This window comes from Mastacembelus armatus, chromosome 6, assembly GCF_900324485.2.
Source record: "Mastacembelus armatus chromosome 6, fMasArm1.2, whole genome shotgun sequence".
NCBI lineage: Eukaryota > Metazoa > Chordata > Actinopteri > Synbranchiformes > Mastacembelidae > Mastacembelus > Mastacembelus armatus.
Genome location: NC_046638.1, coordinates 17,438,190 through 17,676,094, shown reverse-complemented (window position 1 = coordinate 17,676,094; position 237,905 = coordinate 17,438,190). Strand labels below are relative to the sequence as shown.

The following is a 237,905-nucleotide window of genomic DNA, read 5'->3' as shown; positions in this document are numbered from 1 at the left end:
ACAGGTACATTATTTGCAGTTAAAGGTCGACAGTCTGAAAGAGACAAAAGAGGCTACTGTCATCGAGCTTGACCTACTTCACCATGTGACAGAGAGACAAAATGAACAGATTCACAACCTGAAGGAAGCTGCGCGAGACTTTAAGGCCAACCTGCAGGACGCCCAGCAACAAATCAGTACTAAAGAGGAGATCATAATGAAGCAAAACAGTGAAACTGTTGAAAGGCAGCAAACACTTGAGGAGCTATCTGTATATGTAACCGACATGAAGCAGTCGGTTCATGATCTTAAAAGAAGCCTGGCGACAATGCAGCAGGAGGAGATACTAGATGACATAAACAATTTCCTACAGCAAATTAGGAATGAAAACACAGAACCGGCCATACGTGGGGAGTATAGGGGCGAAAGCACGTGGGAGACCACACCTGGAATAGGACACCTATTGGCAGAAATTGAAAATCTTCTAGGAGAAATTTATGAACTGAGGGAAAGTGAGAAAATTCAACATGAAAAGAACAAGAGTCTCTCTGACGAGGTGGGCCTGCTGAATTGTCAAATAGAGAAAAAACAGGAAGAGAATACCTGTCTGCTCGCAGAAGTTTATGGCCTGAAGGAAAATGAGAAAATCCTAAAAGAAAAGAGCACCAGTCTCAGTGTCGAGCTGATCCTGCTTAAATCTGAACTAGAGAACGAACAGGAAAAAAACAGAAATCTGTGTGCAGAGGTACGTAAGCTCCAGGAACAGCTAGATAGTCTGAATGAGGTGAGTGACAGTACTGCCGCTGAGCTCGACCAACTTCAGCGTCTGACAAAGAGAAAAAACGAAGAGAACTGGAACCTGAAGGAAACTGTGCGACACCTTGGGTACAAACTGGAGGAGGCTCAGCAACTAATCAGGATTAAACAAGAGCTAATAACAAAGAAAAACAATGAAACTGCTGATAGAGAGCAAACAATTGAGGAGCTATATCTCAATGTAACTGACATGAGACGATCCATTTATGACCTTAGAAGTCAGATATCCAGATATCACCTCAATTAAAATATTTATTTCATTATTGTTTAGGTTCAATTCGAGCACAGAGCTGAGTCAAACAGAAGAAGCTGAGTACAGTATGTTCAGTGTTAGGTAAATTCTTTTAACAAATAGACTCAGAGGACGAACTTCGGTAAGATTATATAGAAGTTTTACTTGCAAGTAGTAACAGTCACACAGCACCTTGGTACAGCATGAGGATCACTGGCTCTTAGCTGGGCAGCACATCATTTTAATACTACGATACAAACAGTCATGTGATAAAGGAAGAAAGAGGAGGCAGTTTCCCATGAAACTGCAAAACATCTGGGTTTCGATATTAAGTGTCTTATCAGAAAGTGAAGGTCAGAACAGACTGACCTTAGGAAGAGACAAGAGGTAACAGGCCCTACTCAACAGTGTTTTTGACTTACATTAAAGTAAAGTGGATTAACAAACCTGAGGGTAACATTTTAATTTCTCTAACATTCAGTATATGTGCTTAGTTGATTTGAAAGTGTAGTTTTGTTGACCAGTAGAGGGGCAGGGGAGTGATATTTCACATTTTACAGCGCGCCGATAGTAAACTGAAAAGCTTTTGCTTCAAACGACACCAAGGTCGTCAATATAACTCTTAAAATGTAACAACAACAGCAAGTTTAATATGGGTATGTGTTTTTCAGCCGTGTGCCGAAAAAGGGGGGGTGGTGGTGTAGAACCATATATTTCTCCAAGAAAAAGATTCCACAAAACAGGGACAAAAAATCGTAAAATAAAGTGATGAATGAATACGGAAGGTGAATTCTTTTTAGCGTAAATTGGATTAAGACTTACGCAAACGTAAACTTTACGTCGTTTTTTACGTAAGTTTTTCTAACAAATGTGCGCATTTGTAATGCTTGTATTAGTTATGTGTATATATAAGCCTAAGTATTCTTCCATCAGGCTATTGTATTGTATTAAATAATCAATATGAACCGGACTGGATCTGATTTATTTATTATGTTTTACGACAAGATCACTTGAATTTCCCTTCGGTGATTATTGATAACGTTTATCTATCTAGGTCTATCTACGATTCCTACGTCAGAATCTATTGGCTGAAAGGCATTTTAAATATAAACACTCAGCGTTAATTCTGACGACATAATACCACCGAACATTCCAAAAATAAAAGCCTTTGATCCAAAGATTCCAAAGACGGATTCACAACCTGAAGGAAGCTGCGCGAGACTTTAAGCCCAACCCGCAGGACGCCCAGCAACAAATCAGTACTAAAGAGGAGATCATAATGAAGCAAAACAGTGAAACTGTTGAAAGGCAGCAAACACTTGAGGAGCTATCTGTATATGTAACCGACATGAAGCAGTCGGTTCATGATCTTAAAAGTCGACTGGAGACGATGCAGCAGGAGGAGATACTAGATGACGTACAGAATTTCCTAGAGTAGAGTAGCAATTATGAAAACATTCAACCGGCCATACGTGAGGAGTGTCGGGATGAGAGCAACTGGGAGACTACACCTGGAAAAGAACTACTAGAGGCAGAGGTTGAAAATCTTTGAGCAGAAGTTTCTAAAATGAGGGAAAATGAGAAAATCGTAAAAGAAATGAACAGCGATCTCACTGTCAAGTTAGCCCTGTTTGAATCAGAAATAGAGAACAAACAGGAAGAGAATAAATATCTGACCACACAGGTACATTATTTGCAGTTAAAGGTCGACAGGTCACCTAAATTAATATTTATTTCCTTATTGTTTAGGTTCAATTCGAGCACAGAGTTGAGTCAAACAGAAGAAGTTGAGTACATTATGTTCAGTATATGTGCTTAGTTGATTTGAAAGTGTAGTTTTGTTGACCAGTTTTCTAGCTTTTGTTTGGGATTTTATATTGTTATTAACATTTTTCATTAGTGACTACATATGTGTCTTTGCAAAGATGTTTAAGCTTAATATATTACCAAACCACTCCCATTTATCTAATAAAAATTTTATCACACACACAAAAGTCTGTGGACTTCATGTCATTGTCATGTTATATGGTTCCTGCAAAGAAAAAGGGTCATAATGGTACAACTCGTAGTTAAGTTGTGTTTAACTAACACATGATTCACCTTTTTCTTTACTATTCTGTTTATTGTTAATTGGTTAACCCACTCTGTCCTGAATGGTTCTGGTTTTAGAGCAGTATTTTCTCCTAGATGAAGAAAAACCTGGAAGATAACAAAGCTGAAACTATATGGCAGCGCGGGCTGTAAATTGGACAGTGTGGAGAACAGAAGTTAGATCTTCTGAAAGCGAAGAGTGACATAGTCACAAGTGAGCTGTCTCGACTTCAGGGTGCCATAGAGACACAATAAAAATACTCAGAACGTCAAGTAAGCCTTGCGAGACTTGGAGTAGAATCTGGAGGGCTCCAAGCAACTAAACAGCACTAAAGAGGAGATAACAACGAAGCAGAACAATGACATTTCTGATGGACAGCTGTCTCTCTATATAAACAACCTGAGACAATCTGTCCTTGAGCTTAAAAGTCGCCTGGAGACGATGCAGCAGGAGGGCATCCAAGCTGAACAGCGATCTCACTGTCAAGTTAGCCCTGTTTGAATCAGAAATAGAGAACAAACAGGAAGAGAATAAATATCTGACCACACAGGTACATTATTTGCAGTTAAAGGTCGACAGTCTGAAAGAAACAAAAGAGGCTACTGTCATCGATCTTGACCTAGTTCACCATGTGACAGAGAGACAAAATGAACAGATTCACAACCTGAAGGAAGCTGCGCGAGACTTTAAGTCCAACCTGCAGGACGCCCAGCAACAAATCAGTACTAAAGAGGAGATCATAATGAAGCAAAACAGTGAAACTGTTGAAAGGCAGCAAACACTTGAGGAGCTATCTGTATATGTAACCGACATGAAGCAGTCGGTTCATGATCTTAAAAGAAGCCTGGCGACAATGCAGCAGGAGGAGATACTAGATGACATAAACAATTTCCTAGAGCAAATTAGGAATGAAAACACAGAACCGGCCATACGTGGGGAGTATAGGGGCGAAAGCACGTGGGAGACCACACCTGGAATAGGACACCTATTGGCAGAAATTGAAAATCTTCTAGGAGAAATTTATGAACTGAGGGAAAGTGAGAAAATTCAACATGAAAAGAACAAGAGTCTCTCTGACGAGGTGGGCCTGCTGAATTGTCAAATAGAGAAAAATAGGGATGTAAATTGGACAGTGTGGAGAACAGACGTTAGATCTTCTGAAAGCGAAGAGTGACATAGTCACAAGTGAGCTGTCTCGACTTCAGGGTGCCATAGAGACACACAATAAAAACACTCAGAACGTCAAGTAAGCCTTGCAAGACTTGGAGCACAATCTGGAGGGCTCCAAGCAACTAAACAGCACTAAAGAGGAGATAACAACGAAGCAGAACAATGACATTTCTGATGGACAGCTGTCTCTGTGACGTTCCGGACTAAAACTTCCGATGAGGGAGTTTTATTCTGAAAGGTCAACAGGATTCTGCAATGCCACAGTTGCAGCACACTGACTCATTAGTTTAATGATTTTCACCTGGGAGTCTTTTCACTGCTTAAATAGCAGACCCCGGGCAGCAACTAGCTGCCAGTTTGTCTGTTGCCATCCCACTGTGAGTTTCGTTTCTCGACCCTGTGCAAACACTTGCTCGACTTGACCCCAAGTGGAAGGTGGTCTGGATCTCCTGTGGGCTCACGCCAGAGAGAAAGAGAGACCCGGGGAAAACCGCTGACGGTTGGACACCCAGCCAAGGCGAAAACGGCACCCGACCCTCAACCAGAAGGATCAGGAGTGTTACTCGTCAACCTCTGGAGTTTTTCACTAACTTCTTTTCCTTTCTTTGTTTTTGTTTCTTACTCCAAGTATTGGAGAGGACGGTTCGGTGGACCAGGGATAGAGGTTTGTGTCTGATATTGCTGCAAGCACTAGTATCAGGGAGGACCACAGCGCCATCTCCTGGACTCAGCATTTTAAGCACCAGTGCCGGCCATAACCTCTGGATTATTTCACCATTGACTTTTGGGCATAAATAAACTATTTTTGTTGTACATTTGACTTCGTTCCTGAGTGTTCTGTGTGAGGAACCAAGATCCAACACCACCCCTCACATCAGCCATGAAAGAACAACCTGGCCAAAGTTTGGATCAAGGGTCCTCTACTCAGAATCCCTGGAGATCTGGAGTGGAGTCCGCCTTAGTGGCCCACGAGGATAAACTGCTAAGGATTTCCCAGTCGGTGGATCTAATGACGGAACAGATGTCCAGATTACTGCAATGCCTGCCCGCTCCGGACCCCGCAGCGTTCCCCTCCTGGTTTCGCCGCCCACGATGCGCTCTGGTGAGAAGGCGGAGCTGAAGTTAGCTGCCCCAGTACGATATTACGGCGAGGTCGGGGTAAGCCGTACTTTTTTGACACAATGTGAACTAAATTTTTCCATGCAACCATCCAGCTTCCCTACAGAACATGCCAAAGTTGCCTATGTTCTGTCATTTTTGGGCGGTGAAGCCGCTAAATGGGGAACGGCCGCATGGAGGCGTAGAGCCTCATTTTGCGAAACTTTTGAGAGGTTTAGCAAGCAACTAACTCTGATTTTTGACCCTGTCCGACCGGAGGTCGAGGCCACCACTCGTTTGGCACGGCTGAAGCAGGGTAATGGATTGTTGAGGAAGTATATTGTTCAATTCCAGATTTTGGCAGAAGAGAGCCCGTGGGGCTCGGCCGCACTATATGACCATTTTTACCTTGGGCTGAGTGAACGTTTAAAGGATGACCTAGCTCATCAACCATGCCCAACCGACTTAACCTCCTTAATGGACACTGTTACTCAGCTAGACCAACGTCATCAGGAGAGGTCAGCGGAGCACCGGATGACTCTACGACCACTCAGTAGGTGGAGGTCGCCCGAGTCTAAACGTGACGCGGATGAGGAGGCAGATGAGCCGGAACCTATGCAGTGGGACCGCGGAAGAGTCAGCGAAATAGCATACAGACGACGAGGGAGACCACTGCGAAAGGTTGGGTCCAATCAGGGAGGATTGGAGACCGTCCCAGCAAAAGAGCAGGCTCAGCGGGAGATGAGGGAATCTTGCTGAGCCAGAATCTGAATCGGGACCTAGAACCGAGCCGCCGTTACCTCACTACTGTCACCATTGGAGCACCTCCATGACAACTAAGGTGGGAGACACTCATTGACTCTGGGGCTGACACTAATTTTATCTCCCGGTCATTACTCAACCGATTGAGGGTAGAGACTATTCCTTTACCTCGTCCCTTGGAGGTGAGGTCTCTCAATAATCTTACCTTGCACTACATCAGAGACATTACTAAACCAGTATTCATGGCCATAGATAACCATCAGGAAGCATTATCCTTCCACGTAATCAGCACACCTGTACCAACTTTAGTACTAGGGATTACCTGGCTTCAACAACACAACCCTCTTATTGATTGGGGAACGGGGAAGATATCAGGCTGGGGTCCGTCTTGCCATGTAAACTGTTTACAGCATGCTGTGACTTCCGTTTGCTCCCCTCCGCAGATGGACTATCGACCAGATTTATCAGCGGTTCCAGCAGTGTATCATGATCTACAGGAGGTTTTTAACAGGGACAAAGCAACCTCCTTGCCACCACATAGACCCTATGATTGCGCCATCGACCTCCTCCCGGGAACCTTTCCGCCTCGGGGTCGATTGTACCCCCTGTCCCAACCGGAGAAGGAGGTAATGCAGGATTACATTCAGAATTCTCTTGACTCTGGCATAATAAGACCATCTAAGTCCCCTGCGGGGGCGGGGTTTTTTTTGTTGATAAGAACGATGGAGGGTTACTGCCATGTATTGATTATCGAGGGCTAAACGAAATTACAGTGAAGAATAGATATCCCCTTCCCTTATTGGCTTCCGCGTTCGAGCTTTTGCAGGACGCCAAGATCTTCTCTAAGTTAGATCTACGGAATGCCTACCACCTGGTGCGAATAAGGAAGGTGGATGAGTGGAAGACTGCCTTTAACACCCCTTCCGGTCATTACGAGTATCTCGTGATGCCGTTTGGACTCACCAACGCCCCGGCTGTCTTCCAGAATTTGGTCAATGATGTACTCGGAGACATGTTAGGCCGATTCGTCTTCGTTTATTTAGACTACATCCTTGTGTACTCCAATTCTGAGACCGAACACATCCACCACGTACGGGCGGTGCTACAGCGGTTGCTGCAAAACCGCCTGTACGTTAAATTGGAGAAGTGTGAGTTCCACACCAAATTGACCTCCTTCCTAGGGTTCGTGATCCAGCCGGGAGAGATATCGATGGACCCGGATAAGGTGCGAGCGGTCAGGGACTGGCCTGTTCCCAATTCTAGGAGGCAGTTACAACACTTTTTGGGGTTTGCTAATTTCTATAGACGCTTCATTAAGGATTACAGGGGAATAGCTGCACCCCTGCATCGCCTTACCTCGTCCAAGGTGCGGTTCGCTTGGTCGCCTGAGGCTCAAAGGACCTTTGCACTCCTCAAAGACCTGTTTACTACTGCTCCTATTCTAAAGTTTCCTAACATTGACTTACCGTTCATAGTTGAAGTAGATGCGTCAGACGCGGGAGTGGGAGCCGTGATCTCACAGAGGGACCCTGTGGATTCCCAGATTCATCCCTGCGCCTTTTTCTCGAGGAAGTTAAACTCTTCTGAACGGAACTACGACGTGGGGAACAAGGAATTGTTGGCGGTGAAACTGGCCTTGGAGGAGTGGCGCCACTGGTTGGAGGGAGCTCAGCACCCATTCACTGTGTTAACTGACCACAAGAACCTCGAGTACCTGAGGACAGCTAAGAGGTTAAATACACGCCAGGCTCGCTGGGCGATATTCTTTGAGAGATTCCAGTTTAAACTGTCTTTTCGTCCAGGTACCCAGAACGGCAAGGCGGACGCTCTGTCTCGACTGCACGCATCGGTGGACGAGGAGGAAGGCCCGAAATTCATCCTGCCGACTGCGACTCGCTTGGGGACAGCGCGAATCGCTCTGGAGCAGGATGTTATACGGGCCACGGGTTCCGCCGGACCGGCCGCCTGCCCAGCTGGCCGCATTTTTGTTCCAGCTCAGCTTCGGAAAAGGGTCCTGGGATTATGTCACGACTCACATCTGCACGTCCACCCGGGGGTCCATTTTGTGCCTCTCCCCCAGCTTCCGTCTGCACTGGCGATGGCTCGAGTTCTGGCGGACCACGTGTTCCGGTTACATGGCTTGCCCCAGGACATCGTCTCGGATAGGGGTCCTCAGTTCGTCGCAAAATTCTGGAAAGAGTTTTGCAAGCTGCTGAACATCTCGGTTAGCCTTTTCTCCAGTTTTCATCCACAGTCGAACGGCCAGACGGAGAGGTTGAACCAGGAATTAGAGAACGGTCTCAGAATTCTGTGTGCTCGCCACCCGGAGACGTGGGTGAGTAATTTGACTTGGGTTGAGTATGCCCACAACAGCCTTCCTACCGCGGCCACGGGACTCTCGCCGTTCCAGGTGGTGTCCGGATTTCAGCCACCCGTTTTTGAAAACCAGGATCTGGAGACCTCTGTGCCATCCGCTGCTGCGGCGGTACGCCGTTGTCATCTTGCTTGGCGGCAGGCGTGACAGCAACTGCTACAATCTGTGTCCTCCTATTCTACACAGGCAAACAGACGACGGAGACCGGCTCCGGTATACAGGGTGGGACAACGGGTCTGGCTGTCTACACGGGACATTCCACTGAAGTCCGCTTCGCCCAAGCTCAAACCCCGTTTTATTGGTCCGTTCCCCATCATTCGGATTATCAATCCTGCAGCGGTAAGACTCCAGTTGCCTGCACACATGAGGATCCACCCAACCTTTCACGTCTCCCGCGTGAAACCAGTGAACTCCTGCCCATTGTCCTCTCCGCCCGCTGGACCCCCACCAGTCCGTATGCTTGATGGTGAGCGGGTCTTTACTCTACGGAAACTGCTGAAGTCTCGTAAGAGGGGAAGGGGTGTTCAGTATCTGGTTGACTGGGAGGGGTATGGGCCCGAGGAGCGACCTTGGGTCGCTCGACGTGACATCTTTGATAAAGACTGTGATCACAGGACTCACCCGGACCAACCGGGTGGGTCGCCGGGAGTCGACCCTTTGAGGGGGGGGTACTGTGACGTCCCGGACTAAAACTTCCGATGAGGGAGTTTTATTCTGAAAGGTCAACAGGATTCTGCAATGCCACAGTTGCAGCACACTGACTCATTAGTTTAATGATTTTCACCTGGGAGTCTTTTCACTAACTTCTTTTCCTTTCTTTGTTTTTGTTTCTTACTCCAAGTATTGGAGAGGACGGTTCGGTGGACCAGGGATAGAGGTTTGTGTCTGATATTGCTGCAAGCACTAGTGTCAGGGAGGACCACAGCGCCATCTCCTGGACTCAGCATTTTAAGCACCAGTGCCGGCCATAACCTCTGGATTATTTCACCATTGACTTTTGGGCATAAATAAACTATTTTTGTTGTACATTTGACTTCGTTCCTGAGTGTTCTGTGTGAGGAACCAAGATCCAACACCACCCCTCACATCAGCCATGACAGTCTCTCTATATAAACAACCTGAGACAATCTGTCCTTGAGCTTAAAAGTCGCCTGGAGACGATGCAGCAGGAGGGCATCCAAGCTGACGTACAGAATTTTATGGAGTAGAGTAGCAATTATGAAAACATTCAACCGGCCATACGTGAGGAGTGTCGGGATGAGAGCAACTGGGAGACTACACCTGGAAAAGAACTACTAGAGGCAGAGGTTGAAAATCTTCGAGCAGAAGTTTCTAAAATGAGGGAAAATGAGAAAATCGTAAAAGAAATGAACAGTGATCTCACTGTCAAGTTAGCCCTGTTTGAATCACAAATACAGCACAAACAGGAAGAGAATAAATATCTGACCACACAGGTACATTATTTGCAGTTAAAGGTCGACAGTCTGAAAGAAACAAAAGAGGCTACTGTCATCGATCTTGACCTAGTTCACCATGTGACAGAGAGACAAAATGAACAGATTCACAACCTGAAGGAAGCTGTGCGAGACTTTAAGTCCAACCTGCAGGACGCCCAGCAACAAATCAGTACTAAAGAGGAGATCATAATGAAGCAAAACAGTGAAACTGTTGAAAGGCAGCAAACACTTGAGGAGCTATCTGTATATGTAACCGACATGAAGCAGTCGGTTCATGATCTTAAAAGAAGCCTGGCGACAATGCAGCAGGAGGAGATACTAGATGACATAAACAATTTCCTAGAGCAAATTAGGAATGAAAACACAGAACCGGCCATACGTGGGGAGTATAGGGGCGAAAGCACGTGGGAGACCACACCTGGAATAGGACACCTATTGGCAGAAATTGAAAATCTTCTAGGAGAAATTTATGAACTGAGGGAAAGTGAGAAAATTCAACATGAAAAGAACAAGAGTCTCTCTGACGAGGTGGGCCTGCTGAATTGTCAAATAGAGAAAAAACAGGAAGAGAATACCTGTCTGCTCGCAGAAGTTTATGGCCTGAAGGAAAATGAGAAAATCCTAAAAGAAAAGAGCACCAGTCTCAGTGTCGAGCTGATCCTGCTTAAATCTGAACTAGAGAACGAACAGGAAAAAAACAGAAATCTGTGTGCAGAGGTACGTAAGCTCCAGGAACAGCTAGATAATCTGAATGAGGTGAGTGACAGTACTGCCGCTGAGCTCGACCAACTTCAGCGTCTGACAAAGAGAAAAAACGAAGAGAACTGGAACCTGAAGGAAACTGTGCGACACCTTGGGAACAAACTGGAGGAGGCTCAGCAACTAATCAGGATTAAACAAGAGCTAATAACAAAGAAAAACAATGAAACTGCTGATAGAGAGCAAACAATTGAGGAGCTATATCTCAATGTAACTGACATGAGACGATCCATTTATGACCTTAGAAGTCAGCTGGAACTAAAGCAGGAGGAGGAGATACTAGCTGGTGTACAGAAGTCCCTAGAGGAATTTAGGACTGCTGAAAATACAAATCAAGTAGCCATAGCTATGAAATGCAGAGATGAGGATACCGTGGAGAACACACCTGAGGAGTGCAGAGATAATAGTGTCTTGGAAACTCCTGCTGCCCAGGGTCAGACTGAAAGTCGGTGGTTTAAGTTTTCAAAAAAACTGCTAAAAGCAGCTGTGTTTGGTGTCACCATTGTTGGTGCAGCTTTTCTGGCCACGACACTACATGCTGGGTGCAGTATAGAGCAAAACTCCTGCATGTACAACTGTGTCTCTGAAATACTATATCCTTATTGCAGCATCACTCAGAGTGGATATCATCCCTATTAAAGTGTAATGTATTATTTAACCTGTTGACGAGAGCAAGTCAAGGATGAATGTGATTACTAAAAAGTGTAATAAGTGGCTACTTGTAAACCAAAACATCCTTGAATTTGTTTCTCTGCATATAAGTTTCTCCCAAGACCTTTGAACAACATTAGTTCCCTCAAGTTTAACGACCAAAACAAAATTAGACATTCATAGACCTGCACCCAAATTACAGACAAAGTCACTTCCCAAAACTACACAGTAAATAACGGTTAGCACGGTGGAGCAGTGGTTAGCGTCTTCTCCCCGTGTTTCACGGGTTTTCCCTGGGGTTTCTGGTTTCTCCCATAGTCCAAAGACACACAGGTTATGTTAACTGGTGACTTTAAATTGCCCATAAATTAAATATAATGAAATGAATAAATAAACAATTAAAAATTATACCTCCATCTCGAATAAGTCATTTTAGACAAAACTTGGTGTTAAGTGTTTCAACCAAACTTTTATGAATACTATATTCCATTTCTGCTAATTGATCGAAAGGTGTTCAGGAGACCAGGTGGAAAGGTAGCAAGGCCTATAGATTAGGAGCAGGGTTCAAGCTGCTTTATCATGGTGTGGATGGAAAGAGGAATGGAGTAGGAGTTCTCCTGAAGGAGGATTTTGCTGGGAATGTTCTGGAGGTGAAGAGAGTGTCAGATAGGGTGATGAGTCTGAAGCTGGAAGTTGAAGGTGTGATGTTGAATGTTGTCAGGGGTTATGCCCCACAGGTAGGATGTGACTTAGAAGAGACAGTGGCACTGAGAAAAAGACAGGAGGCAGAGCTGGAGGTAGCAGAGCTGAAGATGTTGAGGTTTTCTCTGGGAGTGACGAGGATGGATAGGATCAGGAATGAGGACATCAGAGGGACAGCTCATGTTAGATGTTTTGGAGAAAAAGCCAGACAAGCCAGATTGAGATGGTTTGGACATGTTCAGAGGAGGGACAATGAATACATTGGTAAAAGGATGCTGAGGTTAGAGCTGCCAGGAAGGAGGCCTAGAGGAAGACCAAAGAGGAGGTTCTTGGATGTAGTGAAGGAGGACATGAGGATAGTTCTTGTGGGTGAGGAGGATACAGAGGATAGGGTTAAATGGAGGCAGATGATTCGCTGTGACTTTGTGTAATTTGACACTAATGCTTATGTGTCTACTTGTTTTTCTACATAGTGATCCTGCTAATTTTATCTGAGTAGAAGATCTGAATAATTTCTGCATCACTGGAAATTAGTCATTAGCCGTTTAATATGAAATTTAGATGAAAGAGCATTGTTGGAAATTCATCAATATCAATGCACTGAAAGCAAAACATTGACTCCTACAGAACTGTAACTATATTGTGTGCTATTATATTAAATCAGAATAACTGGTTATAAGTACATTCAATGTAAGTTTGTTTCTTTCCTTTTGTTTTTGCTGCCCTGATTTGATGATTTTAGATGTAACATAGACATACATACATAACATATTTGCTAAAAACAGTGATTTATTTAAACAAAATTCTCAGAGATGGCTATATTAATCACAACACTGAATATAAGGACGACGTTATGTACAGTTATAGTTTAGAGTCCATAATATTCAACCATTGCTCCCTGGTTAACACACAAACCACCATACAACAATAACATTTATATTCTTTCCTACAGGTTGTCTGGCAGTATGGTTCACTGGTTTACGGGCCCATCTTCTCCGACTGTAACAGTAATAAAACCATCATACATAAATAACAAATCTTACATCATTACTGAGTCATAATAACATTTACATCACAAATGAAACATTCAGCATTTCTCGAATGCATGTATAAGTCAAGTGAGTTCATGTATCTTGTTATGGTGTGATGGAAGTATGGATGATCATGTTGATGATCACAGCCTTACTGTTTTTCAAACCAACTTGAAAAAACATCAGCAGTACAAGCTACTCACACCAACACAACACAAAAGTCAATGACAAATATAGAAGGCATATTGTACGTTTACGTTTACAAAAGAATCTGTAAACATTTAGGAGACAACAACAGCAAAAACATTTTTTTTATTTTGTATATTGTAGAAAGACAAGAAGTCCAGTACTGCAGAAATAACAAGACATTACAGTTTTTGTATGTCTTCATTCACAAGACCTCCCTTGTCTTTCATTACATGTCTGGTCTTAGCAGGATTTACTTCATCACTTTTCCCAAGCTATTTTTTTATTATTCCACTTTGATTACTTTAATTTCCTTCTTCTGCCACTTTTTTCTCTTTATGTCATCCTTCTTTCTCTTTACTGTTTCACCCTTTTTCCACCTTTTATTTAATTTAAAAGACGCAAGTTTTCAAAGTAAATGTGCTATCCTTGCTCTGTCCTTCGTACCTGTCTTCTAGTAGAAAACCATTACAACTTCTTTTCTTTCCTCTTCCCACCATTGTGCTCTTCTTCTTCACTGACATTGTCCTTTCTTTGGTCCATGGTGGGTGTTTCCTCTTTGTTGCCATGGCAATGTGATGGAGAGTGAGGCGTTACAGAGTTGTTGCGGCAACGGGAAGCAGAACGAAATGTCGTGGAACTGGCAGAAATGGGTGATGGCGTGTCCAGGTCTCTGTCGTGTCCAGAGCTGGAGACGGGAGATGGAGGTGGAAGCGAGGAAGAGATGGACGGCTGGAAGAGAAGAGTCTCATCATTGTGACATGAGTATATATGTGTTATTTGTTATTCTCAGGTTTAGAAAATGTTTACCTGTAATGAGACGCTGGATTTGTTTGTCTTCTCTTTGACTTTAGCCATAGCTCCTTTAAGTCCAGAAGACTTCTCTGTCATCTCCAGTGCTGCTCTTAGCAATTTGGGGGTCTCTGCCCTTACTTGGGCTGCTGGGACCTGAGGAGGTTCCTTAGTCTCTTCTTTGGGCTCAGGTTTCTTTCCTTTGTTGAGCATCTTCCTGTGGGATGCAGGACAGATACAGAGTATGACGACTAAGGTAACTTGTGTTGTGGCTTCAAGATAATGGTATTTGGTCACATGCAATGCTACTTCTATTTAACCTGGCTTTCTTGCGGAGTAGTTTGTTGGACTCAGGATAGTGGACCAGGATTTCATTCAGGTCTTTCTTGTCCAGGATGAAGAGATTGGCAAAGCCATGAGCAATCACATTTGCTGTGCGCCTGTTACCCCCACCAACTGCGAGCAAACTGCCAATCAGAAAATAAGACTTCTAGTTTGACCTTTCATTTCAAAATTCTTTTTTTTCTTTTACACATTAGAAAAAAAAACTGCACCTCTAATTTAAAGACAGGTAAAGAAATAAGGTTTTATATTGGAAATTATGTCACTATCCTTTAAAGCACTTTATTTTTCACCCAGCACCACCTCTTTACCTGATCTCACCAAAGACTGATCCTGCTCTGAGAGTAACAAACACAGTTCTTCCATCTGGCCCGCCAACCACCTGCACCTCCCCCGCCTTTATAATGTACATCTCCCGACCTACCTCATCCTGAGCAAGAAAAAAAGTGAGTGGCACATAGCAAGTAAGAAAAACATTGCCACATGCCGTCTAATAGAAACAAAAAGGCAAATGTACCTTTTTGCAAATGTAATCCCCTGGCAGGTACACAACAGAGCGTAGGCTTTTCAGCATGTCAAAGATCATCTGTCTATCACAACCCTGTCAAGATGAAAAACAGACAAATTAGAGAAAACAGTGTTTTCTAGTTGATCTCTATGGGAAATGCACTAGCACTACTAGCACAACAACAATCTACATATAAATATAAGTTATGAAAATGTTGGAAATGTTGAAAATTAAAAAAGTATACTGGCCTATTATATTGTAGTAAGTCCTACCTGAAAAAGAGGAACTTTGCTGACAATGGAGTAGTTAACATCTACAGCTATATCGAGACGCATTTTATCTGGCAACTGAATCAGTAGCTCCTGCTCATCTGGATGGAAAAAAATAAGTGGTACAGTATGACTGAAAGGTTGTATGGACAAATATGTCTGAATGTGGGCACGGTGTGACTTCCTTACCCAGCATGCCTTGAGATTGCCAGGTGTAGTTGTACCAGGTTTTGACACGATTCTGGACATCTTTGGGAATGCGATAGGAAGACATGTATTTAATAGTATTGTCCACACAGGTGCGATAGTAGGTCTGACCTGCTGTGGCTGCACCAACCACATCCCGCATCTGAGAGACAAATTTAACCAATTTGAAAATTTATTTAAGTCTTCTAGTATTAGTGTCTTTACTGTAGGTGGGAGGCAGAGACGTCCTCATAAGATTTATATACCTACCTGTCCAATCATGATAGAGAAGGCAAAGACTCCAACAAAGAAGTTGATGAGTTGGAAAACCATCTCAAATAGTGTGGTGGGATGTGGCAGACCCCCGATAGTGATCAGGGTCTTTACAGCAAAGTAGTAACAGCGAATATAACTGGGCAGAGAGAAGATGGCAGCCATTGAAGGAAAGCAAATAAATAGGTGGAAGTCCGAAATTGACCGACTGAGGGAGATATTTGGTGGGATGTATGTACCCATTTAGCAGATTTGAAAATACTTTCTAGTTCATATATTCTTTGATTGTCTGCATTTTATTCTTTGTGCACAGTGTGTGTTTATCCCACCAACCTGTTGCCTTCGCCATTGTACACCCATGTGGTAGATCCTAGTCCTATCCAGGCAGAGCACGAATAGAAGAGACAGGCATTACAGTGGAGACAGTAAAGGAGATAGGTGGTGGTACGGATCACCCTGAGAGACAAAGAACAAGGGGACAGTACATGCCACTGAAAAACTAACACCAGTTATTTGTTCAGCTGTGTCACTGTATGGCATCACTGTCCCTCAGTGGTGCTTTACATGGAAAAATGGGAGGAGGATACAGAGTTTAGGAAGAGAGAATTCTTTTCTGTCTTCATGGTTTCTTCCAGTCCTCTGTCAGTGTGTAATGAAGAGGAAAACCAGAAGAGGACAGTTACATTCAGATGGTATAAACCTGCAGCTGACCTGTAGATGTAGGCTTTAGCCAAGATGGCTTCCAGGCGCTCATTGAACTCAAAGAACGAGTTGATCTGAGGAGGCATTGAAAGAGAAAGTAAAAATATTTGTAAAGTTGGATTTTGAAATTGACATTAAACATCTGAAAAGTCATTTCTAAATAACTGAAAGTTTAGTTCCATTAGAAACAAATGTTTAGGTTGTATAGTTTTCATATTTACTGATAATGTGTTTGATATTTACATGGTAACATTTGCTGTGTGTTGCCCTGCAAATTTGGTAGCCATTACTTCTGAATAAAGCCTCACCTTCAGCAGCCGTGGTAAGCGGAGCAGAGGGTTGATGCCAGTTAGAAAATAAAAGAGTTCCAGGGGAATAAGGCTGGCTACATCAAACTGTAAAACAAGAAGGTACCACCACACTCTGTTGTACTGCTTTTGATCCATGATCGATACATAATGCACAGCGAAGTTAATACATTCAAAAATAGTGCAATTCATTTCATGGTTGCTTACTTTGAAGCGTTTGGCTTTTATGTAATTCTTTCTTGTCTCTTTTTTGTCAGTCTGTAATGAAAAAATTTAATTATAAATCAAACATCATGGTGAGTTAGATCCTATAATCTGAAACTTACACTTTTACTTTAATGCAATACATGTCATGTCATTTTTTCCAGTGTGCTGCTCACCACTATGTCCCCTCCACGAACAAACTGTAGGCGGGGCTGGAAGACGGTGATGTCCAGGAAGTAAATGAAGTCACACAGGTAATCGGCCAGCAGCCAGTAGTAAATATTTTCTGGAGTCTGGTAGGGGAAGGCCCAGCGCACTGGGATGAACCACACGTTCCAGTTCCATGCCAGACAGACCAAAAATAGCCACAGCACATACATTAGGTCTGCAAAGAAAGAAACAGATGAGAGGGTTGGTTTCATTAAGATTAACACTGAGCACCTCAATAAATGTGCTTTCCAAGCCAAACTCAATGAGCTATTTTAGAAACTTTGTCAGAAATATGTGGCTGAAAATAAAGAGTTACTAAAAAGCATTGTAGTGTGATTTAATGTCTGAATAGTTTGCATAATGAAGTTTCATATTCATCTGGGTGCTTACTGGTGAAAGGGTCGATGCTGGCAGGGAATCGGTAGCGCAAACAGGCTCGGATCCACCGAGGAGTTTTCACCTTGCAGCAGCGGCTAGACTGCTCCTCCTCTGTCTCACCCACCACTCCTCCTCCTGATGGACCTGCCTGTGCCTCCTTCTCTCCACCGTCTGCTGACTGCCCTCCAGGAGCAGGCGGCTGAGGAGCAGATGCCTGAGGAGGAGCTGAAGGAAGACGAGAGAGAAGAACCCATGAGAGAGATTATGAAGCTACACGTGTCCAGATGTACTAAAGGTTTAGACACTGGACTTTACCCATGTGGTGGATGAGACAGTTTTGCCTCATCCAAACATTGGATGCAGAAGATAGAAGAAAGTTTACAATCTCTGGCTGGATCAGGGGGCTTTAATTATAAAGGGTGGGAGATTAGTCTTATTAAATGCACTCTGTGCTTGCTGCAGCTGATTTCGTCCTGCACTTACCCAACCTGGATCTGCAAAGTGTTACCTTCTCTAGAATGAAATGTGTGTTACTGTACAGTGAAGGATGTTGTTGGTATCTTCTATTTTGTGACCACTGAGCTCTTTGCCAGCTCTGTAAAGCTCTTTTGCCAGAAGTCATGTTGCATGACTGGCATGAATCACACGACAAACTGTGATCACACCTGGTAAGCTCAGTGCAGGTGTTTGTAGATATATTAGAGAAAGAAAGTGAAGACTCCCACTCACACTGGATAATGCTGTCTTCATCCGAGCTGTCAGGATCAATGAGTTTCTCTTTGGCTTTCTCTGTTCGCTCTTTAAACATCCTAACCAGCTCCTGAAGACGTTCATTCACCACCGCACTTGTCTGACTGGCTGAAGATTCTGGACGTTCTTTCAGACTTGGAAAAAATAGTCAGAATTAAAATGAAATGATTCTGGTTTTTATCATTGTCAAAACATAAGTGAAAACAAATAAATTATTAACATATTACTTGTCTGTGTTTGTGTGTGTGCGTGTGTGTGTGTGTGTGTGTGTGTGTACACTGCTCACAGATCGTCTGTGCTGTGCAGGCTGGACTGACTGGGCCAGGCTCTGACAGGGGTTTTGCCTTCATCATCATCATCATCTTCACTTTGAGAGTGAAACCTCTTACTGTTAAACAAACACAGCATCATCACTGGTTCAACTTTGAGACAGTGCTGCATTAGTTACATTATTGAATCTTTTCTTTTTCTCCCTTAAACTAAACCCACTGCACATTAGCAGCATGTGCAAATATTAAAGTACAAAAATGAACAAAATGATTTTCATATGCCTAGTTGTGTCTAAAAAGTACCTCCTGCTACATGCTCTGTGCTCTGTGTATCTACAGCTATAAAGAATGCAAGGAATGAGCGCTGAAATTTAATGAGTGAAAGAGCAAAAATCATCAATTCAGATGAGAAAATTGATAAATGAATGATAAAATATATATAAAAAACAACTAGATAGCACAATGAATGAATGAAAAGATGGATGAATACTAGATGAGTCGATACAACATTTAAGAAGGACTGGACAACTTACATTTTTGTCCAGACAGTCCTATGATTCCTTCCACTATTGCAGCACATGACCATAGCAAGGTTTGAGGTGCGTGTTTCAGAAAAAGGGATGGGGAGAAAGAAGATTTATATAAAGTCTATGTGGAAGGGCAAGCAGGATAGTAATCAGATAACAAATCACCTCCAGTACTCTAGAAGTAGGTGAGACAGAGATAATGCAAGTGCAAGATTGTGATGCATCTGTTTATTGACTTTTGCTAAGTTATGACAATATCCATACAGTAGCCAAAGCACAAAAACTGCACAAAAAGCCATGGAAAAAGTGAACAACAAAGTTGCCATCACACTTAACAAATGAACAACACAATATATGACACCACAGGACAAGAAACACTCAACATCTTTCCAAATAATTTAATACTTCCACATAACGTTAGACAATAAACTGTGTTCTGCAGAAATGCTATGTGCTGGTTTGCTTGTGTGTACTATTTTGGCAGCTCTGATAGTCTTGGGAGAAAACTGAAAGAAACAACTGACTTTTGCACACTGACTGTTTCTGCAGGACACTGATATGGAGGTACACTATAATGCTGGTAAGAAGTGTACAGCAAACAGCAGAGGGCAGTAAATCCACAGCACTAAATATGAAGTGTTTCAACCCAAAATGAAAAAATCGTTGGTTCAGAATAGATCATAAATATTTTTCTATTACTGAAATGATTGCTGTTTCATAAGCATTATTTGTAGTGTAATTGGATTCTATATTTTTCTAATTATCTGTGTTTAATTTAATCTCATTTGAATCAAACACTTCACTTTCCAACAGAGAAGCTTGCACCTCAATGCAAACCAAACAATGTATTCTAATGATGTTACTTTACATTTCTGTCTTGTAAAATGCTTCATCATGGACACATAGGCACATATTAGCTATGCATATGCATGGTTTCACTGGAGAAAAAGAACCATTACTGCTGAAGAACACTGAAAGCACTACAACTCAAACAGCCCAGGCAGGTGCCTTACTCTTTGTCTCCTTTACTGTAGATGCAAAGCATGACAGGAAAGAAAAAGATTGAAAATATTGATGCGGACACAGTTGAACTGGAATTTTAAATAATGAAACGATCCATCATTGGTGTTTACTTATTATACAGTAAAAACATTAGATGTGAACAAAAAAACAAATATAAAGAGTGTCCTATTTTGTTGGGGTTGAACAATACAGTAAGGTAATGTCTTAGCAAATTACATAAACTACAAGCAGGTGGATTTCTCACCTTTGGCGACCTCCAGAAGGTGTCACAGGGACAGTGAGGGTTGTTAGCTTGGGGTCCTGAGGGGTGAGGATTTGTGATATATTGCTTTGGTCCTCCCTTCCTTCTCCATCCCCTCCTCCTCCTGCTCCTCCATCCCCTTTTCTCTCATGATCTGAGTCAACATCTTCTACATTGACGGCTGGGTGAAGGCTGAGGCTGGAGCTCTCTGAGGAGGTGGACAGACACAATGTGTTTGTTGTCATCACAAATAATGGCATGTAGAATTATATTAGGAATGACACAAAATTGAGATCAGTCCACTAGCAAAAACATAATATAAAAATACATAAAGGTTACAGGTGCAGCATCCAAAGGGCAAAACAGGTTACTGTTTCAAGCAGAAGCAGGACAGCACAAGGAGACATGCAGATTTAGCAGGACCTAGATCAGACTAATGCAAGAGGATTCACCTTTCAACCAGGCCATGTATAGTGGCCTGATAGCTAAGAGGACTGGCTTTCACATCTTGTTAACCATCCAGTCTGGTTAATCTGCCTCATGGTACACTGGCATACTTCTATCTTCCATAAATAACAAAGTACTAACTTCTGTTGTACAGGACTTGTTTTGTCAATATTATTCAAAAATGGAAAAAAGTGAAAAAGTTTGAGAACTTGGATATTTTGCTTTTTTAACCTAAACTTACTTATTTTTTAGAAATAGTTTATGTATCAGCTTATTTTGATGCCACCTATCATGACACAGCTGTTTTTGCTTAATAACTGATTTCATGAACATACAGATGCAAGGACTCACATAAGGACAGCTAACATTCCACTGTTGCATATACCTGTGGCTCTTATTGGTGAGGTGTGTGATTCATCCTCAATGAAGAATGCCGGATTAGAGAGACCAGACAATTTGTAGGATGGGGAGTTGAGCTGCTTTGAAGGGGGGCTGACAACTGGTGGCAGGTGAGGAGAGGATGGCACATTAGGCAACTTGAGGGCACTTTCTCTGGCAGAGAATGGAGATATGGCGTGGGACCGAAGCTGAGGATCGTGAGGTGGTGGGAGAGGAGAGTTTCGAACAAGTTGGTTGAGTTCTACATGTTGCTGATTCTTGGCTTGTTTCTGTTTTTGCTGCTGTTGTTGTTGTTGTTTCTTATGCATCTTGTGGCTTAAGGCTGTTGAGGCGGTTCCGGATATTGAGAAAGTACTGTTGCGTTCGGCTGGGAAACTGGGAGAACTTTTGTGGGATAGTTGAAAAGCTCTGGGAGAGACTGGACAGACTCAGGCCCACTGAACCCTCTGAACTTTTGGGCAAAAACTCAGTCAGAGTCTGAGCAATATTTCGGGGGACCTGCGTGAGTCTGATCTGGGAGAACTCTTGACGTAATTCAGGGGGTAGGGTGGGTAAATACGTGGTCACGTCAGAGAACTGGGTGGGTAGCTTAGGCATGGGGGGTATTTTGGGAGAGGAGATGCCGTTCTCTTTGAAGAATGCGTTGATGTTGCCAAAGCACTCAGAGGTGTGAGGAATGCGCATCAGGCAGTTCTGAAATGCATCGCAGTTGACCCGAGCTATAGGGGAAACAGGTGAATAGGCAGATAAACAGTCAGGCAGAAAATAAGCAAGGTGGGAGATAACTATAACTACTGACAAACAAACAACACGTAGTCATTCAGAATTACAATGTCAGACTTCTAGTAGACAGAAGGACAGACAATATAACAATGTGAGGCTGACAGATGTCCTTAACATCCTTAACCACATTTAGTATAGACTCTCTCACTTACTATAGACTCTGTAATGAGAACCTAGTGAAAAAAAGCAGAATAGTACATACCACCACAGCCATCCTCAGTAGCTTCCTCCTCCTACAAAAACACAAAAAACATATGATTAAATAGCAATGGAGTGATTAGCATTAGTTGGGATATGTGAATTTATGTGGATTGTTAAAAATAAATATTTATTTATTGTTAAAAGGAATTCTGTAAGACAGACTTGGTAAATACATCTGTTCTCTCACTAGAACCTACTGTATCTTTATTGGTTTAAAATATATATTAAAAAAATAGTTTTGAGCTATGTTGACCTTGGCTTGCTTTTACAGTGGGACATAAGAGGATAGGATCAAACAGCATAAGGGAGGAAAGAAAAGAAATTGTCCTTTGGGGTAAAACAACTATCTAAAAGACAATTAATTATAAAGGGATTTTACAGTAGTCATATTCCTAAATATGGTCAGAGGATTAAGTCAAATATTGCACATATTCATTACTGCACATGTTCAACCCATTCACATTACTTTTTCAGCAGCTTTGTTAACACTGGCTTCTTGACCGTCTTCCTTTGCTTTCTGTGGCTGCTGGGTTACAGGCTCAGCTTCAGAACTGTCTTGCTGGGACTCTGTCTCTGGTTCTGATTCTGGTCCACAATCCGGTTCTGGCTCAGAGGTCTTAAATGGTTCAGGACTAGGAGGTGGAGAGGGGGAGGTTTGCTGTGGCTTTTCCTCCTTCTTTGGCTCTAGATTTTTCAAAATGATAGATTTCATTAAATGTTACATACTCAGCCTTCTGATGCTGATGATGCAGATATTATATAAATATACTCTGGTGAATAAGATAAACAGGTTTTAAAAATTTGGTAATTTTGCTAAAGGTTTGACTGTAACACACCCATACTCTAATACTGTGTATTCAAAAGAAGTAACCTCAAACCTTGTTCTGTGTCCTCAGTCTCCTCCTCCTGTTCCTGCTCAGCAAGGCTCTCTTCCTTTCTGCAGGACAGGCAAGGGGACAAAATATTTGGGCTGTTCACTGATAAGGCAGCATGGAGAGTGTCGCATTGAGCTTACTGTAAAGTCACACACAACTTGGTCCGTTAAAAGGTACTGTCATTGCCACAGTGCTACAATAGTCCAAGCCAAAGCATTAAAGCTTATGATACTGTAAATAATGTGATTCATTACTCAGAGTACTTCATTATTCAGTACTCTGTACAGTGACACTGAAACACAAACATCCTGGTACACACTGAAAACTGAGGAACTTTACTCACTGACGACTAGAAGTTAGTGTTTCCTGTCTATTTTATAGTGAACACCTGTAACAGGAACGTCTATCTAACGCTAATATATGCATCAGAATATAAAAATCTCGGAGTTGAATAATGGTTAAAACGCAGGCTAACGTTTCTCATGACATAGCAGAGATTAGTTAGTCCATTAGCTAATGACGTTATTACACGATACTCACTTTCTCTGTAAATATTCACGTACGTTAATCGCTAGAGGTCCCGACAGAAAACGTCCAGGAGCACAGAGACACCAGCTCAGCTGTCTTGTCGTAAAAACCGGATTAAGGGAGAAATGTAAGAAAACAACAAACAGTTTCTCTGTCCATTATTTTCCAGACGTGAAACAGCACGAGCAGGTGCGCGCCGTTACCGAGGGAACGGTTGGCAGAGGGAGGGGGTATAAGAGGCCTGCTGTTGTCAAGGGAAGCTGTGGTTGCTATGGCACCGCGTGATGCTGAGGCGCTTCACATAACGAGAGCCCACGGGATATAGAGTGTGGTAAACAATGTACTTGAGTGGATCAGCTGGATCAGCATCAGCTGTGTAAGGTAACTAAGTAAATGTATTCGAGTACTGAACTTAAGTACAACTGCGCCACTTGTACTTTGCTTTAGTCCTACACTAAACTCATGTTGATTTATTTTTGATTCTACACTCCTGCATTGCTACTTTTATATTAGTTAGATAACAACAGTTTTAAATTTACAAACTATACTTTTCACTCGAACAATCAGGTTTTATAATCAAGTTTAAAAAAATCCACATCGTCACTGTATCCACCAGCCTTTGGATAGTTTCTGAATTTGGAAACTATAAAAAAAAAAAAACCAGCAGTGGAAAACATTTAAATGAATACTATGGGTATCTAATGGACACAACACAAGAACACCCACCCCCACCCATTATCTATACCCACTTATTCCTTTTTAGGGTCACAGGGATCTGCTGGATCTGCTTTGGGCAAAACACAGGGGTACACCCGGAACAGGTCACCAGTCCATCACAGGGCCACATAGAGACAAACAACCTCACACACTCACACTCACTCCTATGGGCAATTTAGAGTCACCAATCAACCTGACATACATGTTTTTGGACTGTGGGAGGAAACCAGAGTACCTGGAGAAAACCCACACAAGCACAGGGAGAACATGCAAACTCCACACAGAAGGGTCCTTACTGGGCTACGAACTAGGGACCTTCTTGATGTGAGGCAACAGTGCTAACCACTCATCTATTCTGCTGCCCACAACACAAGAACAGTATCATACAAATTCTAAGTAAAAGCTAAAATGGCTTAAGGATTTCAATGACATTAAGAACTGGGAGGCATCCATATTTGAATTCTTACTCTGTGATTTTACTGTGCTCCACTTCGCTCTCCTCTTCTTGTGGCACCTGCAGCCTGGTCAAAGTGAACACACATTGTCACATCACATCACATGGAGCCTTCCACTGCCAAAAGCTGCCCAAACACACACACTTTCTTTCTCTTTCTCTACCCAGGCACATGGTCTTACTCAGCCTCAGGCTCCTCCAGCAGGTCTTGACTGCTCAGTGAGAGTTTGATGGAGTGACCCTCACTGGCCATCTGTCTAATGGCCATCTCAGCTGTCTGCCTGGCCACCTCCTCAGCCATACGTGCCATCTCCATGCGCTCCTGCAGCAGACTAAAGACAGACAGCAAAAAATCTTTTGACTCTGTGTAAATGTTTGTTATATTGTAAATTAAAATTTGGATTTTAAATTTGAAACAAAACCATCTACAGCAAAACCATCTAGTCCAACCCCAAACCAATTTCATTTAGCTTTTTCAAAATTACTAGCTCTGATCATCCACCTTATGGATCTCCACCTCTCTTACCGTTCCTCCATAGTAGCCAAAGCTACATCTTCAGCCTCCTTCTTGATGCTTTCAATAAATGGCGTCCAGCGACCTGTCTGGGTCTCAGCATCTTCCTGAAATTTGTTTGTCTCACTCTCTGATGGTTCTGGTGCTGGACTGGTGTCAACACATGCCTGGGACTGCATGGATGCCATTGACAGGGACATGGACTGTGTCTGGTGTGTGTCTTCATGCTGCTGGTGTGTTGTCGGTGATAGTGGAGTCAGTGATGTGGATGGCGCTGCAGCTTTTGAATGACCATGTTTCTGCTGACCCTCGTTGTCTGACTCCACATCCTCTAGTACAATGTCCGGTTTGAGTTTGGATGAAGCTGTGAGAAGGTGACAAGGGCCAATTTTGTCAAAACATTTGGTTCACATTGGACATATTAGTGGTTAATTTGGTTTGGATATACAAGCATTTTTTGGACATAAAAAGTAGGTCTATAAAGGGATTCAGAAAGGACTGTATATGAATGGTAAAATGTGGTTTTATCACTTGTGGTAGGTTTTATTTTATGTTTGAGGTTTTTGAGAGGCTGATAACATCCAGTACAGTTTTCCATCCAGTAATTCAGCTTAAGGTGTTGAGGACTTTTGATGGTAACTAAAGGTGTTTGTGGGGAAAGACACTGTCAATTGTTTTCTACATATTTTAACAAGGTTATTGATTAAAACAACCATATTAATCATTTCACACTGAACCTTTATTAATTCTGCAGTATTCTTACATTAACATATATAATGATACTGATGTCTTTCTGCTTCCCAATCAATAGGTTTTCAATGTGAGGAAGTATAGTTGTTACGTATCAAGCCAAAACCCCTAAAAACAACAACACACACCCAGGCCACATTTCACAGCACAGGCTATTGATAAGGATCAAGTGGATCAAAGTAGCCCTTACACATGAATGAATTAATGCTGACAATAACCACTAAATGTAAGTAATCTTTGTGTTAGGGTGTTAATGATGACCAGAGTGCATTGTCATATACAGTATATAAGCTGCATTTTTCACTTGGCATAGCCTCAAATCAAAAGTTGCAGTAAATATAATGTGAATGTCAGTTAAAACTTTGGAAAAGCTTACTGCAACATGATCAAGACCAAAACTCAATTTAGCTTTCTTTAAGCACAAAAAAATAATAGATTAATTTAAGACATACTGTGGAAAAGATACAGATTACACTAAAGCAATAATAAGTACAGTAAACATAGCTGCCATTTAATTATTATGTCCAGATTTCTGTTGGGAAAGAAAGATATTACATATTGTCCTGTGAGACCTCTGAATACAATCATGTTTATGTTTTTTTTTTAATTTATGACCGGAATATCCTCTTATTTTGGGTATGGTCTTGGTAATAAATGTCAAAATGAATATATAATGTACATTGTCAAAGATTAAAGCATGAAAATGATCATGTCTGCAATTCTTTGTGCATGAAACCTACAATAAACGGCAATTCCTAAATGTTTCTGTGTCAAGCAGAAAAGGTGCAAATTCACAACTGACGACAAACATCTAATCACCTACAGAACATACAGTACACATTTTAGTTACATATCAGCGGATGCATATTGAATTGTAATACATTCATATGTAACTGTACTGAGTACAGTAAGGTGAGTTGAATATATCTCTATATTCTTGTAGTAATATACAGCTGCCTAGTGTTTCTGTACTGAGCTTCACACTGTACAGTAATTTATAGCTCTGCCAACACTGCAGTATGACTACTGGTGTTTGTCTGTCTGTGGGAATCAGAGCCCCCAGTCGCCTCCTCCTGCTGTTTAAGGGGCTCGCAGCACCTTCCCCCCTGAAACAGAAGGAGAAGAGGGACTGAGTTAGGCTCCGACCGTCCGACCAAAACACCTCTTCAAAACTATAGGGGGAAAAACAACAGGGTGCATTTAATAATTTCCAAATATTACACAAATCCCTACAAATACTTAAAAGGACAAAGGTTGGTGCATTTCACTAGAAAAATTATGATTTGAAAAATAAAAAGCACCCCTTATTGTTAAAGAGATGTTTTCTGCTAGTTGCCAGAATTAATACTTTAAAGGGTAAACATCTGATATAGATCCACTTGACTGAACTGTGAATCGTGGCACTTGGGAACTGGGAAGAACATGGCAAGCAGAGGGCATCGTCTTACTACAGGAAAGTGTATTTGAGTGAATAAAGTCTTGACTGACCTTTCTGTAAAACTTCAGCTGCACCCTGAGAGGAAAAATAAAAAAGGGAACAGCAGTTGTATGACTTGAATTGCTACTATAGTAGTTAAACAGTTGTTCTAGAAAAATGATTGATTAAGAGGCTAGAGGAGGTGAAGGAAAAAAAGCTGCATTTATTTATTCCCAGAACCTACTTCAGCATCATCTTTGGGTTGGATGGCAGGTTGAGGCATCTTCAGGCCGAGTCCTGACACGAACCAGCCAACCACACTGTGAAGACACATTCATTAACTGTATACATCTTTGGGTAACCTATGGCTTAATGAAATCTAACATCTAAAACTCCAGCTCAATACTATTGGACAGAATCCACCTCTATGCTAATAATAGTAGCGGTAAGAGTGACACTCTTTAAACATGCAATCAGATGAAGATTATGCCCATATGAATCACTTTAACCTTGAGAAAGACTAATGTCTTCACATTACAAAGGCCACTGAGGGACCAAATGTACCTTGAGGCCTTGCTGTCAGTATCTAGTGAGATTCCACTGAGAGATTCAGGTGGTGGAGACAGAACTGCAGAACAGACAGACAGACAACAAACATGTATATATCCAGCAATGGCAAAATATGCATCTGTTAAAATATAGCTCTTTAAAGTTATAAAGTGTCATTGTGCATATCATTCTGCTGTGTGTGTGTGTGTGTGTGTGTGTGTGTGTGTGCTTGTACTTTTGTCCAGAGAGGAGCGTGAGGACTTGCTTGATGGCTCTGTGGGTACAGCACCAGGAGGAACCACAGCTGGCTGAGGGATCATCTGCTTTATCCAGTTCACCACACTGCAACAGATACAGCAAGGTTCAAAACATCAGGGCCAACAAATCATACTACTGGACTTTTAAAAGTTTGGACAAAATGGTCTTTGTGTATCACTGTCAAATGTCAGCTGCTATACATACAGTATATGTTTGTCAACATTCAGCTTAATAACTGTAAATGACTAGTAAAAGGTGATTTACACTTACTTGGGAGTAAACTGCGTAGTCAAACTCTCTACCTCTGACACCTCCTCATCTGACACCATCTCCACCACTGGGATGTTTGGTAGGGGATCATAATCTGGAAAGACAGAACAGTCCCACAGGTCAGTCAGGATAGAAAATTACCAAGAAATTTCTGATTAGTGGTGAATTTATTGATATGTTCATACCTGGCATTGTGGCTAAATCATAGACCTAGGAGAGTAGAGAAGAAATGCATTTAAGCTCAAGGCAATTGAGAACATAGTGTCTTTAGTTAATTATCCAGTGTGGTAAGTATATATTTATCATATAAATACACAGGCTCATTTGAGTGATCACCCTCAGGTCCCAGACTGATGCTTTTTTGTTTTCAGAGTATGTAGGTTATTGCTGGGCTACAACAGATTCTGCTGTTACTGTATTAACTTCTGTCATTTGATGATTTCAATCTTTTATAAAAGCATTTAGATCTTTTTTTTTTAACTAGAGTGACCACAAACATGAAATATAAAATAATATCTGAGACACCTGGGACTGACACATAGTGACTGGATGTTTACCACCGCAGCTTTAGGTAAAGATGGTCGTCACATGAAGAGCCCGGTTTAAATAGCAATAAAGTTCATGATAGTCCTTTATAAACTTAATCCTGACATGATTAGTCTTGCAAGCCTGCGGGACAGTATTAAGTTGCTTGGCTAAATGATTTGACCTGTGTTACGGTGGGTCACAGGCTGAGTAGACACATATAGTAAATGGAGCTCTTCGTCTCTCACCTCAGTGTGTTCCTCATTGTCGGTGACGTTGATCTCTCTGTACTTTTCATCAGGCTGAGGCAGCACTTTGGTCAGACCCTGAGTGACCCAGCCGATCACCTTAGACCTATGAGGAAAACAACTTTGAATAAATTTACTTTTGATAAATTATACATTTTCTTTAAATTTAGTTTTTTTCTAACCATGCAGTACCTTTCTCCATCCTCTCCTGACTGGTGGAAGGAAAAAAGGAAGAAAAAAAGTTACAGGCAAATTCATAACCTGCAGGACAGAACAGATTGTTATTATCTAACAAATCTCCCTTCTTTACATGTTTTTCTTCAAGTTGCTCAGAGAAAATACTATTACAGCATTCAGGATGCAGAGGTTAGAGGTTGATCAATGGAATATAGGTCTGGGTATGTTATTATTATTGATAATCGTATTAAAATAAATCTCTCCTTATATGTTTCTTTAAACATTAGCTCGTTAAGGCATGATGACCTGACCTATTTAATGATGGGGAAAATTTAATATCCAAAGACCTTGAGTCAAACCCACCAATCAAAAAACAAAACATCCACGGATCTTTTTGAAATGAGACATACTGAGCTGAGTTTTGTGAAAATGAGCTGATCTAATCATCTTCTTAATGTACATACACTTGTATACTCGGTAGCAAACCTCAGAAACACATGTTGGCCTTGTCATTAGTAGGCTAAATGTCCACTCCAACACCTACAGACATACCCTGGCATCTGAATTGGCCCTATTGAGTCGAGGGGAGCCAGAAGGCTGTGGCAAAGCGCTGACGAACCCATTAGACAGCCAGCCTAACACTCCAGTCTGGGCCTGGCTGTGGAGGAGAAAAGTTGTTAAACTCTCAGTATGTCTACACAGATGTATGTTACTGTAAAACACTCAAATAAGTAAATGGAAAGTGAATTTTACCTGTCCTCTGAAACCTCATCTGTGTTTTTCAGTGGAGGACTCTTTACTGTAGGATAGTTAAAAACAAAAATAATCATGTTTTACATGTTTTCACTTACAGTAAGAAGGTGAGGTGCAGAACATGCATATGTAAATGTGCAGAAAAATCGTATAATACACATTGGAAATAATTTTTACCCTCTCTGTTTTTGGGAAGGTCCTGTAAAGAGAGAAGCATGTGAGAAGAAACACTCAGATATACAGTAATAGTAATAGTACAGTAATGTAATAGTGTATTTATGTGTGTGTGTATGTGTGTATTGTCATACAGCAGCAGGGGTCTTGGGAGCTTCATCTGTTCCAGTAGCTTCAGGGGGTTGGGGGACCACTTTCACCACCCAGTTAAACATCCTGTCAAACACACACACACATAGTCAGCCTCTTAAAAGCCCTTCATCAAACACTGATTATAATGCTGATGATAATTCCTAATAAGTGGCCACTTCATCTGTCAGACAGAGAGCCCTTAACTAGAACTAATGAGGTCTGATGATGGACGTTGACCTGCCTCATTTTTGCTCAGTAGATATTTTTGGGCCAACTGGAATTTCTCTCTATGGTCTTAGCACGTTGTCTCCTTACAAACCTGAAAAACTGTCTTTAGTTTCTCATTAGACCCATTTCCAAGAACATAAATTAGAAAAGGGTCTATTCTTGCTTCTATAAAAATAAATTTGTGATTGTATATATGTGAAGAAAGTAGTTTGCAGTGGGTATTGTATATATTCATTTTTCTATTTGCCAAGTATCTCAGAGAAGATATAGAAATTAGGACCCTGTCTTTCACACACACCTCCACAAGAGTCAACTATCAGGAGATTAAAAGTCAGAGGGGCAGACGCTGACCTCTCTCAGGCAGCTGTGCAACATAAGCTGCTTTACCAGCAAGCTCCACCAGTGACAGAGGGTTAAATTAGTTAAACGAAGCAAATCAGTGAAAAATGCCCCAAAAGAGCCAACTCTAATTGGCGCAGCAGCACACTGATTCAAGAGAGATTTACTGAGCCAGCAGGAGTGTCACTTGTCTGACTTAATCTCAAACGTGCATATTATCCCCTGTGACAGTGTATAATCCCCTTCAGCTAATCCACTTCAGCATCAGGCAAAGAGCCAGTGAACCTGCAGGACATCATAGAGACTGTCCACAGCAGACAGGTCCAGAGCAAATGTATTGTAGATGTAGTATGTTGGGAAACCTAAAGCCATAATATTTTTTCTCCAATAATCCTGCGATTTATACCTGCATCTAAAATGAAGGCCTGGAGGAGGTTTACACGTTGAGTCAGATGTTTTAGTTAAAGGATTATTATTAATTCTATTACAATCTGTGATTCCTAACATACTGCCCCACTCAGCAGAGACCAGAGGGCCCTCTTCCTTGGCCTAATCTCAGGTTCGTAGCATTGGATTAAATAAAGCAGCTCTTCCCCCAAGTAATCTACAGCCCTCTGCACTGCATAACTCCTGATGTATGTTCTCATCAGACTAGATCGTTTTCATTCATTAAAAAACAATAACTAAGAGGAAGACACTTTGAATAAAGCGTAACATCATCATCATCATTTCTGCTCAGTCTAATTCTATAATGGTTTCATCGACTATTTCTTTACCAGTCCTCACCTCAGGTCAGCACTCAGGAATTCCTCTCACTCACCTAGTTATAAATGTCAAATGATGTATTTCCCTGTATACAAAACAATAGACTTGTTTTTCTTACCTGTGTGTCTACAGGTGGCTCTGCATACTGCTGGTGTAGAGCTCCAGAGTGCGGCACAGCCGGCACAGTTCTGCTGGGATTTCCACAGTGACTGCCTGGGGCTAACAGGATTAATCAGCACCACCTGAAGGTCAAGGCACAATCCTGGACTGTGAGCAATTGCAGATTAACAGCAGACAAATGTATCATCAGGTCATCATCCCTGTAACCTATAAAGTGCTGTGATCCCCCACACGGGAAAACTAGCAGCAAGTGGTAATTCCAACAGAGATTCCCACAATGCTGTGGATTTTGAGGGTTTGTGATCTTACAAACATACCTTTCCCACCACTTGCAAACTGTTTTCTATTTGTATGAATGACAAACAAGTGATTAGCAGGAACTCAGAACTGTCCTTATTAACTGACTGACTGGTAAACTTGCTGTGACTGGTTGAATGGTAATGAAAAACAGCTGACGTCTGCCTTTATGGGATCCAAACAGACAACCTATACAAGCATCAGTCATGGTAAATTACACACATTGACACTCTATATATTCAAGAGCCAGGCAGGTAATCACAAGGACACAAAGTGGTAGAAAAGCATTCACTAGGTCAGACAGGTGGTTAGATCACACCACATCCAGCAACGCCTGTTGTTGTCTTTGAGAATGAGAAGTGCAGAACAATTTCTGGTGCTGATGAGACAGGAGGCAGTGGGTAGATCCCATTATCAGCTCAGCAGGAGATAAGCTGGGAGAACAGGTTAATGACACAGACCCTTAGCCCTTGGCTGGAATATGGCAGTGCCACACTGGCCTCAATCCTAACCCACACATCTGGATAAGATACAGCAGGTTAGAGAAAACCTAAGGAGAAAAGAAGAGAGCAAAGCTGAATAAATGTCAATTCAACCAAACCTTCTCCAGCTTGGGAGGAAATAGTAGCTGATTACACATATTTTTGTGTCAAATATGTTGATATCTAATTTTTTGATTAAAAAAATAATAGACTAAAAAGTCTAAAAGTTTGAGAAGAGAGAAATGAAGACAGATGATGAAAGAGAAAGTGGGTGTGAACGTACAGCTGTAGTGGATGATCTGTGACTGAAGCTAATCCTGATTATCTCTGACACAAAGACAGGCAGGAAGACAGAGACAGGCAATCACGCAGAGACCTCATGTACAGTACAGCAATCTGAATACTTCTCCCATCGCCACCTAGGAAATACAATATATTAGTATCATCAAAACTATTTTGGAGAATACAGATGACATTGAAGCCTTTAGCAAGTATAACTGTCTTCAATATGCTTAAGTGATTGTATTTAGCTAAATTACTTTACTGTACTGCAATTGTGTAATGTCCACATTAGATTTTACTTTTATTTACTCTGCTTTACTTCATTTTGATTTACTTTACTCATTATCTTTATGCATTTGTTTTTGAAAGTTGTGAACATTACAAACATTTCATTTCCTAGATTTCAAGGACAATGATTCCCTCTTGTGGCCAAAAACAGAAGCAAAACTTTGAACATTTGTACAGCAAGATAAAAGTGCATGGTTACATAAAGCCATAAAGTGCAGTAAAAGAGACTTGTGTTGCTTTCACCTGTGAGTTTTATTGTGAAATCTTTAACATACTCTAAACAGAAGTGCACAGAACATGCCCTGCATGCATCAACATTGCTCTGATGATCTACTGCTGTTCTTATAGAAAACCTTAAAAACAAAATGTACAAAACTACAAATGGTAAGTAGACTAAAATTAACACATTTTTATAAAACATCCCCCATGCTATTTATAGTAAAACAATTCCCCCCAGTATTGACAGAATAAAGGCACACTGACAGAGAAAAGGGAAATTATTGTATCATATTAGAAATGGCTTTTCAAAGACACAAGCCACGTAAAGACACATATTGACACATAGTGGGATATCCAACAGAGAAACACAAAACTAAGACAGGATCACATGACATCCTGCAGATGTTTCTGTACATGAATTATCTTTAAAATGCTTTCCAGAAGAGCTGAGAAGAAAAAAGAAAGACTAAGAGGGATAAAATAAAAGGAAAAATGGAAACAGAAAGGGTTAGGGGATGTGGGGGGGGGGGATCACAGAGGAAGTCATCTCGTGACAAAAAAGCACAGCAAAAACAAGACGAGCTGAAAGGGAGGAGTGGACTTAGCAACCCAATCTAGGTCAGGAGGCGCAACGCCAGCGCTGCCCCTCCCCAAAATCCTTTCAACCTTCCTCCTTTGCTCACTCCTCCTTTTCTACAAAATACTGAAAAGGAAATGCTGGCAGAGCCCTCCCTCTCCCCTCCTCACTCTCTGTCTCCCCCAGTTTCTTTCATTTTTTCCCTCTTCATCCTCCTCTCTCATTTCGCTTGCAGCTCTCCGTTTTTATACCTCTTTCATTTTTGCATTTTTCTCTCTCCCTCCCGCTCATGCCTGACACTACTAAATCAGCAACATGTGGTCTTAATGGAGAACAGACCTTCTCTATCCTGCAGGCTTCTTTCTTGTATACTTTAATTAGCTCTACTCTATTTAGCCTCAGCATGAAAAAAGATGAGGAGATACAGAAAGATATACTGCTGCTGTGTTTTTACTTTTCACAGATTGAGTTGAGATGGGCAAAATTTCACACTGTTTAATTCTTCGCATTAAAAGTGTTTAAATAACCCCATTCCCTTATTCAAGCTCTGGCACCAGCTGCATATCTATATGTCTCCTCTGGGATTGTGTTTTTAGTGGTGCAGTCTGAACAGTTACTGTGGCTGCAGTGGGAGGAGGGCAGGCTGGAGCCCATGTGTCTGTGTGTGTGTCTGTATGTGCCTTTGTTTGGATAAGTGGTCTCATTACGTGTCTGCATGTGTGGACATAAATGCACAAATCAGTGCTTTTTTTTTTTTTTTTTTAGATCATGTGATGTTAGTGCTTGTGTGTGTGTGAGAGAGACAGAGGGCAGAAGTAATGGGCTCAGTGGGAGGCAGGCGGTCATGGACACACACACAGCTGTCTGACATTCCTGCACTGGTCAGGTCTTCTGCTAGTGTCTGTGTGCTTAATAAGAGTTCTGCGTTGCACGAATACACACTCGTCTGCAGGGACGCAACCTCAGTGAAACAAAGACAACAAAAAGACAAAATCAAAAGTGCAAATGATCTGTTCTACACAGAAAGAAAAACAAATGTCAACACTGGTTGAAGCACTTTAGTCAAAATGAAGATTTGCTCATATTAATGGGTTTGTCATGTTTGTGTGTATGTGCAGTATGTGTGCTTGTGGTAAATGTATGTGCATTTTCACCTTTATCTGCATTTATACTACATCTGTCCCTCCTTTGTAAACTTAGAACTAATAGTCCAGGAGTGTCTTGTGTCTTTTGCAGTACACATTTGGTGACACACCTCTTTTCATGTTGTGTTGATACTGGACATGCTTTGTAAGAAATAGAGGCACTATTTCAGACATTTGGAGAGCACAAAGGAAGGGAATATTTTAAGGCCAGTTAAGGGAAACGTACGTTGTTAACTTCACCAGCGTCAACTTCACTGTTAAACGTTACTTTACATGAGCAACAAAAGTTCTCACAATGAATTGGGCTCAAAAATACTCATTCTCAGCTTTCTTAGACATTAGTACTGTGTCAAAGCTACTTTCTACCCGTTTCATCGTCACACCCACTCCTGCAGCGAACGCTTGCAATGCACCAAGGCCCGTGGTGTCTCTTTGTTCTGCAGAGTCCTGAGAATGGCGTAGATTAGGATGAGGATGAACAGGATGAGAACCAGAGGAACAGTCACCATGACCAGCGTCATGACCTTCGATTCATTATCAGCCATCGTCACGACCACGTTCACCTCTTTGTCCTCCTCGTTCTCTGTGTGGTCAGGATTTGAGCTTTGGTCTTCCTCTGCCTTTGTGTCTTTGTCCTCACCCCTGTCTGGCTCTTTGTGCTCATCTTTGCCTCTGTCTGAAGGATTCACTGGTTTGTCTTCCGGCTCTGGCTCTGGCTCAGTGTCAGGCTTAGGGTCGGGGGCTCCCGTGCAGCCCATGAAATCCTTCAGGATGGAGCGAGGGTAGCCTTTTTCTGCTTCCATCTTGTGGTTGTCAAACCTCCAGTAATTAGTGCCTTTATAGAAATAGGTGTAAGCTGCATGAGTGGAAGACAAAAGAGATTTCAGTCAATGAGCTGCAAAAATTATCTGGCACCAGCTGCATAGCTCCATGCAATCACAACGTTAGGGGTGTATTGCACACCGTAAATGTGTAACGTGACCCCTGGCTCACAGAGACATCAGAACACTTTGGGTGGAGATGGGATCTGACTGTTACAGTGCATTTAGAGCAGCTCTGCCACAAATCTAATTTCCAAAGGAAGAACAGGCCAACCCTCAAACCAGAGCTCTCATTCCTGTTGTCTCTCTCTCTCTCTTATCCCCTCACTCTCCTCTCTGCACTGCCTGCCTCAGCCTAACCAGACTCAAATGGAATTTTATTCCCTCTCAGTCTTTTACACACCCAATTTCACCCCTCTAACGTTTCATTCTGCCCCCCCCCCCCCCCCCCCCCCCCCAGCTCTACACACTCATGTTGTTCTGCTTTCAACACTGTACTGTACAGCCTTTGGTATTTGCTGTGAGTCTCATGAACAGGAGGTGCTCCCTTGTTCCCTTCTTCAGAAAAAAAGGCTAGATTTGCGTTATTCCAAGTCATAATTTACCGCCATCATCACTGAGGAAAGCTCCTTTGGGAGAGGGAGGGATCCTGCCCCATCTGCTAATTGGTTTGGGAAAGTCACGGTCTGTTGTCCGGGTCTCCTCATTGTATCGCCAGTATCTGTGCACAGACAGCAATAATAATAATAATGTACTGTTTATTTATAACACGTAATAATATAAATGGGACAAAACATCATACGACTTTATTTTACCTGGACTTAACATTTTGTTGACCTAATTTCATGCTTTTGTGTGCGTCTGTGATGTACCTGTCTCCTGTGAAAAAGTAGGTGTATCCATTGGGCTCCCACCAGATTGCTGTGTCAATCTTATGGGCAGGTACTCCTTGTCCATACACGTGTAAAGGCTGTGGGTAGCCAGGCAACACATCAGCCTCCCGAAACACCCAGTACTGATCATCTGCAGGGACAAAAGGAGAAAGATTTCTCTAAAGAGACACTACAGAACAACCTTCCAGCACAGGTTGTTTGTTACTGTTAGAGAAATTAAGAAAATGTTTTACCCTCAAGTGACCTAATCCACTTTACTCTAGTATAATCGAAACACTGCTGCATAGGGCCTATTGTGCAGACAAAACTGTTTGCTCTAACCTTGACTTCTTCATAAGGCACTTGGTATCAAAACCAAGATGTCTTGCAGTGGGAAATTGCCTCCTCTTCCTGTTCACATGACATTATTTGTATAAAAACACACAGTAGAAATGATAAGTGTAACACTGATTTTCTAAAATCTTGTGTGGAATCCAGCTCCTCCCTTGACTTGACCTCTGAATATTCTTTCAGCCACTTTCCACCTCTTTTTTTTTTTTTTTTTTCAAAAAATGGGCCGTTCTGAATGGCAGCATGTCTGAGTAGCTCCTGTGTTTTTTCGTATGTTTTTTTCTTACAATGTGTACTGGCTCAAGTAGAGTAGTGTGCACTAGAGAGGAACTGTTGGCCCTGTCGAAGATTGGACACGGAGTAACTCACCCAATCTTGACTATGCTGAGGAGACAGTTTTGTGGATGTGGAGCCGGGACTAAGCTAAAGGGCTGGCTGAATGACAACATACCGGACTCGTGTGGATATACGTGGCTTTACAGCTGTACAAGTGGACAGAGACCTAAGGATGAGTGGAAGTTCGAAAGGTGGGGGAGTTGTCCTACTGTTCAATCAGAAATGGGTTAACCCCCAAAATGTGACTGTGAAAGAGAAGGTCTGCTGTCCGGACATTGAACTGGTCTCAGTTGGTTTCTGCCCATAGTATGTGCCAAGAGAGTTTACATACATAGTCGCCATTGTTGTTTACATTCCACTGAAGGCGGCGCCTGCAACTGCGTGTCACGTCATACATGATGCCGTTGCTAGGATACAGACCCTGCACCCTGATGCATTCATTGCAATTACAGGGGATTTCAATCACGTCTCTCTGTCCTCCTGCTTGACTGACTTTGTGTGTATGTGGACTGTCCAACATGTGGAGAAAGGACGTTAGATCTGTTCTATGCTAACGTCAAAGAAGCCTACAGGGCTGTACCTCTTCCACCACTGGGTAGATCTGATCACAACATGGTCTATCTTCAGCCCACATATAGACCTTGTGTGCAGAAGCTTCCTGTTACCACCAGGTCTTTCAGGAAATGGTCACTAGAGGCAAGGGATTCATTGAGAGACTGTTTTGAGTGCACAAACTGGGATGTACTGATGGAGGAGCAGGAAATGGACAATGACTTGGACAGGAGAGTCAACATCATCACTGACTACATTAACTTCTGTAGAGACACTGTACTCCCAACTAGTACAGTACGGTGCTATCCTAACAATAAACCATGGATGGCAGTGACATTAAAGACCTCCTGAACCAGAAAAAGAGGGCTTTACCAGACAGGGATAAGGAGAAACTGAGGAGTATACAACGGGAGCTAAAAAAGACACTGAGGCGAGCTGAGGTGGCGTACAAGGAAAAGTTGGAAAAACAGCTGGAGAACAATAATACCAGGGGGGTGTGGAGAGGGGTAAGGACCATCACTGGCTACAAACTGAACAACTCTCAGTCTTTGGATGGTGATGTGGATAGAGCCAATACCTTCAACCAGTATTACATCAAGTTTGACAATGTGGCTACTTCCACCTACATCTCTACAGCTACTCCCTCCACCTCTGAAGCTCCCCACTACACCTCATTCTCTATGTCTGCTCCCTCCACCCCCACCTTCACCTCTGCTGCTGCTTCATGTACCTCCATGTCTACGGCTGCTCCCTCCACCATTAACTCCATGGCTGCTCCTTCCATCATTATTACCTCTACGGCTGTTCCCTCCACCACTACCTCTGAGGCTGCCCTCTCCACATATTCATCTGTCTCCTCCACCTCTGTGGCTGCTCCCTCCCTCTCCAACGTGGCAGATGCTCCCTCCACCCCCACCTCTGCAGCTCCTTACTATACCTTACCCTCTATGACTGCTACCTCCATCTCCACCTGTATGGCTGCTCCCACTTCCTCCACCATCCCTTTGTTACAATCTGAACAGCTACTTATGTCTCTAATATTGGAAGAGGTTGGAGCTGATCTCAGGAAACTTCAGCCAGGGAAGGTAGCTGGACCAAATGGAGTATGTCCAGGGCTTCTGAAGGACTGTGCAGGACAACTAGCTGTCCCTCTTCAGAGGTGTTTTAATATGAGTCTTCGGCTGGAAACACTCCTGGTGCTGTGGAAGACTTCGTGTCTAATACTGGTGCCCAAAACAGGGCAGCTGGTGGAGCTAAATGACTATAGACCAGTGGCTTTGACATCCCATATCATGAAGACCTTGGACCGGCTCCTTATTTGTCGCGTGAGGCTGTAGCTTGAGGAGGATCTTGATCCCCTTCAGTTTGCCTACCAGAAACACATGGGAGTGGAAGATGCGGTGCTTTACATACTGCACAGAGCATTTGCCCATCTGGATGTGCCTGGTTCATATGTGAGGATTATGTTCTTTGACTTCTCCAGTGCTTTCAATACTATACGGCCTCCCATACTGAGAGACAAGCTTCTATGTATGGAGGTGCCCCCCCCCCCCACTTGACGGGAGATACAAAAGATGGACAGGAGGGGGAGTACAGGGACCTACTGGAGGTCTTCACTGACTGGAGCAAAAAGAACTATCTTCTCCTGAACACCACCAAGACTAAGGAGTTGGTGGTGGATTTTAGGAGATCAAAAACACCATGCCTGTCAGTCTGCATTGATGGACAGGAGACAGAGACTGTACAGACCTTTAAGTACCTGGGGGTGGTACTGGACAAAAAACTGGAGTGGTCTGCCAATATGGATGTGGTGTACAGAAAAGGGCTAGAGCCGCCACTTCTTCTTGAGACGACTCGGTTAGTACAGTGTCTGCAGTGACATGCTGTGCATGTTCTACCAGTCATGGCAAGTTTACTGTTCTATGCTGCTGTCTGTTGGGGGAGTGGCATTACGGACAGAGACTGTAGGCGCCTGGACAAACTGGTAGAAAAGGCCAGTTCTGTGCTAGGCAGGGGGCTGGACCCTCTCAGAACTGTGGTGGAGCAGCAGATGTGGAGGAAGCTGCTTTCTATATTGAACAATAATAAACACCCTCTACACGATATACTGACTAAACAGAGTAGCAGCTGCAGTAGGAGGCTCATCTCACTGCGCTGCAGAACTGAGAAGTTGAGGAGATCCTTTGTCCCCACAGCCATTAGACTGTTTAATAGTAATTGTTGATATGTTAGTTATGCTATTTATGTTATATGTTATTAACTGAGTGCCTTTATCTGATAATTATATATCTATCTAATGTCAGGGAACTGCAGCACTGAAACATACTACAGTAAAGACAGACAAGCTTGTACACAGGGGCTTTTACTAATCAATGCACACCTTGAAATGCTGTTTACCCATTTTGACCTGATGTTTAGTAGTAAATCTATTTTGACTCCACCTGACCAGCATTTCTAAATGTAGAGGTTTTGATGCATGTGCTGTCCGAGAACCTCTGTAGGAGACGCAAAAAATGAATTCCAAAATCAACTTCAAACTCAGATCTGCTCAAACCTTTGAAGAATGTAACAATAGAGACAATGTAAGACAACAGAAATCATTAACAGGATAATGCAAATCTGTAAACAAAAGCCCAGAAATTCCTGGAAATGCACGACACATCACCATATGGCCTCATTATTAACTGCTCACATCTGGAGCAGGCCAGTGCACAGAAAGCTGATGCAATCCTCCCCCTCTCGCATGAGGCCTTTTGGGGCTCAGCTGGACTGGAGTCGTATGAGAAACAGCTGCCACGCTACACAGACCTCATTTAAGACACCAAATGAACCCAGAAATACACACTTCTAAACACAAAGTCAGCAATGCAGTCATACACAAATGCAAAGACACACAAACTTAATAGCATGTCCTTGTCTGCAGTCAGATAGTCAGACTGTTTAAACAGTGAAGCAATTGGCCGGGGGGAGTTATTTTCTTCTTTTATGTAATTTCCTTTTAAATATTTTTGTGTTCGAGCATGTGGGTACCAGATATGCGGAGTTGTAGCTGTAGCTGTGCTGAATTATTACCATCTCCTCATAAAGTGTACTGTGCGGGGGCAAAAAATGCTGAGTTTGTTGTTTGCTTTCATGGTGACCAGTTCATATCAAAGCACAGAATTGTGTTTCACTCCCCATACTCTTACACAATGGCTTCAGATTTGATAGTAAAAAAAATACTTGAGAAAAGTTGCAAAAACCATCCTTTGCTGTGCCCTTAAGCAAGGCGCTAAACCATAAAGAAATCGCACCATAATCTTCCAAGAAGGTCAGAAGGTCATGATGTGTGTGTGGTGTGCTCAGCATGTGGGCACTGTGTTAGCAGGACGACAGGTTTTATAGGTTTTTAATGTCTTTGTCATACCTTTAAAGAAGACAAATTTGCCATCGTGCCGTTCATAAGCAGCATCGATGTCACTGGGCAGGCCGACCCAGAAGACAGAAATCGGCATGGGGTAGTTATCCAACACGCGGTTCCTCCGCACCCGCCAAAACCAACGACCCTGCACAAGCAGACAAAGCAAAGAAATCATTCATTGTTCACCTCCCCTTACACAGCTTACTTGTTGTTATGAGTCTAAGCTGCATCTTGTTAGTTCATAGATTTGTAAAGGTCCTGTCCTGTGTAGGTTAGAGATTGTAAACACCCTCGGGTGACATGCTCCTTGATCCACAGCATGTAGATAATTGACTGTACAAATCCTGCTTAAAACATTTGCAGAGATAAGGTCAATAATTCTTTACTTCTTACCTTGAAAACAAACATCTCTCCTCTCAGCAAAGTAACTGTGTCAAAATCTCCATCACAGATGTTGGGGGCCTGGTTATCTGGCACTTTGGGAGGACGTGGAGGTGCCGGGGGTCGAGGAGGAGGAGGAGGAGGGGGGACATCTTTTCTAACTGTTGGGGTGACAGGTTCTGGCTCAGGTTGGGAAATGGTGGGGGTGAGGGTGGGGATAACAGGAGTTAAGGTTGATCTGGGGGTTGGTTCCGGCGGGGCTGGGGGATTTAAGTTGTTATCGTCAGTTGGGTTGGCTGATGTTGGTTCAGGGTCAGTGGGAAAGGAGGAAGTGAATTTATCCACAGGCGGAGAAGTGGGAGTGGGGGAAATGTTGGGGAGTTTGTCATCAGGGGTGGGAGGAGAAGTGGGTGGAGCATCCTTGATGAGAGGGGGACCTGGGGGAGAAAAGATAAGCTAGGGTAAAAAAGGGAAAGGTTGAATTGTACTAAGGTGGTTGTGAGGGAAATTTACACCTCGTGAATGCAACAGACAGTATGTCTCCACCTCCCTGTGTGACCTGTGTGAATTCAAAGACTTTTGACACTGCTTTGTATTTCATTAGGAAGCAGACGAAAAGACATGGACACGCTAGTTATATTACGTATGTAATATGTAACCATGATTTACATGTAAGTGACTCTGATGTGTAAATTAATACTGCTGAGTGGACATAAAAGTCGATCATTGTCTTTGTTTGGGGTCAGTCGGTATTGACCAGTTCTAAGTTCACTCAGATCGTATGCTCTGCTGTGACTCTGCTGCTTTTGCCTATTAAACTTGCCATCCTATAACCAGAGATTTGCCTTCTAGTACGTTTTGCCACGACAATGGTGAAATGGAAAAATCAGCTGCCATCTAAAATAAAATAATTTCTCCACGTGTCTATGTGACAGTGGATATTAATCATTTCTTTAATGCCCACCCCCATTCCCCTCACAGTATCCTCTCTGTCTCCCTCACACACACAAAATGTAATTTTCCATTTTGTGCAGCATGTCACTTCACTGACTGTGACTGTGCTGCTGCTCTTTGGAAAAATCAGCCGGGCTTGTTGCTAAGAGAGGAAAACCCAATACAGCCAGTTATGTAATACACACAGACAGCTGATGGGCTTGGAGACCCACTGAGCCGAAAATATCACTAAGAATAAATCAAAGCTGATGTTAGCCGGTGACTCAGCCATCTGAGTGTGGACAGATTCGGCATCTGCAGCACTTTAACCTGCAATATTGTCTTCAGACAATAAAGTAAACAGGTTTGGATTCTTTCCATGGCCTAGTTTTTTCTCCAGTGAGGATTTACAACGTGTAAAAGCAAAAAGAGGCCACTGTGGAATACAGTATTCACTTTCTGTCAGTGAGTTACTACTTTGCCAATTGCTCAAATCCATGTTTGATTCAGCATTTTATTTAGTTAAACTCTTCATTGTATATCATATTTTAGGGCCTTGAAAAGCTGTATGATGAAAGACCTACTAGCTATTTTCATCACAGGAAACATGGCTGTTACTAGCTGCCTGGAGTGGAAGTGTTTCTGTGACTCCCCTCAGTAAAGGGCACCAGATCTGTAGAAGTGTTGTCCTTCACAAAGTGTTGTTCTCAGGAAGAAAACTAGCCCTGATAAAAGAACTACACGGCCAATTAAAGCTGCATTAATTTAATTTCAGCCACTAGGGAGAAACAGAAGTGGAACAAGCTGTAATGAAAGTTACTGTTAACACTTGGTCCCTCCACTAAATGCTTAAGTAATAAATTAATAGAAGAAGAAGAAGAAACCGACTTGGGAGGCAGAGAACTGCAAAGCTGCCAGTTCTTGTATAAAAACAAAGTCTATAAAGGAACTCAAATGTTTATTTCAGTTGTAAAGGGAATTTTTTACTCTTTACTCTCACAGGGAGTCATGAAATACAGAAGTGAAGATGTTATGGAATATAGAGGTGATGCTTGGTGACATCCAGTGATATTAAATCTTGTGACTTTCAGTCAGGCAACACATTTTCCCACCCAGTGTCTGCGTCAAAGCAATAAACAAGGATGTAACTGCGACGCAATAAGTAAGTAAAAGGTGCAGCTGTATAAATGTAAGTGCTTTGTTTAGGGGTCCATTTGCCTTCTCAGACTCCTGGTTCTGCTTGTGCACAACTATCAATAAACTCAGAAAGGACAAACACAGCCTTCTGAAGACTATCTTCAAGAATTTCCAACACAGCTCTGCCACAGTTTATACTGTGTCTCCACTCCTTAAAACCTCTTTCTTATTGAAGCTTTCAGCTTTCATCCAACACGGTCCTTTAGCTTCAATAAACAGATGTACTGTATAATTTATGTCAAAACATTTATCTTAACGTATTTACAGCTAAAACCCATTGAGATTTTTCACCTCATCACATCATTTCACATTTTGCCAAAATTCTAGACCTCCAGTGTAGGCGTATCAATAGGCCAGAAATATCTGGGTGTGGAAAGATTTGGGGTATTCTGGGGAAAGTAAAACCATAGAAAACATTCCTAAACTGAATCAGATTCTTTTATCTGAGAGGTGACCACGGCTAAACGGTGGAAAATTAAAAACAAAAAACTGCAAAAAAGAAAACATGAACCTTGGGGAAAATTCTTGTTCATGAGTAAAGCAAAAGAATTTCACAATCAGTACGACCAGTGTCTGTGATCCATTCACTTCTGCAGCTTAACAGACAAATGCACTGAGTGTTTGGGCCTGTAATTACAGCTCTAACAGGCCAACTGCAGTCACACACAACACATATGCTCAGTACACTGGAACACACACTGGAGCTCTTTCTCTGACCAACACACGCACATACTCCTGCACACAGACAAAGATGCCATCTGTAAATTAACAATGATATCCACTCACACAGGCAAAGCATTATAACATCATAACAGCACGCATGAAAAGCTGTGTTGAGCGTGGGTGTGTGTAGCTGGCCGTGTGTGTGTGTGTTCTTTTTCATACAAGGCTTCAGCTCTTCCTTTGACAAGGGTCCAGATGTGATACGAGTGTGATATAACCTCAAATTACAGCTGACACACTGCGCATCGACCTCACACCGATTTTAGAGATTTGCACAAGAATTACACAACATGTAGTTGGTGAGAGCAGTGTTCCATTAGGAGAGGAAAAACAAATGAAATCAAAAACATCGCATTATCCAAGAACCTCCTTTGCTAGCTCAGTGAAAAACATTTTCTAGCCAACACAGTTGCTCCCCTACACAAACATCTGCGTAAAAGCACTGATTTACTTTGAGGCAAAAGATCAGTTCACTGAGGGGCAGCACTCTAAACAAACTGACTCCAGTGCTTTAAGGAAATTTCACATCATTGCTTCTGATCTGTCTTTGCAGCCTGCAGACAACAAGAAAAGGAGAAATACGCCTTCTCACCATATATGTACTGTATTCCTTGGATGTCGTCCTCATGCAGTGTGAAGTTGTGTGTGTGAATCCAGTGGTAAAAAGGAGCCATTATGGCACTAGGGTTGTCTGAGTGCTCCAGACCCAGAGCATGACCGAGTTCATGGACAGCAACCAGGAAGAGGTCTATACCTGCATGACAAACAGATTATGGGTTATATGCAGATTATACTATGTGATACTACTAGTATTTAATTCAAGTCATGTGTTTGAAAGGCTTATTCTGACAATCAGTGCTCACTCACAACTTCTAAGATTATCCACAGTTTCAGCAAATGAAAACAAAACTACAAACACAGTGGTTACCTGGCCCCAGATGAAAAAAGCCACTACTTTTTACTACTGACGGTGATAAATTCCACCAACAAGCTGATCTGCAGTTTGGGTTATATCACACCATGGTTCAGAAATCATGTGAAACTGAAACAGACTGGTTTCTCACAAGAAAAAGAAAAATCAGTCCACTAACCTTCTGGATTTTGGTTGTCAAGTGTCCAGGGTTCGTCAGCATCAAAGTGTGTATCGCCACCAATTCCTGGTCCAGGGTAGTAGGCATGTGCCAGCGACCCGCCCTCACCATCAAACAAAGACATATCACCATGGAAGCCAGAGGCAAACAGCAGCAGGATGTCGGCGAGCTCTGTCTGGCTGCTGTTGATGTTGTTTTCAGCGGGCAGCTCCTCAAAGGTGAGTGGTGTGACCTGCCTCCACACATCAAAGGCCTTGTGGATAGCATCGTACACCCGCTCTGCTCCCAGCATGGAGGGGATGAGCTGTTTCATTATACTGAGGCCAGAAGAAAAAGCATATCAGGATTTCTGTTAAACATTTTGCTTTATTAGTGTCTTATTTTGACAAACCTGTAAGTGATGTGGTGTTTTTGCCACTGCTGCCCAGTGAGCGTGTAGCGTTTCTTCCTTCCTCCATTGCCCATCTTCTCTATGTTTCTGTCAGGGAGGCCACAACGAGGTTGACGCATGGCCCTGTCAGCCAAACACACACACACACACACATAACCCACTGTTAGCTTTGTATTTTTCTCAATTCTTCAAGAGAGTTTTAGTACAATGGTATTTTTTTTAAATTTAATATAAAAAATGTACTATTAGAATAAAGAGCTTACGTGACAGTGGCAGGGTCCATCACTCCAGTCACCTCCAAACCATAGAAGCCCTGCATGTCACTGATGGCTTTGGACAAAATCTGGGCCGACTGCATGGTGGACATCTGTCTGCTCGCCTGAGACAGGTAGCCAAACCTACGAAGCCATGCCTGCAAAGAAACAATGGACATGTTCTCTCTTTGGTGTGGCCTGAGAAAAGTTGCTTAACTCGTGTCTGAATACTGTATATACAGAAAAACTATGTGAACCCATTAGAATGAACTGGTTTTCTGCATTTCTGCCATAAAATGTGATCTGTTTCCTCGTCTAAGTCACAACAATAGACACACATAATGTGCTTAAGCTGATAACACACAGTTCTAATCTCTTATGTCTTTATTGAACACACACACATTAAATATTCACAGTGGTGGAGGAAAGAATAAGTGAACTCAGTAATACACAATTACTTCAACAAAAGCTAATTGGAGTCAGTAGTTTGCACACTTGGAGTCCAATTAATGAAATGAGTTTGGAGGTGTGGTTTAGAACTACTGACACTGCTGCTGTTCATAATATGCTAATGTGAACCATTCCTCACTAAAGAAGACCTCTGAAGACCCACGATCAGGAGTAGTTGATCTGCATAGGACTGGAAAGGAATACAGAGTCATCTTAAAGTGTTTAGGCATCCACAACTAGACAAGTTGACAATTAGACAAACTGTTTAGAAATGGAGACAGTTCAGTACTGTGGTTACTCTTCATAGAAGTGGATGCCCAGCCAAGATGACTGCAAAGGAACATCGCAGAATCCTCAATGAAGGAAGCGTCAGGATTTGGGTTTGCTGCCTCAGGGCCTGGACCACTTGCCATCATCGAGGGGAAAGTGAATTCCCAAGTTTACCACAACACCCTGCAGGATAATGTCAGGGTGGGTGGGTGTGTTCAATAAAGACACAAGAAATCACAAATGTTTGAGTGTAATCAGCTTAAGCACACTGTTTGTCTATTGTTGTGACTTAGATAAAGATCAGATCACATTGCATTGTAAATGAATGCAGAAACCCAGTTAATTCTAAGGGGTTCACATCCTATGACAGTGACAACAACTCTTTGGGGTTGGGGGGCTGTTAATCTGTAATCAAGCTGCTGTCTAATGATTGGAGAGAGCAGAGAGAGCAGAGTTAAAAGAAAAGAGAAAGCAGTGATAGAAACCAGATGGCTCCCAGTAACATTACGACATTCCTGTTTTCTCATTTTTGCACTGACAGCCAAGATGAGGAGAGGAGGAAACGCTGGTAACAGGAACAATTTTCTTTTCACTCCTATTTTCCTTTCATATAATTGGATCATCAGATTTTTCATGCAGGCACAGTATGAACAGATGAGAGCCAACACATACATGCAGAACAGGTCAAAAGGTCAAATGACATCCCAGCAGTGTAACTGCTGCACCTGATCCTTTAAAGAGTCATTTCAGACAAATGTTATAGTAACATAACAAATATAAATTCATTCACTGATCTTACAAAACTATACCTGACCCACAGACATTACGGTACCTCGGCACTGAAGCCTTCTTCCACTTGGACATCTGTCCCTGTGCTGCACAGGGTCAGGGGGCATAAAGACAATAATGTGATTATGATGTGTGTCCAGGGTTGGTGAGGTGCCATCTTCCTGGTGATTGGCTGCCTGTGGTCCCCTGACGAAAACTCAAAGTTGTGTTGACGAAGATGCGGTGAGAAAAACAAGCAGGCGGGATGCGGGACCAAGCGCTGCGGGGTTTACTCTCTTCTCCTCCTCCTACATTTAATCCCAAACTCCGCAAAAGGCCAGTTTATTCATCAGCTTATTTTGGAGTTTGCACATCAGAAATCTCCAGCTCGTTACGGAGGATATGACCCAAATAAACGCGTATTTACAAACTCTCTGAAAAGCAAACTGATCCTAATCCAAGCTGTCCGATTTGACCCGGGTCAGCAGCCTCATGGCTCATCCAAGTGTTCATGCAGCAGTTCCTTCATGCAAACAGCGGCCAAATCCAAGTCCGTGCCCCTTTTCCGGCGCCCACAGCGGCCGATCAGCAGCAGCGAGAAATCCTTGGAAGGTTTCTTCAACTCCACAAACACAAGGACCGACAGAGCCCCATAATTAGCGCAGGAAAAGGGCCTCAGAAGTTAAGCCGCTACTGAAGTTGATGCAAAAATAACGAAGAAAATACATTTAGATCTGAGCAAGGCTTTGAAATCTTCTCTGGACCTCTTCGTTTTCTTTTTAAGAACTACACAGAATTGAAACGCGTTGTGTAAATATTTCACAGATCGTCAATAAACAGCGGAGCAGCTGGTAGATTTCTAATGATTTCATATGAACAGGGCCCTCCCCCTCTTATAACAGCCAGAGCCAGGGAAGGCAACGGTTCGTGTGCCACCTGCTGTTTCTGTGAGAAACTGCAGTACAACAGACAGTACAACAGACAGTACATGGAACTGCTGGACACCGGAAAACCAGGAGTGACAAGTGCAGACTGGTCCTCTGAAAGGAAATGTAGTTTACCTGCTGCACCTCTGGATCATCCCTTGGGTACCTGATCTGAAGCTATAAGAGACTTTAGTGTTTTCTCCCATGACTGTGAAATGAAGACAATTCTTCAAGGTCCTCATTGTTTAATAACTAAACTTATACCAATGACATTCTTCCCCACACTCTGCTGTGAGGTGAGACTTCCTCTGGTGATCATAACCAGGACAGAAATAAGAAGACATGGACATTTTTGTAAAGTTTATTGAAGATGCTAATCACAGCAGGGTTGTTGTCAGTGCTCTATCTGTCTGAGCCTCCTGCTGCCTGCCTTGGCCACAGTGATGATGATGATGAGGAAGAAGCCCACAGACCACACACCTGCTACACACAGCACCACTGTCAGCATGCCTAAAACAAATGCAAAACAAGATGAGTCATGTCCACATCAAACACTGAGGGAAAACTGCTTCTGATTGGGCCTACAGAGAGAAGTAAACCTCTGATTATACAGCAGCTACAGGTGAAGATGAAACAGCTTACTGGACTGAGTTCTGTCTGGCATTTCAACTCTGATGGGCCCATATGACAGGAGACCCTGGATGGCGTCTTCCCTCCCTGCTTCTCTTTTACTAATCGAATTACAATTCTGTAACAAAAACAAAAATGACAACCCACAAAGTGAAGCCATAACAGCAAAGACAAGAAACCATACACACCCTTTTATGGTTAGGTGGCTGTGTTATGCTCACTTCCAGTGTTTGCTTTAAGACTTGAGGGCTAATGTTAAGTAGGTACCCTATGACTTGTGGCATTATAATAAATATGAGGATGAGTGAGCTCACAGATGTGCAGGATGTGTGGTCTTCTCTGTCACACAGCTGTACAGTGCAGTGCAGATACAGAGTGTTTGGTTCTGCTGTGAAGCGAAACATGTCAAAGCTGAAACGAACGGTGGAATTTGCTCCGTTATGTCCAGATTGTTCTTCGCCGTTACCGAGAAAGAACATTGTCTGATCATTTGCACACCTGAAGAGAAAGGGCGAGGAGAAGGGCTGGTATTTGTTGAGTTCATTATTCAAAAGGACTAAACAGATGAACTGAAAATACTGAGAGACCATCTAACCCATTCTGAAGCAGAGTGTGAACCAATCCATTTGTGCTCTTTGGCTGGGAAGACTGTGTGGCCCAGCACTCATTCAGCCGAAGCAGGAAGAAATCTGCAGGCTCTGTTACCGTCACCTCCACATACACCTAGAAACAAAACAAAAAATACAAACAGCCTAATCAAAGTTTAATTCATGTTTGACTAAACTCAATAAGATCCTGAACTTACCTTGTCTCTGAGTTCAATGGTGGGGGCACTGCTAAAGGCCTTGGTGAAAGTGTGGTCTGTGTACACCATCATCTGTATCGTGGCATCAATCTCTTCAAAATGCATCACCTTCTCACTGTCCATGTACATACAGGAGAGTCAGAAACAAGGTCAACACTTAGACATTTGCATCATACCAAGTAATTTGACCAAGGAAGACTCATAATCCCATCTTGTGGCCTTTCCTAGCTGATGGATGTGCTTAGTCAACACAGATGTTATCATGGGACTAAAGTAAAGACATTCAGATGTGACAACAGGCAGTCATATACAAGTGAGATTATAATCTGTCTGAGCTCCTTGACTTTTCTCCAGCCATCCACTATCTTGGGGTAGATGTTGTTTGACTCCTTTCCAGTTTATGCAGTGATCAGTTTTGAGTTATTATTTAAAAAAAAAAAAAAAAAAAAAAAAAAAAAAAAAAAAAAGCTGATGGCATTTGATCATGTTCTCGTGTAAAAGAAAACAGGAGACACGATTTTACATGACCACTTTTTGTGTTGAAGCAGTGCTAGCTTAAAACTGTCCACTGACAACTGGGAAACTGGCTGAAAGCTTCAGAAACAGACCTTTTTTGAGAAGGTTATCCAGCTGCTGTTTCCAAGGGCAAGAATAAAGATCAAGTCCAACTGTACCAAGTAATTTTCTCTCATCCAGTGTGTAAAACAATGAAACAGGTATTGAGGCTCCATTCTGGTTTGAGACAATTCATTAAAAATCTCTGCATGTGTATGAAAAGGATTGTGAAAGCCTCACCATTAAAACACACACACATAAAAGGATTTCCTTTAATACAAGTCATGACTCTTTGCACTTGTTTGCTTACCTGGAAAATGGGATGAGCGGGAACGGCAAACTGACTGTTCTGATATATGGATAGACACATTTGTAGTCTATCTTAATGACTGGCTCCCTAATGATATTTCCCGCAACCTGAGGGTCCGATAGGAGACTCAGGGAGTATGAGATGTGAGTCAAGTTTTCCTGTAAGACAGGAAAGAACACACGAACACACGAACACACACACACACACACACACACACACACACACACAAAAATAGAACTATTCATGCAACATTTGTGCTTCAGATATTCTACGCTTTCAACTAAACGTTAAATTCACCATGGAGAGCAGAGCTTTATATGTATTGTTGTGCTGTAGATGTAAATAGATAATATTGCAGTTATACCACCAGCAGCTTGCCTCCACAAGTCAGGTAATCGTCTTTGGAGAGCCTGGACATGTAGTATGGCACACTGTCAATAACCTCTCTCTCAGCACGACAAGATTTATTGGGCAAGTGAAGAGACTCTAGCGGCACATTGTGATACTTGAAGAAATCTTCCACCACTCTGACTGCTATGTAGTCTCTGCCACACATGACTGTAATGTGGGCATCTGTAAAAATCAATGTAGATACATGTTAATTTTCCTGTAGGAAAATAACACAATAATGACAGGACATGTGCACTCTTCAGTCATTTAAAAAAAAAAAAAAAAAAAAAAATAATTTTCCATCAGAGGTGTGAAAGAGGAGCACTAACTTGGAAGCCTACATCAACTTGCATTTAAACCTAAGCAAGGCATATAGTCAGACACCTGCTTTACCAACATCCATAATTCACATATGTTTGAACTACATATGCAACAGCTCATTAAATGCACAGTTGAGTGACTGTATATATAAATGTCAGTTTAGTCAGCAAGTCGAAACAACATTCTTTCCAGATGTTGGAACAAAATAACCCTGTTGACATCAAGCTTATTTACTGGATTTCCCCCCTCAGGCTTAGTTTTATCAACTAAAATGTCTAACAAAGCCTTGTTATATTATAGTGTTTCCGAATAAATAGATAGATATGAGCTAATCTTAGCCACTGCTGCACTGGAATTGTTTTCCTCATCTATTCCACCTTGCTGAGGTTTATAGGAAATGTAGTTTTTCCCAGATCAACTCACAGCAATATAATATAAGAAGAGAATCTCACATTAAACTTGTTAAGTAATAATTAAAAGCAGCACTACCTTTGTCACACATGTCATCATAATATCCCGAAACACATCTACATCTTCTCTGGTCGCTGGACATAACGCATCTTGTGGGGTCAGTGCAGTTGTTCACGCTGCAAACTCCTACAGAGCCACAGCAAAGACATGAGCCCTCCGCCGTCCGACACATGGGCCATACTCGAAGAGACAGACAAGCTTACCCTCAACACGGTGGTCCATGAGGCCGAGGACAAGCGCCAGCACCACGCTCAGCTGGTTTGAAGAATGAACATTTCCACTTTAACTGTGTAAAATGTCGGCGTTACATTATTTATTAACCCTTCAAAGCTACGCTATATTCCCCTTTCCACTTTAGCCCGTGTCACAGAGGAAGCAGCACAATGAAGAGTTAGCTCACTTCACAGTAATTACTTAGAACACATTGACCTGCACTCACCTTCCAGATACTGCGGCTCATTGCTGTAAAAAAAAAACAACAACTCTTGGATGTGTTGCTTTTAAATGAAGTCTTTGCAGTCAGACTGTCTGTGCCGTCCTCGTTTTCAACACCTGCTGCTCTTCAATTATGAACACCTGGTGCTGCTGGCCGGGTCACGTGCTCACCAGACACGCGCGTGAATCCTGCCACTTTATTTTTGTAGTTATTGTTCTGTCTGTCGCGTTTTAAACCAAGTCCACACAGTGGCCGCACATCCAGGGACCCAAAGGGGTCAGGGGCCCCCTGGCCTTCGTGTATCAAGTGATTGTTATTAATTGTTGTTGGAAAGTCAATCAAACGATTAAAAAGAGAGACAGGGTGAAAAATCGATTCAAAAACAACCACAAAGTGGCACAAAATGAACTAAAAATAGACACAAACATCTTACAAATGCAAAACAATGATACAAGTGGAATAATGGATACAAAAGAGATGTAAAATAATTTGTGGAGTGGGAGCCTTTAATTGTCTCATAATCCGTCCCTGGTATCACCCATCTACTACACATTGCCATAGCTCTAGCCCAGCAGACACATGATGGAGCAGTAGACCACATTATAGAACTGACACAGATGTGGTTCAGCCACATTAAGGATTGACAAGAATGATCAATTGTCAGTCAGTATTCAGCAGGGGCATTGCTTCTTTTTAGATTTCACATTTAATAAACCCAAACACATGAAAAAAGACCTGAGTAGAAGGGAATTTATGTTTTTAGTGTCAGCTGGTCAGAATACTAGGGGGCTTTGCTGTGATGGGCATTTGGTAGGAAATGGCAGGGTTTCTAGGGAATGCAGAAGTGGGTTACTGTATATATAGTGCCAAATGATCACACCCAGAGGCCGCAGTCCATATTCTCATCAGCCTTCCCTCCGATTTGGGTCCAAACCATCTGTTTCTGATGGGACAGATCAGAGCCAGGACAAGTTGTTGATAAGGGAGGCAGGTCTGCAGCAGTCCATCTCTGATGGCTGATATCTGTTTCTTTTCTTATGTCTACTCTCAAGTCACTATGTTCCTCCTCTGATTCACCTTTCATGGTCAAAAAAAAAAAAAAAAAAAAGAATTAAAATAGTCTACCAACATTCGAATAGGGAAATGTTTGCACACAGGGTGGATATGATGAATGATTATAACTGGTTGCCTGGACATGATTGAAACAACTTTTGGTTAAGTATTTAAAAAACAACTGGTGTGAAATCATAGTCATATTTTTAAACCCCATATGGTTGCCCCACTGGCCAGGAGCCAAAGCAGAGGATGCAAAACTTCCAGGCCTGAAGCTTTTAGTAATTTCTGGGTTGAAGCACTGTTAATGTACAAAATTTCTTTCTCATTCACAGTATTGTTATGGCTACAAGCAGTTAATATTGGATTTTAAAATGCAATTATTTTAAATTCTGATGAAAACAAAATCAAGCACATTTTAGAGCTAAACAGCAAAACAAATCTACAGAGTAAAAACTAGTAATAGTATTTATTAAAAAAGAGGTAAGGATTTGTGCTTTACAGAGTTTTGTGATGGGTTTAGTAACCATGTTTGTGTTTACATCTGTGAATGCTCAGTCAGTTTCATTGTGTGGTTCTGATTTTGAAATCATGAAGCAGGGGGGCCAAAAACATTGAAGACAGTCTGAAATCTTTTATGCCTCATCTTCCTCAGCAGCATCTGGGTGTCGTTGGCAGTGGTGCAGTGCCACCCTGGTGTTGTGAAATAGCCGGGTTATAGCAGGTGTTTGTCGTCGGCCTGATTCACAACACCAGCTGCAGCACACACACCTGAGAGGCAGGTCCTCAGCTGCTGGAGGAATTCAAATAGCCACACAAGAATCACAAAGGAACAACTCCTCCAACAGGGATGTTAAGACAGAAACCGCTATTTACCAAAGCCTGAATGTTAAAAGACAGGAGGCAGAGCTGGAGGTAGCAGAGCTGAAGATGTTGAGGTTCTCTCTGGGAGTGACGAGGATGGATAGGATCAGGAATGAGTACATCAGAGGGACAGCTCATGTTAGATGTTTTGGAGAAAAAGCCAGGGAAGCCAGATTGAGATGGTTTGGACATGTTCAGTGGAGGGACAGTGAATACATTGGTAAAAGGATGCTGAGGTTAGAGCTGCCAGGAAGGAGGCCTAGAGGAAGACCAAAGAGGAGGTTCTTGGATGTAGTGAAGGAGGACATGAGGATAGTTGGTGTGGGTGAGGAGGATACAGAGGATAGGGTTAAATGGAGGCAGATGATTCGCTGTGGCGACCCCTGAAGGGAGCAGCCGAAAGGAAAAGACCAAAGCCTGAATGTTCATGAGCCTGCAGCAGACATGATTACCCAAGCGTGACTGACTAATCACCATCTGTTTTAGGTATAACACTAAGTGGTGTGTGGAGGGCAGTGGCAGGTCTAATGCTGGGTAGTTTTGGAGTCCCACAGCATGGCTGCCATAGTACTTGGTTCAGCTGTCTGTAGATGAACTCAAAATCTCTGTACAGTATGTGGAGTAGCCAAGACAAATCGAGCCTCCATCTGTGTTCTCTTAGGCCAGACTGAAGAACTGAGTGTGGGCCACAGACTTAACAGAGGGGTTGTGGGTGCTTCTGAAGATTTACATGTGTTTAGTGCCTCTCAGTTCTTCTAATCTTTGCCAGGATTGGCAGGCTGTTGCCAAATACTCCACTGGGTGTTCAGGTGGACTGCAAAGGCGTTGCGATCTATAGTGGTTTTAAAAAAAACGTTTTAATAGAAATCTATGTAAGTGAAGGAGGTTCATTATTTTCCCAATTAGAGTGTGTACGAGCACAAAGTATTCCCAGCCTTGTCCACAATGAGAAAACATGCAGCATCAGACACTGCAAAATTATTCTGACAATGCTTTTCCAACACCGGTGACTTTGCTTGACTATGCAAATATTGTTAAACTTTATTTGATTAAAATTATTCAGAAAAATGTCTTCTCCTTTGTTACCCCAGAAATCATCCCTCTGTTACAGTGATAGAAATAACCCTCCAGTCCTGGAGTCAACTTTAAGCCAACCCTCCATCTGCCAGGGGACAGGACGTGTCACAGATACTGCACTACAGCCTGAGGAAACAACATTGGATCATCAATTGCAGACAGTCATTTTCCTATGTTAAACCAGAGGGAATGAAATATCTAAATGACAAGATAACAGTTAATTATTTAGCAAAATGTTCCAGTCGCTTCTCAGTGTTTTGATGCCTCTGTAGCTTCTCTTTTGCCGTTTACTTCTCCGATCTAACAGTTAAACTGCAGACTGTTGCTCTGGCCATGTTAATAAATAATCCAACATGAATTCATGGTGACGTTTCCTTTCATAGCACATGTACTCTTATCAGTCTGGCTTTGGTTGCCATTTATTCTTGAGAATAAATGCTAGAGCAAAGTACAGAACTGAAGACAGACCCTGTGGATGACAATGTTTCTTTCTGTGACATGGAGTTGACCCTCCATGAAAAGGTGTGATGATGTCTGTCAAAACGTAACACCTTGCTCTGAGGAGGAAGGTCACTCAGGTAAATGTACAGCAAATCTTCATCTACAGTAAATGGAGAAAAGTGGAATAACTGACATTACCTGGACAGAGAAAACATATTTGTTGAATAATATTAAAGTGTAGTGGAACCATTATAAAATTGCTGTACAAAACAGTTCAATTTAGGGACATTGGTTTAGAAAAAGAGGTAGGCACTTTCTCTATGAAACTCAAAGACCTGGCTGCTCTGCATGTGGCACCGATTGCAGCTCAAAAAAAAACAAAAACAATTAGGCTGAATGAATTTAGTTTAAAAAAAAGAAAAAGAAAAAAAAAAAGACAAATTATATAAATGTTTACAAATAAAAAGGCAACTAAAAAGTACACTAATTTTTTTATTCCAAATTATTAGATACAAATATGAAGCAACAAATGGACAAAAGAACAACAAAAAAAAAACAAAAATAGACTGACAGGCATGGTCAACAGGCATCTGTTAACACGCTGATGAACACTGTAGTCTATGCAAAAAAACGCAGACAAATGAGTGTGAGAATGATTGTGTCTTAATGAGGCAAAATATCTCTGGTTGACAGGAAGGTTGTGCATGTTTATGTGTGTGTTAATGTCTCAGTTCATCAGTAATTCCATCTGCACCAGTCTTGCGTTGGTGTCCCCAGCCATGTTGTAAGGAATCATACCAGCAAAGGTGATCAGTGCTCTGGCCTGGCTGCGCAGTTGCTGTTTAATGAACAAAAAGGTATTCGACACATTAACACACTGACTAATGCTTTATTCTGTGTAAATGTACAGACAACATGTGAACTTGAAAGAGCACAGACTTCTTTATCCCCATGTAAATCTTTTAGCAACACAGGAGCATGTAATTTTTTAAAACTTTGCTAAACTACCACATTTGATTAATAATAATAATAATACAGCTTCTCACCATGTCTCTGTCCTCTATGGTTCGCTGTGGTCGCCCTGCCGTGCCCGCTGGTGTCCCCTTCAGCCGTTTGTACTGGGTGAACAGGATGTTCATGGTGGCCAGCAGCACCTCGGACAGGTTGTGGCGCACCTGGAGACAAGTTGACGACATTCACGTTTTCAAAAAGAAGAAGAAAAAAACCAAACAAACAAACAAACAAACAACTGGTGTGTGTTGTGAGACAGTCAGTTGATCACACCTCGTCACTAAAGTTCCTGAAAGCAGCCACTCTCTCCTCCACGCTGTCCTGACTGAGAGGAAGAAGCTTTAATCGCTCCATCACCTGAAGGACACAGAGAGAGGTACAACAGTAATACAGTACCACACACAGGAGCATCGTTACAGTCAGGGTATCACTATTAGATTTGCATTGGTGTGCCGTAACATGCATCTCTTCTGGATGAAATGACTAAATGCATAAAACTCATTTTCTACATGTACAAAGGGGCTCTATCAGCCCTTGACCTATATTGTCAGAGCTGTACTCACATCATAGGCTCTGTCAACGTGGCCTGCGTGGTACTCGTCAAAGAACGTCATCAGGTCTAACAGCAGGTAGAAAGTACTATCAACTGACTTCTCTGCTGCTATGCCCTGATAACGATACCTGCAGTGGAAAAGTATCAGACATTTACAGTATATGACACTCTTGATTAGATTTGAATTGGTGTGTGTGTGTGTGAATATGTGTGTATATTTTTTTTCCACAGCGTAGGGACTAAAAACTGTTTACACAGTGACATATCCAGATCCCCACTATGTAAACCAGTTTTAAAGAGATGGTTTAAGGTTAGGGTTAGACAAGCAATGGTCATGGTTAGGGTAAGTATCCAGTCAATGTAACATCTTCAGGAGGTAGAAAAAAAAAACAAAAAAAAACACGTGTGTGTGGTCCTGACCTCTCAGCGATGGCTACTGCAGTGTTTTTGAGCCTCTCCTTGTTGGACTGAGGAGCGCTGACCTGGGCAATGACCGGGCTCAGCAGTCTGTTCATCAGCTCCAACACCTTATCTGGATTCTACACGGGGACAAATGGGAAGAGAAATTAAACAGTGAAAGGATTCAACAGAAACACTGTGGAGCAGTGTATGCTCACCTTGGCCAGCTCGTAGAGACGGACTGCCTCCTCAAACAAGCCTTTGTTCTCGGCCTCTTGAGCCACTTTACTGATGATGCCTTTGGTGTCCCCGGCAAACTTATCTATGACTCCAGGCTAAAGAGAGGAGGACCAGAGTGAGAGTACTGCTCCACTTCTGATGGCAAGAATCCAGATTTCAAAATAAAGCAAACATATCAGTTGCAGTACATTTATAAACCGTGGTTGTGAACTAAAAGGGGATCTGATTAGCCCATTGACCAAAGGTACATACCTATGATTAAGTCTATGTTATAAAGTGTACCACCATTAACAGAGCACTAATAACGCAGACACTTGATTTGGCACTAACAGCCACCTAATTTAGCTTCTTTCTACTAACAAAAGCAATTAGGCTGAAATCTTTGCATTTCAAATGAATAACAATCAATATTTTAAAATCCTGCTATGTATCCGACATACAGCAGCAGCACCAATCAAAATCTCTAAGGGCTGATTTGGTGATAGATTCATTGGAGAGATTTTACAGATTTCTCTTATCAAATCATTTTACAATCATTTTACTGGGACACTGGGTTGGGCTTGTGAGCATACTGATCTTAAACATAAAAATGTCTCATGTAAAGTGTATTCCTTGGAATGAATGCACAATAGTTAGTAGTTTCCTTCATTATTTGCAAATCCAGCAAACTGCCCTGCGTAGCACACATGACAATCTTTGAGACCCACCTTCCACAGACCCAGGACCTGTTCACGCTCTTTCCGCTCTCTCCCGTCTTGAGGTTTATGCTCAGGTAAGGATCAGGAGCAGTCGGGAGAAATTTCATAAACATACCCTTTACCCAGACATTACTCAGGCTTCAATCATGTTCCACCTACGACCAATATGCTTAGCTTACGATACATACACGCTTAAACCCTGAGCAGTTGCCATTCACTTCAGGTCTAGGTCCTGTTTTTAACTGATCAATTAGCTCCGTTCCTGACCATTACTGTCCTTACACTGTAGATATGTTGCCGACGACCAGCTCTCAGGGCATTCCCGCAGTACTGATGCCAGCTCTGAATAAGACATGCTCTTTTCTCACCAAAGCAGCCTTTTCCCTGCCTACCATCTTTTCGTGCACACCAAGGATCAAGCTTGAGGTGTGCTGCTAAATATTGTGCTTTTGGAACAACAAATCATTCTCCAGCAGCGGACTGCTATTGCCTTTTATACAGCTATGGTCCATATAAGGGCTACTCGACCTCAACACGGTGTGTGGAATATCAGTGCTCACCAACACTAGAAGCTGGTGATGCAGGTGAATGCACCACCTCTCTCTTACACCTCTTTCTTATACCTCTCGAGGCATCTTGTGATAACAGAAGTGGTTGGTTGATGGGAACTTGGAGGTGATGTTGGGTCGGCAGTCAAAACCAGAATGAGCGGCAGTGGTTGTCTGCTTGTTTCATACAAGGCAAACGGCTGAGTTATTGGCAGCGGGTAGAGTGGGAATTAAATGGCATTGATGCCATCAGTAATTAGCGGTGATCAGTGAGTGTAAGTGAATCAGGTGTTAAACGGGACCGTTGGGAGTGGGTCGTGAGTCAAACGTCAATGATGAGCAGAGAGCCATGAGATTTTGCCTCCTGACTCACTCCCGCCCTGTTCACGCTCTTGCAGCTTAACTTCTGTCCCATTCCCGCTTAGCTTTGACACTTCCCGACCCATTCCCGCTCTACTGGTGCTCTCTAGAGGTCAGGAGAAGTTTTTGAGCAGGTTCAGAGACAGTTCCCGAGGCTGCTCTGTTCGGTTTAGTTCCTGACCACAGCCGCTTCGTTTCCGTCCTCTTGGGCGCGCCCAAAATTTCGAGGTCGGGAGTAGATCCGGGCACTTTGCAATGTGGGTCTCAATCATAAACTGTAAGGAATTATCCCCACAAAAAAGTTAACATGTTGACAAGAACTGTAGTCAATGTCATGTAGAGCAACCCTAGAGCGACGAGTATGTAGGTAATAGATTCACTTTAACAATGCTGAACACACACTGTGCCTCTTATGTGGAGATGGAGGTGAAACACGCAGCAATTTAGGGAGGAGAAAAAAAGGAGACTGCTGCACACAGAAATTATAAGAAACTTTGAAAGCTGAGACTACAAAGGAGCTTTATGAAGGGCCTTTTCATCCATGACAGTGGAACAGAGTGCTGCTAAATGGGGAGTGTCAAAACATATGGAGACATGTTGACTGGCTGAGATCCCCAAACAGAGTGAAGACAAAGAGCAAAAAAAAAAACAAAAAAAAAAAAAAAAGTGACAGTAGAAGAGAAAAGACATGGCTAGAGAGGAGGTGAGACCCAAAACCAAGTAATAGGAACACAAGATGAGATGGGGGAGAGATGGAGATGTTCCTACCTTCCTGCTGCCGTCCTTCTCTAATCTCCCAAGCAGCATGTCAAACTGTAAAAGAGGCAAAAGTGAAAAATACCATACAAAAAAAAAACAAAAAAACATCTAAAATACACAGCAGAGAATTACTGTAGGCGTGCCTATTTTATATAATGCAAACCAAAACAACAGCACATAAATGCCACATTATAAAGCTCATCATTCATCACTCAGACACTCATGACTGTTGCCATTAGGAGGATAGGATAAAGAATGAAAATCCTGCTCAAACAAAAACAAACAAGGGTGAGGTTTAGAAATTTTATCTATTTTGTATTTTAACTAAATTCTGTCATTGATGACATTGTTAACAGTCATAAATATTTGGTAAACTTGTTGCTTTAAATAAAAAGATGACACTGTCTGGAACTCGATTTAAGGAAGATTATGAAAAAGTTAATTCATTGGTTTAAGCCACAACTCACCTAATGTTTCATCAGAGGAAGCTTCTCATTAATTTATGTCATCTTTGTAATGATGTTGACCAAAGTGACTGATTCATTTGAGTGCTCTCACTAAAAGCCCTCAGATGAAACATGATATATCAGACAAGGTTGGGGGAGTATTTAAATGGGGACACACTGTTAAAAGAAACAAGGCAGCAGCATCTGGGAAAATCAGCTGATCTCTCACCCACGTGTGTTAGCTCTAGCTGTATTAGCCGGGCTAGAGTGGATTAAAAGACTGTAGAGGCATTTTCTCTAAAAGGTCACTTGGGTCACTCACCTCTCGACTCTCAATAACGAGCTCACTCACACAACGCATGAACATGTTTTCTCCCTGGCTGTCCTTCTCATTGCTGCAGCAAGACACAAATTAGAAATTAGGACAAGGTGAGAAAAATCACAAAGCAGCATGTCCCTCTGAGAGGAAGAGCAAAGGATTATTTACCGTAAGAAGTAGAAGTACTGCAGAGCTTCCCGTGGATCAGTGGACTCAAACTTGCGGGTGTAAAGCATGAGCAGACGGATAAAGTTGAGGCGCCGAATCATGGGAGGGTCCCCGGGCTCCTGACTCACTGCACATAGAGCAGGTGAGTCAGTTTTAAAACCAAAACATCTTTCTCAGGTGCCCACACCACTCTACAAAATGAAGGTACTTATACTCACACAGCTGAGCACTCTGGCCTGATGACTTCAGCAGCAGCCGCAGCTCGTACAGGACCAACGCCACGTGCACAGCGTGACTCCGAAGTCTCTCAACACGAAACAAGAAAGCCACTGCTGCCTCAAACTGGGCTGTCAGGAACAGCACCTGGAAATACAGGAAGGGCTGTTGGCTCGCAGAGAAGTGGGACTCCCCTGTTGGACAAAAGATGGGAAAAGGGAGTTGATTTAGATCACTGAAAAAAAGTGAGCAATTTCTGTATTACTTAAATCTCCAAGTAATTTCACAGTGAAAGAGGTTACACTTCTATTGTCAGATGTCTTTCCACTTGTAGTGGGATCATCTCCCTTTTCAGTCATTTGAAGCACTGATATTGTGTTCAACTTTAAAATGGAGACAGTGGAGAGAGAGGACAGGAACTAAGGGCAAACTGAGGATGGATGACGTGTAATGAGGCTCCTCAGTAGGGACTGTACTAGGCCACCAGAACACCCACACAACAAAATTTTACTTTACACTGTGCCCTATTACGTGTTGTGAGGATGAAAGTCCCAGTGCATGATGGGTTTAGAGTAGAACTTCAGAAGGAGGTGGCAACTGGTTTTACTCTGGGACAAATAAACTGAAATGTAGACATTAAGCTGCTCTGCAGAGCTTGAACTTCACCATTTTCTTCTACACACATTTCATTGCAGCAGTGAAACATTAAATTCTTACAATAAAGGATCTGACAAGGACACCAAATGAACATGCTCAAACCCCTGAGCTATCTGCAAATATGCTGCCAAAGTGAAAAACCTGTCTCTTGTTATTTTTATTTGTGGTATCATAGTCATATTAAGCATTTACAGCTTGTTAAACATTACTTTTTTGGCTCTGCAGATCAACAATGATATTTTCAGCTATCCTGAGGTGGGCGGGGCCATGCTACAATTTATGGGAGGTCATTGAGGTTCTAATAAGAATGATTGATGTGTAATTTATCGCACTCCATCGCAGTCCAACAGTTGCAACCCAGTGCTCAAAGGAGCGAGAGGGAGCTGTCAATCATGAGTCATGAGCCCTAATTAGGGAAAGTAGCTGAAATCACTGATGTAAGTAAACACCTGAAACACTTGTAAGGTCATTACTGAATTTATTTTCATGTGCCACTGTCATTCGTGGCAGCATACATACCACCACAACTTTTGACGACAGTTGCTATGGCAACAAACATGTAAGAAGAATTTTGAAAACCTTTTTAGTCAAGCGCAGGTACTTAGTCATCAAGTTTACTTTTTAATTATAATCCTTAATCCTCTTGCTGGCTGAAAGTATGAGGGATAGAACAGGGTGGACCATGTCAGCCATTTTATAGCCTTATCTCAGACTTACAGCACTTTAGTTCAAAAAAGCAAAAGCGTGTGAGAGAGGAAGAGAGTGATGAAGAGAAGAAAAAGGATGAAGGAGGAGAGATAAGAGTGTGGGTGTTTTTGGGGAGGGGGGGGCTGCAGTAGACTGTATAAACAAGAAATGAGAAAGAACAAGGAGAGAACATGTGAAAGAGGACGAAAACCAGTGGGAGGAAAGAGGAGAAACCGGTGCAGGTGTGAGGAGAGAGAGGAGAGGACAAGGAGCAGCAAGCGAGGGGCAGGGAAACAGAGGACAGACGAGGCTGGCAAGCGCTAGTGGCTGTGTGAGAGAAATAGAGAGAGGCTTTAGGCTTTTATGTCCTGCTGTGAAGCAAGATGGAGGACGGCAAGGAACATGGTGCCAGACAACCGAGGGAGCTGAGCACCAGAAAGAAAACAGAATGAGGCCCCGGGCTCTACTTCCCACTGAACAACAGGAGTGGGAGAAGCTGAGGGCTACTGAGAGAGAGAGAGAGAGGAAGAGAGAAAGAGAGAAGGAGTGAGAGAGAGTGCAGTTTTATCGAAACAGAGCAGGATCAGCCTGTGGTGAAGGCAATTCTCAGGGGAGAAAACTGTGCTTTCAGAATCAGTGGGAGAGAAGACCTCATGCCCTTACTTTCTCCTTTGTGTGTAGTCAGGGGAGATGTGGTTGTTTAATTGGGGTGTTTTATTATGAAATGAAGTGAGGTGAAAAGGGATTGAGAGAGAGAGAGAGATGGAGAGAGAGTGCAGTGGGACTGCTCATAGCCATTTTAGGGGCTGTTGGAAGGGCACAGGACATTTACTCCTAATTTGCAGGCTGGGATCATGTGGTGGGGGATCTAATAAAAATTCCCAGCTCATGTAGCAACTGCCCAGGTATGTAGGAGTCAAACCTGCACAGGATTTAAAGCACTCTCTCAAAATTGACTGATTTTCAGTTTTCACACAAGTCCCAGTTGAATCATAATTATGAAAGAAATCAACAGCGTTGCTATTTCTACACATGGCAGCTTAAAATAAAACTACAGAGTCTGGCCCAATTTTCCAAAAACTTATGAACTTTTGTTCCTGAATGCAATGACAAAGCATCCTGAATTTTCTACAGCCTTGAGTCGCATTTCAAGAGTAGCTTGTTATCTGTAGCAACAGCTGCAGAGGCACATGGGTACTGTAGTATTTGGAGCTGTTCCACAAATCAAACTGAGGAGAAAAGTTAATTTATTTTTTCCAAACACAAAGCTGAAATATTCATAGGAGTGTTAAGTTATCTGAAACATTGAGGGGAAACACTGAGACAGCAGGTATTAATCAGCGTACAGTTCAAAATCTGTAAAGCTGGGGATGGAAGAAAATATGTGAAAAACACACCGGATCCATATCGACTGATAAAATCCACTAATGTTGGAAACTATACTGACCTGATTAAATGGTTAACAGCCATTATATAGCTATTCCACATTAAATGCAAAACAAAAGTTTTTAAATGTATATAAAATTCGAAATTTTGTTTTTTCATTCAGTCATGGTGCATCACCAACTAGTGCTGCCGGAATCCCTGGTTTCTTGTTACTTATTCTAATATAATAATTCAAAAGGCTGAAAGAAATGTAAAAGGACTGATTATTAACCGATGACGTTTCTGCACCCACAGGGGCCTGCATTGCTGACTGCTCTTAAGAAAAAGGTAGTAAAATCCAAACTTGACACAAGCAGACACAAGGCTGCTCTCTTTTCTAAAACAATTTACAGGTTGTGGAATCATCACAATACGCCCAACATTACCCAAGGAAAGCCTGCTCCACAGGGAGCAGATGTCTTTGCTAATACTCACTTAGCAATAGCTCCTCATCTACAAAGCAGGAAACAATAACTGTCAAGCAAGTAAAATTTCTAAAGTAAAGAGACAGAAAGAGTAAGACAGACACAGCTCCATACCATAGTCCTCCAGCAGCTGTTTCTGTAGCTGTGGCAGGGTCAGCCTGTCCTGAGAACTGCTGCCGTCATCATCAAAACACACCTGGTTCAACTGCAGAGGAAAACATGGTGTACATTATATAAAAATATTATGGAAAAACTTCAAAACACCAATGTAAGAGAAAATGATCTGCACGTCTTCAAAAAAGACAGACAGTGAAGCTTTGGAGCTGACTAAGCTTTTAATGCTGTTTTCTAAACTGGGAAGTGGCCTCAAAAAATAAAAAAAAAATTTTAAAATAGCTCTAGGAAGTATACTGTACCTTAAGCCAGAGGTAGTCTTCAGTCTTGTCTGCCACCTCTCCATGGTTGTCACTGATGTCACATTTACCAATAAGGCAGTAGACAGCCCTCTTGTAGGGGTCAGCACTGTTCCTTAGCACGCGACGGTAGTGGAGACGGAGCTTGTTCTCTGAAGCTGGGGAAAGGCTGACAGATGAAAGAAGAAGAGGAGAGACTTAGACACAGTTTGAACTTCCTTGATCTGTGTAGACATCAACACAAAAAGTTGGTGGGTTTTCACCGTCTGTCGGGGCTGTTCATGTACTCCTGGAACCAGGTCTTGAAGTCTCCCAGCTGATGCTGCACTCTGTTCACCACCTGCATGGCTGCATTCAGATCTCCACAGCGCAGACAGTAGTAGATCACAGCCCAGACTGGGTGGCCCTCTATCTCACCATCCTATTGCACACACACATATACACTCTAAATAATGATTCTGCCCCCAGTAGCACATGTATATTGTAGGTCAGGCCCACGTTTATCACATCTGTTACGCAAGTTGTCCAGTAACTGGCCTCCACAGGGACATGCAACCTATTCTTATTTAATCAAAACATGGCCACTTCTCAAAAACTGATAAAAAAAAAAAAAAAAAAAAAAACAGAAAACTGACTTTTCTTTAAGGGTGAGATGCTTTGGTAAAGAAGACCATGTTAATAAACACACTACACGGATAACACAGTCTGCTGGTGATTTATTAAAAATCTCAGCTATTAAAAGTATCATTGTTTCTTCACTAGAGGTTTTGGATTATATGTGCAAGGTAATAAAAACAAGCACAGGCCATAGACTGTGTTTAAAATCAGCAAAAGTATTTGTAAATGTATATATCATAAGAGGTTTATTTTAGAGATTGGCTATAATGCTGTCCTGTGCATGCCTTAGCTTCTTCCAATAAACTAATCAAATACCAAGTCACGATCCTCATATTTAGCAGTGTGAGTTACGATTGGCTGGTTTACCAAAGAGCATTTGTCACATCTCAGATTTAACAAGTAGTTTGTGTGGAGGAGGGGCCATTTGCTTTATCCGTAAGCACTTGAATATAATATCTGTGTGTGTTACCTGCATGCCAGGCAGAGGTCCTGGTAGTTTAATGTTGAGGAAGCTGCGGACTAGTTGGTACGTTCCCGGCACCCCTCCTAGTTGGGCCTGATGAAGGTTTCCAAACACAGTAACCATGGTGTAGTTTTTATAGCTGAAGAGAGGGGAGACGCGCACGCACGCACGCACACACGCACGCACACACACACTGCAGTTCAGCTTCATTTTGCTGCATATCCAGTGCTAGCTCGTATCCACTAAAAATTCAAAAAGAAACTAAACCCACTAGACTTTGGGAAAAACAGAAAACAAGCACCTGTTCTCAAGGAAGCTGAGTGCCTGACGTACAAAAGCCATTTGCATTTCAACTGAAGTGCGACTCTTGAGGGTGTCTTTGGCTGGAACCAGCAACACATCTGTCATTTGCTTCACCATCAGCCACATGTCTGATACATTCTGAAGTGAAGAGAGTGTGTTACGGCCACAGGTGCATGCACAGAGAATATACATGGGGTGCCCCTAACTTCTACTTTTCGCAAAAGAAAAACCTGCTTCATCTGAAAATAGCAGTTCAATTGGTGTTTAGGGCAAATGTGACAGATAAAATGTTCTCACCTTGTCATCCAGGCTTTCTGCTACAGAAGCGCATAAGTCCCCCAGATTAGGCTGAATGTGACCATTCACTATCTTCTCATTGAAAATGTAGATCTAAATGTAGAGGTGTTGAAGGGAGAAAAAAAAGGGCTGAGTTGGATTAGAGCCACAAATTTTCAAAGTTTCAATTTACAACATTTGAAAGTTAATTTGCAAGAAAATTCTGAAATCTGCCTACAAATCCATCTTCAGTGTTAAAAGCAGAAGTACAACCACTGCTATGATTGTGTAAAATGGTTCACGACAAAAAACAGTAAGAAAAGAATCAAAACGTTCAAAAGGTCATCAAAAAGGATAACAAAAACCAGACAAATGACTCCGCATGCAATGTGTCGACACATATTTAGAGGAAAAGCCACATTTAAAGAAGTGCCTCATACAGCAGATCAGACACTAACAGAGTGGAAAAAGAAAAGGTCAGACAGGATGACGTGCGGGAGTGGTGGAGATACTGCTACCCAGAATTCCCCTCTGCAGCCCAATCAATCACTATGTTTGATCTGCTGCCTCCTGGCTTGCTATGACCCCATTTTAACTTAACGTTCAGACGGCATGAAAAACAGACATCTGCGTTTTAACCTCGTCAATTGCAATGAGCTCAAAAGGTAGTTTAGTTTTAAGCAGCAATACAGGTCAATACTCCCTTCCCTTCCCCCCTACAGCAAATTCAGTATATATGAAAACGAAGCTACGACCAGATACAGTGGCTTCAGGAAGTATTCAGATCCGTTTACTTTTGCAATTTTTTATTGTGTTGTAGAATTCATTTTAAAACACATTTTCACACATCGCCATAATTCTAGCCTGCTAGGAGTGTGCCCAACAAAGGCCTCAGAGCATGTGGAAAAAGATGCTCTAATGAGAATATTACAGAACACCTTTGGACATTGTATATCACCCCTTTTAGCATATTAATCATGTCAAAATTTTCATTTTGACATTTCTCAATTTGTCATTTTTCACATTTGGTCACAGACAGGATTTTTAAAGTAATTGTTAAAAGCTTGTTACATATTTTAGTAAAGACATTTAAGCTTGCTAATAAGTAAACAAGGATATGTGCTACAGAAATGACAAAGATATGTTTAACAGAAAGCACCTGAAAGTTTATGTTGCAAAAATTAATATCAGCAAATACAGTATAAAGGTTTAAAAAAAAAAAAAAAAAAAAAAAAAAAAAAAAAAATCGATCAAGTAGATTTTTTTATTTGTCGCTTTATTTATTTATTTATTTGGTCCACACTGATTGCTGAAATTTCCTGGTTCCAAAATTTCCATGTGCATTAAAATAACAGAACTGTAGCTCACCTGTCGTCCATAGGCCACCTCCACACTGTCTAGCGCACTCCTCCCTGGAGCTGTTACTTCACTCACAAAGCTTGGCTAAAACAGGTAAGAGACCACAGGAGACTTAATAGATACACTGCACACATGTAATTAGCATAAAAGTAAGTTAAATACTGCTAGAAACAATCACACTTGTCATTATAAATTAATATCCTAAATGAAACTTCCTTTTTTCCAAGCTCAACATTCTGCATTTTGACAATCTTTTCCAGCCTAGATAGACAGATCTGTCCACGGCGCCCATGCCTGTGGCCCAGTGCATGCTGGGATGTGCTCCCAAAGGATGCCACACATGATGAAAGTCTTTCATTTTACTCATAAGAGGATAGATAAAAATAGTGTCTTCAAGTCTAAGATAAAACAGTTCATCTGGTTACTTTAGATGACTGGGAGGCAGCAGTGTCAAGAAATCTGTTTGGGAGACGTGAAACTTGCTTTTAAGGAGACATATAAAGCGCAGGAAGTTCAAATAAACTGTGTGTTTATATGACTGCATAAATTGATTGCACTGCTGCTCAATGATTTTTGCACACAATTAATAAAGCAATATCAAGTCTGATCGTAAAATGAGGGCACTAATATTTAATAAATCCATCCAAATAAATGAGACTGACTTAAAAAAAATTTAGAAATCAGCTCTCTCACCGTGAATTATCAGACAACTGACTGGAATCTCTCTCCTGGCCAAAGACAGTAAGGCCAAAAACAGACTTTTCTTCCGGCCTCTTTATTATTAAAAGCAACAGTGGTGGAACTGCCATTTTCTTTTTGGAAATCTATGCATTTTTCATAACAGCTCTTGTCAGACAGAGGAGGGCTTGTTCAGGGCTGGATGCACAAGGCAGTGAATTCTACAACCTCAAATTAGCCAAGTTACTGAAAAAAATACACAACAACAGAAATTATGTTGCCTTGAAAAAGGAGCTTGCCCTTCAAAAATCCCTGCAGCAGTGCAGTGTTGTGCAACATCTAAATTAGCCTTTCTATTATGTAAAACTGTCTCATGCCGGGTGTTGACCAGCCTGAGACCATTTCTTTCTTGATAAAGTTTCATTTTCATTTTTGTTCTCTCCCATTGAACTGTGGAGGTTCTTCTAGCATCCCATACCTCCACATCTTGACTGAAGTCCAGGGCGTCCTCCCCTGCTCCGAGTAATGTGTGTAGGACTCTCTCTTTCACCTGCTCCCACTGAACCAACATGGATTCACGATGGTACTCTTCAGCCAACAGGAACGTCTGAAATACATCAAGGTGGAAAACAGGTACCTAATCATAATCTTAATGTGTAACAGTAACAGGTTAGGTTGTGCTTACTTTAAATCACCACATATCAGGTATGACACTTGATTACAGACACCATTTTAAAGCAGCAGGTTCAACATTTGTAATTAAGATACTTAGATACAAAATATTATGTAATATTTATGTGATTTTTGCACCCAGTCTTTTGAGATTCTTGAGATTTTCCTTTCCCATCTTAACACACACACACACTATAAAAATTGGGCCTACCTATGACAGAGACACACTAGATTTAGCAGCAGACCCCAGTCAAGATTGTATTACTCCACCAGGACATGGTAAAGTCTATTTTAACTCTCCGCAGAGATTCAAAGTAAGATAATGAGAACGTGATATAATTGAATCTCCAGCTCAGGGAAATACAAATCTAGAATAAAGTCTCCATTTACTGGGTTAACTTGGTCACTGCCTGGATAGTATTTATCATTTCTGAGTACAGCAAAAACACTATGGAATCAATAATATGCCAAAATGGCAAAAATAAATTTGAGGAAACTTAGAAGAAGTGTCTCCATGGCATGGTCTTTTCACTAGAGAACAATGGTAAGTTTATAATGGTATACATCGGGGTCATATTGCTATAACAAACAGAATTAAACTTGAATGTCTGAATGTTATGGTTTTATGAAAAGAAATTATATCACCCAAATCATCATCAGATGTCTCACAAACATCTATGTTGGCGTCAGCCTTAATAATCCACAACTGATAGTGGTACGCCGAAAAAGGCTTTCATTTTAAATGAGATAGTATTTCTGTAAAGTGGTTGCTGTGAGGCTGGAAAACTCAGACTACATATGTCATTTAAGAGCACACAGCCTGTGCAGTAAAACTACCAGTGAGATAGAAATCTGCAAGGACATTTAACATCCGCTTGTGTTATAATCTTCAGTGCAAGTCCTCTCCTCGCTCAGGGAGTGGAGAGAGATAATGGGAACAGCAGCTAATTAAACACAGGGCCTATTAGCGTTGCACATCAGGGAAGCCATTTCAAAACTATTCCCCAAAGGTTCACACCAGAAGGACTTTTAGATCACAGCAAGCAGGAATTACAAAAAAATGGTTTTAAAGTGTTCCTATATTGTGATGTACCAAAACTGATGCCCACTATGGTGCTAAACTGAATTAGAGGCAAAAAAGGAAATGTTACTGTCTAATTCCTGTATCTGTTTGTTGTTTTTTTTTTTTTTTTTAACTAAACCATTACATTACATTAAAGTATGAAGAATAAAGGACATTTGGGCTTTGTACTGCAGCTCTGTCTAAAACCAGAGAAACTTTGATTCTGTAGCACTTTTTTGATGTGAGTTACTGACAGACATCAAGCAGATACTGACCCTGCGGCGAGACTCCTCAATGGCTGACAGGAGGGCGTTGTCCCTTTCGTTCTTCAAGAAGCCCTGTGGATGAGGCAGCGATAAACAGAAAGAGATGGGGAGGGGAAGATACGCAGTGACAAACACACAGAGAGAGCAGGAGATATTAGTTTGACTAGTGAGGACAAAATGAAGCAGAGATAAACTGTTTGCAGCGAGTTCTAGAGGGACAGATTTAACAGGCGCGCCATGATTTGCTCTATGGGAGATAGAAAGCGTGTCTCAATTTTCCATCCGATTTCCCCTGCCCTTGTTGGACCTGTGCACTCCCAAGCACAGTCTGGATAAGCCAAAACATACAGAGGCACAGTGAGGCCAAAAAAGTGTCCACGTTTTAACACACATCGTTTTGCTGCTAGAGAACAGTCGCCATAGCCTCCATTTTGGTGTGGATTCAAGATGGCTGCCACTGCACTCATTCATCTCCCTGTTCTAGGCTTTTTTTTTTTTTTAAGAAGATGGTCATTATTCATATCTTACTCAACTAATAACGACTTGACAGTTTCCTTACAAAATAGATCTGGGAAATCAAGTGGGGAAATGGTATTTATGTAACCACCAGAGTAGACGAGAGAAAACATCTCTGTTCACTGAAAGAAAACATGGCTGGGTCACTGGCTGTGCTGCTGTCAATACAACTTTACAAATAAAGCTCTCTTTCCTAGGTGGAATAATATGATTCACATTTAGCATTTTATGCTTGTTAATGTGGCAACAACAGCTGGTTGGGTCAAAAATAAAATGTTTTTAAAAAGTAACTTTTATCATAAGTCAAGTTAATATTTAATAACATCACCAGTGCAACTTCACTGACAAATCCCAAAAATCACTATGCTGGATAATTCAAAATATCATTTTACTGAAACTGGTATACAGGGCAGCTCACTGACTAGTAGAGCTCAAGTAATGATGGTCATAATCTATTAATCTACTCTTTTTCAATTAATCATGCTAAAGACGGCAAAAAAGTTCTCATGTTATACCAAAGACATTGCTATCTGAAAATTTGCAATTCTCTGATATAAAGGAAATTTATAAAATTCCTGACAACAGCCTCTTAAACTGGTGGAAAGCTGTTTCCTGTGGTGGATAATTTCATAATTACTGATGACATTTCTGGCACTATCCAACTTTCTGGATGAAGTGTACAGGATCATTTCAGCTTGAAGAACAAGTACCTGTGAGAAAAAGTGACACGTGACTGGAGATTATTCTGCTCTACAGTGATATGGGTGCTCTTGGTTTCCGACCTCCTGCTGCTTCTACTCTCACATCACCTCTCTCTTCTGCCTCTGTTTCTCCACCTGCATGTTGCCCTGCCTACTTCAGCCTCATTTTCAACCCCTCCCTTTTTTCCCAGGCTCTCAGCCCTCGCCTCTGTCTGTCATTGCTTTTCCTCTCCTCCTCTCAGCCTGTATCCTGACAAATCAGAACAAATTGGAAACACAAAGGTTCACTGCAGGCCTGAAGAACTTCTTGTAACAGTGCCAAAAAAGCAAAATACAACAGAGCATCTGAACTACTGCATCGAACACTACACCGTGCGACTACAAGGAAAGTATGAAGACGGCGTGTGATCTGGCTGGTTAACCTGGCCTTTATATATTAATACAAATGGGCAATTAAGCGCTAGTCTTAAAATGGATCAACAACCGAAGACTGATGAAATAATCCAAAGCTAGTCTAAATACCCTGGTGCTTTCTAGGCAAAATACATCCTAAAACTAGATGTTTTTTAGCCAATGGCACATTTAGCCAAACTCATCGAGCTACTCCAGTAGTAGTAGTAGTAGTAAGAACCGATGACCAGAATCAGTATAGTAAATTTGGAATGACACATTAGTCTGTTGTTTTTTATATTTGTGTGCTTTCTCATCTGAGGAGACAATCTAAAAACACACAGCATGTCAGACTCTTGTAAAGGTAGAACTGTGGCTTGTACAGATCCTTTTTTCTAGTCTCACCTTATCCATTATGACATCGACACACACATAGAAGAGGAGGTGCTATCACCTGACAAGAGACAAGGTTAAGTATAAGGGGCTGGGATATGACAAGAAAAAAAGTCCAAACAAGTGTGACATTCAAAAAAAACATTTGAAAAATAAGTAATTGGTGTATTCTGTATTGCAGCATGGTTGTTGTAGGTGTGTGGATTTGCTTTTTTTATGTCGCAATGCAGTTATATGAATTTCCAGACAGAAGCAACAGCAGTTTGTTTAATGTTAGCCATTCTCCTCTCAGTATGCTCCTTCATAAAAAGGAAACACTGAACCGTGTCACAGAGCAGACTGCCAGATCTAAGTGGGTCTGTAAAATTTAGGAAACAAGTCATTTGGATCACAAAGAAAAACAGAGTAGTCAGGGTTGCTTACATCATGTTTGACAACCAAAGCAGTGCCTGAACTAATTCAGAATGATACAGATTCACTCTAAGATATATTTTTATGTGGTGGGACAATGGTACCAAAGATTAATTTCTTGGTAATTTGCTGCGAGCACAACAGAAATCAAAACTGTTAGCAAAGGACAGAAGCTTTCAGTTTTGCAGTAGCATTGTGGGGTAATAACTAGTACTTCGGCTTATGCCATATACTGTATCTGCTACTGGGCAGTCACCTCAGCATTTCTGCTTGCAATGATTTTTCATGGCTGTCATTTCGTTGCCTGTTGCCAGCTGCACCTGCAGTAACTTTACTTCAGTAACTTTACCTATAAAACATTTTTTTGTGCAAAATGTAAACCGACAACTTATCCAACCGCTGTAGCCAAAATGCACATTCATCTCAGAAGAAACACGAGGCCTTTTTACCTCAAAATGTTAATGGTGGATGACATTACTTCTAATAAAAATCACAAAGAATACCGTCCCTGATATTAGATATTATTTAAAAAACGCATCCTTTATCAAGCTATCTTAAACTTTGTATACTGTGCTTCACTAGAGAAGCCAGTTTTACCAGATTTTCAAGCTTCATCACAGATAGGCACGACATCTTTGTTGCTATTATCACAACTGCAGTGTAATTTTGATTACCACCAAATAGATGAAAGAATTGGCATATAGAGTCTGAGACACACTGTACCCAAGATTTCACACTGACTAAACAGGAAAGGTGCATATTAAAGAGCCATACTGAAACAAAGAAAAAAGAAAAACATCCTTATCACTTTTAATGATCAACTCAGCACTGGGCAATAGGTATATGTAAAGACATATGTAAAGATGTACATTTTCTGTTGCCCCACCCCTGCATTGTGCATCCTGAGAGATCTGCAACCCACTGTGAACACCCACAGCCTGCTGGCCAGACAGCCCAGAAGCTTCGACAGGAACACAGCCACAAAAGAATATTTAGTAAATGGTGATAAATCAGGAAATATTGCAACTATGTACAATATCAATAGCAGATAGTGAACTAGGTAAGGACTAGTTTACAACTGACTAAAGTTTCAAGCTTTGTCTCTAATTTCTGCCAGAATGTGACGAAATTACGATGCCGCCTGACTGCGTCTCTAAAAATACACTTTAAAACACACATTTGCATTTTTGAAAGAGGCTGTGTACTCCTCTGAATGTGTGCATGTTTTAAAATAAGTATGTTAACATGCATGCATGTGCTCAGTTTCTGTGCCGACACATACAGGCCCTCCTATTGGCGTAGGTCAAGACAGTTACTGTATCCGCCTGAACACTAACTGTGTATTTAGGGACATGGAGTCTGATTTTTCACTCTTTTGATCTGGCTTCATGCTTGTCACACGCTATGAACACCTTAGGATGCACAGATACAGGGTCCCTAAAAATCTTAAGGCTACATGAGTACAGAGTCGAGGGGTTTTTAAAAGGAAAATTAATATAGGGAACCCGGCTCTCTGTGCCAGTCATCATGAGAGTAAGAGTGGGAGGCTTTCTGTCCTCATCTGCCATGACACAATGAGTCGTCCACTGCCAGACTGAGTGAACGAGTGTGTGTGTGTGTGTGTGTAAGAGAGAGAGACGGATAGAGAGAGAAAGAGAAACCCCACCCTTCACCCTTTCACTTCCTGTACAGCAAAAATACATACAAAAAGTACTACAGCACATATACCCTGGGCATGCCTTTATGTGCATATGTATGTTTGAGACAGTGATCTTCACCTGTCATCATTACAAACAATCTGGATAATCATCATGACTATCCACGCAGAACGTAACATAACCAGGACAGGTTGAGAAAGACCGGTTGAAAAAAAAAAAAAAGTCTGACACACAAAGCACATGACTGTTAGTGAGCGTATGTGTGGTGTGCGTATCCATGTGTATAGGCAATACTCACTCATGCTGAGCACTCAGCTGCCTGGCAGACAGACAGTCAGACAGATGTAAAGATGGGATGAGACAGAAAAGAATTTTAAAAAATAGTTTTCATGTCTCTGTCTGTGTCCAGGTATATGGACCGTGGCAGCCCAGGACACATGCATCATGCCTCATCCCTCCTTGCTGCTGTGTCAGGGCGGCAACTGTGGCTGCTGTGCTGGGGCGTGTTCCCTGCGCCCTTTTGAGCCGGCATGGCGGTCCGCTTGCAGCCTTTCCATGTTCAAAAGAAGGGCAGTGACTCTTGTGCGTGAGCCGGAGTACTGAGTGGAAGTGCCACATCAAGACTCACTGGAGGTGGTTTTATTGTCAGAGGGCTGTACCAACTGAGTGCTCAGACAAGGGGGGGATCTACGGGAATGAACTATAGATTCATATAGAATATCAGCTGCTATATTCAGGTGACCCCCCTTCCTAGGCCCCCGTTCTCCATCCTCTCTCTCTCCTTCACTTCATCCTAGTCTCTCTGATGGACCTCTGCCTCCTCCCCCTTCAGTTCCACTCATTTTCTTCCTTTCTTCCTCCGTCTATGCATCCTTCCTTTCTTCCCTCCCCCTCTCCTCCCTCCCTCCGCTCAATGCAATTATAGTAATGGATTTTTCCCCCCTCGGTTGATGGCTTCCGACATCCTGTCTTGAAATGAGGCTAATCATGCTCTTAAGGGTCATGTTTAGTTAATGAAGGGTTTGGGAGGCACATGTGGGTGGAGGGGGGTGGGGGTTGGGAGTATTTCTATATGTAGACCGACTATCATGGCACACAAAGCAGGCATGTTGGTAAACGCAGACACGCACACATACAGAGCACTTGCAGTCCTGTGCACATGCCACAAACTCATTCACACACAGGTACCTTCCATAAAGCTGCATTTATGTGTGTAGGCCAGCAGAGGCAAGGATAAAAATGCATGCTCCCCTGTGCAGCCAAATCCACGCTATACGTACAGATTCATTCATAAGCACATGGAGAAACACTGTATATGCCAGTGATAGATCGTAAGTGACACAGACACACACACACAAACGCAGCACAAGGAGCCTGTGCACCACATACACACTCATATTGTAAAGCTATGCCAGTAGCATTTGTCTATGTCAGAAGATGCTCTGAGCTTAGCCAACTGCATCTGCTGAACACATGGCATCGTCGCTGAGGGATATGGATGAATGTGGAGGACACGAGAAGAGAACAGGAATGAGACAGGGATGTAAACGGATGAAGAAAGATGAAAAGGAGAAAATATACAGAAAAGAAACAGAAGAAAAAGAGAACATTAGCAGATGGAGCAACTAAAAGAGATGGGAAGAAAAGGAGAGACAGAGCCCTGGCACCTAAAGATGGACCAGTGAAAAGTGAGACACGGAGACGAGGGGGGGAGAACAGCCAGTCGCCATTTTTTTCCAACCAGTACGGATCTCAGTCATCCATTTCTACTTTCATTTTTCTGTCCATTTTGTTCACGTTATTTCCAGTGTCTGACAAATCAATTATCGAAATACCTGCTGATCAACATTCCGCATTTAAAAACAAAAAGCTTTTACTTGATGTCAATCCCTTTAGACTGTGTGCAAATACAACTTAGTAATTACTTCATACAGTAAAGTAATACAGCATAAATGATGTACTGCAATTAATGAAATCCCTTATAGTGCTTATCCAATGAAATAGATTATTATTTTTGCAGTCCTTAAGCCAAAAAATGATTTTCAATTCAGGTCTTAAAAAAAAAAAAAAAGATTACCATTACTATCACTATTATTTGACAAAGTGGTGAGAGATATGGATCTGCAGAAATTAAAAAAAAAAAGAAATAAATGTGAATAAGTTGCTCTGTATAGTCTAGAAACATGGTCCATGAAGCCCTAAATCTAGGAATGTGTCTATATACAGTACATACAATCTACAGTTAGAGCCTGACTACTTTGCATTCAGACATACAGATTCACCACTCCAATGCCCTCAGCACTGTGTTCATTAATGCATAGACACACACAAAGTTGTACAGCTATCGTTGTGAGGACACTCACAAAGCTCCTTATCATGAGCTTAATCAAAACAAACATCTAACCGCAATCCTTACTCTAAACTTAACTGAATTCTAAATAGTGCTCACCAATAAATCATATTTTCATTATCATGGTAAGAAAATGCATGATAAACTCATTGCAAAAGACTGCCTGTAACACAATAAATACACCACTCAATTCTGGTGTACTGATTACAATATATCTACCAACACATCTCCACTAAGAGGAACAGCTGACCTGTTCACATGAAGTACCTGAGCCCCCCTCCTTCCCTGCACAAGCTAGGCAGCTGCAATTAGCCAGTGAACAGTTAGCACTGAGACAAACATGCTGGTGACCAATGCAAGACCGGCTGACAGGTCTCTGTACTATTTTGTACTAGTTTATGGTGGCCCCAACCCCACGTTGTTGCATCCATCAAACCAAAATTAAACTCTTAAAACCTTAAAATACTAAAGCCCAGTTTCTCACAGAACTCTGCAGCTTCATAATTACTGTATTATAGAGATAAGACACTATAAGTGGCAGGGATGCAACAACTGGCACTGGCCCCGATACTGACATTATTAATCAGATTTATGCATCGCTCCATGTCTCTTGCCTCTTACCATGTCCAACCACCTCCCTCAGTCTTTCTGGACATTGAGGAGCTTCACAACTTTGCATGTCAAAGTTCAATCCCACTGTAGAAGAAGAACCAATTCACAACTGAAAGCAAATGTGTGTCTTCATGTTCCACATGGTGCTGTTGCCTTTTGTCCTACACATAATATGTCAATCCTGTACTGTGTTGCTGCCTTGCAATATCTCAGCACCACTTAGCCTCTTTTCTACTCAGTGTAGTCAGTGACATAAAGGGATGGAGACTCTCCCAGCAGGATATTAAATGGAGGACTGTAGCAGAGGAAGAAAAACTGGTTGCACTGCAGTGCTGATGATCCGAACTTGGCTCTGTTCTTTTAGGAATTTTTACTTTCAGACAAAATTTATCAAGTTCTACTTTTTCTAGTATTTCTGTATGAATGAGCCTCCTGAGTAAGCTCATTTCTGTCTCCTTTGTCATGAAGCCAAACACACTCAGAGGAACAATTAGTCAAAATCTGTAATTATTATTGCAATTTGCAATCTCTTGATCTTAATTAAAAGTGAAGTCCAAAGTGCCAGCAGCCAGCTTATTAGATTACTACTCACCTCTGTTTGCCCAGCTACTTTCACACACAGAGTAACAAGAAAAGTACTTTATAATGAAATCTACGCCAAAAAATATATATACTGAGAAAAATACCTAAGAAAGACTGTACTTTACATAGGCTTTGAGATGAATACCAATGCAGTGCTAGCATCTCTGCTGACTTTATTATTATTATTATACAGCACCACTTTCCTGGAATCTGGTTGTTCAAATGGAGCTGTGGTTTTGTATATAACAACGCAGAGAAATTGTGCTGCTGAACATGATATTGCACATTTCTGCTGAACCAAAATAGTGTAATGCACTGCCTCCTTATAAACCAATAAGGGAAAACGAGGAAGGGCAGAGAGGGCGAGGGTGAGGGTGAGGGTGAGGGTGTGTGTGTGTGTGTGTGTGTGTGTGTGTGTGTGTGTGTGTGTGTGTGTGCGCCCTCCCTCACCACCACACCAGAAGATAAGTGCTCTTCCAGTCAGTCAGTCAAATCCACCCAGACTAACACACATCCATGTATACCAAATCAGACTAGTAAATAAAAAACAAATTAAAGCTTAACAGGAAACAAGAAAAGAGAAATAATTAGTAAAGACAGAACACAAAGCACGAAGAGAGACAAAGCAGGAAAGCAAAGAGAAATGGAGAGAGTCAGAGCTCAGGGAAATGCGGCAAATTCTCTGAACCAGAACAGAGGAGGAGAGGTCATTGAAGGAGGAGACAGAAAAGGGGAATCAGTAGCAGGTGCAGGGAAAATATAACAAAAGGATGCAGATTATGATGATGCATTGCACACAATATTCAAGCCTAGTTTGATATGTGCTGCTGCTGATCTTAAGTGCAACTAATGGAGTCAAGCTTTGTCATTCAAGAAGTCAAAACGTTAGTTAAATATTCACATTTCTGAACATTAAAGTGCTATTAGAAGAAAGGATGCAACCTCTCCTGTAGTAAAACATTTTTTAGAATACACTCATACTGTGCCTAGTCTTCCTTTCCAAGGCACAAAGTTTGTGCCCCAAAGCAGGGTGGAAATCAGGACCTTCTGCTTTTGAAACAAGCCAGAGAGAGATTGAATACTATGTCACCAATGGACTAAATAAAGTTTCTCAATTACTTAGTGTCGACGGTGGTTTGTACTGTAATTTTGTTTCATATTTGTTTCATCCACAAGAGGGAGCTAAGATAGGTAAATCAGCAGAGATGTTTTATACATTAGCCCCTGATTAAGGTAGTAGCTGAAACCCTGGGCTTTTAACATTCTTTTGGAATAAAGGAGAAAGACAAAGTAAGACTAGGAAGGAGAAAAAAAAAATGTTTTCCCATTAGTAACATAGGTGATATGATTAACATAACAGTACTTGAATGTAGAAGATTTCACCAAACTAATATTAATTGTAAAGAGTATGGCAAAGAGCAATGAACAGTATGTTGCTACTACTTTCATGTTGTTGTGGGTTATCGCTTTTTGGTAAGAGTTTACTACCAACTTTGTTTATTGATTGCCAATCATAAATCAGTTCCTGGAGTTGTTTGCATATTATTGAAGACTGTAAAAAAATCAAAATACATTAATAGCAAGGCCTGTACTGTATATTCAGATTTCAAGGCAAAACACCCTGGCTGTATGTCCTACCAGATCCCAACTAAACGTCTGTCAATTCAGTCCTTTCCACCAGCTGCCCATTATCTAGTACCACTGTTCTATTTAGAAATACAACTCAATACACAGCTTTACTGCCTCCATACACCTGACAAAACATGCAGCATATTTACTACCAGTGCTCAATACTTTACTACACACTGTATCTGTGTTTCTCTTTGGACACAGACAAAATTTATTTGCTACCTGCAACTCTCCAGATGCAGTGCAGTGTGACTTTGACATGCTCATCATTACATTTGAGATATATATAGGCCTGTTGGCCAAGCTACAATTTTTATATATGATTTTTTTAAATTTTATTTATATATATTTCCAGACCTAAAGTAACAGAGAGGTATAGGTGTATTTTATCACCTGCAGATTATGCATGTTATTTCCACACCTTAGCCCAAAATGTTATTCTAAATTGTTATCCTGTGCTGTCTGCAGACCAGTGTTTGAATTATGCATTTTTGTCCAAGTATGGTTTCTAAAGGAAGCACTATTACTCCTTGTCATTTTTATCTGAAACAATTTTCTGCATTATATAAAAAACACTCAACGGTTTGTCTCTCTCTAGTGAAACAATCTAGATAAGTGTGATGAGACTGCAGAGCAAGTAGCAAGGTGATCTCATGGCCTGTTCATACCTGTATGTCTGTGTCTTTGACTGGCTCCAGGGGCTCAAAAGTGGTAGCTGCACTTAGACTTTCCAACCTCTGAGAAATGTGGAAGATGTCTAAACCTCTGGTACCGAGGAGGATTGACCTGAGAGCAATATGTGGAGAGAACAAATTCATGTGACTGACAAACTAAAGGCAAATGTATAGCTGAATGATCAACTGCATTTGTAATAATATTACAATATGATGAAACAAAATTTTCGAACTGAAACGACTGATTACACTCATGTGACATATAAAAAAAACTAGAGCAACCAAGAGAGGAAGCATTAACTTTGCATACCACGCTGCACCTTGACCTACAGTACAATGTCCTGGGCTTGACAGAACCTCACACTGTGGAAACTTTTGTGTCAAAAAAGCTAAAATAGTTACATCTAACATCTATGTAATAGTTCTGCAGTCTGCACATGATATAGATATTTTTTAATTTTCTTTCATATTAATGTTATATATAATATCAATTCATACATCAGCTACATCTCCTAATTTCATCATAACATATAGGCCTGCTCAAGAACAGTTTATATTTAAACTGTATGTATAATATATTGTTGGTCATGTTTATTGCCCGAGTTTGTTGAATAATAAAAGAGATTGCATGATAACTTGCATAATAAATCACAATCACAATATTGACCCAAAAATTGCAGTTAGATCAGTTTTCAGAATTGTTCAACCCTAGGCAAAACTGCCAAAGAACCTCAGTTATGCTAAATGTCCAATAGGGGGCACAAGAGAGTAATACAGTACAATCCACTGGTTAAAGACCAGACAAGGCCAATTCCATACAAATTACACAGGGTATGTATGTTTATGTTAAAGCTACAGTATGCATCTATTGTCTAATACCTCTTAGTTCAAATACATATCTTGATTTGGAGAGTTTCTTTCAGCAATGTGGAAATATTCCATGACTTTTTAAATTAAGCCTAGTCCATCTATCCAGGCAGAAGGTCAGTGGTAGTATTAGCTCTGTAGCTATTGTTGTCTCATAAGCTAGCAAGGAACAAGGAACAGAGCAGAGAGGGGGACGGGATGGGAGGAGTTTCTCTTTCTTACGCCTTTACGTCAGCAGCATCCTGTGAGGTGCGGGTCAGAGTACGGGATCGAAGTCTCTCCCCTGCTTGCTGGATCTCCTGGAGGTTCCTCTCAACATGTGGCAGCTCTGAGACTGCTTCTGTCTCTGCAGCCAGCTGCTCTGCCTGCTGGAGCAACTCCCCAAAACCCTCTGCATCCATACCTCTGCACAGAGGAAAGAAAAGTACTACGTCAATGCAATGACAGCACATTTCGACCATGTCTAAATATGGGTGGATGACGTTATTTGGGCAGTGATGCTGTTTGTTTTTCCAGCACATCTTGTTCTATGATGCTAAAACCCCAACTGTCAGTCTCATTTTGAGGACATTCACACCAATACTGAGTGAAAATATCCCAAACATGACTTTTAATTCATCTTCAGTATAGCAGATGGCAGAAGCAAAAATGGCTGCAGTCCAGGCTTGGTAGAGCATCACCAGATAATGTTAGTGAATACTAAAGTTTGTGGGTCACAAAAAGAAAATAGTCACTAACTGAGGGATCTGCAACTAAAATCAGAAAAGGTCTGTTTATATTAACAATCAGTTTGCAATCTGAATAAAAGGGCTGAAATTCCAACAGTATATTATGATGTGGATCTAGGCTAAAACTCAACACTTTAAACCCATGTCAGAGTTACAACACAGGGCTTACATTTCAAAACATTGGAAAACATCACATTCACAAATGTGAATAATGTGTTAAAAGGCGTCAGAAAGTAATCTGCTTCATTTAGCTTTCCTTATTACAAACAACACTAGTTCTTGCAGTATATATCTTAACCTGCGGCCCTCAAATTAACCTTGCCTGCCTCATAACCCTTCAAACTAAGAGCATTAGATATAGCTGACAGACTGTGAAGATAAATCATGCAGCCTACAGGGTTAGATATAATTTACACAGGTAAGTTATCAAAACACCTGGCGACAGCTGACACCACCAGGCTAACCCTGCAGCCCGCGCATGGTTAGCTTAGCACTGTAGCTAGGTTAGCCCCGTATAGCATTAGACAATTTCAAAGCTATTTTCAGTTTATGAGAAGGACAGGTTACACTCCAAAATAGCAACTATGATGACAACCTCGTCTTTACATGGTTGCCCTTTCCTTTCACTTGTTCGCTTCACCAAAATGAACAGCGCTCCAGCGGTAGATAGCATGCTAATTGGCTAACGTTGTCTCGCATGTTCGTACTTGAGTCAATTTAAACTTCTAGTTCTGGTACAAGCAGACAAACATCATACCTATTGAATGGGACCGATATAAGCCGTTCTTCTCTGGCGCCTCGGGTGACGTTACTTACAGACAGACTTCTTAATCAGTTTTGCTCAACATGCACCAAAGTATGTTATTTGCCCCGGCACTTCTGGAGTCGGCGCTGATTGGACGAGACCCGGTCCGTGCCGGAAGTCACTCTTGCTTGCTTATTGCAGATGTAACAAAAACCGCTGCTCTGCTAGTTGGACTGGAGGACTTTGGGAGTCGATCCAACAGCTGTAGTTTTACTGAAACAAAAGGCAGAACTGCAGTCAGATCCTTTAACTAAATAAAAGTGGCAAGGAAAAATAATCCACTACAGTCAGCATTTAAAAACTTTAAATAGCCTATTTCAACAAAATGTAGCCTGCTTAATAAAAATACCAGCTACCAAGTAAATGATCCCTGACTGTTTTACTATTATATAGTATGTTTTGGATTAATATTACTGATGCTGTTGTTTACGGTTAAATTAATTTAAAGTATTTTATTTACAGTGTGTGGTTGAATCTACAGCAGTATTTTACAAGATATGATTATAGTGCTGATGTCCTGTGAGAACTATATTACTCCACAAAACATTTTTAGCTTTGCCATAATGCATTTTTCAGCTCATCAAAGGTTTTTTGATAGTTTATTTAGCTTGAAGTGAAGGAGAATTTTCTTCGGTCTTAAAGGAACACTCAATTCTTCAACTTAACAGGAAAATCTAATTCAAGATAACCAAATGGTTTTCACTGACTAGTAACACAAGCTGTCAGACAAATGTAGTGGAATAAACCATAAAAACATTCTTTGAGATATAGTATAAACCTGCATAAAATGAAAAAACACATGTAGGTCAAATTTGCACATGAGTACAGTACTTGAGTATAATGTACTTAGTTACTTTCTACCACTGATGTCAGTCACCAGAAACAGGAGCATAAAACAGTCCATGTTACATAATCTATTAGAAGAACAGGTCCCATCACTCACTGCTATGTTTAGAATACAAATACTCATAAAGTCATAAACTCATGAAGTGTGACATCAGTTCTGAATTTCTCTCATTTTATGTAATATAGCATACTATACTATCACAAAACAGAGCATGATTTGTTTTGCTTTGCACTGACTGATTGCTCTAATCAAGTGCTGAAAATTCTTTTTAAATAAGCACATCAGCTGAACCGTTACCTAAAAGTCTGACCATATTTAAATACATAAACTGTGTTGATTCCCACAGTGGAGAAAGGCCTAGTCGCACTGATGTTAGACACTGAATTTATAAAACCATGACATCTTTTGCATTTTTGGTTGAATGCTTGCTGTTGCCTCATAAAAGAAACTGCTGGGTGTTGCTTGAATCCCAATGCCCAGGTGGTTGATGAGTACCTGCTTCCTGCTACGGTTTGCTGCTTTGTTTGGACAGATCTAGTCATGTGGAGTACGAACCCCCCAGAGCTGCACAACTATCTTCTGTTAAACAACCCAAAAAGCACATCACAGCCGTAGTTGTGTGGCTGTTTTGTACAAAGCACAGCAGTATTTCACCTAAACTGAATTAACGTCTCCTGGGTGACCATAAGTTAATTTTGTGATGAGCTGGTCTTACCATTGTGCCTTTGGATAGCACCAAAAACAAAGAAAAGATCTTTCTATGTGCGTGATGCCTAAATTGAACTAATTCTCTGCATATGTCTTGTAATAAAACTTTACGTTTGATTCAAGACATTCAACACATCACATAGGGCAAAGTAGAAGACTGAATAATTGCATCCCTATTTATTTAAACTGGTCAATGGACATTGAGCCACTGTTACTGTTAATAGTTCCACATGGATTTTAACAATTTCCAAGGTCCACTCTAAACAGGAAAAAAAGACCATAATTTCAGGCTCAATAATGATGTTGAACTAAGAATTTTATGCATAGTATATTGTTGCTGAATTAACTTTTCATGATTTAAACATTTTGGACCATCATTTACATGTTACTGTTTTCCTGCAGTGCCACAGTAGCTCAACTTCGCATTTGTAGTTTATTCTTGTACTAACATTAAACATTTTGTTATATTCTTTACCTGGAGACAGAACAGCCAATTTCTACAGCCCTAAAAACTTGACATTTTCTACCAACTCTGGCCAAGTTGTCATCCAGTCTACAAAATACATTATTGTACAGTTTGTCCTGTACTTACACATATGACCCACATTAAGGGTCTGACCTACCAGTTAGACACTTGCCTACATTTAGTCATCTTCAGACTACTTCAGTAGTCATATTCAGTACTATTTAGAAACACACATTTAGTATTAGATGAAGAATGAAAGCTTTAAAAGGATACCAAAAGTATTTATTTGGCTCTGTAAGTATTGTACAAAATACGACTTTAAACAAATTTAAATGTGTACATCTGCCAAAAAAGCAACATCTAAATATGAAAGACCTACACACAACATTAGGCCTGAAATTTAGATGTCCAAATATTGTCCTCTCCTTATACACTGGAGTGGCATGTTACTCAAGACAAACTAAACTGGGAAAATCCTCTAGGGAAGCAGGAGTCACTGGAGCTGCAGAGCCCACTGTAAGGTGGACACCTCCACAGGTGTCTTTTCTCTTGCTGGGACTCATCTACTTGAACTGGTTGTCAATGAGCGTGCCCTTCATCTTCGCCTTCTTGGCCTCCAGCTCGGCCAGCTCCTGCAGCCTCCTCTTGCTCATGCCCTTCCTCTCCAGCTGTTTCTCGATCACTTTGGCGTTTTGAGCATACGAGTCCGCCACCTCCCTGGCCTCGATCTCCTCCTCCTCCTCGTCTATGGTAGACACTGTGACCGAGCTGAACTTGCCCATGTCTTTGGTGCGCTTGGTCATCATCACACGGACTTTCTTGGGAGCCTCTGGCTGCTTCTGGCTGTACACGCTGGTGTTACCGAAGCCCTGTCCGAACTTGACCACGGCTCCATCCACGATGAAGGTGGCGGGGTTGTTCTTCTCCTGGTGCTGGTAGAAGAGCAGCAGGCCGCACTTGCCGCATTTCTTACGGAACTGCTTCTCGATGCCCTCGGCTCTCTTGATGTACGTGTTTTCGTCCTCCTCCACGTTGCAGAACTTATGAGCGTGTTTGGCTCCGTCGATCACCCTGGCTCGGTCCCGGGGTCTCATGGGCAGCTTCTCGAGCTGACAGTCCAGCACCAAAACCATCTGACCGCACAGGCAGTAGTAGACATGAAGAGGCTTCTCCCCGTCGTCGTACTCCTCTCTGTCTCTGGTGTCCGAGCACACGACACTTCTAGACACAACCTTCGGCATGTTCGGACACTAAAACATGGACCAGACTTACTCAAACGCTACTGCTGAGACGCCATGGCGAAGAAAACACAACCTGAGTTTAAAGTCTATCCGTTAACACTGAAACAACGCACCACTTCCTGTGTGCGTCACATATACTGGTCCTACCAGAAACCAGACTTTTGTTCCGCTTTCCCGCTGAGGTCAAGGCCAAAATAAAACTCGTCTCACGTATGAAAATGGTTTATTATAGTTACGTGCCTTTTTGATAAAAGGTTTTTCGGGTCTGGAAAGGTCCTAAGAGTTTAGTACTTCAGAAGGTAAAATAAGCTTTAGTTTCCGGTTTAACAAGCATATAAATTCAGCCTAAAGTCTCGATCACAACTTTTCTACTATAGACGGCCAACTTTACTTGGACAGCAAATCTCACACTGCCTTGACACCTAGTTTGGAAACAGTGGCCTAAATTTCTTAACGATAGTAAAACTTGAGGGTTTTTCATGCCTGTGCTTAATCTTTCCCCGATTGACAGCAGGCCTGAGCACTGCAGCCTTATGGGGGAGCTGGACCTCCTGTGATAAGCTGATCTGGGTTGGACACCGCAGATTTATTTTTTTAAATTAGTCAGCATTAATTGAAACGCTACACACTGCTTATGTGTTTAACTGTTTATTATGAACATGAAATCACGGGTACAAAATACATTATTCTTTGTGAACATCGATTATTCACTTTAGTTCACGAGTGCAAACGGTGTTGATGGTGCAGGCTCCTCACTGACAGCAGCTGGTGTCGCATGTCTTCCCCTTGCACACGCAGCCAGAGGCGCACTTGCTGCAGCCAGACGGACAGCATGGGCAGCAGCCTGCAATGACAGGGAAAGGCTCAGTGTGGTGGTGAAGCTGCTGCCATTCAAAATCATGACATAAGGCACAAAGTGAACCGTCTTGGCGTTCAGGTTTAAAGAAAAAAAAAAAAAGTTCGTGGAGCAAATTTGAACGGACTGTGTAGCTAATTAAGCCAAATAAAACAATCTGGGTAGTTGCTGATATTTCATGTAAAATCATGACTTCGGATAAACACTAAAAAAAAAAACAAAAACACCTGGATAAAGTGAAATTATACAAAAATCAGTATGTAAAATAAAAGTCCTACAGCAATAGGAAGCCAATTAAAAAAAAACAAAAAAAAACAAACAAAAAACACTATAAGCAGGATAAGTCACGTGTCACCCCCCAATTACATTCAGTAAAAGTTATGTCTCCATCATCCAAAAGACACAGATTTTCCGATCGGAGAAACTGTAATGCCCTGGTGATATTTGGCATAACCAGTTCTGAGCGGGTTCATGTTCATATTATAACACTAGTGAACCGCTCCGACGTGTTAACGCAGGCATTTAACTTACTCTTCTTGCAGGTGGTGCAGGAGCAATTCGTGCAGGTGCAGGATCCTCCGCATTTGCAGGTTCCAGCTGGACAAACAAAGACAAAGGAGATTAGCTTCATTCCGTCGTTTGACGAAAAGTCGTGAAAAAAAATTAAGACCAGACAAAGTCGCTAACAAATAGAGCCTACTTACTCTTGGAGCACTCGCAAGGGTCCATGTCTGAGTTGATGGCTGGTTCCTTTTCAGAGTATGAAGTAGATGTTTGATCTGTCTCGGTTGAGTCAGTGTTATGGGTCGGAAGGGAAGAGGCGGCCCTTTTATAGCGTCAGGCAGCAACAGCACCGGGTGCAAAAATGTGCTGTCACGCTGCACGTTGGCAAGAAACAGACGATTACAAAGAGGTTTGTGCACACGAGTTGGTCAACCACCGCCGAGCAGCAACGGAGAACATTCCCAAGTGAAGAAAATACTAAAAATGACTGAACATTACGTAATGCCCCTGGACCCTATTTTACCCAGGGGACACAAAGGCCCAGAATAATTACCATAATTACCATTTTCACACGGAGAAAACATATTTATATAATCATCATTATCTATTAGAACCCAGTGTATCACGTTTTATTAAGAGAGTGTCATTTCCACCCGTGGGGACACAAACAGCTTATTCATGAGTTTTCCATATAGGATATTAGAATGGCTTTTTTTACATAGGTGTAGTCAGTTTATACGGATAAATGCCATGTGAGAGGAAAATGATCAATATTATGCTTCACTTTGTAAAAATGATTAAAAAAGTGAGAAAATATATTTAGAGGAGCTCTCATAATGTCATCTCATGTGTAGCCTAGTATAAAGGCTCACGATGGCGGGTCTTTTTTAAGATAAGATAGACTTTATTCATCCCCCAAAGGGAAATTGAATTATTCACAGTCAAATAATGCACAAAGAACAAATAAAATTCAAATGTCAAATTGCATGGAGGCAATAAGGTGTATTGTCATGTTTATCTTCTATTAGAAGTATATGTACATTTTATTTAATAGGAATTTTACTGTGGTTTACACTGATAGATAACCTTATGTATCAGTGGGTGTGAATGCTACATCTATTTCCAGTGAATATTCTGTGCTTTCATTTAACTGGAATTTTTTAATTTATTTATTCATTTCACAAATTTTAAATTAAGCTCGTTTTACTTTAAAATATAAAATTTATAACAAATACACATCCTTAACAGTTGAAAAATAGGCTTTTACATAGTTTTTAATCCACAGTGTGACCTGTCAGGGCTTTCTAACTTCATGGATCTACTGTCCTAAAGCTCGATAAAAGTCACTTTCACAGTGACTCGATGATACATGACAAAAATAGGCTACGTGCTGACCTGTAGTGTCAGTCCATGGACTGTTTGCTTTCAGTCACATGTAAACAGCCATTGTTCCGTACTGTTTCCTAGCGCAGTGCACACGGTACAGACCGTCTGCCGCCTGCTGTCATTGCTCTGCACTCGGCCGCTTCGCCCTTCGCGTGTGAGCAAAAAAACCAAAGTAAACAGAGCGGAATATGGTGCATTCACGCACCGTGTGCAGCAGGGAATATTCGTTTCGATAGGCGAGTGTATATGACATACGGCGGACTTTTTACCCAGTTATCCAGAGAAAATACAAATCATTTTAATTTGTGAGTTTTCAATATATATATATATATATATATCATGAAACTGAACAGATTTATAGGTGAAAGCGAAGTTTGTGGACTACGCTGTTGAAGTGATCCCTGCTATTTTAAATCCTTTGTAGATAAATACATGCTCGCTGTATTGTGTGTTTTTGTGCTTTTTTAATTTTCTTTTTTACCAAAACACGTTTCCAGTGTTGGGAGACGTTCTTATAATCAGAGCTGGTTTTAGGAGCTTGAAGGCAACATGATCCCTTTTTTGCACTCGCCACTGCCTGAGTGGTTTGGAGCATACCTACTTCCCACACAAATCATTGCTGGTAAAGTCCGTAACTGAGCTGAGTCATTAAAGGACGTGACCAGTGTAAACAGAGCGTTACACGGAGTGCAAAGAGCCAACAATAGATTTGAAACGGAATGTCAGAAACTGCTAAAATCAATAGAAGAAGAAAAAAACAGGCCACATAAATCAGATCCCACAACAATAAAACTCCATGTGAAACAAATACAGTGCCTAAATATACACTATAGGTGTGGAGTACTACTTTTAATTTGGATAGACAAAGTTCAAAAATACAAGAAGAAGAATTCACTCTAACAAGTAGTACTTGTAGAGACAGTCTTTTGTAAGACTGGGCTGCAACGGGACAGTGGCCCTTTGTACAAATACAGAGACAACACTGTTCTACATCATTTTAGCAACAATTATTGAGACATAAGTTCACACAAGGTTAAACAACATCAGGAACATGAAGTCAAATGCTGTAACAGTTAGGATTGTTGTTTACAAATCCATGCACTGTCTGAGCTCAGTTTCTGTAATTTCTGATTGCACAATCAGATTGTGATTGATTGTGTGAACAGCCATAATTGCAGGTTGTGTGATTATTCACAGAGACACATTTGTAGTAGGCTAATTATGATGGATTATTTCAACAAGATGCTGGAGAATATAGGTGATTAGTGAAGTACTGCGATATAAAAATACTTCAGGGTGTTAATCAAGCTCAGTGAGCCCCCAATCCTTGTTTTGTCAGGCGAGACTCAGTTTGGGTTCTGGTTTAGAAAGGCATTTATTTATCATACATGCTTTTTATAAATCCCATGTCACTGATTGGTTAAGGTATTTAAATATGGGGGTTTGATCCTCAAATGTGTCAGTTTTTCTGAACCCACAGCACAAAATGCAGTGATTAGGCCACTGTTACTCTGTGACAGCCTTGAAAAGATGAACAGTAAAGCTTGAGAGGAATATGCAAGCACACCGTATAGTCCACAGTGAGGTGCTGTTTGCATTAGAGAGCGTTAGAGGGAGACATCTGCACATTTTAGAGAAAGAGGTCCTTAAGAAAGGTGTCTGACGGAGTCACTGTCCCAAGATAGAAAATGACACAGTGGCCTATGCTAGAGATACCTGTGTGGCTACTTGAAAAGAAGTGATCATAGATTAAAAAAAAAAAAGTAGTGCAAAGAGAAGCTTATTGCATTAAAATCATTCATAGTCCTGTTAAGATTCATTGTGTAGGGGTTGTCCTCCGTAGTCTGATGAGAAAATATCACATCATCCACTCGTATTTCTTTCCCAGTGACAGTATCCCGTTTGTTGCCTGTTTGTATGTGACAGCTCAGATGTCTAACAGTTATAGTCTGTCTGTAATTTGATTGGGTCTGATGCTCCGATTCTCCACAGATCAGATCTCTGTTCTGGTAGTCTGTTACATGAAGTGATAAATATTTTTTCCTTCTGATCAAACTCAAACATCTGACTTTTGCTGTGTGCATGTGCATGGGATGTGTACGTGATGACTCTGTGTGTGAGTGCGTAAAGGGTAGACAGCTTAGGGTGAACTTGATCCTCCGTGCCCAGCAGGGGACAGGGCACATGCATTGCTGTTTGCCCTTGCATGTGGTTTTATTTTGCATTTTAAAAAGCGCTCTGGTGGTTCAGAATATGCAGTGCATGGTTTAAATGACTGTAATGTGTTTTCAGAGAACTTGCATTATGATGAAGTGCATTCCATTACTTGGAATCAAATTAGCAAGCTGTCAGCACAGAGAAATACCTTTGCTGACACTGCATTAAAAATAGCAGAAAATGCTCCGGTTTCTCACAGTTTTCAAAATCTTCTTTTATCTGCTGACCATGCTGGTATCTTGTTCCACCTGGGTACATTTGTGTTCCCTCTACATTCGCTGCTGAGAGATCAAATGTGGCCCAGAAGAGCCACTTCTGAAACTGTCCTGCCTTCTTGGAACTACTAAGTAGGCTGCACCATTGGGCCACATGGTTACTGTCACAAGTCGTATGCTGTGTGTGCAGGAAGAAAGATTTGTCTACTGGCTAGGAAGGTTCACACAAATTTCACGTCTGGCCCTGGTCCTAAAGCAGGTCAGTTCAGTAGCAATGGCCTCTTTAAGAGTGAGCTCTTTTGAAAATATTGACAAAATAAGACTTTTAAAAGCATTAAACAGCTCTTAATTCATTTTGCATCATACGTGGTTATGCTAATGCACCACAGTGAAAGGTGACGAGTTGGCATAAAACACATGTAAAATAGAATATAAACCATTATAAACAATATAAAAAGAACAAACTGAAATTTCTGAACTGCATAACTTGGAATGCTTCTTTGCTGAGCGACAGTATATGCTGAACTACATGGCTTTCTTTAGCAACTGAGGGGTGGATTCATCCTGATTCAATGCTTAGACTCTAGTGCTTTCATAGTATATGTCACTGCTTCAGTTTTCTTAATTAACATTGCATGGTAAATCTACATCCGATTGGGACTGAGAGGATTTTATCAGCTACAGTAAATTAACAATGCTCAGGAACAGTTCTTGATCCTTAGAGACAAGCTCGGGACTTTGGTCCAGTCATTAGTCAGTCAACCTGTAACAAACAACTTAAGCATTCAGTCCAGTAAGAAAAGTTATATTAATAAAATGGAATCACATACAGAGACACAACTGTTCCATATCAGTTTTATTAATTACATTACAGTAGAATGGTTGTTAATTATAATTTATGACATTGTGTTTTTTTGTTCTGATTCTTTGCTTTAAAGTTGCTACAAAGTTTTCTGTCCATGTGTGCAAAACCTGCCTCTCTTGTGGCCAGGTTTGTCTAATGGCAGTTTAAAAATCTAAATAGATTAATTAAATCCAAGTTGCAAGATATGCAACTAAAATGCAACATTTTTAAAAAGGGTTAATAGTGGTACGATGAACACAATAAAATGCAAATACTGTTAAGTACTGAAAGCGATTCAGGCAAATACCTGCTAACACACATTACTAACCATTTCTGCACCTTTATGTGTTGGAGTTTCTGTCATGCATCTAAACTCTCCCACATATCTTTAGTAGGCTGTGTCATGGTGGTGAAATGCAATATTAATCTTTTCCACTGCTCACAGACTGTGCCATGGATCATGTGCTGAACACCGCTGACCATTACTTCTTCACTCCGTATGTATACCCAGCATCATGGCCTGTGGATGGCGCTCTCCGTCAGATAATCAGCCTGTGGGTGGTGACCTGCCTGGGAGCACAGTTGATTTACTTGGGTTTTGGTGCTCTTAACTTCTACTATGTGTTTGACCATAAGCTCATGAAACATCCACAATTCATTAAGGTAAGCTGTTTATTGGACCGGGATCTGTATTCACAAACAGGTCAAAGTCAATAAACACATTGGGTGTTTTAACTATTAATGACTGTTTTGTTTTTATTATTAAAGATAACATCAGATCTACTTACAGTTCCAAAGCAAACTCTGTGTCTTTGACCCATTGAAAGGACCAGGTACGACAAGAGATCCAACTAGGAACTGTGTCTATCATCTGGATGAGTTTCCCCACAGTGGCCCTTTTCTTCTGGGAGGTCAGGGGATACAGCAAACTTTATGATAATATCAGCAATTCCTCTCTGGGTGAGAAAAGTTTCCTTACACCTTAAAACCCAAGCCAGGGTCCTAGTAAACTTTGATCCATTAAAAATGTTTATTCCAAAGATTGTCTGATATGTAATATAATTGGCAAATGAGATGAATCCTGTCACGAATACAAAAGTCCTTGTATATGATGAACAGCTCATAAAATAATTAATCCTGATGAAACACATTAGTGTACTGGTTTGTTTCTGTTTCAGGCTGGCCTGGGGTGTTCCTGAGCGTTGCTGGTTTCTTATTCTTTATTGACATGTGCATCTATTGGATCCACCGGTGTTTGCACCATAAGAGCCTTTACAAGGTGATCTTCAGACTGGCTATCTTAAAGCTGGCTAAATGAATACTTGTGTATTAACAAAATACCAATATATACCAATATAACAATATAGCATATATTAACAATAAACCAAATGACTGTGTTTAAGAGGTAAGGGGTTGATTGTAGTGATGAGCTAACAGAGAATTACAAACGCAGTTCCTCTCTGCTCCATTAAGTGTTTTAATAACTTAAAGCTCATTGTTTTGCTTCAATAAATGGTAGAGGCCAAAGCTAAAAGGATCTCTTACATTATTAATCATTATTATTCAATATGAATAAGACTCCAAATCAAGAAGCTGTGTAAATTTGCATGTCAATATACTGCTTATAGCTGCCATCAAATGGCAACAAATCTTTTAAATGCACATTTATGATGTTTACTGTTGTATATTTGTTTGCTTATTTTGATAAAAAGTCCTAAAATTCAGATTTGTGTTTCTCCCCCTCAGCACTTACATAAGCAACACCATATATTTAAGATCCCCACACCATTTGCCAGCCATGCCTTCCACCCACTTGACGGCTTCCTGCAGAGCTTACCCTACCACATCTACCCTTTCATCTTCCCCCTCCACAAGGTGCTGATCTGTTTTTCACTCTGTACTATATGGGTGTACAAGCATCACTCACGACACTGAGTTAAATTCCACTTGAGTTGAATGATTAAGACAAAAGTGGACACATTTTGATGGCATGTTGACTTTAAAAAATACATGGAAAATTAATTTTAAAAGTTACTGTTATCAAAATTCTGCAAACTTTGCCACTTAACTGTCAAATGTTTTAAGTGACATTTGGGATGTTTCCATTACAGGTGGTATACCTTTTTCTCTTTGTCTTTGTCAACATTTGGACCATTTCCATACACGATGGAGACTATCGCATCCCTGGCCCTCTGATATTTCTCATCAATGGTGCTGCTCATCATGTAGACCACCACCTCTATTTCAACTACAACTATGGACAATACTTCACACTCTGGGATCGCCTAGGGGGCTCCTACCGACACCCCTCAGCCCTGCTTGGGAAAGGGCCACATGACCACATCCACAAGCTCATGGCAGAGGCTGCACAGACAGAGTAATGATGGGAACTGCAGTCAAGATATGCTCTTCTGATTTTAAACTCTTCAGATTTTTGGAAAGGCCTGAGTGAAGACCATGTTGATTGAGCTACATTCGCAGTTATCTGGAGCATAAATTTAAAATCTAAGATAAAGAAGAGACAATATGTAATTTTCAAAGTCTTGGTTTTGTTGCAGATCTGTCTAGATGTGGATGCAACCTGTATTCCTCCACTGTCAAGGGTACTATAAATATGCAAATTAGCATAACAAAAGCATTGTCTTTATGCCTACATAGTTTGAAATAACAGGATTTTTTTTAGTAAGCAATAGTTTTACACAGAACCACAGAAGTACATGCATGCACTGTGCTTCTATTACGATTCAACACACACAAACATTAATTTAAGATGATTAAGTGGTTTTGTAAAAAAAAAAAAAAACCTCAATAATGTGTCATACAACAGAGCCAAAAAAGGCAGTGCATTTGGATGTGACTTTTTCCAATTTATGGCGTTTCACAAGTATCAAAATATATTTGTGCATCATTTCTGTTGGAACATACTGCAAATCCTTCAATAAAGAATGTGATGATAAAAAGACAATGGATTACATGGGTCTGAATGCACTGTCCATTTGCATGTGTATTTTAGTTCCTCGTTCAGATTCCACCTGAGTCTCAGCTTCCAGTGCTTGGTGTGCTTTCATGCAGGCTCTGCAGGGCAAGATCTGTCCACTTCATCTCTTGTTCCTTTACGGACTCTGTGGACCCTCCATTGTCCTGCTCAGCCTCAGGCAGTTCGCTCTAAAAGGAAACATGCAAGACAAGACGCCATGAATAAAGAAGCAGGAGCTTTTGAGTTACAGCTGTCTCAGTGCATGCTGTTTTCTGTCAGTATGATGGTATAACAGTATGACCTTTTGGCGTTTAATTATCAAACCAAGTAGCAAGGTATGAGTGTATTTAAAGCCTGAACCACACACATCATAGATGTTTTGATCCTGAAAAACTTTTATTTAGATTTGAACTTCTTGTTCTAGTAGGGCTTTCTTTTCCTCGTTACCTGGAAAGCTCTTCATTGGGCTTAGATAATTTAATCTGCATACAAAATCTGCACGTGAAAGTAGATCAAATTGCACTTTCTGTCACCCCATACGCTACAGTACCTTCGGGCTGCTTCCTACTGGAATTTATAAGATTTGTCATTTGTCTAAGATACTGTGCAGTGATGCATGTTAGCGCCAAACATTTAGGAAGTACGATCTCATAATCTCCACAGTTTCGCAACTGTCAGATATGTTGGAAAACAACATCTGGATTCTATAAACTGAATGATCAACAGTTTTCGAGTAACCTCTCCCTTAACAACAATACCAAATGCTTCTTGACAATGCCAGAGAAGCCCCGGCACCTGACACTGGCTGCTACAAACAATAACTTTAATCTACATATAACGCCACAGCATTTACCAGAGGAATGGTGACATCCTCATATGGCAGCTTGTCTTCCCTCCAGGCATCATCAGTAAGGTCCAGGACTCTCCCATCTCTCTGGATTTCGCTGTCCATCGTCTGAGCAGGACACAATATCCAACTGCTCAGGTCTTCTCCTCTGACCCAGTTAGCCTCAAGTTAATTCCAATACACTGCGGAAAAACAACAGCTGTGAAGACTCAGGTTTTATATGGGATTTGTAAAGACCAGTCACCGTTTCAAAACAGGCGCCGTAATTAAACGTTAAACCTGACGCCCGGTGATGACGTAAGACAACGGTGCCTTCAAGTGCTCTAGAAAATGCTGCATTAAAGTTGTTTCAGTCCTAGGCAAAATTGATATCGATAACACTAACAGCATCAGTAAAATAACATAATGTCTGTGTATGAACGTTGTAAGAAAAAATGTTGATTTCATGGCAGTGACTAGCATTAGAAACATAAAGACGTAAAAAAAGATATGGTAAAGTGATTGTGTCAAATTACTGTTTGTAACCTTGAATTTCACCGGACGTCACGCTAACGTTTCAAGGTTGTCATGGTAACCAGAGGCTTGTTCTCTGTGCTTTGATCTCGCCAAAATAACCGGACAGAGATAAAGCTGACTGTTTCGCTGGTGTGCTGGTAACTATGAAAGGTAACTATATGGAGTTGGTTATAGACTGGGAGCAGCAACGTGTTTAGCCCTTTGCAACAGTAAATTTGGACACGCCAGCTAACGTCGATTTACTTCAGCGTTAGCGTTAGTAGATTTAGGTCGACAGTTAGCTTTAGCAAAAAGCTTGACAAAGAAATCACACTTTAACGTTATATCTGAAAAAGACTTTGTAACATACCTTTGAAATAAACACTCTAATATATATTGATGTTTAGATTTTACCTCTAGTAGGTGTAAAATAAACAAAAATTAAATTTCGGGTTATTGTGAAACCTCCAATTTTTTTCTAATATAAAAGTTGCTTGAGAACACTGCACTTGTCTTTGTAAATGACTTGTACAGCGTTAAAGTTTATCTTGTCCTTGACTAAATAATTTATTGTCATTAAATATGATACTCTGGCTCCGGCAGATCCCTGTGACCCTAACTAGGAATAATGAATATAGATAATGAATGAATGAATATGATACTGATTATTTTCTACATAAAGCTTTAGATGTTAATTGTGATTTTAGAGGTGATAACGGGCAAAACAAAATGAAAGACAACAGCTGATTCAGTCAGTTTTACTTTTACAAAAAAGACATACTTTATTTTGTGTAATCTTGTACTAAATCTGATTTTTATATAGGTTCTGCAATGATGGCGTTGTCTCAAGAACAGCAGGTAGAAAACAAAAAAACATGTGCCAGTCCTGGAAACCCAGTTTTCTCCTGCATGATGACTTCTGCAGCCAAAGAAGTACTGCCAGTGCTGTGGCTAAAGGCCCAGAATCCCCTGTACAGGACCACTTCCAGTGACTATGGTCTTTTCCCTCCAACCTTTGAAAGTGCACCATGTACCTTCCACCCTAAATCACAAAGATTCTCTGAGGACCTAGCCAAGAGTGGGATGTTTTGTGACAGCACCTTCAATACAGCCCTAGATCGAAACAGGGTGTACGACTGTCCCAGTTTACAGCACACTATCTAAATGTATAGATGACTTGGTGAAAACCTTTAGGCTTGGTAACAATTTCAGTCCATGTGAATTCTATATTTGAGTAACTCAGAGTTAATAGCAGAAGAATGCACATTCAGTGTATGTACAACCTTCCTATTTGATAAAAAGCAAGTAACATTTTAGTCAGATTTACAGTTTTGAACCTGTTAAGTTATTCATTTCTGAAACTGTTATAAACACTTTATTTTGAACATCAGCCACTTTGTAATTTGTTAATATTATTCACTTCAGTGATCTGTCCAGCGTGTAGCCCTTCAGCAGATTTGTTTTGTTTTGGATTGTCACATGTGTTACACTGCTTATCGTGGATACTTTAATTTACCAAATTCACTTTTTTCAATAATAATAATATTAACTGTGCCATCACATCACTGGAAGGGCAGATGGCCAGATTCTGTTGTTAAGACACATTTGTGATGATTCTAGTCTAACTTTAACCCAGCCCACCTTCACTTCCTCTGTATTATACTCATTCCCTGACCTGAGACTTTGATGTGATGTGATGATTTAATATTATTACTTTAGTGTTAATAAAGCAAACCTTTTGATTAGCAATTAAACATTTCATTAAGCATTAAATAGCATTAAACATCTTTTTTATCTGTTCAGTGCGACACTGATCATTAATCTTTTGATCTTATTATCCCATTACACAGCCCCAAGATAAAGTCAGATTCAATGTCTTACGTGTGATACACTGTAGACTCAGATTGTATCACAGTGAATGGCTACTGATTTTATAAGAGCACTTTACATTTCAAAAGGAAATAGTTTAGTTGCATTGTTATTACAAGTTCTCTTGCAGTTCATGAAGACACAGTAACTATTTTTAATATTGTAACTTTGCATGTAATCTAATTGAAATGTAGAGTAGCCAAGTTGTTGCTTGTATAATTTTTAGTTCTCTGATGATTAGGAGTAATTTGCATGTTTTTCTCTTCAAAAATAGCTTTTAGCAATGTACATCCCTATACAAAACAAAAATATATGAGCCTATACTAGGTAACATAATTCAACATGGACAATGAATGAAAGAAAGGTTTTGTATCATTTAGGAAAGAGGGGACTTTGTCTCTGACGTGGTATTCACCAGAAATCCTCCTCCTCCTCCTCCTCCTCCTCCTCCTCCTCACAGCTGATCATGGCCAGCCTTCACCGTTAGCTGCCTGGGCTACGGAACTTAGCGGTATAGCGTCGTTAAATGTGTGGAAGTCCTGGTTAAGTGGCATATGAATGTGCTGATTTAGACTTCACAGAGGAGTGTTGCGGATCATACACGGGTAATGTGAATGTATCCTCATAGTTATCCACCGTTTGGGAACCACGCTTAGTTGACTGTGATTCCCGTTGGCTATCTAGTTGTAGTTTCACAGTAGAACCAGAGGAGTGTCCAGTTAACCGGCTAACAGTTAGCATTAGCCGGTTAACTAGCATACGGCTAACGCTACTTAGCTCTGTTTTGGTAATTACTGTATTCTGGCTCGCCTGCGTTTGAATACTGGGGGATCTCAAGCGGCAGCACCGTAAGTATGTGTCCAGGCAAAAATGAAATCATTATGGTTTAGTAATGAATACGTGCTAGTAGTTTCAATTTGGCACAGCTAACGTTACAATGCCTGATTGACGTGTATCCAACCTAGCTGGCTAACTAGCTAACGTTAACTGAAAAGCTCTTGTTTGTCAACAGTATGAAAATGTCTCAGAAATGTGGTGTATAATCCTGTGCCAACTTAAATCTTATAGAGATTGTATAGTAACCCCTATACTTTACTTGAGAATGACTGGCGAAATGGCTGTTAGTTTTCTTACTAGTTTTCTTTTTCTGGTTATAAGTGACTCTTGATGGGTGCATTACTTCAGCTGATCTTGGGTTTAGCTAATTGCTTACAGTGTTGAAGAGTAAAACATACAGTTCTGACTGACTAAACTCAGGGGCAGAGTCTCATATTTGTCTTCTGATGTTGCTTTCACAGCTATGCAAAGCCACTATAACAGCTGAACCTGAATTTTGTGCTTTCCATGATGTTCAGAGCGTTTTTCATCGCATCACTTGACCTGCCCCGGTTCATTTAACTAGCCATATATCATTACTCCCAGGCCAATCTCACATCTCTGCTTGGCAACAGTATGATCATTTACACTGTCACTGAAACCACCCAGCCCACTGGGACAAGAATCCCACAAAACCAGGCTCTCCAAATGATATGATAGTAGCCACCTGGATCACTTTCTGCGCCTGCAGGAGCCTTGCACAGGTTCTGCTTTTCCTTTCCTCCTCAAACTCCCTTCCTCCATTCTGGGAGACCTTTGTCAGCGTGGTCACCGGCACTGGAACCATGGGTAACAGCTGTGTGTGCCGGGACGATAGTGACTTGGAGGACCATCACCATGGGTCATCGAGGGTCATGCGAGGAAACGCTAGGAGAGTGGATCATGGTACAGGAGTGGGTGTTGATACTGGAGAGGCTCAGAGCAGTCGGCCCAGGGACCCAGTCAGGCCACCGCGCCGAGGGCGAGGGCCACACGAGCCACGAAGGAAAAAGCAGAATGTGGATGGCCTGGTGCTGGACACACTGGCTGTCATCAGGACACTTGTGGACAAGTAAGTCACTTTTTACTGTACACAGAGGAATGCTATTAATAATTTTATATGCGTTAAAGCTATATCAGAATGATGATGGGAGTGTTGTGAGTTCTGACAGTGTCTCGTCAACTAACACATCTGAACAAGGGTTTTTTTTAATATACTGCAGTGTGACGATCATTATGAGTAGAGACATGACCATGCTGATCCTTGGCTAAGGTTGTTCTGTCCATAAGTTAAAATACTTCTTATAATACTGTTGTTATTTAAATGTCAGATTAAGGGAATAAATTAGTATTTGAACGAGGAGCATCAGCAGAGGCCTGGTAAAGTAATCAAGGCATATTAGCATATTTACTAGGCTTTTTTTTTTTCTCTGCACGTTTGAGCCTTCTTTACTCTTGCCCTTAATTTTCCTGTCACTGATAAATATATTAATGTGAGGGTTACCATGATCACACACATGAAATTCATACTAATTCAAACTTATTTTCACTCAAATCACAGTACTAAATGCTTTATGCTGTTTCTATTTGTTCTTTTACTTGTGGCACTAAACCGGTGTAAGTCTTAAGAGAAGGCTTTTTGCAAGCCATTTTTTTTTCTAGACATGACTTGCTGCAGTGACTTAGCAAAACTGATGTTTCTTGCTTAGATGATAAAGTACTTCCTATGTTGTCTTCCCCTTTCAATGAACTATTGTCTTCTGATAAAACCTGTACAGAGCGACCCTGTGGAGTTTTCCTCAGAATTGATTTGATTGAGAATAAAATATAAGTAGATTTACTGCTGAGCAGTCTCCTTTCTATGAACCTGGACATTGCAGTGTCTATAATCTCTTTGCATAAAGTGGTGTCATATTTCTTGAGTTCATGCAGTAAAAAGCAAAAGTCCTGCTTTCAGAACAACTCAGTAAGCATCTCTGTTGTATCACCTTTATTAATGTAGGTTTATGTCTGCTGTGTTCCATTGTTTGCGTCAGTCCACTTTAAACTTCAATTTTGCAAACTGTTGTTTTACGTAACACTGCAGCTTTTCACCCCTGATACTTTAAGCTCAGTTACACAAATTTACATTCTAGTTTATAGGTAAAGCACACTGGCGACTTTCTGCAATGTCACCTATAACTCTTATGGAGGTCTTCTTTTTTTTAATGTATTCTTTGTCTGATCAATCAAAAAAAAAGTATTTACAGATATTTTCACTTTAGACTTCACTGACATATAATATAACACAGGTTTGCCACACCTGTGAAGTGTAAACTACATTTTTACCACAACAAATATTTGGATAAAATTGCTGCAGGCTGAAAAGCTTCCCCAGTTCTCTTAATTAAATAACCGCTTCTCACGATTGAGGACCTTTTATTTGTGACAGTTGTTGAAACATTACTATGGTAGAGAAGACGTGCTTATGGTCATCTTCAGCACGTCCACAAACAGAGCAGAGCAAAGGTGTAGTAAAAATGCTAGGATCATGATGTTACGTTTCCTCAGGGAACAGGAGAGAGTATTGGCAAGTTGTGCTAAATGAAAGTGCCTCACTTCCAGGGCTCAAACGACAGTGTCTAAAAGTTTGACAATTACAATCGATAGCTTTAAAATTTAGCATTACTTTAGGTGTGTGTCTGAATGTAACTCTTTAAGTGAGTTTAAGCTTCGTAATACTATATAGTTTGGCCTTGTGACAGTCAAATCATGTCCTTGTCTTGCTAGTTTAAAAACCTTCAGAAAAGAGATGCTGATGAGGAACAATGACAGAAACTGCAATGCAGTACAACCAGTCCAATAAAAATGTTAGAAGATAACTATATTTTATTGTATCATCTGTGCATGACTATATTAAAATTGTCATTTTGCTTGAACTATTGCCTGTAAAACATTTTTGCATCCTTGTGTAAAAGACATATGTGTATTTCCAAGAATTTGTTACTAGTGTGATTTCAAAATGAAGGACAGTATTACCTACTTAGATTTGTTATAGAAATCTGAATAGCTGACTGTGGTAATGGCTGTCAAAAAGAAAGCCATTTTCAGCTTGCTATAACAAGCAACAGTAAAAACAGCGTCATCATCTCACAGAAGTAAATCCATCACAGTTATATGCTTGACTTAAGTTGTCTTTAAGATAGCCTTACTAACATTAGATAACCATTATTGCAAGGTTGAAGGTTTTAACTGAAAATCTTCACTGCCATTTGTGCAAAGCATGCACATATCACATACAGCCAAGAGGATTGTGTAATGTATACCATTCAGGTAAACAGACCTACACTGATATGTCATCATCCTCTGTGCAAACTGTTTTTGTCTTTCAGTGACCAAGAGCCCCCTTACTCCATGATCACTTTGCATGAGATGGCAGAGACAGGTAAGAAAAAAATGGAACACACACCGAATGCCTCCGAAGGTTATAAAATGGGAAAAGGTAGACACAATAGCTGTATTTGCAAATATTAATTTGTTGAGGTGACCAAAGTTGTTTTAACTGATAAAATCATGTGTTAACGTTTAGTCACTTGCACAACTCTGAAATGAAACAAACTCACAGCTGCATTGTGGTTTTGACACTTCACAAATTATGTAGGATATTTATAATTTCTTCTCACCTGTGAGGAGTCCCAGGAATTCAAGCATGTCCCTGCTGAATGCGATGTCCCATTGCCCTTGGGCTGAGCAGGTGGGATGTTTTTGAGAACTGTTGGGGCAGTGGTATTAGAGTAGCTTTTAACCAGCTGACATTTGGAGCCCTCTTCAGAGCACTGCAGCATTGTTTTACCAACTTAACACATAGTGACACTGGAAAGTATTCAATCACTTTCTGGTATGTAATTTGCTTGTGTGTGTGATATATAAGTATATAGAACATCACTGTATGAAATTTGTGATGTTTAGTAGCCACTTTAATGAAGGATATTTGCTTTGATTGACCTGTGTTTTATTGTTAAGAAGAAACACAATTTAAAGGGCTGAAATATACAAATCCCAGCAAGCCAATAATATCAAACTACACACTGAACAAAGCAGGGGCCAGGGGCTACAACACCACCTGTCTGCTGTTTACAACCTTGCTGTAATAATACTGCCTCAGCATTTCTCCAACATGCACTGGTGTAGCTTGGAGGGACCTTATGTCACCTATGGGAGGGACTTGGTCATTACTTACACTTCAGACACCATGTGTTGGTCAGTACTTAGACCAGTTAGTGATATTCTTTAATTTGTCATTTTTGAGTGTATGAATGTTTGAAGCTTCAGCTGATGTCTGTATCTTTCTTTGGTTTGTTGTATGTGTGCTTTCTTGTGCATATGGTGAATGAGGTTCACATGCTGTGTGTGCACACGTGTGTGTTTGTGTGTATGCTTATGTGGTCGTCTTTGAATTCTTATGTTTGGACCTTGTGTCATGCACATATGGTGTTTGACACTCACATGGTGTGGTGTTGTGTAGCTTGACAACAGCCAAGTTGGGTCTTAGCTTGCAGATACCGAACGCTGATGGCAGCCAAACAGCACGTTAGTCAGCTAGCTAGTCAGTCTGTTTGATGTGTGCTACAGTAATGCATTATTCATAAGTCTGTTGGCTTTTGTGAGTGATAGTGTTAGGGAGAGTGTGTTTTGTTATGAGTCACCTAATGGACAGGAAATTGATGTTTTTTTTCATTTGAGCTGCTTTCAGTACACATAATCCAGGAGACTGCCAAGGAAACCTCAGCACAGTTCAATTACCTATGAGTTATCTGTTTGCCAGTTTGCCTACAAACATAAATATAGTGTACCAGTATATGCAACTGTAACAAGAAATAATTTGAAAAGATAGTTTTCACAAACACTGTGCCAGATTTTTATCATGTTAACTAAGTGGAAAAGTTGTTGTTAACAGTGTTGTGTATTCACAAACAAAATTTCCATAGGTGAAAACAGACTTCATGATTTACTTTAAAAGTTGGAAAAGTTTTCGATTTGAAAGGTGCACAAATAATGATATGGGTGGCATATGATGTAGACTCTAGGCCTTTGGTCTCAATTTTCACTGAAATGAAACCATAAGCTTATACTGAAGCAAACATCAACATATTAATTGATGCATATGATTTTAAAGATGATAAACAAATCTAATGTAATGACTATACAACAGAATACACAGTTCCCAAAGCTACACTACTGTCCATATTGAACAGAAATGGGGGTCAGAATGGGCCCTGAAGATACTTGATGATAAGTGATATATATGAAAACCACTCTTAAGACAATCCACAGAGCTGTCTTTCACATAGTATGTCATGTCAAACGTTTAATTTCTTCCCTCTTAGATGATGGTTGGTTGGAGGTCGTCCAGTCTCTGATTAGAGTGATCCCACTTGATGATCCACTTGGTCCTGCAGTGATCACCCTTCTATTGGATGAGTGTCCCCTGCCCACCAAGGTTAGTGGCTCATGCGTTGAGACAAAGAATAAGGCTGTATTACCAACTGGGCCTAGAGAACTCTTAGACTCGACTGTAGAGGTTGAATCTCAAAAGTGACCCAGCCAGTGAATGTTAAGTACTTGTAAAGAATATAAAAGAGAAGAAGAAAGACGTCGTTCTTTTAATCAAGTCCAACAGTTTGACTCTCAGTACTATTCTTGGTTTTGTTGTTTTCTTTTGGCATGTGCTTTTCACTCCTCCCCCTCTTCCACACCACCTCTTTCTTCCCTTTAGATAAATAAAATCATGTTAGTACCCCCTGCGTTCCTGTCCAAAGTAACCAGAGGACATATCATGACAGTTTGAACAGTATGAACTCTGTACTCTTCTTAGCTTTCAAGAAAAAATGTGCTGCTCATATTTTGCTTTGTTTTTAAATCTTCGGGAACAAACAGCAGACACAGCAAGTATAAAACTGCACTTGTAATACTTCAAATAACATAAGTTTTGGATTTATGGACGGTATTCCTCTCCTTGCCTGGAGTCTACAGCAGTCACTTCTATCTTTCCCCTCTAGCAATAACGGAAGTGTGTGTGCGCATGCCACCATGTTTTTCTCACACTTGACTTTCTAACTTTGTATCTTGATCTACTGTGCAGCATTTTGGAGTGTTTGACAGAAACTGTGTGTACATGTGACTTTCAATGGAGTAACTGGTTTGTACCCTCTCTCTCCAGGATGCGCTCCAGAAACTCTCTGACATGTTGAATCTGAGTGCAGCCATAGCACGACAGGACGCCCTAATCCCTGCTAAACACAGAAACACCACAGCTGTCCTAGGATGCCTGGCAGAGAAACTGGCTGGTACAGTCCTTGTTTACACACTTCTTTTTAACCTTAAGTAGCTTCTATTGAAATTTTACTGGCTCTCTCAACACTTCAAGACACTCTCACACATTGAGCCCAAGTAACGTATCAGAGAAACACAAACACTGTGATGGTGAGCTTACAGGGAGGTATACATCATGGATTATGGGCAGCAGGTCTTTATGTAGCTCTACATACAGATTAGACCAGCTCAGCTAAGTTACTCAGTATTCTTGGAAACCAGAAGAAACCCCACTCAAAGTCCTGAACACTGAGGTTTAAATACCTTATGATTTTCGATTAATACAGATTCTTTACGTTTATATAAACAAAGCAGCTGAGAGCAGATGAAAAGTGAGAAGCTGAAGAAAGTTCATTTTGTTCTTACCAATGAAATGAAAGAAAATAAAACAACACTAGGGCTGTAATGTAAATGAATACGCAGAACTCTGATCTTCCTACAGTATTAAATAATTGTTGCCTGGAAACAAGATAATCGGTTTCCATCTGCCAGCAGTTTTTGTTGCTATTAATGATCAAAGATCATTCTCCAGTGTCATCAGGGCAACACACCAGTTCGTCTGAGTACTGTAGATTCTCTGCATGTAAAAAAAACTTCTATCATTCATTTAGGTTGATAGAAACATAAGCAAGAAGTAAACGTTCATACAGTATGTTATTGAACATAAGATAACATGAGTCTTTCAGCACTCATTTTTTTCCTCTCTCAGGACCAGCCAGTATTGGACTGTTGAGCCCTGGAACCCTTGAGTACCTTCTAGAGAGTCTGGTGAGCAAATACACAAATACACCCTCAAATCAATTTTTATTTATAACAGTCAAATTCACACATACCTCATTGTCTCAGTCTACATGTGTGTGTTTCTTTTGTTTTTGTTGTTAGCTTCCTTATTATTTCTCAGTAACTAAACTACCTTTTTATCTTCAAAAAACTAAACCCAATGTAAAACAGTGCTTTATTGCTGCTAATATATATTGAGCATCTTTTGTCATGGATCACTTAATACATGCATTTGTTTCTGCATTGTGCTTGCTTAGCTGGTAAGCAAACAGCTGTAGGTTTCCAGTTGTTGAGGTCACTGGTAGCACTCTGTGTGAAAGTCAGGCGTTGATGCGTTGTTTCATGTACATCACTGAGAGTAGTGTGGTTATCACGAGGTAGACGCTCTGTTTATACCACTGTTTCGATGCTCAAATTGGATATTAATCAGATAAGATCTTCACGGGTCCCCTCTGCTTTATTATATTTTACCGAAGCTTCAGGTCAGTTCTGCAAATGCTGTATTTCAAGTTGTTTATACCAATGCAGCAAAAAGTATCCAAACGTAAATATTTTTAAGAAAGGTTGAAAATATCTGAGTTTAGTGAAAAATGCTCTGCAATTGTTTCACAGTTACATAAACTCGTTCAGTGATCCTTTCTTTCAATGTCTTTTAATATGAAACAGTTGCTGGAAGTGTTGAGGAGGAGTTTGGAAAGAAACAAGAGTGAGTCAGAGCACAGTTTTTAAGTTTTGTGTACATGGATGTCAGGGACTTCTTGAAGGAGCAAACAAATGCATGCAGGTAAATTTTATTAGTAATCTTTATCCTGGATGTTTAGGGTTATGTTATGTTAATGATCGTGCGGTCAAGAAAGTCAGGTTGGGTGAAAAACCAAGAGAGCTCTCAGGTATGTACAGTGCATTCAGAAAGTATTCAGACCCCCTTCACATTTTTCTGTTTTGTTACGTTGCAGCCTGATACTGCAGTTGTTTCAATTCATTTTGTTCTCATTAATCTACACTCACTACCACATAATGACAAAATGAAAACAGCATTTTAGATTGTCAGATTTAAATTTAAAGAAAAAAACTGAAATATCACATTTACATAAGTATTCAGACCCTTTACTCAGTAAAGCTTTCCACAACTGGACTGGGGGATTTTCTCCCATTCTTCTTTGCAAATCCTCTCAAGCTCGGTCAGATTTGATTTGGGCCGTCGGTGGACAGCCATTTTCAGGTCTCTCCAGAGATGTTCAACAGGGTTCAAATCAGGGCTCTGACTGAGCCACTCTAGGACATTCACAGAGTCGTCCCTAAGCCACTCTTGTGTTGTCTTGGCTGTGTGCTTAGGGTCGTTATCATGTTAGAAGGTGAACTTTTGGCCCAGTCTGAGATCCTGAGTGCTGGGGAACAGGTTTTCATTGAGGAGATCTCTGTACTTTGCTCCATTTGTGTGCTCAGATTCAGCCAAATGCGTCACAACTCCTCAGATAACATGTCATCAGGACAACATGAGTCGTAAACATGAGGCAAAAGCAGCCAAAGAGCTTTTCAGGAGCTGCTTTCCACATGCTGGAGACCAGATTAACAGCAGAGACAGCACAACAAGCACCAACTGATGCTGGCTGCACTGAAAACCTGAGGGCATCAGCAGACAACACAATGTGTCTGCTTATGTTTGAGTCAAAGACTTTATGCAGTCATTGACTACAATTGACTTTTCATAAATAGTAAATAGCATTTTAACTCTTAAAATGTCTTATGTGTCTCAAAATACTAATAATAATATGAGACTGGACACTTTAATGTAGCGTCCATAGATTTGGGTTTTTTTTTTTGTTTGTTTGTTTTTTTTCATTTCAGATTGAATGTGCTTATACACATACGCTGAACAACAAAAGATGTGTTGTTTAAATGCTTACTGATACATAAATACGTAAATGATACATAAATGCTTACTGATAAATACAACTTTTTGTTGTATGTTAGGGTACAGGGAAATATATTGTCAAGTTAATCAAATGAGAAAGGTCCACAACCTGATGAGCATTTTGCTTTGTGTCTGTTTCGTACATCTCCCTCCAGAGCTCCGAGGCCCACCCTACTGTCATGCTGTTTGCGCTCATTGCTTTGGAGAAGTTCTCCCAGACCAGTAGGTTTATTCGTCTTAAAGCCATTAAATATTATTGATAGGACAAGTGAAAACTAGTGTCTTCCTTCCAGAACTATACAAAAATTAGAAATGACTTTCACAGCAATTAACAGTTTTTCTGCTGACAACCAGCCTCTCCAGTTTACTGGTTTTGAGTTTCATTTGCTTTCCTGATGGATTGTTTGCTTTTATATTTGCCTCTTGTCATCAGGTGAGAACAAACTGACAGTGTCTGAGTCATGTATCAGCAACCGACTGGCTGTCCTGGAGTCATGGTCAGAGCATCCCGACTATCTGAAGAGGCAGGTGGGGTTCTGTTCGCAGTGGAGCCTTGACAACCTGTGTGAGTAGCCCCATTTTTTTTAACATTGTGTTTGTGCAGAATCCCATACTGAAAAAACAGTGCCACAGCAGTCTGTTTAATTAAATGTTGTGTGTGTCTGTGTGTGTATGTGCCATACTGTTCAGTCCTTAAGGAGGGTCGTCAGTTCACCTACGAGAAGGTCAATCTCACCAATATCAACGCCATGCTCAATAGCAACGATGTCAGCGAGTACCTCAAGATCTCCCCCACTGGACTGGAGGTCAGTCTGTAGCCTATAATAATAATAATAGCCACATTTCTTAGCCTACCGGGAGATCCATATGATCTGTAGCAGATCCACTCATTTCAAGAAATTATTGAGATTTAATTGATATACTCAATAGCTTTGAGTAAAAAATATATATTTATAAAATGTGATGACTCATGAGAAATGTATTTTTCCATTTGACCTCATCCTCAGGCACGATGTGATGCTTCCTCCTTTGAGAGTGTGCGTTGTACGTTCTGCGTAGATTCAGGAGTTTGGTACTACGAGGTGACGGTCATTACATCAGGTGTAATGCAAATCGGATGGGCCACCAAGGACAGCAAGTTCCTCAACCATGTAATTCTCTTCAAAGGCTTTACTGTTTAATACTATGTTTCTATATATATAGACACGTAATTGAGCATTTTGTGTGTTTCAGGAGGGTTATGGAATAGGAGATGATGAATACTCATGTGCATACGATGGCTGCAGGCAGCTCATCTGGTACAATGCTCGCAGTAAACCTCATTCTCATCCATGCTGGAAAGAGGGTATGCACTTCACAAACAGTTAATACCTCGCTCTGTTCTTTTGTGCTTTAATAATACACTTAAGAGAAATTTTACAATCATCGTCACTATGGACAGTACAAGTGAGGAGACACCATGCTTTCTCATTTGTTTAGAAATTGTGTTTTGGGCTTTCTAAAGTGTTTTGTGATTTTCAATGCCCACACTCTGCTGTTACTGCCAACATTAGCTCCCACATGGAGGGATCATGGCAATAATAGCATGCTAAGGCTTTATTCTGTGAATGTATGGCTGTTTAGGAGATGCCATTGGCTTCCTGTTGGACCTAAGCAAGAAGCAGATGATCTTCTATCTGAACGGGCATCAGCTGCCACCAGAGAAACAGGTCTTCTCCTCAGCCACGTAAGTCCACTAATAAAGTCAGTACTTCTGTTTTTGTGGTCCTGGAGCTCAGGTTTCAATGGGAACTCCCTCTCATTCACTTCCTTCCTCTCTCTTTCTGCTTGTTCCTTTCTTCTTTCTTTCTTGTTCCTCTTTCTGCTTTTAACTAAACTCCCTTTCTTTCGTTCACCACTGTACCTGTCAGGTCTGGTTTCTTCGCCGCAGCTAGCTTTATGTCATACCAGCAGTGTGAGTTTAACTTTGGGGCCAAGCCTTTCCGTCACCCACCTTCTGTCAAGTTCAGCACCTTCAATGACTTCGCTTCACTGCTGCCCAGTGAAAAGATCATCTTACCCAGGTAAGCCATTAAACTGGTCCTTAAAGTGAATGTTTTATGGGGGCATCTAAAAGAGACAACACAAGATTTGGGTAGTAAATAACTAATCTAATGGATGGATGTTTGTACTTGATCAAACAGTTGCACTTGGTGGTGTGTTCAGCCTCTGCTTGATACAAACAACAAAGTAACTTGCTCTACATTTTAGAGTGTGTAAATAGAGCAAACCAGAGGAAGAATGGTGGAATTAGCACATGAATACTTACTGTATCTGTTTCTGTGTTTCTCTCTCCTTTGTTTTTTTTTTTGTTTGTTTGTTTCTTTTTTTTAAATGTCCCTATGTTTCCCAGACATCGGCGTCTGGCCTTACTAAAGCAAGTTAGTATTCGAGACAACTGCTGCACGCTGTGTTGTGACGTCATGGCTGACACAGAGCTGCGGCCCTGTGGACACGGGTATGTGTGAACTTGATTTAAACAAACAGTGCTCATAGATTTCCACATTGGATAATTGGTCCTATGTCTTTTCCCTCATTTTCTTTCAGTGGTATGTGTATGGAGTGTGCCTTACAGTTAGAGACGTGCCCCCTGTGTCGCCAGGACATCCAGACCCGCATCAGACTGATCGCTCATGTCTCCTGACACACTTCGTGCCCGTCCTCCAGTAAAGAGAGACGCACAAGCCCTATAGCTTCCCCCTCTTCCTTCTCTAATCTCCTCTCACCCAAAAGGGCTGTGAGAACCGTGGCACAATGTTTTGATGACGCCAGAGCTGTGAGTTCTGGTCAGAGGAGGTGACGATGGAGGGGTGGAGAGAAGGAGGAGGATAGATGAGAGGAGAGAAATCAAACCACAGCTAGGTCCCAGGAGCTTTCTTTCATTTGCCTACATCTCCTCTTCTGTATCCTTCCAACAACTCACTGCAGAAACTGGGCCACGAATCTTCAACTTTGTACAAACGTGTTTTTCAAACAAAAAGAGTACATGTGAGGAGCTGAAACTCTTTTATCGGTTTACCAACAAAAACTCTCATCTGCAAGCCCCTGCATAGAGTTATCAGACACCCTTTGAAATACCAGGATCCACAGCACTTTCAGCCTAGAAGATACAACTATATAATCCCATCACCAGGTCTGCAGATATGAAAGGCCTGGGTAGCAGTAAAGAACAGAGCCTGCAGTACAGTATAAAACCCAAGGTACAGATAAATTTGAGATGTATCTCATGGTCATGTTTTGGGGATAGATATGTGAATTGTGTTGTACCATTTTCAATAGCTTTTCTCAAGGTCATAATAACATCTATCCTTTGGTCAGCTTCACTGTTGGCACTCATTGATCATGCACTGATAGGGTTGGCATTCATGAAAAGATGCCAGGATATTTGCCGTAAAACATGTTACTCCTTGAGTTTGGTTTTCTGATTGAATTTACAAAAGATACATTTACAAAAACAAGAACAACAAAAAAGTTAACACAGTTCACAATCAGTGAAAAAACTATATACTTGAATCTGTAATAGGCTATTTTCAGGAAGGTTGACCCTGCTGCTTTTTGTGCTTTGTCTTTGCTGAGCTGTTGATCTTTCCTCTCTCTGTCATTTATGCAACAACAGCAGCAAATAAATACGCAGGGATTCAAATTTACAGAAAGTTAATCTTTATGTATGTTTGGGGAGTCGCTAAGGAAGAAGTATACAATTAAATTTCTACCACCACGCTGAAATTACTTTGGATTGCTCGATTACAGCAGCCTAAGTAACCAAGTCTTAATTTGTGTTTGTTTCATGCGTCTTTGTTAGGGCGACTATTTTCAATCCACATGATGTGATTAAAATTTGTATTATAAATTATAGTGAACACTGTTGTAAAAGAAAAAAGTACTACAGGTTTTGTTAATTGACAGTGTTTTATCAGCTGATAAGTAAATTGTTTCAATCAAATGTGAAATGTTCAAGTGAATTGTTTTTCCTCCATATGAGTTTACTGAATATCCCAGGGTTGTTCTTCAGATGATGTCATTTTGGGTTAGATTTAAACGGTGAAATACTTGACAAAAAAATCTGCAAATAAACTACCCACAACACTGTGACATGAAAAAAACAGTGTGGACTTTAGCATAGGGGGAAAAAAAAGTGTATTTGTCTCATTAGCTACAAATCACAGCATTCTGAGATTTTATCCATAAATGAATTGATCTGGCCCAATCGAGGTTGTTATACAGGGAGTGAGTTTTCCAGGTCACTGGTTCGGACAGGGATATGTAGTTTTACTCTTTGTGCTTTCAGTATGAGCACAATTTCTCTGCTCTCATGTTGTTTCTCCATCTTTATCCTTTTGGCTTCAACCTCATGTTTTCCATTGTCTCTGTCCATCCTTTACTTGAAGCATTTCTGGGATGATTGAATGATGTTTGTTTTTTGGAAACAGGAGACAAAATGAACATATGAGAGATTCTGATTTTAAAAATGCATTTGTATAATTTACATTTCAAATTAAAACACCATAATTTAGAATTTGATTTGATCTAATTGCATGGCTGCAAACCTGGAAAATCATTCAGACTATACTGGAATGATTTTCCAAACGTAACATGTCTCTCTCAGTATGACAAAGGACTGGTTTGGTCACTATTTAGTACCATCTTTTCCCTGGAGCACCTTATACATGCAGGTGAAATAACTTATGGTTGTCTGTTGTCAGTTGGAGAAGAAGTTGATTGTAAAGAGTAAGTTGTGAGTTGTATTTAAGATATTGATAAAGAAATTTTGCCGCAGGGTTCCCAAAGATGTGATTTATTGAATTGTTTCCTGAATTGTGATATTTGTAATAAATGTATGTTCATCTTATTTTATTTATTTATTTTTTTTGTGAGTAAATGATGTTAAAATTTTAAATTTTAAACCTACCGTAATTACCTACTTTTCCCCACAAAACATCATGGGATCTGGAAATAAGCTTTTCCTCTTTCTAGAGAGTAAAAAATTAATAACCTATTTATTTTTCTATAGTACAACGTATTGGTGTCCTTAGGTAGGAACTAACGCGCACAGATTGTTTTCCACCGACCGGGCCGCAATGCACACATGTTCACCGTTTCCCTGGTAACAACATTAGGTCCACTATTTACCCTCCACGTTAGCTAACTGTTTAGCTAAATACACAACATGGACATCCAGGCTCGAAGTAAGTCGATTGAATTGTTCTGTCCAACACCAATACAGCCTAATGTAAGTGTAACGTTAAAGTCTTATTCTCAGTTCAGAAAAAAACGAACTAAAACATCTGACCGATCATTTAAGGCTACATGTGTTTAGCTAACATTGGCCAACTCTCGTCATGTTCAGATACGACCAAAACCAGTTGAAGCTTCTGGGCAGCTTTAGGTCTGAGCCATGTAAAGTCTAGGTTTTGTCGTATGTAACGCTACAGACTGTAGTTTTCTAACTAACCACACTTGTAATTTACAGATGTCCGAGGCTGTGACGACAACATCGTAGACATGATTGATATGGACGAAGAAAACTTAGCTGTTTCCAGGTGGGTTGTCTGAATGAACACATGAACACATGAGAATGAGAAAATGAGATGTCCTTTACTCAGTCAGCCGTCTGTCAGTTTCTGATGACTGGGGCACAGCTGGAGCAGCTGTAATTATTGTAACTATGAAATATCTCTGCATATTTCCCCTTAAATAAACAGTTGGAGGAAGGCTGCACAGTTCATTATCCATAATACAGGCTAAAATGCCAAAAACAGTCTTAATTGTTGAATCTCAAAAACAAAATCTAAACTTGGTGATATTACATCTCTCGATGTAAAACCTTGGTGATGTGCTGCCGGGTCAGTCTGACTACTACTAATTTTTACAGTATGATATGATTTTTATCTGTTGTCTTTTCTCACTCCAGTTCCTCAGATGCAGACACTGCTTTTGATGCTGTGATTGGCTGTATAGAGGACATCATCATGGGTAATACTGGAGAGGCAACCACGCTGTTGAATGTACTTCTAATCATGCTGTTTGTGAAAGATGAATGTTTTTGTGAAACCTGTCTCAACAGTCTTGGTGCTAAAAAGAGAATGGATAGAATGGAATTGCAAAATTTGGTTTATTCTGTGGCGGCACGATAGGAACGTCTACCTAGTGACCCTGAGGTTTTTAAAAAGGTCACTGTGCTTAGACAGCTGGAGATGTAGGAATCTTAGCCTTTCACTGGTTAATGGTAAACACATGGTGTTCTGCATGTCCATCACTTTGGTTTTAGAGGAGGAGTTTCAGCAGCTTCAGCAGAGCTTCATGGAGAAACACTACCTGGTGTTTGAGGACTCTGATGAGAACAAGCTCAGCTACACACCTATCTTCAATGAATATGTGAGTTTATAGGCAACTATTATTCCCACACTTGTCTTCAAGGAATATGACATCTGATTTATGTGACTCCATCTAAGTTAAATACACAGTTAACTACAGGAATGTGACAGAATTCACCTCATCTGTAATTTCAACCTACATCCATTCACAGATTATGATTTTTTTTACTGTTATACTGTGCTAGTCAGGGAGATAGACTGAGACCAGATTCATCCATGTTGTGTAGGTTGAGCTGCTGGAGAAACACCTGGAGCAGCATCTGATGGAGAGAATTCCCGGCTTCAACATGAACACTTTCATAGAGCTGCTCATGTAAGCTCTGACATCGCATCCACTCATTCCTGATGCCATTTCATTGTGTTTTCTACTTACAACTCGTCTTCCTAAATGTGATTAGTCGCTTTGATGTGTGGTCGTTCAATGCACCTGTTGCTCCCAAGTAACATTATCCTGCAGCAGGCCACCAGGTGGCACACAAGTAGACTGAAAATATGATCCATCTGCAGGCAGCACAAAGAGGAGGTCCCAGGTGACATCTTTGACATGCTGCTGACCTTCACTGACTTCATGGCCTTCAAGGAGATGTTTCTGGAATACAGAGCTGTGAGTTTTCTTCAAACCTCACTTCGCTGAGAATCAAAACACAATTTAAGCCAACAGATAACAAGATTTTTAAATTGATCAAAAGAGGTTTTCTCCCTCATATTAACATTGTTACGTTCCATACCAGTGATATTGTCTCTGCAGGCTCTTAGTTTTTTAGATTACACTGTACAGCATCATATCACATGTTCAAATGTTTGTTTTGATCCAAACTTCCCTACATTTTTGTAGCACCACATTGTTCCTACACATGTCATTAATAATACTGCATGTAAAGAATGTTAGCAAATATTACCCTTTCCAACTATAATACACTGTCAAAATAGATATAAACTGTTGTATGAAATTAATTAAAAATAGCATAAAAATTGGTCTCTGATTGTAATAGCAACATTTTCAAGAGAAAATAAATGTGTGTGTGTGTGTGTGTGAAGGCTTATACTAACATACCAACTGCATGAATCTGTGTGTTCCCAGGAAAAGGAGGGCCGAGGCTTGGACTTGAGTCAGGGACTGGTTGTCACATCTCTGATCCCAGCAGGCTCCAAACACACTGGCTCCTTTGAATCACAGTGACACCAGTACACTCAACAAGTCACACACTTGAATTGCTTCTTACTCCACATGTTCATGTAAAGTTTTGTCTGTGGGCCTTGAGAAAGATATCAGCTTGAGGTCAGCGATGTTTGTGAGTTTCTTACCCTGATGAGCAGCTTCAGGAAACATTCCACATAAATCTAGTCTGTGCAGAAATGGCCCTTAATGGCACATTTACAGATGCATTCCTCCTGGTTTATGTGGTGGGTGGGATGGAATGTGTGTTTAAGAGCCTCTCTGTAGTTAAAGTGTGAAGATGGAGGGTTTTGTCATCTTTCTACTCTGCAACTATTGTATTAGACATAAAAAGTACTTACAATACTCATATGTTTAACTGGAATTTGTAGATGAGTGAGGCACAGTCTAGATTTTTATAGTCATTGTCCTATATGTTTATTAATTATTCATGATTTGTACCTGGTTGGGGAGTTGGAACCCAAAACTCTGGTGTTTTCAGCCTGTCCTGCTGATTCTTACGTTACAGGCATCAACAGATCCTTGAGTAAGTAGAGGGCACTCTACTCTATTTTGAATGTTTGAAGCTACTCTCTTTGTCTGGTTTGTTTCTTCATATGAAAAATAGTAGCAGAACTTGTATATGTTTTATGAAGATTTAAATTATTTGGTCAGTTTGAAAACTCATTAAATTGAGTTTTGTGCCTGTGAATATGTTTTGTATATATGTTGTGATTGCGTGTGTGTCTGCAATTGAAAGTATGATATAGAGTATAGTTTTCAGTACAGTGTTTTCTACTCGTCTTAACAGTTGTAAGTGTAAAGATAGAAAAAAGATATTTTTGAATAAATGCATAAATGCCTTCCGCTGAAATCACGAGGTGCTTTATTTGGTTGGATGTTGAGTGTCAACACTAACAGAGTTTCACTAATATTTAAATTAATGGTACAAAAACAAACGTTTCAAAAGGCACATACAGGAGTCAAGCAGTGTGTTATATAAATTAGAAAATATGTCACACACTTTCTCTACAACACAGCGAGTCAATAGTGGAACAATATCTGTATCAGTAAAGGAGTGATTAGTGTCCTGCAGGAATGCTGCATCTTTAAAATGACAACCTAAGGAAATATTTGATTTATCCTGTATAACTTACTGAGTTAGCAAATCTGCAACTTAATGTACTTATTTGACTTATTCTCTGTTTGTATGAGTGTGCAGGACAAGTGTCTGAATATTTAGCAAAAGACACAAAAACACATTTCTGCAGGAGACAGACAGTGCAGTCACGTCCTCCTCCGCTGCCATGTGAGTTCATGACAGCAACATCAGGCTCTGTAAACAAAATAACTTTCCAGATTTCAATAAGTGTGTTTCTTCTTGATAAATAACATCAACACTAAACTAGAAATGTTTAAAATCAAAGTCTTTGGTGTCAAAGTTTGGGCTGTCAGTTTTATAATAAGTCCTGTAATAGGTTGATCTCATCTTCCTCCATCTTAAACCCACTTACTTTATGCTTCACAGTGCAAATCAACAAACAATTGCATTTAGTCCACAGGACAAACTGCTTTTTCTTTTTAGCATTTTAAAGTTTTGCTTTATAGTGCTGTCCTTACTTTAAAGACATTTAAGGAAATATGCTTAGCTGCTTTCAATCTGGGAGTGTTAGTAACTACATGATGCTTCTGACTGTAATTTACACATTCATAATGTGTTTTTTGATGTGTATTTAAAACCTATAACAGTATTGTTTTACTAATAATGTCACCCACTGTTGGCTTTTTCAGTTAAATGTTATATGGATTGCACCTGTGAAGCCCTTCTCTACCTTAACGAACAAAGCGCTTCACAGTCTGTGCTGCTCATTCCCCCGTTTCACACTTACATTCACACACTGACGGCTGCGAAGCTGGCCTAGCTTCATGCAACTTCATGAGACTTAAGAATAGTATTAATATTAATCATCTGTTGCTTTTACATGGTCTGGTTGTGAGGCCTTGATGCAGAAGCCCTTCCAAGAAACACTGTGTGTACATGTGTGCCTGTTAATCTGTTGTTATGGTACTGTATCGATAGCCACATTTTATGTTTACATTCCAGTGCTGATATTCAACTTATTTTCAAGAGGTTCTGGTAGGAGTTTATTGCTTGGACTGAAAAGTGGTGAATGGATGACTTTAGTCTGAATTAATCATATTGTTATTGCTGGGTTTAGGTTAAGTTCAGCATTTTTAGTTAACAGGATCAACAGGGACAGCATGTTGAAGGCTACACTGTCTTGAGGAAAAGAAAACTTGGAAGAGTCTTTTCCAGTGGAGTGGTGTCACAGGTTTGAATCCTAGGTTGGCACTGTGCTGGTGGCAGCGTTTCCTCCATCTCCCTTCCAGTCCAAATACGAGAAGAAGGCATTGACACCATATGCCACGGTCACCACGGCACCAAAGAACTGCACAGACAGACAGAAACAGCGAGGAGTGTCAATCACAACTAATGAAGCAGAGCAAAGTTCTCAAACATTCAGTAGCTTTAAAAATAAACATTTCCACTTTATGTATTCACATTTACAAAGACTGCAGCTACCTGTGCACTTACCATGGCTAATGGATTATTATCCATGGTAACTGCATCTCAACTGGCTTGCCACAAAGGCAATAAAATGCAACTGATAAGAGTTTGTGATAGGATGAGGGTCAGGACTGTGTGTACATGTGTGCGTGTGTATGTGTGTTTGTGAGTGAGAACTCGTGTGAAATGTTACTCTAGCTGTTAATAAACTTCAGCGTGTGCAACAGACTATGAATCAGCTTGTCGAGTTAGCATTTCCTGCAGTGCAAATTATTATTATTATCATTTACACCTCAAATCCGTTTGTTAAATTTAAACTGAACACCGACCACGTTACAACCCACAAGGGAGCGGTGAGCGGTAGCTGAGGTGCAAAGGTAACTGAACAAACATTTCCAACCACGTGATCTGCTTCCCAGCTATGTGAGCCATAACAAAGCCTCACCCTTCATCTTACTCCGCCTCTCCCATTCCCTCAAGTTTCAGGAGTGAGCCACAGCCTGATAAGTAAACATCAGAAATGCACTCAGCCAAACAGTGAAGTGCAGCCAGTGTTGGATGACTGAATTAGCATATGAACTGATGAATCTCCAGGCCTCATTTTTTTCTGACAGCAGGCAAACAAGACATATCAGAGTGTGATCTTAGAGTGTTTCTTTCGTATTTAACCACTTTGTATGTGAGTGGGAGCAGTGTCAGGCATCTTACCGCGGCAGCTGCCATAGTTCCGTAGTAATTAGTGATGGAGAAAGGCTGGATAGATGCAGCATTTGCCAGGAAGGCGGTCAAATAGAGGAGTGTGGCTATGCCATGGTAAACCATCACCTAACAGAAGAGAAAAACATTAGCTGCATTTCCTCTGAGCCTTTAAATCCTTTGATTGTTGCTATATTACATATGTTTTCAGGGGTTTTATGACCAAAAAACTAATTTCTGCATAGTATAATAAACAGTAATTTTAGAATATTAAAATAAAAAACCTAATGACTGATATTGAATGTTTCAGTTCGTCCTATAAAGCTCTACTTCATGTTTCTAGTTGTGAAAGGATAAAAACAAAATTTTTCTTTCATTCCACTTTTTTATTTTTACCCTCCCCACCCCTTGTCCTTCCGTACCGCCAGGGGCCAGGGGACAGTGTTGAGTTTTTGCTGGGCGCCAAACAGGATCATTAAAAAGAGGATGGTGGTGATGATCCACAGGGTAACGGCCACAAACATCACCCAGCCGTACACCGGCACAAGTGTGTACGGGGAGCTGGTTATCAACGCCCAGTGGAGCAGCCCAAGCACCTAGAGAGGTGAGAGAGAGAAAACATGAAAGACCAACAAAGAAGAAGTGAGGGATGACGTGAGACAGCTACATGAAAGCACCAAAGTAAAAACTATTTTTGAAAGGTTCAAATTTAAAATATTAATCTAAAATTGTCTGATGGTTCAATGTGTGATCTGTTAGCAGAAGTGGAATATAGTGTTCATAAATATGTTGTAATAACCAGAAAATACCATCCATCCATCTATTATCTATACCCGCTTATCCCTAACCAGGGTCACAGGGATCTGCTGGAGCCTATCCCAGCTCTCTTTCGAGTGGAAGGCAGGGGTCCACCCTGGACAGGTCACCAGTCCATCACAGGGCCACACAGAGACAAACAACCTCACACACTCACACTCACTCCTATGGGCAATTTAGAGTCACCAATCAACCTGACATACATGTTTTTGGACTGTGGGAGGAAACCAGAGTACCTGGAGAAAACCCACACAAGCACAGGGAGAACATGCAGACTCCACACAGAAAGGTCCCTGATGGCTTGTGAACCCAGGCCCCTGGAAAATACAGATTGTTGCATTTTCTTAATCCTAGAATGAGTGTTTTAAATCTACATAGAGGACAGGTCTCCTTTCACAGAGGCAGCCATGTTGTGCAGCCATGTTTCTACAGTAGCCCTGAAGGACAGACTAAACCGGCTCTAGACAGGAAATTGAGATTTGCTTTCAAAGTGACGGCCAAGTTACCCTCCGTCGTACCTGGAAATGGGGTGGGGTGTGAAGGGTACTTAGAAGGCTGCATTCTGTAATCTCACCACTAGATTCTGCTACATCTTTCACATTTTGGACATTTCACATTTAGGAAAATGTGTGTTGGGCACAAATATCTGCCTCATATAATCCTATGGTAATGTCACTGTCAAAGGACAAGTTCATTTTTTTCTAATCTTCTGTCTTTGTCCAGTCTTTATTCACTGTATGTCACTAAAGGCAATATTGGGTCACTGTATTTATTTCTCCCCTCAATACAAGTTATGAAGTGATCTCCGCATGACTTCACGGCTATAGATGGGGAACATCATTCTCTGTACCCAAACAAGTGTTCTAGACTTGACATGAAGCAGTTTGTGTTTCTTACAAAAGTTAAAAAGTTCAGAAGATGTACTTTCTGATTGAGGGTCCTGTTTGTTTGCAGTACATGTTATGTCTGAAACTGTAGCCTAAGTCCCCTCTCTTTGCCTCTGTGTGTCTCTCTGCTTCTGTCCCATGAGAAATGAAAGGACAGCCTATTATTTATGCAGAGATCACCTTTCACTTTTTAAACACCCGATACACACAGTACATTGAGCTTTGCAAAGCCCCCAACTCAACAAAGACCTCTGTTCAAAACCAGCAGACAATCTTAGTCCCTGCGGTTAAAACAGTGACATGTTACTGTGACAACTGGACTTAAGCATTTTGTGGTCTGTCTTCAAGTCCAGTTTATGTTAAATATTAGCAGCCCAGACAATAAAGGTTATCACTCACTTAATGGTTCAGGAAGCAAAATGAATGGAAGGTTTCTCACTCACCTTAAATTATTTTACTGCTGAAGGATAATTATGGACAACAAAATCTGTGGGATAAGAATTATGTTTTCTTTTCCCTGCGCATGTCAAAACCTCAGTCGAGGTAACATGTTAGAATTTATGCAGATGTGTTTTATAATGCAGCACTAAAGCTTTAGCGCACATGATTTATTAATATTACATAAAGAGCAGGACGTGAAACAGGAAACTAGCTGTTCAAATATGAAAGTATGCACACATTGTTATGTGCCACTAAATAACAGGTCAGTCAAGTTTCTCCTGGTACGCAGTGTGGCACTTAACACAGTTTTTCTGTTTGTTTATTTGTTTATTTTTGTGCTACCTGCTAGAAAGTTCCTCAGTTCAATTTTAAAATGTCTGGACAAGCTCTTAGGGTTGCAGACACTGTGGAAGAAATCTTATGCTTATATCTACAGTGGTGTGAAAAAGTGTTGGCCCCATTCCTGAGTTCTTTTTTTTTTTTGCATGTTTGTCACACTAAAGTTTCAGATCATCAAACAAATTTAAATATTAGTCAAAGATAACACAAGTAAACACATCATGCAGTTTTTAAATGAAGGTTTTCATTATTGAGGGAAAACAAAATCCAAAACTACATGCAAAAATGGTCTGCATGGCAGAGTTCCAAGACGAAAACAGCTGCTGAGCAAAAAGAACATAAAGGCTCGTCTCAGTTTTGCCAGAAAACATCTTGATGATCCCCAAGACTTTTGGGAAAATACTCTGTGGACTGACGAGACAAAAGTTGAACTTTTTGGAAGGTGTGTGTCCCATTACGTCTGGGGTAAAAGTAACACCGCATTTCAGAAAAAGAACATCATACCAACAGTAAAATATGGTGGTGGTAGTGTGATGGTCTGAGGCTGTTTTGCTGCTTCAGGACCAGGAAGACTTGCTGTAATAAATGAAACCATGAGTTGTGATGTCTACCAAAAATCCTCCAATGTGGCTGGATTACAACAATTCTGCAAAGATGAGTGGGCCAAAATTCCTCCACAGTGCTGTAACAGACTCATTGAAAGTTATCGCAAACGCTTGATTGCAGTTGTTGCTGCTAAGGGTGGCCCAACCAGTTATTAGGTTTAGGGGGTAAACACTCTTTCACACAGGGCCATGTAGTTTTGGATTTTGTTTTCCCTTAATAATAAAAACCTTCATTTAAAAACTGCATGATGTGTTTACTTCTTATCTTTGACTAGTATTTCAATTTGTTTGATGATCTGAAACATTAAAGTGTGACAAACATGCAAAACAATAAGAAACCAGGAAGGGGGCCAACACTTTTTCACACCACTGTAGATATGTGTATATATTTAGTATGTACAAATATTATTGTGTAATTATGAAAATGGGAGCGTAATTTGAACATTTATCTAGTTTTACCGAAACTTGTTCAAGACTGGATTAGAGTGTTTAATGTTAAAACAGGTGAATCAACGTTTTGAAACAGTCTTTCTTTCTTTTACTCTGGACTGTGCCTGGATATAAGTTTGATGGGCGGTGAACTGTAACTTCTACAGACTCTGCTGTTTGCAGTGTAACATAAAGGTGCAATGACTTAGACACTTTGCTCATGTTGACACCATAGCCTGTCTGGGACACTGATACTGCAATGACCTGATACAAATATCTCTGCTTTAAATTGACTGCCAGAAACTAAAACTGTGCCCAAATGCAAATAATCACTTGTTTGTATATTTACTACCTAGTAAGTCATTTCCTCTCTGAAATAGTGAATTCAGTACATTGTGCCCTTGCCTCATTCAGTGCTCTCTGTGCTCTTAGTGCCAGTCTTATTGGGTCTTCTATGGTGGTTCACAGCTTATTGTGCTGCCTCCAAACCACCAAACATGAATTCAAATGAATTTTAAATAACACTGGAGCATCTGAAAAATCAGTTCAAACAAGAATCTCTGTGCTTTGTTTGATGGGTTTTCCTTTATGACTAAAGCTTTTCTAGTTCATTTTCATTATTGTGAAACGTTCTCTGCTTACTGACCTTTGAACAACATAACTCTAACCATTTAAACACTGCATGACAATCTGTCACTGCAATACATTAGTTTAGCTGACAGTGTCCAAGTAACACTCAATCAGCACTCTGAACATCACCCCTACTGTAAAGTTAGTTTAGTACTCCTAGTTTATTCACACTAAAACAACTTGAAGAACGGACAGTTTATCTGTACACACAGAAGGCATGGTAGTTTTTGATATACTTGAAAGGATTGCACTTGTTATTTGCAGAGGAAATGTTGAAATGTGCTAAATTAAGTTTATTATCATTAACTTTAACCTTCACCAGATTTAATACTACAATGAAAGTACACTATCTGACTTCTTACCAACCAGGCCTTCAACTACAAAGCCATCATACGCCATTAAGACCAGCATCTCATAAATCATGCAGAGGTGGCAAATGTCAGGCCATATACAGGACCTTTAGAGCATTTGCTCTCTCCTTGAAGGTTATATAGCTTCAGTGTAATAAGGATGGTCAGAGGGGTGTAAGGAAGGGATGTGGCCTTCAGGGGACAAAGGTCTCCTGCATCTGTCTGTCATCCAGCCAGTCACATGCCCTGTGTGTGGACAGAGTCTAGTGCAAATACATCGAATGAGAAGCTCAGTACTGTTATAGTGATCAGTTGTACCCCTCATCCAATCCTTCTCCCAATTCAGTTTGGTCTCACAAACATACATAAACACAAATCCTTATCAGTTTCATTTGCAGCTCTGTGTCAGTGGCTGAAATGAGCAGACATGAGTGTGTACACGCTGGACAGGAAGACAGCAGAGGCTTTGACTACAGACAGTCATGCTTTTGTTCATAGTCAGTGAAATTTATATACTTAACAAACAAATGGAAACTTGGTAGCATGTATTCAAATCCCTGTGGGGACAGATTACAAGCACAGATATACAACAACCTTCATCTATTGCTGTAACATTGCCTGCAATGTGACAAGTTTGTTTGAGTGTGGTGTGCCTTTAACTCAACCTCAAAACTGAGTATTATGGGATTTATAGTTTATACCTGTTTATAAGACTGGCCCCAGACACTGTTATAGCTGAGTTTAGTCCCTAATAAAATTAATATTTACTTCTGTTTAAGTAACATTTGCTGAAAACTACCATGGCTAAACTATTATAGACTTGCTTTACATATATAGAACTGAAAATGTGTACTGAAAAGAATAAAATCCAAAGAGCACTGATCTGGTACATACTATTTCAGCCATCATGAGGTAGGCTGGGATGCTTCGGATAAAGGACATGTCCACTATGGTAGTGATGTTAGCAGTCAGCCGTTGAAGACTAATGCCCCCATGCTCAGAGCTCTGGGACTGGGGGGAGCTGGTCTCCGTGTTGACTTTGGCTGGGAAGTCCGCCATGACCACACAGCTGATCAGAAGATGAGGTCTCAGAAACAGTCACACCAGCACACTCCTTCAGGCTATGATTCCTTCCCACAAAAAATATCTTAGAAACGTTTTCACTTCTTTGAGAACATATCCTGAAAAGCTTGAATGTTGGGATTCAGCAAACAGAACTACATCCACGGAGGGAGTAGGGTGTAGAGTGGATATTCAAATTTCAGTTCAGTGTCCGAAACACCAACATTACAAAAAACATAAATGCACAAAGTGCTGATTAAAAAAAAAAAATAAAAACAGAGCTTTACAAGAAATATTCCAGGTAGAGATATTCAGCACTCACCTGCACTAACAGGTGTCTAATGATGTCTGAGTCTGTCTGCATGTGTGTGTGTGTATGTGTTTCGTCATCCTCTCTATCGTTCCCTTTTTTGTATCTCTATTTCTCTCTGGCACCTCCCACATGGGCCCCAGAGGCCTCTCACCTGAGTGAGTTATTAATGTGTTTGAACACAGGGAGGAGGTGGAGGGAGAAAAGAATAACATGCTTGAAAAAGGAGCCAGTGACACCCACTTGGTGTGGATGTATTTGCAGGAACATAAGTTCCCTTTTTTTGTTTTTATGTGTGCATACTGGATGTGTCCTTCACTTGCAAAAGAAAATTCCTATAAGCCACTGGTCGAGACCCTCAGTGAGGGAAGTGTTTGTGTGCTGCTGTTTCAAAGTGAAACATGTTGCCTGTAATGCGTGAAGGGAACAATACATACTCAAATATGCAACACTGAATAACACAAAGCAGAACATGAACATGACTCTGCAGGCAGAAGAATTCACACTGTGCTGTCATTCTAGGTTAATTAAATAACAATTCGCTTATATTAAACAAAAAACTAGAACAACAATAATAGCTTGTTAATAGTACTTGTACTACATATTATCACTACACATGTACTTCTATAGGGCCTGTCATGGACTGGTGACCTGTCCAGGGTTCTACCTATGCCTTTCACCCAAAGAGAGCTGGGATAGGCTCCAGCAGATCCCTGTGACCCTGGTTAGGAATAAGTGGGTATAGATAATGGATGGATGGATGGATATACTTCTATACTTCAACTGTTTTTTTTAGTTGAGTATTTCTACAGCATAACTGTTACCTTTGCTTAATTAAATTGTGTGAATTTGACATCAATATAAAAGCAAACATACAACATACAAACAGAAAAACACAACAACCAGGACAAATTTAGTTATTATTATTATTATTATGATAAAGACAGTCATAAGGTACAATAAATGGATGAGTGTTTTGTCTGCTCATCTCCTATGTCTGTTTCAAGCTTGTTTCTTCATTGTTGAAACATTAATTGTTCTAGTCTTCTGAGATGTAATGAAGTGAAAGGTCCTCCACGGTAAATACAGTATATTGTAACAACCATGATTAACCTACGTTGAAGCGGCACTTTGTATGGGAGAAGAAAACGTTGTTGTCAGAAGTGGGATTCGAACCCACGCCTCCAGGGGAGACTGCGACCTGAACGCAGCGCCTTAGACCGCTCGGCCATCCTGACTTGCTGAGAAACCCTGAAGATTGCACATGATAGTGAAGTCAGCAAAGGCTTTTCATACTTTGTTTTTTCATGTTTTGATATTTGGGAGAAGACATTACTGTTGAGCGGCTCAGGAGCCCGGGCAGCCCAGCTCTGAACACGACTCTCCTGCTCCCTCTGCTGGCAGACGGACATACCTACAGCTGAATATTATAACGACATAGACAACCTTTACTGAAGTACTCTTTGGGCCAGAGCAACCTGGCAGGAATTGACAGGAATTTGTGTCAAATTTGGTATACGTGATATCAACATCTGCAACATGTTGACATCACGTCAACATGAATACGAGCATTGTTTTTGATGTTGAAATATGATGAAATAGCGTTACGGTGAATTTACACGTCTCACCAAAAATAAACAGGAAATATGTCATAAATTTAAAATGTATTCCTTGACAAGTTACTGAGAATAATGACTATGATGATATACACATGTGCAACACGGCAGACTGACATAGAGCCACCGTGTGGCGGTTTACCAATTAGAGCTTCCTGTGGGTAAAGGCTGTGAAGCACACACTGTCATTAGTTCAGTACATTTGATGGGCATCTAATGTTGACATTCATTTAAAACCTAGGTGCAATTTTGACTATCACAAACATGTGGTAAAGCTGCTGGTGTTTGTGTCAGCTCCACGTAGAAACGTGGCTTCATAGCTTTGACAGTTGCATGTGCCCATCAGGGGTCACAAACCCTGGTCCTCCAGGGCCACTGTCCTGTTGCTTTTCCAACTATTCCTGCCCTTCCTTTCTGATTGGCTGAACACACCTGATCCAGGCTGGTTACCCCTGGTGTAGATGCAGATGAAAGGACTGCATGCGTTTATTAACCATTCTGGAGATCCATTGAGAAATGTCAAAATAATGTTGCAGACAGCCTGAGCATAGCCTATCTGGGATATGCCAGAGCAAATAAATTATAGAATTTAAAACCTTTAAAAAAATCTTTATTGAACACACATTTCACATGTTTCAGCTTCAACACAAAATAATCATAACAATGAATAAATAATGTGATTAAAGTATAAGAAATGTAGTTTCTTCCAATGATATTAGATGAAAATGGGAAGAGAAAAACAAAGTGTAAAAAGATAAAGGATATAGCATTTTTTCTTCATGCCTGCACCTTATGGTACCTGATAGTTTTCATTTCACGTAATAGTCACGAACCAGGAAAAGGGAACAAAATAGAAGGAAATATGTTGGATTTAGCAAGTCAGTCAAGTATGAAATATGAGAAATGAAATGGCACTGAGGAGGAAGAAGGCTAAAGAGTCTGTGCTATGTTAACATGTTTCCATGCAGAAGCTGTCACCTCCTGCCAAGCGTGATGAAGTCTGAAATATTCAAATCTGACTCATAGTGGCTTTACACTAAAACTGTGTTATCCTGGAAGACATAGTTATAAAACTTTCATTTAAATAAAACTAATCTACATATTCAGTGTAGCCTACTGTTGTCAAACGTAGCTCTTGCTTTAATTCTGGCAGTCATCTTGTATGTTACACCAGCTCCAATTATTATACATTCAAAGCTCACGGCATATTATCACACTATTTAGGATGTTGATTTCAGCCAGTTCCAAGGTTTTTTTTATTGAAATTCACTTGTTAGTATTTCTTGCGGACAACCAGAGTGGCAACTCCCTTTACATCCTTTAGCCTGTCAGAGTCGAAGTCCACCAGGAGCTTCCTCACCCCAGTCCGCATGGGTGAGAAGGCCAGTTTGACTGACACCTTCTGGCCTGGAAACACGTTACCCCTGAGAAAACGAGACAGAGATTAATGCTTCAGTTTATTTTATTTAGTGTTTGCGGTGCTTTTATGGACAAACTGAAGTCAGTACTTACCTAACATGGACCTTGGTGGCATAGAGTAGGCCAGCCCCCTCCACGGTGAATACGCCACCATTCAGTGCAACCGGCAGAGGATTGGTGAAGGAGATGTAGGCTGTCACTTGTTGCTGTACTACAGCCTTCCCAGGCACCTGGGGAAAGACAAGTGGGCTCTGTGCTTTACAGGAGTATATAAGAGTACAAAGTACAGTGTAAGACATCATAGTTTCAGCCAGGATCAAATCGCCCACCTGTATGAGGAGTTCAGGCCTGCTCAGTGGTATGTTGGCCATGGCCATGATGGGTTTGTTCTCCCCCAGAGCCTCTAAGACAGCTTTGACCCTGATCTGATTGTGATCAGAGATACACCTGACATAGTCATCATAGCGCAGCCGCAGCACTTCCTTGTGAGCTGAACACAAGGAATAAAATAGTGCATTATGCTTTGCAGAAAAGTTGTAGGTTAGGATACAGCACAGCAGCATTGCTCTCTATGGTTCATCTGTGTCAGAGGTCACTATGGGCTTCTTTGAGCTACTAACCTTTACGAGCTGGCACAGTCACCCTTGTCATCTGCCTGTGACACTCCCCACGGTGAATGGAATTGTAAGTTACAGCAATGGCCAGTATGGTCAGCTGAGCATCAGCGTCTTTGCTGCCATTGTTCTTCATCTGTCAGCAGAGAGGAATCATAAACCAGCACAATACAAGAAAAGACAGCCTACACCCACACAGCTGCAGCAAATTCATTCACTCGTTTGTCTTTTCATCCATCCAGCTGTTCATACCTCAACAATCACATCAAAATCTGTCCCAAATACAGGCTCAGCATGCTTGATGGACAGCTGCAGTTGTAATGGTTCTGCAATGTCATTGGTCGACTCTGTCACCTGACCTCCCGCCCTCTTGTATACCTCTCTCTCCTCCTTGGATCCTGTGGAGAAGACGTACGTGACAGCTAATCCTAACCACAAGTCTAAATGGATAGCTATGTGCGGATGTTATAAGTTAAAATGTAGAACTTGTTTCTGCAGATTCAGAGTGTCCATCACTTACATGCCTAATCATATCACTTGTTTTAAAGTTTCAAGACAAAAATAAACAATCCCATCATCCAAAGAAAGCTATGTAATATTTGTTAATGCTGCATGCTGAACTAAATACGTGTGATTAGAGTCAATGAGGTTTTCATTATTATGGCAGCTGTAAATCTCTGCAAGCAGTGACCCAAATTTATTTGTATAATTTTCCAGCTAACCTTCAGGATATTTGTAGTGCAGTGTGACGTCTTCTCTGTGGTCTCCATAAACACTTTTAGTGCTGATGTTTTTTCCCACACCACTCTGATCCACTCTGATCTGCATCAATAAAAAGCAAAGACCCCTTCTCACTTGAGGAAATATGAATTTCAACTATGAATCTAATTTTGAACCATTTATTTATCTCTGTCCCAGCCCTGGGATCACATGAAGCAGAATTCAGTCACCTTCTGCCACTGGCCATCTTGTTTGACCATCCAGTAGATGATGTCAGCGTTCACCTCAGCGAAGACAAACCGAGCGTCGTACTTCACTCCAACATTTCCCTCCTTGATCGCTGCCACTGGACATGGGCCACAGCAGAACTCACCTAAAGAGAAAAATTCATTCCATTCAATTATTTTTTAGTGTTTACTGTATCATTAGAGAATTGACACTGGCTTTTTTAATGCTACTAATTCATTTCGATAATCAGGCTAACAGCTAACCTGTTTTGAATCCAACATTTTTACAGTCTTCTGATTCTAAAGAAGGCTTTGAGGACAAAATAACATCAGAAATTAGAAAGGTACCATCACTCAGCTCTTGAGGGGTGGGGTCCAAAACCTGCCAGCCGTCATTTCCTTTAGGGAGATCATCTCTTCTCATCCAGGACTCAACCCAGCAGTGGAAGTTCCTAAAAATCCCAAGGATAAGAAAAACATCAAGTTGAAATGTAATGTAATGCCAATACTGGTTCATATGTGTCAGCGTGTGTGTCCCCACCAGCTACTGTCTCTCTGTCTGTTAATGCTGTCATATCTTTCATCTAACAGGAAGTCTACAGAGAGGTTTCCATCAACATCATGGGCTGAAGAGAAGTTGGTGATGAGGCGTGTTGGGATTCCCAGACAGCGCAGCACTGTGAAGACAACCCACATCAGAATGGAGAAATTCATTGCTTTGTTCCTAGGTTGACAATTGAATGAGCCTAGCATGAAGTTACTAGCTGTTGCCAGCTGGATCATTATAACCTAACCTGAACCAGTATAATGTAGATATTTGGCTGGTTTGTGATGCCAGGTATGGCCAAACTAAAATGTCTAAATATTCTTTAAAAACCTGTCTTGTTCAGTCAGTAGCAATTAACCCTCTATACACTTGTTTGCCTCAGCAGTAAAATCAATGAAAGCCTCACCGGTGCAAGCAACACCAGCAAACACCCAGCACTGGCCATATTTGACTGTCCTGATCCCGTTTTTGCTCCACTGTTTCAGGATCGGCACGCTGCCAGTCCACTGATATGGTGGGACACCGTCGGTGTATGGCTCATTCCATTTGCCGGTCAACAGGCCTCTGTCACCGTTAGAGTTCACCTGGACAGGTGGAGACAACATGTGGAGGATATTTTAAGTAGTGAACGACTGCTTGAAGCTTTCATGCACCTCCCTGACACTAGAAAATGTTTTGTGCATTGAAAGGGTTACTCGTTGCTAACAGTAAGAACATGACACTTACATAATAATATCATTTCAGTTTCTATTCAAATGTCTGTGAGAGGGTCAATTCATGTTTACACTAAGGCCACTAACAAACATTTGCTGTTGCTGCAAAGATGTCAACTACAGCAAAAAGGTTTTCATAAACTTCCTATTGGTTGGATCATATGTGTTATCACTCTGCCAAAGAAAACTAAATGCAGATGCTGTTCCTAGTTTAGTTTTAGCAGCAAGAAGAAGAGATCATCACCATAGCAGTGATTATCCTGCTAACATAGACGGGGTCAGATCTGAGCTCCATGTCCATCTTTGAGTTCTTCAGGGCATTGTTGGAGTTGTCCAGGACTTCAAAACAGATGTCCATCACATAGTCCTCAAACTGAGAGAGTAACAGGGAGGTGGAGAGAAAACATGAGAGTAGAAAGGAAAAGAACAGGTTGGATGGGGAGAAGGAAAGGATTTTCAACCTTTTTGAAATCATGGATTTCAAATTACATTTGTTTCCCATTACAAGCATATTTCCACAAGTTTAAATTTAATTCAGGTCAACAGTGTAGCATAAAAACAATGCAATATAAGTGTTACACCACCTCCTGTCTGTCTGCCATCTATGTGTTTGCCTGCCTGGCACACACTGCCTGCCTGTTTGTCTCCCCCTCTGCCTTCCCACTGAGCTGTGAAGGGACAAGCCCTTGTTTGTGTGGTTTGGTTACATTCTGACACCTCCTGTCCACAGGTTTTCTCATCAACATAACAAAGAGGTTTCCTGATCTAGCTGTGGGCGTCTGTGTGGGTTACCTGTCCGTAATTCCAGGGAATGCTTTTGATGTTATCCCAGGCCCCCATGTAAATTATTCCAGCTTCATTCATAATGTACTCCTGGAGCAGATTCTCTTCAGGGAGGTACACCACATCATCTAGTACACACACATACACAGAAGACCAGGAGCATGCTTGTGTCCTTACGACAAAAGAACTACAAACATTACCAGATCAAAATAAATGCAGAATGTTTTATGTGCTAGATTCTCCATGTTAGAAAATCTAGAGGTCCAGCGTCACATTCACAGAAGCAGCAAGCAACCTAAAATTCTGAATCACTGAATATGAATTCAGTGATGGGGACAAGTTGCATGGTTGATATCTTTGTATCATTTGATTTTTAGCAGTGTACAAAATGATTGTGTGTAAGCTGCATGATAATGTATAAAAGCTGTTAATCTGACCTCTTGGAGAAGAAAGACAGTGGAGAGTGTGTGCACTTTGTTTTTACCTTTGCACCATGGATTAAAAAGCAAGTGGAATTCAACTTTCTTTGTCTCCTGGAAAATGTGTCCAGTTGGTGTCATCAGCAACACAGCCAGACGGTACTGGCCGACGATGGCGTCTGCTGGACTGTGCACAGTCAGCAGTATTTCATTCTGCACTTGCTGCTCATTAAACCACCACTTGTCTCCGGCACCACGTTCCTTCCGACCCTTGATAACCACCTCGTCTCTTTTTCCTGAAAGAAACAATAACTTTTCTTTTTTTCCTAGCCTCATTTGTCTGCTGTAGCAGACTGGTAGCAATTTTATAAATGTCAATGAATGTGGTGCAAAATACAGCCGAGTTCACAGGATTTACTCAACATCTTCAAGTTTTAGATATAATAGAGAAATATTCTTCTGCTTCTTGTGAAATGGTCCACCATGCTTTTGTAAATAACTTATGTGATGAAGTTGAAAGTTCATGATGGGCAAACATGGGCTCATAACTGAATTTTGGGAGGGTATTATTATAAAGCTTTATCACAACGCAATTTTCAGGCTAAGATCCCAGAATCTTCAGCCTGTGCTCACCAAGGTGCAGGATCAGTTCCAGGTAGTGTCTGGGAGGCACAGAGTCAGAGCACTGCAAAGTTATGGAGAAGGATTGACCCCTGCGGACAATGAGGCGCTCCCGATCAATCTCTCTAGTGTGGTGAGCCGAGTTGTTTTCATGACTTCTCAGATCCACATCAATAATCAAACCTGATAGGACCAACAGAGACAAAGTTTAACAACTGGTCAGCAATAACGCCTGTCTGTGGTTGGCTATCTCATTGCTAAAAACCTTTCTGGCAAAGTTACACTTAAATTCTGACATTACACAGAGTTGGCAGAGACTTGCATTATGGTCACAAGTCAGACCGAACTGAAGATGTTTTCTTTAGTACCACAGTAAATATAAAGCTGCAGACAGGATAGGGTTAGCTTAGCTTAGCATAGACTGGTAAGATGAACAATCAGCTGGTCTAGCTCTGTGGAAAGGTAACAAAGCCCTCCTGCAGTATCAGCACCTCCAAACTGTTTCACTTTGTAAAAAACAAAGCGTAAAAAGAAAAAGTTGTGGTTTTACAAAGAGTTGTGTTTCTCTGCCCTGTCAGGATTTTGTCATCACCTGGTGGCTGCCAGCGGATTACTGCAGAAAGGTATGTCATGTTAAGGTGGCAGGTGGATTTTGTTGTGTCCCCCTGTGTCCAGTCTATCTTAAACTAAACATTGTGTCATAGCTATAGCTTCATATTTACTGTTTAGACATGAATCATTTGTCATCTGGCTCCCTGCAAGAAAGTCAAACATTTTGCCAAAAAATTTAAAAAATGTTTTTTTTTTATGTGTCCTTGTTTGGCCAGCCTGACTCCTGGCTCAGCTTGGCTAGTGTTAGTTGCAGGAATTAGGATGGGCATTATCACAACTAAGTGTTAAGTCAGACATCAGCACATTTTAGACACACACTGTAATCTCCCATGAAATTTGGAATATGGACTACAGGGCGAGGAAGCAAGCTCAAAAGATAGATTCACTTACCGTTGTTGCTGGCCATTGCAAATCTTCTTTCTGCCAAAGTCTGTGTCTCTGGGTGTCTTCTTCTCTTCTTTTTATGCTTGGTGTTCATCACTGTCCTGTATTTATACAGCATAAGACTGGCCCTCCCACCTCTCTGACACACACTCACCCTAAAACACTCACTCACACACCTCATCTTCCACTCTAACCTCTGACATCACTTACCAAAAACCTACATACAGTCCCTATGGGTGTATGCATATGTATGTGTGTGTGTATGTGTGTGTGTGTGTGTGTGTGTGTGTGTGTGTGTGTATTTGCAGTGTGTGAGTGTAAAGTAGTTTTCCCATCCCTTGTGAGACACTGCAGTCTTTGTTGCTTTATATGTTGAAGGATGTTGCTACTGCATGTACACATTTGTCTGTTCATGAATGTTAAGCAATGAGAGAGTTCAGGGCTGTGACACAGAAGGTGGATGTGACTAATATCCAGTTCCACTTTCTCTCTTACTCTTACTAGAGTAAACACTGAAATGAACAGTAGGCTTTAGTTATTACACCAGAGCAATATGAGGAACTAGCAAACGCCCCATAGCGCTGTAGCATTATGACATTAATGCTTAAGTAAGGGAGGCCACAGTGTTTATGAATTGTGTTTAGAATGTGTTCAGTGCGTTCATGTGTGTGATGTATGTAAATGTGTACATTTCTTTGTCTTCTGTCTTTTTAAACCAAGTGAGTGGTTTGAAATTTAATGATGACAAAAAGGTTTAATGGTTAAAAAGACACTTTGGCGGACAGAGCAGAAGTTACAGTTATCAAGGATGAAAAGGCAATAACGTTTTGGCTTATTTTCATATGCATTTTTAAATTATCAGAGCTTATTGCTATTTTTGGTTGTTTTGCTTAATTATAGGTCCATACTGTTTCAGTCAGTTTGTAAGCCCAGTTTCACATGGCCACTAGAAATGCTAAGCACTCATAGTGCTTTTAGGAAATATTTCACATTATGATAAAAAAAAAAGTTTATTGAGCAAGATGTCCCACCCAGCTGTAGCCAAAATTTGACCGGTTAGTCAGGGTGGAGGTGAAGTTACGGTCAATGAGTCCATGATTATGTTGAAGACTAAAAGAAGGGCTGAAGTATTCACACCTCAATGAAGAAATCACATTTTCAAGCAAAAATAGAAAAAATGACTAAGTTGCATTAGTTCAATTATTAATACACTAACAAATGGCCAATCCCGTCTGTCCGTCCGTCCGTCCATCGGTCTTTGTTTCTTTCTTTCTTTTTGCCTTATTCCACCTGATTGGACAATGACATTAAGCAGAACAGCAACAATATATTTGCAGAGTAAACATGTTCCTTGGTGAGACTGCAATGGCCTTACTGGAAAGCAGTTTGTATCAGTGTGATAGTGAGCTGTGGAATGCTGCAATGGTGATGTTTCGGGAAAACGAGATCCTGGGCTGACCTCAGTTTCCTGATCACACCAAAGTGTCACAAACCAGTTGTAAAGTGATGCATTTCTACTTTTCTCATTATCAATTTGTGAATTTAATATAAACATACCTGCATTCTGACTCTAAAAAGTTAAATCTAAGGCCTAAATATAAATGTGAAGAGTTCATTTCAAATGTTAAATCTATCTTATATGTAAAAACTATTTTAAAATGTTAAATCCTTATTTAAATCTATTTAAATTTGTAATTTAAAATTTGTATTTTTAATTTGAATCAAGGTTTTGAGTGAGGAGAGTTTAATTTTGTGATTGATGTGCCCATTTTGGATTTTTCAAATGAAAATTATCAAATTTTATCTGTGTTTTATGGTATATTCTATACTTTGTTTTTACTTTTTAATGTTAGTGTACAGCACTTTGGGCAACTGTGTTTATAAATTGGACTGAACAGAGGGTACACAGATAATCAGTAATGCTCTCTGTGTATCATGCATTTATTTAATTATTATTACATTCATTATTATTTTTAATTATTAATTATCATAGATTTATATATTATATTCAATCTGAAAAAATTGGAAAATCTGAATTTGGTTTTGTATAAGTTTTTGTTTGCACTTATCCAAAATTTTCCAAATCACTCTGAGTTTTTCCCTTCTGATGTTCAATAAAGTCTTTGTCTGCAACCTTTGGTCCAATAGAGGGTTCATTATATACAAAACAAAACAGAATCAGAATATAATGTCACACAGGCTAAAACAGATTTTAGTTAGGAGAACCACTCCCATTGATGATCTGGAACTTTTAATTAGATCCCAAAAAATAACACATCAGTGGAAATATTTCTTTCTGACCAAATAAAGGAGTACAATGTGCTACTGCATGTGTAATAACACTATACTCTGGAAAAGGACACTTAGACAAGATGTTATGACTGAAAGTGACATACACTGAAGATTGATTCCCAGTGACAATCTACATGATTCCCTGCCTACATCTTGATAGTGAGACCTAGTATTACTCATTCATTATCTATACCTGCTTATTCCTAATTAGGGTCACAGGGAGCCTCCCACTATTATCTCTATTTTTATTTTTTTATCTTCGCTGTCTCTGTGGGTTTTATCTAAATGCTCTGGTTTATTCCCACACTCCACAAAGCTCCCTGACAGCTCAACACACTGCTAAAAGACAAAACCAAATACAGAAATGCATTGCAACAAGAGAAAACAACCAAATAGAGAAAGTTTGAGCATGCTGGCTGTCAGCCTAAATGATGAGGCGTCATGATTGGGCAGTAGTTCTGTATTTTCTATCCTGAATTTCTCTAGGAAATGCTTTATGACAGGTGTTGTCTCCAGGATGCACTGCTCAGGTATGGCCAGATGAAGTCCTACATTCCTCTCTGAAGGTCTTTAAGACAACTAGTTGTAGAGAAAAATCTCACCTCCATCTGCTTTGTCTCCAGCTGACTACTACGTTCATGGATAGTTTGCCCCACGTTGTGTGTATATATGTATATATATATATATATATATATATATATATATAGAGAGAGAGAGATATAGGCCCTCAGATGTTTGCTGCTTACTTACTTACTCCTGTGAGGTGAGTCCTCCACTGCAGCTGCTTCTCTGCTCCATCAGGGTGTTGTGAAGGAGGGCAGTATTAATGAAGCTATATCTTCCACAGGAGGAAAAAAAAAATGAGAAGACTAAAGGCACAAGAATACAACTGGAGAATGATAAAAAAAACATTTCAAAAGAAAAACGTTTGAGCATGATATTATGGTAGACATACATGCAGCTCTTGCTTGCAAATTTCACATTTGTGCTCACAACTTAGATATTTCCACATGCAAATTGTTAAATTGTATAGGTTTATATTTTTCACCTTGTGTTATAACGCCCTCTAATTTTGAAATTGAGTACTGTCATACTCTGTCTGAGGGAATCCTGTGTAACACAAGAGCCTCCTGTGGAACTCAATATTTTGATTAGCCGACCGATTCTTCCACACATAGGAGTCCCGGGGTATATGTCAGGTGTCATGCACTTCGTATGTTGTATCATTACAATATGAGGAACTATTGCAGATGTGCAATCTCATTATTCTAATCTAATTTATAAGCAAGTACACTAAATTATTTACACAGAAAACACAGCTAAATATGTTTAATCAGTTTTCATTTGAAGAACATATACAAAAATATATAAAATGGTTATGTTTTTAAAGTAAGGACTGGAGAAACCTTAAGGTGAACTATTTGTTAATGAGTCTCTCAGCTCTCTGATGGTGGTGGAGCAGCCTTGTGCACAGCACTGGACAGGGCTTGCTGGATTACAGGATACAGTTTATAGCATCCCTCAATGCAGGTCCGAACCCCACCTGTAAGCGTCTCTTCAGTCATTTCTCCATCTGACTGCAGCCCAGAAATCTGGTTCAGGCTGGGGAGGAATGCAACAGTCAGACCGCCCTGGTTCCCGCTGCTGACTGAGCTGCAATTGTTTTCTTCTATGTAAGAAGGGTCAGCCATGTAGGAATCTCCATCCTGGCGGATGGAACAACCAAGCACCAGATCATACATTTCAATCCCTGCATCTGCGAGCGCAAGAGAAGCGCATGTAATGGCATGGGCCAGAACAGAACCACTGTTCTCTAGAACCATCACGTTGACCTCTATCTGAGAGCGGGGGTATTTGTGAAGACACACAGCTGGATGCAGACTCTCATGCAGCATCAAGGAGAGATCCTTGTCTTGGCTCCCCTGAATCCAGGAGCCCCTCTCCGGGCAGGAAAATGGAGCAAAGCGCATGTCAGTAGTCAACCTGGATACACAGAGAAAACAGTTTTGTGGTCTTCATAGACTCCTTCTACAAAGCAATTACAACACAGTGCAATAGAGAAACATGCCTGTGGGTAATGATTTTTCATCATAGGGCAAGCATTAATATGTGTCCTCTAATAACAATGTATATAACGTTACGTTGATATAACAGCAGCGTCACATGGCATGTTTCAAGTAAATAACGCAGCCAGAAGCTTTTTTTTTGACCTGCTATATGTTGTTGGATCTGGGTGTCATTTTGTAGATAATTACTTGTTCTGTTTTGCTCTTATGTAATTCTGGTCCTTCAGCGCCTGTTGTTTAGTTTTGTCTTAGGGTACATATTTCACTGTCAAGTTTTTACATCAGTGGAGCCAGAAAAGAAAATGTGTTGTAGAAAAACAGATTAATTATAGGATAAACAATAAATAACCCAAAACACCACACACCTGCCACATTTCATATCAGTCTCATCTTTCCGTTCTGTTTCTCTTGGGCCATAAACGCAGCACATCAGTTTGGTGTTTCCAGCCTCGATGTAGGCAGAGCCTTTCGCTTGGCTAACCAGCCCGCACCGAACAAACACCGGCCGGACGTCCACCTGGTCCCGCTGCCGACCGTCCGCTCTGGGGCCGTGCAACGGGACAGCTGCTGCTGGTCTGCAAAAATACAGAGACGGACTCTGGGACACCTCTGGGCCGCGTACTCGTTTGGTATCGGTCGGCATGTTGCAGTTATAGGACACGGACTGGACAAGTTGGCAACAGTATGCAACGCGTGTGCAGAGGTCCGGCACAAAACCAGTCCCCCTGGAAACACAGCGAGCAGATAAATGATTCCCCCGGTGCGCAGCAGTGTAGAAAACCACACACAACCGCACCAAACTAAAACTAATACAATAAAACCTGCTCCCATGGCTCTTACAATGTTTAGCTTTTTACTGTTATATATGACGTGAATCAATACAGTTTGTGTACTTCAGTGAGTGAAAACCCCCACTGTATGAGGTGGCAGCAATAAACAATATTATTTCATCATCCATTATGTGACTACAGGCCAGAAATACCAGCCATACTCCAACCAGCTAATTAAAAGTAGGAAGCATAACTGAGGAAATCTTGACTGAATCTTTTATTGACGCGTTTTATTCAATAGAACCACTCTGCACCGCTGTCACTTACATTGCATCAGCCAAGCGGCGAGCTTAGTAACATCATGTGGCGGGCTCGGCTATGATTGACAGCAATCTTATCCAATAGAGGAGGACGTTTGGTGACGCACCCCTGAGGCCGAACCAATAGAAGGCTGCCATGGGCGTGTTCCGCAGCTGTGTGTTCCTCTTGGTCGAGTGGTGTGGGCTAACACGGTGTGTTTGGAGGAGTACTGTCTGATTCATTCTGTGGGAATAGCGACTTCTGTGAGTATTGTCGTTCGCTGAAGTGTTGTTAACATAGATGGTTTTCATCATACCCTTCTCTAAAGTAGGTTTTCTGTCACAACTGTGCGCTGAAATCCTTCTGTCGAGCTGAACATACAGCTGTAAGCGTTAGCATGCTAACGTCATCTTGTCATGCTAACAGTTTACAGTCTGAGGATGACAAAATAAAATAACATGGCACAGTTTTTGGATGCAGCTTGAGATAAATGATGTCTGTCATGATTGGCACGGTTTTATGGCACCACCTCATGTGGGCTTATTTACAGCAGAAATGCGAGGGCATATTATTAGATCCCGAGAAGAGGAAATTAACCCCTAAGAGTGAGGATATGGCTCAGTTTGGTGTGTATTGGTGAGCACAGACAGACACACACACACAGATAATGCTGACTAACTTTGACTTGGTTTATGTACAGATTCCATCTCGTAGCTCCAGTCTCTTGTTGTCAGCAGTTACTTTTTGTCCATGATGGTTTTAGTGGAGGCTTGTCTGCCACACAGTAAGGCTTTTTACTCTAACACGCCAGTTTGTTCTGCTGTATGTTCTGGACAGAGGTTGAATGAGGAAAGACATTATGCTTTTTCTGCAGCTCAAGGCTGTGTCCTCAGATTGGCAACGTGTTACATTTACAAAATAAAGTTGTTGCCAGTATCAGAGCAGACAACTTCAATCAGGTTTGTCCCACAGAAACATTTGTTGTTGAACAGGACTGGTTGGACAGGGCAACTGTTCACCCTCTCGAGTTTGCGGTCTGCAGACACCTCCCAGGTTTGTGCTGGCACATTCTAGACTGGGCGTTAGAATCAGACACATATTTAATTTGGTGAAAAATCACAGCTTTTTGCCTTTCCTCTTATTTCTTTGCTGCGTTTGAGAAGGAAAGCGTTTGCTTTATCTGTTTTTTTACAAAGTACAACCATAAAAACATAAGAATCAAGTCCAGAAAAAGGAACAGTTTAGTAAAAGTTTCAACAACATAAAATTGTGTTGAAACATTCAACCAGAGAGGGCAGTAAAACACTACTTTTCAGCCTAGGGTTTGTCTACACCTTAATTTGTCACATGCTTAGGCCAGTTTCAGTTTTTTTATTGCCGTGTTGTTGGGTGTAGTAGTTATTTGCATATATAAATGTTCCTGTTCTCACAGTCCACCAGGGATCATGGAACTAAATAAAAAGTGTCTGTTACCCTTGAGAAGTATGTTGGATACATGTATTGTTTTTTTTTCTGTTCAGAGAGCTGATTCAGGATGGACTCCTCTTTGACTGCAGCTCAAATCCGTGAGAAGTTTATTGACTTCTTCCGTCACCATGAGCACCAGTACGTCCATTCATCATCCACCATCCCGCTGGATGACCCCACGCTGCTTTTCGCCAATGCTGGCATGAACCAGGTACTCTGTTCAAGCTTCTCCACAATTTTCCCAAATGTCTCTTTCTCTTTCACTCCTTCAGGCTGGTGCTTTAAGATGTTTTGACTCTGTGCTGAAATAGCTATTTTACTTGTCAATTATTTTTAGACAAGTATAACTTTATAAGCTTTTTATACACCCTTTGTAGTTCAAACCCATCTTCCTCAACACCATCGATCCGTCCCACCCTATGGCCAGGCTGCGTCGTGCAGCCAACACCCAAAAGTGTATTCGTGCAGGAGGCAAACACAATGACTTGGATGATGTGGGTAAAGATGTGTACCACCACACCTTCTTCGAGATGCTGGGGTCCTGGTCCTTTGGGGACTACTTCAAGGTATTACCTTGTCATCCTGTTCGGCTGTGTTACTTCTTTGACACCTTAGCACTACTACTAGTGGTGTAATACCATTATTGAGACACAAAACACATTCGCCATGTTTGTTAGACCTCATAGATACAAACCGTGTTATGTTAAGTTCCATTAAATTAAAAAAAAAAAAAGCTTCTAATAACATAGGATATGTTTTAATGCGATGTCATATTTTATAGTGCAAGACAGTACACTAGTAAGAACCGTGTTTTTGAGGCCATCGAAAGTAAAGTCTCAGAACTGAAACATTTATTGAACAGCCCTGACTCAGCTTTATGCAGAATGCAGCGGAAAAGTGCAGCTTTACACACTTTGCTACTGCTCACATGTAGTCTATCTGCACAGGAGAGCCTTACATAAGCCTAATAAAGATGAATGTTAAGTCATGTTGGTGCAGTGAGAATTAACCATGAATATAAGTGACTCTTTTTGTCATTTATGTAGGAATCAACCCTAAACTGAATATATATTTAAATTATAATCAATTAAAATAAAATGTATCCTTTTCAATTAAATATTATGCTATCACCACATTACCACATTCAGTGTTTCTCGGTGTAACAAATTATACTTCTGTCTTATTGCGCTGTCATTCTTCCCTTTGCTCATGCTGCATTTTCCCACTTCCCTCTGCAGCACCTGGCCTGTAAGATGGCCTTGGAGCTGCTGACCCAGGAGTTTGGTATTTCTATAGATCGGCTGTATGTCACATACTTTGGGGGTAACGATGAAGCAGGCCTGGAGCCTGACCTGGAGTGTAAACAGATTTGGATTGACTTGGGGTGAGTGTTGCTTGGGATAGACATGTCTTAGTGGGCATGTCAGATGATGGCATGTGCTCTGGGTTTGAGTAACTTTTACATAAGTTACATTCAGTAAACCCTTTGTGTATTCTCTGTCTCTCAGGATGGAGGAGTGTCGTATCCTGCCAGGCAGCATGAAGGATAACTTCTGGGAGATGGGAGATACCGGCCCATGCGGTCCCTGCAGTGAGATCCACTATGACCGCATCGGAGGAAGAGACGCCTCTCATCTGGTAAACATGGATGATCCCAACGTGCTGGAGATCTGGAACCTGGTGTTCATCCAGTTCAACAGGTAAAAGACTTGCACTGCTCAGGGCACATTTATAGATCTTCAAGGGGACCGTATGTTTACTACACAGTTCAATTTATCAATGCAGACATGCTGTATAATACTGTGATTGCATTTCTAAGGAGATGTAGACCAAATTATTGTTTTGTGGAAATGCTCATAGGGCCTGTTTCATTTTCATATTGTTCATGTGTTTTCTGGTCAAGTTGACATTGTTATCCACAAAGAGATGTTTTGCAAAAACATGGCTGATTATGACATTGCAACTCGACCTCATAGTATGGATAATAGCAGACAGGTAGAAAAAAGACAAAAGCTTATATACTATACTTATTGTACAATACACAAGGACAGCACATGGAGTGCTATTTTACTCCTCTTCATTCTGAGTCGGTGCACATTGTGTTGACTTGGTCACCAAATATTTAGCTTTAAATATGTACCTTCTAACACACTTTGTTGGTAGTGGTTTAGCTTTAGGTTTCCTGCCAAAATCACTTTCACCATTTTTTAAAATCCTGTAGTTGGTTTGCCTTGCTTTCCCACCACAAATGAACTTCACCAGAGTTGATGTTAAAAGTAAAAAGTAGACTTAAAGTAGACTCTACTTTTAAGTAGAGTTAAAAGTAGACTCAGATCCGCCCCTTCAGGTGATTTCAGTGTGGCTGTTTGGTTATCAGCAATTTACAGCTTCTACTACAGCACAAAGAAACTAAAGTAAACGAGATGTGCATGAAAACACCCCAACTGCTGCTCTGTCTGGGTTCTCTGGTTTTATGGCTACTGCAGCTGTAAGATGCGTCAAAACGTAGCCATTTCTGTGGTTTATGTAAACTATTAATCAAAGTACACCCTTTGTCCTGATCTGTTTTGGTGCAATATGCTATAATATGCAGTGGCTGTCAATATGCAAATAAATTCTTGAAAGGGACCTTTAATTATTTAGAATTGTAAAAAGAACTGATAGGAGGCTCAGAACAGAAATGATATTAGGTTTAACAAAACTGTATCATCATCATCCTAAAAGTAACTATTAAGTTTGTTTTTGGAGTGGAACAGTATATGTTTTGCAAAATTCAAACACATGCGGGCATTAACAAAAATATGTGTTCTCTAATTACAAGAAAGCAACTGCATTCATTTATTGTGAACTAGTGTTTGTAAATATTATTTCCTGTTCCATCCTACACAGAGAGTCAGAGACAGAGCTGAAGCCACTGCCTAAAAAAAGCATTGACACAGGGATGGGTCTGGAGCGCCTGGTATCCGTACTGCAGAACAAGATGTCCAACTATGACACAGACCTCTTCATCCCATACTTTGAAGCCATTCAGAAGGTACTGAAGTTCCCCAGATGCATCTGTTTACTTTCTTCAAAGCCTGTTGGGTAATTGCCACATTATAGGAATCAGCTAGTAGATCAGTACTGGAAGTTAACACCTGCAACACCTTCAACATAAGACTAGTGCACAGCTTCTAACTAACGAGTCAGTTCTAACTCAGTTCTGCTTTAATTAAGAGTTCATGAAATCTACTTAGCACATGGAGAGTGGTAAACAGCAGATTGTATTAAGTGATATATAATTGCAGAAACATTCAATGTGACCAAAACTACTGACAAGAGACTAAGCCTAAACATAATTGTTGGATCACCATTACAACAGTGTCTGCTTTGGCACAAATAAGACTGTTAAGTAACATCTGTGGCTGAGTTAAAGCATATTTTGTTTGTTTCAGGGTACAGGTGCTCGACTTTATACTGGTAAAGTAGGTGTCGAGGATACTGACGGCATTGACATGGCTTACCGTGTGCTGGCTGACCACGCCCGCACCATCACCATCGCCTTATCAGATGGCGGTCGGCCTGACAACACAGGAAGAGGGTAAGACTATTATTATATATATTTCAGAGCAAAAAAAAAAAAACAGGGAGGTACAAACTGAAAGAAATCAGAAGCATAGACGGCATCTGTAGTGGCACACAGCATACTATAATGTGTGAGTGCTCAACACGTTTTGAGTGTCTGACTATAGAAATTTGACATATGCTAAACTAGTATACTGAATGTACTTTCAGAATACATACAGGACATGTTAATACTTCAAAACTACTGACTGGAAGTGCAATGTTTTTGCAGTACATCGTTACATACATTACTTCCTTGTAATGTTTTGTTTCCATCACATTTAGCTATGTGTTGAGGAGGATCCTGCGTCGTGCAGTCCGTTATTCCCACGAGAAGCTGGGAGCTCAGAAGGGCTTTTTTGCCTCTCTGGTGGATGTGGTGGTTGATTCCCTGGTGAGATTTTCTTTCTTAACATGCCATGTTTTATTCTACTGGATCCTTTGTCCTTGAAATGTTAACAAGCTATAAATTTAAATCATATTGACCCACATAGTTTATTTAAATATAAAACCTGTTGTTTGCAAACAGAAGTACTGTATGTTATCACATTCTACTACATTACAATGGAAATGAGAAAAGTTTGGTCAGGATTCTCTTTATCCTAAATGTTTTAAACTAGTTTATTCTTTTGAGTGACATTTTTAATAGTATGGTCTCTCTGAATTGGGCTTTTGGCCTTGGTCTTCAATCAGTCTCACTATTTACATGGACTCTTCTTTCTTTATTATCAGACTATGGAGGTTTTGACATCCTTGTTTGTGAAGTTGATCAATAAAATTGCTTTGTATTCCTTTACCATTCCACAAAATTGTCCAAATTAATGATTTCAAGTTAAATGCACCCCAGTAGGGACATATCACATTCAGTTCATGACCAATGTTATAAATATTAACATCTGTATTTATTCTTTATTTTACTATCTCCTCTCTACCATTACTATTTAATATCTTCTGACACCTCTGCCTCTTTTGGTCTGTCCTTTAACTGATCTTTATTCATTTTCATCCTCCAGGGTGATGCATTTCCAGAGTTGAAGAAAGACCCAGAAATGGTGAAGGACATTATTAACGAGGAGGAGTCACAGTTCCTCAAAACCCTCAGCAGGGGGCGCCGTATCCTTGATAGGAAGATTATGAGTCTAGGAGACAGCAAGACCATTCCAGGTGAGATACATCTGATGAGCAGCTTGTTTTATGCTGGTAATTCTAGTGGAGAGCAGTCAGGTTTATTTTATGGTATTATTGTGTGATACTGCTTCCAAGTACGGTATATCTGCAGTATTTGCTATCAATTATCCTCTTTCTTTAACCCTTGTCTTTTCTATCCGAATCTAGCTCCCTTCACCACTCACACCACCTGCTTGCTCCTTTTTTTCCTTTTGATGCAGTCCATGTGTTTTTGGCATTATGGATAGCTCTTGCTTCTTTCTTTCAGTGGTTTAACTGTCATGCACAACTTCTGAGGTCTTTTTAAAATATATATTTTAAAAAAGTTATTTAAAGGAAAAAGAGCAAATGGTTATAAAGGTTAAAATCTTAATAACCATTGTTTCAGATTCCCGGGACACTGTACTGTCTTTCTCTTGACAGATTGTCAGGATGCCTCACTGAAAATATTCAGTGTTGGAAATACCATAACAGCACAAAGTTATTTCAGAGACATCTCCAAACATATCAAGTAGCTTTTTCTGTGTGTTGTCTCCAGGTGACACAGCATGGCTGTTGTATGACACATATGGTTTCCCACTGGACCTGACCTCCCTCATTGCAGAGGAGAAGGGCATGCAGGTGGACCTGGTCGCCTTCGAGGAGGAGAAGAAGGCAGCACAGGTAAGATGATGAAAGTAGTGGTGGAGGAAAGTGAAAGAAACCATCTTATATTCACTGTTTTAATTCGACCTGCTCTTTGAGAGGAATCATCATTGAGCTGTGTTTTGTGTCCGCTCTTGTGGGCACACTTTTTTTTGTCTTGTGTCAGCATTCTCCAGTATTGCACTGTAAGTCAGAATCAGGAGTCGTGCACCTGCTGTTTAAATAAACCCTCATTTACTTTACAACCCAGTGCTATTCCCTTGTTGATTGATTCAGCCTAAGCTATTTCCTGCATGTTACATTTAAAGTTTATTCACATTTTTAACCCTTTCATATTAAAAAAAAAAACATTTATGGAGAAATAAACATGAAAAACTCTGAATATTAATAAGAACTGAAGATTGTAACAGTAATAGGATGTACTCCATGGGTGTTGAATGACTTAAGATTGTATAGGTGCACCTTATAAAATAAAATGGAAACTCCACAGTACAAATACAGAAGTGTGAGAGTGTAAGAAGTGTCATTATACAAGTGACATGAACCAAAGGTGTGGATGTAGACTGGAGTATTCTTGCCATATGTGTTCTTATTTTAAAAAAAATGTGTGTTGAGTAAAAAAAAAAAAGTACATTTTTGGTGGATCATGGTCATGGTTAGTACCTTACCCAGTTTAAAACGTCACCTCTATACAAAATTAAAAGACAGATTAGGAAATTTAAATGGATTTGCTTCTACTAGCAATAATTATTTCACTTTTCAAATGATATTTCATTCATTTCTCTTTAAAAAGTTTAAAAATTTGACTCCAGTGAAGTGAACTCATTTAAGTGTTGTAGACTGAATGACAACAGAAGCTTGTGTGTGTAGCTAAAGTCCCAGGGCAAAGGCGCAGGAGATGAGGACCACATCATGCTGGACATCTATGCCATTGAAGAGCTGAGAAACAAGAGTGTACCTGCCACAGACGACTCTCCCAAATACAAATACACTTCGGATGAAAACGGCAACTATGGTTAGTGATAAACATTTTTACAAATACACTGTAGTATTGTGGGACGTTTATATCCAGGACATTAAGGCACATGTATCCTGTTTGTGTCATCAGAGTTTCAGCAGGCCTCATCCACAGTGCTGGCCCTGCGTCATGACCGTGCCTTCTGCGATGAAGTGACCACTGGTCAGGAGTGCGGTGTGCTGCTGGACAAGACGTCCTTCTACGCTGAGCAGGGCGGACAGACATTTGACGAGGGCTACATGCTTCGAGAGGATGACAACACAGAGGATGTAAGTGTATCTCAATAACTACATAAATATAATGATGAAAACAGAAGCCCTCATTAGGATAATTGTCAGTAGGTGTTGGTGCGTGTCAACAACAAAGTAGTCGTTTGCAGGTAAACTGAAAAGTTCAGATATCTGCCAAAGCTAAAATGAAATCACCTTTTTGTGAATTTTAACTGGGGAGAAATAACAATTACACTATCTATCTTAAAAAATGACCCTTGGTCGGTGTTGAACATTTCTTTGAACTGGAGTGGTGAGTCTGATATTGGAAATCTTGCCTGCAGGCAAACAGACCCTCTGCTATGTGACTACCAAATGAAATATCACAATTCTGAACAGATGAAAGATAATAAAAATTTCTCCTTTGTCTTGTCTGAGTGAGAACCAAAGGGCTTCAAAGCACATTCATTATTTTCTAATAATTCTCATATTTGCTCTTTTATTTATTTATTTTGTTGTTGTTTACAGCGGATGGAGTTCACAGTGAAGAATACACAGGTTAGAGGAGGCTACGTTCTCCATGTGGGGACAGTCTATGGAACTCTGAAGGTTGGAGACCGTGTCACCTTACATGTAGATGAGGTGAGAGGAATCACAGGATTTAAAAGATTGGTTTTACCATTGAAGCAAGGTGACCTAATGCATAATGTTTATTATTCATGAGGGAAGTTGTTTCTGGATACAGCTCCGAGTCCTTTATCTGACAAATATCCTTTTCAGGCTCGTCGTAGGCCCATCATGAGCAACCACACCGCCACACACATCCTTAACTTTGCTCTGCGGGGGGTTCTGGGGGAGGCAGACCAGAGGGGCTCCCTGGTTGCCCCTGACCGCCTGCGCTTTGACTTCACCGCTAAAGGTGCCCTGACCACAGAGCAGGTCCGCCAGGCAGAGGAGATGGCCTGTGCCATGATAAGAGATGCTAAGGTCAGTAGGATATTACACATGAAATAATCCCACACAGTGGTGTGAGGTGAAAATATAATAGTTTGTACCACACAGAGTTTCACATGGTCTTTCCTTTTCCATAGCAACTGATGTTTATTTAATCAGTTCATCAGGAAATAATTATAAACATTTAATTACTTAACTATCCATCCCATATTTTGTTCTCTCCAGCCTGTGTATGCCATGGAAGCCTCCCTAGCTGAAGCCAAAGCCATTCAGGGTCTGCGTGCTGTTTTTGATGAGACCTATCCTGACCCTGTCCGAGTTGTGTCTATCGGCATCCCTGTTCAGGACCTGCTAGATGACCCCAACAGTGCTGCTGGTTCCCTCACCTCCATAGAGTTCTGTGGTGGAACGTGAGTATGAAGCTTTGGTTCTTTCCTTATGCATTTCTGCCTACTTGTTCAAAGAGAAGAAAACCAGCCTGTCACAGTGAACTTCTCCATGTTAATCTGAACGAGTTTTAATCCAGCTCTTCTTTGAGTACTGTTTTGGACCTAAATGTCAGCTGTGACCCATAATGAGTTATGTGGATTGTTACCTTTTTTTTTCTTTTTTTTTTAATACGGAAAATTGTGTCATATTTAAGCACATACTTGGTCTGTACATGTCAGGAAATGTGGGTTGAATGAATTTACATTTCCCATTTTCAGTCCTGTCAGGTGTAAAGCAGTCTTATGTACAGCTATATTTAAGTAAAGACCATCTCAAAAGATACCAGCAGCATTACCAACACTATATTGTGTCTAATATCAATAAGGTTAATAGGACATTGATGAGTTTTTGGTTAATATTTCAGTTTTGGTTTTTACATTGCTAAGTGGTGTTAGCATTTAAAATTAATATTGAAAAAAAGTTTCCAAAGGAAAAACAAATAAAATGCAGTCTGGCAGTAAATGAAGTTGGTCTTAAAAAACATATAAAAGTCACTTCAAAACATAAGGTGCATTTCTAATTATATTAATTATAGTCTAAATTAGCCTATGAAGTACATAGGCATAACAACAAGCAGAAGTGCATTACCGAATTTATTAAACGCTTCATCCTCCGTGTGAAGGAAATGACTCTGCCAACTTCAGGGGGGAGGTGAAGTGGGATGTCCTCCTCCTCTCTCAGGTTGTCTGAATGTCGACACTCGCCCCAAACTGTTCATTTGAACAGTGAAAGTGGGAGTTAAAATTAAATGTGCAATTATTGTGACATGCAAAGGTCAGGACTAAGGAACACTCTGTGGAATGCTTTGGATCACTGTCCTGCTGTAGAAGTCAGCCTCTTGACTGACTGCACAATATTTGCATATCGAATTTCCTCCTATTTCATAAAATCCTTTCGTTCCTTTATCTGTACAATATAGATTGTGCCAGTGGCTTTCACACAAACCTGAAGCAGAATATTCCCATCCCCATCCTTAGGGCAAAATTGGAGTTACTGAGTAGGATTTAGTACAGTGCCCAAACCTGTCACGGTTACTTTTTAATCTTTTCTATTTTTCATTAAGTTCATGAAATAAAAAAGTAATGGTGGATTAATATTTGAAGAAAGGCTCATTTTCTAGGTCAATTCAATGTAAGGGTTGAATTTGCTTATTTTACTTTCAATAATAGATCAAATATGTCGTGCACATTGGCAGTCGCACTTTTGAAGGTGAAGTCTTTAAAGGTGAGATACTGTGGCTATGGCTAGCTAAAACTAAAATGAAATGTATATACTGATTTACCATACTATTAGTTGATATCTTGTTAACTTGTCTTCTATATCTTAATACATTTATAATGGAGAAAGCAAACATGTTACTTAGCTTTCAGGTAAAGCTAATGAACAGTAGATAAATTTGCATGAAAGCAGTGACTCCTGTCTGGGCTACAGACACATAATACTTTGATGTAGCTTATTGGGGTTCAGCTAGCTCAAAATCAAGTTTCAACCTGTTCAATTATAAATTATTCTGTTATGTTAAAAATTAGACTCGTCTCTAAATAAATGTCTGCATCCACATCTACTGGCACAGTCCTGTGCTGTTTCAGTTTTTAGTAAACAGTTGTGCTTCCTGATGTTGTCTTTGATGTTAATCTGTAGCTACTTCAAAGAATCCCTAGTTCCTTCGGCTGTGGTTTGCTCTCTCTTGCTTGTGTTTCTCCTTCTCACCTGCCTCCCTCAGTTGTGTAACACTGATGGTAATGTGCCGTTTCTCTTTTATCTGCAGCCATCTGCAGAACTCGGGTCACGCCGCACCGTTTGTCATCGTCTCAGAGGAGGCCATCGCTAAGGGCATCCGCCGCATTGTTGCTGTGACAGGGACAGAGGCCCAGAAGGTCAGGACACAGACACACTGATGCACTTGCTTCCAGTATGAGACTTGTATACACACATCTATAGAAAATTATACAATTAAATGGTCACATATGGTGGTGTGTTTATGGTCAAATGGTCACAATGTTTTTCTGGCACTTAAGCAAAAAAAATTGGAAGATAAATGAAAATGAGTCTTAGACTGAGAGACGATGTACCTTATTTTTGGTCCCTGGTGAGAATAAGCACCCTGGTGATGAAACTTTAATGAAGGTTGTTTTTAACCTGTGGTACACTTGAAGCTGAGAGGAGCACTTTGCATCCCCCCCAAGCCCCAAGGCCAAATTAATCTTTCCTATTTTTAGACAACAATTTCTGTTTGATCCTTTCTTTTTTTTCTTCCTTATCTCGCTGCTCTTTTTGCCCTTGTCTCACTCCTTCCCACTACTCACTCCTCTGTCTCACTTTCCTCAGGCTCAGAGGAAAGCCAATGCCCTGAACCAGTCCCTGTCAGCACTGGGAGATAAGGTGAAGCAGCAGTCTGCCCCAAACAAGGACATTCAGAAAGAGATCGCTGATATGACAGAAGTAAGTCAGTATTTTGTGCAACAAAGACTCTGGAACAGTTCATTCTCTGCTGTGCTGTCAACATGTCGGCCCTCTCTGTAGTCAATAGGCACAGCAGTGATCTCCCAGTGGAAGAAGGATGAGATGAGGGAAACCTTAAAGGGCCTGAAAAAGACCATGGATGACTTGGACCGCGCCTACAAGGCTGACATTCAGAAGAGAGTCCTGGAAAAGACCAAGGAGGTGATTGAAAATAGCCCCAACCAACCGCTGCTCATCATGGAGATGGAGACCGGAGCCTCAGCAAAGGTGAGAGTCAGCAGGATCTCCACAATTCTGTGCATTGAAAAATGGAAAATCAGCATTATTTGCTTAAAGGCATTTCTGCGCATTTTGTGTAATTTTTTATCTCAGATTATATTACCATCTCAATAAGGTGTTGCCCAAAAAACAACATTGTCCATATAGAAGGCCCTCTATAGATACGCAAGGATAAATGTAAATACAAAACCCAGCATCCTGTTTAAAAATGAAAGTGTAAAAGGCATAGAAATTAGTTAATATTTGCAGTGTTCTTCATTTTCTCAGGCATTTTCCCAAAGCTTCCTGCATTGTTATTGCCACTGGACTAAATCAGCTCTGTGGCCCATTCGTTCAGGCCTTGAGACATCTGTAGTGCTGATAAGCAGACTTCATTTCTTTCTTCTCTCCCTATTGTGTCCTTTTCCATCCATCTTTGTTTGTTTTTGTTCTCCTTGCATCCATTCTTCACTTCTCTCTCCCAGGCTCTGAATGAGTCATTGAAGCTGCTGAAGTCAAACTCTCCTCAGACCGCTGCGATGCTCTTCACCGTAGACCCTGATGCTGGCAAGATTACCTGCCTGTGTCAAGTCCCACAGGTAACACCCATTCAGCCATCTCAGTGCTAGGAACCTTTTAGTGCTATTCCATTTACAGATCTAACATCCTTCACCCCCACCCCTTTTTTTTTTTTTTTTTTTAATTTTTCTTTTCTGCAGGACGTGGCCAACCGTGGCCTCAAGGCCAGTGAGTGGGTTCAGGAGTTGTGCCCCCTGCTGGATGGCAAAGGCGGTGGCAAAGACATGTCTGCCCAGGCCACAGGCAGGAACACACAGTGCCTGCAGGAAGCACTACAGGTGGCCAATGAGTTTGCACGGCTCAAACTGGGAGAGAACTAGGAGAAGAGATGGGTTTGTGTGGAAGGTGTTTGAGGAGTCCTGAGCCTGAAATGAGATGCAAATCATTCAGCTTTCTTTTCTCCACCCCCCCTGTTTTTTTTTTTTTTTTTTGGTCAGAAGAGATAAAACAAAACTCCTGGGTTTTCTTGTTTCTGTCATGTTGGTAGGTAACCACTGACACTCAGCCAGCAGTAAATGAGCCACTCTTTTAATTAATTAATTAATTAGACCGACTTGCCCCAGTAAAATTCATCTCTTTGGAAAATGCTTGAATGTATACAAAGGGTCATAAAGCTGTTAAGTGATATACGTTTTACTGTACAACACAGACGATGCAACAAACACTGTAGTTTCTGTCTCCAGGTTCTGTTCTGTGCACGAATTGACTCTTGATAAATTTAGAAATAATCACCCCACTGACTTTGCTGCTTGTTTTGGGCTGCTTTAAACTGCAGCAGCTTTTCCAGCTTCCTGGACCTAACCTCAGTCTGGAAAAGTAAAGTCAGAAGTCAGTCTGGCTCTTAAATAATTTAGGTACAGTCCAATGTTAGCCTCAGTCAACTGGTAGTGAAGGCCCAAGTATCTCTCCTGTAATTGATTGGACTTGAGTTGTACACAGTGTAGCTGTATCATAGTCTTAATCTGCCAATAACAATAAGCCATTATTTTATGCATGTAATATGTCACAGTTTAATTTAGTAAATTAATAATTCATTTGCTGTATAAAATGATCATGAACATGTCTGATAATCTCTGTAACTTCATTTCGCTGACATTTAATACCAATTAAATGCAGCATGTTGAAACTGTCTTTTATCATTGCAGCTGTTCTGTGTCAGAGAAATGCCATAAATAAATGACTGGTAAATGCCAACGTCTTCTTTGTTTTCAAAGGTGTCATTTGTATTGCTGATTCATTTCAGGGAGGTCTTTTAGATCTCATCAGTTCCACTGAAAACTTACGAGATCATTAGATGTGGGACTGAACAAAATGAGATTTATTTCATTGCAGACCTCTGGAAGCATCAACTATTAACTGTCGGTGTGAACTGAGAGGGAATATTGTGCGTTTTTCTCATTTCAGCTGCACTTTCAGCCACTTGGGACCAGCTTAAAGAACTTGTAAACACTGTTCATATGGCGAGCTTGTTAGCAAACGTGTGCATACTTTATTTATCATGGAAGCATTAAACTGGCTCCCAGGATTAAAGGTGAAGCCCCAACACTTTAATCAGAATTGCTTAGGCAAAAATGTTCCCTGGCTACAGTGTCGTGTGGCTTCTTTCTAAATTAGTATTAGAATTAGTATTTAAAAGATAAATAAATGAAACATTGATGATTGACTTTATTTCAAGATCTAGGTGTCCTGTTACCGGTTTTACAGGCATCTTGTTAATCACTATAGCTTATGGAGAAAATGCTTCTGAGCTGCATAAGGTAATACTGAACTTGTTGAAGCGGATCTAATCCCAAGTACAGGACACCACCTCTCTAAGAAAGAAGTACATAACCAAATGTGGCAATAGACAAAGGGATATGTGCATATACTGTACACAACTGTACACAAGCCTCTGCTTATGTTTCATGAAGCTTTTATTTTGTACAATGGCATAAGATACAAAGAGTTTGAGCACATATTATACAGATGTTTCAATGTAGTAAATACATGTGCGTTGCCTTGTCCAAAAGGTCGTCCTACTGAAGATTGTGACATTAAAGCTGGGACTAGACGATGACAGGTCCAGACAGCAGGAAACCACCCTGACCTGGAAAGATCTCACTTATCCAAACCAAGCTAGACCCTCTGAATTCCTGGACTACTCTTCCTACAGTATCCGTTTGTAAGTGTTATGATAAATGTATTCTGTACGAAGCCTTAATCTGCCTTGACAAGTCCAATATTTTCCGCTAATGATTGTAATGTAGTAACACAATAGCTGACAGAAGAATGAGTATTAGCGTTATAATCCACAGAGACGGTCTGATATGTGCAGTCTGCAGCTCAGTGGTTGCTGCTAAAGAGCTGTTTCTGATCAATGCAGACCAGTGAACTGATGAGGACAGAGCTGCCTGGGGCTGTTCTCACCTCAGTCTCAAACACCACAGCGCTCTGGCAACAGCTGCACACAGGCTTGACTGGCAGTGTATTGACCATGATGTATTTGTTCCTTTAAGCTCTTTCTCTAACAGTGAATGAGATTGCTGCCCCTGCTGCAGAAAGCTATTCTCGATTGCCTCAAAATGAAATCAAGCTTTAACAACATAGCAACTGGAAAATAACAGGTTGAGAAGATATGAGCAGTATTAAAGGTATTTTTTAAGACAGCTGTGGTTCCCTTTACCCTGACACAAATTGTTACAGCTACAGACACCGTCTAGATTGTTGTACCCGTTAGATAACACAAATATATCCACTATTCTGAATTTGTGTTCATTTGAAATCAGTAATGAGCTTCTGATTAATATTTTAGCATAATTATGCACAAACTACCACATTTCCCCTTAACACTGCAGTTATTGGACATTTTGGGGAATATGCTCATTTACTTTCTGGCCAAATGAGAAAACGGATACCACTCACACATCTGTCTGCTAAATCTGAAGCTATAACCAGGACACAGCTGAGACTGGAAATACTTAGCTCTCTCCAAACTAGTGCCTCTTAAATTCACTATTCATGTTATGTATTCTTTGTTCGATTTGCACAAAAAAGCGTAAAAAGTGCCAGACTATTGCATGTCCGGAAGTAGTCACCATTTGCACATCCCTTAAATTACAAATTAAATATTGAATGTGCCCCTATTTTATCCAGGAAAATACGAATTCTGGTAAACAGCAACTGTTTGTGTCTTCTGATGCAGCTATAGAAGGCTTGAAAACATGTTTTCAGGCAATCAGAAAATGAGATGATGTTCGGGTCTTTACTTGGAATGTGCTGCACCACATAATGTGTGTGACAAAATGTTGTAAAAATAGTCCTGCGTGTGAGGGGAACCTGGATCCCACTGACGACTAAAGCAGAAAGAAGATGATTTTAGCGCGTCTGGATGTTTTGGTGCTTTGAATGTCAATATCAACAATGCAGTTTGACACAAAAAAAAATCCCAATTTTAAATTATGACAGAAACTCACACAAATCAGCGACATTTCTGTCACCGTTATCAGACCACTGAACCACGCATTTAAATTTCCAGAGATAACGTGCTGCTCCCTTCACATGTAACTGTCAGCTGTTTTGGAAAAAAAAAAAAAAAAAAAAAAAATCCCAGTCAGGGCCATTTTTAATAAAATTCACATTCCATTGCAGCTCTTTATTGATGTTGATTAAACAGCCATTGCAGACATTAACCTGAAAACTAAGGCTTCTTCTAAGTTATTTTAAGAATCAACTCTGGAGAAGGAAAAAAAAAAGAATCAGTGTACTGGGTCAGCAGCAGGAGAAAAGACCCACTTTAGGTTATAAATGCTACAGGGAACACTCAAATCTGTGTCATGTGCTGAAGGCGGATAAAAACCTTCACTCTAATTTAGGCTGGCACAGCAGAGAGGGATCACCCTGCTTTACCCGCCTATCTGATCATAATGTTCTGGTCTACTGCTGTGAGGAATTGAGGAGGCTGATAACAGCTGCTTCGCTGGAACAGGGTCTCGCTAGTTTCGGCATACAGTCGACCACTAAGACTTGCCTTTCCACTTCAGGCAGCAAGAGTATGATCTGGGACTGTGCTGATCTGCAGCCTGGGGGTTTAAAAATGTCCTGATGAAAGCCACGCTATCTCTAACACTAATGACACAATTGTTTTGAAGCTGGAAGGCGTGTCTTGAAGAATAAACATCAATAATACAGGACTGTGGTACAGCGGCCGACACCTCAGAGAAACACTGAACCAGGCATGACCCATTACAACAATGGTACAGTGATATGTCCAAATGCTTTATCTTCACCATCTGCTAGTCTCCGGTCACGGTGTCGTTCAAAACAGAAATATTCAGAAAAATAGAATAAGGACTTGGAGCTCCGTGGGCTCAAAAACCAGCAGATAACACCCAGTCTGCAATCTTTCTTGTCATTTCTCACTGTCTAGAAAAGCAGAACTGCCTCACAAGCATCTACTGTTTTCAAAAAAGTATCAAATGGCCTAATATGAATTCACAGCAAGTCACACTGCGTTAGAAGTTTACATCCTTTTTGTTAGCCTACAGTGATCTTTAGAAAACAGTGTCTGTGTACAAAGCAGTAAGAAGTGAAGAGCAGGAGGTGTCTGTACCCCGAGCAGAAGGCTGTGTTTTTTCATGTTGGTGTGTGTGTGCGTGTGTGTCTGTACAGCTCTGAAGGCACAGCTCTCAGCCAGAATTTGTGTGTGTGTGAGTGTGTGTGAGAGAGACTCCAAAAATACAAACTAGCAAGTGTATGTTTCCGATAGAGCAACTATAGGCGAGGGATGTCCAGCAGCAGAACAAGGCACAAAAGCATGGAAGTATGTGTGTGTGTGTGTGTGTGTGTGTGTGTGTGTGTGTGTGTGTCAGAGAGAGAGAGTGAAAAAAAACCCACAAACAGTAAGTACGTCGAGATTCAGTCACACTGACTCCTAAAATGAGTCCAGCTCAATACTAAAGCTTCCTATAAAATCTGGTATGTGCAAAGTTGGACAAAAACACTGAAAGCAGGTAAAGTACAATGATAAAACATGAGACTCACATGTGGTTACACTATATCATCCAAAGATAATGCAAAAATACATCAGCAGAACTGACATAACACAGGAAACACAGTTCTTCTCATCACCTGCTGGGGGCAGTGCGACACCCCAACCCTCCTTTCTGTGTCTAAGTTTACTTCAGGCCTTATTCTGCAAAACGGATTGTGAAACTACATGTAAAACTTTAAACACTTCATAAAAAACAAGCCTCATAATGCCACACCATCAAATCCCTTAACTTTTAACAACAGACTCAACAACGTGCTTTGTTTTCATACGTACACAGATGTTGTTTCACATAAATGTGCCATCTGCTACAGCGGCTGGCACCCATGGTTCCTACACAGCTTCTAGTCACAAACTCTTGTTATCTTTGTGACCATTTTGGAGACGGTAGATCGTTTCTAATCTCATATATAACACATTATATGTCACTAAACGAATAAACTGCTTCTGAGAAAAAAACAATTTAAACTCTTAGCTTTGACTCCTATGGTTTTAAAGGAGCATTAAAAGCTTGGAAAGGTTTCCTAAATTTGCAGTGATGGGATCTGACATGAAATCACAATTTTCCAGGTAGAGGGCTCAGATGGAAATAGGTGATGTTATTATTACTAATCAAAATGTCACAATATTGTGACAATAAAAGCAAAACTTCATATTTTATTGTATTTCCTCAGTCACTATGAGTTAAATTTGACCAAATCATACGGTTGTGTGTTTGACTTCGTGTGTTAAGTACCAAGGATGTTTTTCTCAACCTTAAAGGAGCCCTGTGGAGTTTACATTCATTGGTCCTCACAAAACTCATTGTGTGTATTCTGGAGCTGTAATCATGGTAAAAAGATTTTTTAAAATAATTTAAATCCTGCATTGTTTACATCAATGTTTAGTGTCTAACAGTCTTCTTCTCTGCGTTTGCAGACGCACTGCTGCTTTTCATGGCGTGCTACCACCACCTGCAGTGGACCAACGTGAAACCATTAGTAGGAATGTGTGTTGTGTTCGCGAGCATCTGAGTCCTTGTCCTACTACACAATAACAAACAAAACGGGCACCAAACAAAACAAAACAGTTGATCCATAGCCTTAATAATGGTAAAACTCCACAGGTTCTGCCATTATTTAACTACTGCTGATTTGGTCATAAATGTTCTGCGTGTGTGAGATATATTTAAAATTGAAACCAAACCAGTTCTGGCATTTTTTTAGCCTGAAACTGACATAAATACTGACATGCTCCTAAAAAGAGAATCATTCGAAAAGTGAGGTTTAAAAGGTGAACCTCTTAGCCAAAGATGAAGTACCTGCTGAGTCACTGATACTGATCAGCAATCATTTCAGCCAAGGCGTACATATATTCATCTATGGAAAGGGGAAGTAAGAATATTACATATCGTGCTTTCAAAGACATATTCAATCAGTTACTGTCCACATTTTTCCAACCTGGATAGGAACCCTGAGTACTTTTTACTTATCAGCCTTCAGCTGTGTCTTGAACGCATCTCTGTCATGGCATCCATGGGTGGATTTACAGCCTGAGCTCAAATCAAATACTGTATATTTCTGTTTTTCCATTCAGTCTAGCATCATTCCCATGATTGATCCCTTTCTCTGTTTATTAGAGATGGAAATAAGTAACAATCAGTAAATTTGTGTTATTTGATGATGCCAAATTATAATAGAAGCCATTAATGTTCCACCTATAATAAAAAGTACACAAAACTAACTAAATCTGCAAGGGAAGTGCCATCATCTCGAAAATCAAAAGAGGAAGTGCAGTTTTTGTGGTATGGTGATGGAAGTCTAAGGCGTCTGGTGGCTGCACCCCCTCTGGACAAGTGAAGATTTAATTGGCTGAGCAAGGACCAGGGCTAGTAGTTAATGAAGCTGAGTTGCTGACAGGTTAAAGAATTCGAAGTTCCAGTGGGATTTTCTTCCACCCAGTCATCTGGGCCTTAATCTGGGGCAAAATGCACCAACAGTCTTTTAACTTTGCTGGGACACAGAAGTCCATGAAAGGGAAACAAAATGCCTTTTTGTCTCAGCCCTTTCAAATCCAAAGACGTGAGCCTGGTACTGTTTGTGTAGATTGCTACAGATAAACAGTGAACACAGCTTCTTTTCTTCCTTTTTTTCATCCTTGAATCAGAGCAAATGAAATGTTCCTGGTGCTGGCTTTGTCGGACTGGTTCTTCATGCACCAGCTCTCTGTCTCCAGTCCTTTTCTCACAAATTAGACCCTGGTAGACCACATGGGGATTAAACTCTGGTCCAGGAACCAGTGTGCCTCCATCCAAACATGAAATCTCAGGAGATGGACTTTTGGCCTCATTAGAGTCTCACGTGCACAAACCAACCCTATCCCAGAATATTACTCCATGTCTGAATGGGATTGGGTGGTTGCTGTGGCATTTAAAACCAGGCTACAGAGAAGCTGGAGCTCATGCTAATGCCGCAGTGATGTTTTCTGAGTCAGCATGGCTCAAAGGCAAAAGTCTTCATCATGTTTGCATGAGTCTCCTAGAATGCAGCAAAGCCTTGCTAAACCTCATAAGGACCCTGGGCGGGTTTAGAGGACAGTCATACAGTATCAACCCACAGCAATCACCCATTGTCTTATAACCGCATGTTTTACAACCCATCCCAGTCAGTCCCTGTGACAATCTCTTGTGAGGCAGACCTCGCATAAAGAAGAGTTATGACTGTGAAAAGTGAAAAGCGAGGTTTCATCTCATATAGGATTTGAAAAGAATAATGCTTTAAGTGAAGGCAAAACAAGTCATGGTGCAGGTTTCTGAAAGAGCTGAAAAGATAATCCTTCAGTTCCAGTATGGCATCTGACAGCTCTGCAGCTTGGATCTGTAGCTTCAGTCCTGACTGCAGTCCCTACTTGTTTACCAGCATCCACAGCTCAGAAAGTAAAAATGTAGTGTAAGTACGTTTGACACCATGTTGCTGTAAAACAATAGATCCCTAGATGCTGATTTCACAGTTTCTGTGGTATTTTTAGTATCAAGCATATTGTATTAGGATTAGATAACCATCCAGTGTGAACATTTCCACTAAAATGTGTGATTGTTAACCAGTCAGTGTTGGTATTTGTAGTTTTTTTCATTCTGTCCAGTTTTTACTTGCTTTTCACTTGAGTTGATGCTCAGATAGAGATTAAATCTTGTCACTTTATTTTTATCTTTTATCTTCTTTATCTAGCTCTCAACTGTTATTTTAGGTCAGACCTAAATGCACAGAAGTACATTTGGATCTCTATGTGTCCTGTTCCTGGTTCTTAAGCATCTACACCAGGTCCATGTTTTCCAATAAGACCCTAGACATGTTGGCTACTTTCCAAATATGAGGGAAAGTGGAGGGTAAGACATTTTTGGTACCAGCTCACTTCCATTTCATCTTATACCTTCATTAAGAATTTGGTTTAATTCCCAAACTAGTGTAGATAAGTGAAAGTGAGACTATGTAACACGTTTGAAAAGAGCCTCCTCTGTGTCCGAACCAGCTTTATAACATGAAACCTTAGATAGACGCAGGGTGATGTGTTGGTTATTTCCCAGGGAACACAGTGATTTTGCCAGCCTTAGCCAGTCGTTGGATGATCTGGGCTTCATAGTCAGCATCGTGGACGCCAGTCTTCCTGAACTCTCCGGAGTAACGGTTCTGCTCCCAGTAGTGATGCCAGTTTCCCCGGCTGTCTGCCCCGAAACCAAACACATTCACCTGGAGAACAATGGAAACAGAGCATGGGAAACGTGTGACTAAAAATATGCACGTGTCCAGGATGAATAAGCTGCAAGTGGCGTTTCAGCACGATGCAGGGATTTACAGCATGTGGTCATGTGAACACAGACAGAAAGAGAAACATGCTGACCTCGTCACAGACATGAAGGGCAAAGAACAGCACCAGCATGCCGGTGGAAGGATAGCGGCCATGGTGTCTGGTCCAGCGGTCGTGGATGTACTTAAAGAATGCTGGATTAAAGATCTGCACCTGGGAGGTGGACAGAGATGCAGAGAAAATAAAATAGTGTCCATAGATTTCTAATACGTTACACAGTCTCATACATCACACACCTTCCTGTGTCATAGCCAGAAAATCTAGATGTTTTCTTAAACATTTTGGTCTATGAGGAGTTAAATCTATAATCCTCTAAATTCAGATGTAAAGCTTTCCCTCATTTTATTTGTAATACAGGAGGACAACCTCATGCACATTATTGCTGCTGCATATTCAAAAGGTCCGAGTGAACAAGAAAAGATTTTTAAAAAGTTAAATTATAATACCTCCTCAGGTTGTGATTGCTGTGAAATATTAATAGCCCTAACAACTGAACACTTGCATATTTATCATCTACCTCAAGGTGTTGTTCAGTCCCTATAAACATGGCTTTAGGCTGCTTAGAGCTCTGCAGTGGAGGAGTAAATATTCTAAATCTATATTTTTGGGTTGGCTCCAAAGACTGTGAAAACTGTGTATCTGACCAGGAGAAGATATTCACAAACTCTTCACATGGCGTGGATTACTTTGAATATATTTATTTTCAAGTAATAAAGAGCAAGCAAAAGACTATTGAAAACAAAGGAGGGTTTATAGCCTAAATGTAATCCTTCGTCAGCAGTGGGGAAAGCGTGATATAATTGCAGCAAAGCAGGGTTCCGTGTGTTTGTAGGCGGGGGGGGGGGGCACATGTGTATATGAGTGTGTGTAAATGACCAAAAGCAATTGCAATTAACATTGAAAACACACACCTTGTCCTTATCTACGCGGAGGAACTGCTTCACTGGAGCGTATGTACTGAGGGAGAGAGAGAAATTGATTAAACACATTCAATCAGCACTTTATGTGATTTGCTGCAGCTATGAATTCTGAATGATTGACAGCTGACAGATTGTTCCAGCCCAGCGACTCTGGCTTCTCGACCCTCTATTGTGTGTTTGTGTTCGTGTGTGCCCTGAAGTAAAATGGTGGGTGCCAAACATCTTAGCTTTCTGTTTTTCTGTCTTTTTCCGTTTGTGTGCACATGCACGTGCAGCCACTTGTGCTAAACTGGGTTTATCCACAAGCGTGTGTGTCTGTGTGTCTTCTCACAATCGAATCTGGCCGGTGGACAGAGCACTGGTGATCCAAACAAGATCCAGCGTTTTGAAGGGAACCAGGACAAAGCTGACATTGGCTGCGAGGTTCTTAGCGCTCTCCGGGTACATGAAGTGGTGAGTGGTGTGGCTGCCAGCGTCTTCCTCATAGCCCACCGTAGGAGCCAGGTTTATTCTAGGAGCAGAAGTGAAAAGAACAGCATGGGGACAAATGTCTTCAAGTGACACTTTGTTAGCTAGTGATGTGGGAGGCCGCTACATTCAACTGTAGTCACATAGGTGCCAGCATCCTTTCAGAGAGCTCACATTCATGTTTATTCGATATGGTGCACATTTTTGAACCATAGCTTTGTGGTTGTTTCAGGAGTAGTTCTGCATTTTGGAAAATATGATCAACATCATTTTTATAACAATATGTCAAACCTGCATTTACGGACGTTTTTGGTCAGTTGGGTGTAGAACAACAAGCTCCTAGCACAAAGTTAACTTTTATTTGGAGGCAAGTTTCTCACCACCTAACAAATGTAAACTCAACATCCATCCATCAACTCTGTTCACCAGCTAGTCATAAACTGGGTCTGTTTGACATTTGATGCTGGACAGGTGCTACACATTTTTATCACAGCCTTTTAACTGAAAACAGTTGCCTACTGGTAAATTAAAAAAGGGTGAACTAAAAGACACTAAAGTCGTTGAAAAGGATTTGTCATTCCAAACAAACCATTTGACATGTAGTTATATGACTCATTCTTAGAATAGCTTAGAATATGGAGCTGACATCAGGATCAGGACAAACAGCGAGTTGGCTCTGTTCAAAAACACACCAACCAACATCTCTAAAGCTCACACACTATCATGTCTCATTTCTTTTATCCGTACACAAACAGGAAAACAAAACCAACACCAGAGTTCGAACCCAAAGATGGAAGTGCATGGCAGGCCTGTGGAAATATTTCCATCACGTACTCCCCGAAACCACAACCTGTCATAATTATTGCCTCAAAGCCAGATTACACTGTAACCACAAATAACAATTAAGGGATAATGGGAAATGCCATAACATAATGTAAGAGTGGCTCACTAATGTAATACAGCAATGTTACCATAGCCCACTAGTCTTTCCAGTTGTTAGAAGGACGCCAGCTTTACCTGGTGCTCATTCCAAACAGTGACCTATTGTGCATTTGCAGATCTGGCCATTCTTATGGTTCAGACCACTTCTTTAACATGTCACGAAAGAAAACCGCTTTTATCAAAGTAGGCATCCACTGCCTAATATTCAGTTTTGATGATGCCTGTTTGGTTTATTTACCTTGTTTGGTTTATTTAACTTCTTCAAGACTTTAAGACAGGATGTTCTTACACACACAACATTGTTCTGTGTCCTTGTATTTTGCCTGATAGCTTTAACAAATCTCAGCTCTTTTCTGCCACATCTTATAACAAGCATTTTCTGTCCAGTGTTATTCAGACAGTAGCTGAACCACTCAGCGCTTCAGACATTTGCTGTATTTACAGTAGATGTGACTCACTGTCTGGAGGAGTGAGCTGTTTCTGTAAACAGGAAGGTGCACCTGGAAAGAAAGGCTTCTCAGTGCACCTACCCATATGTCAGTGAACAAAACAGAGGTTTGTTTAGCTGGATGGGACAGACAGACAGGAGGTGGGTGGTGGTGATGGTGGTGAGTGGAACTGTTGGGCCAAGCTGATTTTGAAAACAAATGGGAATCTAACTACAGCAATGAGAACGTGTAATAGGAGATGGAAGTTGGAGGCTGCCTACGCAGTTCTTCTGAGAGTGCAGTGCTAATGGTTGCTAATGCCTTTAGCACACAGAAACACAAAATACTAGTCATTCCTGCTGAGGCTTTCATAGCACCAGCACGTGTCCAAAACACACTCGCAGCAGGAAACAACATATAGCTGTGTTCATGCCAACTCACAACAATCAGGCTCTGTGATCCATCACTGCTGCATGACCCAGGGAATAGCATGAGACAAAAGGATGAATGTGCCTCTCTGCATGGGTGTGCATGTGGGAAACACAAAATCTCTGAGTAAATCCCAATCCCCTTATTTGATCATTCCTCGCTACTCCCTCAACCCAGAAGTCGTTCTGGTCCTCCATTTTGTCCCTGTACTATTATTTCTGCTCTGACGAGCTTGGAGGAGTCGTGTGGATGCACAAGTTTATCCTTCTTCGAAATCTCAGCCAGGCATACACCTTTACCTTCAAAGTGGGTAAATAAATGTTTCATTTAGGACACCCAGATTTTTACTTTGTCTTCACTTACACCAATTAGTCAAAAATAATACTGTAATGTTTTCTTTTTTTTTACATAATTTAAAACGTAATTTGTCTAAAACATTCAGGTTGACAAATATTTTTCCATTTCTGAATCAAACGGAAAATATATGTCCAGCGTGATGTATGCTGGTTTAGCAATCTCCTCACTTGAACTCTGTCCTCCTTCCTTCTCTCTAGCTGTCTCTCCTCCTCCTCCTCTGGTTTCAGCCTTCATCTTGGCACCTAGCTTACTTTGTTTACTCTTGCTCTGTCTAATGCAGCCCTGTGTCCACTCTGGCCCACATCACTTCGCTCATCTATCCATTCCCTTCTGACCTCATAATGTAGTTGTGTCCATCAATGGTTGGCCCATATCCGGCCCCACGGAGGTTTCCAGAGTTCCCCACCACAGCGCATCGCAGGCAGCGTCCCGGATCCCATGATCCATACGGTGACCTTCCAGGAATCACCTGAAAGAGACAGCCTTGATCAAATCAAGCACAATGGATTCAAGCTTCAAAGGGAATGAAATACGACACTGGAACAGCAAGAGAGGTAAAATAACCCAGCATGCAGCCTAGACCTGATTGTAAAAGTACTTCCTGCTCTCAATACTGGGGTGAATTCTTCATGAGACCTCCATGAAAAATACATGAGTCCCTTTGGCCTTCAGGGAGCCAGACTGAGATACTTAAACTTTCGACTTTATACGAAAGTGCTGTGCTGTGTTGAGAGTCAGAATGGGGGAGAAACATAGAGATGCATTAACAAGGAATGAGTCACTGATAAAACTAATGTCTAATAAAGACAATCTGTTCCCCTTGGCCTTTGCCCAAGACGGTGAAGTAATGACTGCTAATTTGAAAGTACCATGAAATGGAAAGATTAATTAATAATATAAAATACCTGAAACAACTTCAGCAGCACCTGCTGGAGGCTGTGTGGTTTAAACTGGGGCTGTAACATCTAGAGCAAGAAAGTGAGAGATATGGTTAGAATGTGAGGACAAATTTGATCTGACAACAGACTTTAAATATAGTTACTTCCTGTGTGCCCATGTACTGTGTATGCATGCACTTGCATGCATTCATGTGCAAATAAGCAGGTGCTTGTGCCTGTGTGTATGTATGTGTGTGTGTGTGTGTCTTGAGGTAACAGCCATGTGTCAGACTGACAGGATGCAGTGAGACTGGTTGAGCCATGCTCGGAGGAGCAGAGACACTGCTGTCCATGTGTCAGAAACATGTTACATAAAAAAATGGGAGTGGAAGAGGGAAAGAAAAATATATTTTCAGAATATGCTTTCAGTTTTAATGACACTTCAACAGAGTGCTAAATAAAGTTGTGTTTTTTTTGTTTTTGACTGCCCCCAACAACGATGACCACAGCACTCCTGATGACAAACAAACATGGTTCTCTCACATCCACCATTAGGCATAACGTTATTCAAGATCAGTTTGGCAGCATTGTCACAGTGAGACTGTTTGGATACTGACATTAGCCTGTAGCTTGTTTAGCATTTCAGCAGGAGGTTCTTGTTTCAATAGGATTTTTTATAGCTGTTTCTATCTAAAACAAAATGATAAAGATATAACATCACTGAGTCAAACTGTACTCAGTAAACAGGTATAGATGATGGATGGATGGATGGATGGATGGATGGATGGATGGATGGATGGATGGATGGATGGATGGATGGATGGATGGATGGATGGTTGAAAGACTGCTGAAGCTTCATATAGACGTCAATTAGATCCAGATAAACTCTGAAGTAGATTTTTGCACAGGACTGTAGATTTTATCCCCATCACTTAAATTATTAAGGGATCTTTTAATGGCCAGTATGAGAGGAATGATTACAACAAGTAAACCTATTAAAGTGTTCCTGAAGGGCACCTGGCCAATGTTTTAAAACAGACTGGAAACACTGACAGAACAACAGTATTGTGAAGCCATGGTATTTCTGCTTTGTGTATTTATTGAAAGGGTCATATTTTTTAGCCTGCTTTTAAAAATGCCTCATAGCATATAAAGAGATGACAGACAGCAGTGGATGACAAAAAAGTTGTCTAATTAAAATAGGAAAAAGCATCTACCACACAGGCCAATGTGCACCGGTGCATGTAAAGAGAAAGCATACACCTGCACGCACATTTGAAAAAAAATACCTACACAAGTTCCATTAGGATATTGGAAGCCACTACATGACTTTTTCCCTCTCTCCTACACAACGATCTTCATTTTCACACTCCTTTGTCACTGCCTTCTCTTCACCCACCATCGGCCTTAATTCTCTCTTCCAACACAGACCTCATTTTCTTTCATTTTCATTCACACATGCTCTCCAGCAGTCTCCTTGCCCTCATGTCTAATTCCTTCTCTTTAATTTCCCTTGCTCCCTCTTTGTTTCTCCTCCTCCTCTTGCTTTTCTTCATCTCTTCGTCTCTCTGGGATGCCTGTGCACCATGCAGCTCATCAGTGCTGATCAGAGTCCATTAAATCTTTCTTTTAGTCCCCTTTGCTTTCTCTTTGTTTCTCATGCTGTTATCTCTCTGCAGATTTCTCCTTCACTTTGTTTTTCCATCCTTCCTGATCCATCCATCTTTTGCCTTCTTCTTTGTGATGCTGGAGCGAACTTGGCACACTGCACCACTGTTGTTCAGGGTCTACTAATATTTGGTAGATGAGTTTTGGCAGCCATACCAGATGCCATTTTGCTTCCTTCCTCTTAGCTGTCTTAATCTAGTATTAAACTTCCTGGAGCTTACTCTGAAGGAAGTGCAGTTTTTATGTTTTACTTAAACCTGTGTTTCATATTGGCAGAACACTGCTACATCTAGGACAAAGCAGACCAGCGATTTAGAAATTCAAACACAGGCTAGTCCTTTGTATTAGTCAAATCAAGAATTACGTATCACTAAAGGTAGTGTGATTGACATATCTAAACTAACACTTGATCAATGCTATTTAATAATGTAAACTTTCACAAAATTACATTTTCACAGCTAATCCAATAAAAGTAACTCAGCATACCTAAATATACAAAACATGCCAACAACATTAGACTAATTGACCAAATAATCCCAGCCTCTCCCAGCTGTCTTTGGGTGAAAGGCAGGGGTACACCCTGGACAGGTCACCAGTCCATCACAGGGCCACATAGAGACAAACAACCTCACACACTCACACTCACTCCTATGGGCAATTTAGAGTCACCAATCAACCTGACATACATGTTTTTGGACTGTGGGAGGAAACCAGAGTACCTGGAGAAAACCCACACAAGCACAGGGAGAACATGAAAACTCCACACAGAAAGGCCCTGCATGGTTTCATGGAACCTTCTTGCTGTGAGGCAACAATGCTAACCACCAATATACCGTGCTGCCCTGAGTATTCTTAAGTCCTGTGAATCAAATGTTTCTGTCATTTAACGTAAAATAAGACATTAGCTTTAATTGAAGAGCATACACACTCAAAACATTCATAAACACACACATAACTGTTTGTTTTCCTTCCCTTCTAAAATTGGTTGAATTGGCTTCAGTATTAAAAGTAAGTCAAGTGAGACATAAACAAGGCAAAACAGAGAAGTATTTCAGTTTTTTGCTACATTGATCCTCCATATTAAACCACTTTGGACTGAGGAACCTCCCTCAGATGAGAGAAAAGTGAGTAATTGAGCTGGGAGCACTTACACGGCCACTTGGGTGAATGACTGATGCCTGCTTCCTAAAGTATTTAGCAGGAAACTGCCTCCTGTTCAGTCCTCTAATTCCCAAACACAAAGAGGTCTAACCTTTCCTCATTTTTACAGCATAGTGCCAGAAAAGCAAATATGAGTTGAAAACACATATAGAGGACAGTGCATTATTCATCCTGAGGTCTCTGACCGTTCTTCCGTTCTGTTCTGACGCTGTTTCCCCCCGACTTTTTAAAGAGGTTTTTATTACATTAGGTCCGTCTGTTCTTATCATTGTTAATGGCAGTCTAACCTCAGGGGTGTTTCCTAGCAATTTTAAACATGCAGTAGTACAGCCAGTGATCAAAAAGCCTGGGCTAGACCCATATGTTCTTGCTAATTTCAGGCCCATCTCCAGATTACAGTTTTTATCAAAGATTTTAGAGAAAATTGTTTAAACTCAGATTTTAGCTTTTTTAAATGAACACAATATCTTGGAGGTCTTTCAATCTGGTTTTAAAGCAATGCACAGCACCGAATCTGCTCTTTCAAGTTTTTAATGAATGAATTCTTAGTTTGTGATTCTGGTGACTACGTGGTTCTTGTACTACTTGACCTAACTGCTGCTTTTGATACTGTGGACCATGATATTCTGATTTCTTGTTTAGAATACTGCGCTAAGGGTGTAGTTCTGAACTGGTTTCGGTCAGATAACCAGACAGAGAGAACTTTCTGTGTCCGCATTGGAGACTCTGAGTCCTCCTCTGTCCCTCTTTCTTATGGGGTCCCACAGGGTTCAGTTTTAGGACCTATCCTCTTTTCCTTATATTTGTTGCCCCTGGGCTCCATCCTCAGTAAATACGGCATTACCTTCCACTGTTACGCAGACGATTCTCAAATTTATGTCCCTATTAAAAATAAAGATGGTTTCTCCATTAGCTCACTACTCAAGTGCTTGAATGACATTAAAGCCTGGAGGGCTTTGAATTTTTTACATTTTAATGATTTAAAGAATGAGGTGTTGGTACTTGGCCCCAGTTCTACAAGTGGGGTCACCCTGATAGACCTGGGACCTTTGGTAGAATACGCCAAACCCGAATTTTTAAATCTAGGGTTCAAAATGGACTTCGACCCTAAGCTTGACAGCCAGATCCAATCAGTGGTTAAATCCAGTTTCTTTCATCTGAGGCAATTAGCCAAAGTTAAACCGTTTCTGAATTGGCGGCATTTTTAAACAGTAATCCACGCCTTCGTTACCACCAGGCTTGATTACTGTAACGCACTCTATTTTGGTGTCAGTTAATCCTCTATTTCTTGATTGCAGCATGTACAAATCACTACCACATGCCTTTTATCTGGCACACTCAAATATGAACATATCTCTCCGGTTTTATACTCACTTCACTGGCTGCCCGTGCACTTTAGGGTCAATTTTAAACTCCTTTTAAAACGGGTTTAATGGTGCTGCCCTGCTCTACCTCTCTGAGCTTTTGCATGCCTACGTTTTCAATGTCATTTAACACAGTCTGAATTGTTGGCATTATCTGTCATTTATTTTCGTATTTGATTTGATTCATGTGTTTTTTGTGGTTTTGGTGTTTGGTGCCTGTTGTTTACTCCTGTTTTTTTGTTTAGTAAAGCACTTTGGGCAACTTTAGTTGTTTCTAAAGCTCTATATAAATAAAGTTACAGTTAGTCTACCCAGACATCCATTAACTCAGGTTAGGTTAATATGACTGTATTGATTCTTGAAATCTGCTGACTGCAGTGTCAAATAACTAATATTCTATAGATACAAGCATGATACTAACTTTTCATATTCTAGTACATCTTCATAAACTAATAATCACTTGTAATTTTGCAGCACAAGCTATAAGTGGCTTTATAAATATAATAATAATGAAGCTCTTTGTTTCAGAAGCCTATATTTATTCCTTTCCAAGGAATCTCTAAAATGAATTGTTTGTCATTTTGACTACAGGCCTTTATTAGATTCCTCTTTCACAAATCCAGACTTTTCCTGAAATCTTGTCTTTTTTTCCAGAACTTTTCCATGTATGTCCAGAGGTTTTTCCAACAAATTTCCTTTTGTAAATCATAAAAGGTTGCTCAATCTGCACAAATCCTCAGGTCAGACTCAGACTGCTCTGAGCATTTGTTTAGAGCAACGTAACTGAAAGTCTGAAATACTGTAATTTTAGAGTAATGTAGTTATATTTGCAGAATAGACGTAATGTGCATGTTCATACAGAACAACTGAAAGGCATCCCTGACTGGAAAATGCAAGGTCAAAAACAAACAGTGATGTAATAGGCCAGCAGAGGCTGGTGTGTCTGTCCTGCTTGGTATGGCACATGAACCTTTCTTCTCTTCGTTCTTTGTTGTTGTTTCTTTTTTTCTATGATGTTCTCTTCTGTTTGTATTTTTCCTTTCTTCCCTTCTTATTTTCAGTCACCCTACCTTGAATTGCCTCTACTTCTTCTCTACATTTCTCATCCATCACTTGTCTGTTCATCATTTCACCTTTCCCATTTTACTGCCAAACACATTTATGGTTTCTCCAATTTATTCTCTATGTGATTTGCCCCATTCTTTCCCTCTGTCCATCTTTTCTTCCTAATTTCTTTTGCCTTCTTTCACTCCCCTTTCATCTTTCCCAGTTCATCACCTCCATGTTGCAGTGTGACCTAATGACTTGGCAAGCTATTGGCCTATGTTTGCAGTTTTCTGCCATTTCAGAGCTGGAGTGAGACTACAGCTCAAAAACTAAAGTCTGAACCAGCTATTGAAGAACATCAATGCTACGAATATACATATTAACACACAGATACAGCTACAAAGATAAATACACACACACACATACACTCAAGAATTATAAATGCAAAGGTACTTTGATTATGTGCTCACTCTGAGAAGACATACCCATTTTAGTTTTTTAGTCAGTGTGCAGCAGTGGTTTAAGGAAAACCCAGATGTTCGACTTCCCAAATGAACACTGTGACACATGACTGGCAAGGATGAGGAGCATGTAGTACTTGTAAGAGGAGATTGGTTGGCTCAAGAACAAGGGAGGATGAGGAGGATGGAGTGAGAGCTGTGATTATACTGCATTACTTGCCATATGTTGGTGTGCTAATAAACATGTATCTTCCATGAAACTACGTGCTACACAAAAATGGATTTTATGGTGTTTAATGGTTCTGCAAAAACAATATAAATTAAGTATACCATATTTTCGTATTTTTTTTACTCCTCAGACTTGTCCTGTGACTTATACAGCGAAGTGGCTTATATGCAGTAATTTTGTTGAGTAGTCATTAGCGTTAGGTGGCACTCTTGACTCAATTGAAGATAATACTGTACCTGCAAAAAAGTACAAATTCTTATGTTTACACTAAACTACAACTCCTAGTGTCACACAAGTGAAAATGCTGCCTCTTTTTGCTAAAGGTAACTAATATTCTGATTTATAGTCTGGAAAACTGATATATACATTAAATATATACTGATGGTGTAGGTAACTACCATTGTCTTGTTTTTATGTTCTACTGAATTTATATCGATGTATGTAGGGATAATAAATCAGGAAAAAAAATATAGTGTGTAGGCTTGTAATACGTCATCTGTGCAAATACACTATAGATGTCCAATTTTGGACAAACACAGAATTAAAGCGTATAATTAAAGACTGAATTTAATGGTAAGCCCAAGTGTAGAACTGACAATGGTGATTTGCAGCAGTACTAATACAAAAGACAGTGTGGCACACACATGGAGCTTGCACCTGCTCACCAAAAGACTGAAACAGCTGAACGCTAATGCCAGACTGAGTTCATTTTCATCTATCATTTGAATTGGTGCTGTTATTTTTCTACAGACTAATCCATGATGTCGCACCAGTTTTAAAAGTCGTTTAGTCATAGAAATTCTACACATAGTGGCTTAAAAGTGGAGAGTTTTTGATAAGACATAATTAGTGATAATATATAATTGTAACTATATTTGCTACACTGTAGTGCATGGATGTGCTGGACTGTATTTTACATGCTGGTAGTTTTAAAAATGCTTAAAATATGTCCTTAAAGAAATAGTTTTGGAAAATACACATATTTGCTTTGTTTTTTTTCTTCCTTTTTTCTTCCTTTCCGAGTTAGATGAGACGCTCAATGCACCATTCACCTTTGTATGTTATGGAGCTGGTACCAGCAGGCAGTAAGCTTGGCTTAGCGTAAAGACTGGAAATGGTATGTGGATCTTTTAGCTTTGGACAGAGCCAGTGAAGCTGTTACCCCCTGCTTTCAGTGTTTGTGCTAAGCTAATCTAAAAAAAAAAAAAACATACAGTTGTAAGAAAGCGATCAATCTTTTCATGCAACTTCCTGCAAGAAAGCAGAAGCTCTTTTCTCAAAATGTTGATCTAATCCTGGAACCTCATATCATTAGATGGTAAAGAATTTAAAATTATCATGAGAACAAAATTATCCAGCCCTGCGCAAAACATCTTTATACACACCTAAAGTAGACAGTTGGTTACAGAACTATAGGTAAAGTCATATCATTTTGTTACTTACCACCCACCAGTAGTAGACATCAGAGGGCAGCTGGATGTTGTCTCTAGTCCAAACAGGTGAGATATCTGGGTCATAGTTCTCATCGAACCAATCAGAAACGCCAGGGTCTCCAACACACCGCTGGCAGGCACATGTCTTCTGTAGCGGGGTGTCGGGTGGTGACAGGCGGTGTGCTCCCACATAGCTGGGTATCAGCTTCACCCGCCTTGACTCCTCCCATCCAGGTGGCTCCACATAGTTGAACCCGACGCCTCCACGAAGTGAGACGGAGAAGAAGAGCGAGGTGAGAAAGACAAGAACCACTGAGCCCAGGAGAACCCAGATTCTGCGGGAACATCTCACCCTGCTTCCTTTCTCTGCTCCGCCTCCTCCTACAGTACTACCTCCACCTCCTGCCACCCCGACCACACCTCCATTTAGCCAGGGCCTGAACTCGGAGAGTCTTGGACCTCCCCTGGATGGGCCTCTGCCCCAGGACCCCCAGCCCCAACGCCTGTCCTGGTGCAGGGTGGAGGATGGGATGCGGCCCCCCCACGGCCATGCCCCCACCCCTGGGCCTGCCACTGTCCCCAGTCCACTTCCCACTCCTCTTCTGCTGCTGCCTCCACGCAACAACCACCAAAGTCTAGTCAACGTGACTGAGACAGCCCCCGACTAACACTGGACCACAAGCTCTCCCACAGTATCAAACCTGTACACACAGATGGGGCGCCGTGTCAGTCTGTCTCCCAGTCAAGCTGCACTTAGTGAGGATCCTGCACTTTCTCTCTGGTTTCCTGCTGGATTCTGCCCCTCTGTCCTCCACAGCTATGTGCTCGTCTCACATGCAGAATGCCTCCACACACACGCTGGATTGGCAGCTGAACTACACAGCTGTAGCCTGACTGCTTTCGATGAGAGGTAATCTCTCCTTCAGCTTCGTGCACACCCTCTTTCCACCTTTTTATCCTTTGTTCATTCTCTCCTTGTTTACTGTCTAACTTTCCCCTCTCTAGCTTCTACTGACTTCATGTCCATCTCTGTCTTTTCCCCTTTTCTCGTTTTTTGGTTTAATTGTAATGTCCATCTTCAGTGAAATCCAGTGCATGCTGTGAATATGATGCAGCAGGTCCTTCTAATTCTTTCTGCCATCTGTGTGAATGTTGAGCTCGGCACCAGTGCTCAGCTTTCTCTGTTTCACTGGCTGTCGTTGCTCTGAAGCGATGTACCCAAGCAAAGCTGGGCGACTAGTTGAGAGAAGCAGAGAGAGGGAGGGAAGAAGGGAGGAGGAGGAAAGGGAGGAGGAGCAGTAGGACGGAGGAGGTCTGGCCTGCAGGGTGTTCCATCATGTCTCTAGCCACCCTAGACAAAAATATACTTCTCTACTTCTTCTCCTTTCTCCTGCTCTGCTTGGGTCCCTCTGCTACCTGCAGTTTTCTCAGTGCTCTTTTGTTTTCTTTATTCCAACTTTTGCATTTCTCTTTCTCACCTTGCTTATTCTATCTCTTTCTCAGTCTCTCTTTTTTTCACTCCTTTCAGTCCATTGTCTGTGTCTGCCTGTTTCACTGCGGATCTGAGAGCTACCCGGTGAATGGTACTTTTGTTGAGTTTAAAGCCCTCCTCTGTTGCTGTTCCTCCCCACATTTACTTCAGACATGAAGTTTCCAAAGTTGGGATGCAAAGTTTTTCATTTCTTTGTGGTGAATGATGAAATCTTAATAAAAAACATGAAAAAAGACAGCAGCAGAAGATGCCATGTGGCCATTCCAGTGAGAGTGTAGTGCTCACGCTATCACCTTCTTGACGCCAGTGCTGCAGTTAGGGGGGGGTTCTACCAAGTCTGACTGATATGGTATCTACAATTCACAAAAAGGCCTTGCTGTGCTCCACTCTGTCCCCACTCACATGAAAAAATAAAAAACATAAACCTAAAACAGTGAAATCAAAGCATCACAAGCGAATCTGCTGAAGTCTTCATACGGAAAGATTTCTATGCTGAGGGTTCATCCGAGGACGATGCTGTACTGAGGAAAAGTGAAAGTGGTGGATGGAGTGATGTGCAGAGGGTGTAATGAAAAAAAAGGGACAAAACCAATCAGCCCCAAATCTCATCTTCTCTCCAGCTGGCTTTGTGAGGGTGATGGGAGGAAGTGTGGGGGCAGCATCTGTCCTGCAGCCCAGTGTGTCTGTGTCAGTGTGTCTGTGTGTGTGTGTGTGTGCCTGTGATTTAATGTGTATGGTACTCAGCTAGGGTTGCACACCGTCTGCCAGTTTCACTAATTTAATTGTGTTCTACAGCTGTGCCGCTGTGTGTATCTGTGTGTGGACACCCTATTGGCTGGTGGCACAAGTTTCATGGGGCTGGTGAGCTCGAGGTGACTGCTGCTTAGCGCTAATCTGCTAAACTGTAATCTGAGGGTAAGACCCCTACAGTGCCCACTTTCTGCCAGCTGTCTGGTCTGCCCATGTTCATCTTATGCCCTATAAACACCTGCCTAACTCACCTGCACCCACAGGGATCCTAGTTATAGCCCATTTACTGCAATAATAACCAATTTTGCTGTGTGTGTGAAGGTGGTATGTGTGTGTCACCACTACTTCCAGTAAAGGTATGAAGATGAAAATATCATGATGAAAAGTCCATGTGTGCACATTGTCTGCTGTTCAAGGATGTCTGACTGCCATGTCTGGCCTGAAGTCTGGCTCCCTGTTCTGTGGGAGACCTGCAGAGACAGAGAGAAAGAGATAAAAGACAGAATGTCCTTTACTGCCATTAGCCTCATTGACCATATTGACATTTTAAATCCTGCTCTCCTTTACCACTTTCATGTTTTTCCCTACTTCTAATTCACAACTTCTCTACTCGCAATCTAACCTAGCTCACCTAAGTTTATCATGTCTATTTATATTTGTCTCCAGTGGCCCTGTTTTTCTTTCTATAGTTTCAGCTGTTGTTTCTCATTCTTCCTTTCATGCTTACTCTTCTTGCTCACTTAGTCTGTCAAGGTTGTCTGTCATATGGGGCAAACAAAGAACAAACTTCTGTTTTGCCCTTTTCCCTGTTTGTGTGTCTGTTGATTGGTAAATTTCAGAAATTTACTATACTGAATTGGAAAGGTTGCAGTAGATTCAGGAGACAAATTAGAGGTAGAAGAGAATAAGAAGCAGAAAAACAGACCTTCCATGCAAAACTCCCCGATCTGGTTGCCATTGGTTTATTGCTGCTGTACATGATGACCTTGGTTCCATAGGGGATATTTGCTAAGGTCACTACAAATTACCAACAGGTCCCAACCTTTACCATGATCACATTGTTTCAATTTAGCAAGATAATTATTGCAAAGTTCATCTGATTTCTGATCCATTTAGTCATGCTCAATAACATCTGTCACTACGTTTTTAGGGACACATTTTGCACATCTGCAAAGTAATGGAGCCCTGTGATGGACTGGTGACCTGTCCAGGGTGTACCCCTGCCTTTCACCCAAAGAGAGCTGGGATAGGCTCCAGCAGATCCCCGTGACCCTACTTAGAAATAAGCGGGTATAGATAATGGATGGAAAGTAATGGAGAACAATAAAAAAAAATTTTTCTGCTGCCAAACGTGGCATATTGGTTGAAGAAGAAACATTTTTGGGACTACAGGCATTTATTCAATCGCTAAGAAAAACATCCGTAGTTATGCAAATATAAATAAATACAATCAGCTCAAAAGAAACATCAGTGATTGCATAGTCATGACAAATCAATGTGGTATACTTGACTAAATTGCTGCTTTGAACAGGTAAAGAAAAATGTTGCAGTCCTTTAGTAAGTGATTATACTTTGCCTGAAAAAGGGTCATAAATCCTTAGGAAGTACCACCTGTGTGTTTTCAATTAATGTACTGAGGTGTATTGTACTCAGCTAATTACAGAGAGCATGCCTCTCTTTCTTGATACCAATATACCCACCTACCCATCCACCCAGCAATAAATGGTTATTTTTTATCACTCTATTTTTGATGCATTGCCATGGCAGCCAGCAAGTGATGTGAGGTTGTTACGGCAACACAAACCACAGAGTCCCCAACCTTGACCCATTTAATCAGTGCAAGAAAACTAGTACAGACTTTACTCTCCTTCAGTTACATATTTCTAGATTTGTTGTATATATTGTGCCTTTCAAGGACGAAGAATTGCACACATCTGGAACTGCTGCGCTGGCAGTTTTTCATAACTTCACTGATGTGACAATAGCAAGAAAACAACAGCCAGACACACACATGCCAACATACACAGAGTCATAGAGCTTGTGTCACTACTACATCTGTATTTCTCCTAATAAGGTGCAAATTTCCAATATAAACTTAAGCTGGTTGGTTTTTCTACCAGTTATACTTGAGGAAAATCACCATCATTCAGGTTGTTTTATTGTTAGCACTCCTTATATTTGTTATTGAAGCTAAGGGATACAATTAATTTCAGCATGAAACTCGACTCTGCCCCTAATGTTTTAAGAAGAAATTTGCCAAATGCAACTAAGGGCATAGTTAATTATGTTCATCATCATTATTCTTGTGAAAAAAAAGGACAGGTTGCTGTTCTGTATATCAGCAGTTAATGGAAAAAGATGTCAGTATTTTCCACGGCAATTCCCACTGTTATCCATAGTGTCCATTAGAGTCAATACAGCTTCAAAAACTCATCATGACACTTTTTAGTAAACATGCTCATTACTGCACAGCAATCCCCACTCGCTGTTGTGCAAGAAAACACAGTTAATCTACAATGCATTGATGTTAGTGGAGTCCAACACATACTGCAACTCAAATCTAACATGTTTTTCATCAGACCATAGATATCACCTGTCTACATGATATCATGTTTGTTCACCTTGGGAGCAAATATCAGTATGTAATCTTGACACCTCTGTGTTTTGCATTGTCTCAGGTTTTTGTAAACAGCTTTGTATTTGAAACGGTAACATTTCTCTTGCGTTGTTTTCAGTCCAACTTTAACATGTGCTTTAACCTGCCAATCATCTCCCCCACATTCCCTACCTTTCCACTCTCCATTTTCTGCTTTAGGCATATCTATTGTCATACTCCTGGAAGTTTGATGCCATCACATTTTTACAGCCAGCAATTATCACCCAACATACTCCTGCCAGCTTTCATTCTGTAACAATGGTCCTTAACAGGTGTCAGAAAATTTCTACCTCCTGTTGAGTGCTCTCGTCTATGACGCCCTCAGACTACTCAGTTTCACCTCCTCTCTTCATTCTGTAGGCGAGGGTGTCTAACTACTGAACAAAACAATGACTAACTGGTGCACAAATCTATCCACATGCAAGTGGCATTCAGGCACTCACTGCTCCAAAGCCCAGGCGACATGCTCCACAGTGTATGCAAGTGGTAGACAGTCCTGGCACTCCTGGCAGCAGTTTTACTCCACAGTTCTGTGCACTGCTGAAGAATAGTGACTGCCAGCATTATTATTGCTGACACTAAAAACCTACGCAGGGAAACGGACACATCTGCTCCAGGTACACAGACCATGAAAATGATAAAATAATGTCCTACACATTTAAAAGGATACGATATTCTAGGTTCTTGTTAATGTCAACAAATCCAATGTAAAGGTATTGGCAGGTATTGCCTGCAAAGCTTGATATAAACTATTTCTGTGTGCCATAGAGGTCCATTGTTGTCAACAAAACAAAGACTGTTCAGACCAACTTTAGCCCAGTGTGAAAAAATGCAGCTATGTCATTCATTTAAATGAGAGCAGTCTGGTGGTGCAGTGGGGGTGCCAACACAGGCTTAGCATTTGCTGCAATGTAACATTATCTGGCACATCACCGCTTTGGCGTTTCAGATATGTGCAAGTACACATTCCCGGTGGTTTAGCTTGTTGTGCGTTTATTTCTTTTTATCTATAATCAACGCGACAAAGGATAAAATGGTGGCCAGTGTCATAACGTCACGAAACACAGGTCTAATTTCTAGAGGCCAGTGTGGTGACATTAATTAATAAAAGCTAATTTGAAAATTGTACCCCAATGGTGCTAAAAGAAAATTCACAAGTTCAAATTAAAATTTATGCCACACCATAAAAAACAGGGGGGGGGGGGGCATGGTAACTAAAGTCAAAATACAAAAGAAGAGGTTTTGCACATCCACACTTTCTGTAGTCATGAACAATGGTTGTTGAAGCATTTCAGTCTGATTCAAAGTGGTGAACAAACCACTCACCATCCATACAGCCATGATGCTACTGTGCTGAAACCATAATGAGCCACACTGTTGCACTGGGTGACATGTTCCTACGGATTAATGACATTTATCATATCTTATAGCTTATGATCCTTTATTACTGTATTCTCATTTTAAACAGGAAATATATATTTGTCAGCCATTTTACATGTAAGCCATGAAGGACTAAATGAACTTGGTGCTGAAAGCCATTATCATTTTAGTCATTGAATCCTGTTCTTACTAGTTTGGATCTGCTAAGTGACCAGCAAAAGCAATTACCTACTTAAGCCACTTAAGATCTGGGTGCATATGGAGTATACCTCTGTATCTGTGTGGCTCCCCTTCCAGGTTTAATTAACATTGTTAATTACTTTAACCACTCGCCTTAACAGTTGCTGTCACAAAGCATGTTGCTGTCAGTCAGCCTGGATCTCAGCTGTCTTCATTTTCTCCGTCTCCACTTTCTTTTACTCTAAAGAAAGGCATCAGCAAAATTGTGCCGTGGAAACTTTTGTTATTCATAGCTGTTATCATGACACCAATCACTTTTCATAATCTGCAGTACCCCCCCCCAACCTCCTCCTCTGCTACCATGCTTCTGATTATTTCTTATTTCTCCCTTTATTTCTCCCCTTCTCCTCCAGTCATGACCTTGGGTATGTTTCTGCCGATGACAGGTCGATGCCAACATTACATGGTGTCCATTAACACAGCCCAGCACACACATACACACACATATTGTCTCTATCGCTTCCGTCTTGTTCCCCCCTGGGTGTCCATCATCAAAGTTGAAGCGTCTGGCAACAGCAGTTAATCTCATAGATTTTTTTTAAAGGTTTAAACCGGTTCTAATAATTTCCCATCACTTTTTTCTCCTTGCTCTCCCCCAGTTTTCTCTCAGCCTTACTTGCCATCCCATTGTCATTGTTTTTCACCGTTACCCACCATCACCCCTCTATTTCTTTCCACTTCAGTCACCACTGCGAATGGCGCCCGTCAGAAGCAATAAAGTTCAGCCATTTTGGTTGTTACAGGTGCCCATTTCGTCCCTCCCTTTTCCCCTCCTCCTCTTTACTCCTCCTTCTCCCTTTCTTCTTTGTATATTGGCTGTGTTTGGCATTTAGCAATATCAGTGCTTCGCCATATTTTGAAACAAGAGAGGCCACCACTCCACCAACATAAATTATATATGTATATCTCAATGGGCAGTTTAAGTATAATGTGATGATATTTCTTCTTCACCCTGCCTGGATCTATTCAATGTCTGCAGTCTCGGTCGACTTCCACCTTCTCTCTGTTTGTTTCCTTTTAATATTTTCACTGGCTTTTCTTTTTTTCTCTCAGTGATCTTTAACTGTCCTCTCTCCTTCTCCACAATTACTGTCGCTAAAAACACTAGTGATGATACCACGGCTGCAGCTGATATTTTTTGTCATGTATCACCTCATCCTGGTCTCTTTTCTGATGAAGTGATGCTGAGTATTTGGTTCCGAAAAGACACACATTGGTCGCAGAGACCATTCACGCTGCTGTGTCACTAACTAAACACTAACACACTAACCAGCCAGAGACATGTTAGTCAGCCACAATAGCTCCGCAATGGGATTTTAATGATTACTGTACTGATATGTACCGTTTACTGTTATCTGCCTTTAGAGCTGTGCATCATTTCAATTCAGTGTTCACTTCAACTGACCATTTAGCAAGATCATATAGAAGATTTTACCAAGGAACTAACAGACTATATAGATATTCTCTGTACCTCTCCTACACTACTGTTTCCTCAAACCTCTAAGCCATTCTGCTGAGCATGTGTAGAGTGTTTTATGGGTGTTAAATAAAATTTGATGGTGCTAATAAATCATAATAGTTTCCTCCATTTTGGATTATGGAAATTTGCCTTGTCCCGTGAGTACGTCCACTAATTGTGCCGATTCCATTGAAATAAATTGTTTTCACTGCAAAATTTTGAATGCTGGTGTGACTGAGCCTTTACTCAGGACACTAGATGACTACTTCTCTGCATTTTACTAAACATTAGTTCACTTATTTCTGAGAGAACTAATACCATAATCGGGCGATTGGATAAAATGCAGCTGACAATGGAATATAAAAATACCACAAAACTATCCAGTACACATCATAAAAACAGAAATATTATGGGATACATAGACACTGATTACAAGTTGTAGACTGACTTCTTGTAAGATCATTACACTGTTGATGGTTTGGAGTTTTAAGTGGATACAGAGGTTTATCAAGTGTGAAATAGGCTGATGAAAACTTTTGAACTTGTGGTCACGGTCTCCTCTAATACCCAAGAAAAGTCTGCTACCAGAAAACAGGAGTCTTGACCTTGACTTGTCTAATGCAGAAGTTAAAAGGCTTGTCTTAAAAAAAAACACACAACTTAAACACCTTTGGCATCAGCCTGGATTGCTTCAGACAAACACCCCTGACTGGCTGTATTTGCAATCTGGATACATAAAGAGTCAGGAATGACACACTAAAAAAAAAGAAACATTAAAAGGATGAAATTAACAAGATGAGAAAATAATGTCCATTTTTATAAACACCAAGCAGAAAGCCTCCGTCTGCAACTGGGCTGTAGTCATGGTAACCCTCTATCTGTATCTTATAGAAAGAGATTATTCTTTCATTACTGCCTTCAGCTAATTGTGTCATGCAGCCACTCTAATTACACAAAATTACTGTAAAAACCTAGTCCTAAAAGTTTAATTGGCCTGATACATGTTCCTTGTACTTAATCAGCCCATTTATATGTCCCAGTGTGTTTGCTGATCAAATATTTTGATTTAAGGGCTCTGATTTACTCTGATTTTATCATGTTTCTAAACCAGAATTGCTACAGTCTTCAATCTAGACTACTTATCGAGACTGATGAAGTGGCTCATCGGAAGTCATTTCATATTTGCACACTTCTCAGACAGGGATGGGGGCATTGCAAGGGGTGGATGTGGCTTAAACAGGACTGTTTAATAATCTAAAAACCACAAGTTATCAATCTGATCAAGCATCTAGTTTGGATAGACCACAATAACCAAGCAAATGGCAAGCTGTACACTGTAGTCTGTGCTGTAACAAAACAGCTTTCAAAACCAAAACGTAACAGAGGTTATAAACCGTTGTAACAAATTCTCATACTAAAACTTTTATTTGTGATGTAAAAAATAATCTGAAGCAGCTCTCAAAACCCAAAACTCATTGATTTAAACGTTATCGTTATTACACTTGTCCAATCTCTTCCAAGCTAATAAAAGCATTATATTCCAACTTCCAATAAATACAAATGCAATTGTACATTAACCAATTAAGAAAAATGGTAATTCAAGTAAGGTATGGATTCAAACGAAAAGTGAGCTGGTGAAATAAAACATTATTACAATAGTGAAGAGGTAGCTCTCTTACCTCCTGTTTGGAGGGTAAATAATCTTCGTCTCCCTATAAACCCCAGGTAGTGTCTTTCATAGTTGTGTGCAATAATACCTGAAAGAGAGATGGTGAAGGTTTCACATTTAGTGTGAGGTGAAGTCTAAAATCACAGACAGTCAGAAATCTTTGAAGCAACTAATCCATTAAAATCTTTACAAAAAATTCATAAAGCTTTCAAATAAATTCTAGCTGACACAGGAAGCCAGTGCAAGCCAAAAAGGATGGCTGTTATGTGGTCCCTCATTTTTGTCTTTGCCAAGACCCTGACAGCAGCATTTTGAATAATTCGAAGCTCTGCAAATGCTGAGTGCAACTTCCTAGTTTAGTACTGTCAGCATGCCTATAATTAGAGGAGCCTTGGTCCTATGGCAAAGGATCGCTTTAGAATAAAGTCTCATCACCTGAAAAAACATGCACTGTACTGCTGCCTGGTTTTCTGCCATAAATAATCATAAATCATTTGATCTGATCTTTATCAAAATCCCAAGTACAAACACGACGCAACTGAACTGATAACACAAAAACAATTCTACTCTTTCATATGTTCAATGAACAAACCCAGTCAAAGTCCCTACTGCTGGTGAAAGTAAATTAACCTTTGGATTCAATGATTGCTGCTAAGTGGCAGAAAGTAACCTTTACTCAAGTATATTGAAGGGTACATTCATAAACCTTTTTATTCTCAGGAAGTTCACACGCTACACAGAAGTATGTAAAGTAACTCAAATTATATGTTAGTTAACATTAGCTCCACCTTTACCAGCTGCAACATTCAAATGATAAACACAATAATGCAACAAAAAATATGGTGAAATAATATGCAATATGTTAATGTGAGATGTCCTATTGAATACTTTTACTTTTGATATTTCACTGCTAGTACTTTTGTACTTTTACTTAAAGTTTTACATGCAACAGAGTATTATTACACTAGTTTAAGTATCTCAGTGGTGGTCGCACCTCTGGCAGCAGTGACCCGAAAACATTCACTTGTAGCTGTGTATCCTTGATCCTTAAACAACTGCTTCAGTCATCATCAGTCTACAAAACATTTTCCTAATAGAGTTGTGGAGTGTCAAGAATTGGAAAGTTTACGGTACATAGTGATAGAACCAAAAAATACAATATTGTTGTCAGTGCAAAATCTGTAAAATCACAAACTGTAAACATACAACAATCACCTGGAATCTCTAAAAACGTAATCTATGTCATGAGGTGGATTTTTCAGTTCCAGTTTTTGGACTTTTATTTTGGTTAGTTCCTGTTTCTTTCTGTATTGATCCCAGGTAGCTTTATGTTTATTAGTGATATTATTTTCACTTGTGTTAATTAGTGTTTTGCTTCTGAAAGTATTTATACCTCTTGAGTTCGTTTGTTCTCTGTGGAAACATTAGCACTGTTTGTACTAGTGAGAAGAGGAGTTTCTGTCCTGTTCTGTTCTGAAACGCCGAGTGGCGTTAATGTTTTGCCTGCCTGCCTGCCTGCCGAGTGGCGGAGAATTTCCCTGTGTTTTTTGTGCCTGAGCCCTGGACGATCCAGGGGAAATAAAGACCTGCTTGTTCTGCATTTGGGTCCCACCTCTCCTCCTTCAACATCACCATCAGATCATAACAATTTATTTCTTTGTTCTTTGTTTTTTTTTTTTTGGAAAGCACTGGCTTCCTCTGTGATATCCAGTTGTGGACATTATATTCCAGGCAACTATGAAACATTTTACACTTTTTACACCTTTAGTTGTTTCTGTGGGCTTCTTTCTCATCTCACTGTGATCTACTGTGATCATTGTGTCTGCACCCCACTCCCAATAAGCTACAATACTAAATAATGTCCATTTCAAAAAAAAAAAAAGTCTTAAGCTGTGGACTGATAAACATCAGAACTATTTTAAATTGCTTTATTTAAGTCAGCAGGCATGATTCACATCAGCAGGCATGATTCTTGAGAATAACAAATTAAAAATGTGAATGTTTTATACAGTAAAACTAGCTCTAAGCCACATACATTGACTGACTCCAGGTTGTGCTAACTCCTGACTCCAATTAGCTTTTGCTGAAGTCATTAACCCAGAGGTTCCCACACAGTTTCCCACCTACAGGTTGAGGGTTTTTTAAGTGATAAGTTCAATATGGACAAGAACTATATTACAAATTTTTTATTGCATCTTTGATAAATACATGCTCATATTTAAACATAAATACAGATAATTCCAGGCAGTTCACTTACTTGCTCTTACAATTGTATAAATGATCCATCCAGCCATTATCTGAACTACAACAGGCTCAAACCCAAAACCATTTCCCTGGGAAATGACCACTACACCATTGTGCCAGCTTGAATACATTATTAATGTTAAACTTTAAATTATTCAGAAACCTGATTATCTCTGTAAGGTAGTTTCTAGATTTTTTCACACTGTATAATATCACATATTTGTGCATGCACTTTAGTGAGTCTGCTGCATATGAGGCTCACTCTATTAAAACAAATTAAATTAGCAAATTAATTCAGTTCAATTCAACTTTATTACAGACTCAAGGTCCAAATCAACAACAACAAAAAAAAAAAAGACAAGACAATACACAACAATAAAAGACCATACAATATAGGATCATACAAGAACACAGTCATACCAATGTTTGGTAATATGTAATACTGAACTTAATTTTTGTTAAAACCATGATTATTTCATTGTAAGATGGCCTTATCACAGGCACAAAGATTATTACCAAACAGTTTAAAGACAACACTCTTACCGGTATTACATCTAATGTCATATTCCACACCATACTTTGAACAAATATTAAGCAGCTGTTGGAGACCAGCACTACTTGGACTATAGATGACAAGATCATCAGCATACATAATATGGTTCACAAGTGTGTTTCCAATCGTACACCAAGTATTACAAGCTTTCAGCTGCTTTGATAGATCATCAATATACAGATTAAAGAGAAGTGGAAACAAGATTCCACCCTGGCTAATGACATCGCTGACCCCAAACGGGGCCGAGAAACTATTGTCCCATTTTACCTGGATGGACTGGTGGGCATGCCAGTAAGCCAGAAACCTCATAATGTATTCAAGCACCCTTCTTTCTCAAACAGCTTCTTGATGATTAGCACGATCACAAGCGTTAGAAGCATCAATACAGCACATATAGAATTTTGACTTCTGTATTTGTTTACAATTTCCTTTAAGGCATATATGACATACAAGTCTGTGCTACATTTGGCTGATTATCTTAATTATATGAATTAAATTAATCATTTGATGCAGATTTCCTGAAATTCATTCTGACACTGAAAATCTATGAAAACTTTTGGAGATGTTTTCTAATTAGAGTAAATAAATCCACCTTATGCTTTTTTATATTGATGGACAGTCATGTTTTCAGAGGTCAGCGAGGTGGAAACTTTTTTGCATTGGAGATGAAAGCACTAAAATCTCAGGAACTGACAATGAATCACAGAGATAATCACGCCAGATGGGAATCTACATACTGAGGACCAACGCAAAGTAAACAGGATGTTCCAAGCATAGAGAATTAAAATAGTGAAGACATACAGCAGCAACAATGTCAAAGCCATTTTCTAACAGAGGTCAAGCAAGCATTCAGTGTTTCAAAGTATGAGTTTATTCTCCAGGTTTGAATTAATTTAAGATGTCAACTAGTTTTGACTGAAATTCATTGAAATGAGCCCAGCTGTTCATGAGAGTATTGTCATTGGTGAGTAAATTAAGAATTGCTGTTTTCAGCAGGTTTGGCCATTAATCAGCAGTCAGACTGAGAGAAGGGCAGCTGAAGGAACGCTAGATGTATGTGAGGAGGCTCGGGAAGCAATTAGTAGCTCCCCAGTGGCCAATTAAGCACATTTTCAAACATCTTTCTCTAATAATGTGTGAATGTGTTTGTGTGTCACAGAAGCGCATTTTATCTGTAATTTTGCCAGAGTGAGACAGACAGAGAACGAAATGCAAGTGAGAATAAATGTGTGATCTCACTGTTGAGGAGACTGAATGAAGTGATGAACGTTCACTCCCCTGCTGTGCAGCTAGGAGGTGCCAGAGGTCACAAATATGTTTCTTTTTCTATTAGCAACAGATTTCTGAACCAAGCTATGAACATCTTTACTGTACTCCAGTTGGCAGTAACTTCAGCTACGGTTTTATGATGGTGATAAATACAACATCAATGGTGGGGAGATGTCATCATTCCTTCAATATATGGTGTACACCTAAATGTGGGAAAATAAGGATTATAGTCAGATTGTAAAAAACAAGGGAATAAATTATTAACAAGTTGAAAAAAATGTAAAAGGCTGCAGACAGCTAAAAAGTTCCTTTTCAAATTGGTGCTGATCAGTGCACTAATAAGAACAGGGAGGACTTTGTCTTGCAGGACTCAGCACTGGGACTGATAAATTAACTCACCAGGGTACTGAACTAAGCAGTCCACATGTTTAAGATGATGTGCAAGTTATAGCTAACAAAGACCAATCCCTAACTTTGTTCCTACTTGCTTATACAGCACAGCTTGCAAAAAAATGAATGCAGTATGATCCCCAAGTCATTATTGTGCTATGTTATTATTCCAACACACTTGAGCTTGAACACTGATATCACTAACTTATGGTGAAGGAAAAGTGTTGGAAGTATGCATCTGATGCATGCATCTTACTATTTCACAGATTGCATTTTAACAGTGTAGGGGCTCTCACAGCCACACAGACTTGCAGTGATGATTTGACAGGATGTCACGTAACTTTATCGGACAATGAAATCACCCAGTTCTCTTTGTGCTGTGATGCTGCAGCTGTAAAGGTCTTTTAATTCCAAATCGTCAACAAATCCTGTTTCTTTCTTTGGTTCACTTATATTGGAGAAGTTTTGTTTGCTGTCTGAGATAGTCTGATTAACTGTGGGTTACTCAATGCTAAAAGATGCATACTAGCACTGAAAGCTTAGTGGATTTTTATTGCACCTCCAGTGTTGTTAGTTTCTGAAGCACTGCATTGTGGGTTTGTTAGCAGAATTTCGTTTTTTTTTTTTTTGACAGTTTTTTCTGTGGTCCCCAAGTGGCCAACTTTACAGCATGAGCCCCTGAGCACAAAGATAAGCTAACCAGACAGCACATTAGACAGCACTTTGTTTACAGGCACACTGTAAACAAAGTGTTTGACTTCAGGCCTGATCTTACTTTTAATTTTACAGCCCCTCCATCATCAATCACAGCAAATCATAAGGCACCACTGAAATGTCATCGGCTCACTCTCACAGCTATAACGACGTTCTGCCAAACTCACATTCTTTGAGGTGAACTTGGCCGTGACGGCAACACAAGCCAGCAGAAATGGTTTGATTTATTGATTTATTTATTTTTACATGTGCTAATCTGTCTATTATGTTAAACCAAGCTATTATTAAATTCTGTAATAATTAATGAAGCCTATTAAAGCAACACGTCACAATTCATAATGTGACATTCACTCTGTCCTGCTGGTAACCTCAGATATGGCCACATTTTACTGCCTGTGCGGTGCTGTATGACTTTGGCAACTTGTATTTAATTTAATTTAATTAGGTTGAATTATTAAGTGTGAAATGGTAAAACAGAAGGCGAAGTATTGGATTTGTTAGGCTGTTAAACTTGCATGATGACTTGTTCTGTTTGATGATAAAAGGTAACGAAACACGGCAAACAACTAATTAATTTAAGAACAAAACCAGCTGCTGTTTTTTTTTTCTTCTTGTTTTTCATTTCATCAATGTCTATTACTCAGACCAGAATTTAACAGTAGAGTTATACTACTAATGAACTAATAATGAGAGGTGAAAAACAAACCTAACTAATGGGGCATCTCTACACGGGAAAGAAATCCGTGTGGGTAATACTGAAAAGATGCATTTCATTACCTCTTACCTTGGGGAAATCACATGAAAAACACCATGTGATCCCTGTGACCCTAAATAGGAATAAGCAGGTATAGATAATGGATGGATGAGTGGTGATAATGTATATTACTTGTGAAAAACTACTTGACAGTTCACCAAAAAGACAAATTGCAAGATTAATGCATGAAGCCATGCCAAATATAAATCTAAAAATGGGATGCAGCATAAACGATAGAACAGTGGTTTAGTGGTTAGCACTGTTGCCTCACAGCAAGAAGGTCCTGGGTACGTAACCCAGCAGGGCCTTTCTGTGTGGAGTTTTCATGTTCTCCCTGTGCTTGTGTGGGTTTTCTCCAGGTACTCTGGTTTCCTCCCACAGTCCAAAAACATGTATGTCAGGTTGATTGGTGACTCTAAATTGCCCATAGGAGTGAGTGTGAGTGTGTGAGGTTGTTTGTCTCTATGTGGCCCTGTGATGGACTGGTGACCTGTCCAGGGTGTACCCCTGTCTTCCACCCAAAGAGAGCTGGGATAGGCTCCAGCAGATCCCCACAAGGGTTTGGAAGAAAGTAGCTGAAGAAGTTGGTTAGCTACCCTTTGACAGCTTAGCCCAACCAGTCATTTCCTATGATGATTAATCTGACCCCAGCCTTAACCCAACTAGTTACTGCTGCCTGTTCCTGAGCTGCACATCATAATGGCATAAAGAAAATGTCAACTATGTTAAAAAATTGGTTGAAATTGTCCTAATATGTGTGGTCTACCATGTTTTTATAATGGTTTACGATTTGAAAGTCATCACTGTGCAGCCACTTTAAGACAAGACTGTGAGTAGCAGCACAACATTATGTTAATTATGGACATACCAAATTACAAATACTTATTCTTATTACTACTTTATTATTTTACAAATCTGTACCTATCTGTCATGACAGCGGCTAGTGGGCAGTGCCACTCCACCACCAGATAGACAGGGTGACCTGATCATTCCCACACTGAGAATTGGTGAAGGTAGACTGCTGGATTATTCCCAGGCCATCACTGAGTTACTAGTTCTGCATTCTTCTGTTGGTTGGTTGTGTTTATTAGACTTTTGCCTGTTCCTTTGTTAACTTTTTGGATTTCAGACTGGTCATCTGTTGGATTATTGGACTGTGTTTATCAGACCTCTTGTTGCATTGTGGACTTCTCTCAAGATCATAGAGCATGTGTTCTTTGAGGTCTTATGGCATTTTAGACAGAGTGGGCGTCATTACAGGGAGGCACCAACGGACATTATAGTATATGTTGGTCAGTCACTGAACCCCTGGTCCTTGCCATCCTCATCCCTTACAGAGGCCTCTATTATCCAGTCAGGCCAGTGACTCAAACATCTCTCAGCTCCCATTTCAGTCGAACCCTCTCCTGTGAGTGGGTCCAGTGCTCCAGCTTCTCTCTCTGACACTATCTACTTGAATATTTTACTGTAATGTCCTAGCATCCACCCTTGTTCAGGGTGGATAAGCATTTCCTTTTCATGGCCTGCCTTCTTAACACCGACAAACAGTTATCCTTCAATCTTTCCCAAAAGTTTCCATATCACTCTAATTTGTCTCACTGCCTCTCTTCTTTATTCTCACTTGGGTCCTCCCCTTAGTATATTTCCTTTGATTCATTTTTATCCTTTTGTCCTCCCTCTCAGTGCGTCCTTACTGTCTTAAATCTGATAGCACAGATATATACTTGACCATGGACTCATTACTCTGGAGTAAAAGGACATGGTTGTCTCTATTCAATTGTTCACTCAACTTTCCCTTGCTGGATTTATGAGTCATTACATGCTGTATCTGAATTGGATCGCATCGCATTTGTCCAGTCCCTTGAAAAAAATGGGTGCACTTAAAGAGCACTTACAATATTTCTTGCCCAACAGCTGAATGCAGTTGAAGAGGCCTATCACAAAAAACAATCACCTCTTTCTCCTACTTTCATGTCCTTGCTTCATTTCCTCTTCTGTTTCTCCATCCACCTTAAATCATTTCAATTAATCTCTACATGGCCACTTTCACCCTTTCTTTTAATAATCTCTCCCTCTCAATTGTCTACATACGCTTTGTATGGAAGGGCTTTTTATTTACACTGAACAGTCACAGTGAACAGTAAAATCGCTGGCAGATGAAGTGGCACCCATCAAGTTGTCAGATATATTGGGTTGGTTGGTTGATTGGTTGGTTGGTTGGTCGGTCGGTCGGTTGGTTGGTTGGTTGGTTGGTTAGGTTGTTGGTTCTTTAAGTTGATGTGTTGGAAGCAGGAGTAAGAATCTGAGCAACTCTGACAAGGACCAACCTGTGATGGCCTTACAACTGGATCAGAGCATCTCCACAGTGCCAGGTTTTGTAGGGTGTTTCCAGTAAGCTGTTTTCAAAACCTACTAGAAGTGGTCCTAGGAAGGACAACTTGTGAACTGGCAACAGGATTATATGCACCCAAGGTTCACTGATGGAAAAGGCAGCAAAGGATAGCCTGTCTGCTCTGATCCCATAGAAACGCTACTGTGCTACCCCTTCTACTTTAGCCTAAATTGCTGAAAAAGGTCATGCTGTTGATGACAGACAGGTGTACATACAGTACAAAACACTGCTTGCTGCATATAGGGTTATGTAGCTGCAGACCAGTCAGAGTCTATGGTATCACATGGTGAACCCTGTCCACCGCCAAAGGCGCCTAAACTAGGTATGTCAAGACTGGACCACGGGGCACTGAAAAGGTGTCTGATGAATCATGTTGTCTTCATATCAGCTGGATGGCCAAATGCATTTATCTCAAGAGGTGTTTGCCTTTGCAAAAGAGGCAAGCGGGTGAAGGTGGTGTGATGCTCTGTGCAATGCTCTGCTGGGAAAAGTTGGGTGCTAGTTTTTTACTTTGTGTATGGTAGCATGCCCTGCCACACTGCAAAAGATCAGGAATGGTTTAAAAAACACACCAAACACTTCAAGGTGTTGCCTTGGCCTCCAAAATCTAAATGGGTTGTTTTGTGTGTTTCTGTAAGTAACAAACAGTGTGAGTTATTCTTCCTTCCTCCTCTTCTTCCACTTCCACTTGTCTCTCCTTCAGGTTTTGAATTCATTCAAACATCTCATGCCCGTCTGTGACATTCACACCAGTATTTGTTACAAAACAGGTCACATTCACACCCTATTATCGCTCACATGCCTCATGACAATACTTTCACACACAATCAAACACTCCCTTGTCATAGCTGTCATACTGCCTTACATTTAAATCTTAATTACTCCCTGTAACTCAGGGAATAGTTGCGTCTTTTCTTCCGTCATATTCTTTGAGCCTCTTAACACTGAAAACCTGTTACATAAACCTGTGCTACATTTCCTCCTTCTACCCTTTTTGTTTTTTAATCTTTGCATATAATTCTCTCTAGAATTTGCATTTAGGTGATTGTTGCCTGACCTACGTGCACTTCACAGCACTGATCAATTTGATTCCTTTTAAAGTTACGTATTAACAGCTTTCATAATTGCGATTCTACATCGGCAGAAACCATGTTTAATTGTGCCAAATGCTGGTGCAGTTGGTGATGGTGACTGTTTAGCATTTGAGACATTTCATGCTTAATATCTCTAAAGGCCAACAGAAATTGCTCTTAACAAACTTCAAATTAAAAAGTGTTTATGACTATTTAGAAAATTACAGCAGCACTTAGATTTGCCTGCTGTGAGACTGGGTACCATCTGAACATTGAAAAATGGCAGAAAAGGCTGCAGTCACGTAAATAGGCCTATAACCAGGCAAAGCAAGACAGCTTCTTTTCTATAGCACGTTTCATACACCGAGGCAATTCATAGTGCTTTATGGAGGCAAATAACTACATTAACATAAAACAATATGCATTAAAGACCAAAATAAAGTCTTCCCTCCCCTTCCCCTACAGCATCATAAAGCCATTAAATGCATATTTAAGACCTTACTGAAAACATAAATGAGTTAATGTTAGCTGGGTCAGACACACTTGTAATTCATGCCAACAAAATCAAAGAAATATTTTTGTTGAAAGATGTGTATGGCTGAATTTACTTACAGCAACATCTATGCACTTCAGAAAACTTCATAGGTGGTGAAAGGAAAAAAGACTGCTAAGGTACACAGATGGTGTGTCTGCATTCATATGGTGCACGCTCATTTTTAGCTACAGCAAAAGTATGAACTGACTACTTGTCTGCCTTCCCTCTCTTCTCCCTGCTACCCCTGTGAGTGTCCCTGTTTGTGTCTCTTTTCTTTCTATCAGTCTTCAGTCCTAAAGAGAGAGGCGAGAGGAATACAAAAGGGAAGACGAGGAGGAGAGTCCTTTGCCCTGAGGCCCAGTGCCAGCTGCTAGTGCTGCAGAGACTATCCATCCAAACACAGGCAAGCAGGGATGACACTGCTTTGGAATTCAGCCCTTATTGCAAACCCTGTGGGTGAGCCTGTCTTGACAAACCTTAGCTCACTGCTGTTACATGGCACAGTGTCCTAACAGTGATAACAGAAGCTGCCCAGGTCTATGCTCTATAAACAGTGTTGGCATTACAACTGTGCCCATCCCTGATATACATATGGAAAAAAGTGTTTGAACTTTTCTGATGTATTTCTCAGGACCTGTCTCAGAACCAAACCACTCCTCTCTTTCAATCTCGGTTCATTACTCCAGATGGTCTCTCCATCCTGAGAAAGACGATAAAAAATATCAGAGATCTTGTAATTTGTTCTACAGTAAGTGCACTAAAACAAATGTCACCTTTCCTATGTCTCTTAACCGATTCAACATGTCCCCCACCAAGAAATAATGTACAGGGAGATGCTCACAATATGCAAGGCTCAAAACCCGTAAAGGGTTGGGGATTATTCACATTTTATCTAAATTAGATTACATCAAACTATGGGCAAAATGAGCTGATCCAGGTATATTTCTTTTTTCAGAAACATAGTTGTCATTGAGTTTGAAAATTGCAGAGCTTTTCTCCGTGTGGTATTGCTGAAAGATCATCTTTCTGTTGACATATCAACCTGTTTTCCAAGCCCCACTGTTTTGAACTTCTAGCCTTATATGTTAACCTTGGAAATGATGATACTAAAAAAATTGCAGTTGTTGGTATTTATTGTGCACCATCTTCAACTTGCACTCCAGTTTAGATGGTTGTGAATTGATAATATTGGGTGATAGTAATATTCATTGGCTAAGCAGGGAATCAGATGATCTCAAAGACTTTTGTAATGGCCTGAATTTCACACAACTCATCTCCTCTCCAACTAAACCTGACCCTAAAAATTTAGAAAAGGCTACACTTATTGATATCATATTAACAAACACTCCGCATTTCCATAACTCATGCTGTGTTTTTCCCCTTGATTTTATCGATAGGACGTATTTGTGATACAAAGTTAAGCAAAGCAAAACCCTAAATTACAGTAAAGAGATCTTCTAAACATTTTCATGAGCAAGCCTTCCTTTCTGACTTTGTGATCTATAGTGATATTGATTTGACTACAGTAATAACAGACACAGATTTTGGCAAAACCATCAATAGTATGTCAGACAGACATGTGCCAGATGAAAAACCACAATAATCCCTGGTTATACATACAGACATACAGATGTTTAACAGGGTTTTCCTGTGCTCATAAAAAGGGCTAAAAAGTTTTATCCTTTTATTATTTAAATTTTAGGCCTTAAATGTCTTAAATATAGTTTTGATACATTTTGAAAATTATTAATAATGTTTAGGATAATTATTTTAGAAATACATTTATGTTACTACTATAATGTTGTATTAATTTAAACTTTTGTATGTGTGTGTGTTTTTGGAAAAATATTTAGGTGACATATAGTTACATATAGGCATATATAGTTCGACAGCTTGTTATCCCTCCAGTTTGTATTTATCATGCTGCAATAATACTACAATACCAAACCAAACTGGAAACTGAAATTTGTAAATTTTCCATCTGGGTCAGAATGAATCACACATCACTCATAATATGCTGGAGTGCAATTTTTATGAAAAATACTGCATTTGTTGCTTGGTTGAAGCCTGTTAAACACAGCAACATAGAGTGTCCACAAAAGTTAAGGTTCTGTGGACATATCCTTCACTTTTTTGTCAGTATGGACCTGAAATAGGTCTCAAATTGTACTCAAAGTGGTCTAAAAGAGGTTTGATAAAACCTGCAGAAATCCTGATTTAATGCCACATTACTGAAAGGATCTATGAATTGTTTATGATTAATCAGCTTTATTCTGGTCACAAACTAAAAGTTGCATCTGATAAGTCAAAACAACCTTATCATCTCAGCAGTAAAGACGTAAGAGGAAGAGTAAACCAGTTTAGATTAACAATTTGTAACTCATGTTTAGCTTAATATACAACATCTTTACCCATAAATTGAATTGTTGCAATAAAATCTGATGATTCACAGTAGACAGTGGATACTAATGTGTAATGAAGTGCTGCATATAGTTATTTTGGATGCTTCAATACACTCACATTTTCAGTCAGACTTTGTCTGTGTTGCCATGACAAAAAGTGATTCTAAGATCAGTTCTTCAGAGTCAGCTGTTCCAGTTTTAATGTCTATCCTTGCTCAAATGTTTGTCTGAGAAGGGGTAAACTAGTTGAAAAACTCTTACAAGAATTCAAAAGTGGAAAAGCTACATCACATACACTGCACATTTGTAAATTGACTTTTAAATGGATGTGTAGCGTTTTCTCCACACTCAAGTGCACTCAAAGTGCTTTATAGTATTTCCCTATTTACTCCATTCATGCATAAAATCATTCTCACCAATGGCACTGGGAGCAACTTAGGGTTCAGTGTCAAACTGTCAACCCTATGGGTGTGAGTTAGAACAGATGAAGTTAATAAACCCAGTGTGTTTCCATTCATATTCATATTCACATGATTAAAGCGTGCTCCTGCTACAGTAAAGTACCTCTTAAATTCAAGGCAGGTGGCAGTTCTGAGTGAGCAGGGTCGCTCTGGTTGCAAGGGGGAAGTCGATTACCTAAGGCCTCAGCCCTACACATTTCTTAAAAGGATGCAGGAGGGATCCCTTTGCTTCTCCTCACTCTCTCCCTCGGGTGATGTTTCTTGCTCCAGGGAGATGAGAGGGTAAGAGAGAATGAGATGAGGTTTCTGGGAGACAGATGAGATGAAGTGAACACTTGACAGACAGCAGCCCTGGGAGCTGCTCCTGTCTGTGCTGCTGTACAACAGAGACAGACAGAGTGGAAAGACATTCACTTTTTCTAAACTTGAGGAGCAGAGCCAGCAGCTCATTCTTTAAGAGTTCGATTATCTGGAAAATACTGTCGAAGAAGGAATGAAAATCAGTGGCATGAGCATTGCTGGTGAAAAAAATCTTCATAAGTGATGTGATCATGAGACTCAGACCTGAGATATACAAGTAATGACAATGCTACTGTAGAGCTGCTAATAAAACCGCAATGGCTATTTGAAATGCTTGCCAGCTGTAGCTCCAGGATGAGGCGTCTTCAAAGCTCTAAATCTAATCATCAGTGAAGTGAAAGAATTATGATCTGTCTCTACATGTGCTCCAAGGTGAAGACAGGCTCTTTAAAGAAGGCACTATAATCCTGAGAGAACAAAGCCTTCAGATGACCAGTGAGCTGACGTGATGGACTGCTCTGTCTGTCTACCTTCCTGCTGCACATCAGGAACAAAAGGCTGACTATAATAGTTGTGACATACAGACACACGTTTGTAGACACGTACACATACACTGCAAAATGCAGATGACACTGCTAGAGGTCAACCAATTAATCGGTCAGCGTATTCATCAGGCGGATTGTTGCCATTTATAACGTAACTGCCAATGACTGAGCATATTAAGCTGATTAACAGGCAGGTGCATCCACAGGCAGCAGTGTTATTGTCGGTGTGGGACCTGTGTGACACTGCACCTTGTATCACTCAAACTGCCTTTCTACCAGACCTCAGTGGATGTGGGCAAGTGAACTTTTGATGTTTTAAGAGTGAAAAGAAGAACATCACGGGAGAAATCAGCACAAAGTCACACATGTTTAATTAGATAGATGCGAAATGATACCTTTAGAAGCAGCTCAAACACACCTACATTCCACGTCAGCACCTCTAAAAAAAAAAATAACAATAATCAACAGCAATGACCTAACTCATTAGATTTTGTGAATTCCACAATATTTATGGACAGTGAATTGAAGCATTGGTTTAACCCTCACTAACTAGAAATCTGTTATTCCATAGATGGATTTTAGAGTAGGGAGAGATTAGGATGAAGCTAGGGGAAAGAGCGCTGGTCAGAAGGCATAGTATTAATGAGCTCTGTTGAAAGTCCGAGAATCTGACTTTTAGACAGAAAATGTGAATACTCAGTTAAAGAAAACTGGCCCCACATATTGACCAAAAATAATCTGCATCATAAATCGGCCATCGGCTGCCCTGATTTCTAAAAGTCTGCATTGGCATCAGACACAGAAAAACCCATATTGGTTGACCTGGCTACTGCTGTGTGACATATACATGAACAAAACTGCTTTATTAGAAAGATTCTTCCAAGACTTTTCCAAGCAAGTCATCTTTTATCTTCAGCATATCCCCATCACACTTCAAGTCCCAGAGCAATGCCAGAATTAGACTACCACGGTGACGTACTGCAAGTACCTGCCGAATACTGCACAGTATTTCATAAAAAGGTAGATTCTTTGCCGCAGGTTGGTAGACATTTTGTAATTGTTCTTGCTCAGGGGCTACTTAGGGGAATTGTCACAACTACCTGCAGACAGTATGTGGTAACAGTAGATATAACTACACAGATATGATCAGAGTGAACTAAAAAACACATCAGTGCACAAATGCCATTATGGATTTATGGCTATGCTGAAAAGTCAACCATATTCTCTGTCAGCAGAGCTTTTACAGCTCTATTGTGAAGAAGTCCCATAAACACGCATTTCTCATAAAAAGTTATGTTGACTGCCACCAACCATTGAAACTATCTCCACCCTAAAACAACAGTCTTTTAATGAGGATCCTGCCCTGTAAGCAAGTGCACGCGGTTGCTCTTCCCCTGTCATATTTCTGACAATAGTTGCTAAAGCCATGTTTGCTGCCTGCGGTAGCTGATATCTCTGTGATTTCAAAAGGAACCACAGGAGAACACACATCACCATATCAACTATAGGACTGACATCTTAACGACTGTATCTTCAGTGTATGCTGTTACACTCAAAGCTCTCCTACATGCTAGGTGCTATACCTGAAGGTTTGGGCCAGTAATGAGCACTAGAATGCAAACTGTCAGATTCTGTCAAATGTAAGTAAACACAGGGTGAAAGAAACGAGTTCAGAGCACTTACAGTGCTAACCACATCACAACAAGGAGTGTGTGCTGTGATAGATTTTGTGAGAAATACAAAAACGTCACCTGGGGACAGAATAGATATTGAGGTTTCTGATGCGGTGTAGATCTGTGGTCCATCTGGTGCTTACACAGGCCATCATGCAGCTATTTATTCATCAAAACTTTGTGTATTATCATCTATGAATGTGCTGTTTTAAATAGATGCAAGTGCATCTGTTACCTAATCTATCGCTTATACCAAACATGCCAACAAAGCTCTCCTTTCAGTAAACAGAACATCAGTTTGAAACCTCTATGCTATGCCTACTTATGCTGTGAATGCTGCTTGTGAGTGTATTGTGCAATTGAGCTATCTCCCATTGTGAGTAATGCATGTGGAGTGAGTCGGACTGAGAGAATCCTTTTTGCAGCTGTATCAATATGATGACCTCAGGTTAACTCAGGCTGAAATCCCTCTGGCCCTAAAGTGACAGGGACTTCAGAGTAGAGAGGAGATGAGAGGAGACAGGGACTTCAGACAGGAGAGGACAAAAAAGGGCTAACCCAGTTAGGTCTGTGTGACTCTATTAAAATTCTGTCTGTTCCCTAGGTATCAGATTAACCTAGTTAAAGCTTTACCCGATGATTTGCTTCTAAAGCTCTGTTACAGTGGCCGGTTCTTGGTCAACTCCCTGACACTGCTTGTTGTTATACGGTTGCTCAGCTATGCTGGCCAAGTCTTGAAGAGGTCCCAGTGGACCCAAATGTCTTTCATTTCACAATAATTGCTCCTGGGAACATCTAGGCTTTAGAAATGGCTTTATACCCTTTATATCAAATAGGGTTCCTTGGACTTCATGGGTTTGTTTTCCTCTGTTCAAGTTGTATGAATTGTGGGGCTTGTGGGAAAGTGTGTTTCTTTCTAAATTATGTCTAAGCAAATCATTTTGGCACAGGCGGAAATCAGGTTCTACACACATCTCAAGGAGAACTGAAGCAAAAAGGTTGTACCCAACTAGGGCTGTGCAATTAATTGAATTTTGATTTTAATTTTAACACCAAATGATCACAAAAACAATGTAATTGAGAAAAAAGACGATTATTTTGTGTTTTTCTTATCTTGTCTTCTGTTTTGAATGACAGGCGCACTCACTCAGCTGATTGTGCCAGTGAGTCAAGTTGTGTGTGTGCTATCTGGTGGTATTTAAAAAAATCAGAGCAAGTGAAGATGGTGGATGGAGGGCTGCAATGAGTTTTTTACCTTTAAAACTCACTGAAATCAAGCAATTCTTACCTAAACCTAATTCTAACCTGAACCCTAAAACCCTAAAGTCTTAACTGTCACAACTCTTGAAGTTGTGATGACTGGCTAAACTGTTCTCACGGTGATGGCCTTGAACAGCACACAAACACACATACTTATTATACTCAGGCTGTATTCTCTGAATACTGAGAACAGATTTGAAATGTAAATCCCTTCTGTCAAATGCCACAAGTCCTCTCAGCATTGGTGACCAGCCAACCACAGCAATGCCCACAGAGTCAGTACAAAGAAAAGTCTTCCACCTCTGAACACAAAGGTACACATAGTACTGGCTTAGTTGATTTTGCTATTAGGGCTGCAATGACTCCTCGAGGAATTTGATCACAAAAAATCCTCTAAGTAAATTCTTTGCCTCGAGGAATCATTTAATTACCATCACTTGCGTTTCCGGAGCTGCTCCGCCTAGGGATCATTGTTCCACACGGACCGTAATCACTGTCGCACAACACATTTCAGTATCAAAAGGTGGTGCTATGGCAGAGAGCGAAACCGTCCGTAAAAAGCAGAAAATGTCCAAAGTTTGGGATCATTTCAAACTTCAAAAAGATGACAACACGGTGCAATGTGTGTGTTGTAAAGTAGAACTGGCGAACCACAACAGCACTTCGTAAATGCTTCAACATCTGAACAGAAAACATCCAGTTTGTTCACCCAGCGGAGCCGACACAAGGTAACATCATTTCAAGGTAACCAGTCGTTTCTGTCACGTATTACACAATAGTATTATTATTTAACAATGCTAAAGTCTATTTTATCAGATTACTCGAGTAATCGCTGAAATATTCGGTAGAATACTCGACTCCAAAAATAGTCGATAGCTGCAGCCCTATTTGCTATTAGTCCCAGTTTTAATGTGACACCAACTCTAAGTGTAGGTGCTGCTTTTTAGTGTTATATGTGTGTTATGTTTGTAACTTCCATGTGAAGACAGATTGAACACGAAACATAAAACTAAACAGCTGCTACCAAAAATGTACCAGCATTCAGCAGGTGGTGGTTGTAAATATCCTGTCCTTACTCTGACTCTTCGTCGTCCATCATTGACAAAGAGGCATAAAATACAAAACAGTTTTGCACCATCTGTACCAAATACAGTGAGCGACGTATGATTAAGGCTCTCCTTGAAAACTTGCATCTGTGGTGAAATTGTGAAGTTAGTTGTTTAGAGGAAAAGACAGAATAATATAGAATCAATGTTAGAAGTTTGAATGTCAGACTTTTTCATGAAAAATTTCTCGGGGCTTTGTCTGTGCCCGAATGTGGCTGTGACAGCAAATTTAGCGCTTAATGAGCTGAAGAAATTATATGACGTGCATCCTGTTTAAACGCTGCCAGGAACTAAAAGGCCTTCAGTCAAGCTAAGTTTATGGGGCTTCATAAAAATCTTGTGATACCAAAAGGCACTGGGATGATTTTACACTGAGGTTGACATAATATGAAACACCTCCAGCCTGTAAAATCATGACATAGCTAAAAAAAAAACAACGAAAAACAGACCATAACAGGGTGTCTTTTTTTTCTCCATGCACAGACAATGACAAACACAGACACATAATCCTATCATTTTAAACTGCTTACCATAACTGTATTTTATTCTGCATCTCATACCCCTATGCACACACACACTATCCAATCATTGTAACGTCCTTCATTTTCTCACACATATTTCACTGCTTTATTCACAGTTATTTGATTCAACACTAAAAATCACTTATAAAACCAAGGAAAGCCTTGTACTCAGACGTATACTGTACTGTTCTTTATATAAAGAACAGTACAGTATACTCAGACGTATACTGTACTGTTCTTTATATAAATGAATGAAATCATTTCAGCTTCCTGTCATTAATGGTTATCTGGTATGGTTATTTATCTCTAAATATATCTCCAACAGGGCAGCACGGTGATTGAGTGGTTGGCACTGTTGCCTCACAGGAAGAAGGTCCTGGGTTTGCAACCCGGCCTTTCTGTGTGGAGTTTGCATGTTCTTAAGGAATAAGCGGGTATAGATGATGGATGGATGGATATATCTCCAACAGAAATCACATAACTAGTCAGACTGTGAGATCAGATAAAAATGTCAGTCCATTTCTTTCCACTCTAATCACCACAGTAGCTTTTGTTGCCACTAAAGAAAGCACACGTAGGCACAGAAGAATGACAGGGAAATTTGCTACCACATTGTAATTACGAAGCACAAACAGCAACACAATATTAATCAAGTGCATGACAAATTTAACAGAATGATTGTTTTGATAAAACACAAACTCATCATATTACAATACGGCCATTTCAGGTGCTCTCTTCAGCAGAGCTCTTTATTTAAAGAACCTATGAAGGTAGTGTTGTCTTATTAGTTTAAAATGAGTTTGATTTTTTTTTGGGGGGGGACATGCATATTTCCTCTCTTGCTCAAAGTTAATACCTGAAAAATGCTTTACAAAAATCCAGCACCTCCTATATAAATCTTTCTTTCATTAGTAGTTTCTTCTTGCACTATTGTATTATACATGTTGATACACATGTATAGACACACACTGGTTACTGTGCATGCCTTGTGTGCATATGAAAAATCTAACAAAATGTTTAATATTAAAACCTAAAGAATTACAAATGAGTATACTTGGTGTATCAATTGATCATGTTGTTTTTTGTTGTTGTTTTTTTTTTTCAAATCTGTGTGTGCATGATACAGTAGATCTGCTGATTTATAAACCTCTGTAAGCTTATGCCGCAGAGCCCATAACCACTTCATAAATGACTGCAGGATTGGGAAGAATTAAGAGTTGAACAGACAGGAAGATGGTTTTTCAGTGGTCACTTTGCTGAAAGCATTACTAAATGGTAGACAGTGTGTAACTAATGCGGTTAAGTGTGGTTTTCCATCTTTTCTGTTGAGTATATCAAAAAGAGAGAGAGATGAGATGAGATGAAGAGATGTGAGAGGATGATGACCACCATGAAGATAACAATCCCATTGCAGGGAGATTGAAGCTTGAATGGAGATCCGATTCTCGCTATAATTAAAACCCAGAGTAGATTACTGGCAGTGTATTCTGACAAATTGATGGGTCTTCTCTATAAATGAAACTATGGTTTAAATCGGATCCACAAGCTTGAGCTTGCCTCAACAAAGACTGCATATGCCAAAACACAGTGTCTATACAAGCATAAAATTAGAAAAGGGTTTTAGGTGTTATATTGGCCATGATTACAAAGCTGGGCCTGTTTTGTTGAGGCAGCATCTACGCCTCCTTTAAAGCCAAAAAAATCCTGAATGGGAATATGAGCACTGTGCTCACTGCATTCGATCTGTGTGATGTGTGGTTAACTCCTGCATTCACTACCATAAATCCTATTCAAAACAGTTACAGTTAGTATAACTGCTTTAAAAAGTAGGTCCTACAAGTAAAACAAGGTGTTCATCATATTTTATTAGTGAGGGGGAAGTGACTGTGATACTGTATTACTGTGAAACTCTATAGTGCTGAGATGCTCTGGGTTGTTGTTTGCAGTGATTTCACTAACCTGAGTGACAGTCTACTGAGGTTTCTGATTATTTTAACAGTTAGATGATTAAACCAGCAGCTTTATTAAACCTGGATTGACCAGGCTCGGGCAAAATACATAAAATATCTCTGCCACTCGGTGTTCCAGACATGAAACAAAAACTTCTTCTCTTCTCACTGCTGCAATTCAGCACATATACAACACAATGCACCGACAAAGAACAAAGGAAAAGAGGGAGTATATATATAGATGGGGAAAACAGATCTAATCACACACAGATGAAAGTAATGTAATTAATAAACACAAAGCTACCTGGGATCAATACAGGAGGAAACAGGATGTAACCAAAATTAAAGTCCAAAACCAGAACTCAGAAATATACATCATAACACATGGGTTGTCTGAGAAATACTGCTGTGCTCTTTTAATGGAAAGGGAAAAGAAAAAAAGATGAGAAATGTTTACTTATTTAGAGATTAAAATGTATTATTATAGAGAAGTACATAATGATATGAATCAGGGTTTTCTGGAAGCTCTGGTTTCATGCACTTTTTGTACCGTGTACCACTTATTCCTTCTTAATTTCCATCACCTGTTCCATAGCTGATTGTTCAAAGAAGACCACTCACAGTGCAATCCTGTGGCATACCTACATAAAACAACTGAACTTTATTTTTTTTTAAAAATAAGCACCTTTTACAAGTTGCAATGCTTACGTGTGTTAAATTGACCCCAATAGAGCACTTTTATAGGCCTCTTGTGCAAACGTAAAACATTTGCAACAAACATGCAAAGCACAAAGAAGAGAAGGAACGAGAAGAACATCTCCCCTTACGATCTCCATCTCTTTTTCTGAGCATCTCCATTTACTCTATCCTTCAGGGCAGTCTGACTGCTGTTGTCTCTTAGCAACGCTGCCAGGCAAATCAATGGAGGGGAAAAGTGAGAGACATGAGAATGAGGAGGGTGAGAGGGGAGGAAGAAGTGGGGAGAAGGACAGATAGGTGTCAAGTGTATGAAGAGAAGGGGAAGGAGCAAACAGGATATGTAGGAATGGAGAGATAGGAAGAAGATGTGGGGGAAAGGGGTGAGGGAAGGTGGGAAAAGAAATGAATGAGAGAATGTTTAAATGTCAAGCCCTAACCGTGTCCTTGCATTGAATGCCATGTGGGACCAAAATGTCAGGAAGATAATGCAGGGACTATTTTGAGACACTTTCTCGTGCTGTATACTCTGTACACTGACTGCTGGACTCTAGGAAAACACTGCTTTAAATTTAGCGGTTCACCTGCCCTTAGTACTCCCCGAGGTGGAATTTTTACTTTTCATTTTTACTTTTTTTATTTTTTTATTTTTTTTTAATTTTTTAAGAACTGAAAGATCAATCAAGGCTTGGATGAGAAAAGTGCTCATACTTTGTGTCACTCAACTGATTTACCGACGGGGAAAGAAGACAAAAGAGGCGGACATTTGTGAGACAGGTCACCGACTACAGTGCATCTCCGGCCGGGCAGAGGGAGATGCAAAGCGCCGATGGCCTCCGACACCAGCAGCAGACACTGGAGGGGGAGGATGATGAGGATGCTGCCTGCCTCTTCGTCATTATCACCACAACAGCACTATTATCCCGACATGTGTCTGTGTGCCCCCAAAACACCCTGGGTAGAAGCCACCGGGCAGCAATAAAATCGTTTTTAGAGGCTCACCTTGCTGTGCCAGTTGTCTTTCTGAGTGAGATCCCAAATCAGCCTTGGTTTCAACAAGCGGTCCGTTTCCAGGCTTGCTCGCTGCGGCTTATTTCAGGGATCTAGCGATTCTCGTCGTTCACGGGATGCGGTCACGTTGTCTGAATTTCAATGTGTGTGTGTTTCCCTGCTCTGTGGATGCAAAGCTAAAGGAGCGACGGAATTTACACGGACCTCGGCTGAGACGATGACAAAATAAAAACACGGTAGCTACTGTGTGCAAAAGCAACGAGTAGCAGATGTTGAGGCGGCTAAGCGCTGCATATAAATGAGTGATGAGACGGTGTCCAAACCGAGCAGACGAGCAGACTGCTGCCCAGGACGGCCCTCCACGGCGAGGCAGGGGGAGCAGGAGGCGGCGTCGGTCCGTGTCTTCCTGGGAGGGCCGGTCCTGGTAGACCCCGGCGCCCACCGCCGTCACGCTAAACTGGCATAAAATTACAACTTCCTCTTACCCCTTTCCACAATTTAAAAAATACTGTGTTTTTTAACTATAAAATGATGTGGTAATATGTAATATGCCATTTTCTTTTTATTGTTCTCAATGTTGTATTTAACGCAATGTTTGCTGCTGTTTCTGTCTTTCGCCTTTATTTTCGATGGTTTATTTTCCATTTGCAATTGTTTTCTAATATCAAATCGTGAAAAGGAAAACAAAACAACACAAGCATATAGTATAGATACATGCTGCATTCATACCTCTATATAATACTATAATCCTGAGCACCACTGCAGTTATATCTTGAAAAATCACAAATACACTCATTGAGTTTCCAGTAATCATTTTAAACTAAAGGGCATTCCCAAAACATCGCCTGTATGCATGAATAGTCACAGTGATCTAGTAAATGTTCAAAATAGGAGGACTCATTGGGCCAAGGGAATAAATTCAAAACTAGTGTCAAAAAAAAACAAGTTTAGAGGCAGAGTGTTAGGGAGTTATTTACATTTATTAAATGCATTTTGTGGTTATCATGTAGTCAGTTTCATTTCAAACAGCCTGTAAACTCACATTTGAATATTGAACAGATTATAATTCAATAGCATTTGATTGCATCCAGTACAGCACTAAAGTCCAGTAATTAGATTGTGCTGACTTCACTGAAAAACTAGCCATGAGGATATGAACCCACTTGAACTCATTTCATTCTCTCTGTATTTTTTAATAGCTTTTGGGCCATGTGGTAATCTTGTCCCCCTATTTATATTCCTGATACATGCAAATGTAGTTTTTACCAATACTATTGGTTACTACATAGTCAGGACTTACAAATTAACAGCTTCTGGAAATATGATACCAAGACATCCTCACTTACATCCAGTACTGCATACTGATGAGTGGAAAACGTCTATGCTTTGCTACAAATTACTACAGATCAAAAGTTAAAAAACTAATTTTGTCTTTATATGGCACATGTGCCCAACTTCTCTCCTTGAATAATAAATCATTTTTATCGACTGAATTGGTTCCTAAATAAAACACTTTTGTTCACAAAACTCCAGCAGTCACTCGGTGCAATATAGCACTGCTGTAGAGGTGATTTTTCAGTGTGATATTTTAAAATGTGTGAGCCACTCTTGCTCACTGGATTGCCTGCAAAACAGCTCCGCTCAGTTTTCATTTTCTGGTTCACTCAGCACATCAAATGGTCCATGGAACTGAGATTCCACCAGGACTGGTATTTAATATTGTCAATAGTTTGGCCGTCTAGGGTACATCCACTCTAAACATGAGTCATAAGGTTGCATACCAATAAAAGTGCTTTTATAGTACTCCACCTGATTACTATAGTGCTTTCATTTGTGTGAGAGTAAGAGAAAGAAATAAAGGAAGAGACAGCATGCACCAATCTCAGCTGCGATTCATGTCAACCACATCACCTTGGGGGCACACAGTGATCCAGTTGAAAAATACCAAATTTCTGCTTTAATGTCAAATTACATTACCTGGCTACCCACATACAGTGTGTCTAAAGCGGTACTGACTAATTAGTTTATTTTTTAAAAGTATGTTGTTGTGGCTGTGGCTCAGGAGGTCGAGCAGATCAGCCTGCTGACTGTTTCACTGGTGTGTGTGTTTAAAAGTACAAATGAATTCAGAAAAGTGCTATACAAGTAGGCTATGAGACCATTTCGCATTCGGTATCTTCCAGTTCCTGAGACCATGCGATGCTTACCTTGTCTATGACATTTTATATTCAATATTGTGCAAAATGTAAATATTTGACATGACGGTTCTCCGTTGACTCGTGTTTGTCACCATCTGCTGGGTACTCTGCGCTACTGCAGCACAGCGCAGGTTTCTGTCAGGCACAGCGTAGGACACCTAAGATGACGCAGTTTTGGCTGACGAAGGACCCACAAACGGCGGCTTATCGTCGACTTCTCGGGGCAGCAGGGAGATAGTTTGTGTAAATGAAACTTTATCCGTTTGATATCAGAGTCATCTCATTAAACACACCGGTAAATATGTGAATTTACGAATCTACAGCTTATCCGCAATCACCTGTACGATGTATGCATGTGACGTGTGCTTGACTTTAAGTAATATAACAAAAAAAGAAATGCAGGATTCATCGGGGACGCTTTGTATGAATGGGGTCTTAACCCGTTGATGAAGTCAGTATGTTAACTCTGTAGGCCAGCTGTGCGCATAATTCCCCAGTTAAAATGTGTAAGGCGTCGACTGGTTGTTTTGTTAGCAAACTAAAATGACTAATGTGGTGTGCGAGCCGTGAAGTTGCTGTTCTTCTTGCTAAGCTAACGTTAGCAGCGTCCAGTGGTTGCAAGCACGTAAACAACAACATTAACTCTTCCCGTTTGTGTCCCGCTAATTTCTTATGGCTTTGTTCTGGAGAGTTTGTTAGTTTGGAAAGTAACTAATTATTACGTTGTACTAACTTCTACTGCTGCTTCCTGTAGCGGATCTCAGCTTGGATGTCCCTCTAAAACAGGCGCCTCATTTGTCGATAGTTGCACAATGAGAAGCCTGTGATTCTTGGAGACATTAGCAGAGTTGTCATCTTTCATTACGTCTACCTCTCTCATTTCTTACTGTTCACCCTTTATTGGTTTTCCACCCTTTCACCCTAGTTTTGAGCTGTTTGTTGCCCCTGAAGAGCCTTGTGGGGTTCTGCCTGAAAGAGCCATGTTTCTCTACAACATCACCCTGCAGCGTGCCACTGGCATCACCCATGCCATCCACGGAAACTTCTCAGGTGAGTTTGTTTAGGATGCGTGTGACTGACCTTTTCTTCTTTCCTGGTTAGTTGCTGGTAAGCACTTTTCCAAATGTTTCTGTTTTATGTTTGTGCAGTATTTTGGTTCTGCAGAGGCCTGCACATTTTTATCATGTCATGAGAATTGCAACACTTTATGATGCATAAAGGCAATAATCGTTTAATAAAAATAATAAATGCTGCAAGTATCACTTCTGCTTTTTGAGAAACTAAGTCTTGACAGAACTGAATTATGATGCTTAAAACATAAAAGTCAAAACTAGTGAATAGTATACTGTTTCTTTAGCATTTGTTAGTTTATGGAAGAAAAGAAACTGCAGGTTAGGTTTGTTTTATTATGCAATAACATAATTGTAATGTATTTTTAACAGTTGTGGTTTGGAGAATGTGGCTTTATATCAGTATGCGCTGCCATGCAATAATAGTCATCTCTGTGCTTTAACTGTAATGAACACCTGTCTGAAATATGACATAAGCAAAATGCTAAAATGTTTGTGTTTTGGTAGGAACCAAGATGCAGGAAATTGTTGTTTCCAGGGGAAAGATTTTGGAATTACTGCGGCCAGATGCCAACACAGGAAAGGTGCACACTCTGCTCACGGTGGAGGTGTTTGGCATCATAAGGTCCCTAATGGCCTTCAGACTGACTGGAGGAACCAAAGGTATGTTGCATGCATGTGTTGGTGACTGGCTTCTAAAATAAGAGGTGCTCATCAAAAACATACTTATTTTTTACCTCGAAGATTGATTTTCATTGTACTTATTGGTGTTTGAGTTGAGTTGGCTGTTGTACATTTTTAGAGGAAGTCATGTTTCTGTCACATACCACACCTTTGTATGATGAGTTTATGTCTCTGTATTTGTAGACTACATTGTTGTGGGAAGTGACAGTGGTCGAATTGTCATTCTGGAATATCACCCATCAAAAAACATGTTTGAGAAGATCCACCAAGAAACATTTGGGAAGAGTGGCTGCAGACGCATCGTCCCTGGGCAGTTCCTGGCTGTCGATCCGAAAGGCAGAGCTGTCATGATAGGTACTATAGGCTTAAAAATAACCATATCATTTTAGCGTCTTTGTGACAGCGATATTTTTTGTAAATGAAGTTTCACAAAGTGTTTTAAACCAGTACTGTTAGACTACATTACAATATAGAAAGTATTTTTAGGTCACTAAAATGCAGTAAGAGTGATACAAGATCAAGAAATCATCAGATCTTATAACTTGTAATTACAGCCACTAGGATCTCATTATCATGCTTTAATGTTGCCAGTTTTTGCAAAAATTAATACTTTTGCTAATGGTTGACCTATATTGACTTAGCTCCTAGTGCTGATAGTATACATGGGTTCTACTTTGTAGATGGATTTTCTTTATGAAATAATCAGCCCAAATCACTTTAAAGCCTGCTATAATAACGTTATGAAAATAAGCATTTTCAATGTTGTTTTTCTTTCTTCCATCTAGGAGCGATAGAGAAACAGAAGCTGGTTTATATTCTGAACAGAGATGCAGCTGCAAGACTGACCATCTCCTCTCCACTGGAAGCCCATAAAGCAAACACGCTGGTGTACCATGTAGTTGGAGTTGATGTCGGCTTTGAAAATCCCATGTTTGCCTGCTTAGAAATGGACTATGAGGTAAGGTTTGAAGTAATTTGCACTTTCTTATTGGATCACACACATCAGTGTGTTGTAGATGTGATGAGTTTGTCATGTCTCTTCTCTGACCATTACTGGAGAAAGCTTTAACATCTCTGATCTCAGAATGAATTTAGTTTTGAAGTGTCACTAATAACATAGATGCTAATCCATTCTGTATTCTGTATTTTTCTATTAATCTTTGCATTATTGTTTCTTATGCTAAAAGCTGCTATTGTATGTTCATAACTACTTTTTCCAGGAAGCTGACAATGACCCGACAGGAGAAGCTGCCGCCAACACTCAACAGACACTTACTTTTTATGAGCTGGATCTTGGCTTAAATCACGTTGTCCGCAAGTACAGCGAGGCTTTGGAAGAGCATGGAAACTTCCTCATCACGGGTAAACGTGGGCTCGTTGCTGCAGAGCTTATGTTTGAAATATTAGTTGCATCACATAGAAAGCCAAGCACATACACAAAATAGAATAAAAAATAAATGAAAACAATGCAGTTAGCTTAGGCAATGTGGTATTGTCAAGGCTGTTGGGCCAAATATCATTTCTTAGGGTCCAAAATGTTTTCAGAAGACATCTATGCTCAGACATGGCTGTAAGATAACATACATTGGTTTGTTAGGTTATGTGTTGTAGATGTAATGATTTTGTTCTGTTGTTTCTCTGACTATATCTTTGGTCTCAAGATGTGAGTTAATTTATAGAAAATACAGATTACGAGATTTGCATAGATTTGGGAGAAAAAAAGCCCATCTGGCTGTTAGATTTATTTTTTTTTTTAAAAAATTGGTACTAAATCTCCTCTTTGTTCAGTTCCTGGTGGTTCAGATGGGCCTAGTGGAGTTCTGATCTGCTCTGAAAACTACATCACTTATAAGAATTTTGGAGACCAGCCTGACATTCGTTGTCCAATCCCACGGCGTAGGGTGAGTCGAAATTCAGATACACCATGAAAACAAATCTTAATGTTAGTTTAACACTCTCGACCCCTCCACACATCCTGTAAAGGTTTTCTGAGTATCATTTATTGCACCTTCCTATGAACATAATTTAATGGGTAGTAATGTTGTAATTCAGTACTACAATTTCAAATGGAACAATGTTTTTTCTACTTTATTCGGAAGCTGTGTTATAAATTGTCATTATACCAACTCTGCTTTTCTTATCAACTGTCTCTGTATGCCCATTTATTTATAATCTGCTCCCTTTCATCTTGTTTTCTTCTGTTCAATCCAACAGAATGACTTGGATGACCCAGAGCGTGGCATGATATTTGTCTGCTCAGCCACCCACAAAACCAAGTCCATGTTCTTCTTCCTGGCCCAGACAGAGCAGGGAGACATCTTTAAGGTTACCTTGGAGACAGATGAAGAAATGGTGAGCAAAGATGAAGGGGTGGAAAGTGTCCTAGAAATCTAATTATTGAATTAAGTTCATTTTTAATAAGTTAAAATTTATATTCTACTCTGTAGAATGTCAGAAACTTACAGCAGCAGCAAAAGACACCAGTACACAAAGTGATGACTTAGCATTGTGTGTTTGGTCTTGCCTACAATAATAGATATAACTCCAGTTTAAACTAGTTATATTATGTGACAGTAGATATGTATATCATACTTGTAATATTTTAAATGTAGTAATCTATTTGTTTTTATCTGTTAAACATATATTGGATGGTTATATGTAATGACCTCGACAAGAATATGCAGCTCACTTTGTGTCATGAGACTTAAAATAGATTCTAAAAGGGTGCAAATGGAATAGCCATGTCAAAAATACTATGTTCTGACTAAGTCTCATGTTTCATAGGTCACAGAAATCAGACTGAAGTACTTTGACACAATCCCCGTGGCAGCAGCCATGTGTGTCCTGAAGACGGGTTTCCTGTTTGTGTCGTCAGAATTTGGAAACCAGTAAGTCTCCGGCTGCACATCACTTCACTGCAGTTATTTGTTCTCTCATCTTTCTCAGTGAATTTGTTTAATTTGGTGTCGAAAGAATGCAGCTACATGTTAAAACATTGACTTATTCTCAAACACCTTTGGCTGATGTTGCCCTCTGTTTCCTGTAGTTACCTTTACCAAATCGCTCACTTGGGTGATGATGACGATGAGCCAGAGTTCTCCTCTGCAATGCCGTTGGAAGAAGGAGACACCTTCTTCTTCCAGCCCCGGCCCCTTAAAAACCTAGTGCTGGTTGACGAACAGGAGAATTTATCCCCCATCATGTCCTGTCAAGTCAGTGTGTCTATGTTTGCATGCACTTACTTTGCCAATAAAACTGGGAGCTATAAAAGCCTGGCAGCGGTCCTGCTGTAACAGCAAGTCTCTCCCCGTTTTTCACAGATTGCTGATTTGGCCAATGAAGACACACCTCAGCTGTATGTGGCCTGTGGACGGGGTCCCAGGTCTACTCTGAGGGTCCTTAGACACGGACTGGAGGTACATGCACACTTTAAAATACGCAGACACAGGGAGAGGTGCACGCACACTGCTGGCTGTATAGTAATGAGTTTGTCTTGATCAAAGCTGAAGAGCTTAATTGTTCATATGCCAGGACAAACACGCAATGTGGTGTTTGTATATGACCCTCTGACACCAGTGCACATTTTGCAGTGTAAAACACGAAACAAAATAAGAGCTGATTGTATGCTGGCTGGACATTTGGAAAGATTAAGCACAGTCTCTCAACACGACACAGCTGTGCATTTTATTAAAGAAGGGGAGAGTTTTTATGTAACCTTAAGGAGCTTTATTTTTCAAACCATGGTAAATTCTGTAAATCCTCCCCCCTCAAGAACCAAGAGTCTCCTTATGTTGCTGTGTCCTTCAGTGATATAGAACATTATCCATATTGTTGTTAGTTGCTTAAAACAAACCTAGCATCAAAGCATCATGAAGGCCTCATGACTTCTGAGACAATCCTGATCTAATAGTGTCCTTGGATCAAGTTGTTCAAGGATTTTGATAAAATACCTGATGTTTGTTAATAAGTCCTCTGTTTCTCTGCTTCCCTACCTGTATGCCCCTGTCAGGTTTCAGAGATGGCTGTGTCTGAGCTGCCCGGTAATCCCAATGCTGTATGGACAGTGCGCAGACATGTGGAGGGTATAACTTTGACATCTTTTTCCCAATCTGTCATAAACCTACATCAGTGTCTCAGTTAAAGGAAAATGCCAGCAAAGATGTGATCTCATGTTATTTTTTTTTTTGTGACAGCTTAACAGTAAATTTCAATTCTGTTCTGTCATTTAAATGTATTTTACTGGTGTATCTACAACGCTTTATACACTGTTAAACATGAATACATTAGAGGTAGCTGCACAGTGGATCTGCCTGTCCATCAATATGGAACTCATGATTTTGACCGTGTCAAAAAAGCTGTTTCTTTGTCTCTCTGTGCTGTGTCAGTCTACCTCTGCACTTTCTCCTCACTTTGACTTGAGAGTTTTTTCACATCAGTATTATTTTTCTGATCTATATTATTCTCTTTTTTTTTTTTTTTTATTAGATGAGTTTGATGCCTACATTATTGTATCTTTCGTCAATGCTACTCTGGTTTTGTCCATCGGGGAAACTGTGGAGGAAGTGACAGATTCTGGGTTTCTGGGAACAACGCCCACTCTGTCCTGCTCGCTGCTCGGGGAAGACGCCCTGGTGCAGGTGGGTGTAACATACCGTACATACCTTGAGCATCATCTTCGTTCATACCTGGGATGGTGCTGTGGAAATCCACCTCAAAGCTATGTAAACTATTCGCAGGATATTTAGTTTGAATGGAGAAATGGTTAAATGCATAGTTATATCAGAAAAAATGGAGCAACAGTTTTTTTTTCTTCTCTTCCTTTCTTTGTCCATAAAGGTTTACCCAGATGGTATCCGTCACATCCGAGCTGACAAGCGTGTGAATGAGTGGAAAACTCCTGGTAAAAAAACGATTGTCCGCTGCGCTGTGAACCAGCGGCAGGTCGTTATCGCCCTCACTGGAGGGGAGCTGGTCTACTTTGAGATGGACCCGGTAAGATCGCATCCACTGCTGCTCCTTTTAAAATAAAAAAAACATTTCCAGATGAATGGGTGAACTGAAGGGACATTGTAACTGTATTTCAGTGTTGTCTTCGGGATCTTTAAATCAGTTACTGTGTTTCTGTTACACTTTCAGCAAACTGGTTTTGATCATTATTTACTATGTTTATTTTATATTTTATGTTTTTGATGCAAAAATTAAAAATGAACATTTACTGCAACAAAAGTGACCCAAGCTAATATCAAACACTGGTGCCAATATAAACACAGCAGAGAACAGAGATGCCTGAAAATCTGTGGTCATGCTTCTGTTTTCTGTTTTTTTAGTCTGGCCAGCTGAATGAGTACACAGAGCGGAAAGAGATGTCTGCGGATGTGGTGTGTATGAGCCTGGCTAATGTTCCTCCTGGTGAGCAGCGCTCCCGATTCTTGGCCGTGGGACTGGTTGACAACACTGTTCGAATCATCTCCCTGGACCCATCGGTATGAATACACAGGATACAAAGTAGTACAGAAACCAAAACCAAGCATCTGGTGACATTATTATACGTTAATATATATATATAACATATATATATCATATATTAATATATGTTTGCCTCAACCTGTCTAAAATTTGAAGCACTGGTTTAATTGTGTTGTTGCCAAGACTTTGTGATGGTTGTAAATTAATAATTTTTATCCTGCACCCAAATCATTTTTAATCCAAATCAGTTTTTAAACACAGCAATGTCTGATTTAAAAACCATATTTTCATTTAATTTGTTTCTGTGGTTAACATGAATCCCCTCCAGCCAAAAGAAAGTTGTTTGGCTTAGGCTCACATCAGTAACAAGTAACATCCATAATTTTTTTTTTTTTAAATTTATGTTTCCTAGAGAGTTTATGAACCTTAAAGTAGCAATTTTACCTGTAATTACTGATCAACAAAGACAAATGACAAAATGCTTCAACTGTACGTTCTATTAGAAGTCCACACTCGTATGAGAATATTAATGGTGATGTCAGGATTTTATATAGTCATCACATTTATTTTAGTTATCAGCAGTTCATGGAGTTTGACAGATACGTACAAACCTCCATAACTGGTTGAAGAAAAGGAGGCAAAAAACTAATTTATTTTTCTATTGAGGTATAAGATAACAGAAATACTTAAAAGATAAAATTAACTACTGAAATTGTGCAGCACAGTTCTGCTGCAAACATTGGCTGTCAGTCACATTTATCACACTGAATAGAGGCTTTTCATGAATGGGTCACAAGATGTGACACTTTTTCACATGAATCTTGAGAGAGCTCCTGGAGGCAGATACAAAGCCTGTTAATTGGCACAGTGAAGTAAACAATGAGAAATATCCTGATGGATTTTCTCCTGTTTGAAGTTGTGATGTTTCCCACATTCTGTCAAGGATTAAATTATGACTTAAATCCCCCTTTAGTTCACCAAAGCTACCAAACAGTTCAGTTGTAGTGTCATCTTTATATGTGAGGAAGAGAACCTCTATCTAGTTAACATGTGTACACTACAGTGAGTCTTGACCCTCTGAATCCTCATCCTGCTCAGGACTGCCTCCAGCCACTGAGTATGCAGGCCCTGCCTGCCCAGCCAGAGAGTCTGTGTATTGTAGAGATGGGGGGTGTCGAGAAACAGGATGAACTTGGTGAAAAAGGAACCCTTGGCTTCCTCTATCTCAACATAGGACTTCAGGTAATATTTTTCATTCTAGTTTTAATATCTTTCATTCTAATCCGGATATTAGTACTCCTGAATGGCAGTGGTCATGTATATTGTATGTATACTACTCTATTGTATGTACAGTTATCAATCTTGAGGGCTCATGTTATACTTTTTAGGTCACTGTATGTGTTTGATCCTTTTCCCCAGAACGGTGTGTTGCTGAGAACTGTTTTGGACCCAGTGACAGGTGACCTGTCAGACACCAGGACACGTTACCTGGGGTCCCGACCCGTCAAACTCTTCAGAGTCAGGATGCAGGGACAGGAAGCTGTATGTGACGCAGACCTTTACAATATAATCAATATATACTTTGAAGGCAATAATATTTGTGTATTAAATGAAAACTCTTTAGCTGCTGATCACACTAAGCAAGTCATTTTTAATTTAAAATTGTTTAACACTAAAACCTTGTAGGAATTTGCAGTTTTTTTATAATAAAAACCGACTTTTGTTTAATTATACAATAACAGTTTCAGCTGTGTAATTTCACCTGTGTTCTGACTGACAGGTGCTGGCAATGTCCAGTCGCTCCTGGCTCAGCTACTCGTACCAGTCTCGCTTCCATCTGACCCCTCTGTCATATGAGACCTTGGAGTATGCCTCTGGCTTTGCCTCCGAACAGTGCCCAGAAGGCATTGTGGCCATCTCCACCAACACACTGAGGTATGGATGCACCCTGCCGCAGTCGCATGTTTACATACAACATTGGCAGTCTTATTTGTCTCGTTAATTTGAAAATCTTTCAAAGTCTGTGCACATGTAATCTGGCATACAAGTGCCAACCATCAATATGCTTCATAATCAGTCTTCAATTACACACCTCAGCCATGTCTGTTAACATGTTTGAAAACCATCAGAAAGTCCAAGGCTGACAAAGTGTGGGCAATTTCAGTAATTAGCATCTCCTTATAAATATTAATATGTGTCAGTAGGGCTGCACCTAATTACTTAACAGTGTAAAAATGGTTTAACTGTGGAAAACGTGTCTTTCATTTGTCTCCGCTTCTCCCATTTTCATCTCTGCAACAGCTGACCAACTATTGAACAACTATCCTAATCAGTTTTATCGATGTTGCAGCCCTAGTGTAAAACCTCTAGACATAGAATATGGGCACCACAAGAACTATGATTGTGTTTTAGACAACAAGGGGAAGGTTGACTGATGTTACTTTGTGTAACAACTATGGTCAAAGGGGAAAATTGTGAAATCACTCCTTTTGCTGTAAAATATGGATAGTAAGAGGCTAATTTATTACCTAGACATATTTGTCTTTTTATCATCGTAGCAAGGTCTTTGCTCCATATCGTAGAGGAAATAAAAGAGCCTAAATGTGATTAGTACAGCTATTTAATGCATGCACTACATTTGCCGGATGAAGTATGACACGTCCAATCGTGCTGTAGTGGTCTGACAATGAATACAAATCCTAAAATGAACTGCAGGTGAAGTATCTGTGGTTGGTCAGAGAGAGAACAGGTCAATAGAGAAGCATGAATCCATCTTAGGGGCTTTGCATTACATGGCAAGTTAATATTGATTTTTACTGACTCTCCCCTCTCCTTTCTCATTCCATTATTTATCTGGCAGAATCCTGGCTTTGGAGAAACTAGGAGCTGTCTTCAACCAGGTGGCCTTTCCCCTGCAGTATACACCCAGGAAATTTGTAATCCACGCAGAGACCAACAACCTCGTTTTGATTGAGACTGACCACAACGCGTACACTGAGGCGACCAAAGCTCAGAGAAAGCAGCAAATGGCTGAGGTATAAAGTGCCACGCCAATGGCATAATAGTGGAATAACAACAAATTACTGGCAACTTTGCGCCTTGTCTTGAAGAGCAGTACGTTCATTAGATCAGTAAAATGGTCTTTCGGTTAGTTTTATTTTTCAAGCTTAGCACTTAAAACAAAAGGCTTCATCATTTGTGACAGATGCTTTGCTTGTGCTTCACTTTCATAATCTTTTTCTGTGAGACGAGTGTAATCCTGTCTCTGGAGATCATACACAAAGTTTATAAAAACAGGAGAGAGACATGGGCCAGGTTCTTTTGTTTTACTTCAGGGTTCGTTAGCCTTCCTATGAAAACAACATTGTTAGATTTAAGCAGCTGTTTTCATTCATTCTTTCTGGTTCCTGCAGTAGTTTCAGTGTGAGTCTTGGTCCATGTGGTAGTCCAGGTAAAAACTGTAAAGATGTTTGCTTTATGCTCAATTTTCCCTTTTTTCTTTATCAGTGGAGCTGCTCTGCTGAAATTTTATTGTCCTGTGTTTTAATATATGGTCAATTCATTTGATGCTTCTTAATTTTATAATTAAAGGAGATAGTGACAGAGAAATATGTCTAGAGGGCAAATATTTTTGGTGAAGTCGCACTGATTTTCTCCTACATTATTTTGCAACGTTCATTTCTGAAGTCTGTTTCAACAGAGAGAGAGAGCAATGAGCAAAGCCATCAGTGTGAATGTTTTATTGCTTTTGTTGCCCCTGCAGGAGATGGTGGAGGCTGCAGGTGAGGATGAGAGAGAACTGGCTGCTGAGATGGCCGCTGCCTTCCTCAATGAGAATCTACCAGAAGCCATCTTTGGTGCACCCAAAGCTGGAGCAGGACAGTGGGCATCACTGGTTCGTCTCGTCAACCCCATACAGGGTTCAACGCTGGACCAGGTGCAGCTGGAACAGAATGAAGCTGCATTTAGGTGAGCACAATGTATTTCTCACGTTTGCACATGTGAAAATCAGAAAAATGTCTTAAGATAATGAATAGTTAAATGGGAGATGGCAAAAAGATAAGGATCGGAATCAAATCAAAGGGGGGGGACGACGACACTGAGCCAGAGTTCAACCTTGGATTGAACTGGGAGGTTGTTTATGGATGACTGAAGTGAAGCTTTAAGGATTGTGAAATGATTCATAAACACATTAGAGCATTTTTCAAAATCAAAAGTGAAACTGAGCTTTTGAAAGTGTGAGGCATAAGCAGTTAGAGCTGAAGAAAACAGTGTGATAGCTTTGAATTTTAAGTGCTGAGTGGGAGTAAATGAGGTAAATGAGACTGTGAACTGTTTCCTGTTTATTAAGCCATTTACAGTGATGGACAGTCAGCCTCGAAACTCCCAGCAGCTCTATTTTAATCAGGTTGTTTTCTGCCTAACTGTATCAACACTATATATCAACAAAATACTATTAGACTGCCAAAAGACAACAGAGAATGTTTTATTTGCAGTGAGAGAAAGCACCTTCAATGCAGTACAGCAGTACAGCAGAAAGTGTTTTGGATTTTTGGCAATTGAACAATAAACAGTTTCCATCTTGGATTAATAAAATTGTTTGAATCTTGAATCATTGGGTTTTTAACTAGTTATTTGGCTAATTTGTCATGGTAGTATAGCAGATTACACTTCACATCTCCTTTCTTTCTTCTTTTTCAGTGTTGCAGTGTGTCGTTTCACCAACACAGGAGATGATTGGTATGTCCTCGTGGGTGTTGCCAGAGACATGATTCTCAACCCCAGATCAGTGGGTGGTGGTTTTATCTACACCTACCGACTCGTTGGTGGAGGGGAGAAGCTGGAGTTTGTACACAAGGTGGGTTTGAATGACAGTAAAGTTAAATGAAACATTTATATGGCGGTCACAAATCCAACATCATGTGTTTTTCCTCCTTCAGTATCTCAGTACCACTCTCTCTGGATCAGGGACAATAGACAATAGAAGAGAATAATCTGCTGATTCATTGATGCAGATGGTGAAAACCTGCAGCAGCTGTTAGTTGTTGCCTGTAGATGGAGCCATGTTTATATTTTGTGCAGGTCTAAACTGTTGCTGCTTTCCTTGCCAGGGGATAGGCAGGTGCAGTTTAGACTTACTTGCAGCAAAGAGGACCTTTTTAGATCATGCTGAGTCTGGTGTCAACTGCTGAGTTCCCTGATGTATGACATCAAAGCAGTTAGTTTTTTTTTTTTTTTGGTTTTTCTGGTTAAAGCCTGCACAGTGCGAGTGTCAAATACTGACAGTGGGACTGGCATCATACTGATGTCAGATATCTGTATTAGAGATTAAATGAAAATGTAATATTACAATTATAGTGACAGGAATTATCATAGTTACTGTGGTATTTTTAACATGTGCCTTTAAATCCTCAAGTCTGTGTCACTGTAGATGAAGATGAGGGACCAGTGATATTGCTGGTTTGTCTGCTACAAGGCCATTGGGTAAACAAGGGAATAGCAAATTGTTACTTGTGTGCTGATTCACAGTCTTATTTTATGTCTTGTGTTTGACTACATGAATACCAGGCAGTCCTAAGAAGACAGTGATGGTTTTTGTAATAAGCCTAACAATTTATATAAAAGCAGAGGATGGTGGTATTTCTCTCGTTGGAACATTCTCTGCAATACACAGTGTAACATTGAAAGCTTCAGTTTTACATTACTGACAAGCTATTAGCACAGCAAACAGGCCATGACATTTTCCCACATTATGCACATCAACCTTAGGAAACTGGTGTAACCTGACACATTTATGTGGGTGTTTTCACACGGGTCACAAAGCAACATTCCTCTCCACATTGAATCTTCACAGCCACTTTACAGTGCATCTATGAGACATTTGATGCTCGACACTTCTTAACCCTACAACGAAGCACTTTTTTACACCGCTGGTAATTTTACCATGGTTAACCATGAGATCGGTAACAGTTTCATCCCTAACCTGTATCGGCAGATAGTGGGATCACGTCACATGGCAATTTGGCTTGGGACAAAGGGTTAATTGTTTAAGGAAGCTTCTCTGTTGTTGAAATGTGTGTCAGCAGGTCATGGTATGAGATACATGCAAGGGAGAGTGAAAGTGCATGAGACAGGAAAGCCCAGAGTAAACTGTTCATGGCACCAAAAATGGACAATGTGCTGTGTACTGCTCCCTGGGCAATTCCCCAGAAACTCAAGCAGGGTGGAGGCCATCAGGATGAATCAGCCCACATGCATTCGCTACCTAACAGACATTAACATGGGAAGTAAATCATGATTATTGTATTACATAGTGGTGTGAGCCTCCCTTTCAAGGAATTTCCCAACCACTTAGCCAGATCTGATATTTTAGATGAGTCTATCCAGTCTACACACACTTCTTTTCTCATACACATAGACAATTTATACTGAGAAGACACATTATGCTCACACAGATAATTTGGTGCACACATGCATGCATTGTATGAGGGTATATTTAAGTATAGAGTGAGGTTACTATGCTACAAACCCCAGATGCAAAAGATGCTTTTGACTTAAGAGTTTTTGTGATTTTTGCACATCCATACTGGGTGATTGTTTTGGTAATGTAAAGCAAATGCTGCATTCCTGAAAACACTCCTATCATCCTGGGTTTTTTTTTTTTTTTTTTTTTTTTTTTTTTTTTTTTGCTTCATTGACTCAAAATCAATTACTATACTATACTGTACTACCTGCTATTGCTGATGTTTGTTTCCAGGTAGGAACAATTTAACTTAAATGACTAACCTATATCTTTGAGAATCTGGAAAAAAAAAATACTACTTTCAGTGAGTTTGCATAAAAATGTTATGCATTAAAGAATAACATCCTCACTCCATTTCATAAAAGTACTTTTGAATTATTGCCACCGACCAGAAAGAATGTCTTTGTCAGTCAAGTCAGAGTTGAACCTTTCAACACTTTGAACTCTAAAAGCTTGGACGACACAGGCTTTCTTTCTGCCTCAAAATTGTTTGGCAGGATTTATGTCCTGTACGCAGGACGAGTAACCATAAACACCCGTCACAACAAGAAGCCTGTCTGAAAGTGTGTGCTGACTCGAGAGGCTTTCCCTGCTCACTCACTAGAAATCATCAGTGTTGATAATTCCAGGAGAGGGCCAAACATGCTGTGACATCACAAGACAGTTGCAGCATGTAACAGCATGCTGGGAGTGTCCAAGAGCCTAAATGAAAGCTGATGAATCCTGGAGTTGTCTTTGAGCTGGGTTTAAGGCAAATCTTAGACATCAAAAATGTTAAAATGTTTTGTCTGCAGTGTTCTCTTGTTTTGAAAGTGATATTTAACAGCTAACTGTGTTTGTCATTTAGTATTAGAGACATGATATTCAGTCTTTTCAGTCTCAGAACAAAAGGCAAAATTAACAGAATTTGGTTTCTAAAATACAAACTAAGGGAAATCTGGTAATCTGATATTTACCTTTATCAGCGACACTGTTACTGTGCTGGCAGGTTCATTATGGTTTACTGTAGTTCGATGCAATTTATTTCACAGCACAGCACAACTCTTGAGAGTATATAGTAGATGCACTGCACATATGATGCAATAGAGTAAGGAGAAGAAACACAAGTATGTGCTGTGGAAGCCAGTGACCACAGTTTTCCCTCTTTGCTTTCCAAACTTCTCGGATCTGTTCTTTGTTCCCCAGTGGGAATATAGAGCTTCTTTTTAAACCTGTGTTTAAAAACTAAAAACAAAGAAGCTCCTCTGCTACTTATGTGAGCTTTTTCTATTTGGACAAACTGGCTGCATTTCTGCCAAAATTCTCCTACAAGCTGCCTTAAGTGTGATAGTCTGCAGCTTGTAAGTTCTTTGTGTTTTGATTGGCAGACCCCAGTAGAGGACGTGCCCTTGGCCATTGCTCCGTTCCAGGGACGAGTCCTGGTGGGGGTTGGGAAACTTCTACGAATCTATGACCTAGGCAAAAAGAAGCTGCTTCGCAAGTGTGAGAACAAGGTAAGGCAAAAACCCACACACACACTCCTGTTCACTTAGTGTAGGTCTTTTGTTCAGGGGGTTGTTCTGGTGTAGCTGGCTGACAGTGTCATCGTGTATAACTGTTTTGCCATGTTGCTGTCTTTATGGTGTCAGTGTTTGTAGCGCATTGTCAAGGCCTCTTGTACAAATGTTGTTATTGATGCTGAACCACAAGTTGCTGACAGTGTTGCTCTATTGCTATCTGTGAGTGTGAATGAGTAATTTGTCTGGCAATCACAGTTCATTTACCATTTTCGGTTTAATCAGACCAGACATTGTGATCTGCCTGTCAAGTCTTCACAAAGAAACAGCTTTTGCATCAGCCTAATGACTGGTATGAACCTGGTGCTCATATACAGAGATCTTTGTTTGCAGAGGTGTTGTCACCGTTTATACTATAGCGTTTTTAGTTTTAGTTTTTAAGAGTGTGACCCTGTGGTATCTCATCTTGTCTATGCAGAATTTGACAAAGCACATTAACACTTGGCTGCATAGATGTTGTTAAAAAAAGCGCACTGTGGCGTCAGATTGATATTTCTGCTTTTATAGTCTTTTTCACAGACTAAATAACATGTAGGCTTTGGACCATATAACCAACACCATAGCTTATTCCATATTTCATATTACCTTTATTGTATTTTACTATATTATACAGTTTTTAATATTCTACTATTTTGTGTTGCTTTTATTGATATTTCTTTGTACGGTGTCCTTGAGTGCCCAGAAAGGTGCCTTCAAATAAAATTTATAATTATTAGGCTATTATTATTGTATATCTACTTTATTGCTCTCTTTCCTTTTGTAGCACGTTCCCAACCTGGTGACTGGCATCTATACTATCGGCCAGCGAGTGATCGTGTCTGACGTTCAGGAGAGTCTGTTCTGGGTTCGTTACCGACGCAACGAGAACCAGCTTATCATCTTTGCTGATGACACATACCCCCGCTGGGTGACGACGGCCTGTCTGCTCGACTACGACACCATGGCCTCTGCTGACAAGTTCGGAAACATCAGCATCGTGAGTACGGGAGTGAGGGGTGGGCTGTGTGTGACTTGCGTTGAATAGCAGAGAGAGAACACACTGAAATATCCAGTAAATAATGCTCAGATAAGGCACTCTATGGCTTTGGACTGGAAACCATCAACACCAGTCATTGTAAAACAGTTCTGGACCGTTATGGAAGGGAACTGAAAATTATTGAATCTTCTCAGGTGCGTCTTCCCCCCAACACGAGTGATGATGTGGATGAGGACCCCACAGGGAACAAAGCTTTATGGGACAGAGGCCTCCTAAATGGAGCATCACAGAAGGTACAATCCTAAAAGTATAATACTATGTCACTGTCACTTTTATCTAAACTTAAAAGGTTTTGTGTTATTTATAGATACCACAAGATAATTGTTTCACTGGTCATACCAGTACATTGTATTACAAAGAATTCTTTTCCTGTCCTACTAATCTCATGTGTTTTTCGTTTTCTGAACAACTCGTCTTGACTCCGTGTAATATATATATATATATATTGCCATGTTAAAATTATAAGTGGGTATATATTAATTTATGTATAGTGATGCATACTGCATAAATACAACTCTTATCATGGAAAGCAGGACTGGCAGCAGGAATGTAGAAAGGTTAAAAGTGACTTTTACATTAAAACTGTTTAGGGCTGTGAGATATGTGTCAGGAAGAAAAGCTTTGTGTTCTGTTGCGCCCAGGCCGGGCAGGTCTGAATGGTTCGGGCTGCTGCAGCCAGACCTTCAGGCCTGCACTAATGCACTAATCTGCCACCTACACAGCTCTGACCTCCAAACACCAACACATACACAGGCGCAAAACACACACAAATACACAATCTTCATAACACCGTCAACCACAGGTTTAACCTACTTACAAATACAACACAACTCATGCACACACAATGAACAAACACACAAAGCATCACTCAGACCATGTTTAAATCCTGGTCAAAAACTGTTTAGGTAGCAGATATCCTGGGAAAGTCCCTCCAATTTAGACAGTATGAGTTGGTCCCAGTTGCTTTTGAGACACAGTCTTTGTCAGCTATTTCTGCCTCAGCATACATTGATTGAGAATTTTGTTTGAGTGTGGAAATGTACCATGTCTGTTTTTAGATGTGGGTGTGGATGCCTCCATTTGTAAAATATGTTCAGAATGTGTGTGTTTGCCTCTGGTTGGATGACCCCAGTTATCTGGCTGTCTTACATTGTGTTGGATTCGTTTCACTTTTATTGAAATTAAGCTTTCTGGAAAGATAAAGGCCATGGAGACGCAGCTGTCTGATGAGCAAACCCCACATGTAGTACAGTGTGTGAGGCTGATTTCTGTTGTTCTGTTCTGTTCTGTCTTGTCTCATTTTATATAGCTTAGCAATGTGTTACTGGCAGGACAAAATTCACATTTGTCCTGCCATTTGTCCACAACTTTTCACACAAAGGTGGAATCTAAAAAGTAAAATAAAAAGTGGCACAGTTAAGGTCAGAAGATCATTTGAAGCACACACATATATGGGGATAATTGAAGCCCTGGCAGTATTTAGCTTTAAAGGGTTTAGGATTTTTTTTTTTTGCTATGACTGAATGAAAAGAACATCACCAGGAAACAGGAAAACTGTTGACTCAGTTACATTCATCACACTTACCATCAAGCACAGTCAGTGTTATTCACTAGCCCATGTTCTGAAATGTACTCTTCAACGGCACAAACACTGCAGCAAAATAGGACTGACAGCAGGTATGTGTCTCAGTGCTGAATTCCTCACCTTTACCCCTGTAGACACAACTTGTGGTCTTTGTGGCACTAAATAATTCTTGGTGTCATGCCAGGCCTAAAGGTTTGACCATCATACAAGGAGTCTCTCCCCTCCCCCAGCCAACATTAGCCACTGCTGACTTTATATCATCATGTCCTCAGCACTTAAAAAGACTCATTGAACGCCTTCGCCTGTGTTGGCCAGACTTGACATTTCCACTGTTGGAATCCCCCATGGCTGCATGTGAGAACATTGTACTTCTGTGTTCCCAACATGATGGAGAACAGCTGCAGTTTGTCACCAGGAAGCGATAAGACCCGGCATCAGCTGTGATTGGTGGAAAAATGTCACAGGGGCAGTTTTAGTCAGTAACAACACTGCCAAAGCTTTTTGATGTCACATGGATGATTGGGATATATCCCAGCACACCAGCAATTGAGTTGTAAAACACAGGCAATAGGAAAGAACAGAAAAAAAGATTTTATGTACCAAAAATTAATTGAAACACAAAGTGTGCAGAAAGTGAATTAGTCTGAATGGTGTCTGTAGCCACTGTATGCAGACTGACCATGGAAGAACCACACAGGTAAAATGTACCAGTTTATAGAAGATCTGCATATGCTACAGGTTAATCTCAGCAGTTTACAGGGTCAGGCCAGTGCTCCTCTGTCAGGTTTCAGTTCTGCAGTCCCTTATTTTAATGGGTTTTACAAGTGCAGCTTGGACAAAAATGGGGGTTGTTTTTAATTCATATGGTAAAAATACAATTCAGGTCACATCCTACTTGACAACAGAAACACATAATCTTTCTTTCTCCTCTGTCTGTCTCCAGGCTGAGGTGATAGTGAACTACCATGTAGGAGAGACTGTGTTATCGCTCCAGAAAACAACGCTGATACCTGGAGGCTCGGAGTCCCTGGTCTACACCACCCTGTCTGGAGGCATCGGCATACTGGTCCCGTTCACCTCACATGAGGTATAGCACAAACTTCTGCACACAAACACACACACACACACACACCTCTTTTGCCTGATAAGAGACTGACACTGCCCTATTTTGTGATTATATTTGATTACACACAAGGTGTTTTTATAACCTCTTGTGTTCTTGTTATACTTTTTAATGCCCCTTCCTTTCTTCCTCATTCGTCTTAGTCTGTTTTATTCACATGTCTCTCTACTGTTTGCTTTTCTTTAGGATCATGACTTCTTCCAGCATTTAGAAATGCATATGCGCTCTGAGTTCCCTCCACTGTGTGGCAGAGACCATCTCAGTTTCAGATCCTACTACTTCCCAGTCAAGGTCAGTTATCTGTGGGCTACGGTTTTTATGTCTCCATGTGTTTTTCTACTGATCTCAAGCCATTTGATTTGTTCATGTCCTGCTTTTATTGCTTATCAAAATGACCTTTTGAGCATAGTAGAAAATTAAAAACATGGTCTGAGGCATTTTGCTTTTGTTCTTTTTTTCAGAATGTGATTGACGGAGATTTATGTGAGCAGTTTAATAGTATGGACCCTCACAAGCAGAAAAGTGTGGCAGAAGAACTGGACAGAACGCCACCCGAGGTCTCTAAGAAACTAGAGGACATTCGCACTCGCTACGCCTTCTAATGGTACACCTCCATACGACAGTGGGGGGTAGACACACTCATTAGGGCCATGAAACACACACAAATCTTACTGTGCTATATGGTTGACTGAGCAGGCATTATCAATTGCTCACACAGCTTGTATGGAAACATTCAAAATGTGACATGCTTGTAATTACCATACTTCGTTCAGTTATGATTCACCTCAAATGCACATCTTAATAAGGCAAGTACCTGGGTTCTAAAAAAGCACAACCACACAGATGTGTGAACAGTGCCGTTATTCCACCATGCTGACTCAGCTACTGAGAATTCTCAGTTTTTCACACCTCCCTGTGCTGTTGTTATCAGAAAGCACGCAGTGACATAAAGACACCTTTACATGGAAACATGACAGGAAGTGTTGGTTTGGAATGTGGTTGACTTCGCTAAATTATGTTGCTAGCATTGCCTCCTCTTCGCATGTACAGCTGTGTAAACCGCAGTCGCAGCGTTATTCTCAGAATTCATACACCAACAGAGTGTGAACTGGTTTCAGTGCAGCCCCCAGAGGATGTATCCATGCTGAACCCATCATCTTTGAAGATACTGATATATTTTATTTCATTTTAAGCTCTTGCTAAGTAAAAAATTCTATCTGTTCCCGTAGAGACTGATATCATGCTGCCAGGACAGAAGAGACAAAACGAGTCTCAAAGCTGAGAATACTTTAGTGTCTGTAACAGGTTATTTAGCAAGAAGGTGCTTTTCACTGTGTTTTGTGTATACGATCTCAGCAAACAAACATGTATTTTGTATGGTGTGATTATTTTAATGTCTATGGATTAAAATTATCTGCTATAATGCATTTACCATAGTCCCATATGGTACTGTTAAATCTTTCTTAGCCCTGGCCCTGAGTGTGTCTACTGTGGCCCCAGGCTCATTAAAGCATATTGCTTACTCTCACCTGGGAACCAAACAGAAGCCAACATCTAACCCAGTCTGAGCGTCAGCCTACAGTTGAAGAAGTGTTGCTGAATTTGGCATTAGACAACAAGTGAACTCAGACAAAGTGGGTGGAAGAATCCTGAAGGTTTGCACTGGGTGGTGTTTTCAGTCCTGTAAATTCCCAACCTCAGCCACAGGCACAGACATAGCATTCCTCACTAGTCACTGAATTTAGGGGTTTGTGGGATGGGGGTAGTGGTCTGTTTTTGTAAATAAAGTTGTTGTTTTTTTACTTTCCAACACCAGGAGTTTGTCTGTCATTTCCTGCCAGTGTGTGTCAGGAGAACTGTCAATCGAGGATGTTGCTGCTCTCTAGTGAAAACTTAAATTACTTAGACAAATCAGATTAATTTGCTCTGATCTTGCAGGCATATCTGCCTTAGTTAAGGGGGATTTTAACTTGTTTTAGATTTTAATTGATTATTGTTTAAACTAGACCTGTTTACGTACATAAATGTCCTTGGTACTTTTATTCATTGATTCACAAAGTTGGTGAGAAGGTGTTTCAGTTTAATCACTTGGAGCTCTTGATGATAGAAATCCCACCAATCTATACTGAAGTTGAAATTAATTTTTTCTATCTGCTTGTTCATTGAACATGTGAATTACTGATACTAATCTGTCCTTTTAACACCCACCCCCTCTTCAATCTATTTTTTTCTCCACATGAAGCATCAACCATATATGTTTATTTCCGTCCATGGTTTTTTACACGCTGAAGCTGGTAGTCAACAGCAACATGTTTAACTTTCATAAAAACAAAAGCATAAGTTTGTCACACAGAAAAACAGCAGATGCTCCATTACACTGAAATTTTCACATCTGGTCAAGTGTTTCTGGACGTACGATGGTTTTTGCTGCTTGGGGGGAACAAAAAATAACCGAAGAACGTGGCCAGACTAAACTGCCCCTCTTAGAACAATGGCATTGTAGTTTTACAGAACTATAACCACATATGCAGGTTTAAAAAAAACCTGCGGTGAATTGTATCCAGAAATTTGAGGGCAAAGAGCACTGGGCACAAGAAAAAACCTAGAATCTATAAAAAGGCACGTCCTAATGAAAATCACTGGGTTCACATGATCCTTAAAGTAGCACTAATGTACAACCTGGTGACATGGAGGTGATGTGCATGACAGAAAATGCTTTTTATTCTGTTGTCTTTTTTTTTTTTTACACTAAAATCTGAGAAATGTTCCAACAGGGACACTGTGTTTCAGTTTAGTGTTTACTGAGCAAATAAATGTAAACTTAGCTTAAGCTGCAGTCCATGCAGCATTAACAGTACATATAGTAGGTTTGTGTTTGCATGCCTTGGACCTTCATGTACCAGTAATGATTTATTGATAATATATGTATCAAAATACCTTGAGGTCAGAGAATTAATTGACAAAACGAGCTCACAAGCCTTTATTGGGACATTATTATATTTCATGGGAAATAGCCACCATCAGTTCATGTACTGTAAGTCTTGAATATGATGGTCTAAGTAAACATAATAAAGACACCAAGTAAACACACCAAGATTTATTCAGTGTTCATTAAGCCAGTGTTCTTACTATTTGTCCACATCGAGGTCATCGCTCCCCCTGCAGTCCTGGAGCACATCTGGTGTCGCAAATCACATTAACAGCATCATTTTTTTTTTTTTCTTGCAGGTGCTTTTCCATTTGTTGCATTCAGGGATAAACAGCTTCCTGTATGTTTGGGCTTTGAATTTTTATGTGCTTTGTCCCTAAAGGCCACTGTAGTTTTCAACAAGAATAAAAGGCTTCTAATGAACTGAGTGAATGGTACCTGCAGCTGCAGGAAGCACTGAGAGGCAGAGTTAGCCCCAAAGCAATGGAAAATCGACTGACATTAATCAGGTGGACAGAGAATAATTTCAAATGAATGCTAATGTTGTTTCTTGTCTCTTTATTGTGTAAATAAGCTCTGGTTTGCTCGGACGTTAGTTGGTGCAGGAACAAGTGTAGACAGGTGATCTGATATTGGGTCAGTATACACCCAGGTTTGACTTTTAACTGAATCCAACAGGATGGCTGTCTTGTTTTAATACTGCTAACTACAGCAGCTGTCGTCATTTTGTAAAACCACTTGATGTTTATTTCCTCTCACCTATGATTTGGTGAGAAGCAACTGCACCACATGTGCTTTGCAGCAACAGGTTTGTTTGTCACAGTTACAGGAGCGAAGGTGGCCTTTGTCTTCACACAGTGCAAGTCTACTCGCTCTCTGTCATTATTTCCTCTCCTGCTCTAACATGTCTAGATGTCAGTTATTAAGAGGGTCCACTGCCTAAATTTCCAGCCTGTTATTTGTCTGGACTGGAGTTGCTGTGTCATTGCACCCTGTCCACACCCTAAGACAGTCAGCACCATGGACAGAGCCCTTTGAGGCTTTCAATACATTTGGGATTTTCCAGATTTGCATTTCGTAGCCACCCAAGCATTCAATCTTCTTTCTGTTTTCTTGTTTTGAGTTCATTCTGTTGAGCAATGAGCTGCTTCTTTTTACTACATATCACATATCAGAGTCTGCGAGGTGGTTTGATTTAAAAATATGTAGATAAGAAAGGTAGGAGCCACGCATTAATACTTTTTTTGTACGAACATTTCACATACTGTATGTACAAAGCAAAGAATACCCAATGTGATAAATATGCACCATTGAAAGATACTGCAACAGTCAGTGTCATTGCGGGTTATGGTCCATGTCTCTATCCACAAAGCAAATATTCTATATGTGTGAGAAAACCACATCATTTATCTATCATTTATCTTGAACATTTCATCATCTTGGTCATTTTTTCACAGTTTCAATTGGTGAATGAATGAAAATACATTTTATTCCACTTTTGATCATTTGTGCCTGAGTATAAGGTACATAATCTTATATAGACAAAAAGCTGTGTGCTTTTGTTTTATTTTGAAATGAGCTGAATATAAATCCTTTGTCTACATGTCTTCCTGTGGTTTCCTATAATGGATTGTTTAGTGGTTTGTATTATTCCAGCACCATGTAGCAATACTTCAGTCCTTCTATGTAAAATGACATCAGTGGTATAAATTGTCCCAGTGTGTCTTATTTGTTCAGCTAGATTGGCTGATTTGGCCTCATCACGGTTATTTACCACATGCCACACCACTGCTGTATTCAGTGCTGTTAGCTTTAATGTTTAACAGCTGGCCCTGGCACTTGTAGCATAAATGGGCATGAAAACAGGAACATGGCCAATTTGTTGACAAATCAGAGGTTCTCTTCCCCCCTAATGGACTTTTGTTTACTGAACAAAACGTCTCCTGAGACACTTCACCTATGCTGCATGAAATACACCTGACTCATGACAGTTCAGTCTCTCCAGGGAGTGAGAGTGTGTGCACCTGGCATTAATGACATTGTGGGGACTCTTGCGTTCTATTATCTGATCCCCCACCATGTAAACCACTGAATTTTAAGGTTGGGCTTAGGGTAAGCCCTTACGCTCGGCGACTGTAACATCTGATGTGGTATTACACTTCTGTCGATTCCCACACTCTGATGTGGTATTACACTTCTGTCGATTCCCACACACAACAGGGGCAGGACCTGCCGGCATCAGATGAACACTCTACTCCACCCTTGAAGATCTGGACTTTGCTGATAGTCTAGCACTACTCTCTCATACTCATTGATGCAGTTCTCAAGTGGGCCTCAGGATTAGCCAGAAGAAATCAGAAGCTATGACCCTGAGTTCCACAACATAAGCTCCCATTAAAGTCAACAACCTAAGAACTTCTCACCACTGAAAGCTTTGTGTGCCTGGGTAACATCATCACAGCAGATGGTGGAAGTAAGAAAGACATTCAAAACAGACTCTAGAAAGCAAGAAATGACTTCATCAGCATTGACATCTGGAAGTCTTCACAGTACAATGTCAGCACCAAACTGAAACTCTGCAACAGCTGTTTTCTCCCAGTACTCTATGAGGCCGAGTGCTAGAGAATGACACCAGATCTGATAAAGCTGTGCAACTTCCACACCCAAAACCTATGGAGAATACTAAGAATCTTTAATGAAAACCTACTGTCACACTGCAGACAAGAAGATATGGCCACAATGATCATGAAAAGACGCTGGTGTTGGATTGGACCTGTGCTGAGAAGGGAAGAGAGGGCGGCCTAAAACAACCTGCTGCCAAACAGTGGAGCAAGAGCTGAAAGACAGCAACCACACCTGGGGCATGATTGACATGAAGGAAGTGGAGAGACTTCATTGCTGCCCTAAGCACCCTGGGAGTTATGGGCAGTAAGTAGGGTAGGCCTCCAGAAAATATTCTTTATTACTTTACTTTATTACTTTTTTGACCTACAGGAAAAAAAAACAAGGAAAACACCTACATGGTTGTGATTGTTATTTACTAACATTTAAGTCCATAGAGTAACATCATGTCTCTGCATGAACATGCTGTCAGGATCAACTAATAAAATTTATTTTTACTTCATTCATGACAGAACCACTCCTCCTTCAGCAGGTGATTGGTGTCTGAAACACATCACCCTGCAAGACCAGAAAGGCACAATATTTTGTTGACTTTTGGTTGAGGGAATGAACAGTTGACCACCAGAATCTGCTGATCTGCAGGGACTTGTGGGTCTTAAGTTTTTTTTGTTTTTTTTTTTAAACCAAAGTCTAAAAATCAAACTTTTTGGTGCATGTAATGGTTTCTGCACAGTCCTTTGTTCCAGAGAATAATTAGTTTAACCTCTTTCCAAGAAATACAAATGAGAACAGCAAGTATATGCAGTTATATGCATGTAGACACGTCTTTGTCTCAGTGCCACTGTCTCTTCTAAGTCACATCCTACCTGTGGGGCATAACCCCTGACAACATTCAACATCACACCTTCAACTTCCAGCTTCAGACTCATCACCCTATCTGACACTCTCTTCACCTCCAGAACATTCCCAGCAAAATCCTCCTTCAGGAGAACTCCTACTCCATTCCTCTTTCCATCCACACCATGATAAAGCAGCTTGAACCCTGCTCCTAATCTATAGGCCTTGCTACCTTTCCACCTGGTCTCCTGAACACACAAGATATCCACCTTTCTTCTCTCCATCATATCAGCCAACTCCCTAGTTTTCCCTGACGAAGTCCCTACATTCAAAGTCCCTACTCTAAGTCCTACACTCCTGCCCTTCCTCTTTGCCTACAAACACGTCTTCCTCCTCTCCTTCTTCGACCAGCAGTAGTCCAATTTCCACTGGCACCCTGTAGGTCAACAGCACCAGTGGCGGTCGTTGTTAACCCGGGCCGCGACCGATCTGGTATGGAAGTCATATTTGTGAATCGCATGTTTGATTTAGCTTAGATTTTACGTCGGATGCCCTTCCTGACACAACCCTCTGCATTTACCCGGACTTGGGACCAACACATGAAGACACTGGATTGTTCCCCCCTGTGGTTGCATTAGGAAAACATAAGATAATTTGCTTAAAGTTTCAGGGATGGAAAAACAATGAGAAAATGCTGTCAACTGCAATGCTTCAAAACATGATGACTTCTTTGTTGGCCCCAGCTTGAGAGAGGAAGTGCCTCATTAGACCTCCGTTTTGATGTGGTTGGGTTTCTTTCTATTTTCTTTCAATCATCAGTGTGACAATTATGGGGCCAGATTTTCCCCAGCTGTGGAAGGGATTTGAAAGTGTCCATGTCACTAACTACACACACAGACACAATGATCAGACTGAGTGTTCATCTGTTGGTGAATCCTACAGCTGTCTGGCTGGCTGGCTGGCTGGCTGGCTGGAACAGGAGAGAAGTCAAGTCTGGCACAGTTTGGCCTATGAAATGAAATGTACAATGTTCTTCTTTACCCCTTGTGCTGCTCTTTCAGGTGGGGGTCTCCCGATTGAAAACTCCCAAGCTACGGCTGTATCAGACCAAAGCAACGCACACGATTAGATTAAAAATAAGCCTTGTCTTTTTATACAAGTATACAAAGTCAAAGGTTAGACCCATCACGATACCACAGACAATACAGAGTAACACTACATAGCAAAGCTGTGGTAATCTCAATCTTCTTATCTTAATCTATAGTGCTTGTTCCCATACTAGTAACATGCCATGAGGATTGTCATGATTATCCCCAGAAGATGAAACATCATGATGTGACCTCCTGACTTTTCCTCTAGCGCAACCATGAGGCTGGTATTGATATGTTTTGTTGAAACAACCACTGAATGGATAACATTTGGAACGCTCATATTCATCCAGGGGTAATTTTAATTTTAGTTATCCTCAAAATTTAAATTTGTCCAGTGCTTTCATAATGACCAAATACTGTACCTACAAAATTAATGGCATTGCAATGATAACTTTTCATGCTTTTGCATCTATGTCATAAATATGATATTAATTCATGATTAATAAATAAGATATCCTGCCCTCTCCTGTGTTTAAGGGGCCCATAGAGCATGTACAGTGGTGTCATTCTGCAGTTGAGCTGAAAATCCCACTAGCTGTGCTGGTTGACTTTCTTTTGGTTCCCCACACACATTAATGGGATAAAATAAAACTAACCTTTGGGGCAGTGATGAACATGGAGGGATAGTAAGGCTGTCTGGCGACTACACCAACATTACCTCCCTGCCCAGCACCACTCCTGGAGACTTTGTTACTAATTCCTAAGTTAAAACGAACATGATAAACATACCTGCCAATCATCTGCATACCAGTGTGCTTACGACAGCGTTTAGCTCAAAGCACTGCTGCCCCTGTTACCTGGTCTCAACAAAAGTTGACTTTCCAGGCAGACTGTAACTTGCTGGCTGTTCATGCTGATCAGATGACAGCATGTGTACAACATTGGCAGCATGAGAGCTGTTACCTTTGCAGTGGTTTTACTGGCCTTTCACCTAGTTGTTTGTTTTTCTAAAGTAGGCAGTGTCCCATTCCTTTCCAGTTAATTTTTATAGCAGCTGATGCCATTATTAATTTCCCTCAGCGATTTGTATTTCACACAAAGATGCTTTTGTGATCTCATTGGCTCAGAGGGGGGAGAGGCTGTTGTACAAAGAACTACGTTAAAAATCCCAAGGATTAAAATGCATAAAGAAGGACACGACTTTTATTGGGAGCAGTGAAAGAGAGAGACCTGAAGTGTGACACGAAAACACACAAATTGCTTTCCACTTTTGTGTTTTCAGCTTTTCTGACTGTGAAAAGCAGTTGCTGTGAAGCTGTGAGACATGTTCACAGGCTGCCTTCGTATTCATGAGCTTCACTACTGGTTTCCATTTTTCTCTTCACCTCTGCTCACCCCCCTTCTCCTCTGATACAGTTCCACATACCTCCGGCTGAAACGGCGGTGGCTCAAGGATGTTTTTTTTTTTTCACGTTGATGTGGTTGATCAGTACGGGCAGTGCCTTGTCTGCAAACATTTGAATTGAATGAATCATACACATGTCACTTTGTGGTTGTGGTGTACATTAACTCTTAATGACGACACCGGAATATTCCAGAAAAACAGGAGTGATTCACCTCCTGTTGAGGAGCTATGTTAGATTTGGAATCCTTGTGATTGTTTCTTGGTGTTGGTCAGAAAGAAATTACAGCTAATTTGTCAGTAAAGTCACATTTTCCGCAATAGAAACCCTCTCACATTAAATATGAAGAGTTGACATGGGGCAGCAAACAAACTGTAATCTCAACACTTGTTGTCCTGATATAAGCTGTCATATTGTGACACACACACAAATATATCCAACAGATACAACATTAGCTCGCTTGGAGTTGTGTGTAACCTGATATTATTAAGTCCAGTTTAAAAGCCAGCTGCCTGCTAAAGCTGTGAAAATCAATCAAAACATTAAAGGTGCAGGCTGTAAAATCACAACAGTGAGTTGAAGAGACCAGACCACCTGAGGGGCAGCAGCTGATCAGAAATATATTTCAACACTGGACACTTCATAAACCAAGAGTAGCATTTTGATGTCATATTGCTATTTGCAATGTGATACACTTTTAGTGAGAACTCCAGCAGCAGTGTCCTGATCTGTAAATACGGCATAACATTAACATCACTGGCATGTTGTTCTGAGTCTCTAGGTTTATTGTTCCTTGTGCCTTAAGGCATCTTCTTCTATTAGGATTTAACCAAGCATCAGTTGGCCCTTATGTAATCATGAACAATGGGATAGGGAGAGCAGTACACAGTAACAAATCCAAGGGGACCACAGTCCTCGACTGTTGGCCACTAAGCATTTCCACCAGAGCTGACTCACTGGTGTTGGCAGAGGGAAGAGCATTTTCATGGCTTTACTAACATTTAGCTTTTTATGCTCAGGTTTTTAAGGGTTTTTGCTCTTATATTACACTTGATGTTTTGAAAGGTTTTTATGCAGCAAAAATAGATGTGTCTATTATGAAAATGTAAGAAAAGGAGTTTAAAAATAAAAACTATGCTAGCCACTGCCACTGTAACTTTTATTTTCTAGAGTAAGTAAAACTGGCTTCATTTGATCCAGACTGGTTCTTCACCCACACGGCCTCTGTGCCATCACTTTCACCAACATTCAGCTGACCCCTGGAAATAATTTGTCTACACTGCACTTCATTGGACCTGGCGCTGCTTTCTTGGTCATCGATGCTTTGGAAAACAGCATCTGCCAGATGGTGGAACTGTAAATATACACATGGCTCATCCTCAGGGCATCAGTCCAGTTTTATGTGTGGCGCACTTAGTTCAGGGTTACTGGCAGGGACCTATCTACAGGGAGGCAAGGGGGTTGCTTAAGTCCTCCTTATGGGACTTTAATATATCAAGTTAAATTTTCTTCTGTGTTTCATTTACTTAAAGAAGTTAAATTGTATTAGTACTGTGTATAAGGACCCACATATAATGCCTTCTCATGCCACCTTATCAAAACCTTTTGCCACCCTATTTCTAGATCCGTTGCTGGTTACTGGCCTCAGGGCTGTAGCTGCTGTACTGCACCACTGAGCTCATATTCTTGGCATTTTGTCTGGAGATTTAGTAAAGGGAGGTTAGATTCTACAATTAAAAACTCACCCTAAGAGGATCGTTTGAAGAGTATATTTACATGTGGCTTAGCTGAACAGAAAACAGAACAAATGAAACACACAATAATCAAAATTACATTTAAAATGTGTATGATCAGGATTTTCTGGGGGTGAAAGGTCTCAGTGTATCATCATATCATCATTATCAGTGTTACAGTCTTTAAGGCTTGTCTGGTTCTGATTCCTCAACATTGAATTTCTAATGCATTTGTAGATTTTCCTCACCTGAATTTAAAGCTGCATGTGCCTTTGTACTCTGTAGTCCTTCCCACTGAGCCCAGTCAGCCAAAAAAACCCTGTTCCTGTTGGCTGCTTGGTTGAACAGTTTACATGATGAAACAAACAGCTGAAAGGGGGTTTCACAACCTGGCAACCCCCTCATATTTTCACAGCCTGAAAGCTTTTGGTGAATAATTGGTCAAGTATTAATAAAGCATAGCATTATATGTGGGCACCGTTTGAACTCTGGATCTTGGGTCTGCTTTTTCAATTTTGTCTGCAGCTCATAACTTCTGTCAAGAGCCTGTTTTTAATGACGATTCTTTTTGAAGAAAAGCTTTTAATAATTTTAGTGTCGCCTGCCTGACAAAACCATATGAAAGGCGACTCTCATGACTAATTGGAAATCATTCTAAAAAAAAAAAAAAAAAAAAAAAAAAAAAAACTCTGCCGGACAGGAGCGCTGCTGTGCTGCGGGCTTTCCCCGTCTGAGCTCAGCAGCCACCCTGGAACGGTACATGCGGTTGTGGTGGAGGTTTTGGCTCTTAGCGTTTTGGTGGGATTTGGCTTTGGTCTGTAATAATGCAATTATATCCCTTCATCATGCACGCTCAGTCAGCCAGTTACACGCCACAGAGCTGTGGCACAGGCTTTAATGAATATGTATTTATTGACTAATAAGCCTCAAGACGCGCTGTTGGAGCGCACTCCACTACAGGACTACGCAAGGAAACGGAAACGTCATGTGGTTGGATTTGGTCTGGAAGCATTATAATTCTGTCAGAGGAGTGGGATATAACTTCAAAGCTGCAGTGAAGGTGGCAGAAAAACGTGCGCAACAGACTGGAGGACAAACAGCAGGACCCCGGGTAGCATCTCAGAGCAGGTTGACCAGTCATAGTAACAATTCCGGTTAACACTAGACTTCAAAAGTAAAATCCTCAGTGGGACACACCGTGGCTTTTGGATATGCATCTTGGCAAGAAATTAAAGGGGCAGATGAAAGAGGAGGAGAGA

General features: G+C 40.6%; 17 protein-coding genes, 1 long non-coding RNA gene and 1 other non-coding gene across 29 annotated transcripts; 6 read left to right on the top strand and 13 right to left on the bottom strand.

The window, feature by feature from the left end:
- Window positions 1-13,777: 13,777 nt before the first annotated feature.
- On the bottom strand, window positions 13,778-30,545 carry LOC113132836 (cyclic nucleotide-gated cation channel beta-1). The gene is made up of 37 exons (XM_026311202.1): window positions 30,465-30,545; window positions 30,334-30,355; window positions 30,157-30,202; window positions 29,956-30,061; window positions 29,419-29,438; window positions 29,227-29,332; window positions 28,639-28,663; window positions 28,454-28,547; window positions 28,161-28,267; window positions 27,941-28,064; window positions 27,621-27,696; window positions 27,448-27,472; window positions 25,222-25,573; window positions 24,878-25,027; window positions 24,709-24,762; window positions 23,000-23,058; window positions 22,588-22,805; window positions 22,123-22,153; window positions 20,295-20,499; window positions 20,041-20,055; window positions 19,034-19,066; window positions 18,518-18,619; window positions 18,211-18,365; window positions 17,494-17,706; window positions 17,070-17,278; window positions 16,897-16,947; window positions 16,690-16,776; window positions 16,391-16,455; window positions 16,013-16,135; window positions 15,677-15,818; window positions 15,410-15,569; window positions 15,224-15,321; window positions 14,961-15,044; window positions 14,755-14,873; window positions 14,422-14,568; window positions 14,120-14,318; window positions 13,778-14,041 (listed from the first exon to the last, which is right to left on the bottom strand). Exons 1-37 carry the CDS (start codon window positions 30,543-30,545, stop codon window positions 13,778-13,780), a joined length of 4,167 nt encoding a protein of 1,388 aa, XP_026166987.1.
- A 2,951-nt stretch (window positions 30,546-33,496) lies between these two features.
- Window positions 33,497-48,850, bottom strand: mmp15a (matrix metallopeptidase 15a). The gene is made up of 10 exons (XM_026311675.1): window positions 48,059-48,850; window positions 46,516-46,664; window positions 46,253-46,375; window positions 45,862-46,178; window positions 45,363-45,524; window positions 41,930-42,354; window positions 41,543-41,681; window positions 36,898-37,048; window positions 36,631-36,746; window positions 33,497-36,060 (listed from the first exon to the last, which is right to left on the bottom strand). The coding sequence occupies exons 1-10, from the start codon at window positions 48,170-48,172 to the stop codon at window positions 35,582-35,584; spliced, it is 2,175 nt and encodes a 724-aa protein (XP_026167460.1). The 5' UTR covers window positions 48,173-48,850; the 3' UTR covers window positions 33,497-35,581.
- A 464-nt stretch (window positions 48,851-49,314) lies between these two features.
- zpd (zona pellucida glycoprotein d) lies at window positions 49,315-55,321 on the bottom strand. Its single transcript, XM_033325260.1, has 10 exons — window positions 55,308-55,321; window positions 52,606-52,682; window positions 52,421-52,528; window positions 51,585-51,793; window positions 51,221-51,378; window positions 50,356-50,470; window positions 50,146-50,273; window positions 49,865-50,048; window positions 49,563-49,668; window positions 49,315-49,430 (listed from the first exon to the last, which is right to left on the bottom strand). Exons 1-10 carry the CDS (start codon window positions 55,319-55,321, stop codon window positions 49,315-49,317), a joined length of 1,215 nt encoding a protein of 404 aa, XP_033181151.1.
- A 1,424-nt stretch (window positions 55,322-56,745) lies between these two features.
- On the bottom strand, window positions 56,746-83,706 carry nup93 (nucleoporin 93). Of its 3 annotated transcripts, XM_026311700.2 has the most exons (22): window positions 83,564-83,706; window positions 82,301-82,483; window positions 81,206-81,323; window positions 71,305-71,367; window positions 69,773-69,901; window positions 68,626-68,700; window positions 67,279-67,371; window positions 66,980-67,119; window positions 66,685-66,817; window positions 65,861-66,018; window positions 65,601-65,766; window positions 65,299-65,389; window positions 61,993-62,184; window positions 61,775-61,901; window positions 61,610-61,682; window positions 60,851-60,895; window positions 58,455-58,571; window positions 58,258-58,376; window positions 57,848-57,965; window positions 57,558-57,641; window positions 57,320-57,448; window positions 56,746-57,111 (listed from the first exon to the last, which is right to left on the bottom strand). In XM_026311700.2, the coding sequence occupies exons 2-22, from the start codon at window positions 82,477-82,479 to the stop codon at window positions 57,001-57,003; spliced, it is 2,460 nt and encodes an 819-aa protein (XP_026167485.1). In that variant the 5' UTR covers window positions 82,480-82,483; window positions 83,564-83,706; the 3' UTR covers window positions 56,746-57,000. The 3 variants fall into 3 exon arrangements, with proteins under 3 accessions (XP_026167485.1, XP_026167487.1, XP_026167486.1); XM_026311702.2 differs by lacking the exons at window positions 81,206-81,323; window positions 82,301-82,483; window positions 83,564-83,706 and adding an exon at window positions 75,663-76,148; XM_026311701.2 differs by lacking the exons at window positions 81,206-81,323; window positions 82,301-82,483; window positions 83,564-83,706 and adding an exon at window positions 73,308-73,331.
- A 2,186-nt stretch (window positions 83,707-85,892) lies between these two features.
- On the bottom strand, window positions 85,893-86,999 carry steep1 (STING1 ER exit protein 1). The gene has a single exon (XM_026311517.1). It carries the CDS (start codon window positions 86,871-86,873, stop codon window positions 86,196-86,198), a length of 678 nt encoding a protein of 225 aa, XP_026167302.1. The 5' UTR covers window positions 86,874-86,999; the 3' UTR covers window positions 85,893-86,195.
- A 506-nt stretch (window positions 87,000-87,505) lies between these two features.
- On the bottom strand, window positions 87,506-88,593 carry mt2 (metallothionein 2). The gene is made up of 3 exons (XM_033325270.1): window positions 88,434-88,593; window positions 88,261-88,326; window positions 87,506-87,717 (listed from the first exon to the last, which is right to left on the bottom strand). The coding sequence occupies exons 1-3, from the start codon at window positions 88,456-88,458 to the stop codon at window positions 87,626-87,628; spliced, it is 183 nt and encodes a 60-aa protein (XP_033181161.1). The 5' UTR covers window positions 88,459-88,593; the 3' UTR covers window positions 87,506-87,625.
- A 1,238-nt stretch (window positions 88,594-89,831) lies between these two features.
- On the top strand, window positions 89,832-95,698 carry LOC113132394 (lathosterol oxidase-like). 2 transcript variants are annotated; one of them, XM_026310398.1, is made up of 6 exons: window positions 89,832-89,924; window positions 93,341-93,558; window positions 93,723-93,855; window positions 94,074-94,174; window positions 94,642-94,770; window positions 95,007-95,698. In XM_026310398.1, the coding sequence occupies exons 2-6, from the start codon at window positions 93,349-93,351 to the stop codon at window positions 95,274-95,276; spliced, it is 843 nt and encodes a 280-aa protein (XP_026166183.1). In that variant the 5' UTR covers window positions 89,832-89,924; window positions 93,341-93,348; the 3' UTR covers window positions 95,277-95,698. The 2 variants fall into 2 exon arrangements, with proteins under 2 accessions (XP_026166183.1, XP_026166182.1); XM_026310397.1 differs by lacking the exon at window positions 89,832-89,924 and adding an exon at window positions 92,140-92,310.
- Window positions 95,699-95,701: 3 nt separating this feature from the next.
- anapc13 (anaphase promoting complex subunit 13) lies at window positions 95,702-96,995 on the bottom strand. The gene is made up of 2 exons (XM_026310399.2): window positions 96,726-96,995; window positions 95,702-96,060 (listed from the first exon to the last, which is right to left on the bottom strand). Exons 1-2 carry the CDS (start codon window positions 96,822-96,824, stop codon window positions 95,935-95,937), a joined length of 225 nt encoding a protein of 74 aa, XP_026166184.1. The 5' UTR covers window positions 96,825-96,995; the 3' UTR covers window positions 95,702-95,934.
- Window positions 96,996-97,287: 292 nt separating this feature from the next.
- pierce2 (piercer of microtubule wall 2) lies at window positions 97,288-98,604 on the top strand. Its single transcript, XM_026311939.1, has 2 exons — window positions 97,288-97,385; window positions 98,038-98,604. The coding sequence occupies exons 1-2, from the start codon at window positions 97,379-97,381 to the stop codon at window positions 98,376-98,378; spliced, it is 348 nt and encodes a 115-aa protein (XP_026167724.1). The 5' UTR covers window positions 97,288-97,378; the 3' UTR covers window positions 98,379-98,604.
- A 948-nt stretch (window positions 98,605-99,552) lies between these two features.
- Window positions 99,553-113,872, top strand: rspry1 (ring finger and SPRY domain containing 1). Of its 3 annotated transcripts, none has more exons than XM_026311101.1 (15): window positions 99,553-99,931; window positions 100,382-101,010; window positions 103,310-103,362; window positions 105,305-105,417; window positions 106,138-106,264; window positions 106,999-107,057; window positions 109,140-109,206; window positions 109,418-109,549; window positions 109,675-109,790; window positions 109,992-110,135; window positions 110,218-110,329; window positions 110,608-110,710; window positions 110,895-111,047; window positions 111,377-111,481; window positions 111,571-113,872. In XM_026311101.1, exons 2-15 carry the CDS (start codon window positions 100,613-100,615, stop codon window positions 111,665-111,667), a joined length of 1,779 nt encoding a protein of 592 aa, XP_026166886.1. In that variant the 5' UTR covers window positions 99,553-99,931; window positions 100,382-100,612; the 3' UTR covers window positions 111,668-113,872. The 3 variants fall into 3 exon arrangements, with proteins under 3 accessions (XP_026166886.1, XP_026166887.1, XP_026166888.1); XM_026311102.1 differs by having other exon boundaries at window positions 99,553-99,935; XM_026311103.1 differs by having other exon boundaries at window positions 99,555-99,688.
- A 252-nt stretch (window positions 113,873-114,124) lies between these two features.
- On the top strand, window positions 114,125-117,427 carry arl2bp (ADP-ribosylation factor-like 2 binding protein). 2 transcript variants are annotated; one of them, XM_026311105.2, is made up of 7 exons: window positions 114,125-114,209; window positions 114,494-114,563; window positions 114,935-114,996; window positions 115,292-115,398; window positions 115,625-115,710; window positions 115,905-116,001; window positions 116,479-117,427. In XM_026311105.2, exons 1-7 carry the CDS (start codon window positions 114,191-114,193, stop codon window positions 116,575-116,577), a joined length of 540 nt encoding a protein of 179 aa, XP_026166890.1. In that variant the 5' UTR covers window positions 114,125-114,190; the 3' UTR covers window positions 116,578-117,427. The 2 variants fall into 2 exon arrangements, with proteins under 2 accessions (XP_026166890.1, XP_026166891.1); XM_026311106.2 differs by having other exon boundaries at window positions 114,174-114,253.
- pllp (plasmolipin) lies at window positions 117,425-125,752 on the bottom strand. Its single transcript, XM_026311104.1, has 5 exons — window positions 125,700-125,752; window positions 125,210-125,445; window positions 120,241-120,414; window positions 119,831-119,947; window positions 117,425-119,003 (listed from the first exon to the last, which is right to left on the bottom strand). The coding sequence occupies exons 2-5, from the start codon at window positions 125,372-125,374 to the stop codon at window positions 118,896-118,898; spliced, it is 564 nt and encodes a 187-aa protein (XP_026166889.1). The 5' UTR covers window positions 125,375-125,445; window positions 125,700-125,752; the 3' UTR covers window positions 117,425-118,895.
- Window positions 125,753-126,842: 1,090 nt separating this feature from the next.
- trnal-cag (transfer RNA leucine (anticodon CAG)) lies at window positions 126,843-126,925 on the bottom strand. Its single transcript has one exon. It is a non-coding gene; the product is annotated as a tRNA-Leu (tRNA).
- A 1,448-nt stretch (window positions 126,926-128,373) lies between these two features.
- On the bottom strand, window positions 128,374-134,655 carry tgm2l (transglutaminase 2, like). The gene is made up of 15 exons (XM_026311987.1): window positions 134,369-134,655; window positions 133,379-133,549; window positions 132,811-133,041; window positions 132,336-132,454; window positions 131,788-131,916; window positions 131,237-131,414; window positions 130,825-130,960; window positions 130,632-130,735; window positions 130,287-130,429; window positions 130,059-130,158; window positions 129,589-129,734; window positions 129,343-129,472; window positions 129,052-129,212; window positions 128,816-128,952; window positions 128,374-128,727 (listed from the first exon to the last, which is right to left on the bottom strand). The coding sequence occupies exons 1-15, from the start codon at window positions 134,541-134,543 to the stop codon at window positions 128,577-128,579; spliced, it is 2,211 nt and encodes a 736-aa protein (XP_026167772.1). The 5' UTR covers window positions 134,544-134,655; the 3' UTR covers window positions 128,374-128,576.
- Window positions 134,656-137,424: 2,769 nt separating this feature from the next.
- Window positions 137,425-139,445, bottom strand: exosc6 (exosome component 6). 3 transcript variants are annotated; one of them, XM_026311988.1, is made up of 3 exons: window positions 139,086-139,445; window positions 138,061-138,637; window positions 137,425-137,492 (listed from the first exon to the last, which is right to left on the bottom strand). In XM_026311988.1, the coding sequence occupies exons 1-2, from the start codon at window positions 139,361-139,363 to the stop codon at window positions 138,091-138,093; spliced, it is 825 nt and encodes a 274-aa protein (XP_026167773.1). In that variant the 5' UTR covers window positions 139,364-139,445; the 3' UTR covers window positions 137,425-137,492; window positions 138,061-138,090. The 3 variants fall into 3 exon arrangements, with proteins under 3 accessions (XP_026167773.1, XP_026167774.1, XP_026167775.1); XM_026311989.1 differs by having other exon boundaries at window positions 137,437-137,492; window positions 138,198-138,637; XM_026311990.1 differs by having other exon boundaries at window positions 137,437-137,486; window positions 138,198-138,637.
- Window positions 139,446-139,949: 504 nt separating this feature from the next.
- Window positions 139,950-153,842, top strand: aars1 (alanyl-tRNA synthetase 1). 2 transcript variants are annotated; one of them, XM_026311539.1, is made up of 20 exons: window positions 139,950-140,053; window positions 141,311-141,468; window positions 141,635-141,823; window positions 142,496-142,641; window positions 142,766-142,957; window positions 144,147-144,291; window positions 144,692-144,837; window positions 145,146-145,254; window positions 145,874-146,024; window positions 146,566-146,690; window positions 147,543-147,687; window positions 147,781-147,959; window positions 148,428-148,541; window positions 148,680-148,886; window positions 149,079-149,263; window positions 151,111-151,219; window positions 151,671-151,784; window positions 151,866-152,072; window positions 152,549-152,662; window positions 152,783-153,842. In XM_026311539.1, exons 2-20 carry the CDS (start codon window positions 141,325-141,327, stop codon window positions 152,960-152,962), a joined length of 2,901 nt encoding a protein of 966 aa, XP_026167324.1. In that variant the 5' UTR covers window positions 139,950-140,053; window positions 141,311-141,324; the 3' UTR covers window positions 152,963-153,842. The 2 variants fall into 2 exon arrangements, with proteins under 2 accessions (XP_026167324.1, XP_026167325.1); XM_026311540.1 differs by having other exon boundaries at window positions 139,959-140,053; window positions 141,304-141,468.
- Window positions 153,843-158,282: 4,440 nt separating this feature from the next.
- On the bottom strand, window positions 158,283-174,317 carry st3gal2 (ST3 beta-galactoside alpha-2,3-sialyltransferase 2). Its single transcript, XM_026311200.1, has 8 exons — window positions 174,313-174,317; window positions 173,307-173,904; window positions 165,961-166,020; window positions 165,391-165,524; window positions 162,763-162,942; window positions 162,423-162,468; window positions 161,545-161,664; window positions 158,283-161,393 (listed from the first exon to the last, which is right to left on the bottom strand). The coding sequence occupies exons 1-8, from the start codon at window positions 174,315-174,317 to the stop codon at window positions 161,220-161,222; spliced, it is 1,317 nt and encodes a 438-aa protein (XP_026166985.1). The 3' UTR covers window positions 158,283-161,219.
- Window positions 174,318-175,294: 977 nt separating this feature from the next.
- On the bottom strand, window positions 175,295-205,119 carry LOC113133317 (uncharacterized). The gene is made up of 3 exons (XR_003295977.1): window positions 204,782-205,119; window positions 182,953-183,030; window positions 175,295-176,008 (listed from the first exon to the last, which is right to left on the bottom strand). It is a non-coding gene; the product is annotated as an uncharacterized LOC113133317 (long non-coding RNA).
- A 2,030-nt stretch (window positions 205,120-207,149) lies between these two features.
- Window positions 207,150-229,473, top strand: sf3b3 (splicing factor 3b, subunit 3). 2 transcript variants are annotated; one of them, XM_026310678.1, is made up of 28 exons: window positions 207,150-207,283; window positions 207,914-208,038; window positions 208,566-208,721; window positions 208,926-209,096; window positions 209,528-209,700; window positions 209,963-210,104; window positions 210,531-210,643; window positions 210,957-211,094; window positions 211,527-211,630; window positions 211,789-211,954; window positions 212,063-212,158; window positions 212,752-212,824; window positions 213,228-213,379; window positions 213,579-213,734; window positions 214,070-214,225; window positions 215,307-215,450; window positions 215,628-215,750; window positions 215,989-216,143; window positions 217,069-217,243; window positions 217,972-218,177; window positions 218,910-219,066; window positions 222,099-222,224; window positions 223,051-223,263; window positions 223,458-223,556; window positions 225,852-225,995; window positions 226,218-226,322; window positions 226,493-226,635; window positions 229,260-229,473. In XM_026310678.1, the coding sequence occupies exons 2-27, from the start codon at window positions 207,969-207,971 to the stop codon at window positions 226,631-226,633; spliced, it is 3,654 nt and encodes a 1,217-aa protein (XP_026166463.1). In that variant the 5' UTR covers window positions 207,150-207,283; window positions 207,914-207,968; the 3' UTR covers window positions 226,634-226,635; window positions 229,260-229,473. The 2 variants fall into 2 exon arrangements, with proteins under 2 accessions (XP_026166463.1, XP_026166462.1); XM_026310677.1 differs by lacking the exon at window positions 229,260-229,473 and having other exon boundaries at window positions 226,493-227,841.
- The last annotated feature ends 8,432 nt before the right edge of the window (window positions 229,474-237,905 follow it).

Coding starts and splice junctions, on each gene's coding strand:
- mmp15a (XM_026311675.1), bottom strand. CDS start 48,172: ATGGCACCTCACCAACCCTGGACACACATCATAATCACATTATTGTCT. Junction 46,179..46,252: donor AAACACCACATCACTTACAG/GTTTGTCAAAAT, acceptor TTCTGGCCTCAG/TATAATGAAACAGCTCATCC. Junction 36,747..36,897: donor TACTTTTTCACAGGAGACAG/GTACATCACAGA, acceptor GTCTGTGCACAG/ATACTGGCGATACAATGAGG.
- mt2 (XM_033325270.1), bottom strand. CDS start 88,458: ATGGACCCTTGCGAGTGCTCCAAGA. Junction 88,327..88,433: donor CCCTTGCGAGTGCTCCAAGA/GTAAGTAGGCTC, acceptor TTGTTTGTCCAG/CTGGAACCTGCAAATGCGGA. Junction 87,718..88,260: donor CTGCACCACCTGCAAGAAGA/GTAAGTTAAATG, acceptor CTGTCATTGCAG/GCTGCTGCCCATGCTGTCCG.
- arl2bp (XM_026311105.2), top strand. Junction 114,564..114,934: donor GAAAACTTAGCTGTTTCCAG/GTGGGTTGTCTG, acceptor TTCTCACTCCAG/TTCCTCAGATGCAGACACTG. Junction 115,711..115,904: donor ACTTTCATAGAGCTGCTCAT/GTAAGCTCTGAC, acceptor ATCCATCTGCAG/GCAGCACAAAGAGGAGGTCC.
- exosc6 (XM_026311988.1), bottom strand. CDS start 139,363: ATGCCGACCGATACCAAACGAGTACGCGGCCCAGAGGTGTCCCAGAGT. Junction 138,638..139,085: donor ACTGATATGAAATGTGGCAG/GTGTGTGGTGTT, acceptor CTGTGTATCCAG/GTTGACTACTGACATGCGCT.
- zpd (XM_033325260.1), bottom strand. Junction 50,274..50,355: donor CCATTGAACTCAGAGACAAG/GTAAGTTCAGGA, acceptor TTTTGTTTCTAG/GTGTATGTGGAGGTGACGGT. Junction 50,049..50,145: donor CACACTCTGCTTCAGAATGG/GTTAGATGGTCT, acceptor CTTTCTCTTCAG/GTGTGCAAATGATCAGACAA.
- st3gal2 (XM_026311200.1), bottom strand. Junction 161,665..162,422: donor TCCGCGTAGATAAGGACAAG/GTGTGTGTTTTC, acceptor TCCACCTCCCAG/GTGCAGATCTTTAATCCAGC. Junction 161,394..161,544: donor CCCTTCATGTCTGTGACGAG/GTCAGCATGTTT, acceptor ATTGTTCTCCAG/GTGAATGTGTTTGGTTTCGG.
- steep1 (XM_026311517.1), bottom strand. CDS start 86,873: ATGCCGAAGGTTGTGTCTAGAAGTGTCGTGTGCTCGGACACCAGAGAC.
- nup93 (XM_026311700.2), bottom strand. CDS start 82,479: ATGGATGCAGAGGGTTTTGGGGAGTTGCTCCAGCAGGCAGAGCAGCTG. Junction 81,324..82,300: donor GATGCTGCTGACGTAAAGGC/GTAAGAAAGAGA, acceptor TATTGCTCTCAG/GTCAATCCTCCTCGGTACCA. Junction 61,902..61,992: donor AGGCCAGAGTGCTCAGCTGT/GTGAGTATAAGT, acceptor CTCTATGTGCAG/TGAGTCAGGAGCCCGGGGAC.
- aars1 (XM_026311539.1), top strand. CDS start 141,325: ATGGACTCCTCTTTGACTGCAGCTCAAATCCGTGAGAAGTTTATTGAC. Junction 144,838..145,145: donor CCTGACAACACAGGAAGAGG/GTAAGACTATTA, acceptor CATCACATTTAG/CTATGTGTTGAGGAGGATCC. Junction 149,264..151,110: donor ATAGAGTTCTGTGGTGGAAC/GTGAGTATGAAG, acceptor TTTTATCTGCAG/CCATCTGCAGAACTCGGGTC.
- pllp (XM_026311104.1), bottom strand. CDS start 125,374: ATGGCGGACTTCCCAGCCAAAGTCAACACGGAGACCAGCTCCCCCCAG. Junction 120,415..125,209: donor ACCTCATGATGGCTGAAATA/GTATGTACCAGA, acceptor TCACCTCTCTAG/GTGCTTGGGCTGCTCCACTG. Junction 119,004..119,830: donor GAACTATGGCAGCTGCCGCG/GTAAGATGCCTG, acceptor CTGTCTGTGCAG/TTCTTTGGTGCCGTGGTGAC.
- anapc13 (XM_026310399.2), bottom strand. CDS start 96,824: ATGGACAGCGAAATCCAGAGAGATGGGAGAGTCCTGGACCTTACTGAT. Junction 96,061..96,725: donor AGGATGTCACCATTCCTCTG/GTAAATGCTGTG, acceptor GTTTCCTTTTAG/AGCGAACTGCCTGAGGCTGA.
- LOC113132394 (XM_026310398.1), top strand. CDS start 93,349: ATGGATCATGTGCTGAACACCGCTGACCATTACTTCTTCACTCCGTAT. Junction 94,175..94,641: donor ACCATAAGAGCCTTTACAAG/GTGATCTTCAGA, acceptor TCTCCCCCTCAG/CACTTACATAAGCAACACCA. Junction 94,771..95,006: donor TCATCTTCCCCCTCCACAAG/GTGCTGATCTGT, acceptor TTTCCATTACAG/GTGGTATACCTTTTTCTCTT.
- rspry1 (XM_026311101.1), top strand. CDS start 100,613: ATGATAGTAGCCACCTGGATCACTTTCTGCGCCTGCAGGAGCCTTGCA. Junction 105,418..106,137: donor AGTGTCCCCTGCCCACCAAG/GTTAGTGGCTCA, acceptor CTCTCTCTCCAG/GATGCGCTCCAGAAACTCTC. Junction 110,711..110,894: donor CAGGTCTTCTCCTCAGCCAC/GTAAGTCCACTA, acceptor TGTACCTGTCAG/GTCTGGTTTCTTCGCCGCAG.
- LOC113132836 (XM_026311202.1), bottom strand. CDS start 30,545: ATGTTTAACTGGGTGGTGAAAGTGGTCCCCCAACCCCCTGAAGCTACT. Junction 22,154..22,587: donor TTAACAAAGCTGCTGAAAAA/GTAATGTGAATG, acceptor GTGTTTTTGTAG/GAGGAGGAAGCTACTGAGGA. Junction 18,366..18,517: donor CTGCACAGCACAGACGATCT/GTGAGCAGTGTA, acceptor ATTTTTTCCAAG/TCTGAAAGAACGTCCAGAAT.
- sf3b3 (XM_026310678.1), top strand. CDS start 207,969: ATGTTTCTCTACAACATCACCCTGCAGCGTGCCACTGGCATCACCCAT. Junction 211,095..211,526: donor TGGAGACAGATGAAGAAATG/GTGAGCAAAGAT, acceptor CATGTTTCATAG/GTCACAGAAATCAGACTGAA. Junction 219,067..222,098: donor AGCTGGAGTTTGTACACAAG/GTGGGTTTGAAT, acceptor TTTGATTGGCAG/ACCCCAGTAGAGGACGTGCC.
- tgm2l (XM_026311987.1), bottom strand. CDS start 134,543: ATGAGGTGTGTGAGTGAGTGTTTTAGGGTGAGTGTGTGTCAGAGAGGT. Junction 130,430..130,631: donor CCCTCAAGAGCTGAGTGATG/GTACCTTTCTAA, acceptor TTTTCTCTTTAG/GTGAGTTCTGCTGTGGCCCA. Junction 129,473..129,588: donor ATTTTGATGTGATTGTTGAG/GTATGAACAGCT, acceptor CTCTGCTGACAG/ATGAAGAACAATGGCAGCAA.